The sequence below is a fragment of the Cucurbita maxima genome, unplaced genomic scaffold, assembly GCF_002738345.1.
Source record: "Cucurbita maxima cultivar Rimu unplaced genomic scaffold, Cmax_1.0 Cma_Scf00015, whole genome shotgun sequence".
In the NCBI taxonomy this organism is placed as follows: Eukaryota; Viridiplantae; Streptophyta; class Magnoliopsida; order Cucurbitales; family Cucurbitaceae; genus Cucurbita; species Cucurbita maxima.
This window is the reverse complement of record NW_019272031.1, coordinates 3,241,911-3,446,082: the sequence shown is the minus strand read 5'-3', so window position 1 is coordinate 3,446,082 and position 204,172 is coordinate 3,241,911. Positions and strand designations below refer to the sequence as shown.

At 36.0% G+C, this 204,172-nt stretch overlaps 35 protein-coding genes and 2 non-coding genes across 61 annotated transcripts; 21 read left to right on the top strand and 16 right to left on the bottom strand.

The window, feature by feature from the left end:
- Positions 1 to 228: 228 nt before the first annotated feature.
- Positions 229 to 1,797, bottom strand: LOC111490135 (11-beta-hydroxysteroid dehydrogenase 1B-like). 2 transcript variants are annotated; one of them, XM_023138642.1, is made up of 6 exons: positions 1,594 to 1,797; positions 1,333 to 1,525; positions 1,172 to 1,257; positions 973 to 1,104; positions 726 to 890; positions 229 to 656 (listed from the first exon to the last, which is right to left on the bottom strand). In XM_023138642.1, the coding sequence occupies exons 1-6, from the start codon at positions 1,774 to 1,776 to the stop codon at positions 366 to 368; spliced, it is 1,050 nt and encodes a 349-aa protein (XP_022994410.1). In that variant the 5' UTR covers positions 1,777 to 1,797; the 3' UTR covers positions 229 to 365. The 2 variants fall into 2 exon arrangements, with proteins under 2 accessions (XP_022994410.1, XP_022994408.1); XM_023138640.1 differs by having other exon boundaries at positions 1,172 to 1,525.
- A 7,793-nt stretch (positions 1,798 to 9,590) lies between these two features.
- Positions 9,591 to 11,388, bottom strand: LOC111490146 (heavy metal-associated isoprenylated plant protein 7-like). Its single transcript, XM_023138654.1, has 5 exons — positions 11,147 to 11,388; positions 10,777 to 11,056; positions 10,474 to 10,682; positions 10,269 to 10,356; positions 9,591 to 10,188 (listed from the first exon to the last, which is right to left on the bottom strand). Exons 1-5 carry the CDS (start codon positions 11,153 to 11,155, stop codon positions 9,764 to 9,766), a joined length of 1,011 nt encoding a protein of 336 aa, XP_022994422.1. The 5' UTR covers positions 11,156 to 11,388; the 3' UTR covers positions 9,591 to 9,763.
- A 5,703-nt stretch (positions 11,389 to 17,091) lies between these two features.
- LOC111490150 (SUMO-activating enzyme subunit 1B-1-like) lies at positions 17,092 to 21,037 on the bottom strand. Of its 3 annotated transcripts, none has more exons than XM_023138657.1 (11): positions 20,866 to 21,037; positions 20,605 to 20,701; positions 20,473 to 20,524; positions 20,164 to 20,359; positions 19,927 to 20,006; positions 19,713 to 19,829; positions 19,202 to 19,252; positions 18,143 to 18,209; positions 17,757 to 17,860; positions 17,567 to 17,671; positions 17,092 to 17,492 (listed from the first exon to the last, which is right to left on the bottom strand). In XM_023138657.1, exons 2-11 carry the CDS (start codon positions 20,685 to 20,687, stop codon positions 17,385 to 17,387), a joined length of 963 nt encoding a protein of 320 aa, XP_022994425.1. In that variant the 5' UTR covers positions 20,688 to 20,701; positions 20,866 to 21,037; the 3' UTR covers positions 17,092 to 17,384. The 3 variants fall into 3 exon arrangements, with proteins under 3 accessions (XP_022994425.1, XP_022994426.1, XP_022994427.1); XM_023138658.1 differs by having other exon boundaries at positions 20,605 to 20,789; positions 20,866 to 21,013; XM_023138659.1 differs by lacking the exon at positions 19,202 to 19,252.
- Positions 21,038 to 25,863: 4,826 nt separating this feature from the next.
- LOC111490133 (squamosa promoter-binding-like protein 13A) lies at positions 25,864 to 28,125 on the top strand. Its single transcript, XM_023138638.1, has 3 exons — positions 25,864 to 26,414; positions 26,675 to 26,808; positions 27,377 to 28,125. The coding sequence occupies exons 1-3, from the start codon at positions 25,996 to 25,998 to the stop codon at positions 28,006 to 28,008; spliced, it is 1,185 nt and encodes a 394-aa protein (XP_022994406.1). The 5' UTR covers positions 25,864 to 25,995; the 3' UTR covers positions 28,009 to 28,125.
- Positions 28,126 to 29,818: 1,693 nt separating this feature from the next.
- Positions 29,819 to 33,469, top strand: LOC111490107 (F-box/LRR-repeat protein At5g63520-like). Its single transcript, XM_023138599.1, has 10 exons — positions 29,819 to 30,094; positions 30,213 to 30,320; positions 30,393 to 30,485; positions 30,557 to 30,700; positions 30,774 to 30,875; positions 30,996 to 31,035; positions 31,110 to 31,256; positions 31,809 to 31,987; positions 32,058 to 32,176; positions 32,712 to 33,469. Exons 1-10 carry the CDS (start codon positions 29,876 to 29,878, stop codon positions 33,265 to 33,267), a joined length of 1,707 nt encoding a protein of 568 aa, XP_022994367.1. The 5' UTR covers positions 29,819 to 29,875; the 3' UTR covers positions 33,268 to 33,469.
- Positions 33,470 to 33,945: 476 nt separating this feature from the next.
- On the bottom strand, positions 33,946 to 35,976 carry LOC111490186 (truncated transcription factor CAULIFLOWER D-like). Its single transcript, XM_023138707.1, has 7 exons — positions 35,753 to 35,976; positions 35,538 to 35,613; positions 34,661 to 34,722; positions 34,490 to 34,589; positions 34,370 to 34,411; positions 34,245 to 34,286; positions 33,946 to 34,152 (listed from the first exon to the last, which is right to left on the bottom strand). The coding sequence occupies exons 1-7, from the start codon at positions 35,932 to 35,934 to the stop codon at positions 34,069 to 34,071; spliced, it is 588 nt and encodes a 195-aa protein (XP_022994475.1). The 5' UTR covers positions 35,935 to 35,976; the 3' UTR covers positions 33,946 to 34,068.
- Positions 35,977 to 39,309: 3,333 nt separating this feature from the next.
- Positions 39,310 to 39,391, bottom strand: TRNAS-UGA. The gene has a single exon. It is a non-coding gene; the product is annotated as a tRNA-Ser (tRNA).
- A 70-nt stretch (positions 39,392 to 39,461) lies between these two features.
- Positions 39,462 to 41,822, top strand: LOC111490170 (thylakoid lumenal 17.9 kDa protein, chloroplastic). Of its 2 annotated transcripts, none has more exons than XM_023138685.1 (4): positions 39,462 to 39,788; positions 39,955 to 40,069; positions 40,178 to 40,247; positions 41,376 to 41,822. In XM_023138685.1, the coding sequence occupies exons 1-4, from the start codon at positions 39,493 to 39,495 to the stop codon at positions 41,597 to 41,599; spliced, it is 705 nt and encodes a 234-aa protein (XP_022994453.1). In that variant the 5' UTR covers positions 39,462 to 39,492; the 3' UTR covers positions 41,600 to 41,822. The 2 variants fall into 2 exon arrangements, with proteins under 2 accessions (XP_022994453.1, XP_022994452.1); XM_023138684.1 differs by having other exon boundaries at positions 41,337 to 41,822.
- A 787-nt stretch (positions 41,823 to 42,609) lies between these two features.
- Positions 42,610 to 45,361, top strand: LOC111490205 (protein transport protein Sec61 subunit gamma). Its single transcript, XM_023138734.1, has 3 exons — positions 42,610 to 42,818; positions 42,925 to 43,045; positions 45,114 to 45,361. The coding sequence occupies exons 1-2, from the start codon at positions 42,725 to 42,727 to the stop codon at positions 43,038 to 43,040; spliced, it is 210 nt and encodes a 69-aa protein (XP_022994502.1). The 5' UTR covers positions 42,610 to 42,724; the 3' UTR covers positions 43,041 to 43,045; positions 45,114 to 45,361.
- A 973-nt stretch (positions 45,362 to 46,334) lies between these two features.
- On the bottom strand, positions 46,335 to 48,044 carry LOC111490145. Its single transcript, XM_023138653.1, has 3 exons — positions 47,768 to 48,044; positions 47,578 to 47,670; positions 46,335 to 47,498 (listed from the first exon to the last, which is right to left on the bottom strand). Exons 2-3 carry the CDS (start codon positions 47,662 to 47,664, stop codon positions 46,557 to 46,559), a joined length of 1,029 nt encoding a protein of 342 aa, XP_022994421.1. The 5' UTR covers positions 47,665 to 47,670; positions 47,768 to 48,044; the 3' UTR covers positions 46,335 to 46,556.
- A 3,261-nt stretch (positions 48,045 to 51,305) lies between these two features.
- LOC111490176 (deoxycytidylate deaminase) lies at positions 51,306 to 54,393 on the top strand. 2 transcript variants are annotated; one of them, XM_023138694.1, is made up of 9 exons: positions 51,310 to 51,601; positions 51,792 to 51,867; positions 52,099 to 52,138; positions 53,144 to 53,202; positions 53,275 to 53,312; positions 53,455 to 53,518; positions 53,736 to 53,789; positions 53,933 to 54,031; positions 54,128 to 54,393. In XM_023138694.1, the coding sequence occupies exons 1-9, from the start codon at positions 51,417 to 51,419 to the stop codon at positions 54,188 to 54,190; spliced, it is 678 nt and encodes a 225-aa protein (XP_022994462.1). In that variant the 5' UTR covers positions 51,310 to 51,416; the 3' UTR covers positions 54,191 to 54,393. The 2 variants fall into 2 exon arrangements, with proteins under 2 accessions (XP_022994463.1, XP_022994462.1); XM_023138695.1 differs by lacking the exon at positions 54,128 to 54,393 and having other exon boundaries at positions 51,306 to 51,601; positions 53,736 to 53,820.
- LOC111490129 (ubiquitin-like modifier-activating enzyme 5) lies at positions 54,335 to 61,215 on the bottom strand. The gene is made up of 15 exons (XM_023138633.1): positions 61,130 to 61,215; positions 60,900 to 61,038; positions 60,451 to 60,519; positions 60,243 to 60,356; positions 59,855 to 59,983; positions 59,526 to 59,594; positions 59,064 to 59,216; positions 58,934 to 58,970; positions 57,804 to 57,886; positions 57,458 to 57,532; positions 56,210 to 56,284; positions 55,600 to 55,686; positions 55,407 to 55,522; positions 55,076 to 55,122; positions 54,335 to 54,815 (listed from the first exon to the last, which is right to left on the bottom strand). The coding sequence occupies exons 2-15, from the start codon at positions 60,987 to 60,989 to the stop codon at positions 54,682 to 54,684; spliced, it is 1,278 nt and encodes a 425-aa protein (XP_022994401.1). The 5' UTR covers positions 60,990 to 61,038; positions 61,130 to 61,215; the 3' UTR covers positions 54,335 to 54,681.
- On the top strand, positions 57,344 to 57,466 carry LOC111490561. The gene has a single exon (XR_002719596.1). It is a non-coding gene; the product is annotated as a U6atac minor spliceosomal RNA (small nuclear RNA).
- Positions 61,216 to 65,752: 4,537 nt separating the features above from the next.
- On the top strand, positions 65,753 to 67,187 carry LOC111490141 (F-box protein At5g50450-like). The gene is made up of 3 exons (XM_023138648.1): positions 65,753 to 66,050; positions 66,132 to 66,294; positions 66,373 to 67,187. The coding sequence occupies exons 1-3, from the start codon at positions 65,896 to 65,898 to the stop codon at positions 67,105 to 67,107; spliced, it is 1,053 nt and encodes a 350-aa protein (XP_022994416.1). The 5' UTR covers positions 65,753 to 65,895; the 3' UTR covers positions 67,108 to 67,187.
- A 5,322-nt stretch (positions 67,188 to 72,509) lies between these two features.
- LOC111490099 (exocyst complex component EXO70B1-like) lies at positions 72,510 to 74,923 on the top strand. 2 transcript variants are annotated; one of them, XM_023138586.1, is made up of 2 exons: positions 72,708 to 72,800; positions 72,875 to 74,923. In XM_023138586.1, the coding sequence occupies exon 2, from the start codon at positions 73,035 to 73,037 to the stop codon at positions 74,667 to 74,669; it is 1,635 nt and encodes a 544-aa protein (XP_022994354.1). In that variant the 5' UTR covers positions 72,708 to 72,800; positions 72,875 to 73,034; the 3' UTR covers positions 74,670 to 74,923. The 2 variants fall into 2 exon arrangements, with proteins under 2 accessions (XP_022994353.1, XP_022994354.1); XM_023138585.1 differs by having other exon boundaries at positions 72,510 to 74,923.
- Positions 74,924 to 77,222: 2,299 nt separating this feature from the next.
- LOC111490167 lies at positions 77,223 to 80,570 on the top strand. The gene is made up of 5 exons (XM_023138681.1): positions 77,223 to 77,635; positions 79,001 to 79,294; positions 79,509 to 79,593; positions 79,957 to 80,035; positions 80,144 to 80,570. Exons 1-5 carry the CDS (start codon positions 77,360 to 77,362, stop codon positions 80,202 to 80,204), a joined length of 795 nt encoding a protein of 264 aa, XP_022994449.1. The 5' UTR covers positions 77,223 to 77,359; the 3' UTR covers positions 80,205 to 80,570.
- A 599-nt stretch (positions 80,571 to 81,169) lies between these two features.
- On the bottom strand, positions 81,170 to 85,236 carry LOC111490174 (UPF0235 protein At5g63440-like). 2 transcript variants are annotated; one of them, XM_023138691.1, is made up of 7 exons: positions 84,972 to 85,236; positions 84,450 to 84,564; positions 83,511 to 83,664; positions 82,836 to 82,932; positions 82,068 to 82,156; positions 81,672 to 81,740; positions 81,170 to 81,355 (listed from the first exon to the last, which is right to left on the bottom strand). In XM_023138691.1, exons 1-7 carry the CDS (start codon positions 85,084 to 85,086, stop codon positions 81,296 to 81,298), a joined length of 699 nt encoding a protein of 232 aa, XP_022994459.1. In that variant the 5' UTR covers positions 85,087 to 85,236; the 3' UTR covers positions 81,170 to 81,295. The 2 variants fall into 2 exon arrangements, with proteins under 2 accessions (XP_022994459.1, XP_022994460.1); XM_023138692.1 differs by having other exon boundaries at positions 84,450 to 84,550; positions 84,972 to 85,080.
- Positions 85,237 to 86,753: 1,517 nt separating this feature from the next.
- Positions 86,754 to 98,765, top strand: LOC111490081. Of its 10 annotated transcripts, none has more exons than XM_023138558.1 (29): positions 86,754 to 86,922; positions 87,040 to 87,241; positions 87,372 to 87,496; positions 87,688 to 87,804; positions 88,018 to 88,164; positions 88,306 to 88,507; positions 88,589 to 88,671; positions 88,783 to 88,940; positions 89,816 to 89,937; positions 90,037 to 90,128; positions 90,325 to 90,568; positions 90,686 to 90,749; positions 92,010 to 92,158; positions 93,009 to 93,079; positions 93,188 to 93,361; positions 93,821 to 93,892; positions 94,457 to 94,558; positions 94,637 to 94,726; positions 94,829 to 94,904; positions 94,986 to 95,079; positions 95,180 to 95,249; positions 95,394 to 95,573; positions 96,692 to 96,814; positions 96,912 to 96,995; positions 97,089 to 97,273; positions 97,425 to 97,563; positions 97,643 to 97,702; positions 98,043 to 98,147; positions 98,233 to 98,765. In XM_023138558.1, exons 1-29 carry the CDS (start codon positions 86,827 to 86,829, stop codon positions 98,344 to 98,346), a joined length of 3,540 nt encoding a protein of 1,179 aa, XP_022994326.1. In that variant the 5' UTR covers positions 86,754 to 86,826; the 3' UTR covers positions 98,347 to 98,765. The 10 variants fall into 10 exon arrangements, with proteins under 10 accessions (XP_022994326.1, XP_022994325.1, XP_022994324.1 ...); XM_023138557.1 differs by having other exon boundaries at positions 88,589 to 88,680; XM_023138556.1 differs by having other exon boundaries at positions 88,574 to 88,680.
- Positions 98,766 to 99,904: 1,139 nt separating this feature from the next.
- Positions 99,905 to 101,767, top strand: LOC111490177 (elongation factor 1-delta 2-like). The gene is made up of 8 exons (XM_023138697.1): positions 99,905 to 100,004; positions 100,098 to 100,203; positions 100,328 to 100,444; positions 100,546 to 100,624; positions 100,774 to 100,888; positions 100,991 to 101,104; positions 101,330 to 101,491; positions 101,571 to 101,767. Coding segments are annotated over exons 2-8 (675 nt in total). The 5' UTR covers positions 99,905 to 100,004; positions 100,098 to 100,117; the 3' UTR covers positions 101,573 to 101,767.
- On the top strand, positions 99,935 to 105,554 carry LOC111490178 (elongation factor 1-delta 2-like). Of its 3 annotated transcripts, none has more exons than XM_023138698.1 (8): positions 99,935 to 100,004; positions 103,921 to 104,026; positions 104,147 to 104,263; positions 104,384 to 104,462; positions 104,610 to 104,724; positions 104,827 to 104,940; positions 105,060 to 105,221; positions 105,319 to 105,554. In XM_023138698.1, coding segments are annotated over exons 2-8 (675 nt in total). In that variant the 5' UTR covers positions 99,935 to 100,004; positions 103,921 to 103,940; the 3' UTR covers positions 105,321 to 105,554. The 3 variants fall into 3 exon arrangements, with proteins under 3 accessions (XP_022994466.1, XP_022994467.1, XP_022994468.1); XM_023138699.1 differs by lacking the exon at positions 99,935 to 100,004 and adding an exon at positions 103,720 to 103,827; XM_023138700.1 differs by lacking the exon at positions 99,935 to 100,004 and adding an exon at positions 103,757 to 103,827 and having other exon boundaries at positions 103,901 to 104,026.
- Positions 105,555 to 105,890: 336 nt separating this feature from the next.
- Positions 105,891 to 108,869, bottom strand: LOC111490163 (cycloeucalenol cycloisomerase-like). 2 transcript variants are annotated; one of them, XM_023138675.1, is made up of 8 exons: positions 108,662 to 108,869; positions 108,442 to 108,587; positions 108,043 to 108,126; positions 107,764 to 107,805; positions 107,257 to 107,367; positions 106,989 to 107,180; positions 106,715 to 106,812; positions 105,891 to 106,075 (listed from the first exon to the last, which is right to left on the bottom strand). In XM_023138675.1, the coding sequence occupies exons 1-8, from the start codon at positions 108,666 to 108,668 to the stop codon at positions 105,904 to 105,906; spliced, it is 852 nt and encodes a 283-aa protein (XP_022994443.1). In that variant the 5' UTR covers positions 108,669 to 108,869; the 3' UTR covers positions 105,891 to 105,903. The 2 variants fall into 2 exon arrangements, with proteins under 2 accessions (XP_022994443.1, XP_022994444.1); XM_023138676.1 differs by lacking the exon at positions 108,442 to 108,587.
- An 896-nt stretch (positions 108,870 to 109,765) lies between these two features.
- On the top strand, positions 109,766 to 113,202 carry LOC111490125 (protein ROOT INITIATION DEFECTIVE 3-like). The gene is made up of 8 exons (XM_023138627.1): positions 109,766 to 110,262; positions 110,459 to 110,572; positions 110,754 to 110,887; positions 110,987 to 111,131; positions 111,213 to 111,412; positions 112,229 to 112,350; positions 112,455 to 112,675; positions 112,797 to 113,202. The coding sequence occupies exons 1-8, from the start codon at positions 110,032 to 110,034 to the stop codon at positions 113,013 to 113,015; spliced, it is 1,386 nt and encodes a 461-aa protein (XP_022994395.1). The 5' UTR covers positions 109,766 to 110,031; the 3' UTR covers positions 113,016 to 113,202.
- Positions 113,203 to 117,586: 4,384 nt separating this feature from the next.
- LOC111490202 (thioredoxin-like protein CXXS1) lies at positions 117,587 to 119,828 on the bottom strand. Its single transcript, XM_023138729.1, has 3 exons — positions 119,500 to 119,828; positions 119,243 to 119,365; positions 117,587 to 117,963 (listed from the first exon to the last, which is right to left on the bottom strand). The coding sequence occupies exons 1-3, from the start codon at positions 119,599 to 119,601 to the stop codon at positions 117,817 to 117,819; spliced, it is 372 nt and encodes a 123-aa protein (XP_022994497.1). The 5' UTR covers positions 119,602 to 119,828; the 3' UTR covers positions 117,587 to 117,816.
- Positions 119,829 to 120,773: 945 nt separating this feature from the next.
- On the bottom strand, positions 120,774 to 125,838 carry LOC111490091 (kinesin-like protein KIN-14C). The gene is made up of 17 exons (XM_023138573.1): positions 125,584 to 125,838; positions 125,003 to 125,248; positions 124,733 to 124,877; positions 124,506 to 124,615; positions 124,289 to 124,408; positions 123,980 to 124,183; positions 123,603 to 123,812; positions 123,444 to 123,518; positions 123,185 to 123,331; positions 122,964 to 123,102; positions 122,750 to 122,859; positions 122,364 to 122,525; positions 122,060 to 122,280; positions 121,866 to 121,947; positions 121,659 to 121,763; positions 121,464 to 121,568; positions 120,774 to 121,218 (listed from the first exon to the last, which is right to left on the bottom strand). The coding sequence occupies exons 1-17, from the start codon at positions 125,623 to 125,625 to the stop codon at positions 121,039 to 121,041; spliced, it is 2,403 nt and encodes an 800-aa protein (XP_022994341.1). The 5' UTR covers positions 125,626 to 125,838; the 3' UTR covers positions 120,774 to 121,038.
- Positions 125,839 to 127,049: 1,211 nt separating this feature from the next.
- On the top strand, positions 127,050 to 128,050 carry LOC111490175 (oxygen-evolving enhancer protein 3-2, chloroplastic-like). The gene is made up of 3 exons (XM_023138693.1): positions 127,050 to 127,405; positions 127,472 to 127,767; positions 127,842 to 128,050. The coding sequence occupies exons 1-3, from the start codon at positions 127,108 to 127,110 to the stop codon at positions 127,938 to 127,940; spliced, it is 693 nt and encodes a 230-aa protein (XP_022994461.1). The 5' UTR covers positions 127,050 to 127,107; the 3' UTR covers positions 127,941 to 128,050.
- Positions 128,051 to 129,207: 1,157 nt separating this feature from the next.
- On the bottom strand, positions 129,208 to 131,013 carry LOC111490180. Its single transcript, XM_023138702.1, has 4 exons — positions 130,813 to 131,013; positions 130,599 to 130,699; positions 130,284 to 130,498; positions 129,208 to 129,519 (listed from the first exon to the last, which is right to left on the bottom strand). Exons 1-4 carry the CDS (start codon positions 130,907 to 130,909, stop codon positions 129,294 to 129,296), a joined length of 639 nt encoding a protein of 212 aa, XP_022994470.1. The 5' UTR covers positions 130,910 to 131,013; the 3' UTR covers positions 129,208 to 129,293.
- A 1,767-nt stretch (positions 131,014 to 132,780) lies between these two features.
- Positions 132,781 to 136,256, top strand: LOC111490151 (protein HEAT-STRESS-ASSOCIATED 32). The gene is made up of 5 exons (XM_023138661.1): positions 132,781 to 133,014; positions 133,160 to 133,351; positions 133,436 to 133,643; positions 135,722 to 135,945; positions 136,030 to 136,256. The coding sequence occupies exons 1-5, from the start codon at positions 132,781 to 132,783 to the stop codon at positions 136,132 to 136,134; spliced, it is 963 nt and encodes a 320-aa protein (XP_022994429.1). The 3' UTR covers positions 136,135 to 136,256.
- An 877-nt stretch (positions 136,257 to 137,133) lies between these two features.
- On the top strand, positions 137,134 to 141,428 carry LOC111490104. 3 transcript variants are annotated; one of them, XM_023138594.1, is made up of 7 exons: positions 137,134 to 137,216; positions 137,379 to 137,522; positions 137,795 to 138,773; positions 138,864 to 139,042; positions 140,047 to 140,083; positions 140,540 to 140,607; positions 140,784 to 141,428. In XM_023138594.1, exons 2-7 carry the CDS (start codon positions 137,425 to 137,427, stop codon positions 141,226 to 141,228), a joined length of 1,806 nt encoding a protein of 601 aa, XP_022994362.1. In that variant the 5' UTR covers positions 137,134 to 137,216; positions 137,379 to 137,424; the 3' UTR covers positions 141,229 to 141,428. The 3 variants fall into 3 exon arrangements, with proteins under 3 accessions (XP_022994362.1, XP_022994361.1, XP_022994360.1); XM_023138593.1 differs by having other exon boundaries at positions 137,148 to 137,269; XM_023138592.1 differs by having other exon boundaries at positions 137,151 to 137,522.
- Positions 141,429 to 145,714: 4,286 nt separating this feature from the next.
- On the top strand, positions 145,715 to 149,243 carry LOC111490118 ((3S,6E)-nerolidol synthase 1). Its single transcript, XM_023138616.1, has 5 exons — positions 145,715 to 146,403; positions 147,306 to 147,524; positions 147,627 to 147,765; positions 148,576 to 148,824; positions 148,907 to 149,243. Exons 1-5 carry the CDS (start codon positions 145,742 to 145,744, stop codon positions 149,195 to 149,197), a joined length of 1,560 nt encoding a protein of 519 aa, XP_022994384.1. The 5' UTR covers positions 145,715 to 145,741; the 3' UTR covers positions 149,198 to 149,243.
- A 323-nt stretch (positions 149,244 to 149,566) lies between these two features.
- LOC111490090 (G-type lectin S-receptor-like serine/threonine-protein kinase At4g27290) lies at positions 149,567 to 153,757 on the bottom strand. 2 transcript variants are annotated; one of them, XM_023138571.1, is made up of 7 exons: positions 152,476 to 153,757; positions 151,856 to 151,966; positions 151,610 to 151,737; positions 150,616 to 150,826; positions 150,288 to 150,525; positions 150,061 to 150,211; positions 149,567 to 149,986 (listed from the first exon to the last, which is right to left on the bottom strand). In XM_023138571.1, exons 1-7 carry the CDS (start codon positions 153,755 to 153,757, stop codon positions 149,687 to 149,689), a joined length of 2,421 nt encoding a protein of 806 aa, XP_022994339.1. In that variant the 3' UTR covers positions 149,567 to 149,686. The 2 variants fall into 2 exon arrangements, with proteins under 2 accessions (XP_022994339.1, XP_022994340.1); XM_023138572.1 differs by lacking the exon at positions 149,567 to 149,986 and having other exon boundaries at positions 150,118 to 150,194; positions 151,610 to 151,767.
- Positions 153,758 to 155,419: 1,662 nt separating this feature from the next.
- On the bottom strand, positions 155,420 to 159,129 carry LOC111490089 (receptor-like serine/threonine-protein kinase SD1-8). 2 transcript variants are annotated; one of them, XM_023138569.1, is made up of 7 exons: positions 157,866 to 159,129; positions 157,677 to 157,790; positions 156,819 to 156,955; positions 156,534 to 156,744; positions 156,228 to 156,465; positions 156,001 to 156,151; positions 155,420 to 155,928 (listed from the first exon to the last, which is right to left on the bottom strand). In XM_023138569.1, the coding sequence occupies exons 1-7, from the start codon at positions 159,127 to 159,129 to the stop codon at positions 155,617 to 155,619; spliced, it is 2,427 nt and encodes an 808-aa protein (XP_022994337.1). In that variant the 3' UTR covers positions 155,420 to 155,616. The 2 variants fall into 2 exon arrangements, with proteins under 2 accessions (XP_022994337.1, XP_022994338.1); XM_023138570.1 differs by lacking the exon at positions 155,420 to 155,928 and having other exon boundaries at positions 156,025 to 156,107.
- Positions 159,130 to 161,424: 2,295 nt separating this feature from the next.
- Positions 161,425 to 165,377, top strand: LOC111490206 (G-type lectin S-receptor-like serine/threonine-protein kinase SD1-13). The gene is given in 11 exon segments (XM_023138735.1): positions 161,425 to 162,161; positions 162,163 to 162,323; positions 162,325 to 162,476; positions 163,438 to 163,548; positions 163,624 to 163,787; positions 164,141 to 164,324; positions 164,327 to 164,350; positions 164,436 to 164,673; positions 164,765 to 164,915; positions 165,002 to 165,056; positions 165,059 to 165,377. Coding segments are annotated over 11 exon segments (2,061 nt in total). The 5' UTR covers positions 161,425 to 161,591; the 3' UTR covers positions 165,310 to 165,377.
- Positions 165,378 to 170,145: 4,768 nt separating this feature from the next.
- Positions 170,146 to 172,036, top strand: LOC111489942 (calcium-binding protein KIC-like). Its single transcript, XM_023138344.1, has 2 exons — positions 170,146 to 170,398; positions 171,978 to 172,036. The coding sequence occupies exons 1-2, from the start codon at positions 170,146 to 170,148 to the stop codon at positions 172,034 to 172,036; spliced, it is 312 nt and encodes a 103-aa protein (XP_022994112.1).
- A 984-nt stretch (positions 172,037 to 173,020) lies between these two features.
- Positions 173,021 to 173,377, top strand: LOC111489941 (zinc finger protein CONSTANS-LIKE 9-like). The gene has a single exon (XM_023138343.1). The coding sequence runs from the start codon at positions 173,021 to 173,023 to the stop codon at positions 173,375 to 173,377; it is 357 nt and encodes a 118-aa protein (XP_022994111.1).
- A 2,850-nt stretch (positions 173,378 to 176,227) lies between these two features.
- Positions 176,228 to 179,509, top strand: LOC111490154 (E3 ubiquitin-protein ligase CSU1-like). 2 transcript variants are annotated; one of them, XM_023138665.1, is made up of 3 exons: positions 176,228 to 176,573; positions 177,391 to 178,079; positions 179,031 to 179,509. In XM_023138665.1, the coding sequence occupies exons 1-2, from the start codon at positions 176,335 to 176,337 to the stop codon at positions 178,064 to 178,066; spliced, it is 915 nt and encodes a 304-aa protein (XP_022994433.1). In that variant the 5' UTR covers positions 176,228 to 176,334; the 3' UTR covers positions 178,067 to 178,079; positions 179,031 to 179,509. The 2 variants fall into 2 exon arrangements, with proteins under 2 accessions (XP_022994433.1, XP_022994432.1); XM_023138664.1 differs by lacking the exon at positions 179,031 to 179,509 and having other exon boundaries at positions 176,229 to 176,573; positions 177,391 to 178,331.
- A 4,651-nt stretch (positions 179,510 to 184,160) lies between these two features.
- On the bottom strand, positions 184,161 to 185,828 carry LOC111490155 (transcription factor MYB102-like). The gene is made up of 3 exons (XM_023138666.1): positions 185,653 to 185,828; positions 185,446 to 185,575; positions 184,161 to 184,842 (listed from the first exon to the last, which is right to left on the bottom strand). The coding sequence occupies exons 1-3, from the start codon at positions 185,783 to 185,785 to the stop codon at positions 184,194 to 184,196; spliced, it is 912 nt and encodes a 303-aa protein (XP_022994434.1). The 5' UTR covers positions 185,786 to 185,828; the 3' UTR covers positions 184,161 to 184,193.
- Positions 185,829 to 192,142: 6,314 nt separating this feature from the next.
- LOC111490116 (sugar carrier protein C) lies at positions 192,143 to 194,703 on the bottom strand. Its single transcript, XM_023138614.1, has 4 exons — positions 194,494 to 194,703; positions 194,086 to 194,408; positions 193,236 to 193,865; positions 192,143 to 192,757 (listed from the first exon to the last, which is right to left on the bottom strand). Exons 1-4 carry the CDS (start codon positions 194,624 to 194,626, stop codon positions 192,275 to 192,277), a joined length of 1,569 nt encoding a protein of 522 aa, XP_022994382.1. The 5' UTR covers positions 194,627 to 194,703; the 3' UTR covers positions 192,143 to 192,274.
- Between the last annotated feature and the right edge of the window lie 9,469 nt (positions 194,704 to 204,172).

Below are 204,172 nucleotides of genomic sequence, written 5' to 3'. Positions count from 1 at the left end.
ACTTCTCTTCCACGACCCCATATCGCCATTGACACGATTCATCTATGATCGTTACGTGCGTGTCTCCATTCCATAGCTATCCCACAGCTGGTCATACAGAAAGCGAGCGTTCGATTTGTCGTTTTACAGAAACGGCGAAGTTTTCCGGCGAGGAAGAACACTAATCGGCGGTCACCGGAAGGTGTCAAAAAAACAGAGCACTCTTCAAACGCTTCCAACTTAAGCTCATTAAACAAAACTAAAGCTTTAATTACGTAAATTACAAAGATTTAAAGACTTTAAAGGCCTCATAATCATTCGTAGCTACAGAGGAACTGGCAAGTAAGCTGCAGAAAAACAGAGGTTTAACGGCCAGAGATTTTAAATTAGTCGTCGTTGATCTTGACGGAGTGAATGGAAGGAGGATACATGGCCGTCTTGGCTCCGGTGAGATCCAGAATCTGTTTATTGAGCGCCTCCGCGGCGGAGGTTCCCGGCGTTGTATACACCAATATACGGTAGCACCACTCCACCACCTCCGGGCAAAACGCCTTTAAGTAATACGCAGCGTTGTACCACGACGGCTCCGTCAAGTACCGATCACCCCGGCAGGCGCTCCTCACGATTGCCTTAGCGCAGGCCGCCGCCGTATCTACCGGAATCGCCCCCACCAGAGCCTGCCACCATTAATGATCATAATGATCGGCGTTAAAATCCAAGAAAAAAAAAACAGAGGAATTCTTTACATCTCTAACGTCCTGATGAACTTCCATTCTCCCGTGAGAATACAACGCCTTCCCCTGAGTTATCTCCGACTCAACAAAGCCGGGCGTCACGACGGTGATCCCAATCTCCGGCGACATTTCCACTCTCAACGTCTCAAAAAAACTCCTCAGCGCCGCCTTGCTCGCCTGAAAAAAAAAAAGCCCAAATCAAATAACTCAATGAAAACACATAATCCCACATGGGTTTTAAGTAAAAACTCAATCTTGCATTGTAAATGCTCATTCTGGGTGACGGCAACCACGCCGCCGCCGATGAAACCACTATGATCTTCCCTCTCCTGTTCTTCAAATACGGAATTGATAGCCAAGTCATATAAACAGACCCCCAATAGTTCGTTTCCTGCAAAATCCAAGGCCAAATTCAGCTCAAATTCATGGTGTTCTTACCAAATTTAAGCCATTTTTACCATTATTTGTTTGAAGGAAGTGATATCATTGATTTCTTCAAACAGAGTCATGTTGACAATGCCGGCATTGTTCACCAAATGATCCACTGCATCCATTACAGAATTCATCATAAACAATCCAATCCAACCGATTTGAATTTCTTCTTCTGATTCAAGCTTACATCTTCCGAAATGATTCATCGTGTCGTCGATGATTCGCCGACAGTCCGACAGCTCGGAGACATCTCCTGCAATGGTGATAACCTCAGGGGAGCCATAATAGCGAGCTGCTTCAGCAGCTTCCTCAAGTGATCTCTCTCGTCTAGCTACAAGCGCTAATTGAGCTCCTCTCTTGGCATACTCATATGCCAAATTCTGCCATTTAAACACCAAATCAGAAACCATTAATATCCAAACCTGTTAGATTCTTCTCTGTTAACTACCTCACCGATGCCGGAGGAAGCTCCGGTGATCAGAACGACTTTCCCGGTGACATCTTCGCTAAACAAACCTCTAACCAATGAGAAGAAGTACTTGAAAACCACGTAAAGCGGCAGTAATAGGCCGAGAGAGACGACGGTGAACGGCGGAGCTACTAAATTCAAGAAGCTCTGAATCAGCTCCATTCTAAAGGACTAGAAACAGAGATAACAAACAAAAGAAAACAAAACAAGATCATTCATTTCAGATCATTTTATAATTGGAATTTTTGTTTTTTACAAGAAAAACAGAGCATCGTGGCATTTTCCAAACAGCATGAGCTACACACGTTCTGTTCATATTCAAATTCCCCTGTTTCTGTAACATTTTCAGCCATTGACACGATTCGCCAAAGATTTAAAACCTTTCTTTCTATATTTGTTCTTCGTCGTCTTCAATTCACAACAAAAACAGAGTATCGTAGCTTCAATTTCTCTCTGCATATTCACTCTAGCAATGAAATCATCGGCTCTTTTACTCAAATCCTCACAATTCTCCAAACCCATCTCCCATTCATCATGATCATGACAAATCTTCAAATCCCTGTTTTCATCTCCTCCGACAATCAAAGTTCCATCATAAAAACAGAGATTATCAGCAAAAAGATCCGAACTTTTTGAAGAAAAAACTTTGGATTCTCCGATGAGAACGACGACGATCAGATTTCCGATGATGAAAACGGAAGTGGGTGTGGGGAAATTTATTGAGTAATTGGATAATGGAAGGACCCATAAGAGGATGAAAAACAGAGCAGCGAGATAACAGAGGATGTTCGTAATCATTGAAGGTCTTGTTTTGATGTTTGTAAGAGCCATTGTTAATGGGATTTTGGAGCTTAAGGCTTCCATATCATGGAGAAAAATTTGGAGATACCATCAAATTTATGAAGAATTTGAGCAAAGTGATTAGTGATTAGTGATTAGTGATTATCTCTAAGTATGATTAATTAAATAAATCACAAGCATGCGTCCCACTTTACCTAATTTTTTTAAAAAAGATATTTGAAAGCAACTTTTTTCTTCCCTAAACTATAAGTAATGGAAATTGGAGGTAGTTGTTAAAGTAATGGTCGTTACTTAAATTCGATGGTTTTGTCATTTAAAAAAGGAATGAAAGAATGATAAATGATATGTTCGAGGTATCCTTCGAACCTCTAGTTTGGTGTCTTGGTTGTTGTACTTTGAATGTGTGCTCGAGGAGCTAAACAGTGTTCCTTGACTTGAGTTTGGTCTATAGTTAGTGGAGTGGTAAAGGTGGTGCGACGTCGAGGCATGAGGAGCGATGTTGACCGAGGTTCAAAGTTGTTGGTGTGTCGTATGAGAATGTTTTGTGCAAGGGGCTCACGATGACTTGGGGAAAAAGGAAGGAAGAAGAAGAGAGACTAGGCGCGATGGTGACAATGGTAGTGTTTCCTCCTAGTGTTGCGTGTTGATGTATGAGGAAGATGCAACTAGGGCTCGACTATAGTCAAATAGTCAAGCCCCTTGAATTTTTTTAAGAACTAAACATTACAGTGCACACGTGACTTGAGCAAACGAGGGATATATAAATGAACAAAAACTACATCCAAACGAGAGTGATCTTAGGATTACGATGGTTAAGAAAGACTTAAAAGAACTAAAAGTTACTACTTGTACCAACAAGGTTTACTTTCATTTTCGGTGACTCAAGTTCACTATCTTAGGTGACCTCCTAAATTTGTTTTTTTTTCCTAAGAAACATGTTGGTGAGAACAAAACATGCTAAAATGGCTCGTGTTAGTTTGTAGGGATAGTATTCACGCTCAAAAGCACTTCATGACAGGTAGGAAACGTAACTATGTCGTAGGGGAGGTACAGGAATACCGGAGCCATTAAGTGTCGAATATGAGTTCCAAATCTCAATTCGAATCACCGAAACGAGCCATTACGAAGTGACAAAAACCCATTTGTCAGAACACTTTAAAATATTAAAAGTATGCGTATCTGCGTAAGTATTACGTAAAAAAATTAAAAAAGAAAGTGACCCATATGGCTTACTACTCTTTTCATCTTTCCACCATTTGATTACAAGGGTTTCCATCCAAGTTGGAGGTAAAGCTTTACATATCAAATTCAACTTTATAAATGGAATGTTCATATGCATATTTAAGTGATCCACCAATTAAGAAAGAGGGAAGCTTTATATATATTTATACAAAGAGAGACAAGATATAAAGTTATGTTCTTTCCTTTCCAAAAAAACATGTCTTCTTTATTATGCTCGAGATGCAAAGATTGTCCCACGAACCAAAATATTGGGTGTTATTAGTTTGTGGGAGTTGGTTTTCATAATAATAGTAGGGGTGATTATCGGCTCGTGTTAGCAAATAGAGACTGAAGCTGACCTCCAATAAATTGGGTTTCTTCAGTTTGAGAATGGGTGGTTACACCGACCTCTTGAAAAGGCCATTAGTAGGTTTCCTTTAACACGAACAATTAAGCTTATCATTTAACCTAAATAAAACGACTCTGGTTGAATCATCTAACCTCTAGGTCAATATTATATGTTTTAACTAATTGAGCTAGTTGACTAAGCATGAAGATCCATGCTGATGTCATGATCAATCTTATCCAAAACATGTTAGTTGTGGTTGTATGTCTGATGTTTAGGGTTTAGGGTTTACCAAACATATTTGTCTAGGACATACTGTCCAAATGGAACAAATAGAGATAAAATCAGACTGATTGACTTATTTATGTCATGTCAATATGTCAAACAGGACCTAAACAAATTATAATTAATAATTTTTCGATACAAAATAAAAAATCATTCAATTTTCTTACTCAATTTTAAATTATTATTGATTCATTTTTAAAAAGAAAAACAAAAAAAGATTAAGAAACAAAGATATTTAAAAAAGCTTCTCTTTTTTAAAACACACAAATTCAAAATTTGCTTTTAGTAAAGCTATGATTTCCACGTTCCCACAAACAAATATATATATATATATATATATATATATATATATATATATATATATATATATATATATATATTAGTTAAATAAAACGCACTAACTAAATATTTTTTTAATTTCATTTAATGATTTAAGCTTTTTATTATTATTTAATTATTCAGATTTAAATACTTGAAAAAAAATTAGTATATAAATTAAAATAAAAAGGATAAGATTTTAAAAAATAAAACAATAATTTTCTTAAATTTCACCCATTAATACAATTTTCAATTTGAAGTAAAAAATCACAATTTTTTTTAAAAAAATATTATTTAATTTAATAAGTTAGTATAGTTTCATTTATTTTAAAATAATCATGATAATATTATTTACTTTATTTTTAAAAATTGATATTTTCGTAAAACCTCATTTGTTCTTATTTAGTGGACTTTTCTTCTTAGTTTGGGCCTGAACCCGACATATTTGAAAGATTGTGCTGGGCTTGGCCCAACACTCAACAACTTCGCAATATCATTGCGGCCCAATCAGCAATGCCCTTTCCTAGAATTTTATTTATTTATTTATTTATTATTATATTGGAAATATTCAAATCTTTGTTAATTTTAAAATAAATTATTTATACGTATATTTATTTAATTTCATTTATTATCGAGCTACTCTTAAGAATAATTTAAATTATTTGAATGGTAATTTTTTAAAATATATACTAACGTTTCATAAATTAACATTTTACTTTTATTAAAACGAAAAAATAAATAAATCACTTGAATAACTCAAACTAACCCAACTCATAAAAGATTATGGTCCGTTTGAGTTCGGTCTGGTTTATTATTTAATAATGATTGTCTGGATTGAAAATTTTACAACTTAGGCACTTGGGTTAGGTCGAAAAAATGCAGCAACCGGACCCAACCTAACCTGTGAACACTCCTATCTCACAACTTAGGCACTTGGGTTAGGTCGAAAAAATGCAGCAATCGGACCCAACCTAACCTGTGAACACTCCTATCTCGATTAGACAAAACTCTAACACTTAAACTGACTAAACTTATAATTTAACGGGAAATTGACGAATTTGGAGCATCCCTAGCACTCAACCAAACACACTAGGGTTGGTCAAAAGTGGATTAATGAAAGGAATTGAAACTTAAGTTAATGTGTTAATTAAGGTATAATTAATTCTTGGGTTTAAAGGCAATGCTCTTCTGTCATTCTTGTTCAAAACCTTACCTTAAAGAACACAATGGTCCATCAATCATTGACTACTCACCTTTATATGCATTATTATTATTATTATTATTATTATTATTATTATTCTCATGCATGTTATGTTATATAATCAATGCTAAAGTTCTTCAATTCTTTATTTGAACACAAACACAAGTCCCTCAATGCCCTTCCATGATTTAAGAAGGCATTTTGGCTCGTTACATGTCGTCGTCACCCTCACTGTTTTAAAACGTGTCTATTACAGAGAGGTTCCACACCCTTACAAGAAATGTTTGTTTCCCTCTCTCCAACCGACGTGGGATCTCACAATCCACCCTTTGGTGTCCAGTGTTCTCGCTGTCACACCGCCCAATGTCCATCGATTGGAGAGGGGAACAAAACATTTCTTATAAGGGTGTGGAAAACTCTCCCTAATAGACGTGTTTTAAAATTGTGAAACTGACGGCGATACATAACAAGTCAAAGTGAACAATAATAAACCACGTGAGTCTTTAGTGCAACGGTTCCTTTTTATTTCCTTTTTTCCTTTTGTAGTCAAAAAGTAACTCATGAGCTTAAAAAAAAAACTCCAATAATGTAAAATTTTCTTATTATATATATATAAGTACAAATAGAATATTGAATTGGGTATATATTTATAAATTTACATTATTTAACAAAATTATTATTCGAACTAAATCATATAAAAAAAAAAACTATAATTAATCAATTATATTTTGTTGTTATGTCTTATCATTAAAAAGTTATAAAATTATAATTAATTCCAAAATTAGCAAATAAAATAAATAAATAAATAAATATTATAAATTTTTAAGCCGCCGTTGCGAGTCGGTGCGTGCAAACTGCTAAGGACAGGCATGTTATTTATACCATAAACAAAAAGAGAAAAAGAATATTTATTTTTTTATTAAAAAAATGGATATTTTTTTAACTTAAAAAAGAGAGGTGGTCACGTGGGTTATATATATATATATGAGAATATTTTTAAACTTTCCACTTTTCAAAATTTAAATAATACACTTAAATTTAAAAAAAAATTAAATATATCGTTATTTCAGATAGAGATCGTTAGTATTTTAAAATATCCTTGAATTTTCAATAGTATTTATAAAATATTCTTACAATTACGAAATATTAAAAATATCCATGAAATTTTAAAAATAACATTAATATTTTTTTTAGCTTTATAAAAAATTAAAAATGATTACGGGACGAAAATTCAACACTTTAATTATCTTTAATGTTTTTAATACTTTTTCAATTTTATGAGTTTTTTTCAAGTGTTATGGGCCATAAGGATATTTTAATTTTGTTTTTTTAAAAAAAAAAGTTTAAAATATTTTTAAAAAAATTTAAAATGTTTAAGAATAATTTCCAAACAAAATATTAATTATTAAAAAAAAAATTAAGGTTTATGAATATTTTTTTAAGATAAATAGTAAGTTTGAGAGTATTTTTATTAATAGAGATTAACCAAGCCATTTTTTACATGGAATTACCATACTACCCAAACTCTCACCGCCGTTGGCGGCGCCGTCGTCGGCGCCAACCCCGGCGGGTTAAGTACAGAATGTAGCATCGTTGCGTGCGCAAGGTGGGTGGTGGTGCGGGTGAGGGAGTGAGTCAGAGTGCCTGTGATGTAATGATGGGGTGGAATATTTGCATTGGGCGTCACAGAAGAGAAAGGTGACAGGCCAGTCACTGTAGCATGGATCTGGGATCAGGTTTCAGGATCTTCTTTTAAACTAAATAAGATTTGGGATCCACGTCTTGGCCACGTCATACTACCCCTAATTTGGAAAAACTTTTCTTATACTCGAATTAAATGTTTGACTAGTCAAACATTTTTACATTATTATTATTATTTAGTGTATCATTAAATTAAGCTCCATCATACTTAACTTCCACATTCGTTACTCACGAAAAGATTATAGATTTAAATCACGGGAGTGAGGACAAATCATGCTAAAATAACTTGTGATGGTCTGTAGTAATAGTATAATAGCCCAAGTCTATCACTAGCATATATTGTTCATTTTGACCCATTGTATATCGTCATTAGCCTCACGGTTTTAAAATGATAGGAGAAGTTTCCACACCCTTATAATGCTTCATTCTACTCTATCCATACCCATGATTCAGAATTTAAATTCGACATTTCTTTATATCTCTCAAATTTGACAGACCCATCGAATCAAGGGTATGGATCGTTTTAACTGAAAAGCAACAATTTTAGAATCTAAAGATTAAAACGATACTTTCCGAACTATAGGAACATGATTGAAACCTACCCACGAACTTTAATTTGGAAAAAAAAAAAAAAACCCGATATGAATAATTACTCCAATTTGATATATATAATTATTAAAAATAGAAAGAGATTTATTATTTAAAAAGGGAAGTATGGTTGTTTAGGTGAATAAAATTAAGATTCAAAACTGTCAAAAAGTGTACGGTTTGAATCAATGATGGGAAAACAATAATAATAATAATAAAAGAATGTTTAGGTTTAAAATTGATTTAAATATTTGAATTAAAAAATAAATAAAAAGAAAAAGGTACATAAGGTTTTGTTTGGACACGAGACAAAACAAGTTCCAAAGATGGATAAAGAAATCCTTCATTTAAACCAAAAGAAAGAAGCTGTTACAATGGAAACCAGCATGTGAGGATGGAATCTTAAATAAAAATAAAAATAAAATAAAAATAATTTAAATAAAATTATTATTAAGTATTTGAATTAATTGTACCGTTGTCGGTTGGCACAGCCCACCAAAAAGCAAAGCAGCTACATGTGCCTAAACCCTTCTGGGTACTAATTTATTTATTTTAATTCTTTTTTTTTTTTTTTTTTTTACTTATAAGTTATTAATTTTATTTTATTTTATTTTCAAAGATGTAAAAAATTAAAGAGAAAAATTCGAATAATCTAAAAATTGAATATTCAATTTAGTTTATGGGTTACATTTTTTTTGATCGAGTAAATTCAACACTCAACTCCCTCGTTCCTTGCTTTTTAGGGTTGTTATAAAAAATTATGAATATTGAACGTTTAGAACAGATAATAACGCGACTTGTAAATGTTTGTGAGATTTTACCTTGGTTGGAGAAAGGAACGAAACATTCCTTATATGAGTGTGGAGAACATGCGTTTTAAAATCGCGAGACTAACGACAATACATAATGGGTCAAAGAGAACTGACGACGATACATAAGAAGCAAAAGTGGACAATATTTGCTAGTGATGACCTTGGACTGTTACAATGTTTGACAATTTAAGTTTGCTTTAGACTAGGTTGAATTGAGAATGTATTTGAGATCACTCATTTGTTGGAGAGAGAAACGAAACATTTTTCAGAAGGGTGTGGAAATATTTTACAAGCATATGTGTTTTAAAACTATGAGACTGACCGTAATACATAATGAACCGAAGTGAACTGACAATAGTACTTAACAAGTCAAAACAGACAATATCTACTAGCGTTCAACAAAGAACTACCCAATACAACTACTAAACTAAGTTGAATTGTAAACTTATAGGTTATTCGAGTCAACAATTCAACCAACTCAAAAAATTTTATCAGTCTAAAAATTCCACCCCTCAATCCAACTCAAGATTTGACTTAAATCACGAGAATTTGAAGAATGTAGTTATAAAACCAGTGCACGATCTCATATGCAACTATCTTAGTCATGAATCGATCAGTAAAAAAGTGCTACATGGTTCGTTAAGATTCAGGAATTGCAGCTATAGCTAGCACTCGGAGTCTTATCGGGTCCGATTTCTTAATATTTTATATTCCAAATATTATTCGATTATCATAATTTTACATCCCCATTAAAAAAAAAAAAAAAAAAAAAATTACAATCCCCAGCAAAATTCTACAGCCTTTCCTGTAGAGACCATAATTTTTGTGGCGCATAAAGTTCTAATCGACTGTGACTCATCATCTTCAACCTTTAATTCACATAACAGAGCACGCATTTGGATTTTCATCGCTGAAAATCTGCGGCGGATAAGCGTACATTTCCATGGCGTATCTCTGTGCGTAATACTGGTACTCATTTCTTATCACCTCCACCACTTTCGCCTCTTCCGACGTCGCCGCTGCCGCCTCTCCGCCGTCTTTCCCCTCTCCCCCGCCCTCTCCTTCTTTCCCCTCTCCGTCCCCGCCGTCGCCCTTCTTCTCTTTCCCGCCTTCTTCTTTAGCTTTCTCCTCTTTCCCTTCCTTAGCCTCGCCGTCTTTCTCTTTCGTTTCTGGGTCTGTTTTCACTATTACGGCGTGTTTTCCGGTTCTTCTGTGCACGAAGTTCACAAGCTTTGGTGGGTCGAACACGCCGGTTACTGTAACTTGTGAGGCTTTCAGATCTGGCTCCACTGAATCCACCCCTGAAGAAACCCATTTTTGAAAAAAATTAGATTCGAAACGGATCGGGAAATGTAAATTAATGGAGGAAATGAAATGGAACCTTTCATTCTTAATATCCGTTTCTTGATTTCTTGAGCACAGCCCTCGCAATGCATATGAACGCTTAATATCACTGTCACGACCTGTGGCTACACGTTGCAGAATCAAAACAGAGTAAGGAATTTGAATTTACAGAAACAGAGAAAAAAACAGGGGTTTTGAGGTTTGTGGGTTGTGGGTTGTGATTTGTGATTTGTGATTTGTACCTCTTCTTTTTTCTCTTCAGATTTGGGTGTTTCTTTATCCTCTGGTTTTGGTTCCTCCGCCGCCGCCGGCGGTTTTGGGATCGGAGATAGAAGCTCCACTTGTCTATGGCTTTTCTTCTGTACTCTGTCCAAGACCTTCAATGGATCTGCCTTTTCCCCTTTTATAATCACTTTATGGGTCTTGCAATCAGTGATTACATCTTCAACTCCTGTTAAAAACCAAGCATTAATTCCATCGGAATTACACAATCACAGTTCATTCACTTTCTACTCTGTTTTTCTACTCTGTTTCTAGCTAATTACCTTCAAAGCCTTTGAGACAGCGGCGGACTTTCCGAGCACAGCCTTCACAATGCATGTAAACTTTGAGAACAATCTCCGGCGGTGGCGGCGGTGGTGAATCCTGCTCCTTAGCATCCTTCCCTTCATTGGGTTCCTCTGTTTTTCCCTCCTCCTTCTTCTCCGGCGCCGATTTCTCCGACGGCTGATTCTCCTCTTTCTTTTCCTTCAAATCATCAGCAGCTGGTTTCTTAACATCGATTTCCTCCGCCATTTTCTTCTCCTCCGGCTTCTTCTTCTCCTCCTGAACAAACCCAGAAAAAGTTCAGAACAGAACAGAACAGAACGCTGAAACAGAGCAATGAGTGGGTTGGGTTAAAGAAACAAGACTCACCTCTCCCATGGTGGGGTTTTTGTCGAAAGCAGAGTACAGGTAAAAAGATGTGAAACGTATGAAATAGAGCGCGGATTTCAATGAGTGTGGGTTTTAGGGAAGTTGAAAATGGGCGTTACGGCCAGTGATCTGTGTGTGTGTGTGAGTGAGTGAGGGAGTGAGTGGTGGTGGCGATATTGAGTATCAAATGGCGAGACGTGTCATTTTATAAGGAGCACATGCAAGCGGGAAGGCGTGGTTGGAAGCCAAATGGCGCCGGCAGCGCTCATGCTCTTGCTTTCTTTTTTACTTTTGATTTTGGAACTTTCTTAATTTCATCCCCAATTAATCAAAAGGAGTTTTGAAGTCTAATATTTATCTTATTTGGTAATAAATATTGATTAGAATTTCTTTTAATCTAAAAGTAATCCATCCGAGTTCATGTAACAACTCAAGTCGGTTATGTATTTTGTATGGTTTTAAAATGTTTGGTGTGATCTCATAGTCTATCCACTTGGGGGATAGCGTCCACCTTTAACACACTGTTCGGTGTCGGGCTCTGATACCATTTGTAACAGTTCAAGTTCATCTCTAGCAAATATTATCAGTGGGGGGATTGGGTAACATCCTCCCTAGCACACCGCTCAGACTCTGATACTATTTGTAACAACCGAAGCCTACCACTAGCAAATATTGTCCGTAGGGGCAACATCCTTCCTAGCACAACACTTGGTGTCTGAGTCTAATACCATTTGTAACAACCCAAGCCCACTGCTAACAAATATTGTTTGTGTAGGGCAGCATCCTTCCGAGCACACCGCACGTTGTTTGACTCTGATACTATTTGTAACAGCCTAAGCCCACCACTAGTAAATATTGTCGGTAGGGGTAGTATCCTTTCTAGCACAACATTTGGTATCTGACTTTGATACCAGTAACATCCCAAGCCCACTACTAGTAAATATTGTTTGTGAAGGACAACATCCTCTCTAGCACACCACTCGGTGTCTGGCTCTAATACCGTTTGTAAAGGCTCAAGCGCACCGCTAGCAAATATTGTTCGTTTTGGGCCATTATGTATTGCCGTCAACCTCACAGTTTTAAAACACGTATATTAGGGAGAGGTTTTCACACACTTGTAATAAATGTTTTGTTCTCCTCCCCAACCGATGTGAGATGTCACAGTTCACCCAATAACGACCAATTCAAACTAACTCACCTATCCCATGGATTTGTTAGGTTTTTTCAAAATGGGTTGGATTGAATTTGCTGGAAATCGAAAAAATAAGTTTAGTTTGAAGGTTATATTTTTTTTTTTTTGTCAGTCTAACCAACCTGGAAAGAGGGTTACAGCCCAACCTAACCATACCTTATTTTAAAAATATAATATGTTTGTAATTGATGTTAGTGACATGTAATGACTTGTAACTCTATTCAGATTGCTCGAATCAGTGACCCGAAATTTTGAGTTGGTTCAAAGAATTTTCTAATCTAACTTGAATTTAAGTGATTTTCAAATACGTATTTTGATTTGATGGTTCGTTTTGAAAACGAGCAAAACTCAACACGTGTTACGCCTAACCAAAACTTTTCGATTACCAAATATATGGAGTCAAAGTCAATAAATTATATTTGATGTATTCCAAATTAAAAAAAAAAAAAAAAAAACGTTTTCTTAAAATGTCAAGAACATTAATGCAACGTTTGAAACTTCAAAGGCTAAAAAGTATTTGTGTAACTTTAATGCAGACAGTTGTGTTGGATAAGAATACTTGTTTTGGAACTTCCTTATATATCATATCAATTGAAAAGGGAAATGAAACATTATTTATTAATGTGTAGAAATCTCTTCCTAGTAAACGCGTTTTAAAATTGTGAGACTGACGGTGATACGTAACGGACCGAAGCGGATAGTATCTACTAGTGGTGGGCTTGGATTTCCTTATAAGGGTGTGGAAATCTCTTCTTAGTAGACACGTTTTATAACTGTGAGGTTGATGGCGATACGTAATGAACTGAAACGGACAATATCTACTAGTAGTGGGCTTGGACTGTTACGGTTAAAATCTACTTCGTATCTAAACCCTAAACCCTAAACCCTAAACAACAGTAAAATTTAAAACGTGCCAACAAACAAAGAAACTTACGTTTTTAGGGTCAAAGAAAGATAGCTATCCAACCCTTTTAGGGTTTTTCGTCTATCCCTTCTCAAATTAGGTTAAAAGATAACAAAAATTAGGTAACCGTTCGAGACATTTATTTTCATGAAACCAATGTTCAAATTCTCATATCCACACCTAATTTTTTCGAGAAAATACTAGAATCGAGACATACCGAGCAACAAGACCCCAACTATTCAATCCCCATCATCAATTCAGTATACTTTAGATAAATTAACTTAAATTTTTCCTCAAATCACTCGAAACCCACATCAATAATATCATCTAAATGAAACCTCGAGAGAGAAACAACTACTCTTCAGCTGCACTGTCATCGTCGTTGTCGTCGTCATCATCGACCGACAACAACCAGAATTTTCAGAAACCTTAGTAGGACCTTACCCTCAATTGTCTGTCGGGAATCAAACTAACATTTCTACATAAGCTGTGTAATTTCATAGCTTCAATTATTTGGAATTCAGATGAGAATGGTGGGTTTTATGATCTCTCTTACAAACTTGATGTAAAATCAAATCAGCTTTTAAAAACCTGTTGAAGGACCCGAGACGGCCATGGCTCACTCGTCACCGTTCATCGAACATGTTTAGTATGACAATTGCATTCTTGCAGCAACGAAACAGCTATTATGTTGCACTTGTTCTAACTCGAATACTATGGACTAAAATTAGTCACATTTATTTATAGTACATTTTTTAGCATTTTGGCTTTGACGTGGTGTGTGAACAGTCATATAGTCGCGTATTGACATAGCAAGAATAGTAAAGACCTAACTCATATGAAAGAAGAGGTTTGGAACGAGCATACATCTATAGACAACATGTCTTTAAACAAGTATGACGAGAACATCGTATACATTGTTACAGGCAACACGTCTTGGACAAACATAACCGGCCCTAACTCAGTTAAAAACTCCTAATTTTAACCTAGGTTTCAATTTAAAATTTTATTTATCAATGACGAGTGTTCAAGAATTAAAAGACGTTATTTACAAAGAATATCACTGACATTTAGGTAAGTATGTCTTTTAATTTTTATATATCTTATTATTAATCCATTTTTATATGTTTATATGGTACATTTTAAACAAAATTTATAATTTAAGATTGAAAATAAAATATTTTAATATTTTTGAAGAATAATTGAAATCAATCTTTTTTTTTTATATATATAAAATTTATTATAATTTCTTTAATTATTAATGTGTTAATAGGGAAATAATTATTAAATAATGATTAAAGGGTATTTTCAATAATTGGATTTTCAAGAGATTCGAGCGGCTTATAATAGGTTTAAATTATTATTATTATTATTATTAAGAATAATTGGAGAATATTTTAATTGAGTAATAATTTAATGAAAAATTAAAAAGATGACCAATCCACGTCATACAGCCCTACTAATTTGATGAGCTGATTTGCCCTTCTCCATTTCCACGTGATTTTGTCTAAAGAATAAACTAATCATGAAATTGGCCATTCTGTTAAATCTGGAGCCCACGTGGCAACAAATGTCGTATTTTTGGCCAAAAATGGGAATAGAAGATGCCACGTTGTCGTGAAAGGTACACGTCAGCTCCATTGAGTCGGCACACGTAGAGCCAGCACAACACGAGGGAACTGTGTGGATCTTATTTTTAAAAAACATATATTAAACTTTAAAAAACTTTGGTTGAGCTTTGAATGATGTGTTAAATCACTCAAAAAATTTAAAAAAAAAATAATAAAAAGAAGTGGGTGGCTAGAAAAATGCCATGTGTTCGGTTCTCGAGTGATAATGGAGTATTTTGAGTTGGGTCGAGTAAGACACTTTTAAACACAACCTAATAGTTCGAGAGGTAACTTTTTTCCACTCGAGAAACATTATAAAATAATAAATTTAATCCAACTGATCGTAAAATATTTGAATTTAGTTAATTTATTCAAAATTATGATTAAAAAAAATACAATAAATTCGATCGAGTTTTATTCAATCCAAATTAATTTCAGGAGAGCCTATGAGCAATTCCTATCTACCCTCAATTATGTAGAATAGATGCATCATGAATAAAAGAAAGATTCCATAGGTGACTCGTCTAGTTTCGAAGGTGCTAAACTATCTTATATAAGGTCAAAATCAAACTGACCGAGACTAAACGATTATTCTAAACTATTTTTAAAATTTTTATTTTTATCTGAATTTGAGCACCTAAATAAGTTTGAAGAGTAACTGCCCAAGTTCTTGCTAGCAGATATCGTTCGTTTTAGTTCGTTACGTTCGCCATCAATTTCACGATTTTCAAATGTGTCTACTAGGAGGTGTTTCCACACCTTTATGATACCCCTCTCTAACGGATGTGGGATCTCACAGTTCACCTCTTTGGGATCAACGAGATCTCACAATCCACCTCCTTTGGGACTAGCGTCTATGCTGACACACCGCCTAGTGTCTAGCTTTGATATCAAGTATGACAGCTCAATCCCACCACTAGCAGATATTGCTCGTTACGTATCATCGTCAGTCTCATGATTTGAACTCAACCTAACTCCATTCAAATAAGTTATAAGCTCATTCAATCCGAATGGTTTGGATTAAGACTAATCGTTTTCTAACCCTCTTAGTCTAACGACTCGATCAAAGCTTAGATCCATCTAACCCGCTTAGTCGAGTGATGAGTCAAATCTGGGTTTTGGATTCATAATAAAAAGAAGAAAAGGAAAAGGCAAACAAATAATGGGAAGAAAGATGTCTAAGAAAAGCATAACATATGATGATGGGGTAATGAAAACGGTGAGGCAAGGCCATATCCATGTGGTTTCTGATCATCCCCTCATCATCTATGCCTTTTTCATTTACAATATTATTATTATTATCTCATTATAAAAGCTTCTAAAACAAGATCTGTGATGAACTTTATTCACAAAATGAATCAAAACAAAATCAAAGATCTGTTCCCACCAAATCTTGTTTAGTATCAAATGCATAAACCAGTATGAACAAGCTTTTGTCTATATCAAAATGGCTTGTTGGGGCCATTGTTGTAGGCCGTGGTCTTCTTTTTCTCAAGAGTTATGGCTCCATTGTGACTGGTTTTGGCCTCTGAATGGCCCGCCATGGGAGGGTTTTTGTCATTGGACGAGCTCGTCTCCTGCCGACAGCAAGGGTTTATTTGCAACAATTTTGACCGCTTCTAGCGGGTATAAGTTTTATGAATGTTGATTTGCTTCATTTAGAACGTTGATAAAAGATTTGAAAGTTACATCATATAACAAGAAGCAAAAGATAACATAATGGTTTGAATAGCACATAATTTTTCGAGTAGAGAGAATAAGAAGATTTAAAAGTAACATCATATAACGACAAGCAAAAGACAACATAACAATTTGAATACCACATAATTTTTCGAATAGAAAAAATTTAACTAGTCGTATCCCCTACAGTACATTTTGAGGTGTCTAATAGGCCAAGACGTGATTTCAACAAACAGTCATACAAAATCTAGGAGGGAGGAGTTGACGACTAGTCACATCTTCTTATAGTACATATTGAGGCAATTCGGATCTGATAAGCCTAAACATGATTTTGTCTAATAGCCCTACATGTATTCTAGTATACAACATAAAATTAAATAAAAATTCATTGAGGCCATTATGAATTTTTGCATATCAAGTTTAGTCCTTAACATTAGAAATATGATATCAACGAGAATCAACTGTGGGCATCATCAAACACAGGTTGGATGAGTGTCATTATATAAGAAAACGAACTAAATTAGTGTTTTCGTGTGTTGGGTCCTAGTTGCAAGAACCATAACGAGAGATAAATTCACATTCATATCAATATCGAGATTTAGATCAAGAGTTACATCTTTGGCATTCAAACCTAACTTTGTGCCGTATCGACATCGAAACGTGCTAAATATACTATTGATTTCTATTTCGATCGGAGAGCCCATTTTCAACCAACTTCTAGCAAATCCAATCAAACGTTAAAAATTTCAATTCAGTCAAAATCAAAATCTATAAAAGTTAGTTCAAAAGGTTAAAATTTTTCACCAATTGGCCACATCCGGTAGCTCCTACTTGGTCGATAAGCATCAAGTGTTATGGCTTGCTAGATATGTCCTCTATGACACCTTTCCCATCAACAGCATCAAAGTAGAAAAAATTCTTGAGAGGGTCTCCTTTTCCAGAAATAGCTTTAATTACTTCCTACGAATGGGAATGATTGATGTAAATAACTGATGCAATTTATAGGTTTCAAGAGATCCCACTAATAAACGCACCTGCCCAAGAATTCCTCCAATGATAGCACAAACAGGAGGAAATTCCTTTGAATTTGTCACCAATCTCTCTAGGAGGGCGTTGGGAATATGAGCTTCATTCAGTGACTGCAACATGTGTTACTGATAAAGTAAGAATGAATGCTACTTGTAAACGACAAAACACGAAAAAAACGTATTCCTCGAACTCTACCTGTGACTCACAGAGCTCCTTTTTCAACTTCAAAACCCTGGGAAGATCGGATATTGTAGTCTCTCCTGGATTTCGTCCCTCAGCCTCTTCGAACTTTTCTATGACTGCATCCATGAGAAAACTACTGTTGCTATTGTCGGGGAATTGAAATACACGAGGAAACAATGGATCAATGATATAAAGATGATTGAATTCAACTCAAGTATAGAACAAAGATCACTGTCTTTGATTCTATGCCGTAGAGGAGCCTAGCAGACATAGAACACATGTAAGTTCTATATGCTCAGTGGAAGAACTATTTCCCCTCATAACGTTCATCCAAGTCAATAAAATAAAAATAAATAAATCCACTGCTTATTTATTCACACAAGTATGATTTACAGCACCTCTCAATGCATAAAATAGCTTTGAAACTCTTCTGGGATGTGCTTTCCAGGGTACTGAAATGGCTTCCTGCAGTAAGAGGATTGACAAATGCAAGTCGTGAAGAAAATGAGTACGATGTACATCTTTTACACATACAAAAAGAGAGAGAGAGGAAGAAGAAGAGACAACTAATTAGGACAAACAAACGCAAGAATGCATACGGACAGTACCGAAAAGAAACAGCCCACCAAAGAAAGGAGCTTAAACAATGAGTAGCATGTACATTAACAACATCAGTCATTGACATTAAATAGAAATGATCTCCCTCCATCTCTGTGTTTGCCCTATCTCCACAATTGACATCCAAAGCACCAAATGAACAAATCAAGATTTGTAACCGCCCAAGCTCACCACTAGCAGATATTGTCCTCTTTGGACTTCCTTTCAAGGTTTTAAAATGCGTCGGTTAGGGAGAGGATTCCACACCCTTATGAGGAATGCTTCGTTCCCCTCTCCAACTGATGTGGGATCTCACAATCCACCTCCTTTGGGAGCGCAGCATCCTTGCTGGCACACCACCCGGTGTCTGGCTCTGATACCATTTGTAACAGCCCAAGCTCACCGCTAGCATATATTGTCCTATTTGGACTTTCCCTCAAGGTTTTAAATCGCATTTGTTAGGGAGAGGTTTTCACACCCTTATAAGGAATGTTTCGTTCCCCTCTCCAACCGTTGTGGGATCTCACAAGATTAATTGCATAAATGCCTCAACAGATTTCTTGCCACAAAATGCAAGCATGGCAGAAATGGTCAGTAACTCAAAAGGAAAAGGTTAACAATACTTACGTGAGTTTCTTTATTCTAATCATCAATTAGCAGATAAACATGAGGGATAGCAAGTTGAAGGCTAGAAAAGAAAGACAGATCAGAAAGAAAGAAAGTAATTCACACTTGTATAAGCATGCATGTGGGTGTGCCAGTGGAAAATCAGCATTCAGATGACTATATTACTGAAGATTTAAAAAGAAAAAAGCAAAAAACTGAGTGTTCTAAACTCAACATAATAGAATAATGTAAACCTCAAAGCTTGGATATGATAGTTGGCATTCCACAGTGTCCTCAAGTTTTTTCTGTCAAGAAAATGGAATGACATAGTGATATGAACATTATTCATGAATTTATGCCGAAAGAAGAAATGTCAGCGCCAACTTCACAGAAAAAGTGACCAACAGGAAGCTCTGAGATGAACTAAACCCGGAGAACGAATTTAACATCCCATGCCAACTACAAACAAACGCCCCCGACTGACATTAGCAGGGACAACAAAATGCAGTACAATCATAAAAATATAGAAGAAATCAAACACGTATAGCTTGAGATCTAAAACAAATAATGTAATGGTCCAAACCCACCATTAGCCGATATTATCCTTTTTTGGCTTTCCCTTTCGGGGTTCCCCTCAAGGTTTTTAAAATGCGTCTGTTAGGGAGAGGTTTCCACACCCTTATAAAGAATGTTTCGTTCTCCTCCCCAACCGATGTGAGATCTCACAAATAAAATGTAGCATAATAATGTATTTTGATTTGTTACCTTTGCATATGTATAGTGTTGTAGATCAACAAATATTTCACCACAGGAATCTCTACAATCAACAGTATAAAACGATATGCGCTTCGGTAAGTTCCGGCATTTCTCATTGACTGATTTCTACAATAAGTTTAAAACAATAGAAAACATGTCAAAAATGAAATCCCCATGAAATTTAAGAACAATGCAAAGTGGAAGGAGAAGCCTTTGCTATTACTTTTTCAGCAAGGGAGCAACAACTAACGACTATAACATCAAACGTCTTCAAAAACTCTTCATCAAAGCTCGACAATTCACCTAAGAGGACAGGAATTTGAACTCAACTATATCAGGGGTTTATAAAATTAAGGGCTAGATCTCAAGAATGGATGCTCAATATAATCATTGATAACTAAATTTATGGTATCTGTAACCACAACTACATTATTTACAAGTACGAGAAACAAAGTAATACCTCTGTCGACCGAAACTCGTACCATAGGATTGAAATCTTTCAAAGAATCACAGCAAAGTTCAGCAACAGTTTTCCCAGCAAAAACCCCCTCATCAGGAGGTAATAGAAAATTAGCAGAAAGTGCTTCTTCAGTCACCAACCGATTATCCACCAATGTCAAACTACCAATCCCAGCAAGAACGATATTCTTGCAAAACTAACAATCCATAGAGATGGATATTGAAGAACGAGCACGTCTAATCAAAATCCAATTTGAATCTATACAAAATAAAAAGCCAGGACTCAGCTAATTTAACAACTAAATGTTACCTCAGCAACAGCCCCCTTGATTCCACAAACTAGAACATGAGCTTTGCTAAGCCTGCGAGCAAAATCCAGAAAGAAATTAACAAGAAACTGAAAACAAATCGCATTCAAATCAAGATGAGAGAGTTCATATACCTCCTCTGTGCATCCGCGCCCCAAACCCTAATCTGGCGATCGTACAATTGAGTTTCCTGCTCCGTCAACTCCTCTCCGTCCATTTCTTCACTTCGAACTGCACCACACAAAGATTCAGCGGTAATTTTCGTTAGGAATAAGGATTGTGAGTATGTCTATGAAATTGTGCAGCATGCGGTGTATATCTGCTAAGGGGGGGAAACAGAGCTTCGCTGCGAGTGTATTAGTCAGTGATAGTGAAAAAGTAAGTTCGATTCCTACCGAAATTGAAGACTATGGCGAAGCAAAGATTACGAGTTCCCGCACTCTTCCACTGTCAAGACGACGATCAAACCAGCCGTCCGGCGAAGAAGGCAACCGATTTCTGCGGCTTTCAAAATCCAAAGAATCAAAAGAAAAGTCTCCTTTAAAAAAAAAATATTAAAAAATTAAATTTTTATCCCTAAATTTGTCATTTTTATCCTGAATTTTCAATTTCATCCAATAATTTGCAAAAAAAATATATATATATATATTTTCGAACATTTAATCTTAATTGTTTTTGCTTTAAAAAAAAAATTAATATTATATTTGAAAAATATTTATGAAAATTTTAAAATAACATTTATATCATTTATCTTTATAAAAAAAAAATTATTACAACGATAAGACATTTTTAAATTATCTCTAAATATTTTAATGTTATTTTTATTAAAATTGATTGATATTTTTGAAATGTGGTACTATAAGAATATATTTTTTATTTTTTTAAAAAAATTTAAAGGTTTTTTTTTTTATTTTTAAAAAAATTAAAGTTATTAATAAAAACATTTTTAAAAGTGAGCCCATTTTGAAAAATAAAATAGCTATTTATGTAAAATGGAACCTTATGGGCCTTAGTGGTAGATTGGGCTTTTCAGATGCAGCCCATTTTATAAATTCTCAAGCCTTCTATAGATAATATTTGAATTCGAATTCGATACTTGATGGTCCTACCATTTCTGGATGTGATATGGTTACTGTGAGATTTCACACCAATTGCAGAGGAAAATGAGTGCCAGCGAAAATGCTGAGTCCAGGGTGGATTGTGAGATCATACATCGATTTGAGATGGGAACGAACTGTTCTTCTATAAAGGCGTGGAAACTTATCTGTAATAGACATGTTTTTAAACCTTTGAGGGGAAGCTCGGAAGGGAAAACCCAAATAAAATAATATCTACTAGTGGTGGGCTTGAGCTATTACAAATGGTATTGGAGTTGGGCCCCAAATGGGCGCGGATTGTGAGATCTCACATCGGTTGGAGATGAGAATGAAACATTTTTTATAAAAGTGTGGAAATCTCTTCCGAGCAAACCCATTTTCCTATAGTTGCTAGCCATGAGTTTAGGTTGTTAAAAGTCACGTAATTTACTTCTTATTTTAAGAGTGAAAACTATTTCTACTTAACAACACAGAGTCCTTTTAGAATGTTTTGTCCCCACTCACATGCATCTAGAAAAATTCGTAAAAGATCACCCAAACAGATAATTGAGCCACTAAAAATGACGATGTACCTTGTTGTTATAGATAATAACTTTCATTTCCTTTAAGCTATTATTAATCATCGTATCAATAGAATCACTCTCATTCGAATACAACATTAGTTCATTCACGTACCTCTCTTTTACTCATATGTCAAATTGTAGCTATATGCTACTTTAGGGTATTATTTATAGAAGGTAATAAATAAAGTCGAAAAAAGATTCAATTCAACCGAGTCGAAGGCTATTTTGGGTATTTTTTAAATTATTATTATTATCATCATCATCATATCATTATTATTATTATAATTCATAGCTTACCATTTATGGGACAACAACATTTATAAAACAATAATAAATAAATAACCGTAAAAAAAAAAAAAAAAAAAAAAAAAAAAAAAAAAAAAAGAAAACATGTCGCTATAAATGAATCAATGGATGAAGAGAACTGTTTATGTGTCAGTCACTCACATGATGACTACTTCATCAAACCCATACATTTTTTAAAATTTTAAATAATATTTTAAAAAATTAAAAATTTAAAAAGAAATTTCCGACAGGTTTGCATGTTGCGTAGGTACGGTGTTCAGAAATTGGTGACAGGTTGAGAACCAATTACGTGGCCGCCCCACCCACCAGCGTAACCAATTTTCCCACACGCTTCTCTCGCACGTGTTAACTTCAAATCTAACTCGGTCTAAACTCGGCTCGACTCGGTTCGGTTGGTCCGATTTTTTCCCTACAATTATTAACAAAGAAAGCTGCAACAACATGAGGTCCTTTTCCTCGATAAGTTCCCTTCTTTTTGAGCTAACCTAATTTCTTCAATTTTTTATTTTTTATTTTTTTATGTCATAATATTTTATATATTTCAAATCTCTTATTTTAAAATTATTGTGTCAACTTTCGAATCTTTCTCGTGGACGGAATTTAACTTGATTAAGACAATATTTTAAGCTGAGAAAGAGACGAACAACTTAATAGATTTGACTTGGAAAATGATTCATTGACCGGACGTTTTTAATGTTGAAGTATTTGTAAGACATAAATGTTTGAGTTTATGGGCAAATTTGTAATTTAACTTGATAATAGAATTATTGAGAAACATCCAATTTGTTATGGGCGAAGATGGAGCTTCGAAATTCACAAACAAAATTGCCGAGAAAACCCTAGAAGGATCGAGTGTGTAGAGCAAAGGTGGAAGGAGAATATGTGACACTTGTTTTAATCCAGCGAATAAGTCAGGCATGAGAAACTCGGACTTTTTGGACCATGTCAGGGTATGCTCGAGCCTTGAGTCACAGTTGGGAGAAATGTTTTAGAAAACGTGAGTGAGGAAATACATCAGAAATTTTTTGAAAGAAAACAATGTTATAAGCTAAAAGTGATTAGACATTAACGACTTTGATAGCATATAACTGAAATAGTCATATCCCCTATCGTACATTTTAGGGCATTTTAACCTTGACAAGTATAGACATGATTTTGGTGAACGATCATACACCTCTGTATTGACACAACATGAAATAGTAGAGACTTATCTAAGATGAAACTATAAAAGGGTTTCGGAACGGGCATGTGGTCATGGATAACACGTCTTAGACAAGTACGACTGAGACATTCAACATGAGGTCATAAGCAACACGTCTTGAACAAGCATGACTGTGACACCATGCATGCCTTTGGTAGCTAGTATTTATTGTTCGGCCTGATTTTCTTCATTTTTTTTACCTAATTCACCATAGAAACGATCTTGTCTTCATATACATTTATATCTTCAACTTAGCGAAGCTAATTTCGACCCTTAAATAATCAAAATGTCTATTTTAGTATCATAATATCGAACACGATATTATACAAATAACTTTATTGAAACATCGACATAATTTTATATTAAAATATTTTTCATTAAATCTATTAATTTTATATTAAAAATTAAAATGAATAGGGACCAAAATTGGCAAAAAAAGGTAAAAGTATAGGACAAGCTAAGGATGGAGGGACACGTGCCTGTCTTAGCCTCTCCGATACGTGGACAGAGATAATTAGATAATGAAACAACACTTTGTAATTAATGTCCCAAATATAGCCTCGAATAATGAACTTTATTACAGAATCTGCCACTGCAATTGGCACGTGCCGACAAAAAATGTCAGGAAAAAAAGCAGAGGGAAAGGGGTAGAAGTGGAAATTTACATTTTCGGAGATTTTGAGGCCAAAGCAAACCCCACTCAATCTCTCCTCGGACCATAAAAGAAGATTTTGGTGGGTCTACGTAATTATTCATAAAATAATTTTTATTTTTAATACTAAAAAATAAATCACTAATTATCACTTCAAAATCATTAATTTAACGGGTTAATGGAGAAATTTGATCAGTGGGCTCGTAGGTAGTTTGAGCTAGCCTATAAAAGAAATATCAGTTCAATTCAACACTCGAGTGCTTGAGGTAATAGTAACGTGCATGAAGTCATGTCGAGTTGAGCTGAATTTAGGTTGCATATCGTAAATGAGTCTCGAGGTGCTCGTTTTGCTTCTTCTAAAAATATGAGTCTTAATAGATCTCTCGTGTCTTCTTTCAAAGGTATGTTCGTGGGCTTGCACACATGTTGATCGACGCATTTTAAACATGTGTTTGCTTCTTCGTTCTTAATGATTTGGTTTGTGTCTCTATGTTAGATGGTTTGTGGACAGTTGAATTTTGTTTGGATTAAAAGCTCCAAAATTTGAACTTGCAAAGGTCTCCTATGGCTAGGGATCCCATGACTTAGCTAGGACCACAAAACTTATGGCAATTTAATAATGCATTGCATCATCCCATCTACATTTACATCAATTAAAAAAATCAAATACGAACGTAAACCCTAATAATAATAATCAATGGTTCTTGTACTTGAGAACATATTCGAACCCTGATACGATGGTTCATAGTTACGTGCACTTAATTGTTCTAAGCTGCAAATCTCACATCGTCATTATTTAAACATGTTCTAAGATTTTTCTTAGGATGGTTGGTTTTTCGATTGGTTACGAGCAAGGAGTTCAAACGCTTAACACATCGGTTTATATCCAAGTGTTATGATCCTCTAAGCTACAAGTCCATTTCATCACTACTAAATCAATAGGTTTAGAAAGTTGAGAGATCAGGGTTTTGATCGACGATGTGTTATGTGAGATCCCACATCAGTTGAAGAGGGGAACAAAACATTTCTTATAAGGGTGTAGAAACCTTTCCCTAACAGACGCGTTTGAAAATCGTGCAGCGATACGTAATAGGTCAAAGCAGACAATGTCTGTTAATAGTGGACTTCGACTGTTATAAATGGTACAGTATGCCAACGAAGATGCTGGGAGAGTGGATTGTGAGATCTCACATCGGTTGAAGCGGAGAGCGAAACATTTCTTATAAGAATATGGAAACCTCTCCCTAACAGATGCGTTTTAAAACTGTGAAGCTGACGATGATACATAACGAGTCAAAACGGACAATATCTACTAACGGTGGACTTGAACTCTTACATTTTAAGACGGAAAAAAAGGTTTTGCATCGGATTGAATGTGACAAAAAGGGTGGCCAGTACTTAACCCAAAGCTAAACCAAGCATTGAACCACTTAGTACTTGCCTATTACCATAAACACACACAGCCGCCTCCACATTATCATCATCCTTACCTTTTCTCAAGCTCATCTTTTGTTGCCCTTGAATGCTTTAAACCAGACCAAGAATGACACCCTTCCTGATAGGCATATTTTTAGCTTGGCCAGCATGTGATTGGGTAAGTGTACATCTTAAGCCTTAACCCACAAGTTCTTTCTTTATTTCCTTAACGCCTTGGCCATCCACCCCTTTTCTTTTGCTCCCTTGACAGCCCACTTTATTGGGATTTAATGGAATCTATGTCAGTGAATGAAGTGGAAAGAACAAACCAATTCACTTCTGCTACACTTGTTTGGGAACACCTTCTTTCCCTTCATTCAGCTCCCTCTTTCCCTTCCATTTTTACTCTCTTCTTCCCCCCAATCTCCACCTTTTTGGGAACTTCCAAGTTCCAATCTTCTTGGAAGACAGTTTTTGCAGAGACAGAGGTTGAGAAAATGGCATCATCAACCTCAGGATCATCGAAGAGAGCTCGAGGAGCTAACAATGCCGGGAGTCAGCCAGTTTCTTGCCTTGTTGATGGCTGCAATTCAGATCTAAGCAACTGTCGGGATTACCACCGCCGTCATAAGGTTTGTGAGCTGCATTCTAAGACTCCTCAGGTTACCATTGGTGGCCTGAAACAGAGGTTCTGTCAGCAGTGTAGCAGGTAACTTTGTTGGTGTTTTTGTTCTCTGTCGGCAACTTTTGAGCACTACCCATTATTCTATTCTTGTTGAAAAGCTCCGAGGAACTGTTTTTTGTGCTTTGTGTTGACTAATCAGCTGAGGTTTTGTGGAATTTGCAGCGATTTTGAGTGCTCTGTTCTTCTTAGAGAGCTTAAAAGTGGACTGGATTTTGGTCATTTTAAAGGCTTAGGTGTTATTGAATTCCTGTTTGCTCTGTTTTTTTGTTGTTGTTTTATTTTAGGTTTCATTCACTTGAGGAATTTGATGAGGGAAAAAGGAGCTGTCGGAAACGACTGGATGGCCACAACCGCCGTCGGAGGAAGCCTCAGACTGACCTCTTGCCTCGATCTGCTGGGCCTTTCTCGTATCATCAAGGTTAGATTTTTCTTACCCTTTTGAAGGAAGCTGAAGTTTTCATAAGAAATGGCTAGATTTTGTTGGGTTTTAAACGGATCACATGTGTTTTGGGTAGTGGAATGAAGATTTGTTCTAAATGTTTGACACGTTTTAAAATCGAAGCACCGAATACAAATTCCAAAGAGAATAAATTGTGTGCGCCCAAAAGTGGATTGTGAGATCTCACATTGATTGTAGAGAAGAACTAAGCATTCCAAAGAGTGTAGAAACCTCTGAAGTAAAAGCCCAATATGGGTTTGAGCTCTTACAAATGCTATGTATTAGGGCTGCATGTCATTGAGGATTGTGGGCGCTCAAGGGTGCGGATTCTAAGATCCCACCTCGATTGGAGAGAGAGGATACAAATGATATCAGAGTTAGTCTCTGGACCGTGTGTCAGTGAGGATTGTGGGCGCCCGAAGATGTAGATTCTAAGATTCCACATCAATTGGAGAAATAAAGAAATCATTCTTTGGACTTAAAAACTTCTACTAGACGTGTTTTTAAACCAATCTTTAACTGATCTTAATGTGTTTAATTCTTGCAGGTTCTCACTTGTTGCCATATACAAGAGCACAAGTTTACCCATCGACCACCGTGAGCAGCCACGGCTGGTCCTCCACCGGAGAGACAGCCGGCCTTCACAGGGACCAACAACTAAATTTCCTCGAAAAACAGAGCCTGTTTGTGGAACAATCCCACCACAGCAACAACTACAAAACGGCGCAAACACTGGCCTTCATGCACGGCGGCCCGACAACAACATGTCAACCCCTCCTCCGGTCCATGAATACCCTGTCAGAAAACGGCGGCGGAGGCGGCGGCGGTGGGGAAAGAAACAAGATGATTTATGACAGGTTCAGAATTGGGGTTAGTGAATCAGATTGTGCTCTCTCTCTTCTGTCATCACCACAGGCTCAGACTGATCATCAGCCGCAGCCGCAGCAGGCGGAGAGTGGTTCTTCTGGGCATTTGGATTTGAGCAGAATCGAACAGCATCAGCGGAGCGCCGCCGTTTCTCTGCTGCAGCCATTGAGCCACCACCATAGCCATAACAGTTATGAGAATTCTGATTCTGACAATCATGGAGGGGCCCTTAATTTCCCCGGGATCTTTGGAATTGCCTCCGAGAATGCTGGAAATGAATCCCCTTCCACCCTCCCATTTCATTGGGAGTAGAATTTTGTTGATTTGATTTAATTAACACCCATTTTTATTAGTATGTTCCTCAAAAGACTCTTTGAATTTGTTAAGTTTCACTCCTTTAATTTTGGTTTATATGATTTCAATTTAGTCAATATAATTGAAGATGTTAAAAGCTTTGCCCAATTCAACACTTTCAAAGAAAGGTAGTCGATCGAGACTTCGTTGTCGTTTGCACGGTGGCTTAACATAACATACATGACATATAGTCGGATAGGACGCTCTATATCTGGGTTTAGGGTATAAAGTATTGTCGTCAGCTTCATAATTTTAAAACAGGTTCTACATATTTATAAGCAGTGTTTTGTTCTCATTTTGAAGAGATGTGAGGTATCACAATCTACCCTTCTTGGAAATACTCCATTCACTTTTCGAAGGGATGTGGGATATTACAATCCATAATGTTGGCACACAGCTCTGTCTACTAGGGAGAGGTTTTCACACCCTTATAAAAAAATGTTTTGTTCCCCCTTTTTCAATCGAGGTAAGATCTCACAATCCATCTCCTTAGGGTCCAGAGTTCTCGTTGGTACGCCGCTCTAGTTTACTAGGGAGGTTTCCACATCTATATAAGAAATAATTTGTTTTTCTTCCCACCTGATGTGGGATCTCACAATCCATCATCACTTGAGAATGCTTTGTTCCCTTTTCCAAAGGCGTAAAATCTCACAATTCACCTCTCCTTGGAGTCCAACATCCTCGCAAGTTCACCACAAGGTATTTGACTTTAATACCATTTGTAATTATCTAAGTCCACCGCTAGTAGATATTGTCCGTATTAACCCATTACATCTAGTCGTTAGCCTCACAATTTTAAAATACGAGAGATTTTCACACGGTTATAAAATTTAAAATTTAAATTTTCGTTTTTCACCAACAATCAAGAATGCTTCTTTTTTTTTTTCTTCTTTTTTCTTGGGCTTACTTTTGCTATCATTTTGCTTCTCTTTTTCTATCTTTTCATCCATAATTGTGTTCATTATTTTCACTTTCTTTATGACAACTCACAAGATTCCGATTAATTTTGATGATGGCTGGGTAAATTCTTAAACCCCATCTACATTAATTACTGTAGTAAAAAAAAAAAAAAAACATGCTAATATATTCAATTGACTATAAATTAACGACTAATTTTAAAGTTTGAAGTTCGTATTTATTTAGTAACTGATCTTTTAAATAAAAATTTAATTCAAAATTTAAAATTTATGAATATATTAAACCCGAAATCAAAATTTTACTTTTTATGCGGCATAAATTTTATTAAAATAAAGATAATCAGATATTCAAAATTTTAGGATATATTAGAAATTTTTTAAAAGTTGAGGGGTGAAAAAAATATTAAAGAAAAAGTTTGGAGCAATCTGCAAAAATTGGAAAGGGCCAAGAGACGTTGGAATTCAAAGTTTAGGGAGCAATCAGCAAAAATTGGAAAAAGTCCAAAACACATTGGAATTCAAAGAGAATCCCCTCAAAGACGAAATTCAGGAAACGGTTCTTTAGGGATTAAAATCCCATGTTTTCAGGTACACGTTATCAAGTTATGAGCTCCGTCCGATCTCATGATCCAGATTTTACCTTCCAATCGTGTGGCTCATATTTCGTTTCCAAATGGATCACACTTTTCTATTGGTTTGTTTCATTTATTTAAAGTAAATTATAAGTTTTTTTTTTATTATATATTTTATTATTATTAAATTCATTGGTGAGAAACGCCGTCGTTTCAGTCTCACCTACCACTCACGCCAAAATCTATATAAATCTGCCAAAACGGAACTGAAGATTTTCAGGAAACGAAGAGAAACAGAGAAAAAACCGTCCAAATTAAACGTCTGTTTCACTGTCAATGGAGACGGTCATCGGAGCAGGGGGAGTAGGTGGTGGCGGCGGAGGAGGAGGAATTCCTCCGTTGAACGACGACATTCTTCGCAACATCATAGGCAGACTTCCGGCTCGATCCTTCGCATCGGCGGCCTGCGTTTGTAAAACATGGAACTCCGTTTGCAATCGGATCCTCTGCCGCCCTAAATTCTCCTCCGCCGTGTCCCTCAATCCCTCTCTTCACGTTCGCCTTGTTCCTCTTTTATTTCTTTCGTCAATTTACTGATTGGTAATACTCGGCGTTTGATTTTCCGATGAACGGATGTATCAATTGCTCTGGCTGTCGTGTAATTTGGTTGCAGGTTGCGGTAGAGGAGGTCCTTCAGAAAGTTCTGTCGGAGCCGATTCGGCCGCATTTCGCTATTGCCTGTATCGGCGTGGAGTTCAATCTGGAAGCCGTTCACCATCTCGTATTTCTCTCATCCCTAATTTTAATCAAATTGTGTATCCTTTCATGGTCTAATTAATTAGGGTTTCGTTAGATCACTAAGGAATTGGGCTCAAGAACTCCTGTGATAACAAACGCAGCGAGAGGCATAATGGGCTTAGATGCATTAACCAATGAAGTCAAGGAGGTTTGAGCTTTAACCTAAACATTTATACACATTTAGACGTTTTTGCTAAGTTTCACAAACAAAATCCACAGGTTAAATGGGAATCAGTAGCTGATTATGATCTTGAAACTCAAGAATACAATTCAATCTTCAATCGAAATCGAGGCATCGTCCTGGCTGTCGGGTTTCTGCCCGGATTTAAGATCGATGAAATCTCGCTCCCTCGTTCGAACAAGGTAAATACTATAGAAATGTCGATGAAAATATGGATAAAATAGATGTCGAACAAACAAATAGAACCATTTTCAGGTGTTTCAAGGAGCCATGGTTGACAAGTTTATAATGGATATCAAGGACTTCACTGCCTCTGTCTCTGATTCCACATCTCCTTCCTGTATCATATTATTTGGAGTAAGTATTTGAAATGACTTTTCAAATGCTTAAAAACAACTTTTTTAATCCGAACGAATGAATCTTTGAGCTCTTGACTTGTTTTTCAAATGCATTCTATGGCTGCTGATTATGTTGCAGGATCATCTTGTGGATATTAAACCCATCCTTGCTAAGCTGGGTAAGTAGATAACCAATCAATTTGCAGGTTACTCATTACTCAATCCTTTTTGACAATTGTTGGTTCGACTTCAGATTCTGCTATGGATGAAGAGACAGTGATTGTGGGCGATGCATGTGGCTTTTTCTTGAGCAGAAGCAGAAGAACAATCAACAGTATTGAAGGGGTTTCCCTTGATACTGTAGCTTTAGTACTTGCAAGTGACAAAATCAAGCCTCAAGGTAGCAACCATTTACTTTGACTGTCTTGGGAAAGTTGGCTCCGATGCTGTAATAGCCCCCAAGCCAAGCGGATAGTTAGTAGATATTGTCCTTTTTGGGTTTTCCTTTTTGAGCTTCTCCTCAAGATTTTTAAAACACCTATAAAGAGGTTTTCACACCCTCAGTTTCCACATCCCTTATGAAGAATGCTTTGTTCTCCTCAACCTCCCCAACCGATATGAGATCTCACAATCCACCCTATGCTCAGCATCTGGCACATCGCCTGGTGTCCACCCCCTTCGTCCCCGTATTTGACTCTGATATCATTTGTAACAGCACAAGTCCACCGCTAACAGATATTGTCGATTTTTCCTTTTTGGCTTACCCTTTTGAGTTTCCCTTCAATATTTTTTAAAACGCCTCTGCTAGTGAGAGGTTTCCACTCTTATAAAAAATGTTTCGTTCTACTATCCAGCAGATGTGGGGATCTTACTGACAAATATCAGCTGCATGTGGGCTCTTTAGAGTTCTTTAAAGGCCTTTGTTCTTATAGAACTGTTGCTTTGTTTATAGGTTTAGGTGAAACAAGTTTCCATTTCACATCATCGACTGGAACAATCCCTTTTGGGCCAGAGTTGAGAGCTGCATCCACAAAAGTAAGAGGGTCGAGATTCACGTGGCTATCTGCATTAATGGAAGGAGATGATGAGATCCTTTATGGGCATAGCATCCTAAAGGCTCTCAAGGAAGAGGTGCCCGGATTTGTGGCTTCATTTTCGTTAACTTTCTGGGTTTTGAGTGTCTCATAAGTTGAAATTGCAGATTAAATACGACGATTTGGAAACTGATCTGTTCATTGGGGTCAGGCAAAACAGAGAACACACCATTGGTTCACAAAACTTGGGTCCTTCAACATCCTTGGCCATGTACAAAGTTTTAGGGTAAGCCCTTTTCATCTCTAAATCGATAAAGTCTTATAAATAGTTTTCATAGTTAGGCATCCCACTTGGACTCAAACTGAGATCGGTTATGGTTAGATCACTCAGGTTCGAGTCCTTAAGTTGTGACAATTGCCCCATGAAAGCTTACTTTCGCTAAGGCTTCCTCATATAGGTTTTAAGGTAAAATGAAAGGTTGGTGTGGGATTTGAACTTAGTTTTTATTTGGTAATTTGGACGATCGAGCGATGTTAATGTTGGTGTCTAGTAATTTGGACGATTGAGAGATGTTAATGTTGGTTCCTTCGAGGTTTTAAAACGCGCTCGGAAAGGTTTTTCACTCTTATAAAGAATGTTTCCTTCCTTCTCCTACCGATGTGGGATCTCATAGTGTCGGTGACGGTGTCAGTTCCAGCATTGGTGGTGGAGGGAAAGGGAGAGGGTGGGGCTAGGGTTTGGGGAAAATGGGAGAAAAACTACAAAATCTTGAAGTATTAATACATAGATATACCTTTGAAATACCACAAATTTTGAACAGAGGAGACAAGGAGTATTTTGTAGTGGATGGCGTTGGAATCAGGCCAGGAGATTCCTTCCTATTCTACCATTCAGATTCCCAAACTGCTGCTTCTTCTTCCTACATTGCATTGGAACATCTTGCAACTCTAAAGCCACTGCCCATAACCAGAGCCACTGCAAATTCTAACACTGCCCCCCAGATGAATCAAGTTTTTGGTGGCCTCATTTTCTCCTGCCATTGTCGAGGACCGGCCTATTTTGGACGTCCAAACGTCAATACATCGCCCTTTACTGAAAACTTCCCAGGAGTTCCGTTTGCCGGGGTGTTTTGTGCCAAGGAAATCGGTCGGGCCTTTACTAGGTCGATTAGGATGGAGGAGAAGGAGGAGGAGGAATATGACGAGGATGACGACGATGATGACGACGACGACGATAATGACGACGACGACAACGATAATGATGATGATTACGACGACAACGATGACAACGAGGACGAAGATTCTATTCACCGTTACTTGCATGTTTATAGTACAGTTTATCTAGTGATGTCCCATACGGATGGAGTAGTAAAATAGTAGAACATATTGATGAACATGGTGAAAAATCAAGACTTAGAGAGACTCTTATAGCCATTTCATGTGTTAATAGTTTATCACATGAACCAAAAAATGTGTAGCCTAGCTTACTTTAAAGTTGTTTGTCTTAGTTTTGGTGTCTTGTAAATTATGTCTTTTAACTGAAAAGTATTTTCATTATGAAAATAATTGCAAATTATAATGTTTTGTAGCATTTCAAATTTGTATATCATTTTAAAATGGCACTCTTTCCAAGTAGTCTTCAAGATGTTTGTGTCAAACGTTGTAGCGTAAAACATTCAACACAACGTTTAACGCTACATGCTCAGGATTTGGAATTCAAACTTGACATCGGATGGTCCCATTAGTCTTCAAATGTCACAATCTCACTTTTACTGTAAAATTACATTTTTTTTTTAATATTCTCCGAACTCTCAAAATAAGTCGAAGAAATTCTCTTAAAATTCATAAAATTAGAGACGTGTCAATGAATCAGAGTTTAGGGTTTAGGGTTTTCATCCTTTCATTAATAAAACATGAACTACAAAAAAAGCGACAAGAGTATGTTTTAAGGGTTGGATTGTAAGATCCGACCTCGATTGAAAAAAAGAATGAAACATTATTTATAAGAGTGTAGAAACCTCTATTTTAAAGAATTTCAGACGAAGCCCGAAATAAAAAATTCAAAAAGAATAATATCCGCTAGCAGTGGACTTGAGTTATTATATATATATATTCATCGTGGAACTCAAACCGTCTTTAATAGTGTTAAAGACGAAATTAAATTATATTTATATTTAGTTATACAAACATTTCGAGTACAGAGACACCATCAGCATCTGAGATTCTTGTGGTCGTCTCAGCCACATCCTTAAGCTGGTTCAGCTGAAAATACATAAAATATTAAATAAATAATTAATAATAAATAAAAGTATGGTAAAATTAATTCTAGAGGTAAATTTTGGAAATTTTTTTACTCTCTTCTGCAGACGGCTATGCTCCTCTTGCAGACCCTTATACTGCAGTAAATTTTAATTTAACCCAACAGTTAAATTTTAACTATAACCGATAAGAATCTCACAGTAAAAATCGATGATTTTACCTTCTTCTTAAGCTGACTTGTATGTTCTGATATGATTCGTCTCTGTCGAAAATAAAATTTAAAAAGTGTTTAATAAATTTTTAAACTATTTAATTTAAGGATTTATTAGCTACGATTTACCATTTTAGAGCGGACACGTTCGATTCCGACGCTTAATTGTCTTTCTAACCGTTTTAACTCCTTAATTGTCAACGGCTCGAGATCCTCACCAGAAAAATGTCTGTAACTTATTATTATTATTATTTTAATAAAGTTAAATAGTTAAATATTATAGTTCAAATTTAAATGTACCTTAATCTTGCCTCTAAGCTGCTTATTGATCTGTTCATGTCCTCCATCTCGCTCTTCCAAACCTACCATTCAATATTAATAATGAACTTTTATGATTCGGGTCGGGTTAGGTTTCTAAGGCTTTAAGCTCTTAAACTCAACATTTTTCAAACTATACCGGGCGTTTATGAGTTGGGTCGGGTTGAATTTCTAAGACTTTAAGCTCTTAAACTCAATATTTTTCAAACTATATAGGGCGTTTATGAGTTGGGTCGAGTTGGATTAGGGCATTAGATTCAATCCATTTATTCGGATTGTTATTTTTTCCAAACTATAGTAATTTTTACTATCAAACCTAACCCAATAATAAAATATTTGAATTGAGTTAGTTCACAAATAAAGTAAAATGTTAATAGGTAAACTATCTATTTATTTATTTATATATGTATAAAAAACCAAGAGACATTCCTAGAGCATTAAACAACAATATAAGATGATAGAGTAGTACGATACGACCTGGAGTTCACCATGCTTTCCAAATTCGCAATCGAATGGTCGACATAAAGAAGAAAATAACCCTTTGTTTCATCATCGGTCTTCACGAAAACATCCAAGGGACAAAAAAAAAGGTATATCAGTTAGATCTCATCAAAATTGAAGCGGTTATGAAGTGGGTCATTACTAACCCTTGATGTCTTCGAGAAGACCCATGATGAAACGGGGGATTCTTTTGTTCTCCATATCGACCATTTCTAATGCAAACCTAGACATCGTCGGGAATTCCAGGAGTATCTACTTTCATTTATTTGAATGAAATCCATAGGGTTGTTCAATCATCGAATTTTTCGAACAACCTTAGTCGAAATCAAAATATAGAATCAATTAACTAACTAAATACCAGAGCTCGTGAAAGCGGATGGTTGAATTGTGATTGCCCAACGTACTTTCTGTACCTAGCTAGGGTTCCATCTATGCTGTCGCAAAATTAAACCAAACACACACCGAGCGTAAATATATTTCAATTTTGTATCTAATAATTATTAAGAAGCTCGGAAATATAAATATATAAATAAATAAATAAATAAATAAATAAAGAGAAAAAGAAGTAGGAACTCATGGCTGGAGAACTGGTAGGCCTTGCCGGAGGGGGAAAAGATGACGACGGCGACCTCGGCGTCGCAGAGAACCGCCAGCTCATAAGCTTTCTTCAAAACGCCATTCCGACGTTTCGAGAAGCTCACTTGCCGACTTGTCGGATTTTCAATTCTCTTCACCTCAACTTTGCCTCTTCCCATTTTTTTTTTTTAATTTTTTAATTACAAAAATAGATAAAACTATGAGGCTCAGAGAATTAAGTTTCCTTCATATATTTATATATATAGCGCATTAAAAAAAATAATAAATAAAAAATAAAAATAAAATACATGGTTTAAATTTGGTGACGTTTAATAATATAATAAGAAAATATAAATAAAATAAATAAATAAATTTGATTGTATGATACGACCTGTTTCGTTTTCTAACAATATATATATATATATATATATATTGACAGGTTGGATAATATTTTTTTTAAAATTTTTAAATAATTCTAAATAAAATATTTTTATCTTTCTTTTGGTAAAAAGATTTCATTAACTAAAATATTATCATTAAATTAAAATTGTAATATAAATTATTTGATGGTATATATATATATATATATATATATATTAACTGGTTGGATAATAATTTTTTAAATAAAATTATTTTAAAATTTTAAATAATTCTAAATAATATTTTATTATTAAATTAAAATTGTAATATAAATTATTTGATGGGAATATTATGTAATATCTCTTATAATTACTTTCAAGAAAATAAAAATTAAATTATGGTTATGCAAATTTGTTTAGTATTTTATTTAAATTATAACAAAATTGACATCAACCTATCAAATTCTCGTATCGAATCATAGTAAAGAAGAAGAATAATTATTATTCTTTATTCTCTAATATTCTTATCATACCAAAGAAGATAATAGAATATATACTCGTTCGATCTAATTTTAAATTAGATTTAGAGGCGTTTAAAAAGATTCGGTGATCTAAAAAATCCTATCAACCTGATTCATTTTGAATTAAATTAAATTATTTTTTTAAAAAATCTTCGTACCAATAAAGATATTGTCTCATATTTATATATTAACTCAATTAAAATATTTTATAATTGAGTCGAGATAGCAATATATAATTAATAATTTATTTTTTAAAAATAAATCCAATATCATTAGTTTACTAAAATTAGAAATATGTATGAGTTTTTACGAGCGCGAATGAAAGAGTGACACGTCATTATCGTATGATGTGATGGCTCAACCCATCATCGAAATTAGACCACAAAATAAAAAATGTAAATTCAATCCCACTAGATCAACTTTTTTTTTTTTTTTTTTTCATTTTTTCTTCAAAAGGAAATTCCAACGTTACAAATTTTGATTGGGCTATGCGGTTCCAATTCAAATATTACAAAAAGTATGTGGGCCGTTGATGGTGTCTTTATCTATTCATTTGGTGGCGCCACGTGTCACAATCCAATACGATGCTATTGTGTCACTGAGTATGTCATTGAAGACGATGACTAGTTTAAGTGGGAAAAAATATCATGATTATATTATGAAGACAGTAAGTTGTGATTCCTACATGCAGACCGATATAGTGGTGACCTTTTAACGCCCACTTGATCACGTGAGTGTCATGATGCGACTGAGAAGGACGATATATACTAAAAAGAGCGTGCATTAAAGCCAAGTTGAGGCTAAGCAAGTGTTGGAGAGGGTCGAGTAGGGTCCTAAACCATAACCTCAAAAGTCAAAGTTTTGATATGTGACTCTGAAGTTAAGTCCGTCAATATAAAAGATGAAAGGTCACCAAGTTTTATTTTTTTGGACACCCAACAAATGCTTTACGAGACTGTATGACCACTTGCTAAAATCATGTCTATTAAAAAAAAAAAAAAAAAAAAAGAGAAAATGTCTCAAAATAGACTAGGTATAGTGTCAAGTCTCTATCACCCTTGGACCTTTTAGCCTAAGCGAGCTATCTTGTGGCACATATGTTTATCACAACATGGGCGAGCGTTGCGAGACGATCGTCCCCAGCGGTTTCCTCTGAAATGGGTTTTTCAAGGACAGTGTCAGACGACACGAGTGCTCCGAAATTACGCCCCCAGCCATGTGTCGGAGGTAGTATATGCACTCGCTATTCAGTATAGAGTTTGTAAGTGGTTGTGTATGGACACAAGAGGGTTCGTGTCACGATATAACCTGGATGTCTAGGATGCCCTGGCGATATGATTGACACATGAGCTTATTCTTGATAAACATAACCAATCAAGCTATGAAGGTTGAAGCCATCTCCAGACATGGAATGACATCACGATGTGTGAGCCATATTGTTGGGAATCAAGATGATGACGAGATGAGATGCGACGTTGCTACGAGAGACTTTGGCTTAGAGCATAGGCAACGTTGAGTTGTATGACTTGTCCAAGTGTAGATGCAAGTCGGTTAAAATCGAAAACGATTGAACATACAAGCACACATAAATTAAATGAACATTTTTAACGGAGACTTATAACTTTCCATCCCATTTATATTTCCTTTTTTTAGCAAAATATTAGGATTAAATAATTTATTATTTTCCACACATTATTATTAATCTTTATCTTATCTTTGTTTCGAATAAATTCAAATCCAATAAAAAAAAAAATGAGTGTAAAGAAGAAAATTATGGGTAATATAGACTTATATTTGATAGGACATATGCAAAGATTATTAAAATTGTCGAATACCTGTCATGAATTAAGAAATGGCCCAATAACGGGTCGACAAGTGTCCTCTACTTTATGAGAACATAAATTTTGGAGCATTTTTATTATAAGCTCAAATTATGACAACCGAGCTTAGAATTGATGTGGCATATAATAAAATAAATATTCACACACAAAAAAAGCATATAATTATTTGAAAATGCCAAAATGGGTTAGCTTAGAATGTACGAAGATCTTTATCATACATTTTATTTTCAAAATAATCAATATCAAATAATACCTTTTCAATTTAATTTATATTATTTAATAAATAAATAAATAAATTATTATTTAATTTAAATATCTTGAAAGTAGAGATGTCTATTTAACCGGTAGAGACAAGCTCTATTCAAGCCAAAATAAGGAATGAAATAGGAAGAAATTATTCCTCGTTCTCAACCCTGCCTCGCTCATGTGTATGTATGTATGTATGTATGTATGTATATATATATATGTATATATGTGAATTGGCCCTAAAAGACGTTCTGCGCTATCTTAAGAAAGGCGAAAAACTTCTATTTTGAGATCGTTACGCAACCCATCGTGGATCACTTTCTCACTTCTTTAGTAAGATCAGTGTGAAATTCTACCCTATTTGGTTTTTTGATTCTGAGACGAACTCCACTGCATCTTTCTCATGCTGTTTCTCCTTCTCAAAACTATCTTCAAGTGATGAGACAATGGAATTCCTCACGATGAGAGGGACGACCTTGAAAGAACGATGAATTCCTCCTTATGGTATCGTATTCATTCTCGCATTCACGCCTTTGTTATATGTTCTAATGAAATTTTCTTTCGTAGGCTAAAAAATGGTCAAATATCGTCGGCAGCAGGATTCGAACCTGCGGAAGCAAAGCCCAACAGGTTTCAAGTCTGTCTCCTTAACCACTCGAACATATCGACAATTCATTTAACTTTAAATTTAAATTTAAAAGTTTATTTTATTTTTAGCTTATCTCAATTACGTGGATAGGCGGCAATGCGATTGAGGAACAGAACGAAACATGAGTTCGCTCCATTTTCGCCCCGCCCTGGTTTCGCCATGGAAGAAGAACAACAACAACAACCAGTTCCTCTCAGCCGTCCTCAATCGAACCTCTCCTCCTTCCATGGCGGCTCTTCCAAATCCAAACCACAAACCAATTTTCATCTCTCATCTCCTTTCTTTCGCCCTCTCAATAACCCTTACGTCGCCATTTCCTTCCCTCGCAATCCCTTCCTTCAACTCCCTCTCCTCTCCCCTTTCTCCCACCACTCCCTTTTCTCAATCCAAGGACTTCCCAATCGGACTTGAAAACGGGTACGCTCTCAATTCTTCTCGTTAATCTCTGCATTTCTTCTGTAATTTCTCTTGATTGTCTCGCTCACAGCATGTACTGTCGCTAATTTCTTTCTGCCCTAATTTTGCATTCGTTTTCTTAACTGAATCATTGATAATTTAGCTAAATGTTTTCTTGATATTGCAGGAAGATTAGACCCTGTCCTTCAATCAATCCGTCGTGTGTTTCTACAAACCCCAAATCGTCATCGTTTGCTTTCCCTTTAAGCATTCCTGAGAGTTTTACTGGGAATCCGATTCAGGTTTTAGTTCTCTTAAAGCTGTGTATCACTTGCTTGAATGTTGTTTTACGTTAGTGGCTTCTTATAGTGTTGTCTTTCATGATTCTGCTCTACTTCGTTTATTTGCAGAAGCTGCAGGAAGTGATCCTTGAAACGCAGAGGAATGCAAAGATTCAGATGGTGGAAGATACCCCATATGGTAATTGAACTGAAATTATCAATAGTTTATTTGAAATTTACATTACAAATTGATATACCTCCCTATGTTCTAATTGAACTGCTGAGATAGAGATGAGAATGGACTCTGTTTATTAGTGAGCCAACTCATCTGGCTTATTCTTTTGAATTTCGTAGTGTTTTGACATAGTGACAGAAGTGAATCCTTGTTTTGATCCTGAAACACTTCAAAACGTAGTTAATAGGTCCTTAAACTTTCAAGGTGACATCTCATAAGTTTCTAAACGGTAAAAAGTGTCTAATGAATGGAACGGTTCACATTTTAAGTTTGTGTTTACACTTTGAAAGTCTTGAAAATCATGTACATTTGGCACAAAAGCAAAAGTTTGTTTGTTACCTATTAAATACAAAATCACTTTTAGTTCATAAGTGTGAGATCCCACCTCGGTTGGAGAGGGAAATGAAACATTCCTTATAAGAGTGTGGAAACCTCTTCCTAGTAGACGCGTTTGAAAACTGTGAAGTTGACGGCAATGTGTAATGGGTCATAGCAGACAATATTTGCTAGCAGTAGGCTTGAGATGTTACAAATGGTATTAGAGCCAAACACTGGGAGGTGTACCAGCGAGGACGCTGGGTCCCAAGGGGGTGGATTTTGAGATTCCACATTGGTTGGAGAGGAGAACGAAACATTTTTTATAAGGGTGTGGAAACCTCTCCCTAGCAGACGTGCTTTAAAACCGTGAGGTTGATGATGATACGTAACAGGTCAAAGCGGATAATATCTGCTGGCGGTGGGTTTGGGTTGTTACAATAAGCCTATTAGATGTTTTTGTAGTTCAAGAACTTATTAGACATAAAGTTCGTACAATTTTACTTGAATCCCATGTGACGTCACTTCCTCTCGTGTATATCTCATGTTAATATCTCGAGCCTAACGCATAAGATAGAGTTCCTTACCTATTAAGCTCACAAGCCTATTAGATATTTGTGTAGTTCAAGAACTTATTAGAAGACATAAATTTCGTACAATTTAGCTTGAATCCCATGGGATGTCACTTCCTCTCGTATAGATCTCATGTTAATATCTCGAGCGTAACGCATAAGATAGAGATCCTTATACAAGAACATGCATTCATGATTATCACAGGCCAGTACATGGAAGCTGAGGTTGATGGGAACTTTGGGCGAGATGTGATTGAGTTTTTGGTGAGAGGAGATGTGGCTGCTTACAGGATAATGGCAGCAAAAGTGACTTATGTGTATCCTTTCACAACTGCTTTAGGGGACTCCAAAGGACAGGAAGAACGAATGAAGAAGATCATAGAAGAGTTGGATTGGTATTCTCCAACCTTTGAATCTATGGTTGACTAATCCAAATCCTGTTTGTTTCTTCTATATTCTTTGTTTTCTTCCCATTCCTTTGTAGTCACTACACTTGATGAGCTCATATGTATGATGAGCTCGAGTTCAGCTCGGTTCCATTGGTTAAGACATCTTCCAAAAGTTGTATTACTATTTTTGACATTTGACTAATGTTTCAAAACTACCCTTGAAGTGAAAATACACGTCTGAATGTCAGGTTTTTCAAACTGAATTCAGACGAGCATTCTAGTCACTATCTGTGTCCCGCTTTTGCTTGTTAGGTAACGTCATCGATCTCACAGTTTTAAAACGCATCTACTAGGGAGAGGTTTTCACACCCTTATAAGAAATCCCCCATGTCCCTCCCCAATTGACTTCGTTCCCCTCTCCAACCAATGTGAGATTTTACAATCCATCCCATTGGAGCCAGCGTCTTCGCTAGCACATCATCCGATGTCTGGCTTTGAAACCATTCGTATAAAACCCAACCCAAGCCCACTACTAATAAATATTGTTCGTTCTGGTCCGTTACGTATTGTTATAGGCTCACAGTTTTAAACCATGTATATTAGGTTAAGGTTTCCACACCCTTAATAAGAGAGTAGAAGTAGGAGTGGTTAAAAAAATTATTATTTATGGTACTTAGACCTTTTACAAAAAAAATTAAATGTAAATTTTTTTTTATTTAATGATTTTGACTTTATAACTTATATAACTATTAAAGTTCTAATTATAGAAATTTCATTAAATTTGAATAATAATTTTCACATTAAGAAGTAAATCAGTATAAATTTAAAGTCTAAACATTAATTCCATGACCGTTGACCATAGGTGATTTTTATTTTATATATATAATTTTTTTTTTTTTTTTTGTTATTTCATCTTAATCTTTCGTATCATTATTTACCATACTTTAGCCCCAAAGAAGCCCACCGTAGCCGATGATTCAAGGGTATTTCCGGGAATTCAAATATTGTGACAGTCTATCAAATTTGACCCAATGAATCCCTAATCTCGCAGCGCGAGCCTCAAAGTATTTAATCCTCCACGCGGCCATAACCCCATCAAACGCGAAACCAAATTTCGGTGAACATTTCGATTAATCTGTTGACGTTCCCTTCGCAACAAGGAGTAATGGATGCCGTAGATTCTGTCGTTGATCCTCTCAGAGAGTTCGCCAAGGACAGCGTTCGTCTCGTTAAGAGATGTCACAAACCCGATCGAAAAGGTATGTTTCTTTCTTTGATATTGTATTGCATGGATCTGATTTAATCGATGTCATAGATTTTGTTTTTTTGTTTCAATTTTACTTATTCAACGTTGTGGTGGTGTAGAATTCACCAAGGTTGCCGTTCGTACCGCCATCGGTTTCGTTGTGATGGGATTCGTAGGCTTCTTTGTGAAGCTAATCTTTATTCCGATCAACAACATCATCGTCGGATCTGGTTAGATTAAGTATGCATCCAATTTAATAGATCTATATTTTTCCGTTTTCAATCTCGCTTCTATTTGTTCTTCATTGTGTTCGGACTCTTGATGTTTTTTGCTATTATTGGACGGATCGGCGAAAGAAGGTTGCTTCGTGAAATTTTTGGTTGTTGAGCGTTACGATGAGATTATTCCTTCTTAAATTTTTGTTCGAACCTCGCGCATGCAATGTTTATTGATTCTTATGACATATATTCGTGCATGACGGATCCAAACGATTGAAGATCGTACGACCGGCATTGATGCCTTTTATATCATATTGCTCCTAATGTTCAAGACGTTTTAGCTCTGGATTTATGTTTGTTTCCCCTTCTTAGATTACTTTGGTTGCCATTGAGAATCGCTAGGAAATTTATAGAAGCAGCATTCTGTTAGCTAACTCCTACGCTTCTATCCGTGTTGGAATGAATCTTTCTTAGTACCGTTCTTCAGATGATGTGATTTCAATGTTTTAAATCTAGTTTGTAGTTCCCCTATCTTCTTTGTATATTAAACTATTGATTTTGTAATTTTCTAAATTTCCTTAGTAGTTTGCTTCTTTTCTTACCTTCAACTTCTTTGGAACTTTATGAACATAATAATAAGCGTATTGTTTGACATGGTTCTCGGAGAAACTTTGAAAAGGAATTATGTACTGGATAGCGGTGAGGTATCCATATTTTGAACCGGTTGTGGATGTTAACATTTCTTCTACTATCCCATCTCACTGCGTGCATACACATTCATTCTTACGCATTTGAAAACATTTGTTTATTAGAGGTGACAGTAGGCAAGCCAATATGGAAGGAGACCAATTGCCCTTCCTAGTTTGTGTTAAAAGATTATATGTAAAGAACGTTAGGATGTAAAAATTTGCCCCTCTTAAGTTTCTAGTTCCGCCCATGAGAGCTGTACCATTTTTTTCCAACTTTATTTCCTCTCTCATTCACCCCTTTATTCTTCTTTTCATTTTTTACTCGTTCTTCATCTTCCACTGAAAGAATGAACAAGGTTTTTACTGTTTCTAGATACCTTCTGTAGCAACACTACCATAACCTATATTGGGTCATCATTTGGGAAAACATGTCGCTAGAATCTAGCCATTCTATTGGTGTAGTTAGTTTTTGAATGTTGGAGGTATGTTGGATCAAAACGACGTGGAGATGGAAAGTGGTGGAGGCTATAAGTGTAAGATATTGAAGCAGGGAGTATCTGTTAAAAGTAGTGTTTAGTTTGCTAACAAACACCGAAACCAAAAGGTTGGAAGTGAGAAACTCTGGAAGTAGTGTGCAGGTATTGGAAGCCTGTGTTTGGAATTACAAAACTGAAGGATTTAGTGGTAGTTATGTGAGAAAGAGATCAATATTAGTATACTATGCATTAAAATGAACAACCTTGGATTGATCTAGTTGTCTATATGAGTCATGTATCTAAGTCGACTTAGAGAGGAAAGATTTTAAGCGATGGTGACCACCTACCTAGAATTGAATATCCTACGAGTTACCTTGGTAACTAAATGTAGTGGGCTTAGACAGGAAAAAAGAATAGTCAAGGTGTGCCCAAGCTTGCTGACCCAGAGACCTGCTCCTACAGACTCTTGCTTGCTCAAATGCTCCCTTCAACGAGTAAATAGTTTCTTTAAAAAAGATCGAGTTAGCGAGTGTTCCTTCTGGAAATTAAGAACCTCTCTTTTTACTTAAAGCACTTCTTTTTAGTCCGTAGTGATAATTGTAAAGGTGTAGCTTGCATGTTTACTGCATTATTTTGGGACCTTCAATTCCTCTTAATTTGTTCAAGTTGTGAATTGTTGATTGATGTTCCTCACATTAGATCTGCTTGTCTTCCCTCCTTCAGCATCAATCATGAAAATTTGTTTTGGTGTTCTTATATACCTTCAAGGATAGTGTTTTTGTTTAATACTACAACAACCCCATCATTTCTTGTTCCCTTTCAGCCCCTGCATCCGATTCAATAAGTCAAATCGTGTTGAATGTTATCAAAAGCTTATGTCGTCGGTTAATTAGACCCTAATTTTGCTTTGCCAATGGATTTTCAGGTCACGATGAAGTACGTAGGTGATGGCGTCTAGCGGCTGGCAGTCACGGTTTAGTACAATCTGTGTTCACTGAGGAATACTTAGCATTTAGCTTTCCGTTCGAACTTTAAATCTGCGTAAATTTGAGTAAACCTCAGGATATGTGGAAACTTTTCTTTTCATATTAAAGAGCTTTATTTATATCTCAATGTTATAACATGTTCTGTTTTCTCTACTTCGGTATAAAATTTCTAAACAGTACTTTGCCATTGGCAGAAATCTTCCAACAATTTAATGGTGGTGTGGATAAAAAATTTATGCATATCGATATGCAGAAAAGTAGTGTTCTTTACAATATCATCATTGTGGTTCAGGACGAACATTATCATTTTGGTTCAGAATTCTCGTCCTGATTACAAGCTTGATATTCATCGCAATCCAAATGCAAGCATTCCCCTTTTGCACTACCATCCTATTGAAATATTGAAATACTAGAATCATTTCTCAACTATCGACATGTAAAAATTTGAAACTCGTCTCGATCATCATCCAAACAACTTGTAGCGGAGGGTCCGTTGTCTATCTTGATATGTTAGCATGATGGAGGGGCTGATCCATTAGCAATTGATATACTTGTTATTTGAGAAGTTGCTCTTTTGAGTTGTGAGATCCCATATCGGTCGGTTGGAGTTTCTTTTGAATTGTAAGATCCCACATTGGTTGGAGTTCCTTTTGACTTGTGAGATCTCATATTGGTTCGGTTGGAGTTCCTTTGGAGTTGTAAGATCCCACATTGGTTGGAGTTCCTTTTGAGTTGTAAGATCTCACATTGGTTGGAGTTCCTTTTGAGTTGTAAGATCCCACATTGGTTGGAGTTCTTTTTGAGTTGTGAGATCCCATATCAGTGAAGTTCTTTTTGAGTTGTGAGATTCCACATCGTTGGAGAGGGTCTTTTTGAGTTGTGAGATCTCACGTCGGTTGTAGAGGAGAACAAAGCATTCATTATAAGGGTGTGTGGAAATCTCTCCCTACTATGTTTTAAAATCTTGAGAGGAAGTCTAGAAAGGAAAGTTTAAAAATGACAATATATGTTTATGACGGGTTTGACTATTACAATGGTATCAGAGCCAGACATTGGGCGGTGCACCATCAAGGACGAGTGAGATCCCATATCAGTTGGAGAGTAGAACGAAGCACTCCATATAAGGGTGTATGGAAACCTCTCCCTAATAGACCAATTTCAAAACTATGAGACTGACAGTAATATAATAACTAGCTCGATTTAGCTTTGCTAGCCCTTCCAACTCTGATTGTCGCCATCACGATGCTTCAGTTACAAGAATCCGTTCAAACTTATGTAGTATATATATTAAGGAAATTTCAATCGGTAACAATTGAGAGATGCTACATAGCATAAAATGGATATTACAATGAAGCCGAAACACATGACAAACAAACTATGGATCATTCAGCTGCTTGGGACGATGCCATTGTAGTATCAAACGATGTCTTCCTGATCAAAAGACAAATGATCCTAGAAGGATTTGCATGTGTATTATCAAGACTGCACAACACAAAGTCAGGCCTATGTAGAAGAGGATTCAAACGTTCCCCACCAACAACAAAAGCAGTCGCGTCGAGAAGGACGTGCCACGAGTTCCGATGAGCCTCCGACACCCAATGCAACGAGTATCGAGTCCCGTTTACATCAGCTGGATAAGAAAACAACCCTTTTGGACTATGCTTACACTTCCTTCTAAAGTACTGACTAAGTTGAGATCCTTTAATCCTCAAATCCAACCAACTCTCCGGTGCTTCTATCACTTTAGACTCCTTGAAACTTGCAAACTCTTTAATACAATCTCCTTCATCTCTTATCACTGTCATGTAGTAATTCCCTCTGAAAAAAGGGTAAGCTTCTCCTACAAGCATCATGGCTAGCCTATAGCTTGGTATGAACAGAACAAGATACTCTTCATCAGGCAGTCCACAATGCTTCAAAACTTTGTTTTGAGCTTGAATTTCAGGAATTGATATGAAACTCCCTGGAAATGAACATTTCATGGTGAGAATATCTAGCAATCTTGATGGCTCCAATGGGGTTCCTTCCAAGTTCGGGAGGTTGCTTCCGAACGACGGTGTCGAAGGCTCTCTCGGGATGTTTCTTGGCGACTTTCGCCAATCATCCGACGTGGTTTGATCGGTTGAGTCCTCGTTGATGCAAAGGCAAGAAAGATCTATCTTTTCTCCATCTAGTTGTGCATATTGTGGATACTTGGCTAATACATATTGTTCTACATATTGCCTTTCTGCTGGTGTTATAGGACCTGACCATCTTAGATCAAGGCCAGTGATGGTGGAAATCGCCTCTGCTATGATATGAGGAGGTATCATAGTAAGAGCTTTCTGTATCAAACACAAAATTCAGGCAAATTAAAGCAAGAAACATGAGAAATGTTCTTAAGAGTTCATCATGAAGATTTACCTTGACTCCCATACTACTTGGCCTGAAAACATCTGTAGATGCCTTGATTTCAGTGGCATTGGTTGATTCTTGTGTTTGACCTTCCATCAAGGCCTAATTCATTGAAAACAAGAAAACCCATCAGCCATTTGAGTCAAAAGAGAGAGAAAAAGAGAGGAGAGGGAGAGAGGATGAACCTAGAAATCTATACCTGAGATCCAATTAGCAAACGAAATTCTTCTCCAATGTTCTTGTTCAATCTTCAAATTTGTTTCTTACAAGGTTTATGATCATCTGTTTAGAAGAACACTCTCATAAAGGCTATTGCTTGATCTTAAAAAGCTAGCTTTTGCTTGCAGCAGAGGAGCAGAGGAGCATACCATCTATATGAAATGATGGCAGATTTGATAGCAGAGATGATGGAGGAAAAGGGAGAAATGGGTAGCAATTAAGAAGTCAAATTGAGAAAGACTTGTTGTTCATGTATAATTGGCTTCTAAATAAACTAATAAAGGCCACTAGGAAGAACATAAACAATATATATTTGTTAGAGTTGAGAAGACTTGGCCAAACGAAAGATCGTTGGTTAAATTCTGTGAGATCCCACATTGGTTGGCGAGGAGAACGAAGTATTTTTTATAAGAATGTGGAAACCTCTCCCTGACATACGAGAGAAACCCCAAGAGGTTGTCCAAAGAGGGCAATATCTGCTAGTGGTGGGTTTGAGTTGTTACAAATGGTATCAGAGCCCAACACCGGGCGATATGCCAGCGAGGAGGCTGAGCCTCAAAAGGGGTGGACACGAGACGGTGTGCCAACAAGGATGTTGGACCCTGAAGGGGAGTGGGTTGGTAGGTCCCACATCAGTTGGAAAGGAGAACAAAGTATACTTTATAAGATGTGGAAACCTCTTCCTGGCATACACTTCAAAAAACCGAGGGAATCCTAAAAGGTTGTCCATAGAAGACAATATTTGCTAGAGGTGGGCTTGAACTATTACAAATGGTATCAGAGTCAAACACAGGGCGATATGCCAGTGAGGAGGCTGAGCCTCAAAGGGAGTGGACACGAAGTAGTGTACCAACAAGGACGCTAGGCCTTGAAGGGGGGTGGAGGTCCCACATCGATTGGAGAAGGGAATGAGTGCTAACGAGAACTCTGAGCTCGAAAAGGGGGTGGATTGTGAGATCCCACATCGGTTGCCTTGAAAGGGGGTGGGTTTTGGGAGGTCCCACATCGATTGGAGAAGGGAATGAGTGCTAGCGAGGACTCTGAGCTCGAAAAGGGGGTGGATTGTGAGATCCCACATCGGTTGAAGAGAAGAACGAAACATTTTTTATAAGGGTGTGAAAATCTCTCCCTATCAGACGCGTTTAAAAAATATTGAGAAGAAGTTTGAAAGGAAAAGCTTAAAGAGAACAATATCGGTTAGCAATGAGCAACCATCCTATGACGTGCGGAAGAAGCATTGACGTCAGTTGGGTTTTGTATGAATGTGAAGGGAAAGAATATGCCATTTATGAAATGCTCAAGCAAACATATTACAAACAGACAATCGTCATATGATAATATTAAAATCTGTCTTAAAAGCTTTTACTACGCCAATTTGACATTAAATAATAGACATTATTTCATTGAAGACTTGGTCTTCGACAAAGACCTGCATTTCCATTTCAAAAGAAAAAGCTCACTTTTAATGTTAGTGATGTTCTATTTTAATTGTTTTTGTCCCTTTCGAGTCACCTTTCAACCACTTCTTTGTTATTAAATCTTTGTGTGACATCCCACGTCGGTTGGAAAAGAGAACGAATTATTCCTTATAAGAGTGTAAAAACTTCTTCCTAACATACATATTTTAAAACCGTGAGGCTGATAGCAATACGTAATGGGCTAAAGCGGACAATATCTGGTGGACTTGAGCTGTTACAGTTGGTATCAAAGCTAGTCACTAAGTAGTGTGCCAGCGATGACGTTGACCCCCAAGGGGAGTGGATTGTGAGATCACCATTGGTTGGTAAGGGGAACGAAGCATTTCTTATATGGGTGTGGAAACCTCTCCCTACTAGACACATTTAAAATGGTGAGACTAATGGCGATACGTAACGGGTTAAAGCAGAAAATATCTACTAGGTTAGGCTTGGACAATCCAAGCAATGGACGGTGTGCCATCGAGGACATTGGACTCCCAAAGAGGATGGATTGTGAAATCTCACACCAGTTAAAGAGGGGAACGAAGCATTTCTTACAAGGGTGTGGAAACTTTTCCCTAACAAACATGTTTTAAAATCGTGAGCCTAACGGTAATACATAATGGGCTAAAGTATACAATATCTACTAGCAGTAGGCTTAAGCAAGCCAAGCATAGGGTGATGTACCAACAAAGATGCTGGACCCCCAAGGGGGTGGATAGTAAGATCACAAATTCGTTGGAGAGGAGAACGAAGTCTTTCTTATAAGGGTGTGGAAACCTCTCCATAGTAGACGCGTTTTAAAACCATGAAACTGACGACCATACGTAACAAGCTGAAACAGATAATACCTATCATCGATGGGTTTGGACCGTTACTCTTTTGTTTTGGTACTTTCCACGAAGCTCCCCTTGAAAATGACCATTAAAGGCATCCCTACCTAACCTGAAAGTGTTTAACACGTACATATGCAAATACATTCATCAGCTCATAGATTCAGTGTAGATTGTGAACAATTTAAAAGGGGGTGTGCCCAATCTTTATATTTCCCCCTTGAAAATGATATTTATCACAGAATTACAAGTGTAAAGCTTTTGGTTGATTTTGCCTTTCTTTAACCCTCTTCCTCAGCCTACCACCTCCCTAACCGGCCTCGTGTCCACCCCTTTTCGGGGCTCAACTTCCTCGATGGCATATTGCTCGCTCGGTGTCTAACTCTATACTATTTGTAACAGCTCAAACCTACTGTTGGGTGTCCACGCTACCACTTGTTTCCTTTCTCCATTCGATGTGGAACCCCCCAATCTTCACCTCCTTTCAGGGTCCAGCGTATTTGTTGGCATATCGCCTCGTGTCCACCCTTTTCGAGGCTCAGCGAGGCTCAGCCTCCTCGCTGGCACATCGCCTAATGTCTAGCTCTGATACCATTTGTAACAACTCAAGTCCACTGCTAGTAGATATTGTCCACGTTTGCCCATTACGTATCGCTGTTAGCCTCACAATTTTAAAACCCGTCTAATAGGGAGAAGTTCTACACCCTTGTAAGGAATGTTTCGTTCCCCTCCAACTAATGTGGGATCTCACAATCCACTCTCCCCCTAGGCCCAGCGTTGTTGCTGGCACACCGCCCAGTGTCTTAGCTCTGATATCATTCCAATATACAATATTTGTTAGCAGTGGACTTGGGTTGTTATCCCTCGACTCACTACATGTTAGAAACCATGTAAGGACTCACGGATTTCGACAATAATATGATATTGTCCACTTTGAGCATAAATATGATATATCCACTTTGAACATAAACTTTCATGACTTTACTTTTTACTTCTCCAAAAGGCCTCGTACCAATGAAGATGTCTTCCTTAATAAGTTGATGTGAGACTCCTCGACACAAAATCCAAAACACCCGGGGATTCATAATAGGATGAATTGGATGCCTAAAAAAAAATTGTGGTGAGTGGGATTTGAACACACACCCTTTTGGACCAGAACTTTAATCTAGTGCCTTAGACCAACTAGGCCATCTCCACTTCTGATAAAATTTGATCACAGAATAAAAAACCAGCAAGTTAGGCGTTTTCTTCTCCTGAATTTCCCGCCTTTTTTTGGGAGCGAAACTCACAGCAGAATACCAGTCGCATTGCGGTGCTACCGATCCAGTCTTTTCGGACCATGAATTCTCGCGAGCTTGCCCTCGTCTCCACAGCCGCCGTTGTCGGTGCCGTCGCTTCGGCTATTGCTTGCCGCTTCTTCTTTAATCCTAAAAAGCACCGATCTCAGATCGATTTGTCGAGAAATGATGCTCCCTTGAACAATGGGCACTCACAGTGTCCTTTCAATCCCTCCAAACGCAATGGGTCAGAACATTTATGATGCGTTTGCGTTCATGTTTTTGCATATCTCTGCTTTTGTGCCATCGATTAAGCCCACTAACATTGTTAGGGTTTGTAGTCTTCAGGATTTTATTTATTTCTATTCCTAAATCATAAATTATAGTCCATTGTTAGGGTTTATAGTCTTTTTTAGAATTGTGTGAACTATTTGCAGGTATTTATCATGGGATGACTATTTCATGGCCATTGCATTCCTGTCGGCGGAAAGATCGAAGGATCCCAATCGGCAGGTGATTTCATGTTCTGGGATTTTCGTATCTGTTTCTGAAATGGTGTTTATGTTAGAGAAAAACGATGGCATCAATGATTTTCATATCCAAATTGCTCTGTTTAAGTGTGTTATGCCATTAGTCTTTCTACATGGTTGAATGCTCTGAGGGTTCTTTTTGTGTCAATCAAAACTTGTGGCCCCTTATTTGTTCGTGTTGTTCTATGTTTGAATCTGTGCTTCTATGGTGTAGGTTGGTGCATGCCTGGTTAGTCAAAATGGTGTAATTCTTGGTAAGTTTGCTTCATGGTTCATACGCCTAGTTTTGTTGGTTTCGTTGTTGTGATGTTAATCAATGTTTCTAACAAGTTATAGCCCATGTTCGTCATTGTGAGCTTCAGTAAATACTTTTAATTGTTCTTCTGCATGAAATGAGATCAAATTTTCTTTTTCTTCTTGTCTCACGAAGGCACATTGATTGAATATGTAATGCCTGTCTATTTCGAATTTGTTCTCTTCATTTCTGTATTTGTGTTGCAATAAGGTGTTCTGGAGATGAAATCTACACATTGCAATGTTATATTATAGGGATATACCCGGGTTGGATTGGGTCGGGTTGGGTTGGTTTGGATTGGAGAAATCTTTTGGACCAACACGAAATTTCGAGTTGATTTGGTTGGTGACCCGAGCAACCCGAATAGAGTCTACAACTTAATCCCAACCCAACTCCTTACCTTTTGAGTTGGGTTGGGTTGGGATATTGAGTTTTTTTGTTCTTTAATTATTAAAAAATTCTACTTGAGTGTGGAAATCTCTCACTACGGCGATATGTAATGGGCCAAAACGAACAATATATACTAGTGATGGACTTGAGCTATTACAAATGATATTAGGAGTCAGTCACCGGATGGTGTGTCAGTGAGGACGCTAGGCCTCAAGGGGGTGCATTATAAGATCCCACATCGGTTAGAGAGGGGAATGAAACATTCCTTATAAGGGTGTGGAAACCTCTCTCTAACAAACACGTTTTAAAAACCGTGAGGCTAACGGCGATATGTAATGGGCTATAGTGGACAATATCTGCTAGCGTTGGACTTGGGATGTTACATCCACAATAGATGTTACATTAATAACTAAAATCTCATAAAGCTCAAATATCAAACATTCACTAGTCACAACGCATCACTAACATAAGTTACAAACATCAAATAATATAATATGAAAGGATCATTTTTCATATTGAGTTATGCAGTTTACATAATCAAGCATTTGAAGTCAATTTTATTCATCTGTGATAGGCATAGGATATAATGGATTTCCGAGAGGATGCCCCGACGACAAGCTTCCTTGGGCAAAGGTTAGTTTCTTATGGCAAGCTGAGTTCTATACTTATTAACAAACATCTCACTACTTCTTCGTATGTGTTCAGAAATCAAAAACCGGCAATCCTTTGGAGACAAAGTATCCGTAAGTTCATGAATATGTAAGCTTTTTTGTCCAATTACATTGTCTGCTAGAAGTCAAATTTGCTGTATGAAGGTTCTGATGCTAAAATAGTTGCACTTTTTTTCAATCATTGTTCTTCTTGGCTTTAAAATCCTTTGTATAGCTATGTTTGTCACGCTGAAGTCAATGCCATCTTAAACACAAATCATGCTTCGGCTAGTGGACAGGTATTTTGCTTTCACCTGCCCTACATCTCTTTGAAACTTCTTGTCTGCTTATGAATGCTATGCTTCTCAGAGCTAAACTGACAACATTCTATTGACATTTAAATGCTCATAACTGGATAGAAAGACCTGCAAATCTGTTGTTCATTTGTTTCAGCTTTTGATGCTCTGCTGATCAAGCTCTGCTAATCAATGCTTGATCTCTGTGTAATCTTTGCAGAGGCTTTATGTGACCATGTTCCCTTGTAACGAATGTGCAAAAGTAATCATTCAGGTTGAGTATTCATCAAGACAATGGCATATAGGTTTGCCTTGAAAATGCCATTTACTCCACAAAACAACCATATTTGACCTCTGATATACACTATTGCATGCTCTTTTTTACTAAGTTGGACTTAATTGTGGGCTTTGTTGCAGTCTGGCGTCTCTGAAGTTGTTTATTTTATTGAGAAGAGGATGAACAATTCGGTTGCTTATATTGCCTCTCACAAATTGCTATCAATGGCTGGCGTAAAAGTAAGTCGTGCACTGTTACTGTTTGTCGTTCTGAACTTAGTAGCCTGTTTATCTCCCTTGCTAGTGACTGATTTGGCCTTTCAAATTGTAATGCAGGTTAGGAAACATCAACCCCTGTCAAGTCAGATCTTAATCAAGTTTGAGGAGCCTCATACATGAAAAGTATTAACCCCTTCCTTCGAGTGCCTATATTTCGATTCACGTTCTTCAAGTTCATGATTGAAAGCTTGAAACTCTTATTGATTATGGATTAAAAAAAAATACCTCCACGGATTTGGATTAGGAAGACCAAAAATGGAGACGGAACTCAAATTTTCTTTCTTTTTTGACAATATTGGAAGATGAATTGCTTGTTTTGACGAACTGTCGATACTTTCAGTGACAAGCTACTGATATTACAAGTTGAGTAGCAAAATTTAAGACAAATAAAAATGAAATCCGGATGTTTTGGTGTATAAACGTTAGCAGTCAGTAACCAGTAACTCTTTGATGTAGTCTTTTTTCCCTCTTTTGGGGGGTTGTCTGTTGAACCCCTAGAGTGCAATTGTACACTATAACTCAGACTGGATCAATCACATTCAATTTGCAGAGGGGAGCGAAATGGTGATACCAAATGATAGCGAGAGTGAGAGCTAACCATCGTTTGGAGATTAAGAATTAAGGGCCTCCAGTTGTCTCTTCAGATCTTCAAGATCATCCAAGAAAGGGGCCGTTGATTCAGTGGGAGGCGGATGCTGCTCATCTGCATTTGGAAGCTCGCGAACTAGACCTTCTGGAAGGGTATCTGCAAGGAAAAACAAATCAAGTGAATATCAAATTGAAATATTAGGCCACATTTGATAATCTTTTGGCTTTTAATTTGGAAAATTAAACCTATAAATATTACAATCAAGTATGTATGAGTTTTCCTTTATTATCTACTTTTTATTAACTCCAAGATCAATATCAAATGGAATAACCAGGTGAAACAAAGCTGATGCCTGATAACCAGGCAAAGAGAACAGAAACAAAATATGAAATAAAAATAAACGGACAAAAGATCACCTGAACTGGTTGCTCCCACGATTTCAATCTCAACATCATCAACAACACTGAAAAATCAACAGTAAATTATTAACCCAAGACACCAAAGGTTGAATCGTGATAGACACTTAAGGTAACGTTAAATCTCGAAAATAAGTATCCATAATCTGTAAAATTTTGCATCAATTCTTGATGTATTACGGTTGCGCTGACGGCAGAGATTTTATCTGTTTAAACCAGTTCCTCAATTTAAAATCTGTCACTTTTTTTAACTAGAATTCTCAACTGTATTTAATCTAAAATCGAAAAAAAAACAAATAAAAATATTTAAGAGAGGAATCAGAACTAACACCTTATATTCCATTCATTATCAGCATGCAGTGGGATTTCTTCAACGGTCAATGCTTCTGCTTCCATCTTTGCCTTAGCTGCAGCATCTCGTGCAGGTTTTGCAATAATGTATTCCTTCTGCACCACATTATTCACAATCAAAAGGAATTTAGAAACTGTGAGATTAGCTGACTTATCCAACAGTTAACAGTTACCTGTCGTTCCAGACAAGCCACATTTGAACACTGAGGGTTGGGCCTCATTTCCATGGTCGGGAAGTAGTCTTTTAGAGAATTATATCCCTGCAATGGAATATAATAAGTAAGAACAAAGGACAAGAGGGCAAAACCAAGAATAAACATACTTGATTTATCTTTTTCAGGGTGTCGACTCATTTAGAAAAATATTAAATTGGTTTCAGATTTTTCTAAGAAAATTTGACACAAGGCATTGCCATACATCATCATAAATTGTGCAGTTCGTTCCTTCAACCCTTCAACTTCTTTCATCTAGTCTTTCAAATGAAAATATTATAAACTAAATGAACTAAACGTAGAATCTTTTATTAGAGTCTTCCCACATGAAGAAGTGGAATTTCTGTTTAGAAGGGTTCCTCGACTGTTTTAGGTATTTTCCACAGCTGCATCTTAAACTCTAACATAAGCTATTTTGAGTTAGGAAATGAATCTTTTATTGTTAATTAGCTTTCTAGTTGATTAAATGGTTAGTTAATATTTGGTCAAATGAAATGCCTATTAATATGGTGTCCGTTTGGAAGCACAACTTTTTGAATGAATAAAGATAAGTGGAGTAAGTTATACGCACCAAGTAAGGAGAAACGTGTCCAAACTTTAGCAGAAACTTGAGGGTGTTTTGCACCAATAGGCCTGCAACAACTCCCTGAAAATAGTATCAAATAAGTTTTTACAATTAGAAAAGTATAACAAAAAAATGAAACCATTGATAGGAATATGAAACATTAGTTAGCGTTAGCCAATTTTGAATTATGCCATGAAAGGCTCTCAAATCATGAAATCAAAAGGAATATTTTATTTTTATCCCGTTATTTGAAAGATACCTAGTTGCACATAAGACCTAATGCTTAACTTGCTGTTGTAAAACATACTGGCGGTTAGTTTAGAAGCCTTTCTTTATAAGGAAAAAAAAAGGGAAAAAGGTAAGTTACTCAGCAAACAGCAAGCATATGATTTTGAAATGGGTTTTGGAGAGCTAATAAGAGTGGTACTTACAGTAGCATTCTTATATAATTACTGGCTGATATTTTAGAAGTAAACAATAACTATGTTCTTTCCCGAGAAAACACTTGAGATTTTAACTACTTTTCGAATTGTTGAAAAAGGCTTTTAGAATGAAGCAGAAGAAATGAAAAAATGTTTGTAAGTGCTTTTGACTCCTAAAACACATTTCGTATGCTAACAAGCGATTTACCTGTGATGGGAGTGTCTAAATACAAATACAATTCCTAAAATATACCCTGTATTTAAAATAGATGAGCCAACTTGAATGGATAATCTGGACCTAAAACGAAAATGTCACTACAAAAAGGTTTATAGTTTTCCCCACAAGGAAGTTATCGGAAGTTTTTTACATGAAGAGCATTTAAAAGATGCTTTGAAAGAAGAGCTTCTGGTTGAGGCGATTTTAAAATTACACAAGAATTTCTTGATCAAGCCCCAATTGAGGTATCATTAGCTGTTGGTTTTAGTTTGGCGCCTATTCATGCCTCATTGGAAGAAAATTTTGCACCCCCTCTTGAGGAAAAGAATAATGCCCCTTTGGCTTCTTTGGGTATTAGAGATAATAGGCCACTTCTTGCAGTTCTCTTTTAAAGATAATTATTGCACATTTCCCCCTTTGTTACTTGTTAAATGCTAAACGTGTAAACAAGTTCATTGATGATTTTAGAAAATAGTTTATTTAAAGAAACCTAGGAATTATGTGTTTCAAAGGAGAGATGATTGCATCTCCCCTGACAGAATCAGAAACAGCCTTCAGGCTTCCCTGTTAACACAAACAGATTAAGAATTATATCATGACAAGAAAAGTCCTTACCATTGTTGTAGGTAAAGATGCAGCACAAACCCCTTCTCGTTTGAGTGTTCGTTCGTCTATGCCAGATGCTACAACCTGAACCAAGGAAATAAATAAATAAACCCTTCCACCAACGAGCAATGACTTTAAAAAAAAAAAAAAAAAATTATAATACGATGATCCGGGAAGGATACAGAAAAATGAAAAACAAGAACAAATAACATATAACAAAGTACTCCATCACGGGAACCACATAAACAAAGTTGCTGCAGTTACGAAACAATAGAAATGTGGCTTATCTAGTCACTATAATAAAATTGAGAAATCTCCAAACATTCATGATCTTCATTAGAGAGAGGAGGAATACCAGAGGAGGTGCACAAGCAAAACAGGCAATTTCACCAGGAATAAGCAACTGAATATGACCAGAAACAGCATCCTCCGAAACACCTGAACAAATCTCCAATTTGTAGAATCTTAGGGATATTTGTGCAAAGTAAGAAAAACCAAAACAAATCTCCAATTTTTAAATTGATATATGTGTTAAGTATTAATTTTTTTCAGGTTAAATTATAAGTTCAATCTCTAAACTTCAAATCATATTTGATACATCCAAAACTTTCAATTTTTTCTATTTGAACCTAAAATTGTCTAATAGGGCCATAAACTTTCAAAATTTTGCGTCTAAAGGTTCCTAACCAAATCACGTCAGAAAATTCATGGACAAAATTGAAAGGTTATGTTCCTATTCAACAAAAAAAAAAAATCAATGTTATGTCAAATAGGAACAGTTTTGTGAATTTTAAAAAAAATTAATAGGTCAAAGACCTAGTAGACATAAAATTTTAAAATTGGCTAAACTTAAATTTTAAATATCTTTTTATATATTTTTCTTTTGGCATAAAATATAATTATATATAGATGAGTTTGATTTTGTTAATCTAAGAATGTGCCAGTATGCCCCATTTAGATTTGAACTAGCGAAGCTAGCATAACATATGCTTCCAAAATATCTGCTGGCTTGCCAAAAATGGTAGCAGGATGTGCTTGTTAGTTCACATTCAACACTTTGGTAATATCAATAACATTAATATAAAATAATAATGACGAGTCATAGCTTAAATTCAAATAATTTATCAATTCTTGAGATTTCCATAGTTTTCCTTGAATATCTGCCGACCGCCAACATTTAAAAAATATTCCATGAATGTTTTCATAAATTTGAGTGTTATACCTCTAAATTTCTGTCAACATCAATATACAATTCCTTGTTCTTAACCAATATATCAAACTTAAGATTTTAGGTGTTCGTCCATTTATGAGTGTTATGTAGTCAGCTGGTGAAAATATGACCAAACCAATTGCATGAGCCATATGTCCATAATTTGCTACAAGCAAAATTTACTGAAATCTATATAAATAAATGCACAAAGGGAGGACCTAGCATAAAAAAAAAATCCTAGGTGAATGATCAAAATAAGAATATTTTTTGCATACCAGATTCCATCCATATCTGATTTAGCTCATTGCAAGCCTGAATACCAAATCTTAAATATCAATGTCAAAGTAAATGTAAATAGACTTATGCATTCATATATATAACGATGTAGATACTGGAGAAACTTACCTGATTAACAGCCATCCTTGCTTCATAATTATCAACACAACTTAATACAAGATCCACTCCACTGCCTGCTTTGGCTGGGGAGAATGATTTGTTTCTCAAACTTGACATAAAAGTTTCAAAACCTTGCACGGTGGTGATATTCAGCGTATAGCTCTGTAGTAAGATGAACTGATTAGAATGAGGAACAACAAACAAAATGATCCAGATATTCTGCATAATTTAAACATTGTGAATTAAAGTGAGAATGAAGAGAAATTTAAATGTTGCAAGATATTTACTTCCTTAAAACTATTCTTTATGAAAGCATGAACACGTAACAGTGGGGAAAAACATAAAAGTTCCATTCATTATGCGTCAATTACATAGAAAATTGGTTCATATGCACAAACTATAAATGAACATCTGTGGGTGTTACTCATCAACGAAGGTGCAAATAATAGAGCATTTGTATAAAATGCTAACCTCAAGTACAACATCGGGATTGATATCTACAAGAGTCTGTACTGCAGCATCAGTTTTTGTCATACCAACCTGAGAATATTTCAGGAAAGGTAAGCTAGTGAACAAACTAGCCACTACATAGTTAACCGTGCCTTATAAGTGGGTAAACATTAAACCATCTAAAAGGAAAATTCCAGAACATTTAAGAGCATTGTAAGATGAAAATGTAAATGCACATACAGGTATTCAACCAAATTCAGGAAGAGATCAAAACTAGGAGCAAGCAATCCAATTCTTAAACCACACAAGATCCCAGGGGAGAAAGGGGGACGATGAACCGAAATGGTTACCTGCTCAGGGCGAAAGAAGAGTCTATTCATGTTGGCTAACTCCACTTTATCATAATCATATAACAACAAGCGACCTATTCCGCACCTCGTCAACATCTCAGCTGCAACACTTCCAACACCTCCAATTCCCTTTGTGTGAAGAATGAAAGAACAAAACAATTCATCATCATACATTAAACAAACAAAAAAACTGAAAGATGAATAACACATAGAGCAGCTTGTTGTTTCATTATGGATAGGAACTTGTGTTTTCAATACTTCCACAGTGAAAAATATTTCATAATATGTGAGGGAAGATACATAACTCTGTGCGCCAACTTCTAAAAATTGAAATTCTAGAGAATATTGAGCAGTAAAACAGATAAAGAAAAAGGAGATAAGTACAGACAACTATGGCAACAGAAAACTCCCGTATTCTTTCATAGTTTTCTACAATGCCCATCCTCTGAAGAGCCATAAGCCTACTGTAGGGGTTGCTATCTACCACCTCAGCACTCATGTCCTGCCACCATTTCGTTTGATGCATACGTTATCAATATAATTATTTAAAGATGATGAAAGAAAACCAAAACATGACAGAGGCATAGAACAAATACCTTGACTTTCGATCGGCGAACTGGTCCCGACTTTGAAAGATTTGTGAGACGCTCTAAATGCAATTGAAGCTGAATTGGACATAGCCGGAGAGCAATTGCATTCAGCGTTAGAAATTTCGAAAGCGGTAATCAAACACTCATTACAATTACACAATTATCGCTCCATAGTGAAAGACGCCTAAATATTCATGAAAACTCTAAGACCGAGAGAAGCAAACCATACATGCAGATTCATGCGTAAATTAAATCAAAAAGATCATTTCTCATTACAATGAGAATGCAGTCAAATATGAACTTCACAAGAACACATCAAGCAAAACAGGATCAACCTCGTACAGAAAGAATTCTACAGTCAAATGACTCGGTTTAAAAAAAAAAAAACAGCAAGAACAGAAGTATAATTGTTCAGGATCAAAAGAAATTGATTCAGAACTGAAAAGCAGAAATACCTTATCAACGGAACCTCGAAGAGACGCATCGGTTAGCGACTGCTTCAGGGATTCGAGATCGTCCTGCATCTCTTTCAATTCCACCTCCATTTCTGCTCCCTCTCGCTCTCTCTCAGAAGGATCTCCTAATTGTCTGTCTCTATACAGAAATCCAAAGTCCGAGAAGTCAACAAACTCTAAGATTTAGATGGTAGCCTCTTAGTTCCGATTCGGCAATGGATTTTCTTTACCACAATCTGCCAATCCGAAGTAATGTGTTCAAAGATTCCGGCGTGCTGCCCAGATCGGCTTCCTGTTCAGAATTGTTCCAACTTCCAGTAGTGATCAAAAGTTGGGTACTTTTGGGCTGCAGTTTAGGCCCAATAAGTAATTGGGCCTTCTGTAGATCCAATCCGTAGTAGTCTAGTGGGCTTTTTATTGGGTTTTATCCTTAAAATATTTTACAAAAATAACCCCATATGTACACATTTATTACAAAAATGGCATTGTAATAATCAATCCAACTCATAAAGTTTTTAGGTTGAGTTAGTTTGGTTGTTCGGGACGTTTATCAAATTTTTATTTTTAATAAAACTAAAATACTCATTCGTAAAACATCTATTTATTTGTTTTCAAACATCTAATTAAGACCATATATGGGAGTTAACACCTGCCAAGTGTCAAAAGGTGAAGGAAGTTGGTGACGTAATGATAGGGGAGTCGACGACCGAAACCCTAGTGAAAGGCAATCATAACTATAATAGTCATAAGGTAGAAAAAAATTTTGTCGGGTAAGTTCCGACCCACACGAAAGACGTAACAATCTGGACACTATCTCGAAGAGAGGCTCGGTGAAATAAACATGTCTATGAAGATGTGAACTACTTGTACGTAGACAAAAAGACCCTTAGTAAAAAAAAAAAATATTAGAAAATAAATAACTAAACAATATAATTATGAAATAAAATAAATATAGAATAAATAAATAAATATATTATATATATATATATATAGATATATATATGTATATAATTGTATCGCAAACAAAAATCTATTTTATATTAAAGTTAATTTTCGATCCATAACCCATAAACCAACAAAATCAATAAAATCTTTATTTCTTTGAATCCAGTCTAATTCAAATAAGTTCATAACAAACCCAAACCAATTGGGTTAATCGGATTTTTTTATTTTAAATTTAGATTATACAATTTATCCCGGTATAACACTATATTAATTTTTAAAAAAAATTAATTAATATTTGATTTTGAATCCATTTTAATCCCATGTAATATAGCCCCTAGGTTTAGACCATGGATAATATGATATGGGGTGGAATAATTTGACTAAATTTGATATTATCCAAGTTGAAGGCTGACTTTGAATTATAAGTTCAGAACCCATAATGGAAAGCCCCCACTTTTTAAATACTTGTAATTTGGTTGTTTGTAACGTATAACTTAGTTTTCCTTTTTGTGTCTATGAGAGCCTTTAGTCTCTAATATTATTTTATTTTAGCCTATTTGCTTAAATTTCGTCAACCGAGTTGAGGTCGAGTGATGTCACGGTCAAATTTGTCCAAAGCGTGTTGTCTATGCCCACATGTCGGATGTCTCAGTCATAATTGTCCAAGATATGTTATCCATGTCTACATGCCTGTTTCAAATCCCTTTTACATGTCGTAATACGTTTCATGTAGTGTTAATACGTGGGTGTACGATCGTTCACCAAAATCATGTCTACACCCGTCAAGGCTAAAATGTTCTAAAATATACTATAGAAGGATATGACTAGTTGTCAGTTCTTCCTACTCGGGTTATATGTTATCAAAGTCATTGTTGTTGCCTACTCGTTTTTAGCTTATAACATTGTTTTCTTTCAAATTATTTTCAATGTATTTCCTAGCTCACGTTTTCTAAAATATTGCTCTCAAATGTGATTTAAGGCACTACCAGTGATAGATTTGGTGGAGATCCCACATCAATTGGAGAAAAGAACAAGTGCCAGTAAGAACGCTTGGCCCTGAAGGGGGTGGATTGTGATATCCTACATTAATTAGGGAGGAGAACAAAACATCATTTATAAGCGGTCGAAACCTTTACCCACTATAAAGCCTTGAGGGAAAGCTCGTAAGGGAGAGTTCAAAAAAGACAATATCTGTCAGCGATGAATTTGAGTTGTTTCAGACAGTAAATATGTGTTTTGTTCGTTAGTGGTTCATATAATACTTTAACCTAAGATATTTAGATTTATTTTATTACAAGGCAAGAAAAACTAAACTTTTGAATTTAAAATTAAATTATGGGTCAAATTCAACATCCTCTAAGAATATGTTAATATGATGGCCAAGGGGATGCTTGGAGGCAGGGGGAACATATGGGTCAAACGAATTTCGTGTAATAATTCTCGACCTTTTGTCCATGTTCACATTCAGTCTTCCATTCTTGCTTCTTTTCAAATTACCAAATTTCAAGGCTAGATAGCCTCGGTATTCTTCTGTGACATGGTCACGTTACTTGCTCTAGAGTGAAACCTATTCTCACATATCAACATGTTTTGCCTTCTGAGAAAAATCTCAGATGACACTTAACATACAATTATTCCAAGCAAAACACGTTTAACTATGAAATTCCTCTGATTGATCCACCGAAAATGAAGGTGCATCTTATCAGTATAGGTAGTAACTTTCATTTCGTAGTTATCATATCCTTAAGACTACTCTCATTCAGATGTGGTCTCGATTCATTTATGTATCATTCATTTGCTCGGGTGTCATAAAAATTTTAGACCAACTCGAAATTTCAAATTTGCTAGGTTGGTAAGTCGAATAACTCGAATAGCATTTCTAATTAGGTAGTCGAGTTGTTGACTTTTAAATTTTTTTATTTATTCACATTAACAACTATAGTCTAATAAAATTCAAATATCCATATTTCAAGTCACAGCACGATCACCGACATCGACATATATTACAAGCATTAAATATTATAATAATAGTGATTTTATGATCATTTTTAATTAAATAATAAATAAATAAAGAGTTTACGATATTTCCCATACTTTTTTTTTTCTTTAAATATCTCTTCTTTTTTTATTTTTTTATTTTATTTTGTGGTATGGAAATTATTAAGAGGATGGCATGAGCCACCAACTTCCACATATTTTTTTCAAGAGCCTTATCCATTGCTTTAAAATTCAATAATTCATCTCGTTGAATAAAATAATAATATTATAATGTCCCTACAAAAATATCTCTTATTTAGAAATTTTCTATATATTTTTAAAAATTATTATTATTTAAACTAATTTTAATAAATTTCTATAGAAAATTTATATATATTATTGGCAAACCGTTCGGAACTTGACTCTAATACCACTATAATAGTTCCAACCTATGTGATATCTCACAATCTACTTCCTTAGAGGCCTATCATTTCGTTGGCACACCGCTCGGAACCTACTGTAATAGCTCCAACCTATGTGGGATCTCACAATCTACTCCCTTAAAAACCTTGTGTTCTCGCTGGCACAACGTTCGGTACCTGGCTTTAATGCCACTATAACAACTTGTGTCTATCGTCAACAGATATTGTCCATTTTAACTTGTTACATATTACTGTCAACCTCACGATTTTAACACATGATGGTTTTTTATACACTATTTACTTGAATTTTACCAGATTATAGGACTAATTCTAATATTTAAAAAATAATATATATATTTTTTTTACTTTAATTGTACAAATAGAAAAATTAGCCGGTCAAGCCACGTGTATCATGACATTTCTTTAATCATTCTCTTTTTGTTAGCCAATCTATCAACCATATTTCCTTAAAAATAAAAAATCTATGAACTATGTTTTGAATTTTATTTTTTATTAATTATTATATCCCGAAATTTCCATGTACGGCCGCATTTTTTCCTCGGGTTAAAATGATCGATTTTTCATTTGCCAATGAATTGGATCTACCCTGATTTTGATCGATAATAGGATTCACGGCTAGAAGAAAGGTTCTTTGACGTGGATGGCTTGCTTGACTAACTCGGTTGACCTAATAGATGATGAAATTCTCGATCGATTTGAGAGAATTTGGAAAAGTCTTTCTCACTATTCATTCTATTCAATATAGGGAGAGCTTTCAATACCTGACTAACTCAGTTGGCCCATCTAGCAGATGCGTTTTAAAGTCTTGAGGAGAAACCCGTAAGGGAAAGCCCAAAGCGGACAATATCTACTAACGGTGTGCTTGGGTCATTACAAATGATATTAGAGCCAGACATCGGACGATGTGTCAGCCTTCTCGTTGTTCCCCGAACGGAGGATAGACACGAGTCAATATGCCAGTAAAAAAGCTGGGGAACAAGTCCCAGGGAGAACACTGGGCCGAAAGAGGGGTGGATTGTAATGTCCCACATTGGTCGGGGAATTTTGTAACTTTTTTGGTTAGGTCAACTCAGCGGATACGAAAATAAAGTTTACAACTCAATTTAACTTTACTAATATTTAAAATATTTTACGGTTGTAATCGAGGTTAATAATGTAATATATCAGTATGATATTATAATATTAATATAATATGTTATATGTAGACTATTATTGTTTTTTTAAACCAAAGACAATAAGTAATTTTTATTTAAATATTTAGGAATTGAAAAATGAGGTTGAGTTTTACACTCTAACTCGGTCAAACTTTACATACAAAACATGATTACGGTCTTACTAAGCTGATTAATTAATTAAATAATTAAAATTTTATATTTATTTAGAAGCTGACTGGCTCGAACCGTGGGGACCCATCTAAATCTGTCTGGACACTTCCCCACCGTTGCTGGTTCGCTAGAGATATAAATTTAACGCACCCGATTCATTTTGAGATCACTTCATGCTCTAACTACGATCCAAATCTGGCTTCCTTTAATCCTCCATTAACGGACCTCAATCGTTTGCAGTCCTTTCATGACGGTTCCATTTTCAAGGTGAAGGCCACAACGACGACTAATCTATTACACTCTGGAATGGTGTGCAATAAAAGAAGGAGAACTTCGACCACCACCGCCGCCGGGATTCATGATCTCTTCGACGATTTGCCGGATGATTTACTCGTCCTCCTCCTCGGCAAACTTAGCGCCAACGCTTCTTCTCCTTCAGATCTCGTCAATGTTATGTTGACGTAAGAATCGCGTAACTTGTGGTTTCTTTAATTTCTATTTCTGTTGTGATTTTCATTTGATGTTCATGAGACGAATCATAGATGTAAGAGGTTCAATCGATTGGCTCTGCATCCGATGGTGCTATCGAAAGCCGGACCTAAAGCATTTGAAATCCGAATTAAAAACTGGTGCGAATCGACTCATCGATTCCTGAAATTGTGCGTTTCTGCCGGTAATGTTGAAGCGTGCTACACTCTAGGAATGGTCCGTATAATCGATTGATTTTTCTCTCTGTAATTTCAGATTTGGTTATGATTTGTTTGCTGATTTCGTTTTTTGCAGGTCGAATTTTATTGTATGAAGAACAGAGGAAATGGAGCTTCGTTAATGGCGAAGGCCGCGATTAAATCTCATCCGTTGGCGCTCTACTCACTCGCAATCGTACAGTTTAATGGAAGCGGTGGTTCTAAGAGCGACAAGAATCTTCGTGCAGGTGTGGCTTTGTGCGGACGAGCCGCTTGTCTCGGTCATATCGATGCGCTTCGTGAACTCGGTCACTGTCTTCAAGACGGTTACGGCGTCGCTCAAAACGCGTCCGAGGGACGTCGTCTCTTAATCGAAGCCAACGCGCGTGAGCTCGCGTCGATAACAAACTCCTCTCTCCGCCGTCTCAACTGCTCCGTCGACCGCCCTTCCACGACGGACTCCAGCGGTTCGCTTCTCAGTGATTTCGGCTACAACATTCCGGCGCCGGAGGTTCATCCGGCGAATCAATTTTTAAGAGATTGGTTCACTTCTGGCCGTGGATTTATCGCTGAAGGTTTGAGACTCTGCTCGAATAGTGGCTGTGGAAGGCCAGAGACTCGGCTTCATGAGTTCCGGCGGTGCTCGGTTTGTGGTAATGTAAATTATTGCTCACGAGGTTGCCAAGCTCTGGACTGGAAATTGCAACACAAGACGGAATGTGCGCCGTTTGACCGGTGGCTGATCGAGGACGATGACCTGGAAGACGACGACGACGACGGTGTAAACAGAATAGAGCAGTTCGGAGACGGTGTGAATGTGGAAACTGAATGATATTTGATTATTAAAGGCAAAGCTTTCTATTGTTGTTTGACATCACTTTTACCTTTTTAAAATTCTTTTTATTTTATTTTTTACTTCCTCCTCTTTTTAACATGAATATCCCACGTGGAAAATATTAAAATATTTCACAAATATTACTCCTCATTGAAATCACTCTATTTTAATATTCCAAACTAAAAATTATTTAAAATATAAAATATTATATAAATCTTCAACTTAAATGTATACTAATTTACCCCAAATTCTACATTAACTGTGTGTTAAACTCGTTCAGTATCTAAAATCAATGTATATTAATAATGCTCTCTGTGCGTGTATATAATATAAACGAATTTTAAATGATGACTAAAATAATATTTTTAACTATTTTTTTCTTTTATATATATGAGAATGATTCTGATTTATTTCATGACTTATTAGAAATATAACATACTCGGTTGGGATCCTAACGAATAGAAAAATTGATAATGATCCGCCCGAACCCAGGAATCTCTTAGATATGATATAAAATTGATTTTGTTCTTTCTGTTAAGAATGAGAAATATAAATAGAATTAAATCGAATATATGTATTGTCATTGATATTCATAATCTTTGAATAGGATACGAGCAACTAATACTTACAAATAAGAAAAATATAAACTAATTAAATATTGAAAATAAAATAAAATATACCATATAAATCAAACTATAAAGAAAAGAATATTAAGAAATAATATTTGAGATATATTTTATAACTAATATATTCTCAAAATATTATATCTCAACAATTTTTCTGTCAACAATATGAAGCGGAGTGTGAAGAAGGAGAAGGAGCCCCCAACCCGAAATAGATAGAGTGCACATAATTTGGGCTACATACATACATACATATATACATACATACATACATACATACATACATACATACATACATACATACATACATACATAGATACATATGTACATACATACATATATATACATATGTACATACATACATACATATATATATATATATATCTATATGTATGCAAGTATCTTCAAATTCCAACTATACCATCGCCTTCGGCCCATCAAAAAATGGGCCGAGTTTGGACAAGCCCAATAATCGATGGATTCGGGTCGACACTTAATTTTGGATTATTTGATTTGACCGAAATTGACTAGTAAAAAATAAAATTTGAGGGTTTTAAATTAGGACATTTTTTTTAATTTTCTTTTTTATCCTATTGACATACAATTTTTATAGGATATATCACATCGGTTGTTGACGTTTATCACTAATACGTCATTTTTGTGCCTATCAATAACATATATTTATCATCGATAAACTAATAAACATATTTAGTGATATAACCAATATTAAAATATATATCTATATATTGACTTTATCGTTCCAAATTAATATCTTTGATATCTTTTAAATATCCATAAACAATATTTGGAAATATAAATAACTTAGTTAATAATTTAAAATTAGCATTCAATTGCTTTCGTTTTTCATCTCCTTGAGGGAAGTTCTCTAAAAGTATGAAAAGTTGCACTATTATCAAGCTAGGTCACACGACCCCATTTGTAAGGAGGTACTCCTTCTTTGCCTAAGAGCACCTTGCATTGTCGAACTGATAATGTGAGATCGTACATCGATTGAAGAGGAGAACAAATCATTATTTACAAGGGTGTGACAACCTCTCTCTAGCAAACACGTTTTAAAATCGTGAGAGGAAGCACAAAGGAAACAATATATGTTAGCGGTGGGCTTGAGCTGTTACAAATGGTATTAGAACCAGACACTGGATCGTGTGTTAGCGAGGACGTTGGGCTCTTAAGAGAGTGGATTGTGAGATCTCACATCGGTTGGAGAGAAGAACAAAACATTTCCTTATAAGGCGCGTGGAAACCTCTCATGGAAGTAGATTGTGAGATCCTACATCAGGTTAGAGAGGACAACGAAATATTTCTTATAAAGTCATGTAAACATCTCTCTGACTCGTATTTTAAAGAGGACAATACTAATAGTTGGCTGATACCTATGACCTTTTTTTAGTGGCATTATGGTAAATGCAACCCCACTTCCAATATTATTTTTTGAATCGAATATTTTTAAAATAAATAATATAAATAATAATAGGATTAAAATATTGAGAATTTTGACGTATAAACCAACAATTAAATTAATAATTTGAAGAACAGACAACTTTACATTTTGTGTAGATAAAAAAACCAATTAAAATAATAAATAAATTAATAAAATAAACGAGCCGCGGTTTCGAACCTGACGACATACTTAAAATAAAATTAATAATAATAATAAAATAAAACTATGCTTTTGAGTTTTTAATAATAATTTCTAAAAAAAACTACAAAATCAATTAAAAAAAATATAGGAATCTCTCTCTAGCATACACATTTTAAAACACGTAACTAGTCAAAGTGGATAATGCTATTAAAAATGGTATAAGAGTCAGACACTGAACGGTGTATCAGTGAAAACACTAGACACCCAAGGAGGTTGGATTGTGAGATCCCACATTGTTGGAGAGGAGAATGAAACATTTTTATAAGGGGATAAAAATCTCTTCCTAGTAGACGCGTTGATAATTGTGAGGCTAACGACGATACATAACAGGTCAAACTAGACAATATCCGTTACATAACTTTAATTGAATCGATAAAATTTCAAATATGAACGGATTTTGTAGCTAAAGAATTAAGATGATAATGAAAACAAGTTTATAGTTTGAAAAATGGTATTAATTGTAAAATCAAAGGCACAAAGCGCGGAGTAAGAGAGCAATAGCGTCGTGAATGAGACGGCAGATGGGGCATTAAGTATTATTATTAAGGAGGGTGCGCCGATGGAATGCCAAAACCAAACGCGAATGGCACACGGCGCGCGCCACACTGTCAAACCGCGGCACCCTGCGTGCGTGGATGTTGGTTTGTTTGGCTGTTTCTTGGTCAACAATTTGGAGTTTTTTTAGGTTCCCACATCATTTCCAAATCTACACCACATTAAATAGACTTGACATGTACTTGAAGTTCTTTACCAAGTCCACTTTTTTTTTTTTTTTGGTTTTTTTTGTTTGTATTTTAGTGATGATTTAACGTATATTTGAGTTGGATTAGAGATAAATCTTATGAACCGGCTGAAATTTTAGATTGGTTGAGTTGATGACTCGAACAACTTAATTAGAGTTCACAACCCAACTTGATCGAGTTGGGTTGGGTTGGATTCACAACTCAATCTTCTACTAATCTTAAAACTATGGTAGGATTGAGTTGTAACCCTATTGTTAACCTAATCATAAAAGAATTTTTTTGTATTATAACTATGGTTTCAAGTGTATATGAGTTGGGTTAGGTAAATCTTTTGAACCAACCAAAATTTTAGGTTGGTTGAGTTGGTGACTCAAGCAATTCAAATAAAGTTCGCAATCCAATTCAACCCAATGCAGCTGAGTTGGGTTCACAACCCAATCTTTGTACCAATCTTAAAATTAGGATAGGACTGAGTTGTAATCCTATTTTTAAGTTAGTCCAATTGACCCAACCATAAAAATATCAACCCTAACCAACTCAAAATTCTACTATTTTAAAAAAAATAAAGTATTTTATTTCTGGATAATTATAAAGATGGTTTCCCTAAGTATATGAGTTTGGTTAGGTAAATTTTTTGAATCAGCCTGAAATCTTAGATTTGTTAATTTGGTGATTCAAGCAACCAAAATAGACTTCACAACCCTAAATTAGAGGGTCGGGTTGGGCTTAGGATATTTATTTATTTAAAAAAAAAATTATACCTATCTACCGTACATGTTACATTAATAACTAAAATATTATAAAATTCATATATTAAACATTCATAAGTCACAAAACATCACTAATATCGGTTGCAAAGATTGAATATTCTTAATCTTCATAATAATTTTAAAAAAGTTGTGATTATAAATTTTCATAATGATTTTTTTTAGTCATGAAAGTTTATAATTTTTTTTTTTTTTTTTTGTCAAATCTAAAAATAAAATAGAATAATTCTTCTTTGAAAATATTATTTTTTACAATTTTGTAAAAACCTTACAAATTCTAATTAAATTTGTATTTTAAAAATTACCTCAATTTCATAAATACTTAACAATTAATGAAGCCACAAAATTCCACTACTGAAAATTGACCATTCAATTTGGTTTCCTTTAAAAAAAAAAAAAAAAGATAAAAAGACAAAATAAAATAAAATGAACGATTCAAACACATTTTTTCAATAATATTTGTCATATTCTACGTTGACTGACAATTTTCAATAAAATAATATTATTAATTATTCACAAAATTAATTTTAAATCCGCAGTTGTGATTGGTAGATTTTAGGGTTTTCGTTAAAATAAAAACATATTATTATTATTATTATAATTATAATATTGAGTCTAGCTTTGGAAAGTAGGCACGTGCCACTTCTTTATTTCTTTTATCCCATTATTTTATTTTCTAAAATTAAGTCATTTTCAATATTATTTTAACTAAATAAAAAGTAATAATAATTTATGTAATATTCAACCACGAAACAAATGGCCTAAAAATCTCTCTTTAACAAACTCGTTTTAAAACTTTGAAAAAGAAAAAGGATAAATGCGACAATATCGGCTAGCAGTGTACTTGTACTGTTACAAATAGTATTAGAATTATATACGAGAAAGAAAATCTCACATGAGTTGGAGACGAAAACGAAACATTCTTTATAAGGGTGTGAAAACTATTTTTTTTCAACTAACCTACCCTCCTCTGTCTCGGGAGACCAACAAAGAAGCTATAGAATTAATTGTTGAAGATATATTATTAACCTACATTTTTTTTTGGAAATATTAATACGTTTTTTGAAATAAAATATTAGCAATTTATTTATAAAGTTATTTTAAAATTTAAAGATTTTTTGAGATAAAATATAAAATAAAGAAGTATTTTTATTAATTTTGCTTAAATATTATAATATGTTATTTATAAGATGGGTCAAAATTGGGGGGCAAGAGGGACATTAGACCACGAAAAGTGTCAGACCCGACCCCACCGGTCGGTTTGGACAATAATCGACCGGACCAAACCGCACGTATGCGAACGAACCGGCCTAAAAAATTCCAATGTTGAAAGTCATCGGTCCACGCCAATCATGCTCAAATTGTAATTTACAATCAATAAAAAATTAGGAAAATATATTTAAAAAATATTGGGATAATTCACCGAATTTAATTAATTAATTAATTCATTAAAAAAATTAAATATCTTTTAACAGTTGTTATTTTAGTCGTCAGGCAAACAAGCCGGCTACTGTTTGGAGAATTTAAGTCGGAGTGGGGCCCACACCCACACACATTTTCTATTTGTTCCAACAAATTAAATAAATAAATAAGGAGAAAAAAAGATTTTGGGTTTCACATTTCCAATGAAATTTTGTTAACAATTCTCTCATAAATTCTTGACGTTCCGTCGTTCATTTCAATTTTTCTTAGAAACCCTTTTTTTTTTCTCCAGTTTTTTTTTGAGGGTTTGAATCTTGTTTGGGGTAGAGAGGTTGTTGATTGACGGAATTTGTGTAGAATGGCGACGACGACCACCAGTATTGGCGGCGGTGGCGGTGGCGGTGGCGGTGGTGAAGATAGAGTTATGGCTACGGCTCAGCAGATACTCAAAAGTCTCAACACTCCTAAGGAGGTTCGAGACGACATGCTTTTGATCTTCTCTAGCTTCGATAATCGTCTATCTAATATCACCAGTTTGGTCAACAGTGGAGATTCGAAGAGGGAGGGGGATCGATTTGAAGCTGCTGAGAAAGTGATTCTTCGTTGGGATTCCGGTCAGGGAGCTTCTCGGAACTCCCTGTTTTGGGAGGATGCGCCGGATGAGGCAGCGGAGTACTTATCGGCGGTGGATGATATTCTTCACTGGATGGACGAGTTGTCAATTCAGTCTGATTCGGCTAAGATCGTCGAGCGTGCTGAGAACGCGATCCAGATCGCTATGTCGCGGTTTGAGGATGAGTTTCGTCATATGTTGATTCGGAGCACTGTTCCGCTGGATGCGGAGCATCTCCACGGTTCAATTCGTAGGGTTGCCCTCTCTTTTGCTTCACACGAAGGCGAAAATTCCGATGAGTTCGAATCCTTTGCCGATGTTGACCGTGGTTCGGGGATTTTCCATGAGCGTGGTATCAGTTTGGGCGACGATTTGCGCGTCGATTTGATCAATCCTGACGCCGTCGATGATCTGAAGGAGATCGTGGACCGAATGATTCGATCTGGATACGAAAGAGAGTGTCTGAATGTGTATATTAGCGTCCGCCGCGATGCTTTAGATGAGTGCTTGGTTGTTCTTGGAGTTGAGAAGCTTGGAATTGAGGATATCCAGAAAATTGACTGGAAATCTTTGGATGAGAAGATGAAGAAATGGATCCAAGCTGTTAAGGTCAGTGTTCGAGTTCTTTTAACTGGCGAAAAACGACTCTGTGATTATATCTTTAGTGGTTCTGACGACTCTGAGGAAGGTTGTTTCAATGAGATTGCCAAAGGGTGCGTCAGGAAATTACTCAATTTTGCAGAGGCCATTGCTATAGGGGAAAGATCAGTTGAGAAGCTATTTCGAATTCTCGATATGTATGAAGCTCTGGCATACGTTCTACCGGACTTGCAGGCTATGGTTCCTGATGAATTCGTGATCGACGAGGCGAAGGGAGTGCTTTCTAGGCTGGGAGAGGCTGCTAAAGGTACATTTTGTGAATTTGAGAATGCTGTTCGTAGTGAGACTTCTAAGAAAACGATGCTAAATGCTGAGATTCATCCGCTCGCTCGTTACGTCATGAATTACTTAAGATTGCTTGTTGTTTATAGCAACACTCTGGATGAACTTTTAGAAGGCGATGACGACGAGGATTCGTGTCGTCTAGGGGATGATGGTGGTGAGAATTTGGAGCTAGAAACCATGTCTCCGTTAGCTCGTCGATTGTTTTCATTGATAGCATCATTGGAGGGAAATCTTGAGAGGAAATCGAAACTTTATGTGGACGATTCGTTGCAATATATATTTCTCATGAACAATATACAATATATAGTGCAGAAAGTGAAAGATTCTGAGCTTGGGAAGCTCTTGGGTGACCGTTGGGTCCGTAAGCGTCGAGGCCAGGTTCGGGTATATGCAACGAGCTATCTAAGGGCTTCGTGGGGAAGATTGTTATCTTTCTTGAAGGAAGAAGGGACTGTTGGGAGCTCTAATAGTGCACTGAAACTAGCTGCTTTAAAGGAAAAATTCAAAAATTTCAATGCTGGCTTTGAGGAACTCTATAGAATTCAGACAGGTTGGAAGGTAGCAGATCCTCAACTACGAGAAGAGCTTCGAATTTCGATATCGGCAAAGGCGTTACCTGCATATCGTGCCTTCGTGGGACGACATGGAAGTCAGATAGAGAACACGAGACATGCCGGGAGGTATATAAAGTACAGTTCGGATGACTTGGAGAACTATTTATTGGATTTGTTTGAAGGATCAGCTTGTGTTCTAAACCACTTACGAAGAAAAAATAGTTCATAGAGAGAGATACTGAGGCGATTCTGCTTGTCAGGTATGACCCATTGAAGTGGTTTCCTGATATTTTGTGTTGTTCATGGTGTTAATACAATAGGGTCAGAAAGACTTGTGTACATGTTTTATAGGCTAAAACTTATGTATTTCTGTATTGTAGCCATACCATGTTCTTTAAGATCAAAATCAAACTATCATTTGAATGATATGCTTGAAAAATTTTAACATCCCTCGTAGAGTATTGCAGCAGGAGATAGCTATGATCTGCCTGGTTGAGTTTTTAGTGCTTCTATGAGTAACTCTGAGGTTTGTCCGACAGTGCTTTTACTCTTTGCTGATCTTAAATGATGCTTTTAGCAATCAAGTGTCACACCCACAAGTGCTTGATCTATAAGTGATTTGTTCTAATTCGTGCTAGTGTGTTCTTAAACACATGGAAGTATGTAATTGTCTAAGTTCACTGCTAGTAGATGTTGTTCTTTTTAGGCTTTCTCTCTAAGTTTTAAAACACGTCTACTAGGGAGAGGTTTCCACACCCTTATAAGTAATGCTTCGTTCCCCTCTCCAACTGATGTGAGATCTCACAATCCATCCCCTTGGGTGACACACTGCTTGGTGTCTGGTTCTGATACCATTTGTAACAACCCAAAAGCCCACTGCTAGCTGATATTGCCCTCTTTAAGCTTTCTTTTCCAAGCTTCCCCTCAAAGTTTTAAAACGCGTCTACTAGGGAGAGGTTTTCACACCCTTACATCCAATGTTATTGTGAGATCCCACATCGATTAGAGATTGGAACGAAACATTCCTTATATATAAGGGTTTAGAAACCTCTCCCTAGCCGGACTCATTTTATAACTGTGAAGTTAACGGCGATACGTAACAGGCCAAAGCAGACTATATCTATTAACGGTGGACTTGATTGACCTGTTACAAAGTACCTATGTTACAAGCAGACAATATCCACTATAGTTTTGCATTGGTTAGTTGCAAGGATAACAGTTTCCATCTGATGTACTTAATTTAGCGCTTTAAAGTACTGATATTGTGGAGATTGAAGCTTTAGGTTGATCATACTATTTCCTCTATTGGTTGGCAGTTGTGGTTGCTTTATTTTATAGCATTGTACTCTCTAGTTGATAGAAACATCATATTCAGCAGCTTATCTGTCACACGTAATGCAAGAAACGATGTCGATCCCGACGTTCTAGAATGTAAATTAGCTTGCTATGAAATGGTAGCTCTTGTTTGTCTTCATTATGAGGGAATTATGATGTCTTGTACTGCTATGAACATCTTAATGTGCCTTCTAAGACACCTTAATGTGCCTTCTAAGCCATCAACCACTTGAATCGAGGCTTAATCAAAGCTTCATTTATCCAATCTTTGATGCCTCCAAATTTTGCTAAATGTGAATATCCCATCTTTTTTTTATATTTTTTTTTGGAGTTGCATTAAAAATTACCTTAAAATCTCATAAATCGATTATGGATCTGCTTATTTATAGCTAAACGGTTTTTGTCATAATAAAACTATATATGATAAATAGTTATATATATTAGAGGATGAAATGTACTCTCTGTATTATTTGTATTCTCTCCTCAGGTACATATTTGTATTATTTGTGTTCATTTAGATGGAGTGTGTGCGATTTTAACAATACTTTCGTTTTTATCATTTATGACACCCAATATCATGAATAAAAGAAGTGTACATGAATGAACCGACACCAAATCCGAAAGAAAGATTTAAAAGAATGAAAATTACTATCTATACTAACGTGGCTCGATAACAAGAAAGAACTCTAAAGTAAAAATGTGCATAGTTTGGACGGTAGTGACCTCCTAGTAATTCTAGGAAGCATACGAGTTAAAACAAAATATCTTGAAAGAACCCGTGTTGGTTTGTGGCAGTAGTAGTCTCTCTTGTAAGCGACAAATAAGTAACGTAGTCGTGGTTTCAAGATCCAAATTTTTATTTATAATAATAATAATAATCATTACTCATAATTACTCATTTTCTTTCTTTGTTAAGTCTTATGTTTTATTCCAAATAGAGTAAGATAGTTTAAGTGCCAACCAAAGGCTGTCATAGAATTGCTAATTTAGTAATATTTTTATTAGATTTAATTTAATTTAATTATAGAGATGAAATTAAAAATAGAAAATATAATCTAAATAATTATACATTATTTTTTTGGGCTAAATTAACAAAAATACAAAATAGAGCTGAATTTTTTAATTAGCCTAAAAAAATATCCTTACACTTTAAAAATATATAGTTTCTTTCAATCGTTTTAAAAAAATACCCTTAAATTTTTAAAAATTTTATTATTAATTTTTAAATTTTTATAAAACTTCAAAAATACTCTCTACCTAACTAACTTATTTAAAAAAATATTTATAAACTTAGATAAATATTTTTTTTTATTTTTATAAAAATAAATGATATTAATACATACTTTTTAAATTAAAAAAAAAAAGAAGAAGAAATATTAGGGTAAATATTTTTTTAAATTAAAAATACTATGGATTTTCATAGCATTTAAGAGTATTATAAAGTTTTTTATTAATTGATGAGGGAAGTGTTGTTCTTCAACTTCTAGATTTGTGATGCTACAAAAATTTTCGTTAATTGGATTTGTGAAGACGATGCAGGAAATCGCAATCGAAGCAGTTTAATCTGAGAGAAGGGCGAGAAAAATGTCGAATCCTGCGGAACAAATCCAAGAAGGAGCAGAGCCTAAACCATCTGATCTAAACCCTAGCGACCAGAGCGATCACTCTCAAGAATGGGAAGTCATGGCGCGAGCGTGGCTTTCCTCCTTCCCCGAGGCCAAAGCTGGGTCCATGGAAGAGGTTGAAGCTTGGATTGACTCCAACCATGCCTCTTTACCTGGAAACCTCAAATCAATGCCCCGCTCCGACCTTTGCCAGAGGCTCATTTCTATCCAGAATTTAATGAGACTTTCCGCTCAGGTTACGATCATTCACAATACTTTCTCTCTTGCATTATTATTGAAACATGCTGTTGTTGTTCTTTATGATCTGTTATAGTGTTGGATGAAAGTCCCAATTAATTTAGGGAATGATCTTGGATTTATAATCAAGAAATATTATCTCATTTGGCTTGAGGCCTTTTGGGGAAAAGTGAACAATATCATACTATTGCGGAGAGTCGTGTTCATCTAACATAGTATCAGAGCCATGCCCTAAACTTAGCCTTGTCAATAGAATCTTCAAATGTCGAACAAAGGACTTCAAAAGAAAAAGGAGTCGAGACTCCTCGAAGGCATGGTAAAAAATGACTAAGACTCCAAAAGAAAAGGAGTCGAACCTTGATTAAGGGGAGACGTACTTTGTTCGAGGGGAGGTGTTGGATGAAAGTCTCACGTTGGCTAATTTAGGGAATAATCATGAGTTTATAATCAAGGAATACTATCTCCATTGGTATGAGACATTTTGGGGAAGCCCAAAGCAAAACCATGAGAGTTTATGCTCAAAGTAGACAATATCATATTATTGTGGACAGTCGTGTTCATCTAACCATCCGAACTTGGGATCTTTTATCTTTAGAAAGAGCTTTTAGAGCCTTAGAGGAAGATTGGCAAATGCTTATGACACTCTAATACCAGGCCATTCAGTTTGATTCATGTAGCTTTTATTTCAGCTTTTAAGAGCCTGGATTGTTATGGTTTTTGTTTCAGAGGTAGTTTTCCATGCAAACCCACCTGTGTCTTTACATAATACTCCAGTGTTCAAATTACTATTCAGGCTTCGTTGGCTTGATATTTGTCACAAAGTGGTCTTAGGATTTCTCTTTGTTATGGATAAATAATCCTCAATCATGATAACTCCAAACATTTCAGAAAAAAACCCTCGTAAACTATAAGTCAAGCTGCTTCATTCCTTGAGAACCGCTCACCCCTTCACATAGGAAAGGACTTGTGCTACCCCACCCCAAGCAGCGGTGGGGGTGCCTATCAACATGGCGGGGAAGCACGGCTATCCCATACTTGGCTAGACCCATTCCATTGAGGCTGGATGATCTTTGCATCTTCCTGATTCAGGTTATGGATTTTTTGAGTTAACAACATGTGGGTAGATAATTCAAACCTTTGAGCTCTTGGTTGAGAGTATATTGACTTAACCCGTTCGAGTTATGTTTCGGTTAGAAATTCAGTGAACGATTAAGTAAAATGTAGTGTCTTTCCCCTCTTGTCCTCCCATTTAGCCATTCAATCTGTGGTGGTGCATTTTTATTTATTTATTTATTTATTTTTAATTATTATGAAAACTATGGTTTGAAATGTCTCCTTCCAATCAAATTATGTTCCATGACAGGGAAAGGAAGAGATTCAGGGTGATCAGGTTGATCGAGCTGATCGGGCTGATCAGGGTGACCAGGGCGACCTTCCACATGCTCGATTTCAACGGACCGACCAGTGGATACCAGTTTATTCTTGGTTAGAATCTCTACAACAAGATGAGGTTGTCAAGTCAAAGGAAATATCTGATTGGTTGACTGAAAATCCTTCCATCAGAGATCAGTTGTGTTCTAGACATTCTCGATATCATTTAATGCACTACATCAAAAAGTGTCATTTGAAGATATTGAAAAGAAAGGAAAAGAAAAAGGTATCTAAATGAGTTTCTTCTGTCTCATGAACTGATTGAATCGTCTAAGTACTGCCCAATTTCCATGCTCCTTGGTAAATGATTCTACTGATGATCTTGGCCTGTGTTCTTAAGTTCTTCAATGAATAGTTTGTGAAGAAATCTCATATGTAAACCGATGAATTTGAGCCTTGTGGGTTTATTTTGTCACGGAATTTTATTGTTTCTTGAGCAGGGTTCTCAGCTGCCTGAAAAATCTCCTCACAAGTCTCCTCTAAAAGTGCACAAGGATGTTGTGATGAAACCAGCATTGCCTCCACGTAAACTTTTCCAGCACTCTATATTTTTCTTAAATCCGAAGTTTATGCTTGAAGATATCTTGTCCCAGTCACCTTTCTTACAAATTTACTTATCGGAACGACCCAGACCTACCACCAGCAGACAGATATTGTCATCTTTGAGTATTTCCTTTTGAGCTTCCCCTCAAGGCTTTAAAACGCGTCTGCTAGGGGAAGGTTTCCACACTCTTTTAAAGCGTCTTTTGTTCTCCTCCCCAATCAATGTGGGATATCATAGTTATATTCAGAATCAGTTTCGGGAGACAATAGTCCTTAAACCTTTCAAATTACTGACCACACCACTCCGAGCGTGAATTTTACATGAAGTTTACTTGTGTATTGCAGGCGATTCATTTAGCGATCTACCGAAAGACAGCGACGTATATTTAGCAAAACGGAAGGAAGCGTTTCGAAAATACGAAATGTAAGCTTACATTCCGACGTTTTTGCATCTTTTTTTTTTTGTTAAATCACTCCTTGGTTTCAAAGAAAATGGGTTGATTTGATCATAAATTTGGCTGAATCTTTTCAGATTAGTGGAGTTGGAGAAGTTGCTTTCCACTAACCTTTGCAAGTCTGAAGGAGTCAAATGATTGGTGAAACTTTGGGAACTGCCATCACACTGCTCTGCTGCGTATGGGACATAGGACCAAGTTGTAAGCCATTGCAGGTTTTTTTTTACCTTGTTCACTGCTGAATCTTGGTGGCCCCATTGCTCTGTTTTCCTTCTTGGTGGCTAATGTATTAGAAATTTAAGTCATTCCTTGTAAAATGTTGATATCAATTCGATCATGTATGGGCATACCGACTAGTTTTAGATAGTTTTGGAGAATACTTTTTTTTGCTACGATATTTGTCGGTTTGCGTTTTGTAGAACGAGGAATACATACCAAATTGTAAATTTGGTTCCCGTCCGTCCGTGTTTATAAAGTTAGAATTTTATTATTATAGTTTGATGAATTCCCATCCGTACCAAATTGTAAGTTGTAAATTTGCTTTATGATTTGATAAAATATTCGGATCAGACTAGAATGAATTGGATTGGTCTGACCTCTTGCTCGGATGTCAGACTCCTGCTGCCGATAGATGTCTCATGCCACTTTTTGTGAATAGCACAGAAAATGAATGAATTGTGATATTAGCGCCGAATAAGCCATTACTCTATCAAGTACTTATTGGAAGAGAAAATAGGTGAATAGGATTTTAACAAACCCTAGGGACTAATTCTAAAAGTAGTAGAAACTAAAATGGAACTTATAGGAACCAAATTTATAATTTAATGGAGAATAATTTAATGGAGAATATATTTGTAAAATTGAAATCAACAAGCTTATCATTTTCATTTTAACATAATCAAATCTAACAAGATTTAGAGAGAACGTATTAGAAATATATTATTAAAAAAAAGTATTTATAAATATAACAAAAATAATAATACCAATACATCAATTAATATTATTAATATAGATAATTACCAAGAATTAGACATTTTGTAAAAACAAATACAAATTGAAATTATAACTTTTGCATATAGCAAAGATTATATATATATATATATATATATAATTCATCCAAACTAAAACCAATATCAGGTATGAAATCTCCCATAGTTTTTATAAATAATATAAAAACTAACATTGTTATCACTAACAATTAAGACAACATCTCTTAAGCAGAGTCGAGGTCAAGGCTGCACTGCCTCCAGAAGTTTTTCATACACCTGCCTGGCCGACAAATCCTCAACCTGAGATAAAGTACCTCTCAACGTTAACATGCAACAAGAACAACACTCAGAATTGAAGCCTTAGTGTAGTTAAAGTCTTCTGGAAGAGTATTACTTTTACGGTTCAAGCACTTCTTGAAAAAAAGAAAAAAAAAAAAAAAAAAAAAAAAAAAAACAAAAAACTCCCTTTCAAAAAATATTAAATTGTTAACTTTTCTAAAGGTGCTTAAAAAAGCATTTCTTTCCCTAGATATTCCAAACACACTAGAGTACAGTGATATGCTACGCTTTTCTAAGAGGAAATAATCAAGCATATTACGAAGTGTGATCAACTCACCACTAGAAGCTTTGATTTGTTATTCCATCCTCGTTGAAGAGTCATTTGGCTAAGCCTCAGTCCCAGTACCTGCTTAGAAGAACATGGTGAGGATTATTGAGAGTGAGGATTATTGAGAGTGAGTCCCACGTTGGTTAATTTAGTGGAAGATCTGGGTCTATAAGTAAGGAATACATCTCCATTGGTATGAGGCCTTTTGGGAAGCCCAAAGCAAAGCCATGAGAGCTTATACTCAAAGTAGACAATATCATATCATTGTGAACAGTCGTGATTTCTAACCGAACATAGTTTTTAAGAAAAAAAAAAGTGGCTCAAGTTCATGCAGAATCTCAAACAGGATGCGAAATCAAGCAGATATTGAAGATCCAAAGCCTAAAACATATAATCAGAACATACTTTTCCCATGAACTCCAAAAGCTCATTGTTGGCTTCTCCACGCGCTGCAGGTGCAGCAACAGCAACACGTACATCATCAGCATTTACTCCTGTAGAAGGAAAATATGTCATCTTTTTTTTGTGTGTGTGAGAGAGAGAAGTCTATAATCAAGAAAAATAATATAAAATATGAGTGCATGTATTACATTCAAGATAAAAATGTATATCAGTTACTCACAGTATCAAATGACTGATCCTAGAGTTCACCAACCAAATTCCCACCTAAAGATGTTTATCTTACACATTAATCTCCCAGTTAATTAGGATTTGGTTCTTCATGAGATTGTTCTTCATAAATGGACTAGACTACAGGATATTTGTCACAATGTTTAATATTATGAACAAGGCTTCATATACGGACCTCCCCAGTGAAATAACAACTAGTAAAAGTATGTCAATGAGCTAGCTTTCAATAACAAAAATTGTTCCAGTCCAAAATTCATCGACTGTTATATAGTCATAGTTTGAAGAAGTCACTCTTATCTTACGTACCAGAACTTGACCGCTCATTTTCTTCTTGTTACACAATAACAAATATAAATCATCAAAGGATTTATCTAATTACAATTATTTGAATCACAAACCCATGCTAAGATGTCAGATAAAGAGACTGCATGCAATGATGTATAATCTTTACATTATGTCTTTAACAAAATTATAGTTGAATTCAAGCTAACAAATAAAGACTACATGCATAAAGATATATCACAGCAATTATATCTTTCATACTTGTAATTGCTGAGCGCTGTGCTCGATCTTCAACTTCTATGGCCACTTGGACCAGTCCTCCTTCAAGTTGAGATATACAGGGTGGCACGGGAGCATCCTAATATAGATGTTTATTGAGTGAGAATTGATGTGGTTGTTTACAAATCACAATAAATATTGGAACATCTTTGTAAAGAAAGTACCATACAGTAATATTATTATTGTACGTGCATCAAGAAATAATTAAAGCTCAAAATACCAGCCAAAGGTAAGAACTCACAAGACCTTTCAGCATTTTCATTTCAGTTATTTTTACAATAATATAATAGAACGCTGTATTCTATCAAAATAATAAGATATTGCAACCCATTTTTTAAAAAGTGTGCGTACTATATGCTATGTCCATCAGGAGTCAATTAAAGCTCAAGATACCAATAAAATGCACATTTGAGAAATTTTTCATTGCGAAGCATAACAGCAACATATTCGTTAATTCTTCACATTTGAGACATTTTTCAAGAAAGGAACTCAAAATTGTAAAGATTTATTGTGAAAAACCATTGTTAAAACGAAAACAATAATGGATTGAAAGTCTCTTCCATTGTTAATATGAAGATGATTACGGTAAAAAACCAGCAATATGAGCAATGCATAATGGATAGTGGAAGCCCTTATTATAGTAGACCGGTATAATACCTGCGGATTGGTTTCAGCAGCAACTGTACTAAGTGCACCATCAACAACATAAATGAAAGAAGCAAATTCCAATTCTTCCTCTGAGCGATAACACACGAAGAGTCCACAACCTATACAGTTCATACGGTATTGCCTTTCAAGTTTCCCTTCACCCCTGAAAAATAATTATAAGCTACATATTACTTAGTTCAACAAGTATCCATATTTTCCCATCATAATGCGGTATATAAATATATCATAATTTTTAAAATTAAAAAAAAAAAAAAAAATCTGCAACATTTAGACTCTATTTTGTCTGAGATCAGAAATTGGCCCCTAGATAGGTAAAGCGCACCCCCGAACGTGGTTGTCATTTTATATTTTAGGAAGACTTGGTGGACATTGTTCCGACTCATAGCTCTTACAGATGACTAGCATGTAAAAAGATGCATGCCTCAAACTCTCCTCTTTTCAAATTATGAATCTCATGTTTATTCTTTTTGTTTCCGGTGCCGTATTTCGAGAAGAAGGCATAGGAAACTTGGCCAGATCATCTTTCCACATGCAGATGCTACAGAGTACACCTAGATTTCCTGACTCATGATTTGTTTAACCAATTAGACAGAAAGAGATTGCAATTTTACATCCATCATTCAGATAGAATGAGTATTTTCATCGGGCCTAGTTACACATATAGTTTTTAATGAGCAATGTCGGAGAACAAATCTGACCTTATGTTGAACCTGAATTTGTTAATATAGTCATGAACTTCAAATTGGTTACCTCCCCTCAAAAATATCAGTCTTAGACCATCTAAAGAACAGACATACAATCAGGTGAGGCTGAGATCTTGCATGTAACTTGAATTTTGGACCATCTCTAACGCAAATTTATTCGCATCCTTCAACACATAAGTTTAACGCACAAAGATTGATACACACGTAGAAAGATTAAAGTTACCTTTTTAATAGAACTTTTCCCGCCTCATTGATATTTAACCTTGCAAGATGCTTCTTCTTGTCCAACGCAAAAGCCTTGTCCGTCTTCCTTTTTGGCATTTTCTGCAATCGAGTATCTTATAGCATGTATGATTAGTACGGTTAAATCCACGCAAAATGCTTATTTCTTGGATTGATAGCTAGGAGAGAAATATAAAGTAATCCTGGTCATTAGTTCATAAATTCTAATTCACAAAGAAGAAACCAACTCAGCATGAATACAGCACAGAGTGCACCCAAATTTCCTCATTCCAGCTTAATTTTGACAATAAACCATAACAAAAAAACTACACTAGATTACATCCGTCTTTCAAATAGAACAAACATTTTCATCGAGTTGCACGCAGTCCATATATTAAAAAAAACCTTCTAAATCATCTCTAGCTGTTAACTACACATTCAAGTAATTGATCTTTTCGTATTTGATTCTCGACAAGCTTTAAATGTACAATAAACAGAAACAGAAGTCCGGGAGAAAGAGTACCAGTGATTAAGACGTGTGATCCACAGTGCTTGCAATAGTAAACGAAGAGATCAGAGTCTGGTCCATCTGGTGCGGCGTCTTCGCTGGAGTATGTATGCGTCGTTCTCTTCGGCATGACTTACTGGCTCTTCTTCTTCTTTTTCCTCCTCCTCCTCCTCCTCGCTTCTCCTTCACCGGTCCTCGAACAACAACTGCGCACCAGTGAAATCTCTCGTCGTTCTCGGGTAAGGCTGCGTGTGGTTGGACATTAACCGCATTTGAGAAGAAGCCCAAATCTTGTGACATCGAGCGCGCCATACAATGATTCGGCACAGCCCATTATCGAAAAAAAATATATTATTTTTAAGTTTTTTAAATTTTTATATTTTTTCTAAAAAAACTTAAATTTCTTATTTTTATTTTAATAATATTCTTTTTATTTTATTTAAAAAATATTATTAAATTTTTAATCTTTAATTAATACGTTAAAAAAAAAATAAAAAATACTATGATCAAAACCCCCCTATAAAATTTTAAAAATCTTATAAACAACTTTTACTTTTATAAAAAAAAAAAAAATATTATATTCAATATATGAAAAATTTACAAAAAAAAAAANAAAAAAAACCTTTATAAATTGTCCCAAAATTATTTAATATTACTTTTAAGAGTCGATAATTATTTAATATTACTTCTCAATTTTTTTAAAAAAAGTTTAACGATAATTTTTATTTTTATTTTTAATTATTAAGAGTGTTAATTAAACTCGTTGTAAATTTGAGTATTTTTTAAAGTCTTTTAAAAATTTAAAAAACTAACAATTTTGTTGAATTTTGCGATTCCATTTAAGATTATATTTTTTTAAAAATACCCAAAAGTCAAATTAAACACTAAAATCACGGTTAAAATCGGATAAGTACACTATCAGACAAGTTCTATCACTGAGCTGATAGTTGATAGTGAAAGATTGGTTATACCAAAAGTCTTGCCATTTGACGTTGTTAATAATTTATTTGAAGAAAATATTTTTATTATGGAGCTCAAAAGTATTAATTAAAGAAATAACAAAATTAATAAAAACACCTCTAAATTTTATTATTATTTTTTTTTTGTAAAAAATAAAATAAAAATATCCTTACCAACCCCATTTCAAACATATCTGGTAATATTTTTTAATAATATTTAAAAAATATAATTAAATAAAAAAAAGTTTATTAATGCCCTTAGAAAAATTTATCTAAATGCAATATTTAATTTCAATAAATATAATTATTGAATAAATTCAAAGAATAATCAACAAAAAGAAAATAAATAATTATTTTTGTGTACTTTTCTTTTGTGTTTATTCTTAATAATAATAATAATAATAATAATAATAAAATTACTATACACACGTGTGGAATATTAAAAAAAGAAAAAAAAAAGTGATAATTGAAATAAAAAGTAGAGAATATATTTTAAAATGGAAAGTTGATGAAATTTGTATTTTCATGAAACTCCTTACCATACAAAGGCTGCGTAACAATACGGAGACGTTTCGTACGTGTAAGGCGCACGTTAGCATAACGGAAGTGACTGCTAAACTACGCTACCAAACTCTTATTAGAAGAACAGTGGCTAAAGTGCGCATATTAAATTGGGGAAATGAATAATACGCCGTAACGAAATGGTTGAAGTTGTGATAACGGGGTATTGAATGAATCTCTCCATGCAACATTTTTTATTTTTAACGCCGGAATTTATTTATTTATTTTATTTAATTTTAAAATATTATAAAAAATTTGACATTTCAATTAAATTTGGTCGCGTCCATAAACAGATAGGAAATCGAAGGGGGAAAGAAAGGGGAAAGAAAAAGGGAACCCAGAAGAGAGTCATGGTTTCAACGAGAAGAAGTGGATCTCTCTCTGGTAGCAATAGCAAGAGATCTTCGTCGTCGGAGGAGAAGCCATCGTCGCCGAAGCGTCAAAAGGTTGATGCCTGATGAGTAGAATCTATGAGTCTTTGTTGTTTTGGGTAGTATTGAGTTTTTATTGGAGCGATTATTGGAGTTTTGGTTCTTGATTTGTTTAGAGATTTTGGGTTTCAGGTGGAAAATGGGTGTGGTTCAGAGAAATCGATGCCAGCGGTGGAGAATTCTAAGGAATTGTGTACCCCGCCGACTGTGGATCCTGGAGAGCATGGACCTGGTGGTGGTCCGATCGTCGGAGTTGATGCTGGAGAAGGTGTGAGCTCTTTGAAGGAGGATGCTGCACCAGCGGCTGTCGCTGTTACCACTCCTATCGCAGAGGGTAGGTGGTTCGTACTCCCAAGGTTTAATGGGTTGTAATTTTTAGTGTTAATTGATTAAAGATAAGAATGTTGTGTGAAGGGTGGCTTTGGACGTTTGGGTTTGATTTGGTTTGTTTCATATGGTTGAAGGAACTTCACTGGTAGGGGATAGGCCTAGGACTTCTTTTTCATCTTGGAGTCACTATGCTTCGAAGCAGAATACAAGTTTTGAGACGACGACTCCTTGGTGTAGACTTCTCTCAGAGTTCGGTCAGGTAATTTAATGCTCATTCAAGAAGTCGAAACGTATCATTTGGTTCTTGTTTATCAGTTTTGGAGTCGCGAATCATAGATCCAAGTCGAATTAAATTCCCACTGATATACAGCTTCATTTCTTACTAAGTTTATGATTTATAGTATTCTGTTGACTCCATCTATGGGATTTTGAGATATGTTTTAAATGCAGAACTCCAATGTTGATATTTTCTCGTCACATTTTACAATTGGCTCTAGTAGAGGTTGCAATTTTCCTTTGAAGGATCACACAATTAGTGGGACACTTTGCAAGATCAAGCACACTCAGGTAACTTCGAAGTGCTCCTATTTAAAAGTCTCTTTAGCTCATTAAGTATAGAAAGAAGAAGTTGATGTCAAGCGTGCTTACTGTACAGCACTTATTTCAATTAATTAAAATAGAGCGTTCTCAAGTGCCTAGACATTTTCATACTGCCATTTTTTTGGTACCTGTTAATAAACTATGAATAATTGGTTGTACTTTTACTCTGGGGGTGAACAGCGTGAGGGTAGTACTGTAGCTGTGCTTGAAAGTACGGGAGGCAAGGGATCAGTGATGATTAATGGGTTGGCAGTCAAGAGGAACACCAGCTGTGTGCTTAATTCTGGTGACGAGGTGGTCTTCGGTGCTTTGGGGAACCATGCTTATGTATCCTTCAATTATCAGATCATTTCATTTTTTGTTGTTTTGTTTTATATATTGTTTATCGAATATCATTCTCCATCTAACAAATTTTTTCTCATTGCCTTTCAATGAATGTGACATTTTTCTTGATTTCCACCAATATAGATATTTCAGCAACTTATGAATGATGTTTCAGTTAAAGGTTTAGAGGTTCAGAGTGGTGTTGGAAAATTCTTGCAGCTCGGAAAGAGGACTGGTGATCCTTCTGCTGTGGCTGGGGCCTCGATTTTGGCTTCTCTTTCAAGCCTCAGAGAGGATATATCACGTTGGAAGCCTCCTTCTCAGACCAACAGTAAAACACACCAAGGTGCTGAACTACCTTCTAATTCTGTTGTTCATGATGCAATGGAACTTGACATTGATGCTCTTGAAGCCAACTCAAATCCAGAAGTACGAAATGATAAAGCTGTAGACTCAAGCACAACTAACAGGAATCTTCATCCCGGCTCCAATCCAGACGCTGTCATAGAGGCAGGCAATGTAAAACTCTCTGGGGTGAATGATTTGATAGGGCCTTTGTTCAGGATGTTAGCTCAGTCAACTAGTTGTAAACTGAAATTGAGCAAAAGTATCTGTAAACAGGTAATGGAAGAAAGAAACCAGTGGATTGGGGAGTTGCAGCCAGCATCAACCTCAGGAATGTCTTTGCGGTGTGCAGCATTTAAAGAAGACGTTCATGCGGGGATTGTTGATGGAAGGGACTTAGAGGTTTCATTTGAGAACTTTCCATATTATTTGAGGTACACATTCCGTTATTACATGTTTTGTACTTCATATGTGGTTTTAATTGATGTGTTATTAAGTTACCATTTCTATGTCAGCTTTAAGCTTTCTTTCTTTTATAAAAGATGTCTAGAATGTTTGTCACATGTTTGGACTTCATAGACACACACCTGAGTTTCACCATTGGTATGTGTATGCCATTGTTCTGGTCAAAATAGTGTGACGTGCTTCATTGTTGGGTATCCTTCATCAAAATGAAGCATCTTGTATCAAGGGGGACATACTAGTTGATATGTAAACTGCTGGAATTTTGTTGTTGTTTCTTGTCCTTAGGATAACTATTGAAAGGGACAGACACTATATTTAGGAGTTAGGACTAACATTTTTGGGTTGAAAACACCTCAAACCACCTACTTTGCACTATTACCTTATAACTCTTACAAATTTCCTTGTTGTATTTAAGCTTGCGCATTAGGCTACAGTTCAAAATAATAAACATCGATTGAGAAAGTTGATGGGCCGACTTTTTGGTATGAAGAGATGTCTTGTGTAAATGGCACATGAGAAGAGACCATTGAGTTGATAAAAATTGGATTGTGGATTTTCTGAGGTTCTGTTGATCTGAGAAATAAGTAATTCAGGAGGCACCAAATTGAGCTTGTAAGGGAGGATGATGTACATTAACTCTATAAAAAAACATGAAATACATTATTTAACTTTTATTTGCAACTAAACTACCATTTTCAATATTGAACTAAACAAACCCATTTTCAATATTGAACTAATCTAAGATATTGATGAACACTGACTAACTTAAACCAATCCCAATAAGACTTTCTAACATTTTCATATGCACATATGAAATTTTAGCAACTTTGTTTGCTTTTTGCAGTGAGAATACGAAGAATGTGCTTATTTCCGCTTCTTTCATACACTTGAAGCATAAAGAACATTCAAAGTATACATCAGAATTAAATACGGTGAATCCACGAATTCTACTTTCTGGTCCTGCTGGTTAGTTTCTCTCCCTCTGCCTCTTGGTAGTAAAGGTTTGAGAATCCGTTGTCTATATTTCTAATAATACTTGAATTCCCTTGGGAAATGTTGCTGCAGGTTCAGAGATATATCAAGAGATGCTAGCAAAGGCACTTGCCAACTACTATGGGGCCAAGCTACTCATTTTTGATAGCCACTCATTTTTGGGTGTAAGATTTAGATTACTTTTTTTTAAAAAAATTCATTTCATATTGTCAGTCATGCTTTTTGTGAATGTTCATTTCACTATTTGATGGCTTTTTTTCTACTTAATATTCGACATTATGCGTGTATCCCTGTTCCATGATGCAGATATCACCCTTCATTTATTCTTTATATTTTCCATGATGCTCCAATGTGTTGCAGGGTTTATCATCAAAGGAAGCAGAGCTGCCGAAGGATGGAATTAATGTAGCAAAATCTTGTAATTGTTCTAAACAGAGTATTGTATCTACTGAGATTACCAAGAACACAGATCAAATGGCTGGTGATGAAGATACACCGAGCTCTTCAAATGCTACCTTGTTTGCCCCTGATTCTCAACCTAAGATGGAGATGGACTCAATACCATCATCCTCTGGGACAGCAAAGAATAACTTTTTAAAAATTGGTATAGGATTAAAATTCTTTATGCATCTATGCCTAGTTTCTTGTTCTTTTGTTTTTAGCATGTTGTAGAATTTCTTGATTTAGTGACCAGAAATTTACTCGAGTACGAAAATTTCAGGTGATAGAGTAAGATTTATTGGTTCAGCTTCTGGTGGGATATATCCAACAACATCTCCCTCAAGGTATAATGCTTACGTACTCTACTTCTTTTTTTTTTTTTTTTTTTTTTTTGTGTGTGTGTTGAGATTAATACTTATGTATTCCATCGTACAACTTCTTCAATGTTAGCAAATGCTGTGTACAGCTGTATGCCTCTTTTTGTTTAATTATTGACTAACTTGTATGTGTATGCACAATGTTTTTAGTTGTTTGCTTTACGTAATATACCCACTTATGTGCTAATTTCCTATCTATGGCTTAAAGATTGGGCTCTTCTGGTTGAATGGTTATTCTGTATGTTTTGTGGCACAATGTTATGGTGAATTAATTCACCATCACCTTAGGAATTCTGTGAATGCAATCTCGTTGATCTCCATCATTTTTCCAAGGTTTTGAAATTATCTATTGATGAAGAGTCATGCTTGTGCTTTAGATTTCCCTTCATACAACTTTGATTTTATGAGACAGTTGTTTGTGGAACTTCTGATGTGTCTTTTTTGGCTCTCTTCTTTGTGGATATCATTTTTGCCTTGGGTTTAAGGACACTTATGTTTGGACTCTTGATTCTTCGGGTGTTCTCATGTAGACTGTTTTTGTCCTAGCAGAGTGCCTGCTTCATCTTTTTTTCCCTTCTTTTTACTTCGCTTATGAGTGTTAAAGCCACTAAGAAGCTTCATTTTTTTTTGCTTGGTTGAATGTGCATAGTAGGACCGGCTTTATCAATCTCATCCAGAGGTCTTCTTCTATGGTTTTGTGCCCTTGGTTTATGTGCAGATCATTTACCATAATCAGTTAGCAATTCTAATTTGGAGTGAATCTAGCTTTTAATAGAGATCATTTTGTGATGTTTGATGAGTGCTTCTTTGGCTATTTGATAATAGTTGGCTGGATTGAAACAGTAGAATTTATAGAGGGTTAAAGGGCTCTTGGGTTGGGTAGAGACGTGGGCAAGAGTTTTCATTATGATTTTCTTCGAGTGTTATTAATAGCTTTGTAAAACAAAAGATAGCTACAGAACTTATTAATATGAACTTAAACATATGTAATTTTTTTTTTCATATGATCAAAACTTATTAATTTTTAATGAGTGTTACGAGGGCACCTTTTTACTTTTGCTTGTATGCATGTATGTTATGTTTATTTTATGCTTATTGCGTTCAAGACACATAACAGAAATCTTTTTTCTGCTTACTCTTGGGTTGTACTTTTCTCTTCTTATTTTTGGCATAATAAGAACTCGTTAACTGGTTTTGTGTAAATAATGACTTTTTTCTTACTTCCAGGGGCCCACCCAATGGAACTCGTGGAAAGGTTGTATTAACTTTTGACAACAATACTTCGTCAAAAATTGGTGTTAGGTTCGATAAACTTATACCTGATGGAGTTGATCTTGGGGGATATTGTGAAGGAGGCTATGGATATTTCTGTTATGGTATAATTTTTTTTATCATAGTTGCATAAAGATCATGTATTTTTCTTGTAATTTCCCAAATGTGCCTCTTGAAATGATTAGTGAATGACATAAAAATCATGTGTTAAATTAATGATGCTGACCCTTGCCAACATTTAGTCTTGTATGATCTATGGAGCTTTCTGTCCTTCGTTAATATTGTGTGGGGTAGATGGTTATGAAGTTTGGTTTTTGGAGGATCCCTGGCTTCAAAATAATATTCTCTAGTTTCAAATTTCAAATTTCCCTTTTATATTCCTTGTGCCTGACATATAAGGTTTTCTTTGAACTTCAATTCCACGATCTTTTTTAATAGAAAAATCAATTAGTCAGCTCCCTTTCTCTCTAATATCCGTAGAGTCAATCGTATTCGTTACCTTATGGGTTGTCATGCATTGTCTCTTGATCGTTCTAGTGTGTTACTTGTAAGTTTTTGTTTAATTGACTAGTTTTTTTCCCCGGAGCACCTCTTCTTTTGTCCTTGGTCTTTAGTTGATGTATCATGTATAAGTGTGCCATGTGCTATGTCTTCGCTCTTTTACTCTCCATGTTGCTTGGGATTGGTTCTTGATTTATGCCGCTCTTTTGTGATTTATTTATCTCAATGAAAGCTGGTTTATATTTTATTTTTTTATAAAACAAATGTGCTAGCCCCCATTCTTAGTTAGAAGTAAGTTGCTTTTCTTGAATATCTATCCTACAAGTTTGATCTTATAAGTTTTTTTTTTTTTTTTTTTAAACAATATTGATGAAATTACTTTAAACAAGGTACTAATTCACAAATTTTCCTCGTCTGTGAGAATGAGTAACATGTTCTTTCTTATCTCCTTAGCTACTGATCTTCGTTTGGAGAACTCTGGCGTGGAAGAATTGGACAAGATACTTATTGATATTTTATTTGAGGTAGTTTTTTGTTGTTGTTTAGTCTTCTAGTTCTTTTTTAGAAGAATAGATTTCTTCTGCTCACAATCATTGGTTAATCTTATCAACCTTTCTAACTTGTCTAATCAGGCGGTGTTTAGTGAAAGCAGAAATTCTCCTTTCATTTTGTTCATGAAAGATGCTGAGAAGTCTCTTGTTGGTAATATAGATTCATATTCTACTTTTAAAAGTAGACTTGAAAAGCTTCCTGACAATGTTATTGTAATTGGCTCTCATACTCATACTGACAACCGCAAGGAGAAGGTAATTCCTATCTAATGTTACTTTCCTGGAGTTTGGGCTTAGATTTACCTTTAATTTTATTCCAATTTGTTTGTTGAGATGTTTGTCAATTTTCCTGTGATGATTTATCCAATTTTAAATATTTTATCCAAAAAATGGTGTTCATAATATAAAACTGACATCAGGCATTCATATTTGAGATTGTATGTGAAGATTTTCAGAATAGAATTTGACCCGTTGGAAATAAAATTTATTTTGAACACTACTCTGGTTAGAATCATTAAAATTGACAAAATGGGGAGATTTTGGTCCATTCACTATATTTGAACAAATTTGAAAATTGTTGATTTAAACTTAATTCATTTATAAAGAAATGTTAAAATATTTCCTCTTAGTTTAATTATTTAGTTGTAATTTCAAACACACTTCCGTTAATATTATCATGTCCTTGCTGCATAATTTTTCTTATTTACATTGCAGTCGCATCCTGGTGGCCTGCTTTTCACAAAATTTGGCAGCAATCAAACTGCCCTTCTTGACTTGGCATTTCCGGTAATGATCAGTTATAGGCTACTTGAGAAAAAATATCAGTACCATCTCTGATGTCAGTTTTACACGACTTTGATGCATTCTGTTAAATGTTTCGAGGGTGTTAATTACTTGTGCAGTTGATGGAGAAAAGGCGGCTTCTAGAAATATTTTGATAATTATTTGATCTCGCATCATCCTTGTTTTCTGGTTTTACTTCATTGTCATTTTTATTTTAAAATGGGAGTTTTATCTGTTATTTCTTGTGTTGACTTTTGAATGCACGGCATTTGATTGTCTCCCATGTTTGTGGAAATGTATGATTCAAAGGTGCTCTGGAAAGGATAATTAAAGTCCCTGTCCCATATTGTTAAATGAATTATCTATAGTGAGTAATAATAAGTTTTAGGGTTAATAGCAATCTTGTTAAAAGTGTTTGGGACGGGATAATGAAAATGTTGACTATGGTACTCATAGCTGTCACTATTTTGTTTATGTTAATATATAGATATGTGCGTGTGCTCTATGTTTATGCTGGAATATTTGTTTGGCATATGCATGATGCTCCTTTGTTTGTGGTTTTCACAGGATAGTTTTGGAAGACTGCATGACCGAGGGAAAGAAGTCCCAAAAGCAACAAAACTTCTTACAAAATTATTTCCCAATAAAGTTACTATCCACATGCCGCAGGTCTATGAGAAAGGATAGCTATGATTTTTCATATCACTTTTTGGAGATAATTTTTACACTGATCTTTTATAATGGCAGGATGAGGGCCTTCTTGTATCATGGAAGCACCAGCTAGAACGAGATGCCGAAACTCTCAAAATGAAAGGAAACCTTAATCAATTGCGTGTTGTAAGCATTTTCTTTTACTAATTAAATTTTGGTTAAATGCATTTCTTGTAGGGTCGGTGATGTAGTGCTTTTAGATTTCATAGTCAACATTTTCAAAAGCAGGTTTTGAGTAGGAGTGGAATGGATTGTGAAGGTCTAGAGACATTATGCATCAAGGATCAAACACTTACAAATGAGAGTGAGTTGTAACTCAATTTTATGAAACCACACAAATTGCTGTTGTCATCGTTTCTGAGTTCGACTTTCTCATCTATTGCAGGTGCGGAGAAGGTAGTTGGATGGGCCTTAAGCCATCATTTAATGCAGAATCTAGAAGCCGATCCTGATTCTAGAGTTCTTTTGTCTAGTGAGAGGTTGTCTACAACTGCTGCCTCTCCCCTCACTGAATATTTTTATTTCTGTCGTATCAGTTCATCTAATTGCAGATTTAACTTTTTTTTGCAACTCTTGCAGCATTCAATACGGGATTGGCATCTTACAGGCTATCCAGAATGAAACTAAGTCCTTGAAGAAGTCACTTAAGGTTTCTGTTACAAATTCTTGCTGTTGGCTCTTTTATTGATCTAAATTTGTTTGTCCCATTTCATTTTATTTTTAAATAAAGTCTCGACAACAACTCTATTACTTAACTATATCAATAAATTCCATATCTTTTTTGTAAACTTAGGATGTTGTTACGGAGAATGAATTTGAGAAAAGGCTTTTAGCAGACGTTATCCCACCCAGTGATATAGGAGTCACATTTGATGATATTGGAGCTCTTGAAAATGTGAAGGATACTCTAAAGGAGTTGGTGATGCTTCCTTTACAAAGGCCCGAACTTTTCTGCAAGGGGCAGTTGACTAAGGTATAAGAAGTATTAAATACATAAATGAAGTAACAAATATATCCTGCTTCTTAGGATGTTTTGTAAGTTTGGAGAAATTAATGGATATCAATCCATGGATTCTTCTGCATTCATGTTATTTTTTCCTTTGCCATATGCATGATTATTTGTTTTTCTTATTTTATTTTTAGTTAAATTACACGTTTAGTCTCTAAACTTTGAGTTTGGCAATTTGCCATTCTCTGTTGCTTGTAATACAATAAGTGTTTTGGTTCCTACACCACCAAGAGAGAAATGGAGGGGAGGCCCACTGCTAGCCAATGAGGTGCTAACTTTTTTTTGTCACCAGCTCCCTTCTAGATGAAGTTCTTAGGATCTTTCCCATATATTTTCCCTAATATCTAGCTGATATTCTAGATAGAGGAGTTAAGAACTCTTTGGAGCAAGAGTGTGTATCAGTAACTACAAAATGTATATTTCCCCAAATATCTAAACTAAACAAACCTCTTGAAATTTTTTTGTCCTACTCAGCATTTACTGAAGGACCGTTTTTGGTAAGATAAAAAACCTGCTCTTTGAAAAGAAAACTGTTGAGGGTTAAGAATTTGTCTTACCCTGAATGATAAAATGCAAATTGCTCTCTAAAAGCTACTGCATTTAGGCAGAAGAGCAGTATGTAACGTATGATAGACATCTTGAAGCAGATCTACAGAAATTGAATCAGTTGGGCTGAAGAGCACAATAGGGATTTTTCTTTAGCTTGTACATTATTGTAGGGTCTAATGCCACCCAGAAGACTGGCTGGAGGAAAATGTTAGCTTTCTCAGTACATTTTTTCTTCCATAGGGGTCAATAATTATTCTCTACATTTATTCTTCCATAGGGGTCAATATGTTAGCTTTCTCTTACATTTATTCTTTATAAGGAAGGAAGGAAGAGACGGATATCAGTTAGAGGAAATTTTTCTTGAGTGTCAAGTTGCTACAATGTCAATATTTTTTAGTTGGCTTAAACATCTGGTCATTTTTTGTGTACTTCAGAAAATAGATCCTTATCCAGAACTTGCTATATAGCTTTGTTATAAAACTGAACTAACCTTTTTTGGTGAAAGAAGCTCACTAGCTATTATTTATGTGAAGCCGTGCAAGGGCATTCTGTTATTTGGTCCACCTGGAACAGGTAAGACGATGCTCGCAAAAGCTGTGGCTACTGAAGCTGGTGCAAATTTTATCAACATTTCCATGTCCAGCATTACGTCAAAGGTTAACAGCAAAACAATTATTATAGATCATGACTTCGCCACATTCAGTTGTGCTCTACTCCATTACTCTATGGTTTACAAATTCTGTCTTTCTGCAGTGGTTTGGTGAGGGTGAGAAGTACGTAAAAGCTGTTTTCTCTTTAGCCAGTAAAATTGCCCCAAGTGTTGTATTTGTTGATGAAGTAAGCCTCTCATGTCCCGTCTATCAATCATTCCTAATATTGTGGGTATCTGTTCACCATGAGTTTTCTTTTCTAATTGATGGTGTTCATTAGGTTGACAGCATGTTGGGTCGAAGAGAAAATCCAGGAGAACATGAGGCCATGCGAAAGATGAAAAATGAATTTATGGTGAACTGGGATGGTTTGCGAACAAAAGACAAAGAAAGGGTGCTGGTTCTTGCAGCCACAAACAGACCTTTTGACCTTGATGAAGCTGTTATTCGAAGGCTTCCTCGTAGGTAAACAGTTACCTAAAAAGTGCTTAATTGGATTCAGAGCCCGCAGTCTGTTCATGTCCTGAGAAAAACACATGGTCTTCTTATAATTTTATTATTTTGTTGTGCTAGTACCGTTCATTTGTAGAAGACTCACAGTTTGATTTATCTGCAGGTTGATGGTGAATTTGCCAGATGCTCCTAACAGAGCAAAGATACTCAAAGTTATTTTGGCGAAAGAAGATTTGTCTCAGGACTTCGATTTTGATTCGGTTGCTAGTATGACAGATGGATATTCTGGGAGTGACCTTAAGGTGAATACTCTACCGTTTTCGACATTTTGTAGATGATTTGCTGCCTGCAACAAACTTATTTATTTATGTTTTATAACAGAATCTGTGTGTTGCTGCTGCACACCGTCCAATTAAAGAGATCTTGGAAAAGGAAAAAAAGGCAAGTTCTTTCATTATGAGTGTGCTTCTTGCCACATGCTTGATTCCTTGTACATAGATATGTTAGACGACACGGTGATTCGGTTTGCTATTTGTCTCTCTTTTTCTTTGCCCTGCTGCACGATCTTTTTCTGATGTTCGAAACGACATTTTAAAAGACAAATGGGAGAAGGAAAAACAGGCTAGTTTATCCATTACGAGTGAGCTTTATTCTCATACTTGATAAGTTCTGATGGGCAATATACTCGAAGTCTTTGTCTGGCTGCTTTATGAAGTTACTCATTGACATATTCCTCTCTTGAACAAGCTCATCATATTGGTTGCTATGGCTGTGTTGATAGGAGCATGCTGCAGCTCTCGCAGATGGCAGACCTGCTCCAGCTCTTAGTGGAAGTGAGGATATTCGACCTCTAAATATGGACGACTTCAAATACGCTCATGAACGGGTAACAGGAGATCTCAAAGTATTTGAATTCACTTTTCAACCCCTTTTCTGGCTTGACTTATATGTTGAGAAATTTACCAAATCAGGTATGCGCAAGCGTTTCGTCCGAGTCCGTAAACATGACCGAGCTGTTACAATGGAACGAGCTCTACGGTGAAGGGGGTTCTAGGAGAAAGAAGGCTCTTAGTTACTTCATGTAGGGTGGTATTTGTACAAATCCTAGAGTCTCTCCACTGATTTCCTCCATGCTTCTCCAGATGCCAGTGCTCACTCAAATCAAATTTATCATGGAAGCCATTTTCTCTGGTATGAAAGTATAGATTTTGTAACTTTTTTCCTTTCTTTCATTTTCTTTTTGAAATTTAGTTCAGAATGATTGGTATAGGAATTTTGCTGATCTTAGTTTTGGTCATCGACGACTTGTGTTTTGTGCCATCAGTAAAAATGTATCCTAAATTTGGAACTTTATTTACTTGAAGCAGCAGAGGAAAAGAATCACCCATGTTCTTACATTTTACCTTTCGTTCTTTGCTGGGTTGAACAATAACCTTTGACAGCAAATTGTACTGTAAATGGAGATAAAAGGATCTTGAGCAAAACAAACAACTTCCTCATTCATCAGCTAGGTCACATTATCATATTGCTAGCTTAGGTTTTAATAGATTTTAGATTTTAACTTACAAGTTAGCTTTTTGTATGCTCTTGTATATTCATATTTCTCGATGATTGGAGATCGGATAAGAGTGTAGCACAAGAAGAACATAGTGAAACTAGTTAAAATATATAATCTCGACAAACAGGTCAATGATTCAAAACTCTTGGTCGAATATTGGATCTTGGATAAGAGTGTGGTATATGTATACGAAAAATGGAGTGCAACTAGTTAAAATGTATAATCTTTAATCTAGACAGGCGTTCAAAACTCTTGTTTGAATATTGGATCTTAGAATTTTGAATAATGAAATTGGAGAACTCGGGTTAACTTGAAAAAGATGCCTTCACAAATGTAAAGCGCATCTGACAATAACAAAAACTCTCTAGTACAAACCCGGTCTATCTTTCTGTATCCTACATATTTGAACTTCGGACATTCGTGCCATTTAATTTAGCTTCATGCTTATGTCTCTGCTCTCGACTATGAACTCATTGACTTGATCAATCGTGACTACATCGATTTTGTCAACCTGAGCACAAAGCTTGTCGATGTGGAAGCGGTAGTCGTGCGAATGCGAGTTCCTTTGGTTGAAGGTAGTGCGTGTTTTCAAATTTCATATTGATGGGATATGTTGCTCGATAATATATTTTTTATTTAATGTAATATACATTAATTGTTTTAATAATTAATTTATCAAATATAATGATATATTTTTATATTTAATACCAAACTATTAGACATAATTGAAAATTTAAAGAATACTTTCACAAATATTAAAATTCCATTAAAAAAAATCTTACAAGAAATTAGGTTATATTTGTATAATATGCTTTGTTATATTTGAAACATAATAAGACTTTAAAATATTGTATTTTTGTAGTTGAAGAAACAAATAAAAATGTGACAAGAAAATTATAAATTTAAAATAAATAAAGAAAGGACTAAAACAAATCTATAAAGAAATAATTAAAAAAAAAAAAAAAAAAAAAACTCAGTAATTCAATACAAATGTAATTTACATTGATTAACTGAGTTGGTATGGAGCTCAATAACATAGCATACATTCGGCGCACCAGATTATGCCCTTCTCCCCCTTTAAATACTGCACAGAGCCGGAAACCCTAGACACCACAAACAAGCTTTAGCAATTATCAGCATCCAGTCTCGTCTTCTCATTTTTGAGTTGCAGCATCCCTGCCGGCGGTAAGTTTCAGATCCACTCCTCTCGATGTCTCTCACAAGTTTAATTCCTTAAAAATTATGAATTGATTGCTAGGCTTTCGGATTTTCGTACAGAGAAATCTCATTATTTTGAAATGGCTGTCGCACTCCATGATGTCAAATCGGCAGCCGGTTTGAAAAAGCTTGATGAGTACTTGCTTAGTCGTAGCTACATTTCCGGGTTAGTTTATGATCTTGTTTTGTTTAACTGACTTGATATTGTGTTCATACGAAGTCTTCGTTCGGAGTGAAGCGTAGATCTGTTTTTTTTTTAATGTTCATCGTTTATGAATGGTTTTCTTCAGGTATCAGCCTTCAAAGGATGACGTTACCGTTTACGAGAGTCTCTCCAAACCCGTATCTAGCGAATATCTTAACGTGGCTAGGTGGAGCAATCACATCGAAGCACTCTTGAGAGTTTCGTAAGTAATCGAAATGTCATTGAATTCATGTTCGTAGAATTATGGTTATGTTCTCTTTAATTATTGTTCTATTACCAATGGGTTCGATAATCGTTTTCTAGCGCTGTTTTTGGAGAGGGTTCTGGCGTTAAGTTCGAATCAGCTGAGGCAATTGCAACCCCACCGGGGGCGGACGCAAAGGTGGAAATGTTACCTAATGTTTACTTTTGCCTATATGTTATGTGTGCTCCATACGCCAGGAAATACATTGTCTCTTGGTGCATGCTCCGTTATAGAGTTAATTTGCTACACTGTTTTCATCTTGTTAATTACTCTGAAAATTTTATCAGGCTGCTGATGACGATGACGATGATATGGATCTTTTCGGTGAAGAGACTGAGGAGGAAAAGAAGGCTGCTGAGGAGCGTGCAGCTTCCATCAAGGCTTCTACTAAGAAGAAGGAATGTGAGTTTTCTTAGTGATTTTATGCAACCCCTTTACACTGTTAGAGAAAGACTTATTTACATAACTGATTTTCATGATATGGTGCATGCTTTTCTTTTTCAGCTGGCAAGTCATCAGTTCTGATGGATATCAAACCATGGGATGATGAGACTGACATGAAGAAACTTGAAGAGGCCGTGAGAAGCGTTGAGATGGAAGGTTTGCTCTGGGGAGCATGTAAGTTCTGTTCTCCATTGCATTTTTCATGCTCTTCTGTACTTCTGTTACCCTATCCTACTGCCTGTTAAGAGGATAGTACTTTATAAAATTTACTCTGAACCATTATTATTGTCTAAAGCATTATCTTGTGTCAACATAATCTGCTATCGATTACTTTATTATCATGTAATGTAACTGATTGTTACTTATAAATGGGTTTTGACACTAAAATTTAAATTGCAGCCAAGCTTGTTCCTGTTGGATATGGTATTAAGAAATTGCAGATAATGCTCACAATTGTGGATGACTTGGTGTCTGTTGACAGTTTGATTGAGGAACGTCTGACAGTTGAACCCATAAACGAGCATGTCCAGAGCTGTGATATTGTGGCCTTCAACAAAATATGTACGTCTCATTTTTATTTTACCATCTATCTTGAATACCCTTCAGTTTTTTTTAACCAATTATTGTTCCCATTATGCAGAATTTTGAGCTTTGGTGGATTCAAAGATGTTGCCGAGTCTGGGGAAGATCTTTTGTTTCTTGTTTCTACCTCTTCAAACTTGTTTTGTCTACAGTATCGACTTTTCATTCCAGTTTTGCTACTTTTATCTATGAATTATCCTAGAGTTATCATGTTTCATGAATTTTGCTGATTAAGTTGATGAGCATTTGATTCGAGATCTTTGTTTATCCCGCAATTGTCAGTCTACTGTTAAAAATGTCTATTCAATTTTTCCTAATCTTCGGAGTGATAGAATAGAAGAATTGTTCATGCATGTAAAGCAGAATATTACATGAGATTGTTCATGTTGAAAATGATGCAGGGGTATGACAACATGTAGCCAAGTATCTAACATTGCATGCAATGGAAGATAGCAACCATAAGAAATAGTGTTCTGCCACTCTGTGTAAGTCACAGAGATCACCAGTTTTCTCATCAATCCTGCTGTGTATTGAATCAGCATGATGGGAGGGAGGATGTTAAAACTCTTTCAGAGTCGAGTAAAGTGTGGAAGCTAAAATCAGTTGACAATAGAAAAGAGAACTCGAAAGGCATCACATTAACGATGGCCCTGAACTATATGTTACCACTTAATAATCTAAAATAGCATGCTTTACAAGCCCCTATGGCTTAATGTTATAATAGAAGTGACCTTGCGATTGTTTTGTACATTGTCCAATGTCTGACTTAGATACTATTTGCAATCGCTCACAAGCTTAAGCTCTTTGACTCTGATACTATTTACAACAACTCAAATGCTCTCTGACTCTGATACTATTTGCAACAACTCAAGTTTAAGCTCTTTGTTATGTATTGTAGTCAATCTCACGGTTTCAAAATACCTCTATTAGGGAGGGTTTTCATAATCTAGGGAGGGTTTTCATAATCGAGGAGGGAGGAATTTTCATATCTTTGTGAGGAATGTTTCTCTTTCCAATCAATTTAAGAGTCACCTAAACTTTGTACAATGAGTGCCTACAATGAAAACTATAGAAGATGATTCATGGTTGTCATTGTCTTCCTTCCCTTGCCTAATTTTTGTAACTCATGAAGAAAAATGGAAAAATAGAACAAAGAGCCAACTTTGTACATTAAATCTCGATCTTGAAATTGGTAGTAAGGGAATTGCACACGCTCAAAGTATCAATAGGTTGAATTACTGTATAAAGAAGAGTTGTAAACTATAGGACTAATTCTTTGAGTAGAAAGATATGGTTATTCTCCTTCTATTCGATAAGATACGAACAGGGATTGAAAATGATACAAATTCCTCTAAGAAAGAAATGTCCAGAGTTTCCAAGTATGCAAAACGAAGTAGGAGAGAGCCACAATCTATGCAACCATGATAGCCTATTGAATATGCTCCGGGCAATAGAATGTCGGAGTCTTCTAAGTCATGTTGGATGTGACATGATACAACAAAAAGCAAACATGCGGAAGAAGAAACCTCGTATGTGGTATCTACAAAATTAACAAATCCTTTATTTTTTTTCTGCTATTTTCTTTTACTTTTCCTTTCAATTTTCTCCGATTCTAACATAACTATTCTCCATGATAGAAATGTATGGTGAAAAAGTAGTGGGTCCGAAAGTAATTTTCCATATAGCTGAAGTTTCTACGCTTTTATAAAAAACGTTTCGTTCTCCATCTCAACCATTGTGGGATCTTACTATCCACACCTTGTTTTGTTCTATTTGTTCTCCTCCCCAACCAATGTGAGATTCTTACAATCCGCCCCCTCCAGTGCCTAGTTACATCGCTGGCACATCATCCATGAAACGAAACATTGTTTATAAAGGTGTAGAAACCTCTCCATCGTAAATGTGTTTTTATTGCATATTTTATTATATTTGAAACTAAGACTTTAAAATATTGTATATTTTTTTTTAGGGGAAGAAACAGATAAAAATGTGACATCAAAATTATAATTTTAAAATAAATAAAGAAAGGCTAAAACAAATCTATAAAGAAATAAATAAATTTAAAAGGTTAATTTAAACCAAAAAAACTTAGTAATTCAATACAAATTTAATTTAAATTGATTAACTGAGTTAAGAGATCGATTGGCATTGAGCTCAATAACATAGCATACATGCGGCGCACCAGATTACGTCCTTCTCCATCCTTTAAATACTGCAGAGAGTCGGAAACCCTAGACGCCACTAACAGGCTTTAGCAAAATTATCAGCATCCAGTCTCGTCTTCTCATTTTTGAGTTGCAGCGTCCCTGCCGGCGGTAAGTTTCCGATCCACTCCTCTCGATGTCTCTCACAAGTTCAATTCTTGACAAATTATGAATTAATTACTAGGCTCTCGGATTTTCGTACAGAGAAATCTCTTCAGTTTGAAATGGCGGTCGCACTCCATGATGTCAAATCGGCAGCCGGTTTGAAAAAGCTTGACGAGTACTTGCTTAGTCGTAGCTACATTTCCGGGTTAGTTTATGATCTCGTTTTGTTTAATTGACTTGATATTGTGTTCATACGAAGGCTTCGATCTGAGTAAAGCGTAGATCTGGTTTTTTATGTTCATCGTTTATGAATGATTTTCTTCAGGTATCAGCCTTCAAAGGATGATGTTACCGTTTATGAGAGTCTATCCAAACCCGTATCCAGCGAATATCTTAACGTGGCTAGGTGGAGCAATCACATCGAAGCACTCTTGAGAGTTTCGTAAGTAATCGAAATGCTTAAATTTGCGGCTGATTTCATTGAATTAATGCTCGTAGATTTATGGTTATGTTCTCTTTAATAATTGTTCTATAACCGATGGGTTTGATAATGGTTTTATAGCGCTGTTTTTGGAGAGGGTTCTGGCGTTAAGTTCGAATCAGCTGAGGCAATTGCAACCCCACCGGCCGGGGACGCAAAGGTGGAAATATTATCTAATGTTTACTTTTGCCTATATGTTTCGTGTGCTCCATACCAAAGGCGATACATTGTCTCTTGGTGCATGGTGCATCATAGAGTTAATTTGCTAGACTGATTTCATCTCGTTAATTACTCTGAAAATTTTCAGGCTGCTGATGACGACGACGACGATATGGATCTTTTTGGTGAAGAGACTGAGGAGGAAAAGAAGGCTGCCGAGGAGCGTGCAGCGTCCATCAAGGCTTCTACTAAGAAGAAGGAATGTGAGTTTTCTTAGTGATTTTATGCAACCCCTTTACACTGTTAGAGAAAGACTTATTTACATAACTGATTTTCATGATATGGTGCATGCTTTTCTTTTTCAGCTGGCAAGTCCTCAGTTCTGATGGATATCAAACCATGGGATGATGAGACTGACATGAAGAAACTTGAAGAGGCCGTGAGAAGCGTTGAGATGGAAGGTTTGCTCTGGGGAGCATGTAAGTCTAAAGCATTTTCTTGTGTCAACATTATCTGCTAACGATTACTTTATTATCATGTAATGCAACTGATTGTTACTTCTTATAAATGGGTTTTGACACTAAAATTTAAATTGCAGCCAAGCTTGTTCCTGTTGGATATGGTATTAAGAAATTGCAGATAATGCTCACAATTGTGGATGACTTGGTGTCTGTTGACAATTTGATTGAGGAACGTCTGACAGTTGAACCCATAAACGAGCATGTCCAGAGCTGTGATATTGTGGCCTTCAACAAAATATGTATGTCCTTCAACATAAGCTATTTTAAATTTTATGTTTACTATCTATCTTGAATACCCTTTAATTTTTTTAACCAACTATGGTTCTCATCATGCAGAATTTTGAGCTTTGGTGGTTTCAAAGATGTTGCCGAGTCCAGGGAAAATCTTTTTATTATTTGTTTACAATCTCATGTGTCTGTTTCTCGTTTCTACCTCTTCAAACTTGTTTTGTCTACTTGCTTCTATGAATCTTGAAGCGAGCTTCTGGAAATTGTCTTAGAGTTATCATGTTTCATTAATTTTGCTGATTAAGTCAATGAGCATTTGATTGACGCTTCTTTTGCTTCCTCGAGATCTTTTTTTATCCCACAATTATCGTCTACTGTTAAAAATGCCTATTCAATTTTAACTAATCTTCATAGTGATAGAATAGAAGAATCATTCATGGACATGTAGATCTGAATATTACATGATATTTCAGGTGGAAAATGATGCAGGTGTATGACACCATATTACAGCAAAGAATCTAATATTTGTTTTCTCTCTTTGTAAATTTGTGAGGGAAAACTCACAAATAGTGTTAAGTGGTAGACAATGAGGAAGTTTTTTGTTTTATTTAAGGTATCTGAAACAAGGGTTTCAGAGTGTCAAAAAATTGAACTAAAACTACGGTAACAGGTTTTGAAGTTTCATTTGATTTGTTAAAGAAACCATGGCAGCCCTGGCTCACTGCATCGCTTTTTTGGAATTGGTACAATCGGCCCCAGGAAGATGCGCCATAGATCGAGTACGATTGTCACCAACATTGCTGCTCCCAGAGAATCAACGGCCACTCTTTGCAAGTCCCAGAGATCACCAGGCTTCTCATCAATCCTGTTGTGCATTGAATCAACATGATGGGAGGATATTAGAAAGAAGTGTAAGCATGCTTTACAAGCCCCTACGGCTTAATGTGATAAAATAGAGCTATGAAGGTCCAAACTTGGCAGCTACATCTACAAGTAAGAGTCACCTAAATTTTTAACACTAGACAAACTATAGTCGCCTAAATTTTTAACACTATTGGACAAACTATAGTCGCCTAAATTTTCAACACTATTGGACAAATTATAGCTTGACGTGGAATCTCACAATCTATCTCCCGTGGGGCTAGCATCCTTATTGACACATTGCTCGGTGTCTGGTTCTAATACAATTTGTAACAGTCCAAGCTCACTGCTAGCCAATATTTGTCTGTTAGAGAGAAATTTTCACTCTCGTGAGGAATGTTTCGTTCTTCTTTTCAAGTAATATGGAATTCGACAAACTACTACAGAAGTTTATGTTTATACATATTATGTGCAAAGGCGAGTGACAACTATAGAAGATGATTCAAAGGAATCATGGAAAATCTGGGTACCCCATCGTAGTCATTTGTCTTCCTTCCCTTGTCTAGTTTTTGTAACTCATGAAGAAAAATGGCAGACTTGTGTCTTGTTTATACATACTAAGGCACCAAGAGTGAGATCTTACCTCAAGAACATTGGGAAGCTGACGAAGAAGTAGATAGCATAGAACAGAGAGCCAAATTTGTACATTGAATCCCGATCCTGAAATTGGTAGTAAGGGAACTACCCACGCCCAAAGTATCAATAGGTTGAATTACTATATAAAAAAGAGTTATAAACTAAAAGACTGATTCTTCAAGTAGGAAGATTTCATTTTTTCTCCTTTTCCTCTTCATATCAGAAAAGGTTTCTTGGAAATAGTTTTGTAAGAACAAAAGAGGAGAAAGATAGGAAATTACATTAGAAATGGCCAGAGTCTCCAAGTATGCAACGAAGTATGAGAGAGCCACAATCCATGCAACCATGGTAGCCCGTTGAATATGCTCTGGCAAGCCGGCAATAGAATGCCGGAGTCTTCTAAGAGTCATGTTGGATGTGACATGATACAATAGAAAGCAGACATGCGTAAGAAGAAACGTCGTATGAGGTACCTGCAAAATTAACAAATCCTTTATCTTCTTTCTGATATTTTCTTCTACTTTTCCTTTCAATTCTTTCCGTTCTTACATTGTTCATCCTCCATGATGGAAACGTATAAGATGCCCCCAAAACAGTGAAAAAGTAGTGAGTCCAAAAGTAATTTCCCACGTAGCTGAAGATTGCTATCCATAGACTAACCTGCCACAAAGAGGAAAACATCTTAGGTAGAGTTTAAATTGATGTGGTAGCCATCTAGTTTGAGAGTTGAGAGTTCAATCCCACCTCTAGCATATATTAGTCTTTTTTGGGCTTCTTCTCAAGACTTTTAAATACGTTTATTTGGGAGAGGTTTCCACATCCTTAAAAAAAAATACTTTGTTCTCCTCCCCTCGGTATCGGGCTCTGATACCACTTGTAACAACCAGAAGCATTGTTTATAAAAAGTGTAGAAACCTCTACCGTGTTTTAAAAACCTTGAGGGGAAGTCTGAAAGGAAAAACACAAAAATGACAATATCTGCTAACGGTAGATTTGAGTTTGGGCTTGGATGGTTACATTAATGGTATTAATGCTAAAAAAGGGTAGAAAACGAACCTTTACCCAATAACGCTCTTTCCAAGGCAAATTCCTGTCAGCCTGCAACCAATTCCAAGCAAATTATATCACTTGATATGCCTAGATCTTGATTTTTTAGAACTTTTTAGTGATTAACATTCAGTTTCACATGTGAATCTTAGGGAAACACCAGTCCTTAGACTGAAGAAAATCTTCCTGTCCCATGAAGTTAACCTGTAATCCATTGGTTCCCATAAACAAATATGTGAAGGGGGTTTGGTTATCGGATCATAGAAATGAAGAGGTAGTAAATTGTACCTCTCCAGGCCACACCACTGGTATCAAGAAAGAAGGAACTGCTGCAACCAAACCAAGAACCATATATTCCATTTCCGTGAAACTCTGTCAATCAGAATCATCATGTTTAGACTTTTGATAATAGAAAGATTTGAGAAAAGTTCATCTCAAAGCAATTTGTGGATGATTATCGGTTTCAAGAACAGAAAAGGCTTAATCATAACACAGTTGAGTCCCAATTCTTGGTTAAATCCCTATTCTATCTTGAAACCTAGCCACTTCCATTCTTCCTTGATGACTTCTCGAAAACAAAGTCGAATATGAACAGAAACAAGATAAAACTACAAGCAATACAGTGATATCAAACAAAAGAAAGAGTGTTGATAATGGCACCATTTCAGCGAGTTCGAGAGGGCAAACCTCGTAGAGTTTGAAAGGGACGATGATTCCCAAGCAAAGAGTTAGCCAAAATGGAGTATAGGAAAGAAAAAACAATTCTCCCCATCTCTTGCTTGGATTCGATGAGAGCCATAGGCTAAAAGAACGAGCGGTAGCGCGCGCTCGATCTGGACATTGTTAAGAACAGTATCATACAGGATTCGAAAGCAGAGGAAAACGAAACGAAGAGAAGAAATCTCACCGGCCATTACAGCGATTAAGAATCTGAACGACGTTGATCGATCTCGGCTTTCTCCGACTGAAATCTGAAAACAGAGAGAGTGTAGTTTCTGGCTTCGCAATTCCAAGATTTACAGCACAAAGCCGATGACTAAGGATGACTGCTTCCTTTTAAATACAAATTTTCGCCATTGTTGCACTCCGATCACTCTCAATTTTTTTGTACTTTAATTGCTACACTATATTATATTGGTGATTATCATCAAGAACGTTACAACTTTCGTCTCGGTCTATTTCCGGCATCATATCAATAGTTAGCACATTCATCAGCTCCAGTTCTGTATGAAATCACGGTCGATATCATCACAATCATCAATAATCAAACTCTTAGACTTGTTATCAAGAAATTTGTTCAGAAATACTGTAACGAACGGAAGATAGGAGTTTGTCGTTAGGTATTTGACCAAATAGAATCGTTCAGTTCCTATAAAACCTATCACTAAAATATCCTCAGGGATAGGGCTAAGCAGAGAGGGAAATTCAAACTATTAGCTACTAACGAGGTTTGAGGTTTGTGAATATGTGATTGTCTGATTGTTTGATGATAAGTCAGAAATCTTTGTCTTTTTGCTAAACAAGATGTATTGTGTTGTACTGTAGTTTGACATTGACAGTTATCCGAGTCAACTTTCAAATGAATATTCTCAATGAATCCGTTTTAGGCAGGATAGTGTCTGTCTCGAGATGATCCAAGTCTAAAAGTAGACGAAATGGACGAATGATATAAGAAAAATCACCTTTGAAGCATGGAAGGCTCGGGAGGAATAAAGTAGACAGACATTCGCTTGAAAACGTTGACATGTCTGAAATTTTGATCTCGTAGTAATAAAAAAAACTACATATTTCAATTTTAATTTTATTTATTGACTTAAAATTTGGAAGTTAAAATCTCCTCGTTCTCTCTTAAAAAAATTGGTGTTATTATTATTATTATTATTTTGAGAAAATGATTAATTTTTATTCTAAACTTTTAATTAAATTAAATTAGAGCAATTTTAACTCTAAATTTTATAAAGTAGCCCAAAATTTTAATTTTAAATTTTTGTATTTATTTCAAAAGGTTCGAGCGGGCGGCGGCGGCTGTGGCGGTGGCGGCAAATTGACTGCACGGAGGTCACTAGCGCCGAGAGGATTCTGGCTCGTTGATCCCTGAAGCCAAACTTGGAAGGTGAACCGAAAGTTTAAATCGCTTCAACTGATTTTGTCTCTTTCAATTGACAGGCGTCATTGAATTGAATGCACGCGCATAAGCAGTCGAGCCTTCGCATGCATTACCTCCATATCCTCCATTAATGGGAGAAGTTTTGCTTTCATCTCTTCCAACGTCAAAAAATGAGCAATGTTGGCGAAACAATGGCGTTGGCTGTGTGCAGCGACAAGAACATGGGATCAGGGATTACGATTTGGGATCCGAAAACAGGCGAAACTCTCCTTCACATTCCGACTTGCGCTTCGCCTTCTTATGGTTTAATTTCCTTGAGAAACGAGTTCCTTGTTGCTTCTCAGACTCGTAAGGAAGGGTCCGTTGGTGGTGGATCCATGTTCGTTTGGTCCCTGAGCAAGGTATTGAACTATCGATTAATCTGCTTTTGAATACACATTTTCTTTCAGATGCTATCATTGTTTGTATAATCATAGACGATTCGATTCTTTACAAACACGCTTGAGTAATCTTGAACTCGATTAATATTAAGAACTCACTTGTTCGATTTTAGGGGTGATTTACAATATTAAGCCTTAAATCATTGTGCCTTTTCAGCCGCAGTCCCCTCTTAGGAGCTATCCATTGGAGCCTATTGGACCACTTGCCTCAACAAAGGACGGTGTATATCTTGCAGGCGGAGCTCATTCCGGTAATATTCATCTCTGGGAGGTCAGTAGTTGGCTGAAATTCTCTTGTTTTTTCATCCAGTATTGGGTATCTATATGCATATATGTGATAATTCAATATTGATTTGGTTGTTCATCTTATTTTCAATCCATTTTGTATATCTGTATGTGAATTTTGTACATATACATCCTCCAGAGTCTCATTTGGTTGAGGCAATTTGCAGGTTGGTAGTGGTAAATTGCTTAAGCTTTGGAGTGGGCATCATAAGCCCATAAAATTCATCCTGTTTTCTTGGGACGATTCGTTTCTCATTACTGGTTCGGCCGATGGAATGATTTTTGTGTGGTCCATGATTAGGTAAATTTATTCTCTTCACAATGCCTTTACAACCTCGTTGATTGATGCATTTTCGGTAACTTTTCGTAGTTGTAATTTTTCCCTCGAACTTTATGCTAGTTTGCTGGATGTGGAACTTGTGGGAAGCGCACAGCCAATATTATACAGTCTCATGGAACATAAGTCGTCTTTAACTGGTCTAATTACTATGTCTGGCTACTCGATGTCGATGATCATTTCAAGCTCCCTCGATGGCAGTTTAAAGGTTGGTAAACTATAACATTGTATCTATTATTGTTTTGAGGTCTGATAAACTTATAGCTTGATTAACATTTCTGGGTTGCAGTTTTGGGATTTAATGTCGGGAATGATTCGGGGAACTCAAGCTCATGTAGAGGGAATCACTGAGATTGTTCTTCATCCAACTGAGCAATTTCTGTTCTCTGGGACTGTTGATGGGAAAATTTTTGCTAGCAGGCTTGAATTTGGATTGGATAACTGCATTACCATTAAAGAAAGCCAATTATTTGCATCAACAGGACACAAGTAATGTATGCTACTTAGAAATTTCTCTGCGTTGTTTGTAGTACGACTTTCCTTTTCTGTTATTTTTTAAATTCTTATTATCGTTGTTATAAGATTCCACATCAGTTGAAAAGAGGAACGAAACATTCATTATAAGGGTGTGGAAACCTCTCCCTCGTAGAGGTGTTTTGAAAACCTTGAGGGAAGCCTGAAAGTGAAAATCCAAAGAGAACAATATCTGCTAGTGGTGGGTTTGGACTGTTACATATGGTATCAAAGCCAAACACCGGACGGTGTGCCAACAAGGATGCTGGGCCCCCAAGGGGGTGGATTGTGAGATCCCGCATCGGTTGGAGAGGAGAACAAAACATTTCTTATAAGGGTGTGGAAACCTCTCCCTAGTATTCGCGTTTTAAAAACCTTGAGGGGAAGCCCAAATCTGAAAATCCAAAGAGAACAATATTTGCTAGTGGTGGGTTTGGTCTGTTACACATGATATCAAAGTCAGACACCAGGCGGTGTGCCAGCGAGGACACAGTGCCTCAAGAGGGTGGATTGTGAGAACCCATATTAGTTGGAGAGGGGAACAAAACATTCCTTATAAGGGTGTGGAGACCTCTCCCTAGTAGACGCGTTTTAAAAACCTTGGGGAGAATCTCGAATGAAAAAGTCTAAAAAGGACAATATCTGCTAGTGATGGGCTTGGGCGGTTACATTATATATATTTTCTTTCCTTTGACAACAATTAATATTATACAAGCTGCAAGACCATCTTTGTTCCTTTGCCTTGTATACTTTAATGGTAACTTCATGTTCAAGTTTCCACCATTAATGCAGGGGAGCTATTACTGCTCTGGCCTTCAGTCTAATGGATCTAGTTTCTGCATCCGAGGATTGCACAGTCTGCATATGGGACATCAATAGTCAGATGATCATTCAAAAGCTTGAACACAAGAAAGGTAATTACTCCTCAGATGTAATTTTCTTGTTCGAGGCAATTTAATGTTCTGTTCTTCATGTTCTTTTGTTGATGAACACGAACTTATATGGGATCTATCAACAGGGAGAATAACCAACTTGGTAGCAGTTCCACGGTCGTCGCTGCTGATCTCTACGTCAAACCGTAAGAGAGTCTTGAAACAGTTCGACAAGTATCCCCAGCCAGCCAACTTGTCGACGAGCACAATACCTCTCTTTCCCTCTTCCCGACCCCTCGGGGAGAATCCAAATCTCATTGGATTCACAAGTGCCGGTTCACTGAATCAGCAAATATTTGATATGAAGGTCACACTCTCTTTCAACTCTTCTACATTGTGCCTTTACTTTAGCTGCTAAGTACGTCCAATGGATAAAGTGCAGCTTGTATTATCAATATATTCATACTCCCTTGCCATTGTGTGTTCAGACAGAAGGGACATCGGCAGCAATACAGATGAAAGTCGATACACGTTTACAAAGCCGAATGTGGGCGTCTAGAATGACGAAGCAAGTTATGGAGATGAACAACCATCTTCAATCACAGTTGCTTGACATGATGCAGACTCGTTTATTCCCGAAGAAACGAAAAGATCAAAGAGATCGAGTCGCTCGGACTAGGGAGAAGCATCCATTGTCATTCCATTGATCTTTAGATGATCTTGGGGAGAGGCTGTAAGTGATAAACCTTTTTGTTCTTTTTCTGGGTCTGTTCCTTAGTTTCATGTTTGCTAAATTTCCATTTCTAGATTTGTTCTACCTATTGCTGCTTTGAAGTTTGGGTCTAACTTCTTTAATAAATATGATTTTAATAAAATGTTTCATTATTTTACAAATCATGGAGGGGAGATGAGTGTTTAAATACTATTTAATTAGGGATTTTTCTCATTTTCTTTTAGGGTTACCGGGCACTATGACCTATATGGGTCACCACCTCATGTATTTATAGATGTCTATAATTTATAGATGTGTATAATGAAGATCACATGGTAGGCCTGGGTCACCACCTCATGTATTTATAGATGTGTATAATGAGGATCATATGGTAGGCTTCATCCATGTAACAAACCAAGAAATCATATATCCTCCTTGATTCATGTAACAAACTAAGAAATCAAACATTGTCTTTGATCCATGTAACAAACCAGTAAATCATACCTTCTCTTTGATCATGGTAACAAACAATGATAACTAGGATTACATGGTAGGCCTTGATCTATGTAACAAACGAGGAAATCATAATTTTCTTTGATTTAGGGTAATAAACAAACCAAAAAATTATAGATTTTCTTTGATTCATGGTAAGAATTCATGATAAGAAACTATAGATTCTTCTAGATTCATAATAAGAGAATCTCTAGAGATTCTCTTTGATTCAGGGTAAGAAATCAGAAATTCTCTTTGATTCATAGTAAATAAGAAATCATAGATTCTCCTCAATCAAGTAAGAAACCAAGTAAAAATTGATGGAGAAACTATAGATTCTCATTGATTCATGGTAAGAAACTATAGATTTTCCTCAATTTATGGTAAGAAATTATAGATTCTTCTCGATTTATGGTAAGAAACCATAGATTCTCCTTGATTTATTGTAAGAAACGAGGGATTGTCTTTGATTTATTGTTTGATTTATGGTAAGAATTCATGCTAAGAAACCAGAGATTTTCCTCGATTAACCGGAATTGTGGTAAAAAAAACCAGAGATTCTCTCCGATTTATAGTAAGAATTTAGGGTAAGAAACTATAGATTTTCTTCGATTTAGTAAGAATTCATGGTAAGAAATTATAGATTTTTTTTTTATTTATAGTAAGAATTAATGGTAAGAAACCATAATTCTCATTGATTTATAATAAGAATTCACGGTTAAAATTATAGATTCTCCTTGATTTATAATAAGAATTGACGGTAAAAAAATCATAGATTCTCGTTGATTTATAGGAAGAATTCATGATAAGAAACCATAGATTCTCTTTGATTTACCATAAGAATTCACCCTAGATTCTTTTTTATTTATGGTAAGAATTCATGGTAAAAACCATAGATTCTCTTTGATTTATAAAATTTCATGATAAAAAACAAAGATTCTATTTGATTTATGGTAAGAAACTAGAAATTCTCCTTGATTTATGGTAAGAATTCATGGTAAAATTTATGGTAAGAATTCATGGTAATAAATGTAGAGATTCTCTTCGATTTATAGGAAAGAAGGGATGTAAAAGACTATAGATTTTCTTTAATTTATAATAAGAATTCACAGTAAGAAATCATAAATTCTCTCTGATTTATAATAATAATTTATGGTATGAAATCATAAATATCTCTCATATTTATAATGAGAATTCATGGTTAGAAACTATCAATTCTCTTTGATTTATAATAATAGATTCTAACTCATTTATAATAAGAATACGGGGGAGAAACATAGATTCTCTTATGTAGAATAAGAATTCATGGAAAGAAGTCAGAGATTCTCTTTGATTCATGGGAAGAAACCAGAGATTCTATTTGATTTATAATAAGAAACTAGAGATTCTCCTTAATTTATAGTAAGAAATTAGAGACCCTCTTAATTTATGATAAAAATTCATGGTAAAAAAATAAAGAAATTTCTTCGATTTATAGGAAGAATTCATGGCAATACACTATAGATTCTCTCTTGATTTATATTAAGAATTCATGGTTGGAAACCATAAATACTCCCTAATTTATAATAAGAATTCATTAGAAATCATAGATTCTTCCTGATTTATAATAAGAATTTATGATAAATAACATAGATTCTCTTTAATTTATAATAAGAATTGATGGTAAGTAACATAGATTCTCTTTAATTTATAGTACAAACTATAGATTTTCTTTGATTTAGAGTAAGAATTCAGGATAAGAAATCATAGATTCTTTTTTATTTATATTAAGAATTCATGGTAAAAACCATATATTCTCCTTGATTCATGATAAAAATCATAGATTCTTTTGGATTCAGGTAAGAAATCATAGATTCTCCTTGATTCAAGAGTAAGAAGCCATACATTCTCTTTGATTTAGGGTAAGAAACCAAAGATTCTTATAATTTATGGTAAGAATTCATGGTAAAAACTCAGAGATTCTCTTTGATTTATAAAAAAAATTCATGGTAAGGATTCTCCTTGATTTAGGGTAAGAAACCCTAGATTCTCTTGGATTCATGGTAAGCAATCATAGATTCTCTCTGAAATTATAGATTCTTCTTGAAACATAGATTTTTCTTGATTCATGATAAGAAACCATAAATTCTCTTCATTCATGGTAAAAAAACCATAGATTCTTCCTGATTTATATTAAGAAACGGGTAAGAAACCATAAATTCTTTTTGATTTATAGTAAGAATTCCCGTAAGAAACCATAGATTATTTTTTATTTATAATAAGAATTCAAGTAAGAAATCAGAGATTCTCTTCGATTTATAATAAAAATTAAGGGTAAGAAATTATAGATTCTCCTTGATTCATGGTGAGAAACTAGAGATTTTATTTGATTTAGAGGAAGAATTCATGGAAAGAATTATAGATTCTTCTTTATTCATGGTTAGAATTCATGGTACGAAACCATAGATTCTCCTCGATTTATGGTAAGAAAAGAAACTATAGATTCTCTCGATTCATGGTAACAAACGAACCATGAAATTATAGTTTTTTTTATTTATGGTAACAAACACAGGAAATGAAATTATAGATTCTCTTTATTCATGGTAATAACAAATCAGGAAATTATAGATTCTCTCTGTTTATAGTAACAAACAAATCAGAAAATCATACATTCTCTATGATTCAAAGGTAACAAACAAACCAGTCATACATTTTCTTTGATACATGGTAACAACCAACTAGGAAATCATATATTCTTCTAGATAACAAACAAACTAAATTAGATCAAATATTGATTCATGTCAACAAACAAACTAGGAAATCATAGATTCTCTTCAATTCAGGGTAATAAATTGAATTGAGACTAGGTCTTATCACACAAGCCAATCATAGATTCTCTTCAATTCAGGGTAATAAATTGAATTGAGACTAGGTCTTATCACACAAGCCAATGAAGCAATGAGTGCGAAACTCATTGGTGGCCGAACATGGATTTGGACTTGAACCCAAGTTTTTTTTTATCCTTTCTTGGTGGATCGTTTCTTGTTTCGTTTTGTTTCATTCATAGCATTAGCCCACACTCCCTGTCGGGAGTGTTGGGTCATTGTCTACATTGTCTTTGAAGAAGTAAGAATTTCGTCTGTACTAACGGATGATAGAAGTCTCACATCGGCTAATTATGGGTTTATAAACAAATAATACTCTCTTCATTGGTATGAGGCATTTTGGAGAAGCCCAAAGCAACACCATGAGAACTTATACTTAAAGTGGACAATCTCATACCATTGTGAAGAGTCATGATTCCTAACATGGTATCAGAGTCATGTCCTAAATTTAGTCGTGTCACTAATTGGTAAATCCTCAAATGTCGAACAAAGGACTCCAAAAGAAAAGGAGTCGAGTCTCCTCGAAGGCAGTAAAAAATGACTAAGACTCCAAATGAGTCTAGCCTCGATTAAGGGGAGGCGTACTTTATTCGAGTAGAGGTGTTGGATGATGAAAGTCTCACATCGGCTAATTTAGGGAATGATCACGAGTTTATAAACAAATAATACTCTCTCCATTGGTATGAAACTTTTTGAGGAAACCCAAAATAAAGCCATGAGAGCTTATGCTCAAAGTGGACAATATCATATCATTGTGGAAAGTCGTGATTCCTAACATCTACAACGTAAGTTTTAGAGTTAGTCTCTATGATATGCTAAAAAGTACTTACTATAAAGATTATTTACGAGAACTTTAGCCGACTATAAAAACTATTTATGTAGTTTTATCAAACCATAAACACAAAATTCAAACTTCAACGCCTTCAACTTTTTTAAGTCATGAATTTCAATATATTTTTATAAAAGTTCACCTTTGGGACAACGTTTTCAAGACGACAAATCAAAACATGTTCGCATTCATACATAACACAGTGAGTAAGAATCATGACTCGGATCTATCAACTTCTATAGACCCATAGCTTGTGTACACACTCCCCTCAGCCTATTTCTCAGTCTCTAAGATTTGTGCCAACTCTTTCTATCATAGTGGATTTTGACGAAGGTTTCCATGAGAGAAAATTTTGAGTTCAGTAAAATTGCTAGAAAGGTATCAGCAATGGCTCTGTTCTTCCAGATTTGATATATGAATAAGACAACAAGAATCAAGTGCCATTAACGCCAAAACCCATAATCCATAAAAAGACGTTCAATCAAACAGGATTCAAAAGAGTTCAAAAACTTGAATTTACATGATCTGAGACGCTGAAACCACGTAAACAAGAGCCAGAATTGCATATGTTACAACACAAATAGACATCAACATTATATATAAACATTAGATTATGCAACATGTATGGTCTCAACATTTGCGTCTATCATTTTCCTTACCTCTTCTGGATTTGCACCCACGAGCTTCCCAATTTGAGTACCATTCTTCATCAGCAAGAATGTTGGCATTGCCTTTATCTCCATTTTAGCAGCCACTTCCTATCATGAAAACAAGAAAATCACAAAGAAGTTATTTTGTTATCTCTCTCAGGATGTGAATCAGGGGACGATAAAGAACGGTTCCATCTGATATTTTCCATTTATGAGGCATCGGTTTCAACTAGCGAGACGATACAACACAGTGAAACCGTATGAGGCATCTGTTCCATGGCCTGGTTTTGACAAGAGCTTTGGGTTTCCGAAGCATTTAGGAACAAGTTAGCTTGGAGAAGCGGTTGGGAAGGGGCTTTTTTGGCCACACATGTAGAAGGACAGTCAAGAAAGGGGAACATGAGGGATAATAGCAAGTCACTGTGAAAGTCATCCCTAAAGGTAACAGCCCAAGCCAACCGCTGACACATATTGTCCCTCTTTGGACTTTCTCTTTCAGACTTAAGGTTTTAAAACACGTCTACTAGGGAGAGGTTTCCACACTCTTATAAAGAATTCTTCGTTCTCCTTCCCAACCGATGTGGGATCTCACAATCCACCCCCCTTCTCGTCCTCACTGGCACTCGTTCTCCTCTTCAATCGATGTCGTTCCCCTCCTCAATCGAGGTGGAATCTCATAATCCACCCTCATTCAAGGCCCAACATCCTTACCAGCACACCGTCTGGTGTCCACCCCCTTCAGGGCTCAGCATCCTCACTGGCACACCGCCTGGTGTCTACCCACCTTAGAGGCTCAGCGTCCTCGCTAGCACACCTCCCAGTGTCCAGCCCCCTCAAGGTATTGGTATTAAAACGCATCTATTAGGGAGAGTTTCCACCCCTTATAAAGAATGTTTCGTTCTCCTCCCAACCGATGTGGGATATCACATAACATGTGGTATCTTTCCCAAGTTTGGATCGAATTTTTCTCCGACTTTGCACAAATATACTGCCCTTTTATGAGTTCATGATTGTTTGATAAAGGATGAATCACTGATCTGATATTTGCCATTTATGAGTGCTTTTATGGCTTTGATGAAGAAGAAAGAAGCTGAATGTGGGTTATGAGCTAGTTGGAAGTTTTCAAAGATAATGAACTTCCAACCTCAATCTACACCAAATGTGTTTCTGATTACTCATTTTGAAACCATAATCATTTGAATTATAGAACCAAAACAACGAACTTATGACACATTGACTTGAAGAAACTTGATGGAATGAAGAAGTCTGATATAAGTTTTTAGATAGAAGCAATGACATAATCTGTTCTTCAGCAAAATGTACCATACTCTTCAAAAACTGCTACCACATTTATCATGATTTTGGACATTGGAATTAGACTTATTACCTTAACCTCATCAACATCAACAGTGAGAAACAGAGCATCTGGGTAATTAAAAGCCAGTTCTTCAAAGAATGGATTCATAGCAACAGAAGGCATGCACCAAGAAGCAGTGAAGTGCACAACAATCTACAAAAACCACAGAGATAAACGAAAACCAAGAACTCACAAACCAATCTCCCATCAAAATAGATCAAATCTCAACATTAAGAAACCATTCAAAAATCGAGACAAAGGAAATGAAGTTGAAGAAGGGAACATACAAGAGAGTCTTGCTGAGCAGCTTTAGTCACAAAGGAATTCCACGATTCCATGGATTCGATCTTCACAACCCTAATCTGTCGCCACTGCTCTTGCCCCTCCATTTTTTCCTCTCTCAGAAACTCAAAATCCTTCCGATTCCTTCAGCGATTGTTAATGGGAATTTCGCTTTAATCCCAATATCTGCCAATTTCGGCTCGGAATCGGACCCCACTTCTTAATTTCCTCTTATCCAACAGCTTGATCTGATTTGATTCTCACATGCTATGCTTAAGAGATATCTTCAACAACTTTCGGCCGTATTTCGTTTCGGAAGTTCGTCTTATTCTAGAGGGTTTGGAATTATTCTCTCCGCTTCATCCATTATTGTATGCAAATCAGCTCGTGTCGCTTCCTAAATTAAAATGATTGATTTTTATTTCCTTTTTCTTTTCTTTTGAACATAATGTTTTTTCGAAATAAATTTACAAAATGAAATTAGTTAAAATTTGTGGCTTTTTTTTTTTCTATCCCATAGAAATTTAGTTAAATATATCTGTCTAATATGTTGATTTAAAAAATCATTTTACGAGATAATTTCTTTCAAATTATGGTTCATTAGCAAATTCAACGTGTGGGATTATGAGATTTAAACCTAATTCAATGTGTGGGATTGAGAGATTTAAACCTCTAATCTTTTAGTTCGACAATATAAATTTTAACGTGGGATAGCATTGGTTCTTTTGGTAAATCGATGCATGAGTAACATAAAAGAGATCTTAACAAGTATGACCACCATCTCTAGAAGGATTGAAGGTCATCGACTCAATATCTTTTATCTTGCCACTGAACATTACAACATGTCTCCTAAAAGCTCAACAAAGGGCACCTCCCTACACACTCAACCTAACCTCTGTCAAAAAAATAATCGCAGAAATCCAAACATTTAAGAATACATCCATGAGGTAGATCAGCCGTGACTCCCTCAATACGAAAATAATTATGCATCATTCTCATGCCGGTGGCTACTTATATCTTTAAAGGCTCAAACCTGGGGCAAAAGTCCGGTCGGATTTGGTCTTAAAAATATCTATAAATTTTTTTAAAAAATTCAATAATACCCTGAAACTAAAAAAACAAAACCCTAAAAAATAACGTTATCTTTCTTAAAAAATTAAAAAAATTATCTTGTTAGTATTATTGCAAAAATCTTCAAAAAGACAAACATTTCAGATCAAAAAACTGCACTTACCAAATACTGCAGGAACTGTCTGATGAGATAAACAGTGAGAGAATGTTGAGAGAAAAACAAGGAATGGATTAGAAATATGAGAGATATTTATCTTTAGGTTCATAAGATCATAAACTGTTGTACAGGGAAAAAGAAGAAAAGAAAAATCATGTTAAAATCGCACAGCCTGATTCTAACCCTGATATGAATACAAATTAGTAGTTGATCCCAACACCAAACATCTACACAACACTCAGTAATAGTACAGCCAACCCCTGTGACAAATAAGATTTATGTATGCTAATGCAAGAGTAACAACTAACCCATTTTTTTAGCCATAACTCAACCGGGAATCTACCGGTCGCATGGTTGTTTGCCGGCGAGGGATTCCGATTTCACACGCATTCACTCTGGCCGCAAACCGAAGGGAGCAAAGCGACTCATTCACAGATGATGGATCCGGGGAGATATTCACAAACATCAATGTTTTTGAGTCTCCGCCTAGGCATGGCTGTACATGAAGATTGCAGCAATTCAATTTGTTAGTTGCATCCTTCTGGAGGTATTTTTGAGTCTCCCCCTAATTCTCTAACTTAACTAATATACTCGGGTCGAGATATAGGTCGTGTTTGGAATGATTTTTTAAGTGCGGGTTTTTAAGTAATTGAAAAGTTATTCCAGAGAGGTCCATGGAAGCATAGAAATCAAGTGTTTAAGCATAGAAAAAAGATCAAGGGATTTAGAGAAATCACGTGCCTGAAGAAGATATGTAAGCTTGGAGTTCCTAAATGGAACATGGTCTTCCTTCTTAGCCAAGGCAAATATAACATCGCTCAAACACGACAAACTTTTGTTTATAGCCTGATGCTCACAAAAAATGGAAGTAGTAAGCATAATGTTCTTAAGGAAGTAGAACGCATGAGAATTGCAAGAATGTTAAAGAATGAGAACCTGTGTTTCCTTCAACCGATCCCCAGTTGCCCCACTTCTTGAAAGCCGTTCACTCCCAGCAAGGTCAATAAGATTTAGCACCCCCTGAACTTGTTGTTCAGTGCTCTGAGGAAGTGAAAGAAAAACTTCAGCCGGTATAAACTACAAAAACTAGATGAAATTTGATAAATAACTATATGAATGCACGCGAATTATAAGGAAACCTGCCTCATTTACGCCTGATATACGAAGTGTAAATACAAAATGACTTCTTGATGATTGCTCGTTCATTTGAGTCCTGCCTACGGACCTGAGAATCAAAAGCAATTGAAATTCAATTTTGTGGTCCACCCTGGTCTACTTCGAATATAAACTACAAGGTGAAAGAAATTCAGCGTTCAAATTGTCTCAAAGTAATGCACCTGCTGTGGCCAGCCTGCTGTAGGAGTGAAGAGATCTCTCTAATACTGCAGACATCAATGATGGTGAGATCTGAAACGTGTGTGTTCCCATTTGCATCATGTTTAATGGTGTACTGTTTACCAAGAACCCCGTTTTCTGTCCTTGTTATGTCAAAACTACTTGACCGATGTGTAGACAGTAAATCACGGATGGTTTCGTTGTATATTTCTAACATGGAAACCTACAATAATCATTAGAAGGGATTACAAAGGTTCTAGACTTAAAAGTATACTTTTGCAGATGAAAATTAGATAGTTTGTTTACCTGCATTTTGTATTTCCAACCCTGAGACTGAAGGGACTGACTAGCTTGAAATATCTGTTCAAGAGAACGCGGTATCATCCCTTTCTGCTCTGGAGCTTCGGGCCTTCCCATCATTGTATAAGTTTTACCGGATCCTGTCTGACCATAAGCAAATATGCAAACCTGACAAAAGATTAGGCCTGTAAGTTTTATTTTCAACATTCCCAAGGAAAAGTAAATGTTGAATCTCAATCAACTTGTTGATATTGTAATGAACTTAACAAGCTTTTGCGTCTTAGAAAATGATATAGGAGCACTAAAACCAAACAAGTGAGAAATAACCCTCACATCATTATAGGCTCTATACTCGCAAAGGATTGCAAAAAACGAGAGTAAAGCAACGTTACCTTATAGCCATCAAGTGCACTCTGCACCAGCTGGGATATTTCTACAAAAACATCCTGTTGAGAAGTCTCATGATTAAACACCTTATCGAATGTGAAGGGATATTTCTGTCCTGTTAACGACATGATCGCATTGAATAAGTGATTAGTGAATTTGGGTCAAAGGCAAATGCATCATGCGTTGATTCGAAATATACAAGTTTAGATTTCTTCATACCAGTTTGTGACAAATCGATACCCCGGCCAAGAGCTTCTGTTGATGTTGGATAGGAGACAACCGTGGTTTCTGCTCCTACACCATCATCTGGTAGCATGGGGCGCACTCGGCAGAATACTCGAATATTCCCTTTTAATTCCTGCCCATTGAGACAATAAATTAAATTTAAAAACCAACCACCAATGACTTGAAGCCAACAGAATTGAGCACATGAACATTACCAGTATTGTGTTGTGAAGTTTTTTCCTTAACTTCTCTCCCTCTGTAATTTGCAGCTCTGCATCTGCCAGGCGGCTTTGCAGGTCGCTGGTATACCTTTTCTGTTCTTCATATTCTGACCTCGTTTGGAAAGCAGATAAATCTGCCACCTATGAGGAAGAAAAGATGTTGAGGAATTAGAAGAAAACATTTCATACAGATAGGAAAGATCCGTTCCACTAAAACAATATAACAAGCCATTCATTAATAAATATTACTTACTTTTAATTTTTCATTTGCAGCTGTTAGTTGGTGGTCAAGCACGCGTATTTGCTCCCTCTGTGAAGAGCATGTCTCCTGAAAGGGAAAAAAAAGTTGCTGTTTAAAAAAAAAATTGAGATGCTAGGAGCTTCAATGAGTAAACATAGGTATGGCATTCACCTCTAAGGCATTAGTTTTGACTATCAGGCTATCCAACTCGATACATGATTTGCCGCTGAACTCTCTATGTTTCTCCACTTCAGCGTTCAAGGCATGCACCTGACTTGTTAGCCGTTCACGATCATTTCTCACTTGTTGTAGCTCTTCCCGAAGACACTTGATGTCATTCGTCAATGTATCTTTTTGTTTCACTGCCTCCTCTAATGATGCCTATATGAGATAATCAAAAACATGATTCTATGCCACTTATTTTCTTGACAAAGTGCAAATTGTAGCAGCAAAATACAAAATTAGATTGCTTAAAGAACTGCACACAAGTATGAACTTCTTCACTAGTATATATAGGTTTGTGCAATTCAAAGATTATGAAATCTTACTTTCAAAGATTTTAATTGGTCCTGCAGCGTCTTGTTGTGACCCCTGAAAGTGCTAAGATTCTCAACAACTGTCATTTTCTCCATTCCTACTCTTTTGAGTGACTCACTGGTTGAATCAAGGTCAGCTTGGAGTTTACTATTATACTGTTGAAGACTAATATTATACTCTTGTGCCCTCTTGTACAAATCTTCATTAGAGGCAAGCTGTATAATTTAAAGAATTGGGTTAGTATAAATCAAACTTCAACAAAAAACCAATAAAGAAATATCCATTCTTGAAGAACATGCTAATGAAATAAGCTATGTTACCCTCTTTTCAGCGGCTAATTTCTCTTGGAGAGCTTTCTCTAGGTTGCTTGAAAGAGAAGCTTGCAAATTCTCTACTGCAAGTCGGGCATCTTTCTCTCTTTTATGACACTCAATTGCATCCTGAATGTAGCACCATAACAGGGGGAAGAAAACGGGGAATATATAAGGACCTATCGGCACACAAGAAACCAATGAGCATGAACATCTATAAACCTACCAACTTATCAGATTCTTCTTTGGAAAATTTGTCTTCCAATGATGAAACATTACTCCTTAGCTCAGAAACAGTAGAAGATAATTCATCCTCTCTTTCTTTCATTTCCAATTCTGTTAAAACACAGGTGGAACAACAAAATGACATAGGATTCCTCTTTAAAACCTAATGAAATATATATCAAATTATTGGCAGCAGTAAGATCCCATGGAAATCAACACTGAAATTACCTATAGCAGAGCACTTTTTCTCAGCAGATTCCAGAGAAGTTCGAAGTCTTTCCTCCTCAAGAAGATGGCTTTCCTCGACTTGTTGGAACCATTTGATGCAAAGCTTAAGCCTCTTATTATGATCAGTCAGTTGATCAATTTTTCCCTAAAAAATGGTTGTCATGTCAGGAAAAGTCAAATTACAGCATAAACAAAACCGCTTTGGACAAGAACATGCAAGAACTTTAATTATTGAAAAGAACTTCTCGTATATAATTTCATTCATCCAACCTTCGTGTCAAATTTCTTCCCTTTAAACTTCTCGCTTAACAACGCATCAACCTCTTCTTTTGTGAACTCCACGGTGCCACATTCAGAATCCTCGGTGCTACACGCATCATTAGCAGAAACCCCCTGCCTATTATTAACATCTACAAACGGCTGTCTTCCGCGGGCACCTGCTGTAGGCCCTAACATTCTTCCAGCTGCAATCTTCCTCCGTTTGTCGAAGGGAACATCCTCTGGAATATCCTTCTTCTATACGATTGTTTCAAAAAACAGTCATGACTTGAGCAATATAGTATAAATTAGATTTGTAGGGCTCCAAATCTCAACCATTTTGAACTCCACACAGAAAAATAGCTCTAAACCAAAACACCATATCAAGTCAAAAAATCAGGATGTTTCCATTAAAACCACTGATTTCAACTAGTTCTTAGCTTTTAGTTCAGTTATATAAAAATAAACAAATCAAAAAGGTTATCAAGAAACCCTCGATTATAACAAACTGATGAAGAAATAAAGTTGTATTTGTTCATTCTCTTATCATCCTAACAACCATAACAAGATCAAAGAGTAGACTCGGAACTTACAGCTGGACTACGAGGGGCCCTATTCTGGTTTCGAGATGCCATATTTCTTCAAATCCAGAAAGAATCGAACTCCAAATAAGTCCTGGATGGTTGTTCCCAGATGGAATCCGGCGGCGACGGAAGATATCGATTGACGCCGGAAATTCCACTGACGAACAGTTGAGAAGCTCTGGGAGTTAGAGGATAAAGAGAAATGGAACGTTGAGATCTGGTTCCGGTCTCTCTCGGGTCGAAGAGGAGAAAAAGGGCATACAAGATTTTGAATTTTGAATTGGCGGAATGTTAAGCCAACACGCGCTCCTCAAGAGAGACGTTACTTATCTGGGCCGGGCTCTTCAATTTTTGGGCCGTATTGCTTTTCCAGGCCCAACAAATACAATAATTTAACTTACCCCTATAAAATATTATAAGGGCTAAATTGTAAATTGATACCAATTTTTAATAGCGACCAAATTATTTTTATACTATTATTTACACATTTAAATTTTTGTTCAATTTTTAAAGAATAAAATTTAATTTATGACAATTCACATTCTCATATTTCCAAATGTGGGAATAAAATTATAATTTTATAAATATAACAATTTTCTAAAATTTGCTGAGTGTCTATTTAAATATTTTTGCTTAATTTAGTGAAACCCTGATAAATATTTATTGTTAATAGCATTTATAGACCATTTTTATATTTATCTGAAATATATGTCTATTACTAATAAAGAAATAAATGTATATTATATGAATAAGAATAAAAAAAAACGAATTGATACATATATTTTATATCTTTTTTAAAAAAAAAAATTATTAATTTTAAAGAATTTTTAAGGATAATTTTAAAAAGGTAAATATTCTAATAAATTTAATAATATTTTGTAAAGAAATATATAATATAACATTTCATATAGTTTCTAAAAATTCAAATTTTAATATTATAATAAAGTTTTTAACATTTACATGAGACGAGCCAAGATGAGAAATATAATCTCCAATTATCGAATTAAATCAACATCTCTAATTGAAACTAATTCTTTAAAATTAGTATAGAAATTAATATTGTAACCGTCCAAGCTCATTGTTAGCCGATATTATCCGCTTTCGCTTGTTAGGCTTCACGGTTTTAAAACGTGTCTACTAGAGAGAGTTTTTCACACTTTTATAACGAATATTTCGTTCCCTTCACCAATCAATATAAGATCTCACAATATACCATCTCTAGGGCTAGCGTCCTACCAATGTGGGATCTCACAATTCACTCCAAAAGCACGAGAGACAAAAGACAAGTACGAATCCACGTGGCAAAATTCTAGTGGCCATGCTGAAACCTATCTTACTTGTCCAATGAAGAAGAATCAGTGAACACGTGTTATTACACAATTGGTTAAGATCATATCCAATTTATCCAACTAGAAAATTAGCAGATAAGGTGGTGTCCCCAATTACTCTGCGTCACATAAACAAATATACAAATCTGCAACTCTCCACCAATATAATTCTCAACCAAAAAAAGAAGGTAGTTGATCATAAGCTATGGCGTCAATGGCAGGGCTATGTGGTTCCTCTCAAGCTGTGTTGGAAGGTAGCCTTCAAATCAGTGGCTCTACCCGCTTGAGTGTGGCTGGCAGCAGCAGCAGCAGCAGGCTCTCTGTCCCCCGCTCTGGTTTGATGATCAGAGCCCAGCAAGTGCCTATTGAGCCCGAGACCACCCGCAGGTCCGTCCTTGGCTTGGTGGCCGCCGGTCTCGCCTCCGGCTCTTTCGTTCAAGCCGTTCTCGCTGATGCTAAGCCCATCAAGCTCGGTCCCCCGCCCCCTCCCTCTGGTGGACTCCGTAAGTGCTCGACATTAAATTTACCATAACCCATCAACTTAAATAACAATGGTTTGATTCTTGCAGCTGGGACTTTGAACTCGGACCAGCCACGAGACTTGGACCTGCCCTTAAAGGAGCGATTCTTCCTGCAACCACAAAGTCCAGAATTGGCCGTAGCCAGGGCGAAAGAATCAGCCAAGGATATCATCAATGTAAAGGGTTCGATAGACAAGAAGGCATGGCCGTTCGTTCGAGACGACCTTCGTCTCAAGGCAGAGTATCTCCGTTATGATCTCAAGACAATCATCTCTGCCAAGCCTAAGGAAGAGAAGCAAGCCCTTAAGGACCTCACAGGAAAGCTCTTCCAAGACATCAACAATGTGAGTGTTGTTTTACAGCGTTGAATCTTGAATTACTTGTGTTGTTTCTGACGTTTTGTTTTGAACACTTGCAGTTGGACTATGCAGCAAAGATTAAGAGCAGCTCAGAAGCAGAGAAGTATTATGCTCAGACAGTGTCGACCCTCAACGATGTCCTATCCAAGCTCGGTTAGAAGAATAGCGTTTGCTGTTCATGTGATGTAAGATTGTTTTGTGAACATATGCGAATGTTATATCAACTCAATTTGGTTTCAACTCTCAGCTCAATCTCATTTCAAGTTCTTATTAGATTCGTAAGTCTTGGATCATTAGAAGAAACTGACTTGGATCTATGACCAGGTGGATTGAATTGTGTGATTATCTTTAGTGTGTTGAAGTAATCTAGGAATTAGATTTATCGTGACTCATTGTGAGATTCCACATCGTGAAGAGGAAAACAAAATACTTTATAAAGGTGTGAAAATCTCTTCCTAATATATGCGTTTTAAAACTGTGAGGCTGTCGGCGATAAATAACAGGTAAAAGTAGATATTATCTGCTAGGAGTGGACTTAAGATTTTATAAATGGTATTAAATTCAAACACTGGGCGGTGTGCCAGTAAGAACGTTAGGCCCTTAAAAGGATGGATTGCAAGGTAAAAGTAGATATTATCTGCTAGGAGTGGACTTAAGATTTTATAAATGGTATTAAATTCAAACACTGGGCGGTGTGCCAGTAAGAACGTTAGGCCCTTAAAAGGATGGATTGCAAGATTTCACATCGGTTGGAGAGGGGATCAGCACTTCTTACAAGGGTGTAGAAACCTCTCTCTTGATTACACGTTTTTAAAGCCGTGAGGCCGTCAGAGAGAGGAACGAAACCCTCCTTGTAAGGGTGTGAAAACCTCCCCCCAGTAGACGCGTTTTAAAATCGTGAGGTTGATGGCGATATGTAACGGGCCAAAGCGGACAATATCTACTAGTGATGGGTTTGAGCGGTTACATCCATTTCACCTAATGGCCCGAACATTCTCCTTCAACATGGTTTTAAATTGGTTCTAAGAGTGAAGACCAGCTCATAAACTAACACAAATTCTTTTAGTATGTTTTCTTTTTACTCACATGTTTCTTAAAGAAAATTTTTAGAAAGTCACCCAATATAGAATTGCTCCAAACTAAACATACATAATTATGATATCTTTGTAATTGAACCACCGAAAAAAGAGATTCAGTTTTTGGGTATAGATAATAACTATTTGTTCTTTTAAGCATTTGTTAACCGTTAAATCTTCATAATCATTCTTTATTCAGTTATGGTCTCGATTCATTCATTTACTCGTAACCATGGAGCAATTTCATAACGATGCTTAGATTTGAATATGGGTCGGTGCATATTTAGCCATGGAATCTTCAACTAAACAGAAGTCTAAAAAGGAAAAAGAAAAATGGATGTTTCCCAGGTGAACTAAGCTGTGGACTCAAAATTTCAAAAGGAACCAATAAATTTGAAGTTATAATGTCATTACAGGAAATGGGTGTCAATTGGGTTAAACATGTTGTGGAACAGAAGGCTTTTCTTTGGCTTTCCTCTCTTCCTCTCTGTAAGCTGCTGTGGCAGAAACATAGTAAGCGACAGTACAGAGCCCATGAATGAAACACACAATCCCACCGATCAAAAACAGCCCATGACTTGATATCTTACAAGAGTTTTTCCTCTTGGAATTGTCCACCGTCCCCGCCACCAACATTGAGAACCCAATAGCCAAAGTAATCCTAATTTTCCACCCAAAAACACAAACACCTCCATCAATTTCAAATCATTCAAGATTGCCTAAACCGAGTGAATTTCCAAATGCTTGTTGAGGATGGTTGAGAGGAAGTCCCACCGTTCGCTAATTTAAGTAATGATTATGGATTTATAAGTAAAGGGAGGCCTAAAGCAAAGCTACGAGAGTTTATGCTCAAAGTGAATAATATCATACCATTGTGGAGAGTCATTATTTCTAACATGGTATCAGAGTCACGCCTTCATTTAGCCATGTCAATAGAATCCCTCTAGTGTCGAATAAAGAAATTGCTAGCCTCAAAGGTGTAGTCCAAAGTGACTCATGTGTCGAACAAAGAGTGCACTTTGTTTGAGGACTCCAGGAAAAAGAGTCGAGTCTCGATTCAGGGGAGACTGTATAGTCAAAAGTGACTCATGTGTCGATAAATGGTGCATTTTGTTCGAGGGCTCCAAAAAATGGAGTCGAGAGGTTGTTCGAGGGCTACATAGACCTCAGGGGAGGCTCTATGGTGTACTTTGTTCGAGGGGAGGATTGTTGAGGATTGTTGGGAGAGGCCTTTTGGGAAAGCCCAAAGCAAAACCATGAGAGTTTATGCTCAAAGTGAACAATATCATACCATTGTGGAGAGTCGTTATTCTTAGCATTCAATTGGTGGAACAATGTTTAAAAAACAAACTATTTTTCACTAAACTTGAAATGATAATGCTCAAAACGCTAGGAGAGGATAGATTTAGTGTAACGGAGACTTACCATGAGAGAATCATGAAGAGCAATCCCAATCGCCTGTTAGCATTTGATTGCTGGAAATGTTGCATATTCCTAATCCAAATGCACCCACCAAGCACTTTAGCAATGGCATGAGCGAGGCCAAGCAGAATAGTTGCAGCCAACCCCTGAGAAAAAGCATCATCTCTCGGCTTTCTGCTGCATTCATACGCCCATAAGCTCTCCGATTGTAATTTCACCTGATTGAGGAAATACGTCGAACACTTAACGTGCAAACTTAAAAAAATGTCTTCAGCGAGCTATACATAACGATTTCTTTTCACTTTACTTCAGCATTACCTGATTCTGAGCCTTTTCAGCTCGAATGGCAAGCAATCCAGCAACAGCGTCCATTACCATCACCAAAATGCAGACCAGAAAGCCATAATTTCGCGCCATATCTACAGCGAAATTCAGAGTTCTTCTCAAGATTTGTGATCGGGAATAAGGGTTAAGGAGGTCTGAATTTGAGAAAGGAAGATGGAATAAAGGAAACCCATGAGTGCACTATTACATGTATGGAAGGAATCATCTATGGAGACAAAATTTACAGGAAAGCTTCTTTCCTTTCTGTAGTTTTCCCTCTTCTTTTTGGTGCAGATGCCTTCCATGGGAGTCAAGGAATGAACAGGATCCCAAGAAATTTTCTAACGCTTCCAGATTCCTTAGTCCTATCATCACAGCTCTGGCAAGAAATCAGCGAACAAATGAATTTCTCGGTTTAAATAAGCAAAGAAAATAATGGAAATTTAAGCAGAGTTAATTAAATTTTCAACTTTTAATTATAATCCATGGTTAGCTTTGACTAGTTACGTAGAGTTGTCAACCTCATAGTTTTAAAACGTATCTACTAGGGAGGGTTTCTACATCTTTATAAAAAAATGTTTCGTTTCTCTCTCCAACTGATGTGGAAACTCACAATTGTTCTTCTCGGTCGATCATTAGATGTTGACTATAGATTCGGGAAGATCATGAGTGGTATATGAGCGAGAGACACTATTTCTATTGGTAACCTTTAAGGGAAACCAAAAGCAAAACCACAAAAATTTATGCTCAAAGTAAGCAATATCATACCAATGTGAGAATCCTTTAGCTTAGTCATGTCAATAGAATCCTCTTAGTCATGTCAATAGAATCCTCAAGTGTCAAACAAACAAGTTATGAGTCTCGAAAATATAGTCATAGTAACCATATGGTGTACTTTGTTCGAAGGGAAGATTGTTGAGAATTGTTAGAGTCTCACGTTAGCTAATTAAGGAGAAGATCATGGGTCGTATATAAGTGAGAGATACTATCTTCATTGGTACGGGTCGTTATTCTTATCGCGTTTTACGATTGTACACCAACTTGATATTGCGTTAGTTTTTCATTCCCTTGATTTCACCTTCTTATTTACTTGATCGATTCTCTATTTTGGCTAACTTCAGCTGATTTTGATTTCTATATTAGTTGCGAAACTTGTTTAATGACTCCATTGATTTTCCCAATCCTTGATTGGTGATGATTGATTACTTCAGGTATTTAAGAGAATATAGAGAAGAGAGAAGTACATTTTCATAGCACTAAATATAGCTTACACCATATATAATCTAACAGATATATCTCTATCTATCTTTACCAAATATCTTCAAAATGTATATCTAATTAAGCAGATTAAGCATCAGACTCTATATCCTAACAATCTTCTCGGTTGACATTGTTTGAATTATTTATTCAAGTTAATATGAACAAAATAAACCCATCGAAACGATTAAATTAATAAAAATATTCATAAACTTTATACTTTATCTAAAAAAATATCATAGTTAGTTTTGGATAAAATGTTTATACTATATTTTAAAAATATTAATTTTTAATAGTATTTTAATAGGATTTTATTAATATATATATATTTTTAAATTAAAAAATACTTGTATTTTATTATTATATTTAAAAATATACATGAAAATTTTAAATAATGAAAATTCAATTTTTTTATCATGGACGAAAACTATCCATTAACCCGTTATAGTTTATCTCTAAATTTTTTAATATTATTTTTTTGAAATGTAGGAATATTTTTAAATATTTTTTTAAAAAAATTTAAAGTATTTTTAAGAAATTTTAAAAAATTGAAAAAAAAAAGATTATTTTTGAAATATTTTTTAAGTTGAACCATAATTTTAGCACCCAATATTAACCAATTCATTTAAAAATATTTTTTAATTTTTTTAAAATTATAAATATTGTTTGAGATTTTTTTTTATTTATTAATTTAAGTGGACAGAATCTCAGTATAAATCATATTTTATATAGTAAGATAATGGAGTGATTTATTTGTTGATTTGGTAACAAATGTTTGTTACTAAATCTATAATTTAGAATGTAATCTTCATTATATACTATAAATACATGAGGTCGTGACCGACATAGGTGACAGTCATTCAACTCAACATCAACAAATTTTTCTAGAAAGAGATCGAAGTTTCTAAAACTTTCCAAAATGACAGATGGAAAAAGTGGAGCAAATGTCTGTAAATATGCCCAAAATTTCCGAGGAAGGAGATGGGAGAATTACTCTGGTTCTGATTCAAACATCACTCCCTTGGAGGAAATGTCTGCTTATTGGTGGAAGACCTTCGCTGGGGATGAAGATCGACCGGAGAAGCCTCGGCGATGTGGAGTTACAGAGATGAGAAGTCCCCATTACACTCTCTCTAGCCAAAATGTGATTCAGGTTCGTACGTTATATATCTTGTTCTTTGATTCTACGCTTTATGTTTGAAATCGAACACGCGTGATGCTTAGGCTGTACTGGAAGATGATTTCGGCTTATTGATCGCTGTTTCTTTAATATGATTGCAAAAATTGATGTTATGAAGGAAATTTTCGAGTCGATGGGTCAATTTGTTGATGGATTAAAGTTCTCCGGAGGTTCACACAGCCTGTTGCCGAGGGAGTTTGTGAAAGAGGTGACGGAAATGGCTCATCGACATGACATTTATGTCAGTACGGGTGACTGGGCGGAGCATTTACTTCGCAAAGGTCCGTCGGGTTTCAAAGAGTATGTGGAGGTGAGAATAAGAGGAATGCCAATCTTCTTGATTTTTGTTTTGTGATCCAAGTTGAAGTGATAATTAGGAGCATGGTGTCTCTAGGAATGCAAGCTCATGGGATTTGATACTATTGAGCTTAACGTAGACTCACTTGAAGTTCCTGAAGAAACTCTTCTGAGATATGTGCGCTTGATTAAGAACGGTGGCCTTAGGGCTAAGCCTCAATTTGCAGTGAAGTTCAATAAGTCGGACATTCCCGCTGGCGATCGAGCATTTGGAGCTTATATTGTTCCAAGACCTCGATCTTCTGGTAAGCTTTCAATTGCAAATCTGTTCGATTTCTTTATTCTAGGGCTAGGACTTACTTTTGGATTGTGAAAAAAACCAGCCCGATACACATGTTGATTGATTTAAATTTTTCATTTGTAAGATGATCACTCTTGATTTCTCTAAATTGTTCTTGGTTTCATCTTGATTACTTTTGGATTGTGAAAAAACCAGCCTGATATACATCTTGATTGCTTTAAATTTGTCATTTGTAAGATGATCTCTCTTGATTGCTCTAAATTGTTCTTGGTTTCATCTTGATTACTTTTGGATTGTGAAAAAACCAGCCTGATACACATCTTGATTGCTTTAAATTTGTCATTTGTGGGATGATCACTCTTGATTGCTCTAAATTGTTCTTGGTTTCATCTTGATTACTTTTGGATTGTGAAAAAACCAGCCTGATACACATCTTGATTGCTCTAAATTTGTTATTTGTGAGATGATCACTCTTGATTGCTCTAAATTGTTCTTGGTTTCATCTTGATTACTTTTGGGTTGTGAAAAAACCAGCCTGATACACATCTTGATTGCTTTAAATTTGTCATTTGTGAGATGATCACTCTTGATTGCTCTAAATTGTTCTTGGTTTCATCTTGATTACTTTTGGATTGTGAAAAAACCAGCCTGATACACATCTTGATTGCTTTAAATTTGTCATTTGTGAGATGATCACTCTTGATTGCTCTAAATTGTTCTTGGTTTCATCTTGATTACTNTTGGATTGTGAAAAAACCAGCCCGATACACATGTTGATTGCTTTAAATTTGTCATTTGTAAGATGATCACTCTTGATTGCTCTAAATTTGTCATTTGTAAGACGATCACTCTTGATTGCTCTAAAATGTTCTTGGTTTCATCTTGATTACTTGTGGATTGTGAAAAAACCAGCCTGATACACATCTTGATTGCTTTAAATTTGTCATTTGTGAGATGATCACTCTTGATTGATCTAAATTGTTCTTGGTTTCATCTTGATTACTTTTGGATTGTGAAAAAACCAGCCCGATATTCATGTTGATTGCTTTAAATTTGTCATTTGTAAGATGATCACTCTTGATTGCTCTAAATTTGTCATTTGTAAGACGATCACTCTTGATTGCTCTAAATTGTTCTTGGTTTCATCTTGATTACTTTTGGATTGTGAAAAAACCAGCCTGATACACATCTTGATTGCTTTAAATTTGTCATTTGTGAGATGATCACTCTTGATTGCTCTAAATTGTTCTTGGTTTCATCTTGATTACTTTTGGATTGTGAAAAAACCAGCCTGATACACATCTTGATTGCTTTAAATTTGTCATTTGTGAGATGATCACTCTTGATTGCTCTAAATTGTTCTTGGTTTTATCTTGATTACTTTTGGATTGTGAAAAAACCAGCCTGATACACTTTGATTTCTTTAAATTTGTCATTTGTAAGATGATGACTCTTGATTGCTCTAAGTTGTTCTTGGGTTCATCATGCTGGCATTTGATCCTGCTACATAACTCTTGATGTGGTGATTCTCTCTTGGCTTGCAATTTACTAGAGATGAAACTGTTGTTCATAATAGTTGCTCTAGTTCTATTTTACTTTTGCATGCTTGACTCATGAAATTGGGTCCATTTCATAACCTTTAATGGGTGATGGATATAAAGAGTGTGGAATCAATGCTATTGCTCATGGTGCAGTAAGTGCAATATATATCACTTGCTTCAAACATATAAAGCCTCTTTGTTGGTGTTGGACTGTTGGTACCCTCTCTGAATCTCTCAAGGCCATTCAACTAGTTTAACTTCCATTGACAAGTAATGATCGGTTAGGAATCATGGACCCCTCCACAATAGTATAATATTATTCACTTTGAGTATAAGCTCTCGTAGTTTTGCTTTTGGTTTCTCCAAAAGGCCTCATACCAATGAAGATGTAATTCTTTATTTATAAACTCATGATCAATGTTTATAAACTCATGATTAACCCATTAATTAGCCTCGGTAGGACTCCTCTCTGAATAATCCTCAACATGATCCCTATGGTTATTACTTTTAAATCTTGAGTCTTTATCACGATAACTTGCAGAACTGGTAGAGGATGTTGATCTTTTGATCAGAAGGGCTGAGAGATGCCTAGAAGCTGGGGCAGACATGATAATGATCGATGCAGACGATGTCAGTAAACACACTGATTCTCTTCGAGCAGACATTATTGCCAAGATCATTGGACGTCTTGGCCTAGAGAAAACGATGTTTGAAGCATCGAATCCCAAAACATTGGAGTGGTTTATCAATCAATACAGCTCAAAGGTATGAAAACAATACCTTCATACGGTTGCATCACATTCCTTTACTCCATGACTGATAACACTTTCTTGTTTCCCCTGTAATTAGGTGAATCTCTTTGTGGATCACTCCCAAGTTATGGAACTTGAGTGCCTTCGGGGCCGCAACCTGGGTAAAAATCACTCCTCCGTTCTTGGTTCCGCCTACTTTTAAACTCCAGAGATTTATGTTCAAGATCGTATTGTTGCAGTGTGTTTTGGTGCTTAAAATGCTCAATTCAAAAACTACTTTTGTAAGGATCTCTGTCAATAAATAAATTTTGTTTTTTTTAAAAACTCCAATGAGATGAAATTTGACGCTACACCTAATGAAAGACACGAGTGTGAGTTCAAATTGCTGGTTAGGAACCACTACTTTCCACAATGGTATATGATATTGTCCACTTTGAGCATAAGCTTTCATAGTTTTGTTCTTCCTCTCGAACAAAGTATGTCTCCTCTTAATCGAGGCTCGAGGCTCGACTTCTTTTCTTTTGGAGTCTTAGTCATTTTTTGACTATGTCTTCTAAGCTCAGAATACTTTGTTAGATAAACACGATTTTCACAATGGAATGGTATTATTCACTTTGAATATAAGCGTCATGACTATGGGATTTTCATCCAACATTGACATTTGCCATAGGGTAAGCCGTCGTCAGATTTTTGCTTGATAGACACTAATTTTCCGCTTGAGGTTAATGATAATAATGAATATAGTTAACAACCATAATATCATTCGAAAAATTGATAAAAAATAATGATATCTTTCTATTAAATTATATTTTAAATAAATGTTGGTAGAGTAATATATACTTAAAATGTTTTTTTTTTTTTTTTTTTTTTTTTTTGTTTTGTTGGAGTAATGATAGGTATATTATTATTATAATTGAAATGACTTAAATTATTGAGTCGGCAAACAAACAATATATGGTTGATACAATTAAATAAAAAAGAACAAAATTGGAATAATAAAAATAAATGGAAATCAAACTTTAATGTTTTTTATATATTTAAAATCTTTTTGATGCGGTGGACTTTTGAGGAAAGAGCTCAAAAGATGTTGGGCTTGGGCCTAAGCAAGAAAATCTGAGCCACAAAATTGGGCCGCAGCCATAAGGAGTAATCTCTGTTGGGCCGATGGACGGTCGATAACTGTGTAGGAGGCGGCGAGTCACAGAAGCTTGACCAATCTAACGACGAGAGAAGAAAGAAGGCGATCGTCTCTGGTCCGCGAGCGAGGGAGAGAGCAGTGAGAAGGTAAAGGGGAAGCCGCACCTGCAGTTCAATCATCAGAGAGATACGCTAAATTTGTGCGATAACACCCATTCATCTCTAGCGATTTGCGGGCTTTCTTTTCCTTCTCTTTTCTTTCTTCTCCGTTTTTTCTGCTACTTAAATCTCTGTCAATTCATCTACCAGAAGAACGTGAAGAAACTGAGAAGAAATTAGGGTTCTATTTGGAACGATGTCGAAGAAGAAAGGGAGTGGTAATACTATGACGCTCAAGGATTTCCATGGAGGTTCTATCCCTAATGATCTGCCTCTCCCGTCTGCTCCTGGAGTGTATGTCTCGATTAACCTTGATTATTATTTTCGTTTTATTGCTTTTGCAATACCCTTTACTTTGATTTCGGTTCTGTGCGGAAGTGGTGTTTATTTGATTTTGTCTTATAGATTGTATGTTCATTTCTCAATGCGAGTTTGGATTGAAGAACTAGATCCGAGTTTTATAACCTCCTTGATCCTGCTTACTATGTTTCTTTTTGGTTTGTTGAATCAATTCCGATGCAAGTGCGATGGACTGATTTCACTTTTTTTTTTTTCTCTTTTTGAAGAACCGTCAGACCTTCAGATCGGACTAGTTTCGATCGCCCTACATCGTGGGGAAATCCAATGAACAGGTCGGACCATCGGTCTAGGCCGCATTCATCTCCGGCAATCAGTCATTTTGATGACAAAACTCCATTTCTCGCTCCTGCTGCACATATTGGCCGAAATTTCGATGAGGATGAAAGGAAGCCTCTGGGCGGTGTAACACCTCCACGTCGAACTATCAGTGATGAGAGCATTAGGGTTCTTCCTAGTCGTTCAGAGTTAAAGCCTGACTATGAATCAAGTGGGAGGCAGAGGATGGCTCCAATGTCGCAGTTTCCAACTTCTGGTGCAGTAAATTCGTACGCAGGGAGAGTTGGTGAAGCGCTCCACTCAGGTGTTGCTCCTCAGAATTCAGGTGGAGGCAGCGGGATGGCTTTTTCTGGGGCTCATCCAAATGCATGGCAAGTAAGGAAGGAGGTGGTTTCTGTGGTTAAAGAACATTCTCATTCTGCGTGGGCTGGACCTAGCGCTGTCTCAAAGCTTGCTCATGCTAGTGCTCTCGAAAAGGTGTCTTCAGGGAGATGGCAGTCACAAACATCTGTCGGTTATCAAACTGATGTGGTCGTTGTCGCATCTTCTGAACCAGATATTAAAGTTCAGTCAAAGGGTTATGGTAGTTCCTTTGACAGGGTTGATGTATTGTATGGTAGGGAACTTCGTGATGCTTCATTAGCTAGGCATGCAGGAAGACAACTGGACATAGATGATGGAACTGAGGGAAATAGACAAGATTTTTCCGAGCGTGATAGGGTTGTAGTTGCTAAATATCATGCTGTTAAAGATAGATCTTCTAAAATGGATGTTTCTGTAGTTCAGCATTCTGAGCCTAATCAAATGGCTGGCGGGGGTCCAGTAGTATCGGAACGCCCAAAGTTGAAATTACTTCCAAGAACAAAGCCATTAGCAGGTTCAGAACCCATTGTTACTGATAACAAGCAGGTATGGACAGTTCATTTATGATTCCATACATTTTGCTTCAGATTTTACATTTCAATTACTCATCCTTGTTACATGGTTATTCGAATGCAGATGATTCCTGATGCTGTTTCTGCTGAAAATGTGAATGAAGTGCATGGAAATTCAAATTATTTGAAACCTAGTTCAGCTGGTTCTGAGAGTGGGAAGGAAGGAATTGATCGTCCAAAATTGAACCTGAAGCCCCGGTCACAACCCATTGAACAACTGGAGGGAAGTAGGGGGAGAGGCAGGTCTGTAATGCGAACTTGGCAACTTTTGACAATATTCTACTTTGTTTTCTATTTCTAAATCTTACCCATTTTGAAGATGCATACTGTTGAAACAATAGGAAACTATTTGTTTAATTTTAGTTTTGCTTGCGTCTTATCTCGGTATATAAAACAAACTAGTCAAATACATCAAATGCATTAGTTAATCTTTTGCTTCCATGATCACCACTATAGGTTGTTTCATCAGCGTTCCCCCATTTCCCTATTGGGTTTTCTTTGTTTATATGAGCATTTTCAAATTTCATTGATGTGTGGATGTACATCTTAGCTGAATAAAGTATGCACTTAAAAAAATCAAGAACTTTGGATTGGGATGAAAAAAATGTCATGAAGTGTATCTACGGCTGTCCATATGCAATTGACCTTCGAGTCATCTTCTGTTTTGTTGTCAGTGAAGTTTAACAACATTTGAATTGTTGAACGTAATACAAAATGTTAAGTTTTCAAATTATGTGGGTGGATTACCTGGGTTGTTTTTTAATGATATATCCCTTGTCTGGGCAACAAGGCATATTGGGGCTATGAGTTGAATAGGAGCACACCAACTAAAAGAAAAGAGGGAACTTGAAAAAAATATTTGGAATTTGTTGAAGATGTTGGGTCATAGGCTCATTTTTCATTTCGGATCAAATCTAAACCTTAGTGGTGGATTTCTTGTAAAACTGAAATAGTAAACAAGTTCATGTTTTTGTTCGCTTAGCTAGTGGGCTCACTTCTAAAAGGTAACGTTTGAATCTTAAATTGTAAACTCCATGGGCAAAAATGAGCTCTTGTAATATCGAACTTTTGGTATGTACCAGAAGACATAACCTCTCTGCATTTCTGGAGGGGAGTAGTTTATATATTTTTATATATTCCTTGTCTCTAAAATTTTGGTACAACTTGGGCTTTTCTGCTTAAAATTGGGGGATTTTTTAGTGGCAATTACCTTGCTCATAGAAGGTAAATGTCTCTTCCGTGTGCAGGATTTCTGTGTTTGGTGGTGCTCGCCCACGGGAGCAGGTCAGTTAAATCTTTAGTTTTTGGGTTTGTCCGCTACTTGTAATTATGATGGGTTCTGTGCGGTTATTAGATAACAAATTATGAGCTAAATTATAAAGAATACCCTTGAATTTTGCTTCATGTTTAAAAAATACCACTATTTATCATAAGTTGCAACATTACTCAGTGACCTTGTTTCAAAACTGCATTTTGAGTAGAAATCCATCATGATATTGGATAAAAAATCGACATGGTGACAATGAAGTTGGAAAAGAATGCTATTAAAGACGTCAACTTTTCCTTCAACATTCTAACCAGTTATTCTACTCCAAAGCTAGTTTTGAAGTCTGTCAACTTTTGAAAGAATAGGGGTATTTATAGTGTCCTGCCTGTTCTTTATTGGCGTTTGCCGACATCTCAGATCCCCCTCTTCTCTGTGGCCTCAACTTCCTGTTAATACCACTATCATTTTCTCAGGTTCTGAAGGAACGGGGGGTTGATAACACCACTAATAACAACCATGATCTTGTTCAAAATTCCGGAAGGTAATGAACCTTTCTTTGAATGTATTACTCTCTATATACCCAAACTAAAAACAAAGTAGAAATGGATTAGGAAAAAGAAAGTTTTCGTAGCTGTCTTCGAATAAATTAATTTTTACTTTTCTTTAGTTTCTTATACGATACATAACTGTTCATGCCCTACTTTTTGTTGTCCGAAGGATTGAAGAAAACATTTCAAGAACTGAAAGGGTTCAAGGGCCCCCAGTTCCTGTGCATCGAACTGGAAAAACAGGGCAGGGTAAGGAAGGTGAGAGAAGGGATAACAGGGCAGATCCAGAGATGCAAAGGAGGAATTTCTCTGATAATCGAAGGAGGGATCGAGACACTGAAAGACAGCAGCAGCAGCAGCTTGAGCGGCCACCTTCTCCAGAGACATGGCGCAAGCCTGTTGAGCAGCAGCCAAAACCTGCCTCGAACTCTACCGACGTGCGTCCTGGGAAAGTAGCTTCAGCACTTGAGCTGGCTCAAGCCTTCTCTAGGTCGGTTTCGGATTCAAACGTGGCCGATAGGGTTCCCAGTCAAAGCAACCTCCCAGGACGGTCTCAGATGCCTTTTTCTCGGCTTATGGGGTCATCCTCTAGACCTCAAATCAATGGTTATTAAAATATCAACTGTTTTAGGTCCATGGGAAAGAAAAGGGGGAAAAAGAGAGAAGAATGGGTGAAGAACAAACATAATTAGCAAGAAAAGAAAAGTTGAAACTGTAGTTTGTTGTTTGGCATTGCTATATGGTAAAAGTAATTGTATTGACAGTGATACATAGGCAGCTTCATTAATTTTCATAGCCAAGACTTTCTGGATTTTTTATAAGTAATCACACGAACTTTAGGCAACTAATACTTGTTGGGATCACTAGGACATGCTACATGCGAGTATTTCTTACCCTAGGTGGTTAAATGATGCATGTTAAAGACTTCAAAAGGGTGTTTTTGGATGAGTATGTAGTGTATGTATGTTATGATAAAATTACCGTTATGTCCCTGTGTTGAGATTTTCGAGAAGCATACTGTTTTATATATTATGCAAATCTATAAAGAGAATATGCATGACCAGAATACGAGTTATTTTATATGCTGTTATCTCCCCGTTGAGTGGGTAGTAAGAGATTACCATGCAAGGACGATCCATCTTGTGAGAGGACGTTGATCGTGTGTGGGCTCCCTAGCTAACCTCTTAGAGATGATGAACATACTAACACTCACCATGTCGTCCTCTCACTTGGTGTGGAGCCTATGGAGGTAACACCTCATTTTCAGATACCGACAATCTTGAAACTTGAGTCGTGATTGTCGAAGTTGAGATTTTATTCATCAATTTGTGATGGAGTTAAATTATAACCCCACTACCGTAGAATTCAAATTTTAGAGTGGACAAGATTTAACACTATTTTATTCGAAAAATTTCTAACCAATCTTTTGTTATTTCACTATCAACTAATTTTTTAAACCAAATATACTTTTAAAATATTTAGAGACAAACTTTATTTAAAAAGTTATTTAATATTATTTTATCAAATCATAAAATTTAATTAAATTTTGTAGGAAAAAAATGAACGGCTGAAATCATATAATGAGAAAAATATTTTATTATGCGTTACTTTTAATTATATATTTCTTTTTTCACTAAAAAAGGGGGGGAAAAAACGTGTAGCCAACCTACATTTAAATTATTATATGACAAAGAATATCAACATGGTTATATTATTTAATTATAATTAAATATCTTAAGAAAAGTAGCTCCCAAATCTTTTAAAATATTTATTATTATTATTTTTTTTTTACATATCGATATATTTTTTTTTTGTTCGGGTGTGAAAATTCACATCGATTAGAGATGATAACGAAACATTTTTTTTATAAGAGTGTAAAAATTTCTACTTAACTAACGTGTTTTAAAATTGTGAGACTGACGACGATATATAACAGACAAAAATAGATAATATCTACTAGCGGTGAGGTTGGATGGTCACACAAACCTTTGTTTTTGAATTGAAATTAAACACGGCTCTAAATTTCTAATGTCGTGTTTCTTTCATGGTTTGAAATTTTAAAGACATTACGATAACCATTTATCAATTTTGTGGTGTGAGTTGGATCGGGTTTCACCATTTGATAAGTATTTTATGGTGTGCGTTGAATAGTGACCCACGTCATTTCATTTTTGTGATGCCAAAAATTTCAACTATTTTCTTTAATATACTAAAAAAAAAATATATATATATATATATATTTCGGTTGAGATAAATATTGATTCGTTTTGATAAGAAAATCAGCTTAAACACTCCTGAATTTGACTTTAGTTTCACTCAAAAGTCCTCAATATCTATAGAGATATATTATCATTCACGGGGTGTATTATGAGATCCCACCTCAAGAGTACGGAAACCTCTCCTTATTGGATGTGTTTTAAAATTATGAGGCTGATAGTGACATGTTAATGAGTCAAATTGAACAATATTTACTAACGGTGAGATTGAATTGTTACAAATGGTATCAGAGACCGACACCGTGTGGTGTGTTAGTGAGAACGTTGACCATGAGATCACACATTGATCGGAGAGGGAAACGGAACACATTCCTCACATTTATTTAATAAAAAATCAACGAATTTATTAGATAAGAAATATAATTTTTAGATCTTTTAATTTTTCTTACGAGTCATGTCAAACGTTTTCGTGGTGGGTGGGGTGAATGGTCTTGCTTGGCTGCCAAATTTGTACCTACAAAACATTGTTCAAACATATGGACACACTCTCTTCCTAACAAACAACAATATTCAACACCACTTGTGTCACATGTTTAATAATTAATTGAGTTTTAGTTTATCGTTAGTAGATATTGTCTGTTTCACTCATTATGCATCGCTGTTAATCTCGCAGTTTTTAAAATGCGTCTATTAAGAAGAGATTTCTACACTCTTGTAAATAATGCTTCATTCCCACAACTAGTAGGAGATTTCCATATTTTTATAAAAAAATACTTGTTCTCTTCTTTAATCGATCTGGGATCTCACACTTGAACATATGTATTAATGAATGAAAATAAGTTAGACGTTGATAATAGAAGAACGAACCAAAATTTTGACGCACCACTGAATAGTTAGATTAATATCTCTAAAATCTCGTGTCCGTCAATTTTCAAATTTAAATCCTAAAAAATATATACTACTAAATTTTATATTTTTATAAAAGTCTAAAAAAATATATTTACCGTTAACATTACTTCAAAAATATAACTTTTAACCGTGTTTTAAAAATACTATTGATTTTTTTTAAATCATTAGCACCTTTTTAATTTTAAAAAAAATAAAAAAAAGTTTTTTAGATTATTTTAAAATTTTTTAATATTATTATTAAAGTGGATGAATATTTTTAAAATTTGGTATTAATAATAAAAAAATATATTTTTTCAAGAAATTTAATAAGTTTAAGGAAATTAATAAAATTAATGAAAACTTAAAAAAATATTTTTGAAATACTATTATATTTAAAATATATATATATATATATATATTAATTTTTGTTTTAAGTATAAGAACTTATTATTAAAAATTTTAAATTTTTTTGAAAAATTTAAGAATATTATTAATTTTTAAAATTTTTTATAGGTCACCGTGTTTTTAGACGGAATGAAATGGAAGTGTTCAGACTTGTCAATGTTCCACCTTTGGAAGCTATTTTCTTTTTTTTTTTTAATTGTTTTTATAATATTAAATTCTCATCATTTTTTAAAAGATAAATAATAAAATCGTGTTCTATTCTTTTTCATATAATAATTTAAATGCACGGATTGTGACACGTTTTGTTTTTACTGATAATATAATTAAAAGCCATTCATTTTCTTTTCCACCTGACAGTACTCTGACAGTGCCAGTTGTCTGTCGTTTTTCCATAAATAACCCACTAATAATTGAGTCCTAAAAAAAAAAAAATGTGTATTTATAGTTAGTATCGCTTTTATTCCACGTTTATTCCATGTCAATTGGGGAGAAGAACAAAATATGTCTTATAAGTGTGTGGATATCTCTCCCTAGCATTATGCATTTTAAAATCATGAGTTTGACAACGATACATAATTAGCCAAAACAGACAATATCTACTCTCTAGCAGTAAACTTGAGCTGTGTTATATGTGTATACCATTAATTTTTCGTCAAACACTATAATAGTAGTTTTGAAATGTTTATAAAAGGTAAGGATATAACAGGCCAAACCCACCGATATAGGTTTTCCTTTTTGGGTTTTAAAATAAAAATGTTTCATTCCCCTATAGTGAGATCTCACAATCTATCCCCCTTGAGACTCAGTGCCCTTGCTGACACTCACTTCCCTCTCCAATCGATGTGAGATCTCACAATCCATCCCCTTTGGGGCTCAGCGTTCTCGCTGGCACACTGCCCGATGTGCACCCCGAAAGTTCCTCTCTCCAATTTATGTAGGATCTCACAATCCACCTCCCTTCTTCACTCAGTGTTCTCGTTGGCACACCATTCGGTGTGTGGCTCTGATACCATTCGTAACGGTCTTAACCCACAACTAGCCGATATTGTCCTTTTTAGATTTTCTCTTCTAAAAAAGATTTACACATGAACCTTAATCATTTATTATTTTTTGTCGTGGAAATAACATGCATCTCATCTCATCATTATTTACCCACGAGATTGCACAAGTCACCCAACTTCCTCCTAAAATTAATCTGGTTACTCTACTTACTAACTTCTTATTTTTATAATTAGAGCAAAACCATGAGACTTTATGCTCAAAGTAGACAATATCATACCATCATGGAGAATCATGATTCCAAACAATGTCAACCCCAATAATTTTATTGTAATTTTCGAAAGAAGTATATTTTAAATTTTAAAAAAATATGATTTAGCTTTTGAACAAAAATTATTGTAGTTCATACTTTATTTGAAAATAAAAAATAAAAAACGAACAACCATTGATTAAAGAATCTTAAAGAACATATTAAATTATTAATATTTTTGTTCATTCAAACAACGACAGCTCTCTTCATTTTTCTATATAAGGAGGAAAGACCAAACCATCCATCACATAAAAAACCAAACCAAACCAAAGCAAAATTTAAATTTGCTGTCTTCTCCTTCAACCCTTAATGGCGGAAACAAAGATCCAGCAACGCCCTATTAATCCTCCTCGAAACCCCTTTCCAACAAAATGGAGCGATCTAAATGACCCATTGGAAGCTTTAAGCTTGATCGATACGGCTCACCGTCTCGACATTGCCTACCGTTTCCAAGCCGAGATCGACCTTATTTTACAACGCCATTACTCAGCCTCACTCAACCTCGACGTCGGTTATGCAAACCACGACCTTCATGAAGTCGCTCTTCGCTTTCGACTCCTCCGACAAGGTGGCTACTTCGTGCCATCAGACATGTTCGAGGCTTTCATGGACGAGGACGGCCATTTCAAGCAGGAGCTTGAGAATGATATCAATGGGGTGATGAGTTTGTTTGAAGCTTCGCAATTTTGCATGCCAAACGAAGCTATACTCGAGGAAGCTCGAGTTTTTAGCGCCCGAATCATGAGTGAATACGTCATGAACAATGTTGATTGTAAAAAAGCTAACCATGTTGCTAAAGCTTTGGCGAATCCTTATCATACGAGCTTCTCTAAGTTCATGGTGAAGGATTACTTTGGAATGGGGGATTTACCGGACACGAATAGATGGACCCATGATTTCCAACTTGTCGCCAAAATGGATTTCAGCGTTGCCCAGGACATGCGTCGTCGGGAACTTTATCGGTTCACACAGTAAGTTCAACTAAATTAATGTTGAGAATTGTTGGGAGAGAGTCCTACCTTGGCTAGTTTAGGGAATGATCATGAGTTTATAAGTAAGAAATATATCTCCATTGTTACGAGACCTTTTGGAGAAGCTGAGAGTAAAGCCATGAGAGCTTATGCTCAAAGTGGATAATATCATACTATTGTGGAGAGTAATGATTTCTAACATGGTATTAGAATCATGCCCTTACCTTAGCCATGTCAAAACAATCCAACAAAAAAGTGAGCCTCAAAGGTGTCAAAAGTGACTCAAGTAGTGTACTTTGTTTGAGAACTCTAGAGAAGGAGTCAAGGCTCGATTAAGAGGAGGATGTTCGAGGAATCCATAGGTTTCAGGGGAGGCTCTATAGTGTACTTTGTTCGAGGGGAGGATTGTTGGGAGGGAGTTCCCATATTGGCTGGGTTTTAAGAAATATATCTCCATTGGTATGAGATCTTTTGAGAAACCTAAAACAAAGCCATGAGAGCTTATGCTCAAAGTGGATAATATCATACTATTGTGGAGAGTCGTGGTTTCTAACATGGTATCACAGTCATGCCCTTAACTTAGTCAATAGAATCCTCAAATGTCGAACAAAGAAGTGAGTCTCGAAAGTGTAGTCAAAAGTGACTCAAGTATCGAACAAAAGGTATACTTTGTTCGAGGACTCCAGAGAAAGAGTCGAGCCTCAATTAATGGGAGGTTGTTCGAGTGCTCCATAGGCTTCAAGGGAAGCTCTATAATGTACTTTGTTCGAGAGAAAGATAAATGGAAAAGAGTCCCACATTAGTTAATTTAATGTGATGAATAGAATCATGATTCCTAACAATTAACCGACCAAATTATGTTCTCCTATACTAACGTTAAACTCATGTCGTGTTGGTTCTAGATGGTGGAAAGACACAGGTTTGGGCAAAGTGTTGGGATTTGCAAGGGACCAACCGCTTAAATGGTACATTTGTTCGTTAGTTTGCTTCACAGATCCATGCTTTTCTGAGGAAAGAGTTGAACTTTCAAAACCCATCTCTTTTATCTATCTTATTGACGACATGTTCGATGTTTACGCCTCGCTCGACCAACTTAAGCTGTTCACAGAAGCTGTTAGAAGGTATGAACTCAAATTCAAATTCAAATTCAAATTCAAATTCAAATACATTGTATGTTGATTTCAAGAGAACTGAAAACTTATTCCCCATATTTGTTGCTGCAGATGGGATCTTACGGTGGCTGAAGCACTACCAGACTGTATGAGGATTTGTTTCAAATCGCTCTATGAAATGACAAATGAAATTAGCAGTAAAATCCATAGGAAGCATGGTTGGAATCCAATCAACTCCTTAAAAAAATCGGTAATTATATTCATACTCAACTCATTAATTTGTTGAAGACGGTTGGGAGGAAGTCCCAAGATAATCATGGGTTTATCAGTAAAGAATACATTTCCATTAGTACGGGATCTTTTGGAGAAAATAAAAGCAGAACCAGGAGAGCTTATGCTCAAAGTGGATAATACCATACTGTTGTGGAGGGTTCGTAATTCCTAATATGGTATCAGAGTCATGCTCTTAACTTAATCATGTCAATAAAATTCTCAAGTATCGAACAAAAAAATTGTGAGCCTCAGAGGTGTAGTCAAAAGTGGCTCAAGGGTTGAACGAAGGGTGTACTTTATTCAAGGATACTAGTAAGTAGGGTTTGTTATTCCTAACATGGTATTAAAGACATGCCCTTAACTTAGCTATATCAAATAGAATCCTCAAGTGTCAAACAAAAAAGTTTTGAGCCTCGAAAGTGTAGTAAAAAGTAACTCAATGGTCGAATAAAGGGTGTACTTTGTTTGAAGGGTCTAGAGAAAGGAGTCGAGCCTCGATTAAGGAGAGACTATTCAAGGGCTCTATAGACCTCAGAGGAGGAAACTGTTCGAGGGCACCATATTTCTCAGGAGAGACTCTATGGTATAGTTTTTTCGAGGGGAGGATTGTTGGAAGAGAGTCCCACATTAGCTAATTAAGAAGATGATCATAGATTTATAAGTAAGGAATACATCTCACCGCTCAAAATGTGTGGAGACCCGTGTGTGGAGGGTCTATGATTCTTAACCTAATTCGTGTTCGTTAATATTTATTTATATTAATCCATTATTTTGACTATTTTTGTAGTGGGCCAAGCTTTGCGACGCATTCCTCGTAGAAAGTGAATGGTTCGTTTCTGGTTACTCACCAAGTGCCGAAGAGTATCTAAGAAATGGAGCAGTGAGCAGTGGAGTGCACGTAGTGTTAGTGCATGCGTTCTTCTTGTTAGGACAAAGAATAAACCATGAAACCGTGAAGCTTTTAGACAACGACCCAGAAATTATTTCTTCTACCGCAACAATCTTGAGGCTTCAAGACGACTTAGGAAGCGCCAAGGTTCGTACAAATCAATCGATGAATCGATATTCTTCTCTAACTTGATAGATCATGATGAGTTTAGCTTTCTTTATGAACTTAGGATGAGAATCAAGACGGATATGATGGATCATATGTGAATTACTACATGAAAGACAATAAAGATGCTTCGATTGAGAGCTCACGACAACACATAGCCAATTTGATCTCGCATGCATGGAAGAAGCTCAATAGAGAATGTTTATCGTCGAGTCCATTTTCTCTTGCATTCATCGAGACTTCTTTGAATATTGCGAGATTTGTTCCGATTTTATATGGTTATGATGAAAATCAAAAACTTCCAATGCTTGAGAAGCTTGTGAAATCGATGTTGTATGAAAGAGTGGAGATATAATTCACATACGAGGATGGGAGGATGTTATATGATAAAAATAATAATTTAATTGTTTTTGTTTATACGCTAGTTGAGCTTTTAGAAATACGATAAATGTTTTAGAGACTATATTTTGAAATGACGCATAAAAAGATTTCGATAATTTAAGAAAATAGTAAAAATTTTGAAAAATCGATCCAACTCGAGAGGGTAAATCGGTTATTTTGACCCTTTGGAAAATTCTAGATCCATACTAATTCTTTACATCCATGAACGTTCTAGAATTTACTCGACTTTATGAACTTTTAGCCGCAAGTATTTGCTGTTTAATCTTTTGTACCACGGTTGTAATAACCCGAAGATGAAATAAAGAAGAAAAATTGTCTCACATTACCTAAGTTCCACCTACGTTCCAGACATCTTGAACTGCTAAGAACATGTTCATTTGATACTCGAACAATGCAATGCAAATGAAAATGAGTACTCTTTACAAAGTGACTTTAATACTCACTAACGACCATGTACCAAAGTAACTGTCACTTCATTGGAAGTAGAGGCTTCAGCTAATGATTTATCAGTCCTAGAAAACATTCTCTCTGTGTAAAACCCAGGTTGTTTAGGATAAGATAACATGTTTTCACTCTCCAACATCGAAAGCACCGACCACATAGTTGGTCTGTCATCAGGGCTCAGCTGAACACACAAAAGACCAATTTGAATGCATCGTAGTGCTTCAGAAGGTTGGAATTTGTTCTCCAATGCTGTATCCATCAACTCCAAAGCATTTCCTTCATCCCAAAGCTTCCATGCCTGAAGATTTCACAGCTTGAAGTTAGTTTCCATGCTCGAGAAGCGTTTTTTTCGGTTTGGTTACTCATACTTACATGTCCGAGAAGATTGAGTTGATGATCGGTATGGAAGAACCCTCTATTCTTCTTACCGCTAACTATCTCCAAAAGAATGACCCCGAAGCTAAACACGTCAGACTTCAATGAAAAACACCCGTCGAGTGCATATTCTGGAGACATATAGCCACTGAACCGATTCATAACTCACAAAGAACGTGAATGGAAAAAATGTTGTCACAGAGTGAAATTGTCTTAATACTTACTAAGTACCGACAACTCTTTTGGTTTTTGCCATAGTTTGATCTTCGCCAAACATACGTGCCATGCCAAAGTCTGAAATTTTCGGATTCATTTCACTGTCGAGTAATATATTACTTACTTTGAGATCTCTATGTATTATTCTTAGCCTCGAGTCTCTGTGGAGATAAAGAAGTCCTCGAGATATCCCGATTATGATGTCGAATCTCTTTTGCCAATTGAGTAAATATCTCTTCTCGTTATCTATATCAGGGGAAAGATATGAATTAGAAAGATAAAATGAACATTTGTTCTGCTAGAGGACACAGGGAGATGAACAAGTTTGGTACCCACCGAAGAGGAAGTGGTCTAAGCTTTTGTTTGGCATATATTCATAAACCAGTAATGTTTCTTCCTTATGAATGCAAAAACCAAGAAGCTTGACAAGATTTCGATGTTGAAGTTGGGAAATCAACGTAACTTCATTTTTAAACTCGTTTTGCCCTTGGCCAGAACCCCCTGCCAGCCTCTTTATTGCAATCTCTTGTCCACATGAAAGCTTACCCTACAATATATATAGCATACGTACGTAAGTAATATGGTAACCGCTCAAGCCCATCGAAAACAGATATTGTTCTTTTTGGACTTTTTTACGAGGCTTTTCCTCAAGGATTTAAAATGCATCTACTAGGGAGAGGTTTCCACACCCTTATAAAGAATACTTCGTTCCCCTCTCCAATCGACGTGGGATCTCACAATCCACCCCTCTTCGGGACCCAACGTTCTCGCTGGCACACCGCCTGTGTCCACCCCTTGGGACTCAGCGTCCTCGTTGGCACACCGTCCGGTGTTTGCCTCTGATACCATTTGTAACAGCCCAAGCCTACCGCTAGCAGATATTGTCATTTCTTGGCTTTCCCTTCTGGGCTTCCCCTCAAGGTTTTAAAACGCGTCTGCGAGGGAAAGGTTTCCACACCCTTATAACGAATGTTTCGTTCCCCTCTCCAATCGACATGGGGATCTCACAATTCACCCTCTTTGGGGCCCAACGTCCTCGCTGGCACACCGCCTGTGTCCGCCCCCTTGGGGCTCAGCGTCCTCGTTAACACACAGTCCAGTGTCTGCCTCTAATACCATTTATAACAGCTAAGCCTACCGCTAGTAGATATTGTCATTTTTGGGATTTTCCTTTCGAACTTCCCCTCAAGGTTTTAAAATACGTCTACTAGGGAGAGGTTTTCACGCCCTTATAAAGTATGTTTCATTCCCCTATCCAATCGATGTGGGATCTCACACTATTGGTTTATGAAATGAGTTTTAATATAAAGACGTTGGTAAGAAAGACTACCTTGTATACAGGACCAAACCCGCCTTCACCTATCTTATTCGAGAAGGAGAAATTATCCGTGGCAGCCTCGATCATTGTAAGATCATAGATTGGCATCTCAACATCATTTTCTTGAGCTAGAATCTCACCTGCAGTGATCTCAGGAGTGATCACATTACCTATTACCAGATTTAGAGACAACAAAAAGAAATATATATGAGCCATGAACAAATGACAGACCAATCAAGCAATAGAGAAACTGCTTACCTCTATCTTTTCTTCTACGCCCAAGAATAAAGCAAATAACAAAGCCCAAGAAGCCTAGAAATGAAGCCATAGACACACTGACAGCAACCTTAAGTTTCTTGTTGGTTGAATCTACAGCAGATGAAGCATTGTTATAAATTATAGCTGTCGATGTCGAGGTTGGTTGGGAGGGAGTCACACGTTGGCTAATTTAAAAAATGATCATGAATTTATAAGTAAGAAACCTATCTTCATTGGTACGAAGTCTTTTTGGGAAGCCCAAACTCAAAAGCAAAACATGAGAGCTTATGCTCAAAGTAGACAATATCATACCATTATAGAGATTCGTGATTCCTAACATGGTTAACTTAGTCATGTCAATAGAATCCTTAAATGTCGAAAAAGAAGTTGGGACCCTCGAAGATGTAATCAAAAGTGACTCAAGTATCGAACCCCTGTTTGAGGATTCTAAATAAGGAGTCGAGCCTCGCCTCGATTAAGAGGAGGTTGTTTGAGGCCTCGATAGGTCTTAGGGGAGACTCTATAATTTACTATGTTTGAGGGTAGCTTAAAATGGACAGTATTATATCTCAAAATGGACAGTATTATATGGAGAGTCAGAGATAATAGCAATTTTGTACCTAATTCTGAAGCAGCCACTCTGACATAGAGATCCTGTCCATTATAAACAACAAATTTAACATCCATAAGTTTATGGAACCAGGTAACACAGCCATAGCCGCCATTTGGAAGCTCCATTATTCCATAAGCCAAGCAAGAACAGTCGTTCAAACACGCCGCCTCACAGTCTTGAATGCTCATATTAACATTCACAAAATACCCTGAAGAATCTGGAAATTTCACACTACTAATTCGTTTAAACCCCTCGCCATTTCCACAGGTTCGATTGTCCTTTCTAACACATCCACCAGAACGCCTAAACATTTCCCAATCATCAGGCCATTTGGGTTCAAACCCATCCATACAATCACATTCTGCTGTGAGTGAAAACGTACAAACACCAAATTCCCCACAGATTCCATACACATCGCACCCATCTCCAGGCAATGTATACAATGGGTACCAATATTCTCCATCATCCACCCAATACAGCTGCTGAAATAACCCCGCCGCGCCCAGCACCAATCTTACAGAGAAATTGTTCCTCGCCTCATACGAAAACAGCGCTCTGTGTTCATCACCATTATAATCAAACTTCGGCGCATAAATTGCTGTTGCTTTGAGATCCCCACTTCCACTAAACCTTTTACCATACCATGGGCCGCCCCGAAATGTTATGATGGGCCCTTTACGAACTACAAGTTGTGGAAGCCCATCCATTTCTACACTGTACGTGTAATCCCCAGACGATGGATCATTTGGGTTTTTCCAAGACGTTAACTTTCGGTTCAGGCCGGTTTTCGAATCCCAACCCAGTTTCATCCCAGGTAACAGAGTATCCGACGGGTAATCGAAACTCTGCCACACATAACCTTGAGACTCTGTTTCTCTTAAAACCAAATTTCCTGTATCTAACAGCTGAACCTCTCGTTCTTTCACTGATCGTGGAGAATTGGAAGTCCATAAAATCCCACCTGTTTTGTTCAGAAGAACAATGTTTTCTCCTTTGAATACTAAATGAGCAGAGGAATTTACAAGTGGGTTGTCTCTGTTTGCGACCCACACGACAGTTAGTGGGATGTTGTTGTACCATATGCCCAAGTAATGAAATTTAGAGCCCTGGGGATTGAATATTCCCAATACAAACTTGTTTGCAGGTGAAATTAACATCTGGGTACTGCCATTAATGGATTCCCCTGCTTTTATGCTATCGATTGCTAACGATTTTGTTGAAAACAGAGCTATGATCGTCGAGAAAAAGAGAAAAGATGAAGGCTTGCACCTGAAAATCAGTTCTCCCATGGCTTCATTCAGCATTTTGACTTAGATATCAACTTTGAATTTAACATCTTGAATCCTTGGGGCCAGTATTGATTGAATGAAACGTCATTGTCACACCGTTTACTATGAAGAAGATAACTCTAGAATCTGTTCGAGTATTATAAGGTTTCTTGAATTGTCTCTTACCTTAAACAATTAAGATTAATTAAGGAAGAACTTCTACGAGTGAGAAAAAGTCATAAAGATGAGGTAAGATCCGTAAGAGGCATAACAGTTGACAATCATCATGAAGCAGCAGAAGAGATTCGACTTGACAAACTGAGCTGAATATCAAAGAAGTGACTTTGTTCTTTTTTAAGTATAATTCAGTGCATTGTTCCTGTTCTTGAGATTAATTAACCATTAGTTTAGAATGACTTTGTTTGATGAAGAACAAGCCAAGTCAAATTCAATCTTGAACACAGCTGTGAGAATTAGATTATTATTCAGTCCCAATCGTTTTGTATGGTTGAGATACTGTAGTTTTCTTTGACAAAATAATAGAAAGAGTAACATTTGGTGAAGAAAGGATGAGCTCAAACTACTATATAAATAGTTTATGACTTTGCTTTTGAATCGTTTCAATTCAAATTGCTTTTAAGTCTGTTTCTGGTTATGTGAGTGTATAAACGAGCTACTATTTGATGGAAGAATGAACTTTAGGTTGTTCTAAATGACATGAAATTCAAGGATGTGTTGATACAATCCGTGTTATACGAAGCAACAAATTTTTATGGAATTTTGTAACCGCCTAAGCCCCGTTTTGATGGTTATCACGATTTAAAAATGTGTTTATTAAATGTTTTCTTCCTCTCTCATGGTCCACTCCCTTGGAGGCAAAACGTCCTCGCTAACACCTTTATAAGAAATGTTTTGTTCCCCTCTCCAACAGATGTGGGATCTCACAGTCTTTGTTCCCCTCTCCAACAGATGTGGGATCTCACAGTCCACTCACTTAGGGGCACAACGTCCTTGTTGACACCCTTATAAGAAATACTTTGTTCCCTTCTCTAATAGACGTGGGATCTCACGGTCCATCCCTTTGATTGCACAACATTCTCGTTGACACCCTTATAAAGAATGTTTTGTTCCCCTCTCCGACCAATGTGGGATCTCATGGTCCACCCCCTTGGGGGCACAACATCCTCGCTGAAATGCTTATAAGAAATGTTTTGTTCCCTTCTCCAATCAATGTGAGATCTCACGGTCCACCCCCTTGGGGCACAACGTCCTCGCCGAAATTCTTATAATAAATGTTTTGTTCATCTCTCCAATCGATGTGTGAGATCTCACGGTCTACCCCCTTTGAGGGCACAACATCCTCGCAGACACACTACCCAGTGCCTGGCCTTTTTACCAATTGTAACAGCCCAAGCCCCAAGTGTTCTCATTGACCCATCGTTCGGTGTCTAGCTCTGATACCATTTGTAACAGCTCAAACCCACCGCTAACAGATATTGTTCACTTTGATCCGTTACGTATCGTCGTCAGCCTCCAAATTTTAAAAAGCATCTACTAGGGAGGGATTTTCACACCCTTATAAAAAAAATCTTCGTTCCTCTCTCCAACCAATGTGAGATCACACAAATTTCAACTACCAAAGAGTTTAAAGTCTAAGTCTACGATAGCATTCAATCATATTTATGAAGTAGCTGTCTCATGTCATTTTCCTTGTATACAAACAGAAATTTTTCTTGTAAAAAATACAAATCCAACCAAGCTGACTAAACAATAGAAAGAAAAAAGAAAAAAAAAACATAACTGATAAACATAAAATCAACAACCTATAATGAATCAAATATCGTTAGAAACATAGTCACTTGGTCGATTAATCCAACACCTTAACGTCCATCAAGCAATGTAACAGTGACATTATTAGATGAAGAACTCAGTTGATCATTTAATGATGAATCAATACCAGTCTCTATGAACCTTTCCTCATAGAACCCAGGTCGTTCAGGAACCATTAATCTCATGTTCTCATTCTCCAACATGGATACCACAGCCGACATAATTGGCCTGTCTTCTGGACGTCTTTGAACACATAACAACCCAATATTTATACATCTTAAAGCTTCATGTTCATCAAATTGATCCTCCAATATTACATCTATTAATTCCAAGCTCCTTCCTTCCTTCCAAAGATTCCATGCCTAAAACAAGTCCATTGACAAGATCATTCTAAGAAAAGAAAGAAACAAAAAACGCGGTTTTATCGTACTTACATGTCCAAGAAGATTGAGTTGATGCTCGGGATGAAAAAACCCTTTGTTCTTCTTACCATTAACGATTTCTAGAACCATCACTCCAAAGCTAAAAACATCAGACTTCACTGAAAAATAACCGTCTATTACATATTCAGGAGACATATAGCCACTACAGATACCAACACATTATACATAGTTAGAATACGAACATATAAACAAAATAAGGTAAAATCTTTGTTACTCACTAAGTTCCAACAACTCTCCTCGTTTTTGTTTCGGTTTGATCTTCGCGAAACATACGTGCCATACCAAAGTCAGAAATCTTCGGTTTCATTTCATTGTCTAACAAAATATTCGCAGCTTTAAGATCTCTATGTATGATCCGAAGCCTTGAATCTCGATGGAGATACAGAAGTCCTCGAGCTATGCCAATTATGATATCGATTCTTCTTGGCCAAGTGAGCGACGAACGTCTTTGATCATCTAAAATATAACAGTCATGATATGATAGATCAAACGTAATTGTAAATGAAGGTTTGCTTGATACCAACCAAAAATGAAACAATCCAAACTTTTGTTAGGCAAATACTCATAGATGAGTAAAATTTGTTCATTGTGGATGCAAAAACCAAGAAGCTTGACAAGATTTCGATGTTGTAGCTGAGAAATGAAAAGGACCTCGTTTTTGAACTCCTGCAACCCTTGACCTGATGTTTCTGCTAGCTTTTTTACTGCAATTTCTTGCCCATTTGGGAGCTTTCCCTGCAAGAAATTTCATGTATTAAACGAAAGAAAACGTGAACTTATTGAAGATTAGAGAATGTTTTAAAGAGCACCTTGTAAACTGACCCAAAACCACCCTCTCCTATCTTATTAAAAACAGAGAAATTCTCAGTAGCTGCCTCAAGAACGCCAATGGGTATCTCTAGTTCATGTTCTTGAATTGGAGGAACTATAAGAACTTCATGGTTACCTGCATGAGATTTGGCCACAATTCACAAAAATGGTAATAGAAATGAGCATATATATAGTCGTGGATGGTTGGGAGGGAGTCCCATATGGGCTAATTTAGAGAATGATCCTGAGTTTATAAGAATTGGTATGAGGCCTTTTGGGAATGAGAGCTTATACTCAAATTGGACAATATCATACCATTGTGGAGAATCATGATTCCTAACATGGTATCAGAGCCATGCCCTTAACTTAACCATGTCAATAGAATCTTCAAGTGTCAAACAAAGGGTGTACTCTGCTCAAGAACTCCAGAGAAGGAGTCAAACCTCGATTAAAGATAGGCTGTTCGGGGTTCTATAGGCTTTAGGAGAGGGAAGGTGTAGTAAAAAATGACTCGTGTGTTGAGCAAATGGTGTACTTTGTTTGAAAAACTTCAAAGAAGGAGTTGAGCCTCGATTAAGGGGAGGTTGTTCAAGGGCATCATAGACTTTAGGGTTGGGAAGGTGTAGTCAAAAGTGACAAGTGTCGAACAAAGGGTATACTTTGTCCGAGTACTCCAGAGAAGGAGTCTAGTCTCGATTAAGGGGAGACTGTTTGAGGGATCCATAAACCTCAAGGGAGATTTTACAGTGTACTTTATTCGAGGGGAAGCTCACAATGGATAATATCATACGATTGCGGAGATTCGTGGTTCCTAACAAAGCTTATGGTCGTGAAAATGAGGAGGAACAAGGCTTTACCTCTAGCTCTTCTCCTAATGAAAATCCAACCGCCAATCAAACCCAAAAAGACCATCACTGATACGATCGGCACAGCAACAACCACTGCAACACTACGCTTTTCATCAGCCGCTTCTTCAAAATGCAAAAACAGAGCAAAAGAATCAGACCCAACTCAGCTTTGTTCATGCAAAATTATTAAGCAGATACCTAATTCTGAAGCAGCAACTCTCACATAGATATCATCTCCCGACCCAACATCTGGAACATAACGAATATCAACCAATTTGTGAAACCAATTGACACAGGCAAGCCCAATTTTAGGAATTTGCACTGTTCCATACGCTAAACAACCGCAATCCTTCAAGCACTCTGCCTCACAATCTTTAACACCCAGTTTCATGTTCACCGAATCCCCTGTAGAATCAGGCCATTTCACTTTGCTTATCTTCATAAACCCATCTCCAGCTTCGCAGATCTTTGGATCCCTTCTAACACACCCATTTGACAAGTTTTTTGTTGATATTTGTTCAAACCCATATAAACAACCACAACTTGTTGTCACTGCGGGATTACAGAGACCAAAATTCCCACACAAATCGTAGTCATTGCAGCCAGCTCCATCAAATGAGTATGCTTTGCGCCATTTTTCTCCCACATCGTTCCATTCATGCCGAAGAATTGACCCACTTGAATCCATCACAATTCTCGTACGGCTATGCGCTGAATCGTTATATGAAAAGGATATCTCTGTTGAAGCATCAAAGACAAGATCGTAATTGAATCCATTACCATAACTCTGCCCAAAATCATGATCGAACCAAGGCCAACCTCTAAACATCGTCTTGTTTCCTTTATGAACAAAGAATTGAGGAAGCCCATTTGTGTTGAGACTAAAACTGAATTCCCCCGACGATACATCGATTGAACTTGTCCATGATGTTAGCTTTCGATTCAAACCCGTTTTGGAGTCCCACCCGATTTTCATGCCCGGTAACAGAGTATCAGTCGGATAATCAAAACTCTGCCACACATAATCTTCTGATTTTGAATCTCTCAAAACCAGATTTCCAGTGTCGAGCAGCTGAGCTATTGGATTTTGAATTGATTTTGTCGAATTTGACGACCAAAAAGCTGCGCCTGTTTGATTCATAAGAACCAAATTTCCATCTCTTTTGAAGTTTAAAGTGGCAGAGGAGCTTAAAACAGGGGTATCTCTGTTTGCCACCCAAACGACAGTTTTGGGAGTGACACCCTTGTACCATATTGCTAAATACTTCAAATTGGTGGCTTGGGGTTGACTAAAGAATCCCAATTCAAATATCTCGGCGGCGGAAACAATTGATTGGGTATCGTTAATGGATTGGCCTTGTTTTAAGGTATAGTCTGCTATGGAGTTTCTGGAAAACAGAGGTATGAGTGTGAAGAAAAAGAGGGAAGATAAGAGATTGCTGGTGGGAGTCATATTTTCCATTTCTTATTTCCTTGCACGAAGCTTTGACCCTTTATTGTAATGAGTTAAACTCAGTAGGTGGATGAGCACGATTGATTTTGTTTGGTGGAAAATTAGTCATTGACTCGAACATCGATATAATATTTGAGCTGAAACTAATGTTTTGCTTTCAAACTTCTCCCACAAATTTGAATGTAGAACTATGTTCATATCTTGAATGATGGATTGAGCTCAGCCACTTCGTCATCAAATGTAATCTCTAGCAATTGTTCATCTACGGGAACAAATTGCTTAGGTAGCAGACAATGATCACATGGTACAACGTGATTAGCTTTAGAAGTATCAATATGCGAAATGTTCTTCAACGGATTCAATCGAGGAAGGTAAAGATGGCCAAGCGTGGAGTGTCATGAAGTAGCAAGAGCTCGTTGAACAGAAACGACACAAATAGACCAACTTCGTGGAATAAGTGTAGCATTGTTTTGAAATGTGAAGTTATGAGAATCACGTGGAGTCATATGGCTGTGTGAGTGCGATCGATTTTACTTCTATTTCCGCTACAACAATTGGGTATTAGTACAATTTGGTTGTGGCATTTGACACAACAAGTGGTATCAGAACATTTTGGTTGTGACATTTCGCTACAACAATTGGATATCAAACTATTTTTTGTTGTGGCATTATATAGCACAATAAATAGTATCAGAGATTTGAAGGTTGTGACGTTACAACACAACAAGTGGTATTAGAGCTGTGCGAGGTTTTGGCACTACGACACAACAGAGAAGATCGAAACCAAGCCAAAACGCCGGTGAGGAAAGCATTGGGACTCTCCAAAATGCACAAAACAAGCCAAAAATTTCACACATAGAGCATCGAGACCCTACAATTGGCATTAAGGTGCTAGCCTTGCAAGGTATTCAAATTGTGAGGCAAGTGTTGAGGGCGTGCATATAGAGGGGTTCCATCTATTTCGATTAGTAATGGTCACGTTATCTAATTCTTACTTCTTAAGAGTGAAAACTATCCCCACATACCAACACTGTTTCTATAATTAAGCCACCGAAAAGAAAGGTGCATCGTGTTGATATAGGTAGTAAATTTCATTTACTTTAAGTTTTTTTTACTCATCCTATCCTCAAGTTCGCTCTCATTCGAACACTATTTTGGTTCATTCACGTATCCCTCCTTTATTCGGGTGCCACAAGTTCTTTGTGAAGTGGATAAAATAACTTGGTGCAAAGATCAATTGTGAGTGCATTGAATATTGAAGTTAGTAACTCTTCGAACAATAAGTAATAGAGAATGTCTTATAGAGCGCATGTTCATTCTAACCTCTTCGACTTTTTTTTGCCATCTTTTATACTAGACATTTCAGAGTGACATTAGCTCATAATGTACTACGACGGAGTACGACTAGTTTGTTACTCCTAATTAATTGTATGTTATCATATTGTTGGGTTCATTTGCTTACTTGGAGGACGTGTGGATAGATCGAGAACAAAACAAAAAGACTTCTTTATCCTCACTCTCTTTAGCGACCTGAAATTAAAAAATGTTTATTACAACTTTTTAAAAATAAACTCATTTAAGCTAAGAACTATTTGATCCATTTCTTAAAATTTTATCATACTCAAAATTTATTTGTATTAAAGAAAGTCAATGACATGTGTATTAGTTTTTCTCGAAATTGGTATATAATATTTGTCAGTTCACATAGTTTTGTTTGGAAAGAAAATTCGAAATATTATGAAATTTCGAAGCCATTTCCACTGAATACTAAGTCAATTCAAAGACTTTTAGATAAGGTCACTAACGGATAAAGTAGGGAGAAAGAGATTGTAATATTAAAATTTAAATGGGTAGGACTCATTTGGCCGAGAAATGGCTTTCTTCAACAGAACACGTTCTGATTGAAATATTTCTTGAAGGTGCAAAAATCGAATGAGATTGGTCTCTCGACGACTTTGTTTGTAGGCTCGGATTGAAATTTCAAGCTTAAATTTCCTCCTTTAATGGTGAACATGAATGGAAATTGGTGTTTGAGACTCCTTCAACGCTCTATTCCTTCATCAAACTTGTGGGTAATTTTGTTTAGAAGAACAAATTTGAAGGAAATTTTTTATTTGTTATAGGAAAGTTAAAAGAAGTATCCATTCAAAACTTTTTTTGAAACAAATATTAAAAAATTCCATCCCAATTGAGCAAAAAAAGAAATGAGAAATTTGGAACTATCATAATTAAAATAGTAGCTGATATGAACGGAAAATACTTCCCATTTCTACCTACTCGATGAACATCTCTACATTTTTATTGTATAAAAAAACATAATCTTCAACTCTTACTTAAAAAAAAAACAAGAAAGCGACTAGAACGAGCTGAATTGGATGACTTTGAGAGGTTGACAACCTCCCCGAGTCTGTTTTTTACAGACTAATTTTCCACCCAGTTTAAGTTCAATAACTATGATGATAGAGAGATCCATGGCGACCAGAAAGATCAGCTCGAGATTTTCATATCGTCACAGTCGTCATCGTCTTCTTCTTCTTCTTCTTCTTCTCTCATTTACTTGCTTCGCTTCAAGATTTGGTTATGGCAAAGATACGATCACATCAACAAGTTTCATCAAAGACCAAGCTACCATAACATCCAATGGAAGCTCCTTCGAGCTGGGCTTCTTCTCACCACTCAATTCAACCGCCCGATATGTCGGAATTTGGTACACCAAAATCCCCTTGCAAACTGTCGTATGGGTAGCTAATGCAAACAACCCTCTGAATCATACTTCGGGGATTTTCACGATTTCCAAGGATGGGAATCTTGTCGTGTTGGATCAAAACGACACCGTCCTCTGGTCTTCAAACATTTCATCCTCTTCTTCAACAACAACAAGCATAGATTCAATCGCCCGAATTTTGGATTCAGGCAACCTCGTTTTGGAAAATTCAACTTCTGGGAAGATCATATGGGAGAGTTTCAAAAACCCATCTAATAAATTCTTGACTTCCATGAAAGTCATCACGAACACAAGAACCAAAGAGAAGGTCAAGATTACCTCATGAGGAGGAGTGGAAGCAAGGAGATTGGAGTGGTGGATGTGTTAAGAGGATGCCATTGCAATGTAAGAGGTTGAACAATGGTAGTGTTCAAGAAGATGGGTTTCAGAAAGTTGAAAGGGTTAAAGTGCCTTACTTTGCTGAATGGTCTACTCTTTCTTATTCAGAATTGTTCGTGTAACGCTATTGCTTATGAAGATGGTCTTCGTTGTATGCAATGGAGAAGGGAGGAGTTAATTGATATGCAAAAGTTTGAGATTGGTGGAGCTGATCTTTACATACGAATGGCTTATGGAGAATTAGATCATCCAAGTATGTACTCTCCCTAAACTCTCTCTCTAGTCGGAACATTTTTTTTTTATAAAAATGTGAAAACTCTCTCTAGTATATGCATTTTAAAATTGTGAGGTTGATGACTAAACGTAACAAGTCGAAACGGATAATATTTGCAAGTGGTGGGCTTGAGAGGTTAAAAATGGTATCAAAGCTAGACACTAGGCAATATATTAGCGAGGACGCTGGCCCCCAATGGGGGTAGATTGTTAGAGGGGAACGAAACATTCCTTAGAAGGGTGTGAAAACCTTTTCTTAGTTTATGCATTTTAAAACCGTGAGATTGACGGCGATATGTAATGGGCCAAAGTGGGAAATATCTGTTAATGGTGGGCTTAGGCTGTTACAAATAGTATCAGAGCCCGACACTGAACAGTGTGCCTGTGCCAGCGAGGAGGTTGGCCCCTGGGTGGAGTGGATTGTTAGATCCCACATCGATTGAAGAGAAAAATGAAACATTTCTTATAAGTGGAAACCTCTCTCTAGTATATGTGTTTTAAAATTGTGAGGTTGACGACGATACGTAACGAGCCAAAGTGATCCCAAATCGGTTGGAGGAGGGAACAAAATATTTCTTATATGGATATAGAAACCTCTCCCTAGTATACACGTTTTTAAATCGTGAGGCTAACGACTATACTTAACTGAGTCAAAGTGAACAATATCTACCAGCGGTAAACTTAAGCAGTTAGAAATGATATCAAAGTTAGACACCGATCGGTGTGCTAGTGAGGACGCTAGCCCCCAAGGAGGTGGATTGTTAGATCTCATATACATTTCTTATAAGGGTGTGGAATCCTCTCCCCAGTATACATGTTTAAAACCACGAGGCTGACAACGATACATAAAAGTCCAAAACTAACAATATCTATTAGTGGTGAGCTTGAACTATTACGATATTGTTCCATCTAAAATTTTGTATTATTTCCTTCATTCACAGATAATGTAAATAACAAAAAAGGAACTATTACAGCAATCGTGCTACCGACGACCTTTATCATCTTCATAATTGCCGTATTTGTTTGGTGTAAATGGAAGACTTACAACCAAGGTAATCCAAAAGATTACATTACTCCTATATTTGTCAATCCAAACATAACTCACAACTCACATTAAATTATTTGAGGCCAACAAAAGGGTTCGAAACTTACAAGGGAGGATGACATGATTGGGAATGATATCAAACTTGAAGAGGTACCCTTTTATGATATTGAGAAGCTCGCAATTGCTACCAACAATTTTGCTCTTAGCAACAAGCTTGGGCAAGGTGGCTTTGGTCCTGTCTATAAGGTAGGTAGTTTTTATATCCGTTCATGAAAATATGTCTTATTTGTAAGTTAATAAGCTTGACTTAGTAAAAGAACTTGTTAACCTAAATCGATTTTAGGATAATTTAGTAGTCACTAATTTAAAAGTTTACGAGACGAATTAGGAAGATTCAGATATTGATTTGAAAGTTTAGGAGATTTTGATTTGAAAGTTTAGGAGATTGATCATGCAAACTCCACTCTAAACAGAGGTATGCTATTTACCCAACTAAAAAAAGAATTAATAAACATAAGTGCTTAAAGTTCTTCCCTCAAGTTATTCTTCCACTTCCATTACTTTCTACCTATTTTGATCTCGTGGGCAATTTTCGACAGGAAAAATTCTTAAATGGACAAGAAATAGCTGTAAAGAGGCTATCGAGAGCCTCCAACCAAGGGTACGAAGAATTTATGAATGAAGTGAAGGTGATTTCTAAGCTACAACATAGAAATCTTGTACGCCTCTTTGGTTGTTGCATCGATGGAGAAGAAAAGATGTTGATTTATGAGTACATGCCCCACCTAGCTTGGATGCGTTAATTTTTGGTAAGATATTTGTGAAAATTTGACGAAGTTCTTGTTGTGTTCGGAGTTGATTCACTAATCAAAACAAAATTCCATTCATTTATAGGCTCTCGAAAACAAGAACTTTTGGATTGGTGGAAGAGATTCAATATTATCGACGGAATTGCTTGAGGTCTCCTTTATCTTCATAGGGATTCAAGATTGAAAATCATTCATAGAGATTTGAAAGCAAGTAATATATTACTAGACAAAGACTTAAACCCTAAAATTTCAGACTTCGGTATGGCAAGAATTTTTTGTGACAACAAAGTTCAGGCTAACACCATAAGAGTCGTTGGAACTTAGTAAGTACACTTCTCATCATTTTATAGTAATTTGATTACGTACTTTTATGCAGCTAAAAGAAAGTCATTCATGTGTGTTTATTTAATATAGTGGATATATGTCTCCGGAGTATGCAATGCAAGGTCATTTTTCAGAGAAAACAGATGTATTTAGCTTTGGAGTGTTATTGCTCGAAATTATGAGTGGAAGAAAAAATACCGATTTCTACAACCATGAATATGCCATAAGCTTATTGGGATTCGTACGTCTACAAAACTCCACGTACAAGTTGATAATACCATTCAAATCTCAATGTCTCATACAAATTTCTTCTTAACTTGATTTCAGGCATGGAAGCTGTGGTTGGAAAGCAACCTTGTTCCTGTGATTGAACCGACAATATATGATTGTGCTACCATCAAGAAATTTTGAGATGCATTCATGTAGGGCTCTTATGCGTTCAAGAATTTATAAAAGATAGACCAAACGTCTCCACGGTTATTTCAATGCTCAATAGTGAAATGGTAAATCTTCCTTCTCTAAAGCAACCTGGCTTTGTTGGCAGACCAAATGAAGGCAACACGGACTCATCTCAACAAAATTTAGATACCTATTCGGTAAACAATGTGACACTTACCACAATTATAGCAAGATAGTGCATTGGGTAGAAAAACCAATTTGTTTTAATGGTCTTATATAGGAAGAACAATAGATGTTGTACCAATCAACAATTGTTCAAAGGTTAGAAAATAAAAACATGGATGATAAGGTTGGTTGGAGAGACAATATCTGCTAGTAGTGAACTTGGACTGTTACAAATGGTACATCGAATGGTGCATTAGCAAGGACGTTAGGCCACTAAACTAAAGGGAGTGGATTGTGAAGTCTCATATTAGTCGGAGACCACCTACTTTTGAAAAAAAAAACAAAATAAACAATTAATTAAGTATCGTGTGAAGCCATTAATCATGATTATATAAATGTCAACGAAGTCGTATTTTGTTTTTATTTTTTTAAAAAATGGTCATATTTTTACCAATTTTAATCATAATCATATATTAAAGTCATTTACCGAATTTAATTTTGATGCAGGGAGTGTACTCTTCGATACGTTCCAAATCGTTCAAATGGGATGAAAGAAAGCAAGAGACCTCGATTTTTAGAGCCCATCTCTTCACTTTCTAACATAACCAATGTGACATCTTAAGTTAACCGCTAGTAATATTATTCGTTTTGTCCTGTTAGGTATTATCATCGTCTCACGGTTTTAAAAAACGTCTAAACCCTAAACCCTATATCGTATTTTTTAGAACTATGTTAAGTTTTATTTTTATTATCATCAATATACTAAGATTGACATTTAAAGAACTAATAAGGGTTATCATTCATAAAGCATTATATTTGGATCTACAGTTGTGTTTGAGTTGAAATCAACGGAAGGTTGAGTAAGATCATTTCCAAAGGTTTATTAATTGATATGAATCGAGCGAACCATAACGTAAGGAAATGCCATCGTCACCCGCAACCCACTTGCAGGTATTACTTTCACATCGATCACTATTCAAAACACTTGACCAGAAGTGTGCCTATGTTTGCTGCTAAAATAGCACCAGAATAGTGTTGTTTGCCAAAGATTTTCATTAAACATCCGGTCATATTTGCTCCAAGGCTGGATCACATGCTTACCTAAATCGTCATCTTTCGACTTATAATGAGCTAACAGAATCATTCATGTGATTCAAAATAACCACTCGGCATGGAGACAATGGGCGCTCGTATTTGGTATCAGATTGTGCAAAACCTGAGTTAATAATCCTGTTTGATTCACAATAGGATGAAACATAGGATGTTTTGAGGTTTCATTTTTTTTTTTTGGAGTTTAATATGAACACTTTTTTTCCACAAATCCATAAGGAACCAAATCTAATCGATAACAACATGTTGTTGCTAACGACGGATGCAAAAACAAGCAACAAAACCACAAAACAAATTCATTCTTGGATCAACCATTTTGATCAATTAGGACATATTTGAAAAGGACACAGTGGTGGCTTGAGTTGATCTAAATAGAAACGTTAGCATATCGAATTCAAACGAAAAGAAAGCTTATGAGAGTTCTTAATTATTTTCATGCCTTCCGTTCTTGTTCATTATCTAGACACAAAAGTGGTTCTTAATCCTATTTGGTTGATTATGGTTTTATTTTTTCAAGTTCATCCTATTAGCAAGGTTGAATATAAAGTAATTGACGGTGAATCTAAATCATATAGTTGTCGTGTTTGAGAACTCGATGAAATTAAACTCGACGAAATTTCATGAGTTTATGCACTTATTATTCTTCATATTTGGGAACTCAATAAAATTTCATGTTTGGAAACTCCAACGGAGAAAAGTTTGACTGAGGGTGGAAAGTTGATATGTTGTGTTTACCATAGACTTACGTGTTCCGAAAACATCTTTAAAACGACACAAAGAAATACTAAGTGAAATAAATAAGCATTAAAATTAAAAACACCCTATTCTAACCTAAATCTAAGAAAAGAAGTACAACTACTCTATGCATGTGTCATGGTCTCGAATTTCGATTCCATCATCAGCTGTACAGGATGTCTTGCCTTTACCTGAAATAGAAATTGCACGTGGCTGGAGTATTTTAAGAAATACTTAGTAACCCACACTATTGCGTTTAGAGAATCCAAACACATGCAACTCATGATCTAGGGACCTATCGTTAAAACCATCATAGGGGTGACTTCCAGCTCGGACAAAATTGGATGTGTGGTACATCCCTACAGACGACCCACACGTGCGAGCGTGGATACCCAGACGGTTCGCACCACCCCTGGACTAGTCGAGCTAGCTGTCCATTGCGAACTCTGGAGGTCACTGACCCCTGAGTGTCATGCGCGGCAATATCACCATCATCATCGTAGCGTATGCGTTCATACTCATCATCGTAAATGGGAAGTAACTCAATGTTTATGTACACAAAGATGTAAGGAAATGCAATCAACCCAATGAAGCTCAATTACATCGTAACATTGATCACTAAACCAATTTTTCATATATGCTAAAATACTTCACAAGACGACCTCTATTCTTTCCTCACATATTATACTCAGAGACATGCATATTTAAACTTCCTTAAATCGTTTCATTCATAACATAACTTTAAAATCATAGCATGAGGTTGTGCTTTGTAGCTGTTCTTTATTTCAAAACATTTCATAGCATGTCATAGCATATCATGATCTAATATCATTTTACTAATTGAAATAGAATTAAATTTATAATTTTAATAGTTTAGGGACTAAAGTTTAGAGACTAAATTAATAATCTTATTTGAACCATTTTTAACTTCATGAGGTTAATGTGACATTTAATTATACGAAGAAAAAAAAAACAACTATGTTGAGTTTTATTTTAATTACCATCAACATGCTTGACATTAATGGATTGACATTTAAAGAACTAATAAGGGTTGTCATTGCTTAAAGTATTATGTTTGGATCAACCGTTGTGTTCGAGTTGAAATTAACTCAACTAAGGTTGGGTGAAATCATTTCCAAGGGTATATTAATTGATATGAATCAAACGAACCAAGACGTAAGGAAATGCCATCGTCTCTCGCTGCCTAAACGCAGGTATTACGATCACATCGATCACTAAGCCAATTTCCTTTATCTGACCAAAACACTTTACCAGAAGTCTGTCCATGTTTGCTACTGAAATTGCACCAAAATAGTGTTGTTTGTCATAAATTTTCACCGAACATCCAATAGTATTTGCCTTGAGGCTGGATCATATGTTCACCTAAATCATCGTTTTTTGACTTGCAATGAACTAACAGAGTGGAATCCTTCATGTGATTCAAAATAGCCACTTCCTATAGAGCCAATAGGCGTTGGTATTTTGATTCGGATTGTACAAAATATGAGTTAATAATCATGTTTTTTCACGGATATATATAAAAATTGTTCTAGCTGCAACAAAAGCAACGTTGCATTGAGACGAGATGACCCAAGCCTAGATAAGCATTCATGGTCGTTTATGACAACGTGAATCAAACAATTGGAGGGACTTTATAAGGTTCTAATGGATATGATGGTTTAGAACCAAGATATAAGGTAATGCTATTGTCTCCTGCTGCATGGTCATGTTGTTACCTACTCATTTCTTCTTAAGAATGAAGACTACCCTCACAAACCAACACGAGTCTTTCCAACATGTTTTGTCTTTACTCACCGAGGTCACCCAATATAGAATTGTTCCAAGTAAACCATGAAGTTCTTACGATTGAGCAACCGAAAAGAAAGATGCATCTTGGTTATATAGATAGTAACTTTTATTTTATTTAAGACTTTCTTAATCATTATATCGTCAAGATCATTCTCCTTCGAATATGGTCTCAATTGATAAAACTGACGTCGAACGTATGTCATATTGTAACGATTCAAAACATGTAAATTAAATATATATAAGCAATGGTAAGGTAAAGTGTTTAACTTTTGGTTGTTTAGATAAAAATTCATGGAAATTTCACCTATAAAGATAAAAATTTCAATTTTTTTTTTTTTAAGTTTGAAAGATGGAAATTTTCCAAATTTTCTTGGTGTGAAAGACGAAAAATCTCGTGAAATTACATATTATAATAAAAATGGAATGTTTATGTCACCTGGTTCGAGACATTTATCAGATTTAATTCTAATACAAGTAAAAGTATTAACACGTAAAACATCTATTTATTCTTTCAGAAGAATCAATAAACCAACCCCAGTTAGAAATCACGGAGCTTTGCTTTTGATTTTCCAAAAGGTCTCGTATACAGATCGTGTTTCTTACTCTCAATCACCCTCAACGACTCAACTCATAAAGTTTTCGTTTTTCAGCCTAATTCAAATAAGTTGATTACCCAATCAAAACCCATGAATTAGGTGGATCGAATTTTCCGGGTCAAATAAGAAATAAAGTTGGAGAGGAAATAATGAAAGTAATTGAAGGAAGTTGTAATGCAATTTAATGAGGAGTCTACTCCTTACGCTTCATCTCTAATTATTTGTTCACATGATAAGTTCAAAAATGGTAATTATTAGCTTTGAAAATAAGATAATTTAATTCATATTGGAAGACCAATTCAAACCCAATCCATATAGATTGAAGTCCTCATCTGTCAAACCCATCAAAACCCAACAGATTATTCTCAAGTTCCAACCTTTATGGATTTAAACTCTGAAACATCGTGTAAATTCAAAACCTAAACACGATGGTCGTGTGTTCCTTCCCAAGCAGCTTCCACGAAGTTTGGAGCCACAATTCCGACAAAGAAACGGTCGTGTTCCAACATTTCTTAACAACATCAAAAGCTTCATTAATTTTCACAAAAATAAAATAAAAACCAAATTCTTCCTTGTCTTCCCTCATTTCCACGCTTCCTTTCTCAATAAATACCCTTCAACAACAAAATTTCTGTCATTCCAATCTCATAATCCACAATGGGGTCAAGAAACAGGGTCGTTTTGTTCAGAGATTTCTTCCCTGCAATGGTGGAGAAACTTGGAGTAAAAGGGTTTATGGAGGAACTGAGATATGGGTTTCGTTTGCTTATGGATAAAGAAAAAGGGGTTATAACGGCAGAGAGCTTAAGAACAAAGATGGGGTTTTTGGGATTGGAGGAAGAAGAAGCTATGGGGATGGTGAGCGAAGGAGATTTGGATGGAGATGGTGCATTGAGTGAAGCTGAATTTTGTATGCTCATGTTCAAACTTAGCCCTGGATTGATGCAATTCTCTACACATTTATTTCAGCAAAAGTTAAGGAAATTTAAATAGATATATACATATATATATATACACACACTACATATGCATATGCTTTGTTTTTCTTTCCTTTGATTATTTATTGCATAAATAATGTAAAGTTTGTTTGATTTGTATTTTATAATCTTTACTTACTTTTATATTGAATATTAAAATATGGTTTGTGTCACTTGGTTTTATGTGATAATGAGAGGGATAAAATATTGTGCAACTATGAATTTAAAACTAATGAAAATAGGACTCATTATTGTAGTAGATTGAAAGCTATATGAATAGAGATAGTATATTTAATGAGTGAAGAATTCTTATTTAATCACAAATGCGTAATGAGAAAAGTTTCTTTGTTAGCTAAACGGAGTCGGGGACTAGGATTTTATTCACAGTTCTCGTCTCCATCTTCAATCCCGCCTATATTCCTCTCTCGTCTTACTTTTTATATATAAATATAATATATTTTCATATATGTGAGATCTCATATCGATTAGAGAGATGAACGAGTGCGAGCGAGTATTCTAAACCTTGAAAGGAAAAGTCCAAGGAGGACAGTATCTGCTAGGTGGACTTGGTTGTTACAAATGGTATTAGAGTCAGACATCGAGTGGTGTATCAGCGACGATGCTGAGCCCTGAAGGAAGGTGGATGTCAAGTGGTGTGTCATTGGGACCCCGAAAGTGCGTTAGTGTGAGATCACACATCAATTAGAAAGAGAAACGAGTGTCAGCGAGGATGTTGGGTCCATAAGAGAAAGCCTAACGAACTTTTCTCTTGGACCAACAATCCTTAGACATGGGATCCTTCTTTTCGCAATTATAGCAAATGTCTTCAACTCTTTTCTCTTGAAAACTCTTGTAGTCATTCTTCTGAGTTCTCTCATGTCGTGCGGTTCCTTAGTGACTTCTTCCTTTGTCACTATTTTTGTTTTCACATATTTTATTGTTGCTCCGATCTTTACTTATGTAGAGAACTTCTTCTTCACTCTTCAGCCTGATGCCTCCCATTTTCTCAGTTATGGCTTCTTCGCTTGCTAGCAAATTTTCAAACTCTACTTGAGCGGGCCTTCCTTATACAGTAATAAAGAAGTTTCTATACTCTAGTCGCAATTCATGGATGATGATCCTCTTCATTCAAGATTATCCAATGACGAAATCTAAATCTAGTTCAGTAATCTCTCGACTCGACATATAGACTTGACCTATGGAAGTATTGAACAATCGTCATGCATGTTGTGAAATTGATAACATTTTGTTCTCTAGAAGTTGTACCTTGATCATTCTTCTTTGAGAAAAGCATCACGAGAGCGTATTTCATGCTTCTTTCATTGTCTTGTCATCTCGAATGTATTCCAACATCTCTTCTTCGACTGTGGTCTTCAAGGCAACCATTGTTTTTCCTATTTTGATTCTCCATTAGGATCCTCTTCTTGCATCATAATTTTACTTCCGCCAACGACTTCCTATAGGTTTTGTCCTTGTAGATAAGACATCATGTATGTTACATACGTGTTGTAGTTATTGCTGTTGAGTTTCTTAATTCCTCCAACGATTTGGAAATGGGTATATCTCAATAGTACCAAATAAAATTTTTCGACACCAAACTTGCAAAGTCACAAGACTAATCATGATACAAAAAAACTCACTCACTTCTAGACAGCTACAACCACAAAACATATTAAGAATTTCAAGAGATCAAACAATCTATGTGGCACTAAAAAATAATGAGATTCTAGACAGCTACAACCACAAAGCATGTTAAGAATTTCAAGAGATCAAACAATCTATGTGGCACTCGAAAACAATGAGATTCATGAAGAAGATCAGTCGCGAACGTGGTGAAGTCAAACTCTAAGACAAACATGGACATTGGAGTCACACTCATAAGCATTGAGACAAAGCCTCAATTGAGAATGCTAATGAACTTGGAACCAACTAAGCCTCTTCTTTAGGCTTTGTGCATCATTTAGTGTGAGAGGAGCCAAGTTGGCTAATGGCTAATGGCTTTGTGCATCATAAAGCTTCTCTTTTCATATTGTATGAGGCACCTTGTGAATCAAATAAGCTAAGAAATAGAAACTATACAAACACTCAACCTTTTTAACACAAAAAACAACACTTTCAAAGCTCTACATCATCATTCTTTTACTTTCAACCAACATATGGAGTAAAGGATGAAATGGGATCACACAAAGATGAAAATACATGATGGGTGAGAGACTAAAATGATCTTCACTAATTACTCTTACAAAACAAGCAAATCCTCACCCATTTCCAAGCTCAAATTCCCAAAACAAAACCCATTAATTCCATTTCTAGTTCATATTCCCCACTCTCAAAAACATGGAAAAACAGACGTTTCTAGAGAACACTATTCTACACACATGAGCCCAAGTTCCCCCCTCGTGTCGAATCAAAAACAGAAAAATTTAAATCAAAATAGCTCTTAATTTAACAACTTGCACACAACCAAGCACCCCCTACCCACCATATGTCCCTATGTTCTTTTAAAAGCCCAAACCACAACAAAAGGGATCCGATGCTCTCATCCCACCAATACTATGAAGAAGAAGTGTGAGCTTTGCGCTTCAAGAGCCAATACATATTGTGAATCCGACCAAGCCAATTTGTGTTGGAGTTGCGACGCCAATGTTCATTCAGCCAACTTCATCGTCGAGAAGCACTCACGCACTTTGCTATGCCATATTTGCCAATCCTTCACGCCTTGGACTGCCACTGGCCGCAAGCTTTCCCCTACCATCTCCGTTTGTCAATCTTGTCTTAATGCCCAAAATAACGTCGCCGACAACCATCAAGATTCCAGCGATGGATATCGTCGTGACGACGACGACAACAACGACGATGAGAATCAAGTGGTTCCATTGTCGCCGCCGCCGGTTTCAAGCTCGTCAAAATGATCAAGAAACGCAGTTAAAAGATGGGTTTTCTTCCATTAAACTGTTCTTTGATTTGGGTTAATGTTTGTAAAAAAATGTCAAAATCAAGAACATGAAATTAAATCATCTTCATCGTTGAAGTCGAAGAACACATCAAACGGCTGTTAAGGTGACATGCATGGGCCCCAATAGCTTGATGTTTATTTTATTTACTTGTTATGATATAAGATAAGACCTGGATTTTTGTATCATCGTAATAATGCTATCTATTATAGTATTAATTAAGGTTTAGAAATTAAGAATCTCGAGCAAAGTTCTTGGGATTATCAATTATCATCCTAAATTAAACTTATTTAAGACATGTTAAAAACTATATATTATACATAATGGATATAGTTTAAATATTATTTTCGACATCTCCATGTGATTTCTGCCTATCATTAACATACTTAAGTAATATTATTTAAATTGCAAGTGCAATGGATGGGCAATTAACATAAGTATTATTATTTAAATTGCAAGTGCAATGGAGGTTGCCCATAATTATTTTACTTTTAAAAATGAAAATTATCTATTTCTAGGAACCAACACGAGTCCGCATTTGGTATTTGATGGTCCTGACCAGCATCTCCTGCTACATGACTACGTTACTTATTCCTTACTTCTAAAGAGTGAAGACTATACCTACAGACCAACACGAGCATATTAAGAAAATTTTCAAGAAATCGTTTAGCATAGAATTACTCGAAAGTAAATCAAAATAGAGAGAGTGTAGAATGTCATGTCATTGTAGGATGTATATGAAAAGGGTCGGTAGAGAGTGGATTTATTTGTGGCTGAGAGTGATGGGTGGAAATTGTAGAAGATTGGAAGAAAGAACATGTGTGGCTATGGTGTTTTCAGTGCTTATAAAATTTGGACATTGGACAGAACAAGACAGAGAGTGATTGACGTTTATTTATGTCTGTGGATGTGGCTTTTGATTCATGTTTCCTATCTCTTTCCTTCTCCCATGTTCCTCATCCATTATGATAGTTTTGGAGGTCCTAAAGTATGAAAACCCACTTTGAAGTCTTAAAATAGGGTTTTTGTAATAGCCCAAACCTATCGCTAATAGATATTATTTGTTTTACCTCGAGTCTTGACTCTTGTTAGGAAGTAGAACCCGTGGAGGCTCCGAATTATGGAAATTGGCTTTGAAGTCTGAGAATAAACTTTTTAAAATAACCCAAACTCACCGTTAGTAGATCTTGTCCGTTTTGGCCCAAGCCACACCCTTATAAGGAATATTTCGTTCCACTCTTCAACCGATGTGGGATCTCACAATCCACTGGGGGCCTAGCGTTCTCGCTGGCACACTGCCCAGTGTCTGACTCTAATACCATTTGTAATAGCTCAAGCTCAACTTTTGTAAATATTGTTCATTTTGGCTTGTTATGTATCGTTGTCAGCCTCACAGTTTTAAAATACGTCTATTAGGGAGAAGTTTGCATACCGTTATAAAGAATGCTTTGTTTTCCTTTCTAACACAGGTGGATCTCACACTTTTGAATGAAGCATTTAATTTATATTAATGTGAAATAAAAAATATATTTTCAATAGTTAGAGAAACCAATGATAATAATAATAATAATAACAATAAAGGGTTTTTCATAACTATTAAGAAAATACAAAAACAAGAACAACATAAATGGATATAACATGATAACAAAAATCGATCCTAACATCTTAATCAAAAGGATCAAACAAAAGGACGTAGAGTTCGAAAGTAGGAGGGTCATGATTATTTTTCCACGATATACTTGTAACACTTGTACTTTCACTCATACGGGAAGTAAATAAATGAATGGAACGTTGACGTATGAGTCACCAAAGTGCATTGCAACTAAATAGTCATTCATATCCATTTTAGTGATATACTAAAGTTCTTTGTACAATTGTTGGTGTCGAGATCGACCCTATTTCATCCTTCTTTTTAAGCTAAGATATGATCCTCATGTTGTGTGGATACTTAATGCATCTTTGTGTGGAACATATCAACGACCAAGCGCACTTAGAGTATGAAGGAAGATAGCAATGTATAGAGTGGCTTTCTAAACCTCCTACCATCTTCTATCCATTTGTGTGTTCTTTCGATTATCTAAGTCATTCTCGTGGATGAGATGAAACAACTTAAATTATCTAATTTCGTGATAGAATGGGATGATTGAATTTCTATTATCTCTTTTCTAAGTCTCATAATCGTATGTAATATTATCATTCGTTATTGTTATAATATGTCAATGATAGTGAGTATTGTAATCACCTCATGTGTTTCTATGCCCATATCATAGTTATTTCTATTGTGACACTCGAATAAAGGAAGAATACATAACTGAACTGATACTCCATTTAAATTAAAACGGTCATGAACATAGGATGACTCAATAACACTTGAAAGAATTTAAAGTTAATATCTTTACCAATAAGATATATTCTTTTTCGTGGCTTAATCATAAAAACTCCAAAATTAAGCACGTTTTACTCGAACAAATTGTGTCTTGAGTGACATTTTAGAAATTTTCCTACAAAACATGTGAGTGAAGACTCGTTTTGGTTTGTGAGAATAGTTTTCACTCATTTTGTTGAAAAAGTTTTTTAATTTATTTAAAACAAGACATTTTAAATAGCACAAAATTATTGGGCTAAATTACAAAAATAGCCCTATAAAATCTGTGGGTTCCAAGCTTCATCTCATTGGATGTCATATTGGGCCTCACAGGGCTTGGAAGATAAGTCGGAGGGTCCAATACCAAAATCACCTTCAATACGGCGACGTTTTTGTGGTAGCTTCTTTACAATTTATCTACAAACCCGACCCGACTTGGAAAGGGGAATTTTGCTCCATTAATTTCTAGGGTTCATCATCTCCCCCAAATTCTCTGATTTTGCTGATTTGTGTTAATTTCAGAGCTCTAAATTGGAGAGAGTAGAGAAATATGCCTCAGAGACACTCGAAGAACAATAACGATCTAGCTTTCTTCACCTATGATGAGAAACGGAAGCTGGGATATGGAACGCAGAAAGAGAGGCTTGGGAAGGACTCGATCAAGCCCTTCGATGTCTGCTGCCTGTGCTTGAAACCCTTCATCGATCCCATGTGCTGCCAGAAGGGCCACACGTTTTGTAAAGAATGTATTCTTGAGTGTCTTTTGGCTCAGAAGAAAGATATTCAGAGGTTTGTTCCTTTTACTCATTTATATGTTTACATTTGATTGCTTGGCTATTGTATCTTCCACCCAAAAGTCGAAACAATTCTTTGAAAATGTTCGTAGAAGTGGATGGCGAGTGGTTTTAATCCTTATGAACCTGTTAGTATTGATGTGCCAAAGAGTTGTATTCCAGTTTCTTCCTGTATTTGGATAGCGATCGAATTTTGATCATTTTGTAGCTTTTTCTTTGTCTTTAAACTGTTTTCCTTAGTTTTCTGTGTTTGTTCGTGCTTTTTGAAGACTTTCTTATATCTTTGGTAATTCAAAGGTAAAAATTTGATCTTATTTCTGGGTAATTGATTGGGATCATGGTTGGTAGTTTGTAAGGAAATAAGATATTACCGACCACTATGAATTGGCCACGGTTCAATACAGGGTCAATGCCAATAAATAGTTAAGGATTTAGAGATACCAATAAGGTAACTCGGTGTGAATTTCTAGTAACATAAATAAGATACCAATAAGATACCGATAATGAACATAGAAACATCAATCTAGTAGAAGTATTTCAAGTATTGTCTGACTGATATGGTGGGAATTTGATTTAACATTCCGCTATCGACACTGAGGTTTGAGGTTTCTATCGATATGAATATTAGACCAGTTCGCTATCGTATCATTGTGATGGGAACGTTTTAAGAATTGCATGTTGCATTGTAGAACAGTGTAGTAGGATGTAGTTTTCCTTTTCTGGTTTGCCTCAACTTGATTTGTTCATCCATCCCATTTGGGGCTATGCAGTTTGGTCCTTCTGTTAATTATCATGTTTTTGTTACCCTGCAGGAAGCTTGCTGCATATACTGCTCAGCAGAAACAAGACAAGGAAGAAGCAGAAGAGAAATTGAGGCAACAGAAAGCTAGAGAGCTCGATGCATTTGATCAGCAAAACCACGGTGCGGTACCACAATACAACGACCGCAACCACAGCCAAGATAAGAATGGTTTCCATGGAGCAAATAGTGTAAAGGTTACGTCGTACGAAGAAGAGGCACTTCGGACCATGAAGGCATTTTGGCTGCCTTCAGCTACACCAGAAGCTCCTGTTAAAGCAGGAGCTCCTTCAAGCAGTACATTCTGTCCCGAAGGCAACGAGAAACTTAAGCTAAAGTCCCTTTTCCCAATACATTTCACAGAGGACAATAGTGAGCGGAAGAAACCGAAATCTTACGACGTTACATACATATGCCCTAGTTGTAAGGTTACTCTAACCAACACAATGTCTCTTGTGGCCCTAAGCACATGTGGGCATGTGTTCTGTAAGAAGTGTGCTGATAAGTTCATGGCTGTGGATAAAGTTTGCCTTGTGTGCAACAAAGGATGCAAGGGAAGGGATTTGGTGAACTTGGAGAAGGGAGGCACAGGGTTTGCTGGCCATGGGGATTCTCTTGAAGCAACAGACTTCAAGCATTTGGGAAGTGGCTCTGGCTTGGGGCTGGTGAGGCCTGCCATGAAGACTTAGTCCATCGCCCGAGGTACTTCATGATTGTGATTTTCTTCTATAATCCTTTCTGCCTTTTTCTTTTCTTAACCAATGAGTATACAGTCTTGTAAAATGGCAGTATCAATATTAAATCTTTGTATGTTCTTTATAAAAATGTGGAAAGCTGGAATTGTTTTTAAATTGAGATTTGTCAACAAGAATCTTAGAAAGTGGATACTACGCGAGTCTTGGTGTGAATGTTTTGCTGTGAACAATGAATATTAATGGTCTTTTGGGGGATGGATATGGATTTGTAACGGCCCATCCTTCTTCAAATTTTCCTTTTAGGCTTCTCTTCAAAGTTCTTCAAAGTTTTTAAAACGCATCTGCTGGAAGAGAGGTTTTTACACCTTTATAAAGAATGTTTTGTTCTCCTCCCCAATTGATGTGGGATCTCACAATCCATCCCTCCCCTCGGGCCTAGTGTTCTCGCTAGCACTCGTTCCCTTCTCCAGGACCCCCAATTCGCTCCTTCGGGGCCCAGTGTCCTTGCTTGCACATTGCGCTGTGTTTGGCTCGGGTACCATTTGTAACAGCCTAGGCCCACTACTTGTCCTCTTTGGGATTTCTTTTTTGGGCTTTTCCTCAAGGTTTTTAAAACATGTCTACTAGGGAGAATGTTCTCCACCTTTATAAAGAATGTTTCACTCTCCTCCCCCACCGATGGTGTGATCTCACAAGATTCCTCAATGCTTTTTATTTGAACATGTTTAGCTTAAATGCTTCTTTAGGGTGTGTTAGGTAGGGCGGGTTAGAAATAACTTTTTAATTAAGATGCTTCAAAATAAAGTTTTAAATCCCAACTAAGTTAGATTTATATTATTGTTAATAGTTGTTAACTTATTGTGTTCCACGTGATATGATTAATTTTCAATATCCAACTGTCTTATTCATGAGATGTCAACAAGTGGGGAAATATTTTCATTTTGGGTTCAATTAACAGGGAAATGTGTGGAAATAAGATGGGAAAATGCAGTACAAGTACTGAACCTGTACAATGTACTGCAAAAGTAACCCAAGAGATCAAATCAGCAGCCATGGGAAAGGTCTGAGTACAACAATTCATTGAGTTCATAGCCAATGCTTGTACTGCAAAATCCACACCAGTTTTGCTATAAGTAGCAATGAAAATGCAAGATTGAACAAACGGTGGTGTGCCTTTTGGTTTGTTTCTTTAAGAACTGGAGATTGAATTTGGTGGGAGTGCAGGCAGCATTACAATAGGCACAGTGAAGTGCCGAAGAAGCCCCGAAGGAACCAACTTTCGGTTCTAATTTCAGTCACTAGCTTGCTTCCCTGTGTCTGTTGTAATATTGCCCACAACTCCTAGTCTTTGCCTATTCTTAGACTTGTATCGATTTATGTTCAGGATTTGATATCCGATAATTTCGATATGATCACATTACTTATTCTTTGTTTTTAGCTTTTAAGAATGAACATTATTCTCACATACCAATACATTGTCTTCACTCATATACATCTTAAGAAAAATCTAGTTCCTGCGTTTTCCTTCAACATAGTCACATTACTTATTCTTCGCTTTTACTATTCTTATAGACCAACACGAGTCCTATTAGTATACTTTGTGTTCACTCATATGTATTTTAAGAAAATTTTTAAGAAGTCATCTAATATAGAGTTGCTCCAAGCAAAATACGTTTAACTATAAAGTTTCTATGATTTAGTCATTAAAATGAATGTGCTTCTAATAAAAAAAAAATTAGTCATCTTATCATCTAAGATTACTCTTATTTGAATGTGGTCTCGATTTCTTTTAACTATTTAAAAATAATTATAAATCATACCTTATAACTAAGAATATGGGTAATTATAAATAACTTTCCATACATTCATTCATTTAAAAAAATAGAATAAATTAATAACCTATTAGAAGAAAAATAATAATAATAATAATAATAAATAATAATAAATAAAAAATTATAAATTATAAGAGTTGGGTTGGGTTACCTAGAATATTTAGTTGTGTAAGGTTATTTTTTCTAGAACCAAATTTCATTTGTTTTTGGGTTCAAAGAGAAAAAAAATCAAGTAAACGCAAACCGAATTTGATCCATTATAAAACGTGGTGCGACGATGCTGAAAGAATAAGAACCCTGCCCAACCAAAATAATCCACGGTGCCATGCCACCATGCCTATCCCGCTCGTAGATGTGGGTTGAGTGTCACAATTGCACTCTCGTGACAGCAGGATAGCGATTGTGTCGCACTTGTTCTAATCTAATGAATAAGTCAGCCGTGACAAATTCGGACTTCACAGACAAAATCAGAATATGCTCGAGCCTCAGGTCACATTTGCGAGAAATGTTTTAGAAAACGTGAATGAGGAAATACACTTGAAAACAAATTGAAGAACTAAAGAAATAAATGTTATCAGACTATAAACAAAGAAAGAAACACCACGACTTAAATAACATATAACTCACGTTAGTAACAAGTGATAACTAGTCATATCCTTCTATTATACACTTTGGGGTATTTTAGCTCTGATAGGTATAGACATGATTTTGATGAACGATTATACACCTTCATATTGACACAACATGAAATGGGAAAGGTCTATCTAAGAATAAAGTATGTAAAAGGGGTTTAGAATAGGCATACGACCATAGACACTAAGCACACTACGCCGCTCCCAATCTCACTCGTCGCTCGCCGCCACATGATGTCTTTAGTCACACGTTGCTCCTACTCCCCCTCTTAGTTGCACATCCAACCAACAAATCAAAGTAAACTATTCTAAACCTTTCGTCTTAATCCAATGTCTCAACCTAACCCAATCCAAAAACAGAGGTTTGGGTTTTGAAACAAGTTCGAATTACTCGGTCACCAATCCAAAATTCTGGGTTAGTCCAAAAAGGTTCTCCAACCGAACCCGTATACACTCTTACACAGAAGAAATGGTTTGGTGGGAATGTTGGTTAGTTCCTAACTATTCTAAAGAAAGGGAGTACAAGGCTAGCTTGTAGTACAAACAAAAAAAGTAGTACAAAAACACATCTTTTACCAAAGTCATCAAACATCCAATTAATTAGAACAACCAAAAGAAGGAAAGGAACATTCATAAGCAACCCATAAGGGATAGTACAAATGTATACAACTAGCTGTGTACTGCAGCCCCTCCACCATTCAATATAAAAAGTATCCATAAACAAAGGGAACCGCCTCCATTATCTCAAACCAGATTGAAAGATACGTCATTGAGTGCAGCGTTGATGTAATGACACCAATTATAACTCCATGTTTCCATCAGCGCTACATTCAATCACGTTTCTTCCTCATTTCTGGCTCTACTTTTGCAGCTGCTTTCAGGTATGCCATTCTTTCTCGCTTTGTTCATTGTTTTATAGTTATTTGTGTGTATAACAGAATATGGGGGAAACCCAAATTCGAAAAGGAAGAACTTTGCGGCGGTGAGGGGAAGGTCGAGTGCGTTTTGAGAGGTAACGGTGCTGAAGTTGCTGCGGGTGTGGGTGGTCGGAGCCTTCGGCGAGGGCGGTGTTCCGCACATATGAAAGAAAGATAGAATCGAACATGATGATATTTTTGAAACATTTGTAAAAATTGAGAGGAATATTGTAACTTACGATTCATGTCTAGGATTTGAAATCTAGATTCGATATACTTGATGATCCGGTCAAAGTACTGCTGCGGGCTAAGCTGTAGAAGGGATCGCGAGACAACCCGAGGCAGAGGGAAAAATCCGAGGTACGGGGCATTCTCCAATATCCATTGCTACGTGGTTACATTAATTATTTCTCACTTCTAATAATGAAGACTATTTCCATATACCAACACGAGTTCTTCCGGCATGTTTTGTCCTCACTCATGTGCATTTGAAGAAAATTTTCAGTAGATCATCCGACTATAGAATTCCTACAATTGAACCATCGAAAAGGAATGTAACAGTCCAAGCTCTCATATACCAAGAGTTCTTTCAGCATATTTTGTCCTCACTCACATGCATTCGAGAAAAACTTTCAGTAGGTCACCTGACTATAGAATTCCTACAATTGAATCGTCGAAAAGGAATGTAACAACTCAAGCCCTCGTATACCAAGAGTTCTTTCAACATGTTTTGTCCTCACTCACATGCATTCAAGAAAAACTTTCAGTAGGTCACCCGACTATAGAATTCCTACAATTGAATCATCGAAAAGGAATGTAACAACTCAAGCCCTCGTATACCAAGAGTTCTTTCAGCATGGTTTGTCCTCACTCACATGCATTCGAGAAAAACTTTTGGTAGATCACCCGCCTATAGAATTCCTACAATTGAACCATCGAAAAAGAATGTAGCAGCCCAAGCCCACTACAGATAGATATTGTTCTCTTTGGGCTTTCCCTCCGGGTTTCTTCTCAAGATTTTAAAACGCGTCAACTATAGAGAGATCTCCACATCCTTATAAAAAATGTTTTGTTCCACTCTCCAACCGATGTGGGATCTCACAATCCACCCCCTTCGGGGACAGCGTCCTCGCTGCACACGCGCAGTGTCCATCCCCCTTTGAGGCTCAGCATCCTCGTTGACACACCACTCAATGTCTGGCTCTTACACCAATTGTAGCAACTCAAGCCCACTAGTAGATATTGTCCTCGTTGGGTTTTTCCTTCCAGACTTCCTTTCAAAGTTTTAAAACGCCTCTACTACGAGAGGTTTCCACACCTTTATAAAAAAATATTTTGTTCCCCTCTCCGACTGATGTAGGATCTCACAAGAAAAGTGCACCTTGTTTTACATATGAATTTAAAACAATAAAGTACATCATTTGTTCAACACTTAGTCACTTTTACTATACCTTCAAGACTCACACTTTGTTCGAGACTTGAGGATTCTATTTACATTGCTAAATATTAAGGGCATGATTTTGATATCATATTTGAAATTACAGACCTCTGCAGTAGTATGATATTGTATACTTTGAGTATAAGCTTTTATGATTTTGCTTTTGATTTTTTCTCATTAGATAAATAGAATAAGGATGAGATTATATTCATCATCTCCATCTAAATCGGTGCATCACTCCGTCTAATTATATATATTTTAATTAAATTTAAAATCTAATTATAATATTTATAGAATTTTTTTTAACGATCGAAAAGTATGTTATAATATTAAAGTTTGAATTTTTTAAATTCATATTAGATGATGACCTTGCATTATTGAGACTACGTGTCCGAATATGCTGACGTAGGACTCATTAAGGTCGCGGTTTTGAGATTTTTGACTAACAAAGCAATAAATACAAAATGTGGGGTCGAAAGTGACATAATCACACATGAACCATGCCGTGATTGTCAATAAAGCATTTAACACCGTCTTCCTTGTGGTCCCCACCATATTCCCGCCACGTAGCCTTTGACTTTTCAAATATATATATATATATATATAAAATAAAATTATCGTAATAATCCCCATGCCTGATTATCACTTTTTACTATAAACAGGAGCTGATTCCGACACATGTCACCACCATTTAGCCACCGTCAACTCCGCCACCTACCGCTCTGTCTCCTTGCCGGAATCATGGTTTTTGGTCTTTTTCTCTAAATTCGTTCAAAGAGTTCTTCTTGCTCGGGATTGTGGGGGAGTGTGTCCTATATTGGTTAATTAAAGAAATGATCATGAACTTATACGCAAGAAATACATCTTTATTAGTATGGGTTTTTTTTAAAAAAAATCAAAAGTAAAGTCATGAAAGTTTATACTCAAAGTGGACGATATCATACGATCATGGATTTGATATCAAAATCATGTCCTTAACTTTAACTATGTCAACAAAATTCTCAAATATCGAATAAAAAAGTTGTGTCTCAAAAATATAGTAAAAAATTATTCGAGAATTCCATAAACTTCAAGAGAGACTCTATGATATACTTTGTTTGAGAGAAGGATTGTTGGGAGAGTCAAAGATATTGTATCGTGAGGTTATGAACGTACGGGTCAACGAACAATAAAGCCATAATTGTCAAACCCATTTGACGATTATGGTCGTTTTTACTTTTGTTTTCATGACGAGTTTGTAACTATTTCGCTATGGTTGAAATTGTCGAAAGTTTAAATTTTTCGGATTTATTTGATTTTCCATTACGTGAAAGCTTCATCAAAGATATCATGGATTTCAAAATTCAAAATCTGGCTGCAGTAACTTTCTTTTTCATCCTCCGCCGCACTTGTGAAGTTCGTTGAGTTTGAATTCATCTGTGTCGGGCTTGAAGAATAAGGTGAACATAAGTTCTTGTTCTTGCCCACGACAGAACTAAGCGTCGGTGCGAGCTCTTGATGATCCAAGCCATGATAGTCATAACCCAGCAACTCAAAATTAGCATCCAGGTTCAAACATGACGGCAAAATCAGACCACTTAGCCACTCATCATTGAATTCACTTCCAGTTGGCTCCACCAGCTGTTGTTCATGAGGAAATTGAATGGTTAGCGAAGAATTTTGAGGCGAAAAGCTTGGACTTTTATGTTCAGAAGACATTAATGAGGCAGCCAATTTCAGAAGCTCTGGATTGACTAATGGTTGTACTCCTAGCAAGCTTGAAACCTTCATTTGTGAAGAGCTGTAGAGAGTCGATCGTAAAATGGCGGACAAGTCTAGAAGATCTAGGCACGGGCTGTGGGTTACTGGATCCATTCCCATTCTTAGAAGCCTTTTTCTTATGTGGGTGTTCCAATAGTTCTTTATTTCGTTGTCCGTTCTTTCTGGTAATCGTGTTGCAATTGCAGACCACCTGAATGATTGAAATTAAACAACTTTTTGTTCGATATTATTTGAAATTAAAAAGATGATCATGAGTTTATAAGAAAGGAATACTATCTCTATTGATATGAGGTCTTTTGGGAAACCAAAATCAAAGCCACGAGAGGTTATGCTCAACAATATCAAACTATTACGGAGAGTCATGATTCTTAATAGGTATCAGAGTCATGCCCTTAACTTAACCATGTTAATAGAATCTTCAAATGTCGAATAAAGAAGTTGTGAGCCTCGAATGTGTAGTCTAAAGTGATTTAAGTGTCGAACAAAGAGTGTAATTTGTTCGAGGGCTCTAGAGAAGGACTCAAACCTTGATTAAGGGGAGACTATTTGAGAGCTCCATAAGCCTCAGGAGAGGCTCTACAGTGTACTTTGTTTGAGGGGAGAAGTCTCACATCCCCTAATTAAGGGGTTGATCATGGATTTATAAGTAAGAAATACATCTCCATTCAGACCTTTGGGGAAACCAAAAGCAAAGTCACGAGAGTTTATACTCAAACTAGACAATATCATATAATCGTAGATAATCGTGATTTCTAACAAAAACTACCTAAAATTCAGTAAATTTTAGACTTACTTGTTTCCTAAAACACGATGGAGCTGAATGATGGCTTCTTCCTCCTCGAATGAAAATTTCCCTCGTTTGATATCAGGTCTTAGATAATTCGTCCATCTTAAACGACAGCTCTTCCCACATCTTTGGAGCCCTAAAAGTTTCCGAATACAGAAAATGTTGGATTTTTAAGAAGAATATGGTGCATACATAAGTAAAGGCGTATAGTACCTGCATTCTTGGGAAGATTCCTCCAGTTGCCATGTCCATTTTTTTGTATGTAATCAACCAATTTGTAATCTTCCTCAGGCGTCCATGGCCCTTTCTTGAGCCCTGTGCTATCGCAGCAAGGTGTTCTTCCCATGGTGATTCTTCAAACCCAAAACGAGAGAGAAATAGAGGACATTAAGTCCTAATGGAAGAGAGTTGTATATATAAGCAAAGGAAGGCTTAGAATCAACATGGAGACGTGTCCTCCTTTACAGCGCTGCTGATTGTGATTTTTACTCTCTCTCTCTCTCGCACGTGTTCATCACTTTCATTTTCTGCACTTTACATCGGTTTAAGATGGGGAGAAATTGGACCGTATAGAGGTAAGGTCGAGCCAAATGATTTAGCTAAGTGTAAAAGCAAGTTGGTTCCGTATAAGCGACGCTCGGTTGGTGAAGATAAATCTCGTCTAAAATTGGTCATGAGCGTGTCAAGATCACGACGCTACATGGTTGAAAAAGTACAATCGTGACAAAATCACCACCTATCCGAATCGTGTCTATTCTCTAGCTCAAATGTGGTTAGGTGAATGTCACATTAGTGTCATGGCAATTGGTTTGGACCCTCGAGTAAAACACATACCAAATAAAACACATACCAAATACCTATAGTACTAACAGTTAGAAATGTTTCATGACGGTTACTATTAGACGAACACTACTCTCCACAATTATATGATATTGTCCACTTTGATCATAAACTCTCATGACTTTGCTTTGAGTTTCTTTAAAATGTCTCGTAACAATGGAAAAAGTATTCCTTGATTATAAACTCATGATCATTTCCTAAATTAGCTGACTTTTATCATCCAACAGTTACAACCCGTGATTTCAACATGATGCTTGATGTTCGAGTTTGGACAAACAAGTCGAGCAGATTAACTCACAATAGCACTGGTTGATTACCCATAAGCTTAGCAACCTAAGTGCAACGATGTCCACTCGAGTATGGATCATCCACACCATTCTAACTTATTCCGTTCAACACCAACTACAATTATCAGAATTTTCTCATTGATGGGTTAATATTATATTTTCCAAATTTTATAAAATTAATTCAAATAATTTTAGGGATATAATTAATAATGTAAATGCCCTTGACTTGTGTCCTCAAGATAAATTGGCGGATCATATTTTATTGGGAAATAAAGAACTCCAGCTGTAACGAATAAAAAACAGCCACGTAATCCACACTTGTTTCAGCACTCTGCCACTGTAGCCATTAATTAGTTGACTAAAACATTTTATTATATATATATTTAGGAATTGACAATTTTATCCCTCACCTATTAATTTCGGACGGAACATACCCAATGTCGAATTGGTCATTTTCTTTAAAATGCAATTAATAATTGGGTGTTTGCCAAAATTTAGAAACATTTATTATTTCCAACCAATCAACATTTTTCCATTTTCTTTCTTCACTAATTTCAAGATAACTTTCTTTTTCTATAAAATATTATCATAAAAAAAAAATAACATGTGTTTCTAATAATTGTTTTTTTTCTAGAGATTTGAAATTTTAAAACTAAATTAATAAATTAAATAAGCCATATTCTACGACGACTCAAGATCTTGACCTATTCGAACTATCTAATTCAAACCATTAACATTGGTTGGGTTAGCTTTCTGGGTTAATCCCACTAACTCGAAAATAAGTCTATAGCCCAACTCAATTCTACCTTATCCTATTTTTACGATTATCATTATTATTAAAAATATATTAAGATTTTAAAAATAAAGTATATAATTAGATTATTATATGCTTATATTTGTGATTGAATTACCTAAAAAAGCAACCCACTTATCAAGTTACCAAAAATTATATAAAATTAATGATTTTCCCCGACCAAGAAAATGTCAGCAACCAACCCTAATTTTTCAATTTTCCAAAAATTCAACCCAATCCAGCTTTTATGGTCCAAGGTTGGATAGTTAGATTGGTTTTGTTAGACAACGCGACTCTCCACAATGGTATGATATTGTTCACTTTGAGCATAAGCTCTCATGGCTTTGCTTTAGGGTTTCCCCCAAAAGGCTGACAAAAGTCTCATGCCAATGGAGTTAGTATTCTTCACTTATAAACCCATGATCATTCCCTAAATTACCATGTTAGACGAACACAACTCTCCAACAATGCGCTTAAGGCTTTGCTTTGGGGTTCCCCAAAAGGTCTCATACCAATGGAGTTAGTATTCCTCACTTATAAACCCATGATCATTCTCTAAATTAGCGGATGTGGGACTTTCATCATCCAACGGGTTTTATGGTCTCAATATATATATATATATTTTCTATATTTTCTAATTTTTTTAATATTTAATATTAATATTTAAAAGTCTCATGTCTTCCAAAACTATACTTATCACATACATTAAATTACTAGAGTTTATAAATTTAGAGAGAACATTCAATGCATGATGTTGAAATAATAGTCTATACCAACTTAGGATATAATCTTGAAAAACACTTTTAATTTTTTTAAAAAAAAATTAAAAATACCATTATAGTTTAAAAAACATGCATCAATTTAAAAAGTTATATTAAAAATTTTGGAGATAATCTATGATATTAAGAGTAATAATTTTTTTAATTTTTATTTTATAAAGGTATATGGTGTTAATTCTACTCTAAATTTTTATGAGTATTTTTTTAATCCACGGTAAGAATATTTTGAATTTTTAAAAAAATTATAAATTTTTTTAGAGTTTAAAGGTATCTTTTGAAACACTAGTTCAATTTTTAAAATAGTTTTTAAATTTAAAAATATTATTAAAATTTTTTTAAATGGTTAGGAATAAGAAATATAATTGGGATTTAAATAATATTCATAACGTTTAAATAGAATACAAGCTATCAACTAATACATATCCCTCAGTAAAATATAAATTAATTAAAGATTGAAAATAAAATAAAATATGATAATATATTATTTAAATATAAAAATTTAAGAATATTTTTATTAATTTATCCCTAAATATTAATAAATTTGTCATTGCTTTAAAAAAATACTTTTATTTTTGTTATGAAATAGACATTCTTTCATAAATAATATGGATAAATATCTTATTATTATGAGAATTAAACGTATTTTTTTATATTTAAACCCCGACAGTGTCAGTTTACATTAATATATCAAATTAAAAAAATAATTAATCGTCGTGGATGACAACGAGGTATCCAAGAAAATGACGTGGCGATTCAGTTGTCCTTATCCAAATGTTTTGGAAAAAGCGACACGTGTCTATAAGGGCCCCACCAGCTACCCCTAGTTTTCATCGAAAGTCGGCCCATTTAAACGAATCCTACACCGATTACCGAACACGCCGGTCGTTTCAGCTGAGCAAGATCCACTCTACTACTTCCTTCTACAGACCATTGTCGCTGCTCTTTTACGGCGGCGAGACCGGCGGAATGAATGATCAGAGGGCGGAGCGTGAGCCGGCGGCGAAGGGGCTGAGGGACCCTTCTGAATCTTCGAACCAGACGACGGGGTTTTGCAGTGCTGTGGGTTCGATTGCAGCAATGGCGGCTAAGGCGGAGAAGGTTAAGCGGGCTGAGGAGTCTCTCAGAACGGTTATGTATTTGAGCTGTTGGGGCCCTAACTAAACGCCGTCGTTTTCTCTTGGAAACGATGTCGTTTAGAGTGTAAATTTGTTCATGCTTCTTTTTTTAATCTTAAATCATAGTTTAAAATGTTGATAGGTCAATTTTTTTTTTTTTTTTTTTTTTTTTTTGTAATCTATTAAATTAATATGTAATTTGTTTACCTTAAATTATGTCTCTCGAGAATGAGTTCAACATTTGTAACGACTAATGTCTAGGATTCAGGTCAAGATTTGAAATCTGATTTTGACACTCGGATAGTTTAGATATTTTCTTGCATCCTCTTAAACCAACACGAGTTCTTTTAGCATATTTTATTTCACTCACATGCATACAAGAAAATTTTTCAATTAGTCACCCAACAAATATTTTTGTACATAGTAATGATTTTGAATCCCTTACACATATTTTTGGAAAATTATTAACAAAATTGAAAATAGTAAGGCACGGTAATCGATTTTATTATTGATTAATTTCTTTTATGTCGTACCAGATTCAAGGGTCTTGGATGATGAAAATTCTAGCTCAGCTAATTTAGGGAATGATTGTGCGTTTATAATACTACTCTCTCCATTGTTGTGAGGCCTTTTGGGAAAACACAGCAAAGCTATGAGAGTTTATACTCAAAGTAGACAATATCATATCATTGTGAAGAGTCGTGTTCCTCTAACAAAGAGTTTTATGGTAATTTTGATATAACAAATGGATAGAAATGTCAATGTGAAATATGAATCTAGAAACTGGGCTGTCTTTATAATGGACCTATGTCCATTTGGGCACCCAAGCACGTTTATGGCCGATTAGATTTGGGCCAGTGGACCTACCCAATTCAAAAGTAAATTTAAGGTAACGAAAAAAGAGTATCAAGATAGCCAATAGAAGTATAGAGAAAATTATGCTCGATGAAAAATTTCACGAACGTACCTTGTTCAAATTAGTTTTTTCAATACAACATCGTCTATATCAGCAACCAAACTTAATTATCGATAGATTTCAAACAGAACGCATGTAATCATTATCTATCACTAATAGACTTGTATTAAAAAAAATAATGAGTAAAACTATGAAAATCATGGTAAAGATGAAAACGAATTATGAATGGATGAATGAACGAACGAACTAATAAAATGGGACAAAATGAACGTTTTATCTTAAAAATAGGATAAGCTCAATGACACAATTCATGCCATTCTCATTGCCATGACAATCTTTCATACTAATACCGTGATCCCCATTTCCCTCTTTTTTTTCTCCTTAACCTAATTTCTTAATTTCACACTCCATATTCTTCCCTCTACTTATATTCTTTTATAAAGTTCGGTATTTATTATTATTTGAGATGTTTTACACGTCTAATAGATATATCTTTTTTGAGCGGTTACAAATGATATCAGACTTAGTCATCGAACGGTGCAAGACACTGTTTGGAATAGGGCTAGACTCTGTCTATTTGATACTTTTGCATAAAAGAGGTGCATATCTAAAGACGGTAAGAAAATAAAAGTGACTTGCACAGAATTAATACTTATAAAATTAGTGTACATTTTTTTTTTTTTTTTTTGGTTAACCAAAAAAAAATTAGTCTTTAAAAATGATGTACTATTTAACGGTTCATCAAACCTTGCTCATACGTGTAAATGTAATCAATTAGGGACAAAGAAAATGTACCCATAATTGAGATATTCAAAACAATGTGCAAAGTTGTTTTCAAACGATGGGGGAAGTAGGTGGTGCTCTTCACCCACCCATACGCACACCATGGCAAGCCCATGGCCTTGGTTTAAAGACCTATGTTCTACCAACTACTCATTACCCTCCTCTTTTTGGGCGTGGGAGTGCGTTGACAAAGACAAATCAATGGCTGCTGTTCATGATTGGATCTTACAATATCCACTAATTCATCCCACACCATTCGAAAGCAGATATTTGTCTATTTTAGTCGGTTACGTATCGACTTTAAAACGCGTCTACGCCCTTCTACCGATTGTTTCTTTCTCTTCTCCAACTAATGTGAGATCTCACAATTCATCCCTTGAGACTGTTATGTGTCGCTTTTAAAACGCATCTACGCCCTTAAAAAATAATGTTTCGTTTCCTTCTCCAACTAATGTGTTCCCCTCTTCAATTAACGTGGGATCTCACAATTCATCCCCATTGAGACCCCTCTCCAATTAATGTGAGATCTCACAATCCATCCTATTGTTATGTGTCGCTTGTAAAATGCATCTACGCCCTTAAAAAATAATGTTTTGTTTCCCTCTCCAACTAACGTGTTCCCCTCTTCAATTAATGTGGGATCTCATAATTCATCCCAATTGAGGCGGTTACATATCAGTTTAAAAACCTGTCTATGTCATGTTTCGTTCCCTTTTCCAACCAATGTGAGATCTCACAATTCAGTTTCTGTCATTCTTCTCTCCAATCAATGAGAGATCTCACCATCCACCTCATGGAGCCATTACGGATCAGTTTTAAAATGTGTCTACGCTCACCACTCCAACCAATGTGAGATCTCACAATACACTATCTGCCCTTATAAGTAATGTTCTGTTTCCCTCTCCAATCAATGTGGGATCTCACAATCCACCACTAGAGCCAAGTTTTAAAATGTGTCTATACTCTTATAAGAAATCTTTCCTTCCCCTCTCCAATCAATGTGGGATCTCACAATTCACCCTCTTAGAGGTCAGCATCCTAGCTGACACATCACCCAATATCGGACTCTGATACCATTTGAAATATCAAGTTCACCGCTAACAAATATTGTCCGATTTAGCTCATTACGTAACGATTTTATGCATCTACACGTTTATAAGAAATGTTTTGTTCCATTCTCGAACTAGAGATCACAAAATGACACCATATTTGTTCATGAAAGATAATAATTACACAAAATAAATGAGAAATTGATATTGATATGTGAAGTTCATGGTAAAAAGTAACACTTACAAAGTGATTACAGTGAAATAATAAGCATTCTAAGCATAGCCTCCTCCTCCTCCTTTTCCCATTTCAACTCCTCTGTTCTTAGCAGGGAAATCAGTGTCACGAACAAATCTTCTCCAGTACCAATGCTTCTTCCAAACTTGGCTCATTTCTTCAATAGGAATGCCCTTGGTCTCAGGCAAGAACAAGGCTACGAAGATGGACATGACCACAACAAAGAAGGCGAAGAATATGAACAACCCAAACTTCATATGGCACAGCATCGTCAAGAACACTTGAGCAATTACGAACGTGAAGAACATGTTGACTGAAACGTTTACACTTTGAGCAGCTGAACGAATCTCTAATGGAAAGATTTCACTCGGCACAAGCCAACCTAGAGGCCCCCATGACCATGCGAACCCTGCAACATATATGCAAATGAACAACACCACCACTATGGCATACCATTTCGGCAACTCATCCGGGTTCCCACTTACTCCAAATTTTGCTCCAATAGCTGCCGCCACGACCGCCTGCAAAAAAACCAGACACGATCAACATTTTAACTTCATGTTCTTGAGGATTGTTGGGAGGGAGTCCTACATTGGTTAATTTAGGGAATGATCATAGGTTTATAACTAAGTAATACGTTCTCCACTGGTATGAGACCTTTTGGGGAAGCCTAACCCAAACCTCTACAATATCGTACTAGTGTGGAAATTCGTGGTTCCTAACATGGTATCAGAGTCATGCCCTTAACTTACCATGTCAATAGAATCCTCAAATGTCGAACAAAGAAGTTGTGAGCCTCGAAGGTGTAGTAAAAAATGATTCAAGTGTCGAACAAAGGATGTACTTTGTTCGAGGACTTCAGAGAAGGAATCAAGTCTCGATTAGGAGAGGCTGTTCGAGGGCTCCATAGGTCTCAGGTGAAACTCTATAGTGTATTTTGTTTGAGGAGAGGATTGTTATCATGAATGATCATGTGTTTATAAGTAAAAGAATACATACCTGACAGATAAACATTTGAACTCCACCTTCAAGAAAAAGAAACCTCCGTCCCCATTTATCGACACCATAGATCGACACAATGGTAGCAGCAACATTAACGCAACCGGTGATCACAGCCGACATCAAAGCAGCATCGCTTCCGAACCCGATCGTGTTGAAAAGAACAGGAGCATAGAACATAATGACATTGATGCCAGTGAGTTGTTGGAAGAAGGGAATCAAGATAGCCACACTCAGATGAGGTCTATATTTTCGCTTCAAAAGATTAGTCCATGGATTCTGCACTTTCTTCGACTCATCACTGGCTGCAACAAGATCATTAAACTCTTCATCAATGTCCTCAACTCCACGGATTCTTTTCAGTTGCTGTCGAGCCTCGTCGTTGCGTCCTCGCTCGATCATGGAGTTCGGAGTGTCAGGAAGAATCAACGATCCAACAGAGATTATAAGAGCAGGCACCACCGCGCCGCCCAAACTCAAACGCCATCCCCAACCACCTTTGATCTTCGCGAAGAAATAGTTCAACACATTGGCTATCAAAATCCCAATTGTAATCGACAATTGAAAACCAATATTCAGAGCTCCTCTGTATTTGTATGGAGCCATTTCCGACAGATAAAGCGGCACAGACTGTAAAAAAAAAACCCAAAAAAACAACCAATTCAAAACAGAGCAATAAGAAATATCCACTGATTTCAAAAAAGAAACAAAACCCATTTTTTATTTCATGATTATGACATATAAACAACATAAATTAATAAAAATAAAAACAACCCCAGTTGTGTTTGTCCAAATGTTTCGCCATCGCTCTCTGTGGGGTCAAAACAGAGCAAAAAACAGAGGAAGGTACCTGATTGGCAAATCCGATACCAAAACCAAGCAAAATACGGCCAATAATAAGCATCTCAACGTTCTTAGCAGCGGCATTAATGATAGCACCGGCGCAAAACAGGACACCACCGAACAACATAGACAATTTCCTCCCAAATTTACGCGTCACCGTCGACGCAACCAACGACGACAACAGCGCCGCTAAGTAAAGCGACGACGTGAACAACGTCAACGTTACGCTGTCGTACTGACAGTACTGGTTCGACGTTTGGTTCTCGTCCTTCTTCCTGAACACCGACGGGAAGAATTTCTTCAAGAACGAGTCCATGGAAGTCACCCCACCTACACCGACCGACCCACCAAAACAAAATCAACAAAAAAACCCATATAATTCATAATCCGTCCGATAAAATTGCAGAATCCGTACCTGAAATCCCAATATCGTAGCCGAAAATCAAACCGCCCATGGCGGCAACGACACATGTTACAGTGACATACAGAGTAAGGTTGCCGGGATACTCCTTTTTACTGCCGCCGACGGCGATTCCGACAGCCGGCATTTTGGATCAAGCTCGAACAAAAACAAGATGAACTAGAAATTAAATAGCATGAGAGAGAGAGTGGCGACAGGGTTTGAGTTGAAAAATGTTATTTATAGAGAAGATGGACAACTCCGAGCAATAAATTATTGAAAAATAATTATGAATTATCGTAAAATATTTTTAAGATAATATTTTAGCGTAGACATGGTAAATCAAGATAAGAACAGATGGGTTTTGTAATTTAAGGATTATTTTCCTTAAATCTATGCGTTGAAATTTCGTGTTTTTTTTTTTTATAATTATTTTTATAAAAAATTGAGTTTTGTTAATATATATATATTTTTTTAAAAATAATAATTATTTAATTTGATGATGGGTCAATACCATAAGCTTTTAACCCCCTAATAAATGCTGTAGATAAGATCGTGAAATTTTGAATTTAAGATTTATTTATTTATTTATTTATTTATTATTGTTGGAATATCAAGTTGTGAGATCAGCTGAAACATACAAGTTGGAGGTGACTGGGAATAGCCAGTCAACGCCGGTCAAATGGGAATGCTAATTCTAAGTGCATACGTCATTATTTCGTCGATATTTTTTCCATTACCAAAAATAAATAAATAAATAAATAAATAAATATATATATATATATATATATTTTTTTTTTTCCTTTGGTGAAGTAAGAAATTTGAATAAAATTCACAAATCAATTATCTATTTTCAGGTTGGATTGAGTTGGGTTGTCGATTCATAACCAAAATCTTATAGAGCTTAAATATTAGACATTCACAAGTCACAATGCATCATCACCAACATCGATTACAAACGTTAAATATTCTTAATTTTATAATAATCTTGAGAGAATGATAGGGTTGGATTGCAACCCTTTTTTCGGATTAGTTGGGTTGATTCAACCAAAAAATTGTTAATCCATAAATTGAACCAAATTTTTTATTTTTTCAAAAATTTGTGTTCAATATTGCACAAAAAGAAATAAAATAGTACCCGTCAAGTCGAGAAAATATAATGTGAATGAAAGGAAAATAATAGTTTTAGATTTGATATCATATACTATACCCACCAAGTGTATGAGTGTAAAGAGGTGGAAGTCAAAGAAATACACTTTGAATTTTCTTAGTTTACTTTGAAAATGCATTAAAAGCTTAGCATATAACATTGTAATTACTCCCTAGTTTGGTGTGGGTTATGCTTTTTCAAGGTTGAAAATTTGTTCAATGGAGTGAGAAACGAGATCTTTAAATTCTCAGGGTTTTTTTTCGTTTTTCGGATATGAAATTAAAATTATTTGTGTTGAAATATGAAGATACTCAAATCGTTCATTTGAGAGTTTTTGCTTGTTTGTTCTTATGGTGATAGTCAACTCATAAACTTCAGTTTAGTTTTGATATTTTGGTCATAGGTTTTAGATACATTAATTAAGTTCGAGGAGATCCTATATTGGTTGGATAGGAGAGCGAAACATTTCTTGTAAAGGCGTGGAAACATCTCCATAGAAAACACGTTTTAAAACTTTAAGGAAAACCCATAAAAGAAAGTAAAAAAAGACAATATCTACTAAAGTTTTTACAAATGGTATTAGAACCAGGTTTTCGAGCGGTGTGCCAGTGAGGACGCTAGACCCCAAAGGAGGTAGATTGTGAGATCCTATATTGGTTGGAGTGGAGAATGAACCATTCTTTATAAATGTGTAGAAACTTCGAGCCAGGTTCTAAGTAGTGTGCCAACATCGTTGGACCCCTATAAGGGTAGATTGTGAGATATTACATCGGTTAGAGAGAAAAACGAATCATTCCATAATATAAGGGTGTGGAAAACCTCTTCTTAGATGACGCATTTGAAAACTTTAAGGGGAAAGCTCAAAGAGGGCAATATTGCCAACGATGGATTTGGGTTACAAGTTTAACGGTTTTTTTAATATAATGTGTATTATAACTGATGTTCGTGACAATTTTGTCTATATTTTATTTTTATTGTTATATATATATATATATATATATTTAAGTTTAGTGTTCATAAATTCTATAAATTTAGTTGTTGGATGATATTATAAATATATTGGTTTGATTTTTCTTTATGTGCTTTGGGTCAATATTATTTTCAAAAGTTGCTGTCTATGAAGCTGACCATAACTATAAATAAAGATTTCTTTTCAGATTTTACTTTTAAGTTTATTAATGTTAAAAGTTTTATTTTATTTTGTGTGGACTTCCTACAAACATATTATTAAAAAAAAAATTTAATTATTAATAACAATTAAAAGTCGAGTAAAAATAACCACGATTTTATAAGAAATAGTCGACGTTGCACGTAGAGATATTCATGGGGCGTAGACGGAAAAACCTTCCCTGTCCCCCTTTCCAATCACCTATTTTATTCTTTTTCTCCACGAGATAATCTATTTATTTTTGCAAAGATTAGAGCGGGGATTCCCCAAAGAATATATGGGGTCGAGTTCCCGTGATAATTTTTTTCCATTTATTTTTCTTTTTTAGAAAATAATTATTTTAAAATTTTCATTTTTCAATAATAAATTTCATAATCAAATATAATATACAAATATAATTTTTAAAAATTTAAATTTTAATATTACTAACCTGTATAATATAATTTTAAGTTTAGATTTTATAATTAGAGTCTCGAAATTAACTAATTTATTTTTAATATATATACTTATTTGTGTGTAGAAAATATAGTTGGATTGGGGCGGAGACAGAATTGACAGGAATATAATTCCATCTCCGACCTCATTTATTTAATGGAAAAAAATGTTCCCTACTACCTTGCCATTCTCTATCTAAACGGGATCCCGAAAAGTTAGTTTTCAAAAAAAAAAAAAAAAAACGAGAAATTCTATTACTAGTCTTGTCGCTCTATTTACACGTCACAATATAAACCCTAAACCCTAATAAATATAGTATCTTTTATTTATATATACTTATAATTTTGTTGGGTAAGTCAATAGCATAAATAATGAGAAAAAAAAATATCAAATAATATTTTTGAGACATAATTGAAACGTAAGACAAATAATTGATTTTTTTAATTTAAAAACACTAATTATTTTTTATAAACGCATTTAATTCCAATTAATTTAAATTATTATGAAACAATAATGAAATATATAATAATTGGAAGATAAATAAAAAATAAAAAAATTATGATGACGTAAGAGAAATACAAGGCCAGACTGTCGGTATGATAAACGGCGAAAGGTCAAAGTCAACTTAATCCGGGGACCCCATAGCTGTCCCACACTATTTTCCTTTATTTTTATTAATAGAAATTAATATTTTTCAACGCCATCATTTCCTATTCCTCTTAGTATCTTAAATATTAATAAATAACAATACCCATAAGTCATCGTCCATCTGAGCTGGACTTTATAAGGACGTAGTTTAAATGGGTTGGAAAATCCTATTTAAACCAAAAAAAATAAGGAAAGACTAGAGTGAGATTTGTCCTATATAGATAAATGGGGTCGGGGTCCGAGTTTTCTACCAGGGTTCACGTTTTTGGTTGTTGTTTAGTTTCCAACTCATTTACTCGTTCACGTTATTTTGTAGGATTCCATATCAGTTAGAGATGTTAGACGAACACGACTCTCATGGCTTTACTTTGGGAGCTTCCCAAAAGGCCTCAAACCAATGGAGTTAAATTAGCCGATGTGGGACTTTCATCATCCAACACCTCCCCTTAATCGAGGCTCGACTCCTGTTCGACTCTCCACAATGGTATGATATTGTCCACTTTAAGCATAAGCTCTCATGACTTTGCTTTGGGCTTCCCAAAAGGCCTCATACCAATGGAGTTAGTATTCCTCACTTATAAACCCATGATCATTCCCTAAATTAGCCGATGTGAGACTTTCATCATCCAACAGGAGAGAGAACGAAACATTCGTTATACGCGTATGGAAACCTCTCCTTAGTGGTGAACTTAGGCTGTTATAGATGGTATCAGAGCTAGACATCATGTGGAGTGTCAACAAGGACGCTCGGTTCGTAAAGGGGGTGGATTGTGAGATCCCACATTGGTTGAAGAGGAGAACGAATAATTTCTTATAAGGTGTGGTAACCTACCCCTAGCAGAAGTGTTTTAAAACTGTGATACTGAATTCTTTATAAACGTGTGGAAGACTGAATTGTTTATAAGAGTGTAGAAATCTTTCCTTGACAGACACATTTTAAAATCGTGAGACTGACGACGATACGCAACAGGCCAAAGCAGACAATATCTGCTAGCCGTGAACTTAGGTTGTCACAGATGGTATCAGAGCGAGGACACTAAGTCTGCAAAGGGGGTGGATTATGAGATCCCACATCGGTTGGATAGAGAAACGAAACATTTTTTATAAGGCGTGGTAACCTACCCTAGTAGACACGTTTTAAAACCGTGATACTGAATTCTTTATAAATGTGTGGAAGACTGAATTCTTTATAAGGGTGTAGAAACCTCTCCAAGACAAACACGTTTTAAAATTGTGAGACGGATGACGATATGTAATGAGTCAAGGAAACCTCTTCTAACAGACATGTTTTAAAATTGTGAAACTGATAATGAAACAGGTTAAAGTGGACAATATCTACTAGCGGTGAGCTTGAGCTATTACACATTTTTTCTTTCCGAACATCGAGAATTAAAAAAGGGCAAATTGGGAATAATTAAATTGTGGTGAGTTGGAAAAGAAATAGAAAATAAAAAGGATAAGAATGTGGGAAAATGGTGGGTGAGGTGTTCACATGATCAAAACCTGTGATTCTGAAATGGATGAAACAATGGAAGCTGTTTCCTCAATTTGTTTACCCTAATTTGCTTTATTTCCTCATCTGCCGCCATAATCCATTCATATTTATTTATTTATTTATTTATTTATTTTTATAATTTATATTGACTTATTCAAAAAAAAATACAATTAAATAAATACAATTATTTTCTTGCGGAAAATGGAATTTATGGTGTGAAATTACTTCTTTGAACATGGCAATGCCAGGACGCGGTTTCGTTCACACTTACACTTTCACACCAAAACAGAAAGTTTAATAAATTCCCATTTTCGTAATTTCCAATTTGTGTTAATCTTGTGGGCCCCCTCATATTTTTGGAACCAAGCTTTAAAACCGCTCAACTAGATAAACTCGACCCAACTTAATCTAACCTGTATGTCTCGGATTACATTACGAATATGAGTTGGATTAGATAAATTCATAATTTTTTTAAAACTAAATCGAATTAATATGAATTTATGGTTACTTAAATAAAATATATTTTTATTTTTTATTTAATTTCATAATATTCCCCTATTGCTTTTTAAAAATAATGGTTCAAAATATGAAGTTGTAAATAAAAAATTATTTGTAGGTGGCTTTTTAAGTCCGCCGTCAAATTTCAAGGCTCAACCCTGGACAGGTGGTGGAAACTACCAAGCTGGAGTATGGTAGGGGCAGAGAGAATTTTCGGTGGAGCGGTGAAATGCATAGAGATCGGAAAGAATATCAACGGCGAAAACACTTTACTAGATCGACACTGACACTGAGAGACGAAAGTTAGAGGAGCGAATGGGATTAAATACCCCAGTAATCCTAGCCGTAAACGATGGATACTAGGCGCTGTGTGTATCGACCCGTGCAGTGCTGTAGCTAACGCGTTAAGTATCTCGTCTGAGGAGTACGTTCGCACGAATGAAACTCAAAGGAATTGACGGGATCCGCACAAGCGGTGGAGCATGTGGCTTAATTCGATGCAAAACAAATATCAACTTACGTTGAAAAGTTGGTCGGAGTTTAAAAAATAATAATAATACACACTAAATTAGATGAGACAATATAATTATTTATTTTATTTTTTGAAAAGGAAGATATTATAAAAAGAAAGTAAAATATGAGAATGTTGTATTATTATATTATATTATTAAAGTAGGGGATTGCTATATATGTATAGGTTTGGGCCAAGTTAGAAAGGTACATATGGGCCATAGCCTTTCAATGGAGGCTCATTTTGGTCTCATAAGGTCAAATGAATAAATACTACAAAGGCTTTGGATTAAGCAATATTCTATTCATTTAGTGCATAATTAGTATAAACTTCCACATGATTCACTAATAAGATTCTATGCTTCAATCATTGAGCCAATCTAATGAAAATGAGACAAGCTTTGTGATGATTATATACAAACCCAATTTCTACGTCTAATTGGTTACCGTGTCTATATCAACGAGATATACCTCTTTTTTCCTTCTTTTTTTTTTCCCGTGATTTAATCATCAAACCAAGTAATGTGGTCATGTCACTGGAGAATACAGGAGCTGTAATAGCTGTAATGAAAATGAGCTGTAATAACTCTTCATCAATGTCCTCAACTCCACGGATTCTTTTCAGTTGCTGTCGAGCCTCGCGTTGCGTCCTCGCTCGATCATGGAGTTCGGAGTGTCGGGAAGAATCAACGATCCAATCGAAATTGTAAGAGCTGGCACCACCACGCCACCCAAACTCAAGCGCCATCCCCAACCACCTTCGATCTTCACGAAGAGATAGTTCCACACATTGGCTATCAAAATCCCCATTGTAATCGACAATTGGAAACCAATATTCAGAGCTCCTCTGTATTTGTATGGAGCCGTTTCAAACAGATAGAGTCGCACAGACTGTAAAAAAACTAAAAAAAAAACAGCCCATTCAAGGTTGGATTTGACCTACCATCGGAATTATGTCGAAACAAGTACAAGAACCAAATGAAAAACTTGAGGGGAGAGAGCTTTTTGGAACGAAAAAAATACTCGGTGGAATTCACCACGTTTCTTTCAGCATCATTCCTGAGTTGTAACTTTGCTTCCATGGGATACTTGGTCGAGTTGCACTCTGCTATCTTAAATTGTTGCAATAACTTCTTAGCATAGGCCGATTGCTTTAGCATGATGCAATCTTTCCTATGGTCCACTTCAATACTGAGGTAGTATGTGAGTAACTCGAGATCAGTCATCTCAAATTCTTTCATCATTTGCTCCTTGAACTCTTTGTCACCTTCCACACTTGTACCAGTGACGATCACGTCATCAACGTACACGACAACGATGAGTGTTTCTGTCTCATTGTTTCTTGTATACACTACTTGTTCTTGCAAGCACTTCATTAAGTTTAGACTCTTTTAAGATTTTGTCCAGACGTATGTTCCACGCCCTCGATGCTTGCCATAGACCATAGAGGGCCTTTGACAACTTGTACACTTTATGTTCTTCGGCTTTGATGACGAACCCTTCAGGTTGGGCAACATACATTTCTTCTTGGAGGTCACCATTTAGGAATGCTGATTTGACGTCTAAGTGATGGACCTCCCACCCGTGTTGAGCTGCGAGGGCAAGAATCAACCTTACAGTGTCTAGTCTGGTCACATACGCGAAAATCTCCTCAAAATCAACTCTTTGTCTTTACACGTATCCCTTCGCCACAAGTCTTGCTTTATGTTTGATGACATTTCCTTCACTATTCTTCTTCAACTTAAACACCCACTTCAAACTAATGGGCTTATGTCCGAACGGTAAGTTAGTTAATGTTCATGTCTTATTCTTCTCAATGGCTTCAAGCTCTTTTTGCATGGCCTCCTACCACATCGTCTCAGTTGTTGCCTCACAGTAAGGTTGTTAGCTCCTCGGCTGCGAGCAACACTAACTCATTAGGATCCAATTCTTCTTCAAGTGTATCCGCATAAATTTCAGCAAGAGAACATAACTTCTTTGGTCCATCCTCTGTTGTGGATCCTCTTGTGCTCTCGCCTGAGCTCCCTTGTTCTGGAGAGTCCATCATGCCTTTCGGTGTCACCAGTGATGACATGTGTGGACTTGTTGGTGTTGCTGTAGGAGCACTTTCTAGATCTGTTGCATCTTCCTCTTCTTCCAGAGTAGTGAACTCGATAACAATCTACTTGTTGTCACCAACACTGCACCAATTCCACTTCTTCTCTTCTTCGAATATGACATCCCTACTTACATAAATAGGGAAGTGGGTTGGTTGGTCTCCAATAGTATCTTGTATAGGCAGTTATGCAACCATTTTACCTTCATCAACAAGGTTCCATTTATGTCGAACATCTTAAGAAACGAGCCAGCTAACTCCACTCTATATCCTTCTTCCATCATTTGACCAAGATCGATAATGTTACTCTTCAAGTTTGGGATATAGTATACCTTGGTCAGTAATCGTTGGTCGTCATTCTTGCACTGGAACAAGATGGATCCTTTGCCTTTGATCGGTACAATTAATCCATCGCCAAACTTCACGTTTCCAATAAGCTTCTCATCAAGCTCCTTGAACTTTGTTCGATCTCCAGTCATGTAGTTGTTTGTTCCGTTGTCAAGGTACCACATGTTGGTCTCCACTCGATCTCTCATTTTGTGAGAAGGTTCGCCATAACCTTTTCGTCGTTGAGCATCAATAGGCTGTGCATCTTCTCAGCCAACATCAGTGCGGGCTCTTGATCTTGCAGGAGTGTGAGGTTTGCCTCCTCATCTCGCTTCTTGCGGCACTCTACCGCATAGTGCCCATATTTTCCACAAGAGTAACACTTGATCATACTCTTGTCCTTCTAGGGGTTGGCATTGTCATGGGTTTGTGAGATGTTGCCACGACCTCCTCTACCACCACGTCCACGACCATGTCCACGACTACGTTCACGACCTCTATTTTCCTTGTTATGGATGCCACAGCCCCTTGTACTTGAAAAAAATGAGTCAGCCACATCATTTTTTTTTGTCCGTGCGAGCCACTCCTCATGTGTGAGTAAGCGGTGTTTCTCCTCCTCTTTGTCTCCATAGCCACGAAGTCTCTCCTCATAGACCTTAAGACGACCAACGACCTCCGCAACTGACATGTTCTTGAGGTCGCCGAATTGCTCGATAGAGGTAACAATTGACATAAATCTTAGTGGAACTGCTCGAAGGAACTTCTGGACGACGGAGATCTCCTCCACCATGACGCCTAATGAATGGATGCAGCTGACAATTGTCGTCAACTTCATGGTAAAGTCGTCTATTGACTCACCGTCCTTCATGCGAATAACTTCGAACTCACTCTTCAAGGTCTGCACATTTGCTTCCTTGACACATTCCACACCCACATGCATTTTTTACAGTGTCTCCCACGCTGTCTTTGCCGAATCCTTCTCTGCCAACATGAGAAATCTATGTGTTGAAATTTCGTGTTTTTTTTTTTATAATTATTTTTATAAAAAATTGAGTTTTGTTAAAAGATATATATATATTTAAATAATAATGAATTAATTTGATGATGGGTCAATACCATAAGCTTTTAAACCCCCTAATATCAAGTTGTGAGATCAGCTGAAACATGCAAGTTGGAGGTGACTAGGAATAACCAGTCAACGCCGGTCAAATGGGAATACTAATTCTAAGTGCATACGTCATATTTCGTCGACATTTTTTCCATTACAAAAAATAAAAAATAAAAAAATAACAAAGATCGTGGAAAATTCTATGGAGTTTATGCAAAACTACACATGATAAGCTTATCCATAATTTGAGTGAATCATCC

Excerpts from the sequence above, each read along its gene's own strand:
- LOC111490081 (XM_023138548.1), top strand. The coding sequence starts at position 86,827 with ATGGTTTCAACGAGAAGAAGTGGATCTCTCTCTGGTAGCAATAGCAAG. Across the intron at positions 90,569-90,685 it reads GAATAACTTTTTAAAAATTG|GTGATAGAGTAAGATTTATT; the intron begins GTATAGGATTAA and ends CGAAAATTTCAG. Across the intron at positions 96,815-96,911 it reads TGTCCAGCATTACGTCAAAG|TGGTTTGGTGAGGGTGAGAA; the intron begins GTTAACAGCAAA and ends GTCTTTCTGCAG.
- LOC111490118 (XM_023138616.1), top strand. The coding sequence starts at position 145,742 with ATGGCGGAAACAAAGATCCAGCAACGCCCTATTAATCCTCCTCGAAAC. Across the intron at positions 147,766-148,575 it reads TCAACTCCTTAAAAAAATCG|TGGGCCAAGCTTTGCGACGC; the intron begins GTAATTATATTC and ends CTATTTTTGTAG. Across the intron at positions 148,825-148,906 it reads ACGACTTAGGAAGCGCCAAG|GATGAGAATCAAGACGGATA; the intron begins GTTCGTACAAAT and ends TTATGAACTTAG.
- LOC111490129 (XM_023138633.1), bottom strand. The coding sequence starts at position 60,989 with ATGGAGGTGGAATTGAAAGAGATGCAGGACGATCTCGAATCCCTGAAG. Across the intron at positions 59,984-60,242 it reads AGTTTTCTGTTGCCATAGTT|GGAATTGGAGGTGTTGGAAG; the intron begins GTCTGTACTTAT and ends CTTCACACAAAG. Across the intron at positions 55,687-56,209 it reads GACACGTTTCTCCTTACTTG|GGATATAATTCTCTAAAAGA; the intron begins GTGCGTATAACT and ends ATTCCATTGCAG.
- LOC111490146 (XM_023138654.1), bottom strand. Across the intron at positions 10,683-10,776 it reads CTGTCTCAAAGGCTTTGAAG|GAGTTGAAGATGTAATCACT; the intron begins GTAATTAGCTAG and ends GGTTTTTAACAG. Across the intron at positions 10,357-10,473 it reads CTGAAGAGAAAAAAGAAGAG|CCACAGGTCGTGACAGTGAT; the intron begins GTACAAATCACA and ends TGCAACGTGTAG.
- LOC111490135 (XM_023138640.1), bottom strand. The coding sequence starts at position 1,776 with ATGGAGCTGATTCAGAGCTTCTTGAATTTAGTAGCTCCGCCGTTCACC. Across the intron at positions 1,526-1,593 it reads CTTCCTCCGGCATCGGTGAG|AATTTGGCATATGAGTATGC; the intron begins GTAGTTAACAGA and ends TTTAAATGGCAG. Across the intron at positions 891-972 it reads CCAGAATGAGCATTTACAAT|GCGAGCAAGGCGGCGCTGAG; the intron begins GCAAGATTGAGT and ends TTTTTTTTTCAG.
- LOC111490154 (XM_023138665.1), top strand. The coding sequence starts at position 176,335 with ATGCCTCAGAGACACTCGAAGAACAATAACGATCTAGCTTTCTTCACC. Across the intron at positions 176,574-177,390 it reads CAGAAGAAAGATATTCAGAG|GAAGCTTGCTGCATATACTG; the intron begins GTTTGTTCCTTT and ends GTTACCCTGCAG.
- LOC111489941 (XM_023138343.1), top strand. The coding sequence starts at position 173,021 with ATGAAGAAGAAGTGTGAGCTTTGCGCTTCAAGAGCCAATACATATTGT.
- LOC111490178 (XM_023138698.1), top strand. The coding sequence starts at position 103,941 with ATGGCGGTCGCACTCCATGATGTCAAATCGGCAGCCGGTTTGAAAAAG. Across the intron at positions 104,027-104,146 it reads AGTCGTAGCTACATTTCCGG|GTATCAGCCTTCAAAGGATG; the intron begins GTTAGTTTATGA and ends GATTTTCTTCAG. Across the intron at positions 104,725-104,826 it reads TTCTACTAAGAAGAAGGAAT|CTGGCAAGTCCTCAGTTCTG; the intron begins GTGAGTTTTCTT and ends TTTCTTTTTCAG.
- LOC111490116 (XM_023138614.1), bottom strand. The coding sequence starts at position 194,626 with ATGCCGGCTGTCGGAATCGCCGTCGGCGGCAGTAAAAAGGAGTATCCC. Across the intron at positions 194,409-194,493 it reads CTACGATATTGGGATTTCAG|GTGGGGTGACTTCCATGGAC; the intron begins GTACGGATTCTG and ends CGGTCGGTGTAG. Across the intron at positions 193,866-194,085 it reads GTATCGGATTTGCCAATCAG|TCTGTGCCGCTTTATCTGTC; the intron begins GTACCTTCCTCT and ends TTTTTTTTACAG.
- LOC111490151 (XM_023138661.1), top strand. The coding sequence starts at position 132,781 with ATGACAGATGGAAAAAGTGGAGCAAATGTCTGTAAATATGCCCAAAAT. Across the intron at positions 133,352-133,435 it reads GTTTCAAAGAGTATGTGGAG|GAATGCAAGCTCATGGGATT; the intron begins GTGAGAATAAGA and ends TGGTGTCTCTAG. Across the intron at positions 135,946-136,029 it reads TCAATCAATACAGCTCAAAG|GTGAATCTCTTTGTGGATCA; the intron begins GTATGAAAACAA and ends CCCTGTAATTAG.
- LOC111490170 (XM_023138684.1), top strand. The coding sequence starts at position 39,493 with ATGAGTTCGCTCCATTTTCGCCCCGCCCTGGTTTCGCCATGGAAGAAG. Across the intron at positions 39,789-39,954 it reads CCAATCGGACTTGAAAACGG|GAAGATTAGACCCTGTCCTT; the intron begins GTACGCTCTCAA and ends TTGATATTGCAG. Across the intron at positions 40,070-40,177 it reads TTACTGGGAATCCGATTCAG|AAGCTGCAGGAAGTGATCCT; the intron begins GTTTTAGTTCTC and ends GTTTATTTGCAG.
- LOC111490177 (XM_023138697.1), top strand. The coding sequence starts at position 100,118 with ATGGCTGTCGCACTCCATGATGTCAAATCGGCAGCCGGTTTGAAAAAG. Across the intron at positions 100,204-100,327 it reads AGTCGTAGCTACATTTCCGG|GTATCAGCCTTCAAAGGATG; the intron begins GTTAGTTTATGA and ends GGTTTTCTTCAG. Across the intron at positions 100,445-100,545 it reads GAAGCACTCTTGAGAGTTTC|CGCTGTTTTTGGAGAGGGTT; the intron begins GTAAGTAATCGA and ends ATCGTTTTCTAG.
- LOC111490125 (XM_023138627.1), top strand. The coding sequence starts at position 110,032 with ATGAGCAATGTTGGCGAAACAATGGCGTTGGCTGTGTGCAGCGACAAG. Across the intron at positions 110,888-110,986 it reads TTTGTGTGGTCCATGATTAG|TTTGCTGGATGTGGAACTTG; the intron begins GTAAATTTATTC and ends ACTTTATGCTAG. Across the intron at positions 111,413-112,228 it reads TTTGCATCAACAGGACACAA|GGGAGCTATTACTGCTCTGG; the intron begins GTAATGTATGCT and ends CCATTAATGCAG.
- LOC111490176 (XM_023138694.1), top strand. The coding sequence starts at position 51,417 with ATGAATTCTCGCGAGCTTGCCCTCGTCTCCACAGCCGCCGTTGTCGGT. Across the intron at positions 51,602-51,791 it reads AATCCCTCCAAACGCAATGG|GTATTTATCATGGGATGACT; the intron begins GTCAGAACATTT and ends AACTATTTGCAG. Across the intron at positions 51,868-52,098 it reads CGAAGGATCCCAATCGGCAG|GTTGGTGCATGCCTGGTTAG; the intron begins GTGATTTCATGT and ends TCTATGGTGTAG.
- LOC111490090 (XM_023138571.1), bottom strand. The coding sequence starts at position 153,757 with ATGGGAGAACTGATTTTCAGGTGCAAGCCTTCATCTTTTCTCTTTTTC. Across the intron at positions 150,827-151,609 it reads GGTTTGGTCCTGTATACAAG|GGTAAGCTTTCATGTGGACA; the intron begins GTAGTCTTTCTT and ends TATATATTGTAG. Across the intron at positions 150,526-150,615 it reads CTTAGACCACTTCCTCTTCG|ATAACGAGAAGAGATATTTA; the intron begins GTGGGTACCAAA and ends CCCCTGATATAG.
- LOC111490205 (XM_023138734.1), top strand. The coding sequence starts at position 42,725 with ATGGATGCCGTAGATTCTGTCGTTGATCCTCTCAGAGAGTTCGCCAAG. Across the intron at positions 42,819-42,924 it reads TCACAAACCCGATCGAAAAG|AATTCACCAAGGTTGCCGTT; the intron begins GTATGTTTCTTT and ends GTGGTGGTGTAG.
- LOC111490099 (XM_023138585.1), top strand. The coding sequence starts at position 72,687 with ATGGCGACGACGACCACCAGTATTGGCGGCGGTGGCGGTGGCGGTGGC.
- LOC111490163 (XM_023138675.1), bottom strand. Across the intron at positions 107,806-108,042 it reads CAGTGGTGTGGCCTGGAGAG|GCTGACAGGAATTTGCCTTG; the intron begins GTACAATTTACT and ends AATTGGTTGCAG. Across the intron at positions 106,813-106,988 it reads AGACTCTGGCCATTTCTAAT|TTCCCTTACTACCAATTTCA; the intron begins GTAATTTCCTAT and ends GGGCGTGGGTAG.
- LOC111490141 (XM_023138648.1), top strand. The coding sequence starts at position 65,896 with ATGGTGTGCAATAAAAGAAGGAGAACTTCGACCACCACCGCCGCCGGG. Across the intron at positions 66,051-66,131 it reads CTCGTCAATGTTATGTTGAC|ATGTAAGAGGTTCAATCGAT; the intron begins GTAAGAATCGCG and ends GACGAATCATAG. Across the intron at positions 66,295-66,372 it reads CGTGCTACACTCTAGGAATG|GTCGAATTTTATTGTATGAA; the intron begins GTCCGTATAATC and ends CGTTTTTTGCAG.
- LOC111490107 (XM_023138599.1), top strand. The coding sequence starts at position 29,876 with ATGGAGACGGTCATCGGAGCAGGGGGAGTAGGTGGTGGCGGCGGAGGA. Across the intron at positions 30,321-30,392 it reads TGGAAGCCGTTCACCATCTC|ATCACTAAGGAATTGGGCTC; the intron begins GTATTTCTCTCA and ends GGGTTTCGTTAG. Across the intron at positions 30,701-30,773 it reads CGCTCCCTCGTTCGAACAAG|GTGTTTCAAGGAGCCATGGT; the intron begins GTAAATACTATA and ends AACCATTTTCAG.
- LOC111490104 (XM_023138594.1), top strand. The coding sequence starts at position 137,425 with ATGTCGAAGAAGAAAGGGAGTGGTAATACTATGACGCTCAAGGATTTC. Across the intron at positions 137,523-137,794 it reads CTCCCGTCTGCTCCTGGAGT|AACCGTCAGACCTTCAGATC; the intron begins GTATGTCTCGAT and ends CTCTTTTTGAAG. Across the intron at positions 140,084-140,539 it reads GTGCTCGCCCACGGGAGCAG|GTTCTGAAGGAACGGGGGGT; the intron begins GTCAGTTAAATC and ends TCATTTTCTCAG.
- LOC111490091 (XM_023138573.1), bottom strand. The coding sequence starts at position 125,625 with ATGGCATCTCGAAACCAGAATAGGGCCCCTCGTAGTCCAGCT. Across the intron at positions 124,616-124,732 it reads GAAAAAGTGCTCTGCTATAG|AATTGGAAATGAAAGAAAGA; the intron begins GTAATTTCAGTG and ends GTGTTTTAACAG. Across the intron at positions 124,409-124,505 it reads AAGAAGAATCTGATAAGTTG|GATGCAATTGAGTGTCATAA; the intron begins GTAGGTTTATAG and ends TGCTACATTCAG.
- LOC111490202 (XM_023138729.1), bottom strand. The coding sequence starts at position 119,601 with ATGGAGGGGCAAGAGCAGTGGCGACAGATTAGGGTTGTGAAGATCGAA. Across the intron at positions 119,366-119,499 it reads CTGCTCAGCAAGACTCTCTT|ATTGTTGTGCACTTCACTGC; the intron begins GTATGTTCCCTT and ends TGGTTTTTGTAG. Across the intron at positions 117,964-119,242 it reads TTGATGTTGATGAGGTTAAG|GAAGTGGCTGCTAAAATGGA; the intron begins GTAATAAGTCTA and ends TTTTCATGATAG.
- LOC111490175 (XM_023138693.1), top strand. The coding sequence starts at position 127,108 with ATGGCGTCAATGGCAGGGCTATGTGGTTCCTCTCAAGCTGTGTTGGAA. Across the intron at positions 127,406-127,471 it reads CCCTCCCTCTGGTGGACTCC|CTGGGACTTTGAACTCGGAC; the intron begins GTAAGTGCTCGA and ends TGATTCTTGCAG. Across the intron at positions 127,768-127,841 it reads TCTTCCAAGACATCAACAAT|TTGGACTATGCAGCAAAGAT; the intron begins GTGAGTGTTGTT and ends GAACACTTGCAG.
- LOC111490155 (XM_023138666.1), bottom strand. The coding sequence starts at position 185,785 with ATGGGAAGAACACCTTGCTGCGATAGCACAGGGCTCAAGAAAGGGCCA. Across the intron at positions 185,576-185,652 it reads GAATCTTCCCAAGAATGCAG|GGCTCCAAAGATGTGGGAAG; the intron begins GTACTATACGCC and ends GGAAACTTTTAG. Across the intron at positions 184,843-185,445 it reads CATCGTGTTTTAGGAAACAA|GTGGTCTGCAATTGCAACAC; the intron begins GTAAGTCTAAAA and ends TCAATCATTCAG.
- LOC111490180 (XM_023138702.1), bottom strand. The coding sequence starts at position 130,909 with ATGGAAGGCATCTGCACCAAAAAGAAGAGGGAAAACTACAGAAAGGAA. Across the intron at positions 130,499-130,598 it reads CTGAAAAGGCTCAGAATCAG|GTGAAATTACAATCGGAGAG; the intron begins GTAATGCTGAAG and ends TTCCTCAATCAG. Across the intron at positions 129,520-130,283 it reads CTCTTCATGATTCTCTCATG|GATTACTTTGGCTATTGGGT; the intron begins GTAAGTCTCCGT and ends GTGGAAAATTAG.
- LOC111490150 (XM_023138657.1), bottom strand. The coding sequence starts at position 20,687 with ATGGACGGAGAGGAGTTGACGGAGCAGGAAACTCAATTGTACGATCGC. Across the intron at positions 20,360-20,472 it reads TCAAGGGGGCTGTTGCTGAG|TTTTGCAAGAATATCGTTCT; the intron begins GTAACATTTAGT and ends ATGGATTGTTAG. Across the intron at positions 17,672-17,756 it reads AGGAGCTCTGTGAGTCACAG|TCACTGAATGAAGCTCATAT; the intron begins GTAGAGTTCGAG and ends CACATGTTGCAG.
- LOC111490133 (XM_023138638.1), top strand. The coding sequence starts at position 25,996 with ATGGAATCTATGTCAGTGAATGAAGTGGAAAGAACAAACCAATTCACT. Across the intron at positions 26,415-26,674 it reads TTCTGTCAGCAGTGTAGCAG|GTTTCATTCACTTGAGGAAT; the intron begins GTAACTTTGTTG and ends GTTTTATTTTAG. Across the intron at positions 26,809-27,376 it reads GCCTTTCTCGTATCATCAAG|GTTCTCACTTGTTGCCATAT; the intron begins GTTAGATTTTTC and ends TAATTCTTGCAG.
- LOC111490089 (XM_023138569.1), bottom strand. The coding sequence starts at position 159,129 with ATGGAAAATATGACTCCCACCAGCAATCTCTTATCTTCCCTCTTTTTC. Across the intron at positions 157,791-157,865 it reads AGTTGCTGCTTCAGAATTAG|AAGCGGCTGATGAAAAGCGT; the intron begins GTATCTGCTTAA and ends TGCATTTTGAAG. Across the intron at positions 156,956-157,676 it reads CATTAGGAGAAGAGCTAGAG|GTAACCATGAAGTTCTTATA; the intron begins GTAAAGCCTTGT and ends AATCTCATGCAG.
- LOC111490174 (XM_023138691.1), bottom strand. The coding sequence starts at position 85,086 with ATGCCGAAGAGAACGACGCATACATACTCCAGCGAAGACGCCGCACCA. Across the intron at positions 84,565-84,971 it reads ATCACACGTCTTAATCACTG|ATACTCGATTGCAGAAAATG; the intron begins GTACTCTTTCTC and ends ACATGCTATAAG. Across the intron at positions 83,665-84,449 it reads GGAAAAGTTCTATTAAAAAG|GGGTGAAGGGAAACTTGAAA; the intron begins GTAACTTTAATC and ends ATTATTTTTCAG.
- LOC111490186 (XM_023138707.1), bottom strand. The coding sequence starts at position 35,934 with ATGGGAAGAGGCAAAGTTGAGGTGAAGAGAATTGAAAATCCGACAAGT. Across the intron at positions 34,412-34,489 it reads AACGTGTCCGCTCTAAAATG|AGACGAATCATATCAGAACA; the intron begins GTAAATCGTAGC and ends TATTTTCGACAG. Across the intron at positions 34,153-34,244 it reads ATAGCCGTCTGCAGAAGAGA|CTGAACCAGCTTAAGGATGT; the intron begins GTAAAAAAATTT and ends ATGTATTTTCAG.
- LOC111490167 (XM_023138681.1), top strand. The coding sequence starts at position 77,360 with ATGTCGAATCCTGCGGAACAAATCCAAGAAGGAGCAGAGCCTAAACCA. Across the intron at positions 77,636-79,000 it reads TAATGAGACTTTCCGCTCAG|GGAAAGGAAGAGATTCAGGG; the intron begins GTTACGATCATT and ends GTTCCATGACAG. Across the intron at positions 79,295-79,508 it reads AAAGAAAGGAAAAGAAAAAG|GGTTCTCAGCTGCCTGAAAA; the intron begins GTATCTAAATGA and ends TTTCTTGAGCAG.
- LOC111490145 (XM_023138653.1), bottom strand. The coding sequence starts at position 47,664 with ATGGAAGGTCAAACACAAGAATCAACCAATGCCACTGAAATCAAGGCA. Across the intron at positions 47,499-47,577 it reads CAAGTAGTATGGGAGTCAAG|AAAGCTCTTACTATGATACC; the intron begins GTAAATCTTCAT and ends TGTTTGATACAG.
- LOC111489942 (XM_023138344.1), top strand. The coding sequence starts at position 170,146 with ATGGGGTCAAGAAACAGGGTCGTTTTGTTCAGAGATTTCTTCCCTGCA. Across the intron at positions 170,399-171,977 it reads ATTGAGTGAAGCTGAATTTT|TTATTGCTGTTGAGTTTCTT; the intron begins GTATGCTCATGT and ends TACGTGTTGTAG.